General features: G+C 48.6%; 9 protein-coding genes and 1 non-coding gene across 23 annotated transcripts; 6 read left to right on the top strand and 4 right to left on the bottom strand.

The window, feature by feature from the left end:
• Nucleotides 1–2744: 2744 nt before the first annotated feature.
• MARVELD3 (MARVEL domain containing 3) lies at nt 2745–10465 on the top strand. The gene is made up of 5 exons (XM_075714819.1): nt 2745–2792; nt 3478–3536; nt 9003–9134; nt 9566–9666; nt 9855–10465. The coding sequence occupies exons 1-5, from the start codon at nt 2745–2747 to the stop codon at nt 10463–10465; spliced, it is 951 nt and encodes a 316-aa protein (XP_075570934.1).
• A 999-nt stretch (nt 10466–11464) lies between these two features.
• Nucleotides 11465–54470, bottom strand: PHLPP2 (PH domain and leucine rich repeat protein phosphatase 2). The gene is made up of 19 exons (XM_075714868.1): nt 54339–54470; nt 53644–53891; nt 42958–43091; nt 38568–38758; nt 37109–37234; nt 35745–35899; nt 31602–31748; nt 28819–29049; nt 28254–28456; nt 27696–27756; nt 26898–26993; nt 24810–24965; nt 23844–24044; nt 21055–21217; nt 20403–20533; nt 19882–19992; nt 19236–19424; nt 18870–19101; nt 11465–17175 (listed from the first exon to the last, which is right to left on the bottom strand). The coding sequence occupies exons 1-19, from the start codon at nt 54468–54470 to the stop codon at nt 16036–16038; spliced, it is 4047 nt and encodes a 1348-aa protein (XP_075570983.1). The 3' UTR covers nt 11465–16035.
• Nucleotides 54471–56432: 1962 nt separating this feature from the next.
• On the bottom strand, nt 56433–113065 carry AP1G1 (adaptor related protein complex 1 subunit gamma 1). 11 transcript variants are annotated; one of them, XM_075715597.1, is made up of 24 exons: nt 113027–113065; nt 94891–95094; nt 90571–90695; nt 87858–87999; nt 86510–86606; nt 84096–84172; nt 82814–82822; nt 79516–79611; nt 78932–79012; nt 78580–78678; nt 78125–78180; nt 77157–77270; nt 72317–72457; nt 71610–71664; nt 69861–69983; nt 69449–69538; nt 68823–68950; nt 68098–68202; nt 65826–65967; nt 65197–65323; nt 64645–64740; nt 63948–64108; nt 62867–62965; nt 56433–60437 (listed from the first exon to the last, which is right to left on the bottom strand). In XM_075715597.1, the coding sequence occupies exons 2-24, from the start codon at nt 95089–95091 to the stop codon at nt 60336–60338; spliced, it is 2466 nt and encodes an 821-aa protein (XP_075571712.1). In that variant the 5' UTR covers nt 95092–95094; nt 113027–113065; the 3' UTR covers nt 56433–60335. The 11 variants fall into 11 exon arrangements, with proteins under 11 accessions (XP_075571712.1, XP_075571707.1, XP_075571711.1 ...); XM_075715592.1 differs by lacking the exon at nt 82814–82822; XM_075715596.1 differs by lacking the exon at nt 82814–82822 and having other exon boundaries at nt 69449–69535.
• On the bottom strand, nt 74620–74706 carry LOC142594236 (small nucleolar RNA SNORD71). Its single transcript, XR_012831275.1, has one exon. It is a non-coding gene; the product is annotated as a small nucleolar RNA SNORD71 (small nucleolar RNA).
• A 3761-nt stretch (nt 113066–116826) lies between the features above and the next one.
• ATXN1L (ataxin 1 like) lies at nt 116827–123433 on the top strand. 2 transcript variants are annotated; one of them, XM_075715511.1, is made up of 2 exons: nt 116827–118314; nt 122749–123433. In XM_075715511.1, exons 1-2 carry the CDS (start codon nt 116827–116829, stop codon nt 122854–122856), a joined length of 1596 nt encoding a protein of 531 aa, XP_075571626.1. In that variant the 3' UTR covers nt 122857–123433. The 2 variants fall into 2 exon arrangements, with proteins under 2 accessions (XP_075571626.1, XP_009484181.2); XM_009485906.2 differs by having other exon boundaries at nt 116827–122791.
• Nucleotides 123434–126384: 2951 nt separating this feature from the next.
• Nucleotides 126385–139502, bottom strand: ZNF821 (zinc finger protein 821). 2 transcript variants are annotated; one of them, XM_075715459.1, is made up of 7 exons: nt 139458–139502; nt 137848–137939; nt 130244–130369; nt 129559–129701; nt 128874–128978; nt 127783–127949; nt 126385–127067 (listed from the first exon to the last, which is right to left on the bottom strand). In XM_075715459.1, the coding sequence occupies exons 2-7, from the start codon at nt 137885–137887 to the stop codon at nt 126413–126415; spliced, it is 1236 nt and encodes a 411-aa protein (XP_075571574.1). In that variant the 5' UTR covers nt 137888–137939; nt 139458–139502; the 3' UTR covers nt 126385–126412. The 2 variants fall into 2 exon arrangements, with proteins under 2 accessions (XP_075571574.1, XP_075571573.1); XM_075715458.1 differs by lacking the exons at nt 137848–137939; nt 139458–139502 and having other exon boundaries at nt 130244–130462.
• An 819-nt stretch (nt 139503–140321) lies between these two features.
• Nucleotides 140322–149857, top strand: IST1 (IST1 factor associated with ESCRT-III). 2 transcript variants are annotated; one of them, XM_075715440.1, is made up of 10 exons: nt 140322–140432; nt 142476–142575; nt 143250–143430; nt 143695–143782; nt 144108–144191; nt 144607–144717; nt 145091–145297; nt 146399–146491; nt 147695–147740; nt 148923–149857. In XM_075715440.1, exons 2-10 carry the CDS (start codon nt 142488–142490, stop codon nt 149120–149122), a joined length of 1098 nt encoding a protein of 365 aa, XP_075571555.1. In that variant the 5' UTR covers nt 140322–140432; nt 142476–142487; the 3' UTR covers nt 149123–149857. The 2 variants fall into 2 exon arrangements, with proteins under 2 accessions (XP_075571555.1, XP_075571556.1); XM_075715441.1 differs by lacking the exons at nt 140322–140432; nt 143250–143430 and having other exon boundaries at nt 142548–142575.
• Nucleotides 149858–150497: 640 nt separating this feature from the next.
• Nucleotides 150498–157451, top strand: DHODH (dihydroorotate dehydrogenase (quinone)). Its single transcript, XM_075714818.1, is given in 10 exon segments — nt 150498–150515; nt 151047–151247; nt 151637–151836; nt 152057–152139; nt 152683–152870; nt 153351–153464; nt 153821–153974; nt 154048–154207; nt 154354–154425; nt 157304–157451. Coding segments are annotated over 10 exon segments (1338 nt in total).
• Nucleotide 157452: 1 nt separating this feature from the next.
• On the top strand, nt 157453–159402 carry LOC104034980 (haptoglobin). The gene is made up of 5 exons (XM_075714817.1): nt 157453–157457; nt 157801–157862; nt 158018–158119; nt 158367–158441; nt 158639–159402. The coding sequence occupies exons 1-5, from the start codon at nt 157453–157455 to the stop codon at nt 159400–159402; spliced, it is 1008 nt and encodes a 335-aa protein (XP_075570932.1).
• Nucleotides 159403–160638: 1236 nt separating this feature from the next.
• On the top strand, nt 160639–170765 carry DHX38 (DEAH-box helicase 38). The gene is made up of 26 exons (XM_075715123.1): nt 160639–160967; nt 161491–161678; nt 161836–161940; nt 162360–162525; nt 162640–162758; nt 162903–162979; nt 163203–163358; nt 164037–164198; nt 164284–164391; nt 165308–165420; nt 165523–165660; nt 165913–166099; nt 166190–166375; nt 166821–166961; nt 167141–167251; nt 167327–167443; nt 167693–167800; nt 167919–168031; nt 168534–168742; nt 168821–168975; nt 169053–169208; nt 169285–169419; nt 169499–169624; nt 170024–170119; nt 170291–170412; nt 170558–170765. The coding sequence occupies exons 1-26, from the start codon at nt 160639–160641 to the stop codon at nt 170640–170642; spliced, it is 3708 nt and encodes a 1235-aa protein (XP_075571238.1). The 3' UTR covers nt 170643–170765.
• Nucleotides 170766–228347: the final 57582 nt, after the last annotated feature.

Raw genomic sequence — 228347 nt, 5'->3', positions numbered from 1 at the left:
CAACTGCATATTCAATGTCCCACTGACAAAAGAGCCAGGTCACTCCCTCCACCCCCGCCCTCAGCTATCAACTTGCACACCTCAAGCTGCAACCACAAGGTCAGCTCACTATGTGTGTTCACATCCAGATGTCCCTCCAGTCTGCAGACAAAAATGCAGCACTGTTTAAATCAAATCTCAGATGCCAAAAAGGTAGTTCTGGTCCAATGTTATCAGGATGCACTGGGCAGTGGCAAGGTATAGGTTACAGACTCTTGCCTCTGTCAGCAGAGCAACAGCCCACCCCAGAGACCCTAGATCAAAAGGCAGTGCTTAGAAAATGAAGCAAGACTGGTACCTCCAAAAGGGAAATCAGGGAGGTGGCACTGCCCCAAGCAAAGGGCCTGCAGTCCTGCCCGAGGCTGGGTAACAAGCACAAGCACTTACACACCCCAGCATGTATGCCCAGAGCACAAGCCAGACCCAGCCAGCAAAAGCCTTCCTTATGAACTGCTGCTGATTCAGGGCTTTCTACCTGCAGAAGGTTAGGGACAAGGCACAGGGCAGGTAGAGACCTCCTGAGCCACCAAGACCATTGTTGCTGATACCGGCACACTGTCTTGTAATCCTGCCATAAACTGCTTATGCTCTCTGTACAGCCCTATTTCTTTGTTCCACTGAAAGGCAATTCAGTGAACAGTGGTCCTTTCCTGATGGTAGTTACTTAGCCCCAAGCTTGTAGATATTCACAACACCGCTACCCCTTCCTTGCTGCAGAGACTGAGCTGGAAGGGTTGCAACGTTGCCTGGTTCAGGCAGGATTTGCCATCTGAACAAATTTCTTCAGTGAAGTTTGCACCTAGAGATGCCCCATGCTGCTGCAGTTACTCTGCCAGCAGTGCCTCATTAGCCTGTTTATAGCAACTCAGGCTCATCTAAAAGGGGCACAAAGCAAGACTTCACCTTCTCTGCTGCTAAAACCTTCTGGGTCTCCTTTCTACCAAAAGGCAGGCAGCTTGAAGAAACATGCAGCAGGGCTGCATAAAAACTAAGCAGAGAAATGAACCATATATCTCAGTTCAACAGCAGGGCTGAGTCCCAAATGCACAGTGCAGAGTATCTCCCAGCAGAGCCTCCACACCACCCTGCAACATGGTTCTCATGCAAAGGGGAGCTACAGACACAGGCACAATGGATGCCTTCAATGTAGGCAGCCAGGGAAGATCTCCCCACTTCTCCCCCTGAAAGAAGCAAGGTAGCGGAGCACAGTACTTTACCTTCTACAGCACAGAGAGGAAGACACCAACAAGCTTGGGGGTCCAGTCCCTACTTTTCATCCAGGACAAATCCCCTTGAGAAGAAATTCCTGCAAATTCTTGCCCATGAAATAAGCCCCAAAACTGGGCGTTGGGACTGAATCGTTTAGCCATTGGCTCACAGAGAGGGCTGCTCTCCCCACCCAAAAACGCCCTCTTCTCCCCACTGCAACTGTGTTCACTTCAAACACCTGGAACATGCCTGCACATTAACTCTTTCTGTGGCAGCCTACACAGGGACACAGCTTGACTTCCTGGAGGCCCTGGGCCGCCACCCTTTTACACCACTTCCCTCAGTCCTCAAAGACTGTGGGGGGCAAATCTGCAGAGTCCAGCTATTCCAGCTCTAGCACCTTATATTGCACCAAGAGTAGACTGATGGACCCCAAAGCCTGTGGAAAGCATCAGTCTGTCCTGACCTCAAAGGCTCTGGGCTCCCAATGCACCAGCTGAGAAAGGACAGTTTGTGGCATCATTACAATCAGGAGACATCTTCCTCCATAGGCTGAATGGAGGCAGGCACTTCCCTAGCCGGTGTCTTGGAGGCACCAGGACCTGAAGGGTTAAAGGGAGCTCAAGTTGCCATGGGTTTGGGTTTTTTTTCTTTTTTTCTTTTTTTTTTTTTTTTGGTTGCTACAAGGCCCAAGTAAACTCATAATTTTGGCAGATAACAGAAATGATGCAATTCTTCCCTCTCTGATGGTATTGCAAAGCACAGATGACACCATTCCCAGAAGGGCCTTTACTGCTAAGGGATGTGAAATCTATGCCTTCCTGTCCCTTGACTCCTGCAGGCTGGGATAAATAAAAGAGGCATCTGCACCATCCCTGTCTTCCAAGGGCTGCTCCAAGTCTTCCCTTTACTGCCTTGGCAGCAAATGGCCATAGATCAAAGAGTTGCTCAGTGAGAAGAGGGATCTTGCTAATCTTCTTGCAAACAGACTGCTGATGCCTTCATTGCAGAGGCCAGTGGTCACTGTGATTTTTGCCTGTTTACATCCACTCCTGTGTGAGAGAAGGAAGGACCACCAGCGCTCAACCCATGCTCACTACACCACCAGCAATAAGGCTGCACCTCCCCAGGTGCAAGCAGTGGCCCCTTCCCTCAGCGCTGGGGCTGGGGTGATGCTGTGGGGGAGTCATGACCTGCCGTTGACCACAGTGCTGCAATGGGCACTGCTGAGGCCACAATAGGGGCCAGGCACTTGGGGCTGGAGGCAGGTTGGGAGGTGGTGGGGTGCCACCAGGAGGTCCAGCCAGGGTCCCCAGCCCCAGACTGGCTGGCAGGCTTTCCACAGCAGCCAGACCCCCTGGGGGCTTTGGATGAGGAGTAGCATCTTTCAAAAACACTTCACAAAGAAACGTCTTTTATTGAAGGTGCTTGGACTCTTCTGCTGAGGGCCACACAGTTCCAGACTATTTTCTCCCTTCTTTTTACTGAAGCCCGACATGAGCGACCTTCAGAAGTTCATGCAGGCCCTCCCCAAGCACCTATGGGTTTATTTTCTTGCTTCTCCCAGCTGGGCCTGTCTCTTGCCATGCTGCAGCCCTGCCAGAGTTAAATGTGGCATTGGGAGGCCTCAAGGATGATGATGCATGTTCTGCCTAGCAACAACCCTGAAGCTGACGCAACCAGAGCTCTACCCGTAATACTGCACATAGCAGTGGGGTTGGGGGGAGGCCATGGTGGAAGCCTGCTGCCAAGAGGGGAAGAAAATGTGGCTCTGGAGACACAGGTAGACCCCGTTACACAAGGCTGAGAACCTGGCCAGAAGCGGGCGGAGGACAGAGGTGTACAATGGGGTCAGTGGGCTTCTCCTGCTATTACTGTGCCTTTCTCCTCTCTCTGCATGACTCCAGTCCTTCTCTGGAAGTCTGCAGCCCCCCACCACCTTGCGGTGCACAGAGCCTCCCAGGGCTGAAGCATGAGCACACAGCTCAGCACCTCATATTCTACAAATGCGGCCAAGCCACCACTTGTATGGTGCGGTGAAAGAGGTGGCTGTACCTTGCAGGATCCATTTGTCCCAGCAAGGCAGCTGCCTGTCTTGCCTGTCAGGACCTCTGCACCCCACTAGCCCTGACTAGCCTCCCCCCCACTGCAGTTTGCTCCTCTGTCTCAGCAGCTCTCCCACACAGGTATCTTGTTGCATACCTCTTCAGCTCCCTCTTTCTTGTGTAGCTTGAGCAACTGATTTTTGTCTCTTCCCAGTGGAAGGAGAAACTGGTGATGGCTTTTTGGTACTGCCTTGCTCTGGTACCAGGACTGCCTAGAGTCCCGTTTCTGTGAACAGAGGACAAGCCAGCAAGAGCAAGCAGTTCCCTCTTCCAGGACCAGCCACAGTTACAAAGCAGGACTGACAAATGGCTGCTTGAGTGCAGTACAGGCTCAAGCATCACTGCACTGACAAACCTGTGTGTCAGGCTGTAGGTAGGATATGCACCAGTAGAGTTCTGCCCATGTGACCAGCACCCCCATTCAGGGTGCACTGCTCCAGGGACAGACACCCAACTGGTACTCTGCACAAAAATCCACCAGGGTCAATAACAAATCACTTTACTAGTTACCTCTTCAAATTTTGCTTTATTTTCAGCAATTTCTGTCTGCTCCTTTCTGATACTGGTACAGCCCAAATCAGTCCAGGGCTGGTATCCACAAACATGCGTGTAGCCCAATCTCTGTTTGGTCTCTGCATCTCCAGTTGAATCAGCTTTTAATAACCAAATATGTGATTTTTCTTTTCTTTTTTTTAAATCAATTTATTGATAATCTCTCATTTAGATGAGCAAACAGCCATGAAGCCTCCTTGGCTCTCATTAATTTTGTGACTGTTTATCAATTCCCACAGCATATTTATCTTTATAACACTGCAGCAGGTTTCCTGAAATGCAGACCTTGTCTGTTACAGGTCAGGTCACCTGGGCACTCTGAAAATGCACATATTCACAGTTAAATCTGCCTTGTGGTGTGGACAGGGCTGCTGTGCCAAACCTACATATATCTTCATGAGTCTCTGGTCAAACCATGATGATGGTCGTGCCTCCAGCAATCTTAATTGCCCAACATTCACCTGAAATGTAGCATAGCACCTATTAGCTCTTTGCATAATCAGAGCAGAAAAATCAGCTCCAAAAACATGCAGCTAGGTTCTACAAAGCTGTGCAAAAGTTGTGTTTAAGAGCCAGAAAGATGGCACAATTCACAGAGTGGCTTAAAGCCAGTAACTGAGTGACTCAAAAATATACAGTAGCTATTTTATCTATCTGCCTGTACTTAGGATCAATTTTGATTTGATCTCAGAAATAAAAATCTGGAAGACATTAAAAGGCAAACTGCACAGTCTTGCCAGAGATGCCTCATTCTAGAAAAGTAGCCTGTGTACAGCAAGCAGTTTGCATGCTGCTCTTGCCACCTACGTGAGCTAGGGTTTGGAAAGGGGAGCACTGGCATCTGGGACCAGTCTGATCTCTGCACTTCTTTTCAAAGTGGAACAAGGTGGCTCACACCACGCACGCAGGGTATTGTAGTAGGCACTGTGATACTCTTTCTAGACTCCTGGTAGAGCTCTCTTCTGCAGGCCCTGGGCCAGGCTGAAAACAGCTGCATTAATACATCTGCCTTAATGAGCACTATCTCCTACAACGGTGATTTCCATCTGTCAAGAAAACTAGGGAATGTAAAAACCAAATGCTTTCTAGACCATGGCATCTTGTGGGCCTCCCACAATACCAGTGTCTGCCAATGCAGTGCTGCAACCTGATACCAGCTATGCTGGGCAATCCAGATTGCTCTGCCCAGCCACCGACCATTGCAGCACGGGGGAGAGGAAGGAGGCCAGCACCTACGAGCGCCCTTGCATGCTCCGTCTGGGCACTAACTCCCTTGCAAGCATGCTGAGAGACACAGAGTGTGCTCCAGGTTTGTGAAGGGTTGGAAGTACTGGTGAGCTACAGGCCCAACAGCCACAATGAAAAACTTGCAAGCCCTGTTACAGATGCTGAGAAGAACGCTCCACAAAGTGAGTGTTAGTGGCTCCTGGGTACAGGCACAGTGAAGAGAAACACCTCGTCCAGCCTTGCATTTTGCTTATATCCAGGTAAACATTATGTAAGTGCATACCCTGTGTTTGAGTTATGACGTCAGAGACCTGAGCTGTTGCATGCTTTGTTGTGGCACCTGCCCCCTGGATGGCCTTGAAGCCACAAGGACAGCGACCAGCCAATGGGGATGGGATGGAAAGGGGCACGGTGGGTTTGTGGGGCAAGGTGACGCCATGAGCTAGCAGTGAGTGGGGTAGGCGGCACCAGGCACCTCCTTCTCTCAGAGCACAGGCAGGCCAGCCCCTCTCATGACTGAATTTGAGTCCCAGTGATGGAAACCCACCAGCTGCCCAACCAATCTGCTTCAGCAACAACTGCTCATCTCCTTACAAAGTAGTGGAGTTGATGTCTGTGGGAGAAGTATTGTCTTGTTTTGGGGGTGCCTGAATCACATCCCTTTTGCTTCAAGCTAAGCTCACTGCTTCCTGACCATGCCAACAGCACAGAGGGAGAACAAAATATTCCCCTCCTCCTGACAGCAGCTTTTTACAAGTTTGCAACTTCTTAGGACACCTCCCTATTAACAAGCTTGCAAGTTGTTAACAGACACCTGCTCTGTCAAATGAGAGGACTGGGATCAATCTTTTTCTCATAGGCTGTATTTCTAGACCTTTCTTTTGCTTTCCTCTGGATCTCCTCCAGCTGATCCACTTGCCTCTGGAAACACAGTGTGCAAAGACTGGAGGCCTAACCAGAGCCGAAGGGGGGGTGGGCAGAACTATTTCTTCACATGTCCTACATGTGACATTCCTGTTTATACACCTTAGCAATGTTAGTTTTTTTCGCAACAGGATGACATTGTGCACTTGAGTTCAGTTTGTCATTCCAATAACCTCCAGTTCTTTCCTGCAGCGCTGCTGCATCGTCATTGTCCTGTGCTCATTGTTCCCGTGATTATTTATTTACGTGGGACGGTCAATAAATCTGGCTGCGGTGTTCAGCAGTGATTGTGCTACACCTCCCAGCTACTTCACACTGGAGAAATACGAGGCAGTTCATGACTTGTTCCTTCCACTTTACCCTCCGAGTTCCCAGGGAGGGCACTGAACCAGGTCAGAGCTCTTGGCCCATGGCAAGCCAGGCCAGGCCCTTCCCTCCCCTTAGTGCAGCAACAACATCAGGAGCAGCCAGAGACAGAAAAGCCCCCCAAAAAAACCAAACCCAAACCCCAAACCCAAACTAAAAAGAGAAGCCAAAGCAGAGGTGAAGATTAATAATGGTGTCCTCAGCTTCCTGTTGCTCTCTTCTGCTGACTGCTACTTGTTGCAGTGAGAATGGGAACTCAGAAGATGATGCTGACCAAGCTGTGGTACTTTGAGCAGGAGTGAAGCGACACAAAGCATTTTTTTAACAATTGTCAATATAGCAACAGAAATGGAATAAGACTCACTCAGTTCTACAATACCTTGAAGTTTGTACCTCACTTGTTAGCAGCAAACACTCTAGTAAAACATCAAATGCATCACCAGATCAACAGAGCAGTGCTTCCCAGCTCTGTCTTTGAATAAGTAATTCCAGCACATCACAAATTCCAAAGAAACCTACAGCTCAGGTTGCTGGATGACCAGCAGCAACACTCTGCATGAGAAACACTTATTTCATCCCTTCTTGTGACTCATGATTATTCAACTTATTCATGTCCCTCTCAGGGCAGTTAAAAGCTCTATTAAGCAAAATGGCACTGCCCATGATCCTAAAATTATACAAAAGGTTGCTAAAGCTTTTAAGCTCATCCTATGCATGGCAGCAAGGAGGCCTGGGTTCTGGCACATGAACACGAGTGATGCAACATATGCACACTGAAAGGTGTGTGCAACAGCCTCACTGCTGAGCATCTGCACTATCTTCAGAGTCCTTGTCCTAAGCTCCCTATGGTCTCCCCATTTACTAACTTACCATCATCATACAACTCCTGTCCCCTCTATCTGAACTGGGGGTTTGAACAAAGAGTTCTTTTGTTTTGCTTCTCTCTTACTCCCAAATGGTAAATTTTAAGACAAGTTTTCAGATCTCCTGTCATTCATGGAGTCAGGCGAAATGTTGACGAGAGCCTTTTCCTACAGTACTGAGGTGCAGAAGTACTGCAGTTTATAGGCTTCTCATGGTATCAATCTATAGGGTTGTTGCTGTTGCTCCTGCAAGGACAGAAGGGTGAAGCAATCTTATTGTTGCCACCAATCTTACAGATGGAGGAAATGTCTTTCTGCATCTTAGTGACAAATTTGGACGTCTTGGGGCACATATTCAGACACCATGTCTGAGACCTCATAGTGTAACCCTGTTTCCCCTAAAAGTCTCTGCTTTCCTAAATGCAACAAAAGTATTTCTTTGCAATGCTAAAGCTTTTCCAGGCAGTGTTTGGTCAAACTCTTGAATAAAAGCATTCACTCTGGCTGTGGAGTTTTCTGTGCTTCCCTCTGTGTTTCCAAATTGTCCCGCTGTTTATTTTTTTCCCATGACACACAGCCTTTCCTGAATCAGCTCTGCCCTTACCGGCCCTGAGAAATGCTAACATTTGTGCATGGGTGAGATCTTGGGCACTTGCCTTCACTCCAGCAACCACCAATAAACAAAGGAACAATTCATGGCCTCCTCTGCTGGAAGGTAGTGGCTGTGCTCAGCATCTCCTGGGATGGGATGGCAGCCAATCCCACTGGGCAGCAGGACATTATTGTGCACGGAAACGGGGCAGCCAGTAAAAAGGTCACATCATATTGTCTGAAGTGGCCTCCAGCAAACAGACACGGAAGAGGTCTGTTTGGTTTTGTATGGATAAATATAAGATAATGCATCTAAAGAAAATTACCTGAATGTGGCCTGCAGAGGGCTGAACTGGAACCTGGCAGTTGCACTGCAGGACAGATCCCAAGGTGTTGGTGACTGTCCTCTGGAGACATGGGCTCTGCACGCTGGGGCAGCTGGAGAAGCAACAAAATGCAATGCATTGCCTGGAGAGGCACAAGACAAGGCAGAGGCAGTCATTCTGCTGTGATATAAAACCCTGGTGCACTCGTGTCTTGACTGCTGTCTGAAGGTCTAGTCACTGCATCACAAGATGGATTTAGGGGAGTTAGGGAAAGTCCAGAGAAGCGCAGCTGAATAAAATAAAGGGAATGGTGCCACTGCTGTGCAAGGAGAGCCTGAAAAAGCCGGGACTTGGGTTTGAGACAGGAACAGAGGGGCAGGACTGAGGTTTAGAGAGGCACGAGGTGGCAGACAAGCTGAATGCAGAACACTCACCAAAACCCACCGCACAGGAAAATGTGGCACTTATGAAAACTAGTCAGTGCTCAGTTTCCAATAGGTACAAACAAGTACTTGTTACATGGCAGGTGGGGAACTTCAGGACCTTGCCGCCACAGGGCGTCGTGGGGACAGTGTCCGTGTGAACGGAACGGGAGCGGGCACACTGCCAGGCAACAGGTGCCGAAGGGAGCGGGCCCCGACGCACCTTCTTAACGCCTCCCTCGGGCGGGGCAGGACCCGGCCACGGCCGGAGCCTTCACCGCCCCTGGGAAGGGCCCAGCAGGGCTGAGGCGAGCCCCGGACGAAGGGGACAGCGATCACCCCAGCCCGCGGCGCGACCCCGCACCGCGCCGGCACTAGCCCCGAGTCGGGCGCGTCGCGGCCGGCCCGGCCCTCCGCCCCTAGCGCCGGAGGAGCGGGGCCACGCCGGGCCATGGCGGAGCGGAGCAGCCCCCGCGCCCCGCGGACGGCGCGCACCGGCGCGGGCGGGCGGTGAGGGGGGGGGCAGGCGGCCGTGAGGGGCCCGGGCGGGGCTCGGGCTGGGGCGGACAGGGGGCGGGGCGGGCAGGCGGCCGTGAGGGCCCTGGGCGGGGGGCGGCCTGGGGCGGGCAGGCGGCCGTGAGGAGCCCGGGCGGCGGAGGTGACGGGACTCGGTGGGGCGGGCAGGCGGCCGTGAGGGGCCCGGGCGGGGGACGGCCTGGGGCGGGCAGGGGGCGGGGCGGGGCTCGGGCTGGGGCGGGCAGGGGGCCATGAGGGGCCCGGGCGGGACGCGGGACGGGGCTCGGGCTGGGGCGGGCAGGCGGCGGTGAGGGCCCCGGGCGGGGGGCGGGACGGGGCGGGGCGCAGGGAACGGCCTGGGGCGGGCAGGCGGCCGTGAGGGGCCCGGGCGGGCCGGTGCCAGCCCCGCAGCCGTCTCGCTTCAGCGCCGTACCGGGAGCAGGGCCGGAGGGGCCGCCGGGGAGCCGCGCCGCCGCGCCGGGGCTGCTGGAGCGCCGTCGCTGCCCGTACCTGCGCACAGGCAGGGGTGAGCAGGGCGGGAGGGGGCCGCCGGAGCCGCTTCCCTTGCCCCGCTGTAGCAGACTGCCCGGCCCGGCTTCCCTTCGGGCCGCCCCTCGCAGGTGCCGGGGAGAGGCTCCTTGCTCGCCGCCGCACCGCTCGGCTCGGCGGCCCTGCGCCCCGGCCACAGACCCACCTTCGCCCTTCCCCTTCCAGCCTGCTGCCAGATGGTGGAAGCGCTGCTCGCCGTGGTGGTCCTGGTCTGCAGCTCCGTGTCCGGCGGCTCGACGGGAGGCTACACGGGCCTTCCCAGCCTGGGGGGCATCTACTACTACCAGTACGGCGGGGCTTACAGTGGCTTTAGTGGAGCAGACGGGGAAAAAGCCCAGCTGCTCGACCAGCGTTTCTACCTACTAAAGTTGCCAGTTGCAAGGGCAGCAATGGCTGTGGGAGGGTGTCTCCTGGGCTTCTCTTGCATTCTTATTTTGGTTGGTGTTCTACAGTTACCGTGGCATTTCCCAGCATGGCTGCTACTTGAATGCATCCTGGACATAGCAATTGCAATTGGCATAGTGCCTGCTCTGTACTGTTTCTTCCATTTTCTGCTGGGCATTTACAATTCATCAGTGTGCAAAGAGAGGGAGCAGCTTTATCAAAGCAAAGGCTATCAGGGCTTTAGGTGCAGCCTGCATGGGGCAGAGATCGCTGCTGGCCTCTCAGGCTGCGTAGCTGCCATGGCCTACATGCTTAGTGCAGGCCTAGCTGCCAGGGGGTACAGAGCAGTTCACAAACTGAAACAGAAGCCAGTACAATTATATGAGCTTTAGAATGAGTCCTCTGCTCCAGTAGCGGTCATGATTTTTGCCAGCCTCCTTACTGAGACAAAGCAGTATGCTTTTCCTTGCTTCTGGGCAGTGCATCCTTAATGCTGCAGCAGAACACACACTGCGAGAGTATAGCTCTGAACGTGGTAGAGTCAAGCTGTTCCTAACCTGAATTTGCATTATTGAATTATTAGTGGACACAAAGTCCAATGGATTGTCTTCAGTTAGTGGCTGTCTCTTAGTAGAGAAGGACTGTCCTCGCGTAGTTGACTAGCAGGCTGCCTGCTTCACAGGTAGCCTTTCCATTCCCTCTGTCAGGTGTCTTGTTCTACTGCTACCACACACTTCTGCTGATGAACAGCTTGCTGTAGCTGAAACTGTCTTTACAAAGGGCGTGTGACTGTTCACTGAGAACAGTCTCTTTAAAAATGAGTGAGTGAGGCCCATGGTTGTGGCAGCTAATTACTGCTTGCTTGTAGGTCTCTTGGAACTAACAGGGCAGTTTGAATGTGGCAGCTATAGAGCCATCAGAGAATCCTGAAACTTGCAGAATGATGAAAACACTCAGCCTAATTTCTGACACAATGCCATTTCAAACTCTCCTGGAGAAAGCACATTTTTGTATGAAATGGTCTTTTATGTAACTTGTATACAACAGCTGTGCTTAAAAAGATGCCTTGAGTTGGGATAATCAGACAAAAGCTTTAACAGCTCAAACAGGTGGTTTAAGATAGAAGTATATTGTTTTCAAAATACATTTTTAATGTACAAATTGGGGAAATGAGATGCTGCTCTTGTATTTATATAAAAAAAAGGTGAAATTTAATTTTCCTATAGAAGTTTAAAAAAAAGTAATGGAAAAGAAAAGTAGCACTAGAATCACAAGGTCATGCCTCAGAATGAAATGTCATTTCAGAGCAGTGCCCACTATGTGCACTGTCCATATGAAGATGGAACCACACCACTGGTCTCACAGACCAGTTCTGCCCATAGTACCAAAAACCCAAACACCAAACTAAACATACCAGAAACATGCTTTGTCTTGGATATATCTCCAGTTTCACTAGCACCAGTGACTAAATCTTCACAATTACCAAACCATGGAACACTGTTGGAACTAGAAATACAAAAGTAAACCAAATGCTAAATAGGAACACACCAGGTACTCTGGGGTTTGTTTGATTTCTCCTCCCTTTTAGCAGCTAGATGCATTGAGTGTTTCAGTGCAGGGATTTATGTGGACAGTCCACTGCGGTCCTACTTCTTTTAATGATTCTGTATTTCCTGCTTGCTGCAGCTACTTCTAGAGAGCCACACAGTACCATTTTGAGCAAGTTCACAGGGCAGGATTTCTCTGGCAGGATACAGAAAGCTGGCCTAATAACTGGTATTATGAATCCTACCCTCACAGTGTTCTGCAAACAGCTTTTGTATGGAAGGCTGATGAGCAAAGTAGCACACAGAGCTCGAGAAAGGAGACCCTATAGCACAGCTACAGCTAGCCACAACTATGTTTGACTGGGATATTGCACAAATTCCCACCAGCGCAGTAACAGAATCAGAATATATAGTTAGATGAAAGTAAAAATCTTTATTGCTAAAGTCAGCTGAAAAGTTGATGCAAAAATATTCTTCCTTCCTGGACTGCTCTATACATCTGAATAAAGAATCAATGGAATAGTGTTTTCCAGCAATCTTACGTTATTTGCCTCTCCAAAGCAATACAAAACATAGGCCACAGTGCTGAAGGTGCATTCATTGGACAATCTACTCCCATACACAATAAAAACAGGGATTATTATAGGTGCATGCTAGAGTGGGATACAGAAAATATTCTCCTTTTTAAAATAAAAACCATGAAAAAAAGATTATTAAATAAATGGTGCACTGCAATATTTCTTTAACATGCACTGGGTCGTATGAGCCAAGTTAAAAAAAAGGTAACATTTTAAAATGTGAAAAGAAGAGGGAAAAAAATACACTTGAGTCTTCAGACAGCAATGGAACAGCAGACAGTGACTGCACAAAACCGAAGAGATGAGCCTAGTGCCTGAAGGTGGCCTTTGGCAAGTGACGTGAAAGCCATCACCATCTGGAAGGAGCGCAGAAACTCCTGAAGTCCAAGGGCCGTAGGTGTGGCTGAATGTCCTGTGTACTAAAAGGATTTCAGGTGTCACAGCAGCCTGTCCCCGAGAAAGGGAAACACTTGCTCTTCCTTGGAACAGGATTTTACCCTCCCATCTAGTTGAGGATTCTGATGAGGTCCCAGCAATCTGGCGCTGCCTCCGCCAGGCCTGTTCCTGGTGCTGGGAGCAACTTAGAGGCTATCCCTTATCCTTAATATTTGGGCCCCAACTACTCATCACTGAATATAACCTTTATGGGCTCCTTTTGTGGAAGCCTTTCTGGACAGGAGAGGACAGACAGGTCAGTGCCTTCAGAGTACCTGTTCTCGGGGAGCACGCTCCTCAGCAGAGCCAGAATTACTGAAGAGATGGACATACCAACTCACCAGCCCAACTTGATTGTGGCTGCATGGAGCATGGCAGGTCTGGCATTGCTCAGCAGGGACAGAACAGCCTGATGACCCCACGCTGAGAACTTCTCTCTAATAGCAAGTCTGTTAACGAATGGGACATTCCTAGTGATGTGGCTCTGTGGAGATGATGTATCTGTGCAAGAACCGCATACAAAAATCAGGAAAGATACTGGAGGAGAATAGGAAGAGAACTGGGAAAACACTTTCTATCCCCTGCTTTGAGCCCTTCACTAGACTTGCCCATACATACCTGTTCCACCTATAGCAGTGCTCCCAGGTAGCTTTTAATCTAAGGTGGTGGTAATAAGTAAGGTGAGGAAGACAAAGGAGAAGCTTGCTGTCTCTAGGGAGCCAAGAAAACAAAAAGTGGTGGTGGTGGAGGGAAGCACTCAGGCTGTGCTGCCCAGGGTAAGACAACAGTTCATAAGATCAGCTTAAGCAGAGAAAGCTGTGGACTCTACCTAGTGTAAGAGAACAAGCCATATTCTGCCATGACAGTTCACACCCATAGAAAATAGGAGCTGGCTGTATGAATCTCCCTCTCTGCTTCAAAAACAGAAACAGCACTGGAGAAAAATGTTAAGTAGGAATCCCTTGCATTCCATTCTGCCACCACCCTGAAGAGGAGCAGCTCAGAAATCTGCATGCTCCATTGCAGAGCTCTATTTTACCTAGTCCTTCCCCACTGAGCTAGGGAGAGCCATTCATGACTAACTCCCTGTGGCAATGCCAACTGGCAAGGACACACTGATTTTCCTCATCAGTGCAAGAAATAGAGACCTGATTTGCATTAACATCTGCCACCCTCCTAGTGCAAGGTTTGTCACAGTCTTATTCAGAAAGAAGAGTGTATATCTGCATCAGTCCCATACTGAACAGAGGCTGCTTTGCAGCCCTGTCAGGTATCAGAACGTGTTGGGCTGGCCACAGGTATTTGGTAAAATTATCACCAGTGACAGAATTAAAAGTTACAGTCAAATACATTGGCATGAACCTTTTCTGCATACTTATACAAAGAGAACAAGAAAGATGTTTGGGGTTTAGTTTTTGAATCTTTTCTGCTGTTGTTTCTCTGCCTAAGGGATTCAAATGCTGCTGTTTCTGTGATTCGAAGAATTAGCTTTTCTCTCAATTTCCAAATGAAGCAGGCATTTAAACAGCCAAAATTTGTGAGAGTTTAAACTTTGGAAAAAGTTGAGTTGTTTCATGATTACACTGTAATTAGCACAAGGTATAGCCTAAAATGTTGCGCTCTCATGCATGGTAAAAATACATTTTTTTCCTAGTGAGAAGAAATTCCAGGTGCTTTGAAATCTCAGTAAAACTCAGATTTTGTCAAAAGATCTGGATTGACAGAATCCCACAAGTAGTCTGCACAATATTTCCTTCTGAGCAAGGCCTGAATTTGATCCAAAAATACACAACTCAAGCCCCTCGGAGCTCTTGAGAAGACACTTTCAAGTTTTCTTCATAAATATAATTAATTAAGAAGAAAAGGCACTAGCCCACAATACAGTCAGGATTATTGCACCACTGACATGACCGGGGCAGTTGCTGTCCAGCTCTCTGCCAGCTAAGGAAGACAGATCTGCACACTACAGGGGCAGTGGTCTCTTCACAACCCTTACACAAGATGACAATGTAAGCAGCCAACTTACACCCTGCACCAAAAATCCTAATGGAAACACAGTGCATCTGCCGAGTGCAGACTGGCTAATACACCATTAGTGGGACTGTTTTAAACATGTTTTCTGTGCTGATAAAGATGTTATTAAGGTGAAAAGTTCCATTTTTCCTTTTGCATTGAAAACTAAGCAGAAACAAGTATGCTTTCACCTTGTTTGTGGCCAAATTGGGCACGTACCATGAAATGCAGGTTGCTGTGGATTTGGAATATGACTCCTGTTTCAGAAACAAGCAAAGATGCTGTAGCTGACAGTGCAGAGGTTCATGTTGGTGGAACAGAGCACTGAATGCTTCCCCAGCATATGAAGGGCAGCCCTACTGCTCACTAGCCTTAGAGCGGCGCACCACTGCTTACAGCTTGGTTTCCTCTTAGACTGAGTACCTCAACGAACCAAGCATGAGCGCTGGGTTTCATCCCATGTCTTCTGGATACAGGAAGCCTGCACTGTGAAGCATCCACGACGGAGGTGGCCAAGTTGCTGCTGAGCTGGGTCTGTGCTCTGCAGCCAGAAGCACTAGCTCTACACATTACCTTAATCAATCAGTCCAGAGCTGATCTTTCCTATGCTCCATGTAAAATGCATCAGTATGGACCTGCTTATCATTCAGCTGTGTCTTTTCTCATCCTGCATAGGCTGATCCCATCATAACCCTCGCCCTACCTTGCACCAGTGCTCATCAGAACACTGGTACCCTGAGTCCTCCACTACCCTAACAATATCCATTGGGAAAATCCCCCAGCACATCTGCTGTGGAGTGCTCTCTCCCCTAACCCTAAATAATAAAGTGCTGTGCTGAAGGGGAGCAGAACAGCTTAAGTGCAATCAATAAAAGTGCTTGCAATTAACGTAGGAAACCATTCTTGGGTCAGCTTCATTGCAACTGGCTGTATTCTTTCAAGGAATAACAAAGTCAGGTGCTGGGCAGGGGGTGGGGGCTGCATCAGAAATATTCACAGGACTCCAAACACTGAACACTGCCCCCTCAGCAGCCTCTTCACCCCCCACACATATGCCAGCCCCTTTCCTGCAGAGCTGGCAGAACCTCAGGATTCAAGGAGTTACAGGCAGGTGTTGGAACACCTGCCTTCTTCTTAGTGCTTGCACAATTTCCAGACAGTCCTTAACACAGAGCTCAGCTGCTGGTCTGAGTGCTCATAGAACAACTGAGACTCTACAGGGAAAAGTGGACAGCCCAGACCTTAGTACTCCCAATTCTTCCTCAGCTCCATTAAGGAAGCAGCAGATGCCTGTACTCCTTGCAGATCCCAGCTTGCCTTGGAGGGCAAGATAGCCCTTATGGGTCAGAGCTTCCTGGGACAGACAATGTGGGAGCAGTAGTTGTAGGGTTACAAAGCTGTGTCAAACTCCTCTGGCAGAGCTCCTGCATGTTCCTCTTTCTTTTCCTGATCTGCTCCATTGTCCTGGTGCTGCTTCATTTGTTCCTTCACTTCCTCCTCCAGATCAGGTGGCACCACAAATTGATCCTCTGGCTCCATCTGGGATGGAGCAGCAAAATAGCCTGTCTTCTTCTTGGGTGCCTCTGTGGCTACTTCAATGAGGTTGAGGCTCTCCTCCAAGGGCACTATGGAGCCATTGGAAAGCTTCTTTCCATATAGACAGCATGTGGAAAGAGATTTTTGCAGTTCACACTTTTCCTTGACCCCTCTTTGCACAGTGTTGCTGTTTACACTGTTCTGTCTCCGAATGATGAGGACAAGCCCAGAGTCATCCTCTGGCCCTGGCGCAGAGGAGCTGTACTCTGCAGCAGGAGTTTCAAACTCCAGGCCCTTTCCTCTACAGCAGTGGATGTCCACCTCTACCTCCACTTTACTGCCATTTGTCATCACACCTTCCACAGGCTGCTCATCATCGCTATCCAGACCATTGTCAGACTGGTTGCTAGAGAAGGTGGCACTGGAAGGTTGGCGCTGAAAGATGCTCGAGGGGGGCACAGGATGTAGGCTGCAGCGTCGCTCCTGTCGTGGTAGCAAACTGCCATCAAGACCAACAGCATTGTGTTCATCTGAAGCAGTAGAGCCCACCTCACTGCTAACCTCAGAAGCAGAGAGTTCACTGCTGAACTCTGAAGCAATTCCACTGCTAGATGAAGGTGTTGCTAGCTTGGTGGTGGTGGAACTAAATCCCCCAGGACCTGGCAGAGTGAGGCCATGCATCTCACATGTGCAGTTGTCCTCACTGATGTTCAGACACACCACCATTGCACCTACGTTGTCTTGGCAACCGTAGCTTTGGGCTAAAGTGCAGAGTTTTTTCGCAGCAGCTAGCGGGTCATGTAGGTGGCGCACAGCTGAAACAGCCTCTGTGTAAGAAAGGTGTTCCCAGAGAGCTTTGTTCCCTAGAAGTAGCAGCTCATCTTGTACAGTTAGTGGAAAGGAATTGACATGTGGTTTTGGCAGGATCCAAGGATGCAAGTACGTGCAGCCCAGCATCCGAGTACAGCAAGTCACACCATTGACCTTATTGTCCTGCAGACAAGACAAACAAGGCAGTAGCGTTAGATCTGCTATTAGATCATTTGGAGAGCAGTCTTTCCCCTGCCCATATACTGGTTTGGAGCCTTGAGAAATGCCAGTGCACAGCTACAGTATAGGAGAAAGGGATCTAGGCCCAGGTACAACAGCACAGGCATCCACTGTACCTGATCATCAGGTATAGTAATTGCCCATCACCCATGCTGGCAATAACACACTTTTATCCCACAAGACCTATTGCCACATTTTGAAGAATTGTAGCAACCTATTCTGAAATGTGCAGCTAGACTACCTGCACCACATTGATCAGAGAATCAAACTCATGAGTCCTACATTAAACTTATTTTTTCAGGAAGAGCAAGATAGTGACTTTTTACTTTCTCATTGCAAGGCAGATTATCCAGACGTTAAATGATTTCTGTGTATTTTCTGAACTATTTCCCTCTTTATTAACATATAACTGCATTCTGAAGTGTGGATACTGCATCCTGAGGAAAAAAAGAACAAGTAGGTATTTCACACTACTGCTGTAACCTGGAGGTATTACCTCCTTCCTGTTCCTGCTAGACAGTCCCCTGGCCAACCTGGCACTAGTCTCCTGGACAGAAAATTGCCCACAGCCCTCGGTCCCTTTTCCGAGTCAGTGCATACAGAGTACACAGCTTCCCTAGTGTTTTGAATTTAATTTCAGTATTCTTAATTCCTGTATCCTCTGGGTGTTAAATGTTGTCGCTGCTGCTGCTAAGTATTAAAAACCAGCAGAGGACACATGCAGGGAAGTCTCCTTAGACCATGATTTCACTTTTATTTTTCAGAATCCGTTCATAAACCATTTTTTGAACCATTTAACGTGCTAATTGATTCCACAGTTATTTTTAGTCAGAGTGCTACGGAATATAGCACCTTGCAGAGCTATAACATGTTAACAGATTATCCCTGGCAGAAACACTTTTATCAAACCACCTGATACTTTTTAAAAGACCCGCTGAGCATAAAACTAATACAACTGGCATTGATTTCTCACATCTTCACCGATGACGTTTTTTCCAGTTCTTTGGAACTTCCCTGTTATTTCCAAGTTTTTAGAAAGTTAACCTTTAAAGAGTTCTCCAGAAATCATTTTAACACTTTTGCATAAAACTAATGAACATTTCTTTTTTGTGTTAAAATTTTTACCTGTAATATACTTTATATCCACGTTCTGCATATCTCAAGGGCCACTAATCCTGTACCTTCACTGAGTAAAACATGGAAGAAATCCAAAGAGAGGTAACTTGAGTCATACTTTTCAAGAAACATGAAAGATATTTTGTGGGTTTTGAGACAAGATGACTTCCCAGGACCCGCTCTGTTCTTCAGTGCCTCCTCTCCACACTCACCCAAGTCATGTACAGTACTATGGACCTCCGCTCCGTTAGCTCCGCACCTATTTTCTTTCCTCCCTCTCTCCCCAAGCCATCCTTGGCATCCTGCACCTGTAATTCTCAGGTCATAATGGGTGTTTTAGGAACATGCCATTCTGAACAGCTAATAGGCAAGAGAAGCAGAGCAGGAAACAACAGACAAGTCACTCAAACACCTTCATGCCATCCTCTCCCCTGTAGTATTGTGCAGGCAGCAGAGCTCATATATTTGTACCAAGCTTTTACAGGAGGGTGGAAGCTGAAGTGAAGAGGGTCCAAACCAACCTCTGTTATAATGGCTTTTTGCTCCTTGACTCTCTTGGCTTCTTCTGAACATTGTTCAAGGCTGAAGACTTTGCAGAGAGGCAGTGGTTTTCCACTTCGGCACAGAATGGCTTGGCATGTCCCCACATTGGCCACCGTCAGAGAAAAGTTGCTGGCTGGATCAGCCACATCATGATGAATATAGCAAAGGACAGCAGAGCAACCCAGCTTCTGCCCAGCCATGCCCAGCTTCCTGTTGGAGGAGAAGGTGTAGGAAGGCTCCAGACTCCGGTGACATGCATTCTGGAAGGCTGCCTCACCCCATCTAACACATTAAGTGATATACCTATGCAGGTCCCACCCGGACCAGCTTGCTCACTGTCCTACCTGTGGGAGACCAAGAAGGTGTTGGACATGAACATGGTGTCTGACTGCTGTACCTCCTCCAGGAGCACATCGGCCATGGTACACTGCAGCAAGCGTGGCAGCTCCTCGTTCTTGTCACCATCAAACATGCCATACACAGCCTCCACCCCCTCTGCAAAGTTCCCCAGTGCCAGGGATGACACACACAGCCTGTGAGAAAAAGCATACAAGCAAAGTTAGTATGTCTCAAAAGATTATATGGTCCCCAAAACCACAGCCATCAGGCACCTTGCCGTGAGTGCTGTTCTCACAGAGCAGCAAAGCCACTGTCCCTACAGTCACTGCCCCATGAGATGTACAGCTGCAGTTTATTATTGGAACTCCCTGACCATGCTCAGGAGAGGGCAATGGGCACAGCTGGCAAGAGAAAGAAAAAGCATCTCTGCGAGGGTGGGAAGCAAAGTCCAAGCATCCCAGGATATGCATGAAAACTGAGGGAAAGGACAATGCGGAGGCTTGAGTTACCAAGACTTAGCAAGAGATCCGGAGAGACAGAGGGACGGATGAGCTCTTGAGCAAAACAAGTCTGTTTGGGTGCTTAGCAGTGCACTCCACCTAGCACCCTGAGAAGACAAAGTGTCAGCATCCAGCAGACCACAATACTCACTTATTTCTTTGGCCTGCCATCTCAGCTACTCCATGACTCCAGAAGGTAGAAGTGAGTGCCAAATCTGCCGTGAGGGAGGGTTTAGCATCAATCTTCAGTGTGGTAATGTGACTACAGAGAGAGAAGAACAGAAGTCATTCTCTCCTAGACCCCGCCGAACAGCTTGTGGCCAAAGGACCTTGTCCAGTCTAAGACTTTTAGACCGCACCCTATGGAAAGAACTGCACCAAGGAGAGGAGTTTAAGGTCTTGGCCTCCTGGAGATGTCTTATGCCAGAGACAGCTTACGCCAGAGACAGCTGGGAGGACTTCATACGACCTGAGAAATGATTTGCTTGCTCTGACGATTTGGACCCAGACTTTCCCCTTCCTACAAGACAGAAAGCTTCAGCTGCCTCAAGCAGGGAACATTATAACATTATGCAGTGCTGTGATACACGCTTTACTATCCCATTTCCCCTCCTGGGAAGGGTTACCCTTCCCTGTGCAGGTCACTACGGGGTTTGCATCTCCATGCCTCACCTGAAGATGTCCAGTGTCTTGTGTTCTAGCACCAGGTTTGTGTTTCCACTCAGGTCCAACTCTTGCAAGGCACCTGGCAGTGCCTCAGGGATTAGGATTTCGGTTAACTCATTGCAGCTCAAGTCCACAAACTGCAGTATCAAAAAAAGCACAATGACAAAGAAAATATTCTCTGTTCTCTCGTGTGATCAGTTTCTTCAGTGCTCCTTTCAAACATCGCATGACCCCACTACTGATTGTATCCCATAAACAGATCATGAAAATGGGTCTGACCTATCAGTAGAAGAACTATTTATAAGCAGCAAATACTTACAACCTGCAACAGCCAGGACTCCAATACTGAAAGAATAGGTCACACTAAAGATAATAGAAGGCCTATATATACAAACCTGCCTAGCTATGTAACACTCCCTATTGTCTCAAATGGTAAACCAGAAATACACCAAGTCAGAGACAGATGGTAAAGATGAATGAAAGATGAGTCATCTTTGATCAGCTCTGAAGGGCGACAGATCTAGAATGCATATTCTGTGCTTTCTTCTCAGGTAGATCAAGCAAAATGCTGGGGTCTCAGTTCCTCTCCTAGCAGTTACTCTTCATTCTCCAACCCAGACTTTCCCCGGATACCTCTTTACCTTCTCCATAAGAATACCTGAATACGGGGCAAATGCAGGATCTCTGGAAAGATACTGATTTCATTAGAGTGCGCAATAAGTGTATGAAGTAGCTTGCAGTTGGCCACTGTTGTGGGAATTGTTTTCAGTTTGTTGCCACTCAGATTCAGCTCTTCCAAGTGCTCCAGTTTACTGAGTTTGCTGAAAGGGAAACAAAAGAATACCACATCTTACAGGCAAGAACTTGTCACTTTCTGAATCTGTAGATAAGGTACCCATAGACACTGCCCTTTGAGCTACATTTCTAATTTATTGATAGGCAACCAAGAGTCCTAAGAGATGCTCTAACAAGAGCTCAGGGTCCCCAAGCTTGGCTTGGATTTATACAAAAGACAGATCCCTTCACCCTGACTTCTAAAGCACTAAAGCAGAAGACAGTAGTGCCTTAATTTTAAAACTGGCAAAAAAAGCTAAGCTGTGTCAGTATACTCTGTAAGAATAAACAGATTTACATGAAAGTGGTTGTTTAGCCTGACCAGTACCAGGAAGAATCATGACAAAGCTTGCACAGATGCAATCAATGTCAAGTTAATTGTGCTGACATAATTAATAAAAAAAAACCACTTAGTTTTTTTTTTGTGCTAATGTAACAGAATTTGCTGTTTTTTATGAGACTACACATAAGCTGACACAGAAGTCTACCAGTATAGCACTAGCTCTCTACTATATTCCAAAGAAAATATATTTGATACCCCAAAACTGGATTGCGGAAGATACTGAAAAGTAATAATGAAGTCCTTCTAGTAGCATTCTGTGGGGAGGCACTTTTGATTCAGTGACAGTCAATAGATCAGTGATTAGTAAGAAAAATACATACTTACTCACCAAATTATACCTAGTAAAATTTGCAGATAAAAAATATGGTGGAATCTCAGTTTCAACATATAGTTATATGAACTATTTGGTAACATGAACTTACCTTAAGAGCACGTGATTTAAATTAGCTAAGTAACATTATGCGCATAGGAACTCGTACAAGTCACAATTAGAGAGGAAACAATCCTCAGAGGCACGGCTCTGAAAAAGGCTTCAGTCAGATGAACAGGTACTCAGACCAGAACAGTGTATAAAGATATCACCAGAAGGATACTCAAATAGATGCTCGCAACCAACATTATCTGCTTATGATTTTCAGTAGAGCAGTGTCCAAGTTCTGCTGCCTACATAGTGACAAAAGCATTGAGAATTTTGAAAGGGTTCAGAGGAACCCCTCCCCACATACTAAGAAACTAAAAAGGCTGAGTGTATTTATCATTATGCATAAACAGCTGAAGTGTTCTTAAGCTATGCTTGGAAAATCATAGAATCACAGGATGGTTTGGGTTGGAAGGGACCTTTAAAGATCATCCAGTCCAACCCCCTGCCTTAGGCAGGGCCACCTTTCATTAGATCAGGTTGCTCAAAGCCCCGTCCAACCTGACCTTGAACACTTCCAAGGATGGGGCATCCACAGCTTCTCTGGGCCACCTGTGCCAGCACCTCGCCACCCTCATCGTAAACACCATTTCTTCCTTATGTCCAATCTAAACCTATCCTCTTTCAGTTTAAAACCATTCCCCCTTCTCCTGTCACTCCAGGCCTTGGCAAAATGCCTCTGTGGGCCTTTCTTATAAGGCCCCTTTATATACTGAAATGCTGCAAGGAGGTCTTCCCGAAGCCTTCTCTTCTCCAGGCTGAACAACCCCAACTCTCTCAGCCTTTCTTCATAGGAGAGGTGTTCCAGCCACCTGACCATTTCCGTGGCCCTCCTCTGGACCCACTCTAACAGGTCCACCTCTCTCCTACTGGGGACCCCGGAGCGAGGTGCGGTGCTCTAGGTGGGGCCTCATGAGAGTGGAGTAGAGGGGGAGAATCCCCTCCCTCCACCTGGCTGGCCACGCTGCTTCTGATGTGGCCCAGGGGATACGGTTGGCTTTCTGGGCTGCAAGTGCATGTTGCCAGCTCATGTGCAATTTTTCACACACCAGTATCCCCAAGTCCTTCTCTGCAGGGCTGCTCTCAATCCATTCATCCTCCAGGCTGTATTGATATCGGGAATTGCCCTGACTCGGGTTCAGGAGCTTGCACTTGGCCTCACTGAGCCTCACGAGGTTCACCTGGACCCACTCCTCAAGCCTGTCAAGGTCCCTCTGGATCACATTCCTTTCCAATCAACTGTGCCACAAAAAAGTATCTGATACTATGTAGTTTTCATACTTGAAAGACAGAGCGATATACTGCTAAAAAGAATCAGATAACTAATTCTCACTGAAAAATAAGATGCAGGTTATATAACTGAGAGCATCTGGAATAACTTAGTAGGAACATATGGGAGTCTCCAGCCTCTTTTGAGTTTCTACACTAAGCATAGATTTATCTCTATTTCAACTCCAAATCGTAAGCCTGGTACATGAATTAATGGATGAAATTATATTGGGCATTAATTCAGACAAGTCTGATTTCAGTCTTGCCAGAAGACCCTCAAAGTGAAAAAACGCAGCACAGCAAGCTGCATGCCAGTAGCATTGAAGTTGCGAAGAAATACTGTCCTCACCCCGCCACACACATCCACCACAAGGAGGAGGCCAGGAACCACTGCAGCCAACAGTACCCTGTGCCAACTCCCCTTAACATGCTATTCCTCAGCGCGTGTGTAGGAATGGCAGACTTTTGTCATCAGGCCACAGGGAGAGCATCTTGCTTTGACAGTGATTCACGTACAATCGCAGTAAGGCGGGCAACATCCTCGTGGTGAGCACCATCTTGCCCACCAGCCTTACTTATTTACCTTGCGGGGAAAGTCTGTAGGTTGTTGTTTGCCAGATGCAGGATCCGTAGGCTCGGGTGTCCCACCAAGACAGGGATGCATTGATCTGTGAGGTTATTATTGGTCAAGTAAAGCAGCTGCAGCATGCTCAGACTCTCCTCCCCTGTACATGCAGAGGGCAAGGACTCCAGGCTGTTTGCAGATGCATTCAGGTACCTGAGGCTAACCATAGCAAGTGCAAAAATCAGACTTCACATCATCTAAACCACTCCATTAAAAGCAGGAAAAGGAGCTATACCAATGCCAGTGTGGACAGAGCAACAGCATTAGACAGGAGGCCAGACAACACAGTTTAACATCCCTAATCACATCAAGATTTATGAGTCTACTAATGACATTAGCTATATAGCACTGCGGATGCACACAGCATTTTACAGTAAACAGTGAGTACTGAAGAGCCTGTGGAAGGGGTGGGTAATACTGGTCGAAGCAGACTACATAAAGCCTTACTCAGAGTCTTTAAAAGAAGTGCTGACTCATGTCTGAATAGACAGTTATGAAGGGTTGTTTATTTGTAAGGGTGTCTCCCACTGTTCTCCAATGACCTGATGTACTTTCTGCTGTAATATCTGAAAATCTGTATCGCTTCTTTCCTTTGCACCTAAATTTATGCACTACTTTCAAAGACAAAGCTCTTCAGGCAGTAACATGAACTTCGAAACAGTTGCAACTGAAGCTAATTCTTCAGTTGGCTGTTGGGCTAGGCGAGACTCTGTTTTCCTCTAATTAAACAGTAACATGGACTCATTCCCTCAAATCAGCTTGATCACTTCCCTCATGGCACCTGAATTGCCTCCTCATAAAGCATATGCCTCATTATCTTTTATGCAAATGGCACCTTGCAAGGACAGTCACGCAGATGCCACTATTGGCCTTTACAGCTCCAAAGGTTAATGCAGGCAAAAGATGCCCGTTACTGCCACTCACTTCAGAGCCTTGACAAAGAGCGTCTCCGGGAGTTTAGTCAACAGGTTGTGCTGAAGGTCCAGCACCTCCAGTGGAATGTGCTCTAGAAGAGGTGGAAGGCTCTGCAGATGATTGTGCCCCACCATCAACTTCCGAAGGCTCAAACTGCTGAGGATCCTAGAAAGACACAGGGTTTTCTGTATCAGCTTGGTTCACATCCACACAGTGAGAAAAGGTAGTATTTAATCGGTTATAATTTCACTGTACAGCAAAGAAAAATTAAAATACACTGATCCATAAAATGTAAACAATGACAAAGCAGAAAAACACACATGGTAAGGTGCTTCAGTCACTCTGAATGCTTGGAAGTGTATCTACATTTTCCTCTATGCTACTGCAGAGCTGTAACTTGTGATATGAGTCAGTCTGTGTGCATATGCCTAGCATTCTCTCAGGCAGACAAAAAAAGAGAAGTCACAAAGGATAGATTGAAATGCCTGTTTTCACTTGTACGCAGAAAGAAGCGCTCCCCCTGGGCCAATTTAAATTCAGAGCTTTAACAGGCTGCTTAGCACTCCTGTATTACTTCTGAGGCTGTTGTCACATTCTCCAGAATTGAGTGTTTATTGAAGAAAAAGGCCTCTATCCCCACAAACTGCAGAGAATTGCTTGCAGGAATTTTGAGAAAGGGTATCTGCACACATCTGGACATAGCCTAGAACCACCCTGTCCATTTGGGTGAGGTGATAATTTGGGACTATATTCTGAGAGCCCTGTACAGAACAGCTTTGAAGCATGAGATGCTAAAGCTGCATTAGTGCTCTACTCCATGAGGGCCAATTAATTCAGTTTCCTTCTGAATGCTGTGGCTTCTCAAAGCTAATTATACTGGGAAAAAAAAAGCCATTCAAATGCAGCTACAACAATTTCCTTATTCAAGCTGACTCATCCAGAACTGGCTTGGGTATCTCCACTCAAAACTGTCGTGCACCACTTTGATACAATTCTGTTTTCGGATCACCAAGTGTAAAAGACAATTTTACACAAGACATACTTACAGTGTTGATGACAAACACATACTGGAAGAGACCCCCAATGGCTACATTAAATTCCAGCACTTCGGAATCTTTAAAAATGCTTAAATTGCTTTTTAGAACGTGTATTTCTGTGTCTGAATTCTGCAGCTTCTTTTTGCGTAACATACTTAAAATTTGGTCTTTTTCATCCATTAGCATGGCTAAAATACTTGTCTAAGTTCTCATTATCGCATCCTTGTTACATCCTTTTCTTGCTTTTGTATATAGTCTTATATAGTCTATAGTTTTGTATAGAGTCTTCTCTCTGACAACCATTAGAATGTCACTGCTAAGATCACTTCCTATGCCTGCTGCTTTAACTGCTTCAACCTGCTCTCTGCATTTCTTCACTGTAATCCACCCTTGCGTTCAATTTCAGTACAGCTTACCCTAGACACTGTGTGCCATTCATTATAATCATACCCCCACCAAACACACTTGTCAGGCTAAGAACATTCATGCTTTGCTTCTTCCCATGATATCCCTGGTACCTTGGAGAAGTCATTCTAAATATCTGCAAAATTATATTAGTTCTTGGCTCCCCTTTACCACGTTTCTGCAGAAACTGAAATGGAAACAGGGAGAAAGGAGTTGGCTGATGATGTGTTGTGAAAGCTACCTTTGAGATCAGTGATATCGTATCTCTGTGATACCTCCCTATGAAAGGTAACATGAAATCTCTGCAGGGCAATGCAAGGCATATCAGGGCCTCAGCTATGACCTGTGTTCACAGACACTATGGTAACACAGATACATCATAGCAGTGTGTTCTACTTCAGGTGCAAACAGCTGCAGTAGAAGCCCGAAACATAGGCTGAAATTACCTGGCCCCTGTTATTCAAGAAGCTGATTTGGAAGTCAGTTCTTCCCAACATTTGAATACAGAGTATTTTTGATGCTGTACAGAGAAAGGAAGTGGATTGTATCTCTGCACAACAAGGAATAAAGCAACTGGCATAACACTGCTTCTCTCTCCCCAGTCAGCTCACCATAGAAGAAAGCTGAGCTCTGTATAAGAAGAAGGTTTGCTGACCTCGATGGAAGCTCCACAAGGAGGTTGTAGCTCACATCCAAAACTTCCAGTTTCTTTGCTTCACAGGCCCAGTCTGGGACACACTGCAGTTGATTGCTGAGAAAAGCAAGGGGGAAAAGCTAGATACCAGCACTCCATATGGAACATACCCTGTTTGAATGCTGCATGACATTAGTGACAGCCAAACCAAAAACAATAGGCAGAAAATGAACAACAGTAACTGAGCTAGTCACGTGGAATTTATTTCATGGCCAGCTGTGTAATGCAAACTGAGCTGGTGCATGATTGCTAGAAAGTACTGATGCAAGGCTCTGATGATAAGGCTGTTTGTTTACAGCACTGACATCAGCAGAACAGGCCACGCTACACTATCCTGCTATCACACTTCAACCCAGAAATGAAGCAAAAGGTGATCAGGTCCTCTGGGCATCCTCTCTTACAGGTCTCACAATGCCACTCCAAGGGCAGACATAGGCAACGAAGCCAAGAGCAGAGATCGCTGGCAGCTAAATGTTTGCTCCACAGATTCGCACCATTCAGCCCAGTAAGCTGCCACAAGTTCAGTGGTCCCTGCTTGGCTTTTTTTGCTGATTACGGCCTACAGCTGAAGAACAGCCAGTCACCTAGACAGGTCATACGCATTCTTCAGTGCTGGGCTTCCCAGTTCTATTGTTAAGATGGAGTGCCTTCCCTCAATTGCTCTCGACTCTTTCAAAAGCTTAAAAGCTCGAGGAAATTTCTACAGAAAACAGCAAAGGCATCTGGAAGCTTTATATTCTGTGGTACGTAGTCACTTACTGAGAGAGTTCTAGACATGTCAGTTGACCAGGAACCGGATAAATATTGACAGCTGTCAGACCTGATGAAGTAAAGCAAATAATCATGACTGCAGAGCTTCAGAGGGAAAACAGCACAGAGAAGCAGACAGACTAGCTAGCAAATGAGACTCATAGTCTTACTTTATGGATACTCAAGGTCTCTACTCATCCTTCCCAAGACAGAGTTCACCTTCATACACCTGCCATGCGGCACTACAGGTTCTCACTATCCCACTTATCCATCTGCCATGTGGGGTACCAGAACAAGGGAGAACTGTACTTTTATTTGCAGACTCCCAAAAAGATCTTACTGGAAGACAAATTCCTTGGACAGTGACTCAACACCACAACCTCCCCCTGTTACACAGCCTGCGCACATACATACATATGTGATCCCTAGGAGCTGACCCCAGAAGAGCCATCACATACAGTCTCACTACTGTAACATCAGTGTAAGTACTGTTTTTTGTGTGGGTGAGGGCAAAGGGCTGTTTTCCTTTGTTTCCAGGGCTCGAAGGAAGAAGGCAAGGAGACGTACAGTTGCTGTTGGCATAGAGGGCCCGAAGGGAGAAGCCACTCAGTGTCAACTCTTTCAGCTTATTCCGCTCGCAGTGCAGCTGCTCCAGGCTGCCCAAGGAGCTCAGATCCAGATCTGTCATCCGATTGTCTCGTAAATCCATGTAAGTCACAGATTTGTTCCCCTCCAGAGTGTCAGCTACTGCTCTCTTCAGGTTGTTCAGCCTAAACACTCAGAGATAAGTTACCAAGTCAGAAAATAGGACACTGAACACTGGCATCAGTAAGAAGAGAGAAGAAATAAGAGGAAAGAGCTACCAAAGCTCACGGTAACAGCATATCAAAAGAGGAAACTAGAGGAATGAGTCACATTCAGTGGCTTCGGGCATTGCTCAGTTAACCTTGTTTCTCTAAGTGAATTCTGTACACCCTCAGAAACAGAACTCCCTAAAAGCTAAAGAAACAGTAAAGGAAAAAAATTACACCTAGTTTACTGCAAAATGTACTAGAAGTTACACAGCTTCTCTGCTGTAAATGGAAAGTAGCGATCTGGTTTATATCCATATGCAAGTTCCTCTCCCCCTTACCTCAGGTCCACACTTTTGATGTGACTCATACGGTTCAGCACTGCAAGGTCCAGGGTCTCTAGCAAGTTCCCTGCCAGGGCTAGTTTGTCTAAGATGATGAGTTTCTCACAAATTGCTGGCAGTTCACAGAAGTTATTGAAGGAAAGCCCAAGACAGCTGAGCTGTTGCAGGCTTCCCAGTTCTTCTGGTAAGGATGTGAGGAAATTGCCATCAAGCCAGAAGGTCTGGAGACTGCAGCAGCGAAAAAGAGAAAGAAAATAATTCAGCAAAACGTAGTGAACATCACATTTATAATTTTCAGTGAATTTCCTTGTACAGCTAGCTGGTCTCAGCGTGGTTGTTTTTTACAGGTACCTAACAGCTAATTTTATTCTTATACACATAAAATTACCAAACTACTTTCATTACGCATGTAATAGGCTTGGACCTGCATGTATGCAATACCAAATAGTTCCTAAATTATTTTGGAGGTAAACTTCTAGTTGTGCTAAAGATTGTAAATTAACATAAGCAAAATACAAATCAGTACTTATGTTGTAAATGAAAGATATTTACTTAATCACTTGGTTTTCCACAAATTAAGAACTCCTCACTTAGCATGCTGGACAATCTTTAAAAGACGTATGACAAACTGAAACCAGAAACGACAGCAGTAACAGTACAGACCTGTCTCATAAGAAACAGTAAAAATCAACTGCACCATCATCCAATTGCTGGAATCTCATATCGCTATTATGGCACTTACGGCACAGTTTAATCACAATTCCTACCACACTAACACGCTGGTAACAGATTTTTACATTCTAGTTGTCCTTTCAGGCACTCAGAAAAAAATAGGGTAGCTTTCTGTTGCAAGATGAATTGTTTTAAAGTTTGCATGGCTTTTGAGACTCAAACCCCCAAAATACAATTCCCTCATTATGATTATGTTCCAACAAAGAACTTTCTGAACAGTGTTTAGCAGTGGCAGAAATGCAATCTGGGGCCATGAAAAGTTCTTATAAATAAGGGCTCAAGGGGTCATGAAGATGACTGGACCCATAACTAAGTTGTAAACCTCTGAAAACTGTAAGCCTGCATACAGCTTTTTCCTCACAGTTTGCATACGGCTAAAAGATCACTCTGGAAATGACTTGCTTACATCCAATGTAGCTGCAGATACTCCTTTTTTAAAGATATAAGCTGGAGGAAGAGCAGGCCACAATGAACCAATAGCTCAATACCAATGTTTATCTAAACAAATGCAATAATAGTCTTGCAATTAAGTTTACCTATGCTTAGACTATTATGCATTCTGGGTAGCTACTGGGGAAAATGGAGAAGGTTTTTACTCCAGCAAACACTGTAAGACAAAATTTTCAGAGGGGGTTGCCCAAGTATTTCCATGTTAAAATCATCTTTCTAACACAAAAAGCAACCAATTCTGTAGAAAGCTATCGAAACATACTAGTGCTGACAAAAATCACTAGACCTCTGTGAGAAGTTACCACAGAAAAGTTTTATACAATCAATCAAAACTTTAATAGAAACTGCATCAGTACTGAAAATATTAAATACAAATAATAAACAGAAATTCAGAAAGTCACACACCTCTGCAGCTGCAGAAAAATGTGCATTAACTTATCTGAGAAACAACACAATTGTCTTCAGACAATGCTTCATCTGCATCATGTTTCCTCATCTTTTCTACATCAGCAGCTGTAATGCTTTAATAGTAGTGATTAAGGAATTGCGCTTGAGACTGTCTTTGGTCCTATAAGGTACCCTTATACTTTAAACTTGCATACGGTTAAGAAAACTGCAATCCCTTTTGTGAAAGACATTTATGAATACTGCAGCAATATAGCCAGCATGCTCTCGCTTGTATAAATACGGTCCACAGGCTAGGCCTCAGAATTTGAGAGGCATGTATATTTTTCCCTAGTTTACAAAGCCTAGCTGATCTCCATAGATGTTTCACTGTATTAATCTGCAGCTTCTGGAAATGGCCCTGACAGCATGACCTTTAGAAACTCTTGACTGTTTTTATGTAAACATAAAAATAGTTATGTTTAACCAATGAGGCACCACCATAGTAGTAGTTTAAAAATAATTTAGAAGAGAATGTAGGAAGGAAATAACAAGAAAGCAGGCAAGGTAATGCAAGATGGCAACAGATGCAAAGAGAATGAGATGCATTCAAATTTGCATAAAAATTGGACATAAACGCACAAGAAATCATACAAGTCACCCCAAAGTAGAATAAAAACCAGAAAACAACTCCCCCAAACACACACCCCACAGAGAACATAAAAAGCTTCAAGTTTATTCAACTTTAAGTAATTCATATGCTTAGAAGCCTTCGCATTTACTCTAGTTCAGCAAGGTGGCGTCTGTAATTCTAGGCATCATAATCGACTGTTACGTGTCTTCCTAGGCCACTCCAAAATAGGCAAAATCCATTAATCTCCTCTATTAGAAAACTGATTTACAGTAATATATTTCACATAGCTAGTAGAATAGGCAGGAAGTCACAAATGATGAATAACAACTTGCTATATACCAGTGACTTAAAATGGCAACCGTATAAACATACTGTGATATCTTCATTTTCAAGGAAAACCAAACATTACTGGACATCTTGGATCTCAACCTTCTGCTGGACTCAAATCCATCATTCAGTCTTCATGGGCCGAACAGGCTGCCCCAGCACTCACACTTTCCTAAGTATTACCTTCATGTCAGGTGTGCTCAGGTGAAGCACGAAGGACGTTTATGACCACAGATAAAAAGAACATACTCACTTCAACAGTTTGCCAATCTGGCTTGGCAAGTAATGAAGTCCATTACAGGAAATATTAAGCTCTGTCAGAGTCGAGATCTCGCACAGTGATACGGGAAACTCTCCCAGTCTGTTATGAGACAAGTTCAGGCTCTTCAACTGAGAAAACCTATTGGCAAGAATACTAGTTAATTCACAAACCACCATGGTTCTCAAAGCAAAAACATATAAAACCAGTCATAAAGAATTTTTAAGTCTTTGTACGCTGGCGATACAGTCAGCTAATTCATTATGGGAGTTTCTGCACAAATTTGGTTTTAAGTCACTGATATTTTGTATCTCGGTGGTAACGCTGAAAGTGATCAAATACCATGGTTTTACTGCAGAAACTGGTAACAACCTTCTACCCTGACTCCTGACAGGCTTCCTCCTAGTGACTGTTACTAAGATTAAGGAGACTAAAAATACTCAGTTCAAAAAATGTACCTTCAAAGAATTACTTAGAGTAACAGTTTACAATTATGCAGCTTGGGAAAACAGGAGCTGAAAACATTAACTGGAACTATTCTGAGAATAAAACGGAAGAGGGCAATACCCTTTGCAAGCTTGGCACAACAGAAGACCTAGCAGAGCTGTGAAAGGGAAAACCAGGAAAGCGCTGACTTCACATTGAGAAGCCCCAGGACCTGCACCCAGAGGTCCTTGGAAGAGATTCCACGGCTGAAGTGCCACCTGCATGGCAGACTGTACCACAGGTACAGCCACGCAAGTACTGATGCAGCCCTCACAGTCACTACAGTCACACCTGTGCTTAACAGATGGTTGCCTATTACAGCTCCTTCTGTCACTGTGCTAAGTCCAAACAGAAGAAACTGAGCATGGGCTGGGGTGACACGCAAGAGGTTCTTCTCAAAGAGTTCCTACCTCTTTCTACAGGAAACATAAGTATTTTTCCCCAAGTAATAACCTCCCCATCCCAAACTGGAACCATCAGAAATTAATTCAGTGAGGAAATTAATACCATATTTTTATGAGACAATTGAGAATCTACTGTAATGTACCACAGAAGTACTTCTTGGAAACATATAGTTCATTCATCTGCTCCACCTGCCACACTTTTTGACAGGCAATGGTGAGTAGCTCTTATCTTGAAGCAAATGTTTTAATGTAGGTAACAAACCCAAGGTTAATTAACTTGAGGGAGAATGTTACTGCTAGCTTGAGATGTCTTGAAGTCTAAGACTGAAAGGTTTTGAAATTTTTTCTTCTTTATAGCAACTCCTTTTTCAGATTCAGAATACTTGGAATGATCCACATAGGAACTATGCATTATATTTCTCCATTTTGCTTTACAATCTTTGTGTGTGTATGTGTTTTAAAAGAGGGAGCATATCTGAAACTTGGACATAGGTTGTTTGCTTTGAGAAAGCACCCTGTCATATAAATAAAGGCATAGGCATTTTGTTTGCTGCAGCCACAAACAGACTCTCTTGTAATGCAACTGAAAGCCAAAGAGAAAGATGCTGTAATGGTAATAGCCTTCCTAAAGTGAACATATTGTATCATGCAAAGATCTAACGATACAAAAATCAGAAACTTGCACACAGAACCTTACAACAATAATGGAAAAGAAGGAAACAATGAGGATACACCTACAGATTTGAACTTTCTCATTAACTGGTTCAACTTTAAGAGATTTAGGACAGATCATAGTTCTCAGGTTTTGTAACCAGAAAACGCTTTAATGAAACTGCTTTCTCTGGCGTTCTGCAATGGCTTTTTCTATGGCACCTGTCCTTAACACCAAGCAGCTCTTTCTCTGTCATTAGGAGAGTGTGGTGAGAAGCTGCCCCAAGAGATAGGGCATTAAATGCAGCAGCATAACCACTTCTTAGAATTCATCCGTCTGCAACAATATCAAAGCAAACACAAAAGGGGCATAAAAGTTTCCAAAAGTTGGAGGGAAACTGGTACACGACACAGCTTGGTCTGAGACTCCTCAAGCAGACTATCATATTCAATGGGGACGACAATACTCAGCAGCCTTTTGAGTTCCCCTTCTGTTCCTTATTGCCCCAATATTCTCAAGCAGTAGGGATGTAGGAATGGAACGCAAACCCAACTCTCATTCGAGCTGTATACATGAACCATGTATTATAAGGAATAAGGATCCTGAAATTATTATGGCTCCTCAAGTTTTGGTCTGTGCTCTCACAGGGCATATGGAGATTACATCAAAGAGGTATGGAAACACAGCCACAAATCCTCAAATAGGGTGACCATCCCACTTTCAGCAACCCAAACTGGTGCTGGCCCGAAATATTACCAATTTAAGACAACATCCTGCTCTGCTGCCAAAGCATCCCAGTACAACTCTGTATCAACTAGCTAGAATGGTGATGATAGACATGCATAGGTGTGCACACACACTTAGCAACGAAGATCAGACTTCATAAAGTTTTCCAGAAAAGGGAGAGACTTGAAAGGCAGTATGTTACATAAAAAATAAGCTAGGAGACGTAACAAAACAGGTGGGGTTATTTAATTTCCTTTGCTTAACATTTCCCTTTCAGTTAATTATTTCTGTTCCATTATTATAGTTATAGCTAATTAGACTCCCAGAGTTTCAAAGATTTCCTCAAAGAGATCTGATCATTGCAAAAAATTCTGTTGTTCGGAATTGTCAGTCTCTAGGCACTGATAACAACTACTGCAAGCGAGCAAGTTTATTCATTTGGGGCTGTGACCTGATAAACATCCTAAAAACCTCAGAAAGAAAGTCTTTTCAAAAGGCAATGAGCAGCCTTATGTGGACTACCTAATGCTACCTGTTTATTCAAGATTGTGTGAAGCGAGGGCTTCTTTTATGGCTTTTGTTTGTTTGAGGATTTCAGCTTCATCAGACATAGTGAGTGCCAGGAAAAGAGTCGAGTTTCTGACATGTCAGATCTCTTGTTGACTACGTGCAAGGTCAAAAGAAATTTCAAGCCCCTTTGCTGATCCTGTGAACCAAGGATACCGCATTTTAGAAAATTAAGTTCTGATACGGTTTTCAACATCATACAATGTATTTGAAGAGAGAAGTAGAAAGCAAAATCTTGAATTATTTTAAGCAGCTTTTCCAATAACAGAATCTATTACAATTCAGCAGTTAGAAAACATTTAAACAAGTTTGTAATTAAAGCAAAACCATACTAGACTCTGGCTCTCAATGCAACTGCAAAGAATTCCCACAGGTGAGCAATTTTTTTTTTTTCCCTGTATATATCATCACGGATACCTAGGTATCTCATTACGTAGGAAGAAAAATTAAATAGCCTGGTAATAGGCCCCGAGAGATAAACAAAACGAAACCACAAAGAAAAAACCCAAATCAAAAACCTGCAGTTTTGCAAAGTTTCTCCAAATACATTTTTCTTAAGCCACAATGTGTTCCAAACACTCTGCCATTTGACAGTATTACTACAGGCTTCCTAATGGCTTTCGAAATTCATAGGGAGGCTCCTTGAATTCTTTTTAGCATGGCTGGATTAGATATGAACAGAATAATCTTCTTCTAGATTTTTATGGTTTTCAGGAATTAATTTAAAAATATTTTTGTAAGACTCCTTCACTTACCTAGGATGACTACATCATGCTTCACACCATCACACAACTGCTACTCTCTCAAAAGCAGATCATTACAAGTTCCCAAAGCCATGCTGGAGTCTCACAGGCCCTCTGCCAATTAACATTAAGAACTTACCAAAACAGGTTTTTTTCAGATCTGCACTTCTTCCTACAAACACTTACCCACAACAGCAGCATTATGCTTTCCCTCACCTTTTATTTTATACCCCAAAATGTTCTCTGTTTAGCAAGCAGCCTTATATTACTGTTGCATCTTGTCCAAACAAATGGCATATCACTCCACAAGGCTCATCTCAGACCAAACTTAGCACAAAGAATCTGTGGAAGGGAGTTAATGAATACTGTACACTGTTGGAAGCTTACGCCTGCCTGCACCGTTCAATTCTGCTTCATAGCCCCCTCATCTGTTAGAGCTTCCTGAAGATCAATCTTTTTACCATCCCATGAGAATGAGCAATACATTCCCCTTCCTCTTCATCCCTGGATGCACGTGTCAAGAACTCCAAACGTAGAAGAAAAATAATTCTTTGCAGACCTGCAAAGAGAGTCAAGACTCCCTGCTCCACTTGATCTCATAAAATTGTGTCGTAGGTTGAGGTAGATGATGTCTTGACTGTAGAAGAGGTACTCAGGTACTTCCTCAAGGCTGTAGCATGAAAGATCAACCATGCTAAGTCGCATAGACACAACCTGAAAAGAAGGAGGAAGAGCTGCAGCTGTGCAACAATTTTTCTCTGGAAGTCTAATGGGAGGCCAAAGAATGCAAGTAGTAAACAATCTGCAAGAACATGAAAGAACCCCCTCGTACCCACCAGGTAGAGTCCACGCAGGAAACTGAGTCCACAGAGTATAAGTTTACGCCATTTGCTACTATTGGTTCTGCAAGCCCCCTGACAAGGATGCATAGCTGGATACCAGCTAGGACACACAGAAAGCCTTGCTTTGTATGTGCAACCGGCACTGCCTAAAAGCTAGACTGTAAGAGAGCCAACCTAATGGAGAAAACCTTATCTTTGGCGGAGGAAACTCTGCTGAGAAAGCATAATCTCCGAGTGCCTTCCACAGATGCAAGCAGCAACAGGAAGCAGTTGACTTTCCAGTTCAGACCTTTAAGGTTTACAGAACCTCTGCCTGGCCTAGCTACTTCTTCTGACTTTCTTTTATTAGATTGTTCAGGGTATAACATTGGAACCATGACCTGTCATGATGAAAAGGCTTCATAAATTATGGCTTTGCAACATTTCAAAAAGTCTTTGCAAATATCAGATCTCCTTTCATTAAGTATGCTTTGTTTCGAGGTCTTCGCTGCGTCATTCCAGATTTTATGACCTGTTTTATCCTGAACTCATTTCATATTTCATAATATTATATATATATATATGAGGTCAAAGCGTGGCTCAGCATTATGCTATCGCCATCCAATTGTACTTTAATGTGGAATAAGGACGCAGCTCTGAACAAACTACACTTCCCTTGCTGACCTATGATCTCTCTGTTAACTCAAACCTATCAGGGTAGCCCCATGCCAGCCCAGGCCACAGTTTAGGCAGATTCACATATGGCAACAGGTGCAATTTACAGGTTTCTATGGCTATAAAGTCAGCCAGTCCCTGGGTTTTGTTCTAGTGACCTGTAATTAGCTACTCTCAATAGGTGCAGCAGGGGTGAAAAAATGCAGAACTGCTACTCAACATCGTTGCACAGGCAGAGAGAGAAGAGAAGGCTAAAAGAAAATCTCTGTAGTCCTGAGCATGTAAGAAATGAAGAAAGCTGGGAAGTGTCCTGGGTACTTTCTCCAGCACGATAGCTTCATCTCTGCCTGCATACCAAGCCTGCACTGGAAAATCCTTCTTACCCCTGAACCCACCACGCAAACTACTGCAGTCTCCAGGGCCTCACCGTGGACGCCTGTCGGTGCCACCGCTGGCACTCCGCCAGCGTTTCAAAGGAAACATGGTACGTTTGAGCTTGTGCTCCAGCAGATGTGAAAGCTAGTGTGTACTGCCGACGTTTCATCTCTTCCACCTGCAAAGGAAGAATTGAAAACAGAACAGTCTGCTTAAACTCCAGCAATTACAAGGTATCTGAAGTCTAGGGTGAGGTATTACCAACTACCAGTAACATTACACTTTGCTGGAAACACAGTTGTAAAGTTATTGGAGAGAAACACAGAAGTAAATTATAGAATAGTTTGAGTTGGAAGGGACCTTTAAAGGTCATTGTTGTGGTTCAGCCCCAGCCTGCAACTAAGCACCACGCAGCCACTCGCTCACTCCCCCTACCCCGATGGGATGGGGGAGAGAATCGGAGGAGTAAGAGTGAGAAACACTCCTGGGGTGAGATAAGAACAGTTTAATAATTGAAATAAAGTCAAATAGTAATGATAATAACATCAATATAATAATGATAATAACAATAATAATATACAAAGCAAGTGATGCCCAATGCAATTGCTCACCACCCGCCGACCCATACCCAGACAGCTCCCGAGCAGCGATCGCTGCTCCCCGGCCAACCCCCCCAGTTTCTATACTGCCCATGACGTCATATGGTATGGACTAGCCCTTTGGTCATTTTGGATCAACTCTTCTGGCTGTGCCCCCTCCCAGTTTCTTGTGTGCCTGGCAGAGCATGGGAAGCTGAAAAGTCCTTGACTGGCATAAGCAGTACTGAGCAACAACTAAAAACATCAGCATGTTATCAACATTCTTCTCCTACTAAATCCAAAACACAGCACTATGCCTGCTACTAGAAAGAAAATTAACTCTATCCCAGCCGAAACCAGGACAGTCATCTAGTCTAACACCCCTGCCATGAGCAAGGACATCTTCAACTGGATCAGGTTGCTCAGAGCCCCGTCCAGCCTGACCTTGAATGTTTCCAGGGATGGGGCTTCCATAACTTCTCTGGGCAACCTGTTCCAGTGTTTCACCACCCTCATTGTAAAAAATGTCTTCCTTATAACTAGTCTAAATCTACCCTCTTTTAGTTTAAAACCATTACCCCTTGTCCTATCACAACAGGCCCTGCTAAAAAGTTTGTCCCCATCTTTCTTATAAGCCCCCTTTAAGTATTGAAAGGCCAAATCCTCAACATCTTTCTGATGAAGTTGATCCAACAGAATGCCCATTCACAGCATTGGCTACTAATGTCAAAGCAGAACTAGTGCCTCTTTGTTTTATTAGCCTTAAGACTACCACCTAGGCAAAGCAAGTAGAAAGGGGTTGTAAAACTGTCTGCATGTGTTAATGCAGTAATTTGTTACAAAAGCCTAGATTAACCTCTGTTGGATAACACCCATCATTATAATCCCTTCCTCCATTCTAAGCCACAGGAAGCTAACCAAAAAAAGTCTTACCTTCCCTCCAATGAGAGGCAAGATGTGCATCTTCCCTGTGTGGCTATCTTTCACAGAGGACACAATGAGGCATGTACCACAGAGAATTACCAAGCGCTCTGCCCACTTGTGCAACTGGGTCTTTCCTTTGCGTACATTATAGACTCCAGAGAGTAGGATGCGATCTAACTGTTCCACTTGACATGGCTTTTCTGAAGAGAAAGGGAACATTAGCATTTACTTTCCATTTGTTCTTCATTCTCAGCTGTGAGTACAAACAGCAATACAGCTGTAACATGCAAAATAAGTTATTGTAAAGAACAAGCAAAGACAAGACAAGTTGCACTTTAAAAAATCTCAAGTGGAGGACAAGCAACTTTCTCAGTCAGTGCAGTAAGGTTTGGTAAGCAACCACTGTATGCCTTTCAGTCCAATGTTACAACAGTTGCCATACAGTGTGTTTTTAATCTCAAAGTTAATTACAGACCTTAGCAAACTTACACACTTGCCAAACATCCTTCATTCAGATGCAACAGAAGAACAATTTCAAACTCCTGTTGAGTCAGCTAAAGTCACAGAAACCATCAAATAAGTGGTTTCTACTGGGTTTTAAAGGAAAACCACCTACAGAAGGAAGTTATTTCCCTGAAGATGATTCAAGTGAAAGGACTCGAGCACTGACGGTTATAACTGTGCTGTGTGCACTCCTAGCTACGACTCTAACCAGCAAAGCAGAATTCTACTCCAGTCTTCTAATGCACATACACTTACTTTTAGGTCATCCTACCTTCTTGCCCCTTTCACTATTTTTTTTTTTCCCCAAGATAATGACAAATCTTCCAGATGCTTTTCAAGATTTTGTCCACTGTTTATACTATCTTACTGGTTGGGAAAATTTTCCAAATAGTCATTTAATTGAATACTTTAAAGAACAGGAATAAGTCTGGCCTAATGGACTTACGAGTTTCAAGTGTTAAGAATATCCTCATATTAAATTTATATTTCATTTTATCCTAAATAATCCCCAGGACAGATCCTGGCAACAGGTCCTTTGTTCTACTTAGGAAAAGATCCATTTTTTTCTGAAGTTGCTACTGACAGAAGTGTCTTGAACTGCCCTGCAAGCGTCCTGATATCCATAAGCAGCATGAACCTGCAGGTATTTATATTCCTCCCACCCCAAAGTCACACAGAGGAACTGAGTAGCCAACATATATGCCAGACAATGACAAAAACTCTAATTAGATCTGCTGGAAAAATATTCTCACTACTGGTTATGCATGCCCCACTTCCAGACACAAACCATACTCCAGACTTTTATTAGGAGCAAAAAGTTAACCACTGACTAAAGTTGTTATACTGTTTCTCAGTTAGGAGAGCAGGGTCTTCAGCTTGCCAAATTTAAAAGACTGTCTTGATTTCTATACCAGGCTGAATTCAGCTGAAATATTTAGCTGTTTGTTTATTTACAACAGTAGCTTTGTTTCAGGGACATGAAGTTTGGCATAAGACGTCTTTTAATGTAAGAAACTCCAATCATCCACAGCAAAAATTGCTTGGATTTCACCAAGTTGAAAGACCAGCCCTCGACTTGTAAGAAAACAGCATTATGGGACCAAAAGTGGTATCCTACTGACTGTCACAGCAGCATTGTTCCAAGCACCAGATATCACTAAGAAGCTACACCAATCCTCTAGTTTCCATATCATCTCCGAGATATCCGTGACACCTATGTCCTAGTGCTAAGGAAATATCCTGGGGCAATGTTCAAGGACTTGTACTCTGAATCCCAGCTATTTCACAACTCCTCAAGCTATGTGTAAGAATGGTCTTAACCTCTAGGGATAGGCAAGTTCCTGTCACTCTTTGCAGCTCCTGAGCTTGGCCTTGAATGTCACCATGATCATGCTTAACTCCATGCTCCAATTAGCGAGCACAGGCTTTCCCACGGAGAGCAAGGATACGGCTCATCAATAGACAGAGCTAGCAGCTCTGACAGCACCTTACAAGTTACACAAGTCCAGGTATAGCAATACAAGGAATCAAGACAATTCCCCACCAGAGAAAAGAGTGTGACCCTCTACAATTCATGGCTGTCACACCTGACATAGATGAACAGTTTGATGGCCCTGAAGAGCTTCTTCCATTTGATCTGTTGTTGAAGCATGTAAAGACCTCGTAACATTTGGTCTCATCCAGCCTGGGTCACTGGCCTCCATTCTCCAAGTGACTTCCATTGAGAGGAAGCCCTCTCCCCATTCTCCCAGACAATCTAACACATCCTATCCCCTCATAAAAATCTTGGGCTCCTACAAGTATCTCAACAGCCAGACTTCAGGAAGCATGCTTCCCTCTCACTGCTGTTTAATGTGAGATTTCTATTAATCCACTTGTATTTCCATCACCCCAACTGGGCGTAAGTACTCACCATGCACTAGGGAAAGAAACAAACCCAATGTATCACATGAGAAAGGCAGACAGAATGTGGGAAGAGAGCAGAGAAATCCAAAAGACATCCCCAAGGAGTGAAAGAAAGATGAAGGCTGGTCTCAGCACTCCAGCAGGTCCAGAGGAGGGCCACGGAAATGGTCAGGTGGCTGGAACACCTCTCCTATGAAGAAAGGCTGAGAGAGTTGGGGTTGTTCAGCCTGGAGAAGAGAAGGCTTCGGGAAGACCTCCTTGCAGCATTTCAGTATATAAAGGGGCCTTATAAGAAAGGCCCACAGAGGCTTTTTACCAAGGCCTGGAGTGACAGGAGAAGGGGGAATGGTTTTAAACTGAAAGAGGATAGGTTTAGATTGGACATAAGGAAGAAATGGTGTTTACGATGAGGGTGGCGAGGTGCTGGCACAGGTGGCCCAGAGAAGCTGTGGATGCCCCATCCTTGGAAGTGTTCAAGGTCAGGTTGGACGGGGCTTTGAGCAACCTGATCTAATGAAAGGTGGCCCTGCCTAAGGCAGGGGGTTGGACTGGATGATCTTTAAAGGTCCCTTCCAACCCAAACCATTCTGTGATTCTATGATTCTAAGTAATGTTTCTCTGGCTAAAATGCATTACTTTGTCCCTTATGTTCTCAGCTGCAGGCTTTGCAAAATTATCACATAATCCTCCATAACATTCCCTCTAATTCCTCTGCTACCTTTAAGAACCACTTTGTCAGCGTTTGCTTTTACTTTCTTAAAACAGGTCTCCTGAACACTCTTCAACCCTTATACTTCTTCCCTCACAGCCTCTTTCTAAGCAGGACTACCCTCCCATGCTGACTGATACTACTCAATTCCATTTTCTACCTACTTGCTTGCACGAAGTTGCGTCACTGTTCCTGAATCCTCAGCAGTTCCTGTCTGACATACCCAAACTGAATTGCTAATTTTTTCTTCAAAAGTTCTCTACAGCCCTATGCTTGATGCCTCTCCTCCTTCCAGCTGATGTAACTTCCAACTCCCTACTCCTTGCCCTATAAATCCAGACTGTATGCATGTCCTACTTCTTCCCATCTCCATTACATTTCTACACTGTTTTGCCTGTTCTGCACACAGCTCCCAGACAGAAGGGGTTTGTCTCAGGTAAAGGGGTGGAGAAGCTGAATTCTTACGATTCTATTTTTCCTTTTTTACACTCAATAAACAAATGATGGCTAGCAGCTTAGTCAGACTACCCAGCTCCACTGTGCAAGAACAACTTTCCATTAAAAGCACTTTGATTTTTTTTTTATGAAATGCAAAAAATACTCAGGTGAAGTATTGAAAAGTAATTCAATAATTTCGCTATCAGCTTTCCTCCCCCTTATTTCTTTTGTATTTCCTCTTCACTTTGGTGAATTCTTTCTCTGACTGCTAGTACCATATGCCAACAGGCCTACAACTATCATTCTGTTGCTCCTTATGCACATGGTATCCTGCCCAAACTGATGCCTTAGGCCACTTAGAAGTCTCAATTCTGCAGTGAAATGCACTGGGTTTCTAACGGCAGCCTGCATTATTATTAACCACCTCAAACTTTCACTCCCTATTTGCAGGCTGTGGAGGCATCCTTGCCCATATCCATATACCTTTTAGAAATACAATTCTCAGGCATATCTAGACTGAACTGCAATATGTTTCTGATCCCTTTAGGAACTCTAAGACATTTGGCGTAACACTAGAAACTAAAGACAACAGAGCAATCTTGTGTCTTCTTGTGAAGCTGTCTTTTCCTCAAGCCACATCTAAGATCAAGGGAACTACAGAACTGTGTTTTTTTTCTATTAATCTTGAAGACTCGTTATTTTAAGAAATGCTTACTGGTACTTTGGGTGTTTCACGTAGCCATCTATAAACCCAACAGGTCAATGACTTGGCCTTCAGCTGAGTTCCACCTCACAGTTAAAGCTAGAGGAACAGCAACAGTGTGCACACACACAATTTCTTACCACTGTAAAAGCGAATCATACAGCTGAGATCAGAGTTTGCTGCCTCCTCCTGCATTCTGACAGGATCATCAAAACCCAACCCAGCCAAGTAGTCATACACAATCTGAAGGGGTTTTTCTGTGGGCTCCAGCCTCCTGTCAAAACATACAAGAAGGTAGTTTGAGAACACAAAAAAGATTAAACAAGTCTCATTGCAGCTAAAGTGTAAGGAATACTGGTTGTTCTGCTCCTCTGAAAAGGGCTGGCAAGCACACATCCTTGGGGTCTGTGCTTTCTGCTTGTCAAGTAGCACTGAAGAACTGCAGCACTTGAAGAATTACATTGCAGAAGGGAAACGGAGAAGGAAACCAATAGGCACAAGCCATACAATCCATGGTGATCATTTCCATTCCATGATTTAAGGAACATCAGGAGGAAACGACGACATGAAACAAACCCAGAAATACTGCACAAAGAGCAGTATTAATTAATTAATTAACCAAATAATTAAAAAACCCTATGTACAATGACTGAAAGATATAAAAGAACTCTACTTAAATTTCTCTTCCAAATGCAGCTGGGAGCAAAGCATATGAGAATCCTCCTGAAGAATGACTTCTAAGAAGAAAGAAAAGAAATTTCCCATTCTCTTTAGCTCTCATCAGTGTGAGATTCTCATGCTTTGGCAAATTAACTCAAACGGTACCTTTAAAGAAAAGACATTTTTAGACCTACAACAAATCATAGCAAGGATTCAGTGTCTAACTTGAATAAACAGCAATAAGAGAAAGTTCTCCTGAAATATCAGGTTTAGTATAATCAGAACAGAAAAGATGTTTTCTGATCCTCTCATCTCACTTCTTCCAGAGATGCTGAATTGTTATTTTCTGCAATAAAAATAACAGAGTTTCTTGCTAAATTAGAAGACTTACTTTAGCAAAAATAATCTTAGTGTAAAAGATTAAGTACTGAAAATGTAAGACGAGAGTTAAAATAAATCACTCCAGTGGTCCACTCATTATCCACCATTAAAAAAAAACCTCATTTTTAATCTAAAAGTGCCTAGCTTCAGATTACAGTCCCTGGACCTCAACTTGTCACCTATTCTTTAAACAGGTGTTTATAAGTCACGAGACTATTTCAAGCTTCCTTTTCAAGATGAGGCTCGATGTGCTTTTAAAATTTTCTTGCAGTAGGGTGGGTCTACTTTGACTCAAAATAATTTTTACCACCGATTTTTTTTTAGCTTGCCAACATTCTGTAAGCACTAGCACCACAACTGTTTGCTGTATCCATGCTCTGATAATACAAAAAAAAATGTAGAGAGGCTTCTTGGTTCTACTCAACACTATTTATATTCCTAGATCAAACCTGCTCTTGACTATTTGGCACATTCACTCATACCTCTTCAATCCACAAGTCCTCCTGAACTGCAGTTTTTGCAAGTTATAGCCTCCTTCCTCTCCTCTCCTCTTCAGTATTTGGTACACTTGGCTTTTACATAAATATATCCAGCGATATTGAAAAGCAGTGTTTTCCAGAGAATACTGTATGCTAAACCATCGAGATCAACCTGTTGTCCTGACTTCTCAGTACTCATCACTCCTTCCATCTATGCCTTCCCGAGTCGTTACCTTTCTTTTAGCTGCAGATTATTAACAAAGCAACTGAACAGTGCAAGTTTACCTTTCTTCATTCAGACATCCACTAACCTCTCATCCAAAAAAAAAAAAAAAATGCTTACACTGAATAACAGTTTCCAATTTGAATCAGCCAATGAGTTTTACTGGTTTGTGCATTGCTTTTCTACCAATGACATCAGAACATACAATCACAGAATGGTTTGGGTTGGAAGGGACCTTTAAAGGTCATCTAGTCCAACCCTCCTGCAACGAGCAGGGACATCTACAACTAGATCAGGTTGCTCAGAGCCCCATCCAACATCACACGCTGCAACAAATGACTAATGCCTTTGGCGACCAAGCTTGACATTTCAAAGCATCAAGATCAAGTTTGTTCGGTAAGACCTGTTTTCTACTAAACTTTGTTGACTTCCACACATGATTTATGCTGCATGTCTTAACGTGAAATATTTTATTACTCTATGTACCAAACCCTTCCACTTCTTCTCAAGTGAAGAACAAAAATATTTCTCATTCTTTTAAATGATTATATTACAGTATTTCCACTATTATTGACAGCTTTACAAATGCCGTCTCATAATTAAGGGAGGACTGATTTCATAAAACATGCACTATTTACAAGTATCTAGTCATCCAGACTTCCTTTGTAGTCATCAGGACACACCTCAAGAAGTAAAATGACCTCAGGTATGGCAAGCATGTACATTGCAACTCTTTCACTTCACACACAGGACCTCTGGATCAGAAACAGGATTACTCTCAAAGTTATGATCCAAACCAACAAAGTTTCTAGCCTGAAAAGACAATGTAGTTGATATACAGCTGATCCAGAAAAAAACCCATTCTTACTGCTCAATGTTTGCTAAGCCTGATTAGGGCAATTTGGCTCCCTCCCTTTTTGTTTTACAGAGAAATACATCAACTTGCTAACCAGAAGGCTGTATATGAAATGACCCCCTTCCTCTAACTTCAGTAACTGTCTCTTGGAGCTTCTACTGACTAATAAACTGATGTCAGGCCTTGCAGACTCTAGCCTCTAGTCAGCCCTAAATATAGTCAGAAAGTTATTTGCAAATTTCAACCCATAAATAGGCTTTATCTAACAGATAAATGAGGAAAACCTTGATGTGTATCTTCAAATCCACCCAAAGGATCACTCCCAGATAGAGCTGGTTTGCTTGGAAATCTGTTCTTATTCCTTCCTTGATTGGACTAGTAGGATTTAAATTTTAATTTATGAAATATCAGCTGCCTTAACCAGTAGAAAACATTGTTTATTCATACCAATGTCTGTCACCAGTCATAATTTTTAGTTTGATTTTTAGGAGTTATCCTAATTTTGTGAAGCTTCCAATGTGACTAAAAGCAATGTCAGAGATAGCAATTTGATATGTACTGTAAGTATACTCCAAAACTCATACATGAGAACAATATTCATGCATCACTTTAAAGTTCAGGATGTAATCGGGTGACTGTGAGCAATGCATGCCATTGCTGCTGGTACTGCTGGTTTGTTGTGGTTTTTTGTGGTGGTGCTTTTTTAAAATAGAAAAAACATCTGGAAAACTGCTTTTTCTTTCTGCCCCTTCTTTGAAACAGTAAAGAAAAGGAAATAAAGAGCTAGCCAGTGTAGTTTAAGGCAAATTCAGATAAATTTCAGCAGAAAGCACAATCCCTCCCCTTCCTGCCCTCCCCAGGCCTAACTATTCTCTTCTGGAATCCAAATCAGATGCTATGACACACATGTATGACAAAGACACAGTTTCTGCTGCATTCCAAATTCTTTGTAACACCTTTTTTGAAGGAAAAAATTTTGTGAATGCCAAATTCACATACACTTTCCAAACCAAATTGAACAAATGCTCAAAAACCACAGGAGCTTAAGGTACATAATGCCAACTCACTGAGCTCAGATGATTACTGCTGTTTAACTTGTCAACAATTCAGTACAGATATTTCTATCTGCTTACACTGATTAGAAAGTGAGTTTAATCTCCATGGCAAGTACAGCATTAAATCATACAAACCAGTAATGCAAGTATTTAAGACTTTAAATACATACTGTCCTGGTTTCGGCTGGGATAGAGTTAATTTTCTTTCTAGTAGCAGGCACAGTGCTGTGGTTTGGATTTAGTAGGAGAAGAATGTTGATAACACGCTGATGTTTTTAGTTGTTGCTCAGTACTGCTTATGCTAGTCAAGGACTTTTCAGCTTCCCATGCTCTGCCAGTGGCACAAGAAACTGGGAGGGGGCACAGCCAGAAGAGTTGATCCAAACTGCCCCAAGGGCTAGTCCATACCATGTGATGTCATGGGCAGTATAGAAACTGGGGGGGGGGGGGGGGGGGGGGGGGGCGGCTGGCCGGGGGGCAGCGATCGCTGCTCGGGAGCTGTCTGGGTATGGGTCAGCGGGTGGTGAGCAATTGCATTGGGCATCACTTGCTTTGTATATTATTATTGTTATTATCATTACTGTTTGACTTTATTTCAGTTATTAAACTGTTCTTATCTCACCCCAGGAGTGTTTCTCACTCTTACTCCTCCGATTCTCTCCCCCATCCCATCGGGGTAGGGGGAGTGAGCGAGCGGCTGCGTGGTGCTTAGTTGCAGGCTGGGGCTAAACCACGACAATACTTTTTCCAGAGTCAGTCCATCCATTAGCACTAGTAAAATGGAAATCAGATTTTGGAACTTTTTTTTAAAAAAAAAAAAAAAAAAAAATCTTTTTTTATCGCCGAGTCAATGTGGTTGGAACAAGCCTCTGGAGCGATCATCTGACCCAACCCCCGCCCTCAGGCAGGGCCACCTACAGCTGGTTGTCCAGGACCTCATCCAGTTGCGTTTTCAATATCTTGAAGGAGACTCCACAACCTCCCTGAGTAACCTGTGCCAATGCTCTGTCACCCTCACAGTGAAAAAGCGTTTCCTGATGTTCAGAGGGAACCCCCTGTGTTTCAGTTCGTGCCCATCGCCTCTGCTCCTGTCACTGGGCACCACTGAAAAAGTCTGGCTCCATTGTCTTCATCTTTTTCCATCAGGTATTTATACACATTAGTAAGATTCCCCTGAGCCTTCTCCAGTCTGAGCAGTCCCAGCTCTCCCAGATGAAAGATGCTCCAGTCCCTTAATCACCTTAGTGGTTCTTTGCTGTACTCATTCCAGTGAGTCCTTGCCTCTCTTGCACTCCCGGAAACGGACACAGCATTCCAGGTGTGGCCTCACCAGAGCCAGTAGAGGGGTAGGATCACCTCCCTGGGCCTCCTGGCAATGCTCCTCCTAATGCAGCCCACGTTGCTGCTGGCCTTTACTGCAAGGGCACATTGCTGGCTCATGGTCAGCTTGTTGCTCACCAGGATGCCCAGATCCTTCTCCACAAAGCTGCTTTCCAGCTAGTCAGCCCCCCGTGTGTAATGCCTGGGGTTGTTCCTCCCAGGTGCAGGACTTGGCTTTTCACTTTGTTGAACTTCATGGGGTTCCTCTCTGCCTATCCAGGTTTAGTTGTTTAGCTCTAATTGTGTCAAATTTTAATCTGAAGACCACATGGAAGTTACCTGATACCATTTCATGTGTCTTAGAAGCAGAATCCAAGTTTGACTCAGTATCACAAAAAGTGTAACTCGCCTCTGTAGTTGGGATGACTTCACTCTTGATGATGCCATCCCACTTTACATCTTCAGTGAGATGAGAATCTTCTGAAATAATTTGGAGAGCCTATAAGCAAGGATCAGATCCCATGCTTTCCAAAATAAACCAGAAAATAGCTTCCAAAAACAAACAAACAAAACCCCACCAAAAAAGGAAAACAGCAGTCGAGAATGGAAATTCAAATAGTGCTGTTTGAAGCAATTCTATAAATACCTAACTGAGGTTTACATTATCACTTAATTTTTTTTGCTACAGATAGCAGTGAACATGACACCAAAGTTTCAAAAGAGCTTTCTGAGGTAATCTTGGAAATGACAAACCTGTGTGTCTGTCTCCTATAACAGGCAAGCTACTAGAAACTGGAATAAATAATAGATGGCACTGAACAATGCTGACTTCCAACACAGTAAACCCTGATGCATTCTATACCCTTCAGTGCAGAATCCAAGAAGAATATAAGGGATTTGACCAGATCTCCAAATACCTTGCCCAAGCTTCCCTTGACTACCCCTAGATTCCAATTCTTCCGCTATTAAAGCCTTATGCTTGCCAGAAAACAGCTTTTCCAGCATGTGACCCATTGCTCAGGAGCCATAAATGCTTGAATGTCACTCTCAAAAAGAACAGTTCAAGTAGTCTGCATCTAGATTTCGTAGGAAAAAAAACCCCACTCAAACATTACAGTTTGGTTGTTGAATGGACTTTTGCAAGTATGCACTGAACAATATACTTCTTGCACATCAGAATTCAGGAAGAACCTTAATACAGTAAAGGGATAAGCACTTTTCATATGACACAAATTAAATCACAGTTGTACAGGTTGCTCAATACTCTCTGAGGTACAGTATTGTGGTTCACCTTCCTGAAAAAGCTGGATACTCTATCCTGCCAGACTTGCCCCTTCTGGAGATGAGATCTGATTTTTTCATTATTTTTATTCTTCTCATCTTTCACTTCAGCAAGAATTACTGCTGCAGGGTTTCAAAATGCTAATTTGAAAATCCCTTAATTTTCTTTCTTGTCCACATAAATCAAACTGATACCCTTCTTGCAGACAACAAACACAATGCCCTCGGTTTTGTTTCTTTTCCAAAAAAGCTATGTACAAAAGGAACATTGGCAGTAATATCTATTTAAGCCTAATCCCCTAACAAATGTATCTCTTGCCATAGTACCGTACCTATCCGAACCAATCAAAAGAGTAATCTGTACTATTGCACCATCTAGGTTTAGCTTGCCACCAGTTGGAAGACAAAAGCCTTGCCAAAAAGTTAAGTCTTCTGAATTCAAGTTGTCTGCAAAACAACACAAGTTGTTCCAGGTTCACTACCTGGCAAAAGAGTTTGAGTTTACAGAGGAATCTACACCTAAAAAGCCACATGTACACAGGAGGCAATGACTGACCGCTCTGCTTGGTGTTACACACTTCAAGCGTGAAGAGCTGGTGGGAAGGGCGTTTGACTCCCAGCCCGCAGCCAAGCTACTCATCTGGCACTAGCAGTAAGCTGGGTCTGTGACCCAGGAAACGCTAGCGCAGGTCCAGGCGTTTAGCTAATGACACCCACAGGTCCAGCATAAGGCTTTGTAAATAAAGCAATGAACAAACCACTTCCTTACCTACAGACCACATTCAAACCAGGAAAGGGAGCAATTCATTGAATGTCTTTGGAGACATTCTGCAGACTTGACTGAATGAATCACTGGTCCAAGTTCTTGTCAAGAGCCATGTGATTCACTAATAAAATCTAGGATAGGCCAAGAAAGGGAAAACCAAAACCACTAGCTGGAACGGCAGTTTCTATATGGAATTTCTTTGCTAACATGGTCAAGGCTGACAGGTTCCAGAGGCAATAGTTAAAGCTTGAGGTAGAAAAACACGCTTTCCTTTTCAGAGAAAGCAATGTGGTATGAAACCCAAACTGGCATGTGATCACATTAGAAATGTAAAAAATCATCTTGTAGCCAGTGCAATATACACTGCATGCTAGCACACATGGAGAACACCCTGGCTGTCACAGCAGCTGCTATTTGACAGAAACAGCCCATTATATACACATCAGTATCACATATCAGGTACTGGACACTTCCAATAGTCAGAGAAGCAGCTCCATTAAGTGACGGTACAAAGGGTAAGGAAACAGAAAAGCCAATAAAAAGTAGCAACAGTTCCACAACGCCTGCTGCAACTGTAGCTCTTCTTCATAAGCAACAGTCAAGTTTTCAAATCTGCATGTGCTGGTTTTGCCTGGGATAGAGTTAATTTTCTTCCTGGTAGCTGGTATAGCAGTGTGTTTTGGATTTAGGATGAGAATAATGTTCATAACACGCTGATATTTTAGTTGTCAGAATGTGCTGGGTTTTGGCTGGGATAGAGTTCATTTTCTTCATAGTAGCTAGTATGGGGCTATGTTTTGGATTTGTGCTGAAAACAGTGTTGATAACACAGGGATGTTTTAGTCACTGATAAGCCGTGCTTACGCAGCATCAAGGCCTTTTCTGCTTCTCACCCCACCAGTGAGCAGGCTGAGGGGGCACAAGGAGTTGGGAGGGGACACGGTTGGGACAGCTGACCTCAACTGACCCAAGGGATATCCCACACCATATGACGTCATGCTCAGCATACAAAGCTGAGGGAATAAGGAAGGAGGGGATGTTGGGAGTGATGGTATTTGTCTTCCCAAGTCACCCTTATGCGTGATAAAGCCCTGCTTTCCTGAAGATGGCTGAACACCTGCCTACCCATGGGAAGCAGTGAATAAATTCCTTATTTTGCTTTGCGTGTGTGTGCGGCTTTTGCTCTACCTATTAAACTGTCTTTATCTCAACCCATGAGTTTTATCACTTTTCCCTTTCTGATTCTCTCCCCCATCTCACTACGGGGAGAGTGAGCAAGCAACTGGCTGGTGCTTAGTTGCCAGAAGGGGTTAAACCATGACACTGTAGTTTAAATTTTAGTTGTGAGGGGTGTCCAGACCAAAGAAGGTATCTGTGCTATTTTTGTTTAATCCTTCCCTCTGCAAGAAGGTGTAACTCCTGAATATGAAAGGATGCTAACATAAGGAAAGATTCTAGCAAAGAGAACTCTAAAGATCCTTGAGGCGCACCGTGGAGAATAAAAGAAAGTTCTGACAGAAACTGACTCCCCTGTACATGCACTTGAAAGGGAAACGCAGAATGATCACAAGGACACCACTGAATATTTGAAGTGAATATGCAAAAAAGGTTTCAGTTATTCTTCCTTTTACTGTCCAGTTTTCAGTGTTCTGAGTCAGATGCCAAATCAATCTTTGCCCTACTCATCTTCTGAAAGAAAGTCACCTACTAATTTTAAGAGGCTGAAGAATCAGAAGTTGTTTGGGAGACAAATGTACCTATGGTAAATTGCAATCAGATGCTGAACAGAGTAATTTGTATTCCCAAACGCATTATATTAATCAGCAAACTTTGTTCAAGGGAGGAATTATCTCAACAGGGCACGGGGATATCTTGAGCATTCTGTCATCTTCCTGTGGATGTGCAAGCAGGTACCATTCAGGCCTGCTTCCTGTTACTAACGCAGATGTTACTGAAGCAATACTGGTTAACTCCCATTTCTCTACTGAGAACACCCACAATGGGAAGTAATTCAGGGATCTCCTCTGTGGCAAATACATTCTGAGAATTACAAGGAACAGACACGCCATAATCAAGAACTCTTGCATCAGGGGAGGTTTAAATCGGATATTAGGAAAAATTTCTTCACGGAAAGGGTAGTCAAGCATTGGAACAGGCTGCCCAGAGAGGTGGTGGAGTCACCATCCCTAGAAGCGTTCAAAAACCAAGTAGATGTGGCACTTTGGGACATGTTTTAGTCTAGTCTACCCTTAATTGGTTTAGTGTGGACTTGGTAATGTTGGGGTTGGACTGGATGATCTTAAAAGTCTTTTCCAACCTAAACAATTCTATGATTCTATGATTCTTCATGAGATTTAAGACAAAGCTTGACAAAGTGCTAGATGCACCAAGAGGCAACAAGAGTGGGAAGTAAACATTTACGACTCTGTACTTGCTTCCAAAACACTGGTGGCAGGACCAGTTTGCTAATCCAGCACAAAGCCTGCCACAAATCAGAGAGGCACAGCTACCTAGCACAAGAAGAGAGACAGATATTTAAAAGCATTCAAACACAAAAGCCATTTCAAGAGCTAAAAAAAAGTCAAAACATTCCCCTCTGAACACATCTACAAGCTTTACCTAGCCTTTTTCATAATCTGCAATAAAGGGTCTGTTCTTCTTTCTAAATACTGGAAAATCTGCACACTATTAGGGTCCAAAATAAGCCAATTTCCTTATAAATTCTTCAAACAATGAATGAAGATTTTCAGCTGCCTTGACGGCTACATTCAAATGTCAATCTATCCTCATACTGTATTTCTAACTAACCTATCCCTGGTTCCGATAACCTGGGCTGGGCAAGGCAAACAGGTCTAAATAGCTTTTTTCAACAGTCAGTTTTAACCACATCCTATTCTCTGCATCTCTTGCCACTAGCACTCCCTCCCTCTACCTGATCAAACATGTGCCATGTTTGTAAAATTTGGACATGTGCAACTTAGGACTTTCGTTTCACTATCAAAAACCCAGCTACTAGTCCTGTTCAGCGTGTGCTGTCTCTACTGCTTGGCCCTCAAGTAAGGAGACCAACAGCAATTTTTTTCCCCTGAGAACAGGAATGGCAACTTTATAGCTGAACCTTAAGTCCAAAGAATCAATGCAAAGTCTAAATCCTAACAAACCTAATGGGAGCTTGTAAACATCAAGGAGTCCATAATATACTCATAGCATAAAGTTCATGCACATTAAACCCTGAGCTGTCTACTTTCAGCCTAAATCGACTGCAGGCATAAAACATGTAATCTGATACTTCAAGTCTTCTTTGTATAACCCTTATTATGCTATCTTTCTGTCTACCTTTAATTATTTACCTGGCAACTCTTCTTAGCAAAAAAATTACTAACGCATAAATATTACATGACATAACTGTGAAAGTACCTTACGTGTTTCACTCACTCAGAATAACTGTTTACAGCCTCTTAAATAGCTTAAGTTTTCTGGACACTAAAATGTCTCTAACATAGAACATAATAAAAGAGTATATGAACAATAGCCTCTGCCTACAAAATGAGGACGTATTTCTGGTTGGAGCACCAGCCAAACCCTCCCAGCTGAAACACCTATGACCTAACTAAGAGATGTGTAAAAGGCACGCCACTGCTTCATGTTTATGAATCGCATTACTCAAGGCTATATCTAACTGCTACCTACCACCTCTGTCTGTTCCGTGTCTGTCCTGCTAGCATATGTAGGCACGCAGTGAAGAGAGCCCTACAAGACTAAAGCAAATGTTTCTCAAACAGATTGATCCTTTTTCAGCCCTCACCTGACCAGGTCTCCATGAAGTTGCAAAAAGAGGTTTTTCCTCCCTTCTCCATCACATATCTCAGACGCTGGGGTGCCCACTGTACAGAGGACCAAGCGCAAGTCTGAAGAAGAAGCAGCAGCTGCAGAATCTCTTCCGTAAACATACACGCAGCCTCGTCCGACGTCCTCTTTCAGCCAGTCCCTCTCACGGGAACTAAACCGACTTCTGTTCAAACAGCTCCTGCTCCCGTTGCGCTTCACATTTCTCTGCAAGGCAGCCCAAACCAGAGCGTCAGCGGCTGCCCCCGACCGCCCTCCTCCCTCCAAGGCCGCAGCTGACCGCTCCGCTCCGGCCCGGCCGCCGGGCCCGCAGGCAGCCCCTCCGCGCAGGCCGCAGGCGCGGCCGGGCCCAGAGACCCCGCCGCTCCGCTGGGCTCGGGACCCCCACGGCCCCCGGGAGCGCTCGGGCAGAGCCAGCGGGAGCCCCGCGGGAGCCCCAGGGGCGCCGGGCCGGGCCGCCCCGCTCGGACGCGGGCACGGGAAGACCCCGTCCCCGCCCGGCCGTCCCGCCAAGGTCGAGGCGGGCAGCGCCGAGCTGCCGTGGCGGTCCCGCTGCGACATCTCGCCCCTACCCCTCCGCGCTGCCGGGAGCGGCTGCCGGGTCGGGCGGTCCCCGAACGGCCCTCGCGGCGGAGGCCCCGGTCCCCTCCTCACCTTCAGCACCCGGATGCCGCCGCGGGGCCCGGCCCGGCCCCCCCGCGAGCCGCCCGGCGCCGCCACCTCGTCCTCCTCTGGCTCCAGCGTCTCCCTGGGCCCGGGCCCCGGCCCCGGCCCGGCCTCCCCCATGGCCGGCCGGACGGCGAGACCCCGGGCGGCGGCGGCCCCGCCCCGGCTCCGCGCAGGCCCCGCCCCGGAAGTGCGCGAGCTTCCGCCGCCCGAGGGCCCGCCCGCGGCTGCACCGCCGCCCGGCTCCGGGCCCGCCGGCCTTGGGGCCCAGCCTCAGCGCCCTCGTCCGCGGCGAGCTGCGGCCTGCCCGGGGATGGCGGCGGGGGAGCGCTCCCGCGGGCGCGGGCTGTGCGTGGCGGCGGCCGAACCGCGCGCATTTCCGAGCAAGAGCTGAGTTAGAGACAGTGCAGAGAGTTCTGGCGAGTCAGCACACGACAACAGCACCACGGGCAGGCGGTGAAGCTCGCCGAGCAGTGTTTATGTCATTTCATTCGCGCAAGTGCTTCTTGAGAAGTGTAAGGTACAATCTACTTACTAACCAGACGGGGAAAGAAGAAAGGTGACCTGTACACTAAAGCTGTCTTATCGCACCACTTCCTTTGCTTACCTCGAGTCTCTGTTACCATCAGCCTCCCAAGGCAGCCGAGTATCTGAACATCGCCTTCTCCCCTGTGCTGTGCAGGTCCATCACGTTAGCTCAGGCACTCTTAATTATTGTCTGCTAATAATTCCCAGCTTCGCTGTGCAGTTTACCAGAATTTGATTCATGCTTTAAGATGGCTACTGTTCATGCCTTAACAGGATCGAGCACATTGAAAACAGAACAAAAGCCTCCCGCCTTCCCCATAATCACCAGTGGTTCCAAACTTTAACACACTTTAGCCCATCATCATTGCATTTCTTTCTTGCTACACTAATTCCTGGTCTTATTTCGGACTTAAGTCCAGACACGCTTTCCAAATTCTCACCGCTGGTATGATTACTGCACCAAACACTTTCAATTCTTTTACATGTTTCCTTTAAACACCTCCTGCCTTCTTCCCGGTCTATCCAAGCATTTTGCTATGCAGCATTGCAGATCTGCTCCCGGGCACGTGTGATGCACACAGCCATGCCCACACAGTGCTCCCTGGGCTTAGGCCCCAAGCAAGGAAAAGCTTCCCAGTGGTCTGTCCCGCTCCAGAACCAGGGCCTAAGATGACTGACCATTCACGGCCACACAAACTGGCAGTTTCTGATGCCATTTCCAAATTCTCCAGCATCTGGAGGGCTCTTGTATTTAACAAGGAACTGACAGACAACCCATCTTATCAGCAAGGTTAAAAGTGCTCCCTGGCACTTTGTATTAATTCATGTCATTAAACCAAGGCAGTCACAGGAAAGGCCACCTAGTTCTTAACACTTCCAAACTATACACACAAGCTGAGACGACTCTGAAAATAAATAAAATTTTCATTGGGTTTTCCCTACAGAAAGGCATGGTTACAATGCACTTCTAGCTACAGCTTTGTAGTTCCATACCTTCTTCGCCTCAAGAGAATTTCCATAAAGGAAGGACCCATGGCAATACTGAGGGGATTGTACTTCGCAGTTAGAAGTGCAATTATGTGTTGGAAAACACATGAAAAGTTATCTAATAAAATGTTACTGTGACTAGTATGCAAGGAAGAACCTTACAGCAGGCACATGTATTGCTTTAATGGACAATCGAGATTACAACAATCCTTGTTCTTGCCTTTTAATCAGCAAGGGAAACATAACCAACTCCAAGGGCCGGCTACAAACACCAGGGAAAAAAAATTCCTTGTGTTCAGATCTCATCACACCTTTCTAGCACCTGGACAAGTACTGCAGTTAGTAGTTGACAAGCTCTCTTTCAGGGTGATGTTTCACATGAACTCTTTAAGCATTTTGCAATTGTCTGCTCATTTTGCTCTCCAAAATTTCCTGGAAAGTTTTTCAAAGTCTGCCCTTATCAATTCTCTCATATCATCTGACCTTGTCATGGCCAAACATTAAGAATCAGTAAGTCCTATCCCACTGTACTTGCAAAAAGCAACAAGGCACCATTTTAAATCATTGAATATTGACTCATTTTATTAGTCACTTCATAATTTGTTTCAACCGAAAGACAATACACACAGCAGAAGTCTAATGCATCCCATGTAAATGTTTACATCCGTTATGCTCCTCACTCACCTAAGACTCAGCATTTATTTAGATTTTTCACATCTCAAAAATAGGTCTGCAGAAGTTTGAATGCCGTCAGGCTCCCTGCTCAAATGGCATGGTTTTTACTTTAAATTTGGTTGGGTTTGTTGGGGTTTTGTTTTGGGGTTGGGTGTTTTTTTTTTTTTTTTTTTTTTTTTTACACTACTGTCAAAGAGGCGGGATGCGGCTCTATGTAAAATGTAAATTACAACATCAGGAAAGAAAAAGGAATATACAGGAATAGAGTGAAAGTTCGGAGGGAAGCAGTCCAGTAGCTCCTTCCCTCACAGCCCCCAAGTAGAAAATGAACACATAGAAAGCGCACCAGCAGATCTAAAAAAAAGCCATCTTTGCTGCTCTGTCTTGCAGCTAGTACCAGCCTTGGGGAAGGCACTAAGTCACCTTTCCCAGCTCTTTTAGCATCTTCTGAGTTATATATCCAAGGTACTGTATAGGTGGCAGTCCCCTCACTGCTATTGCTTCAAAAGGTTGTTCAAGGCCATATTTTGTCCCATCAAAACCTGGACAAAGTCAAATCTTAGGACCTTCCCATGTCTTCTCCCCCTTCAGGCCCTTTATGGCCACTATTCTTTCTGTTATTTGACTCAAAATACATTCACTTGAAAAAAACCAGACATTCAATCTCTCTCAGCTCCAAAGTCTCCAATGCAGGTATTAGTAAGATTAGCCATGAAAGTCTGTGTCTTACTCCCTTTATATTCCCCTTACGCTGAAGCAAGGAAAACGTTGACCAGACCTCTAAGAATTGTTGCATTCAACTGGTGGAAAAGACTCACCCTATCCTCAGAGTGCCTCAGATGTGGACATGTGAGTACTCTCCAGTAAGAAAACAAAGCAGCAGCACAGAGCTTAAGAGATGTACTTAGGGGTCAAGGAGCAAGCAATGGTACCTAGTATTGCAGAGATGGGTAGGTGTGAAACCTGGCCTTCCTTCTGGCATTATGTTGGTACCCCATCCCTTAAGCAAGAGGAAGGGGAAGAGCTCCAAGGACAACAGGAATGTTTGGCTGCTACAAAGGAGTACTTCACAGCCAAGGGATGGCTTCAAGCAAAACGCATTTCAGGTACATGCACCACCTCCTTCGGCTCAACTCAGAAATATATTACAAATTGCCTATTTCCCAAAACACACTGTGTGCAAGGGTAGCTGAAGAAGCCAAGAACATAGTAGGAATTTACCCTACAAGCTTACCAGACAAGAGACCAACAACAAAACCCAGCTGCTCTAGGGGACGGAAAACAAGTGCAACAAGAGGGACAAGACACACTGCTCCCAACTATGCTGCAACAAACTGGCCAGGTAAGAGACCATTTACTTCTTTCTCCCCAACTAATCTCCTGCACAAGTGCTCTTTCTCACCAAAACCAAATGGGGATTGAGGTGTGCCAGCCTGCAGTACAAGTGACAATGTACAATTCTGAGGAGAATGGGAGAGCTTATGGGGTGTTCAGGAACTAAGGCAAAGACTTTCCATTAGCTTTGTATCTGGGACACTGTCAGAGCTCACTGGAGTCTAGATTTAACGTGCTCGGCCTTCAACACTACGGAGTTTGAGCTAGCAGGGTGGTGAATAGTCACAACTGCAGTGAAAGCAACAGAGGTAAATGCTCAGCACCTAGAAATGGACTTTGATTCAGCCATTTTCTGCAAGACTGCCTGCTTCATGATGCTTCCGGCCGAAGCACACTATCTCTTCCACCAGTGATAGCCAAGGCATGACCGTGCCACAACCCAGAATTACTTTTAAGGAAATCATACATCATTCTTCTAGATTTTATAACCTCATGCAGATGCCAGTTCCAGTAGAATAATAAAGCTCTTTGCTAATCCAAAGGCCCAAACCAGTTTAATCAGTAAGGCAACAAAAATGCCCTCTTGAAGAAGCTAAACTTACTCCACTACACAGACCAGCACTTAAATCAGTGACAGTCAGTCCCATGTTTTATTACTTAACACCATTAAAACCAAAGCAGACTGAACAACCTTTAGTGGCCTCCTGCTCCCGATTCAAGGTCTTCAATGTTCCCTAAGTACACTGTGCACCACTCTTGCAGGTTTTTGGCAAGGACTGGAGCCTAGTGTAAGCACTTTTGCAGATGCAAAAAGCTGTGTCTAAGCTTGTCATCAGAGCACTGAACGATCACCATCTGGAAAGTCCTATAACAGAGATAAAGCAGATGTGCTATCCGTTTCTTTTGAGAAAGCACTACATTGGAAGCCGGAGTACCTTCAGCTTACCAGCACACTCATGAATGAAGATCTAAGATATATCCTCCCCTCTTCCTCCCTGAAGAGTGCTGAACATCTGAATAGTTTTGTCACACTGCGCTTTACGTTCTATACATTGCCTTCATGAGAATTCACGGAACTCTACTACCTTGACAACAGTTCACACTAGGGAGCAAAACTGAACACAGCTTTCTGTAAGCTTAGAAGAGTACTGGACCTCACATCTATGGATCCAAATACTCAAACGACTGGCTTCCATTCAAAAGACCGTTTAGTTACTTTCAGTCTGAACCTGAACTAGCACATTTCTGTGAAAGGGGAGCAAGGAGCAAACTACAAGGATCAGTTAAGTAACAAAATGGGAAAAGGTCTCTTTAAACCGCATGGTCTTTATTTCAGTGCCAATATTACGATACAACACAAATATCCCAGTCAGAAATAACTCAAATAGAATCCAGGGGGTCTACCGTAGGCTCTGGAAATTGAATTGGGGAGAAGGTCTGGAATAACTGGGAAGAGCAACTTTGCAGCATAGTCTCTGATGAGTGTCCCAGCAGGAACAGAGCCCTCAAAGACTGATCTACAAAACTGAGTATGTCTTTTCGACCCATAAACCACAACCAGTGGGTTAAAAGGCTTTGAAACCATCTGTGGTAGAAAACCAGCTGCTCCTTGGATCTCTACATCTCTCATGCATCACCACACTTTCTGGGGAAGGTACAGAAGACTGTCTATGAATCTGCATGGCTGTAGATATTGATGGAAATACAGAAAAGTCAAGTGTAAGGTCTTCATTTCCAAGTACAGCACCAAAGCAATTTTATCAACTCTCACCAGCACCTGTTTTCCTGCACTGTTCCAGGTTTGCAGATGAACTCCCAAGACCTAACTTGCTCTTGACATGTATCACATAACTAAGAGGTGGGTGTATACAATAATGCACTGAATAGGCCATAAGAAGCCTCCAGCCCCTTCAGACATAGGGGATACAAGAAGAAAGAGGCAGGGCAGCCTGACATTCCTCAAGTCCCCAGTCTGAGCCCCATATGAAAGTGCTTGAAGGAATCCAGCTAGTAGTGAATGACAACACACCTTGCCCACCCCAGGGGAAAAAGACAGCAGAAAGAAGGGGCAGCTGTTCACTTGCTGCAGAGAGAAGAAAGTTTCCCCACTAGAAATTCCAGACTTCTCTTCCAACCAGGCTGTGTTTCTTTGCAGGGTGACAGGGGAGGAGGGGAGGGGAGAGGAGAGAGAAGGGAATGTTGCTTCTGGCTGTGAATGCATGTGTGAGGGAGTGCACAGTAGCCTCCACAAGCCACCAGCCTCATCAGCGGAGGAGAGGAGATTAGTCTTAACAGATATGCTTCAAAGTCAGCAATCAATTCAGGAAAATTCCTCCTCATCAGCAGGTCTCATCCGTTCCCCATGCCCATGGTGCAGTTTGGGGGATTGCCAAGGATCACAACCTTCTTCCCAGAGTTCTTTTGATTGGGTGGGGTGAGAATAAGAATGGTGCCAGAGCCTCACTGCCAAGACTGAGGGGGGAAGTTGTTGACTTCTGCTAGATCCTGCATTGCTGAGCCCTTGTGATTATATGTCAACTTGATCCGCATACGTAGTTGTTGCTACAAGAGAAAAGGGGAGAGAAAACAAAAACAAAAACAAACAAAACTAATTCAGGTCTTCATTAAAGGTCAGCAAATCCCCCCACGTCCAGCTCCCTTCCCTTACCCCATCAATACAAAACACAGACCTTTCCTCACCACAAGAGCTTGCTGGAAGGATGTGCAGGGTAAGCTATGACACTGCAGATAAATGCTTAATCTGGTAGGATGTTGATTCGTCACTGTAGTTCTCAGATCAGGTACAAGCTCTCAGAAAACCTATAGCACAGCTTCTGCCCACATCTCTCTCTGCACTGGCCCTGCCCTCACAAGCACTGAAATCCTTAAATACAAAAATGACTGCCTTAAAATCCCAGTTAACAATGGAACAAAGCAGGAAGCAGATCCAGACTCTGCTGCTCTGCACTTAGGCTCACAGGGAGAGGTGTCATTTCCCATACTAGCTGTTCACTCAAAACAGCGGTCTGGAAACTTCAAGTATTGCATAGCTCAGTAGCACTATGAAGGAAATAGCCTAAGAAAGACTGGGAACAGAGTCCCTAAAATATTTCCTCCTGCTGTAAGTAAATGATGACATAGCTCAGAAATTGTTTTACACTGTCATTTGGCTGTCATCCAGATACTAGGCAGCCCTTAATAACAGCTAGAGCACAGCATGCTCCAGCCAGGTTCCCTATTCTCCTCACTCTCAAAAAAACTTGTTTCCCAAAAACCCTAGAAGGAAAAGCAAAAAGTTGGCTATTTCTGGCTCTTTTGCCCATACCTCAAGGAAATATGCAAAAGGCAGAGCAGGGGGACGAAAGGTGGACAATGACTGCTCCAACCAGCCTCAGGATAAAGAAGCTATGCTTTATCACTAATAGATCAATATAATCAGTGTCAGTTTTTGCTATATTTGGTGCTGTTTTGGGAAACTGGCCATCAGTTTCAATCCAGCATAATGACAGTCCATGTCCAGGTGAACAGACTTTTTTACAACACGGACAAGACAAACAGCTACTAAATAGCAAGGCTGTTCCAAGGTTGCCTCCCTCAGAGCATTCCATGTAACTACACTGTTTGATGGACAGGGTTCTTGCAAAGCTGTGCTCTCAGGCAGGAGCAATCTAAAGGACAGTAAGAGATGCACAAATGCCTGAGGTGGAAGAGTTAGAAAACATTAGGCAAGAGAAGAGGGTAGTAAAATACTATTTTTCACCTCTGTATTCTGGAGTGTTCATAGGAGTTCTGGTATTCCAACAAGAAAGCATCCCACTATCTAGGTGTTTTTCACCTTGAGGGGCCCATCTGAGATGGATGTATTGCAACTTCTGGCGCCTTACAGGAAAACTCCTAAACCCTCTCAAGTTCAGAAAGTAACTTTCGAGGTGATCTTTGAAAGGTGCTCTACAGCACCACAGAGGAATTAGTATCAGATGTACAGAAGACAAAGAGAATAATTAGTCTTCTGCCTTAATATAGGCAGAGGGGAGCACACTACACAGAGATAAAGGGAGATGCTTGGAAACCACAAAAACTATGCACTAGAAAACAGCCATTTCAGTGAAATCTTGGGCTGAGATTTGAGGATTTTTCTAATTTGCACATCCATCTAGCAGCAACACTTAACATCTAGAGCAGTAAGTACATAAGCGTTAAGCTATGAAAAACTTAAGATGTTTTAAGTTTTTAAAGATGTTGAAGATCTTAAGGGTGTCCCACAAAGGAAGAAATATGTGATCTCAATTTTATTTTTCTTTCTGATGCCATCTGAATACTTGCAAAGCCTCTTAAGGAGGACATGTGGGCCACACCCCTCCCTCCCCTCAAGTCTGTTGTATCCCAGTCTTGAAGCCTGTCTCTGAAGGCTGTAAAACAAATGGAATTATGATTAAATCACACCTAAAGATTCTTTCCATCAACTGTTTAAAACTACACACATATTAAAAACAAATGACACCACTTGAGAAAACAGACAATTTTGTTAAGATTATGGATGAAGCTATTTTTTGTGAAACAAACATTTCAAGTAATGCCACTGCAGATAGCAAGAACAAATGTTAAATACATTTATATGGCAAGATGCTTGCCTTTTGGACATCACTTTTACAACACGTACAAACACCAGGTTGAGCTCCTCTAGAAAGGCCATCTAAAGACTTGTTTAACAACCATTCTGATGCAAGAGACATTCATGAATTCAAGAAGATAGCAAAGCTGTGAATCTGTTTTAGCAGTATATAACCAAATAGAAGGCCAAATCTGTGCCCAGGGCCTCCTGTCTTTTTCATAATATTTTCCTAACCCTAACCAAAATGACTTGTCCTGAAAAACACATAATTCACTCCCATCACTCCCTATCTCTCATCAGAGATTCATCCCTAACCAACTGCCACTAAACGCACGATTCCAAGACAGTATCTTTAGCAACTGTTCTCAGAATCACTCACCTTTTGTGGATTCAGGACTTTAATGACCTGTGTGATGGTCCCCGAGTTAAATGCAGGGATGACACTGCTGCTGGGAGACAGGAGCTGCAGCTGGAATGTCTGAAGAGAGGGCAAAGAAAAAACAATTTGATGCTTAATCAAGTAAGAACATAAAGTGATTTGTTTGCACTGAGAGAAAGCAAGGAAAATTAAGAGTTCATTTCCTGGCCCTGACAATATATGTACAGCCACAATAAAGTCAAACAATCAGTTCTTCAATTCCTTATCTGTAAAGAACAAAATGTTCGCTGTCCCACCTGCTTTCTACACAAGTGAGAGCCAGGTAGCACAAATACTAGGGGGTGAGGACTTACTGTAGTGTATCAAGATCAGCAGTGATGCATTGTTTCAAGTGTCACAGACAGAGGAACAGTCAAGACTGCTCAGCACACCTGTAACTTCAAGAAGCCCGTGCCTTCCCTAATTCCTTCCTATGGCACGTATGAAACCTACCCCAATTCAAGTTAGAAAATGTATTTTCCCCAAACTTGAAGAACATTCCAATCACACCCTGCTTAAATGGTCTGCTCTACTATGAACTAGGCAATATCTGTCTCCCATATTTTGTGCACAGGGAGACAATTCACCGCTTAAAGGAGGACCGTGACTAATCACCACGTGGGGACTCATTTAAACTTTTATAAGCAGCTTCAAAAGATTTTTTTTCATGTATTCATAGCTGCAAAGAGCATGATATGTTTCTTAGAAACTAGAAATAAAGGGAAAGATTAGTGTCTTCACTTTTTTTTTTACCCAACATTTTTCTGTGTGTGGTTTAGCAACCTTCCTAGAAAGTGGCGACTTTATAACAAGATTTCGTCCAAGCAGTAGTCCAATCTGATAGGAACCAGTGTTTTATTGCATTTATAACATTTACTTTCAGACTAGAAAGAGATTACCAAACTGAGCAGTAAGAGAACCTATTAACAACTCATAACCTTGTTTACCATGCTACAAGTTTCTGTCTACATGAAAGCACCGATCAGGAAGTATTTGCAGCTGGCCCTCAACGTATCACTGTAGTTGCCCTAAGTGGCTCTACCTTTGGTACTGCAGCTTGGAAAACAAAATCTGTCATATCCAGCTCTGTGCTGTTGGAGGCCTGTATCGTTATTACAGTGACACTAGGGTTGGTGTTTGACCTCTCAAAGGTGAAGTCAATCTTCAGCCCATTCTTGTTGTATGCAGTAATTGAGGGGATTCCTGCAGAAAACAAAAAAGCAGTACACCTACAGAACCTGGAGATCATTCTCAACATCACAGAATGCATTTACTTTACCCCAGACGTGAACTCTTCTGAAGATTAAACACACCTCCCCTCCTCCTGTTCCAGTGTCTGTGCCACACTTCACTCCCAAATCCCCCCTTTTTTTACTACCACAGAAGCACAGAATGCTTTGGGTTGGAAGGGACCTTTAGAGATCATCCAGCCCAACCCCCCTGCAGTGAGCAGGGACATCTTCAACCAGATCAGGCTGCTCAGAGCCCCATCCAACCTGACCTTGAATGTCTCCAGGGATGGGGCCTCCACTACCTCTCTGGGCAACCTGTTCCAGTGCTTCACCACCCTCATTGTAAAAAATTTCTTCCTTATATCCAGTCTAAATCTATTCTTCTTTAGTTCAAATCCATTAATCCTTGTCCTGTCACAACAGGCCTTGCTAAAAAGATTGTCCCCTTGTTTCCTCTTCTAGTTGGGTGCTGTGGCACCTTAGGCTAAGGATTTACATGTCCCTAACCTGCAGCAATATCATTGAAGAGAGGCTGTGATGAAAGTCCATCAAGCAAGAACGGAGGCTGTGCTATCTGGGGCGCAGGGGCAGATACGGGAGAACCTACAAGAAATGTTGAAGGATTATTAGTTAGCTGTCATGAAATGAAGAGTAATTACTCCTTCTCCAAAGATCAACTTCTGCATATCATATTTCTTTACATGAAGCTCTACAAATCATCTGTGTTGTCATCCTCCCCTTTTCTGCTTTCACTAACAAGGACTGGCTCCTCTTGAGCTAGCAGGCATTCAAATGGAATGAGTTCCTCACATCTCCCAACCCTCTCTGGAAAGGCTCACAGCATTCCCAGGCTGGAGCATGAAAATGCTCAAGTTTCACCAGCTAATCATGCAGAGTCAACCTGTGACTTCATTCCCCGATTCCCACCTGTATGCTAATACGGATCTTGGTAAGAATAAATGTGAAGACTAGGATTTGATAGAAAGAGAAGAACTAGCCAGTCCTCATCCCACCCCAGGACTGAGAATTTAGACTTTTAAAGAGATGCAGCCTGCTCACCTGTTAGGTTGAGGTCTCCCAGGAGGTCAAGGAGCTCCCCACCAGCAGAGGCTGGCTTGCTTGTAGGTGCAGTGGGGATTACAGGCGTTATATCAGTTCCCCCCAACAAGTCCAACAAATCATTTGCCTAATGAGAGAGTAGATGTAATAGTTACATATTCAACTTCCTGCTACTTTCCCTTGCAATTGTAATGGATTCTACTTGCTCTCAGATTGAAGATCAACAGAGCTGCTGGCCAGTCACAGAGGTTTTTAGCTTGGCTATGGTCCCATGCCCCACAAGAGATCTAGTTTCCATGCTCTTGGGACCACAGAGATAGAGAAGAATGGAGTTCATAAACACTGAGATAGGTTGGGGGATATATGGCTTTACCCCACCCTGCTCTTGCACTCCCCACAACAACCTCTTCCACACAACTGTTCTTGATGCCAGAACTATCAGTAAAGAGATGATGCAATCGTCACCAGGCCAGAACTAGCAAAGAGGCAGAAAGGGGGAGGATGGTCTCAGCTTGCTGTTGGCAGTGGCTAGTAGCGTGGTCTGACAGGCAGTGGAAACTTATCCTAGATTATATATTTTATATATATATATATAAAAAAATACATAATACAAAGGATATTTCCATTACCTGACTAGCAGGCTGCAATCCAGAGGGTGGAGGTTTGGTTTCCAGTACCGCTGGCTCTGTCTCTCCATTGGTCTGTACAATCTCAGTAGGGCCATTTGTGGTGATTTTCTCCATTACTGGCATTCTCTCAAGCAGGGCTGGCCTGAAAGAAGCTGACATAGTTACACTGTGCCATCTTCCTGGATCCCAATCCAAATACTCAGACATTCAATAGATGATATACACAGGGCAACCTGCCTTTTACTTCATCTCCAATGCAGGGGAACTGTAAGACTGCATGACAGCTTGAGGTGGTCAGAAGCAATCCCTGGTATTCTGCGCCAGTGTAAATACATTAGTTGACAGCTGAAAGCCAAGCAAGCCCTCCTGCCTCCTGTTTTCCCCTAGTACTTGACAGTTTCCACTGTGGGGCTAGGATAACAAACCCAAGACAAAGATTAAATAATTGAGCAATGGTGGATTAACTGCAGACATGGGACACTCAGAGAGTCAGCTCATTTGACTTCTCTTTGCAGAAGGGTTAACAACTTAGAACACGTGACGAAGTTGGAAAAGCAAATCACCATGCTCTCATTTAGCCAAATTAAGTTTCCAAAGAGATTAAGTTCAGCCCTTGAGAGTATCCTCCTGAAATGATACAGAGACTGAAGAAGAGGCACGGGATCCAGAATCCTGACATCAAAACAAAAAAATAAGAAAACCTGTAGAGGGAGAACTAGTCTGTAATACAAGAAAGGCCATTACCCTTGCAGATTAAGCCACAAAGCACTGCATGCCATAGGGGAAAGCCACACTGTCTACACATCTTTTGGGCTGAAAAAGTGTTCCAGTGCCAATAAACCCAACAGCAGGCCACATTTTTGGCCATGAACAAAGTCTTAATGAGCAGAAACTACTAAACATTGACCTTCACACTGTAATGAACACCAGAATATACTGGGGGGGGAGGGGAGCCGAATACAGATGCTGTCTTGTAAAACTGAATGAAGTTCACTTATGTTCTTCTGAAGTGCAACACTTCCCAAAACTATGAATAGCATACACTGCCATCTCATCAAAAGCCAGCTGATCACCACAGTGCTGTCTGCCACGGTCAACTCGGATCAAAACCCTCTCATGCTAGATTTTTCTCAACTCATTCATAAGGCTTCATGTGAAACCCTAGGCAGCTCACATACCCTAGCTCATTAACATGACTTTTCCAAGAACAATTTGAGTTGCTGCACGGATCCCACAGGAGGAGAGAAGAGGAAATCACAAAGATGTTGTGTCCTACACATTGTGAATAGGATGGTACCTATGGAAAAAAGTGATTGCAAAGAGCCTTTGCAACAAGGTTTGGAGGCCCCTACAAACCCAGGCAATATTTAGTCCAATGGCACCCATTTTCTCTCTGTCCTTTCATCTAGACTCTGAAATGGATGCTCCATTGGAATCTTATGGAAATTTTTCAAGGGTGTATAAAGTTAATCCCCAGATGATCTCCTCCAGTTTTGTGATCCTCACTGAATAGAATCTGTGGTGCTCCTATGTATCAACAAGTAACTGTTGCACATAGATTAATGACTATTCTGCAAAGAATTACAGCTTTAGTTATTGCAACAAAGCAGGGTTTTAACTTCCTCATAAAGAAACAATCACTTGAGCAAAGCAATGATGAATGGGGACCTCTCAATGATAAGGTGTAAGGAGGTCAACATGCTTGCAAATTATAAAACAGGGATGCTGAGTAGTGCAGTAAAATCATATGCCTTTGCCTGCAGAATTTGAGATTTTAAACAGATTCTACAAGAAGTTACAGTAAATTAAAAAGATGTTCTGAAAAACTGAAAAGCATTAACAGTTGGAAGAATTACTTCAAGTTCAGAGCACAGCTTAGGAGAACAGATCAATAGATGTCTGCATGTTTATTCCAAAGACATTTTAAAATCCGTTTGAACCTAATGACTGTGGTAACACTAGCATGGTAAAAGCTACCCACAGACATTCACTCAGCTAGCAACTTTAAGATGCAACACCCAGAAGTAAAAATTAGTCAAGTTCAAGCTCAAAGCGGGGCAAATGTTTTGACAGAGAAAGTCTCTGATCACAGAACAATCTCCCAGGATATGTTCCTAAAACATTCACTAACCCTACAGATGAGGGAGGGATTCTAGTTCCTCTGTAATCCAACCAAAATCACCAAAGCTCTCAAAGCACAAAGTGTAGTACACAGGACATCGGAGTAGATTATAGTGATCCTTTTCAAACACCAAAACTCATCAGCACTTACCTCATGTGATCATATTTCTTGAAAAGTGCATTATATTCCACTGCCCTCTGCTGTAGCTCCACATCAATGCTGCTGCCATAAATGGAAACTACCTTCTTAATGCGACTGTGTGGGGACAGGGCGGGAAACAAACAAAAAAAATCCACACCATGGAATTAGCAACAATAAAGCAAGGGATTAGCACGTGTCATCCAGGAGACACTATCTGGCCTCTGCTCAACAGGTGTCCTGTGTAACTAATTCAAAACAGCAGTCACTGCTGTTTTCCCAGAGTATCTATGCAACATCCATTTCTGAACTGTCCCTTCACAACAGCATCAGCAGGTGACTAATATACCACCACAAGGTATATCATAAGAAAGCTCAGCTACCCACACTGAGAAGCCATCAATAGGAAACAAGACTATTTTTCTCTCTGAAAAGGGAACTGGAAAGAACAGTCCACTGAAAGGACGGCCTTATCTTCCCCATAAAGGAATTTTCAAGCAACAGCACCATGGATTAAGTCCCTACACAGTAGAGGACATCCACAGAGAAAACAGTACCAATCAGTGGAAGTCTTCCACCCCACAAGCAAAGGAGGACTGTAAAAGCCAACAAATGACAAGATGATTCTTGTAAACCACGGAAGTAGAATGTGTCCAAGGAATACTTCTACTGAAGACAATTGATGCCACCGTATTTGCAACAAAGCCCTGTGCAGTACAACATCAATGAGAACTCACTTGACAGTGCAGGTGAACCTTGTGGAAAGCTTCATGATGGCAGTGAGAGCATAGCCTCGTGTAACAGATGCAGACATATTAGATATCAGGACGCTTTCTAAAATATCAAGAACTTCATCCTCTGTTACCTGAAAAGGTACAGAAAGGTTAGGCTGAGACAGAGAGCAGCTTTGCAGCAAGCCTTCCAGGGCATCCTGTAAAAACCTGTCTCTTGATTAATGGCCACATCATACTTCCTCTGCAACTCTGTGAGCCTGTAGCATACGTTCAGAGTGTACAAGACAGATGCATCTAGGTGGAGATCTTCTGCTTTAGTTTTAGAATACAGTTCCTGTTACACACATTGAAGAACAGGTTTATCACCAAAATACACAGCTAAGACCCTAGCAGATGCCCTGCAAGCAGGTTAGCACTGAAACCACACCACTCTGCCAATTGTAGCTGCACTCCTCACCGTGAGTGTTTACACAGCCCATGCCTGTAGCATGGGAAGGGGATTCCTGTCCAGGGTTTATCACCATCAGGACACCAGTGCTAAGTAACTGTTGCAAGCATTCCCCTCACATAGCATCAAGTGGCTCCAGCCTCAGCCAGATACAAAGTTGTTGTTCCTTCCCAAGCCATACCTGTATTGGTTCCTCCTCTTCACACTGACCAGACACCAGAAGATCTCCATACTCTCCTATGCACCAAGAGGCCACTTGCACCAGGGGCTGCTGTTAGAAGAAAAATCAGATGCCTCAGGGATAAATGGATGCATGTATGACAAATTAAACCATCACCATTTCCCAGAGCAAGTTTAGCCCTCCTTCCAGCCAAGGAAGTTCTCCACAGCAGAACAAACAGGAATATTTGATTCAATCAAGAATTGCGTAAGAGAAAACAAAAAGAACGCAAACTTACAGGAGACATGCCTCCTCTGCAATCTGTCCCTTGGAGCTAGACAATGTGATGTTGACTTACCTTGAGATGCTTAGTAAACATGCTTATTGCAGTACAGCAAGGAAACTGAAGCTGGCTGGTCACATTTGACATTACCTGGGAGTAATCACCAAGGATGGCTTTGTAGAGTCTCTGCACAGTGTAGGCATGCATCTCCACACTATTAGTTATTAGCTGAATCAGATTGGGAACAGCATCATCACGAACATAACTTCCTGCCTGCAAGAAGAATTGTGTATTCGAGAGACAAATAAAAGTTGTTAGGTTTCATTGCCCAACTTCTCAGTAACACCCAGCATCTGCTGATATCCTTCACAAAGCCACCTGATGTGCATGGAAATAAAAATCCACCTCCTCATCCCCAAACACTTTATGGTTGATTTTATGGCTCAAATGGGTAGAAGTACAGGACAGTACATTTTCCCAATGAACTCAACTATACCCAGAGAAATCCATACTATAGATGTCCTGAAATTGTCAAGGGGATAGGGTGTGGACAGAAGAAGCCTGTGCTACAGAAGGAAAAAAAAAAAAAAAAAAAGCAACACAGAAAACTGCTCTCTTAAATGGAAGGCTTTAAGTCAAAGACATCCTGGGGGCAGAACACAGCTTATTCAATTGCTTGCTCAAAGCCAGACTCTATGCCAAATAAGCACAGGACCCAGGAACTTGCCTGCATATCACTCTGGTTAGAGGATAGGAACACGGAGCTCAGAGGGAAAAGTCCACTTTAAGGCCAGGAAAGTATGTGGGGCAATACGCAATCACACAGCTTTGGCACTGAAGGGAAGGTGTATACTGTTCACAACCTGCTCTGTTTAGGCACTCCTCTGGCACCGAGAGCAGAGCATGCAAAAAGAAGGAAATTAAGTGAGCCCAATTAGGTCACCTAATTGAGAATCCACCTAGCCAAGGATGGCTGATGTCATCTTTCTGTGTTAGTTCTCATAAGTCTGCTAAACTGAAAAGGATGTTTATCTGTACGAGTCTGCAGTAGGTAGTCTCATGAATACAGCTTTATAAACGGTTTCTCTAGCAGCCAAGAGAAGGAAGTTACTTTATTGAAGGAAGTAATCTGAGAGCAATTCTCACAGCCAACCTTCTAATGGAAAACAATTCTTAGTTCAGAGGAATCTACTTTCCTCTGTTTCAGGGTGGCAAAATACCACACAAGCCAGACTCGCTTCTGGATGAACATCTCAAATTTGAACACTATTACTGATAAAATAAATCTCTTCCCACTCCTTTGCCTCAGGGAACACACTGCCTACCCAAGTTATCAAGATCTCTTCCCTCGTTTGCCCAAAACACTACTCCAGTTCCACCTCAGCTGTGATGTTTGGAAAGAAATTCATGTAGGTAAAGAGTAAGAATTAAACCCAAAGAGAAGGAACTAGAAAGCTGTTGATACAGTTTCATTAAAAAAACTTTTATAAACTCAACTTGGAATAATGCCAAGAAATTGTTTCACTCCCTTTCTCTTTGCAAGTCACTTAAGGCTGTGTTCACTCTCCCGTGAAAGCACTGTATGTTGGGATCACAGACAGCACAAGAGCTGTCCTAACTTTGAAGCTAATGTGATTACTGCAGTAGAAAAACACTGTATTCTTGTGTGTTTCCGAAATCACTCATTTCTTCTAAAAAACCATTCAGTCATATTTACTGAGTTTAGATATTTCTGACTGGCTGCTTTGGGTCACTACCACATAAGTACACTTCCTCTGTGTATTGCAGCATTTGTTATCTGCCAACCTTTATAGCCATCTCCAACTTAATGATGAGCAACTTCCTACAGAATTAAAAAAATTTTATATAGTCACACACAAGAGAAGGAATCTCACTTACCGTTGTTAAGACTCTCATAATTGTGTCTATGTGCCAGCGTTTGGAAGGAGCATATCTGACAAAATTAAGAAAACAAGTTAGAGCAATAACTGCTAGCCTTCAACCCCAGCAAGAAACCCATCATCATCAGAACCTCCCCATTCAGTTACTTCCTGGACCACTGTTTCCTTGCAGGGGGGACACCAACAAAACACACACAAAAAAGCCCCACAAAACAAAACACCACACGCTTCACATTCTTTGACTTTTTTGTATTAATGCCAACATCAGAAAGATGAATGAATATACAAGTCCATATAATGCAGCACAGCCATACCTTGCATATACAATACTTTGAAGTCAGGCTGCTGATTACAATGGCTCAACAGTAATGAGATCATCTCATTTGTACAACTAACCAGAGAGAATCTGTGTGTGTGGCAGGGGGGCAGAGCCAGGATGTCAGCACAATACCTGTTCCAAAGTTCAGCAGAAATCAATATACTAGACTGGTTTAGTGATTGAGTACTATCCATATGGGACACACTAGTGTGTCCTGTTCCTCAGAGTGGGTTAAAACTGACAAACCACACACAGATCAGCAAATGGAGAAGAGATGATAACATATTCTCTCTTGGGGAGGGTGAGGAGGGGGAGGAACATCACATAAAATGCTCGTAATTCTGAGGATGTACAAAAAACTAAGAGCAAGTAAATTGACCCCATACTTTTCAGCTGCAAGAAATATTCCAGATGCACAGTCTGCCTTGAACTCCGGTTCACAGGAATCTAGGAAATACAGCAGCTCCTTCATCATTCCACGGACATTGTTCCCATTAACAAGAGCAAAACTCAGTTCCATTGCACGCCTAGGGCAAGACACAGAGAACTAATAAAGTATCTTCACCTAGTGAAGTAAAAAAAAAGAAACTCAGACGCCACAAAATATCCCCAACAAAACACCCCAAGCCCAGCTACTCCAATGCACTTACCTTTCAATTAGGAAGAGAGCAATATTTATTAATCCTGCGAGAACAGCCTTCCACATTAAATGTACCAGTATTTTCTTGTCCATGGGCAGACAATAAATACCCACCCCCAAGAAAACTAGGGGGGAGTATGGGTGTGGGGTGTTCTAGAAACACCTATCCAGATGTCCTAAAGGCTAGAAATATCTTTCAGCCACCAGAGTCCGTCAGCGTTAAGGTCTGACTGTACAAATATTTGTAATTGCATGCTGGTCATTTCTGACACACAACTGCAATAAGTAATCCATGCTACAACACACTTTCTCCAGCTTCAGGGATCCAGAAGAGACCTGTTTTGATCTCCATATATTAGAGATTCAAATACAGTAGAGATTTAAAATATTAATTGATAAGCTTTATTGTATCCTGTCAGATAGTCTACGTAAGATTTCTAGAACCCCAAATTACTCTGGCGCTCTTTTCAGAACCCATTCCCTCTCCTCCCCCCCCGCCCCAGTTGACACCACAACTGGAGAGAGTAGTGGCTCTTCGCTACTCCTTGTATACATTGAGAGGTCAGAGGATAGTCCTTAGCCCTTCTACTCAAAGCTTCTGTAGTTGATTCTAGCACAGCTCTCCCACTCTTCTGACATTTTTTGAGTGAAGACTACTATCTTTGAATGTGACTGATTTCTGTACAATGTTAGCAATTCGTTATGTTAAAATGCATTAAAACAATGTATTAAAACAGCCTCACTAAACACCCTGACTACTCTTTAAAACTGAGCATTTGGTGTAATCCAGAACCCAAACCTCCAAGTTGTGTCCTCTTCATACTATCAGGAATGTTATTCTCTGCCTGTCACTGACATAGCCTACTAGAAGACAAGAAAGATCCTCATAGCACATCAAAAACTTCCTCCCCCATTTCAATTATCTTTTGAAATCATCTGGATAGTTGCTGAACTACTTCATACACACAGTGATTTTGTACTGCTTGTTGTGCAACAGATTATGTCCAGTGATGCCAAAAAGCCTAAAGTCTATCATGTAATATACACTTTCTTCAAATAGATCAGACTTCAATATGTGTTTAACTCCAGCAATTTTCATTAAAATCATAATGTTGAGATGCTTGAGTTATGCTGTCATCCTTTCATGCATTTACTGGCAGCAAACCCATGAGCAGTCCCACTGATTCTGTCTTGTTCCACTATCAAGCTTGCCAACCTACCACTACATGGACACAGTTATTTTTTCTGATCGCTTAGTATTTTCTCAATGTTCATGAAACATCAACAGCTTAGACCAGGCACATTACCCAGTCCAATGGTAACGGGCACAAGCTATTTGTTTTCAAGAATCTGAAAACATTTAGACAGCACTGCTTCTCAACATCTCCCCAGTTATTATTGTAGTAAGAGGATTTCTACAGAAGTGTGAACTGTAAATGTGTTATTTTGCTTTTTACCCAACTAATACCCAGGGACCTAGAAAACACAGGTGTTCAAAATTAGGGTGGAAATACATAACTGTATTTTTACCTTTTATCATCTAGACCTGTGGCTGGTTGAAGACCTAGGCCATTATTAGCATTGTTTTCATCCCTCCAATTAGTTCCCAACTCCTTACTCCTAACCCTACTGGGTTACAGGTTTTCCATGTTTATGTTTAACTTTTCAGTAACATTTTAGCAGATACGTCAATAGTGCAGGTGCACAGAGGTACTCTGCAATCTTTATACCATGCATTTATCTCGACACACATTGCTTACCTTCAGTCATATTACACGGCTCATTTCTGTCCCAAAGTTCCTAATCATGTAGTTTGGTCATATTAAGCAGACAGACAAATTGAATTAAATTACTTGCATTAAATGGTGAAGCCATTCTGAATTATACTACATGGACCAAAGATGCACTGCAATGGTTAAAAGATGATAAGAACAGGCCATGCTTCAGATAACCAAAACCAGGTATTGTATCTTTCCCTCAAGTCCCAGCCCTTGAAACTTGCTACCTGGGGACTCTGACATCCAGTCAATATATTGCTTCAATGAAGACAGTGCATTGTCAGCAGCACGAGTGTCAGCATGGCAACATCATGCTCTGCTGATGGATCACTCAAAGGCTTCATCCTCCAACAGCACTCAGACATGAAGCTCTGTCATTTGTAGCATACCCATGTTTCCCTAGCAGGCACCAATAAAATGCTTTTGTTGCCTTCTATCCAAAACCTAGATTGGGCTTTGCTATTCCACAATCTAGCCTCATGCTGGCTCTGGTACTGAACAGCAACAGCAGCCTGACTTGCTCAGCCTGTAAGATACAAATTTGTGTTTTGGGATAGATTGCAACTGTAAAAATAGATTACATAATACCCATTACATAACAGTTAAAACTAAGTTTCAGAAGCAAGACAGATCCAATTTCTTTCCTATTCTGTACATATTAGACTGAGCAGCGCTGTTAAAAATCTAGATCTAATTCAAAGATGGGCATAAATTTGAAGAATGCCTACCAGAACGAGTATCTATGACGTATCTAATCAGTTTGACAACATGGAAAAAAGAGGTTGAGCAATTTGAAAGTATATTCATGATGTGAGAAGAGCTCAATGAAATTTTGGCCTGCAGCAGACAGATTCCACGAGAAGCAACAGGGATGCAACTGTCCCCTTCAGCGACATGTCGTATATCACAGAATCATAGAATCGTTTAGGTTGGAAAAGACCTTTAAGATCATCCAGTCCAACCATTAACCTAACACTGCCAAGTCCACCACTAAACCAATTAAGGGCAGAGTAATAATTTCATGTTTCCTGGCTTGGTGGCTGGATTATTTTTTAGTGAAAGTAAAAACTAGTAATCAATAAGGTTGGAAAGGATCTCCCAGATCATCAGCCCAACCATCAACCCAACACCACCATGCCCACTAAACCATGTCCCAAAGTGCCACATCTACCCATTTTTTGAACACTTCCAGGGATGGGGACTCCACCACCTCTCTGGGCAGCCTGTTCCAATGATTGACCACCCTTTCCATGAAGAAATTTTTCCTAATATCCAATCTAAACCTCCCCTGGCACAGCTTGAGGCCGTTTCCTCTCATCCTATCACTAACTACTTGGGAGAAGAGACCAACACCCACCTCACTACAACCTCCTTTCAGGTAGCTGTAGAGAGCGATAAGATCTCCAGTCAGCCTCCTCTTCTCCAGACTAAACAACCCCAGTTCCCTCAGCCGCTCCTCGTAAGACCTGTGCTCTAGGACCCTTCACCGGCTTTGTTGCCCTTTCTCTGGACATGCTCTAGCAATTCAATGTCTTTCTTGTAGCGAGGGGCCCAAAACTGGACACAGTATTTGAGGCACAGCCTCACCAGTGCCGAGTACAGGGGGACAATCACTTCCCTGCTCCTGCTGGCCACACTATTCCTGATACAAGCCAGGACGCTGGTGGCCTTCTTGGCCACCTGGGCACACTGTTGGCTCATGTTCAGCCGGCTGTCGACCAACACCCCCAAGTCCTTTTCCGCCAGGCAGCTTTCCAGCCACTCTTCCCCAAGCCTGTAGCGTTGCATGGGGCTGTTGTGACCAAAGCGCAAGACCTGGCACTTGGCCTTGTTGAACCTCATACAATTGACCTCAGCCCATCAATCCAGCCTGTCCAGATCCCTCTGCAGGGCCATCCTACCCTTGAGCAGATTGACACTCCTTCCCAGTTTGGTGTCATCTGCAAACTTACTGAGGGCAGACCACCAGTTATAGAAAAGAATAATGATGACAAAGAGAGTTCTGAAAGAGTGAGCAAGCAATTGACAGGCTGAAAGACTCCACTTAGAAGAGCAGTATTCCATGTAGGTTGGGCAAAAGTGAGATCAAACAATTCAAGAGTACTTGTAAGTGTCTGACAGAAACACGAGAAAGTTACTATCATGAGTAAAAGGAACATAACTGAAGTAATGAGAAGAAACAGAGGAAGAAGTTTAGAATGAGTATCAGAAAAAAGTCTTCCTATAGTGAGAAGTAAGGTTGCAAGCTCTCCCACTGCCCAGAGAAGTAGCAACATACCACTATTTAAATGACAAATGAACACCAAGAATGCATAACAGGATGTGATTTGTAAGCAAATTATTTGAACAATCAAGTAAGTCTGAATTCTACCACTACCTAATCAAATTTAATCTAGAATACATTATTTGTATGGCTTAACACTGCTTCAAGACAACATGGCACTGCCTGTTTGTCTGGGAAAGAAAAGCAATAGAGAGCACGTCCAAGCAGCTTTGATTAGGATCACACTTTATGGAGGCTTTCCATCTTGTTGTGAGCACACAATCTGCTCTCCATTGACTCCATTGTGGAAAAATTCAGGCAAACAGAAATTCTTTTTTTCCAATCCAAGATGAATAAAATGTAAAAGTAGCCTCCCAAAGAAGGTGGCTGCACATCTTCATTACCTTCTTTGAAGTATGAACCATACTATGCATTAATACTAGCCTCACTTACAAATCCTCAAGATTATTGTCGTTTTCCCCTATGCCCTGCTCACTTTCCATAGGCTGTCAACCTTGAGTCTATTTCACTGATATTTCAATTACCTTTTAATGGAGACATCCAGATCCTTCAGGCAGTCCACAATCGTGCTTCTATGCCGCTGTACTGCATTATGGTCTGTCTGCACAGTTTTCAACAATGACGTCAAAGCTACATACCTGCGATAAGGACATACGGTAATAAATAGCTGACAGTAGGCATTGAATTTCTATGCACAGATGCTCACAGCCCCAAAACTTAGTCTTATTTTGCAACAGAACAGGATTTTCTTGTACTCAGTAATGAATGGAAGTCTTCCAGGTGACTGCCTGGCGTGTCTTCAAAGGTGAGTTACCATACTAAACCGTAACATGCCCAATAACATCCTGCTGCCCAGACAAGCACCCGTCCCAATTCCTGGGCTCATGTCAGTTGTCCAGTCTTCACAAAGGTTTTGAAAAGACAGGGCAATTAGACCCCCGCAGATCATACACTCAAACTAGTGTGAGTTGCAATTCCCAAGGTTAGTCTTCTACATATACCATGATTTGCAATCAAAATGCCTAGAGATGGGACTTAATTCTAGCAGTTGCAGCAATTCCATGTTCAGATTCATAGCAACCAAAGCACACCTTCCTTCCTGCCAACAGCACACAATCAGAAAAAACAGTCTTTGCCTAATTTGCCAGATCTCCAATGCCAACTCTGATTTGAATGTCACCACAGACCAGCTGGGACAAGATAGGAGATTCACAGTTTATTGGAAAAAACACTTGACTAGATTAAGAAATCACATGTTAAGAATTCGATCATACACCCAGACTCATCAACTGAGACGGCAGGGCCACAGTTAAGGTTTTCACAGAGAAAATAATGCACCAAGAAAGAAGAAAGCTAGACAGTCATACTAACCCAAACAACATTACTTCCCAATGTGGTCTCCTGGAAAGCTCTACTTCAGCATAATCTTTGTGTAATTGCTTCTCTCACATTTTAAACTGGGTGTTGCCAAAACACACTTCATACAACTTACCTAATATTTTTGTCGTTGTTTAATAAGAAACGGCCTAGGATGTTAATGGCTAACACCTGCAGAAAGAGTTAGGGAAGGTCAGTGATCAAAAAAGACTGCTGGTCATCTTCGCTGTTTCAAGATGATTTTAAAGGCAATGTGTCAAAGCTACCATTGCAGTTCTTGGCCAAAAGCATAACACAGAACACTCAAAGCTGACTAAGCAGAGGAAAAGGTAAGACAAACACAGCACAGGCTCTCTCCTGCACTCAAAGCAACACAGTCTACAGAAAGTTTTGCTTGTTTTTGTTATTTTTAAAAAAAACCACACCACTTTCTGAAGAGGCTACAGTCTTAACTAGAGCCAACCGCGGAGCTATGTTTGGGTGAAACAACTTTTCTTCATGTCCTCTACACACATTACTCTAATACAAGCCTAGGGAAAAAAAAAAAAAAAGGCCATAAAGGCAACTTACTCTCAGTCCACTCTCAGATTTTATGTCCATAATAGTCAGCACAGTTTCATAGAGAATGGCATTTCCCACGTTCTTACTTGTTTCTGTATTAGTGGCAACCTGGAGAAAAGAAACAAAATAAGTGACTCCAACGCATCCAAAACAGATCCCCTTTATGCTGTTCTGCAGAACAGGCAGTGAAACTAACCAATCCCTAGCAAACAAGCATCACACCTATGAACATGTGTCTCTTGCAGCAAAATTCAACCCAGCATAGCAACCAGCTGTATCCTCACCAATGCTGCTGAATCCAATTTATTAAGAAACCAAAAGAGAGAAAGTTTAAGCTGCTCATCAACCTTGCAGACCTCACCTGTGCAAGTATATCATTCATTGCTTCACTAGAATCATCATCATTTCGCCCTAAAATTCTTAGTAACCGCAGGATTCGTACCTATTGGACAAAACAAAGCAAAGAAAATCTCACTGGATGGCAGTGTTTTACATGGGGGCCATGAAATGCCCAGCACACTTCCTGAGGAGTGGCAAAGAAGCAAAACAAGCTGCTGGTTTCCATTCCTAAGCAAAATGCTTATCCTTAATAAGAAAGACCTTTACCAACAAGAACAGGCTTATACTGGGCTCATTTTCTTCCCACTAGACAAAACTGTTAAGAGTACCCCCACTACCCGCAGCCTTGCAAGACCAACACGCATTGCTGCTTCTCCCTTTTGTCACAACTTCACATAATATGATCAGGCACTACAACTGCTGTTTAAATTAAGGCAGGTGTCTTTCACTAAGGTGGATGAAGAGCATTTGCACAATCAGCTCTAACAAAGACACAAAATCTTAAAATCAACACAGCTGCTCCGAGGTAACCACCTCATCATACCTAAGTCTCAAAACACAGTACTAGAATTAAACCTATCAATCATTGTTTGCATCAGTTCTTACCTGCAAAAAGGGGTCACTGATCCCAGACACATCATGCTCTGGTGAATATCCAGACATGATAAGGTTCTTCAGAATACGAACTAATTGGGGAACAAGCTGTGAAAAAGAGAGTTGTCCTATTAGGGTGTTGTTCCTTCCACACCCCACCTTTGAAGTACAGGTCCAAGAACAAATCTTGTATTTGAGAGCAAGTCAGTCTATTGATTCTTCCACAAAGTTCAACCTGCACATCTACAGCTGATGTTATATGAACACCTACAGCTTAGCTAGAGCACAACTAGAAGCAGTTAAGCTGGGACCTGAGCACCATATTGTATCTTTAAAGTACTAAATCTACCAGAGGTTGGCAGTTGAGACCCGAGAGGAAATACCAATTTAAATTCCTCTCTTCGTGAAAAGTGGATGTGCCGGAACTATTAAAATGGTATAATTCCAGGACTTCACTTGGGGGCTTTACATTAGCTCCTGATTCATTTTTAGCATACATCTCCATGGAAGCATCAGGCATAGCCAAGAGTTTTGATCTTTTCAAGTACTGTACTGCTATGATTAGAATAAATTATTAACAGTTCCTTCAAGTTTGACACTCCATCCAACTTAGCTTCTAGAAAGAAAAGCTTTGTGATTGGGTTTCCCTCCAAGAGTTTCCAAATAGGACAGAGAATGGACTTCCCTCCAGCCTTCACCCAGGGCCCTATTGTTAGACTACTACTTCCCTGCAAGTACCTCCAGAGCTCTCCTCCTCTTCATCTCAAACTTAGCAACACTAAACTGACCAAATTCTTTGCTTCACTGCTGTTAGAAGGGTTCCGCATAACAGCGGAGAAATTGATGGAAGTACTGCTACTATGCCAGATTCAGGAGCACAAAATCCTATCAGCTTACACTGTTCATGTTTTAAAGTTTCTTTCCAACTGTGCAGGCTAAAACACTTTCAGAAGCTGTCTCTCAGTACCAGCAGTACTGGTCTCACAGCAGACATCTACCCATAGGAATAAGATATCTTTCAAGACTTGTACACAGCTTTGAAGAAATGCTACCTAGTTGCAAAAGTTTGGTTCAGTTCCCTCCATCTTAGGCACCTCTAGTGATGCACTTCATCTGTCAGGGCAACTCTTGAGGGACTGTAATAGAATTTGTCCATAGTATCTCACACATGCCAAGCAAGTAATCAGTTTGGGGCAGAACATGGCAAACAAGCCAATCATTAAAGCAGACGAGCTGTAACAAACTTATTATTTATCTCCAAAAAACTTCACAACAGCTATGAGTAACAAAATAGCCTCAGGGATGAAATGGAAGCTCATTTCCTATAAAAAAATCTTAAGGTTGAAAGACAGAAACTGGACTAATTGTCATGGAACTGTAAAAGAAAAACCACTCCTGGTGGATGATGTAGTGTCCTGGTTTCAGCTGGGATAGAGTTAATTTTCTTCCTAGTAGCAGGCACAGTGCTGTGGTTTGGATTTAGTAGGAGAAGAATGTTGATAACACGCTGATGTTTTTTAGTTGTTGCTCAGTACTGCTTATGCTAGTCAAGGACTTTTCAGCTTCCCATGCTCTGCCAGTGGCACAAGAAACTGGGAGGGGGCACAGCCAGAAGAGTTGATCCAAAATGACCAAAGGGCTAGTCCATACCGTGTGACGTCATGGGCAGTATAGAAACTGGGGGGGTTGGCCGGGGAGCAGCGATCGCTGCTCGGGAACTGTCTGGGTATCGGTCAGCGGGTGGTGAGCAATTGCATTGGGCATCACTTGCTTTGTATCTTATTATTATCATTACTATTTGACTTTATTTCAATTATTAAACTGTTCTTATCTCACCCCAGGAGTGTTTCTCACTCTTACTCCTCCAATTCTCTCCCCCATCCCATCGGGGTAGGGGGAGTGAGCGAGCGGCTGCGTGGTGCTTAGTTGCTGGCTGGGGCTAAACCACGACATGTAGAGAGGTACATCTCTACAAGCTTTATTCCTTCCACAGAAATTTTCTTCTATTAAAATAATCCAGACGCTGGCTGGAGATGAGGTGACAAACTAGACAGAGGCGTTACAGTGGCTGCACTAAGTGGATTTTTCATTCCTGAAGCATGGCTAGCACCAGGACAGCATCATTCTTTCTCTCAACTCCATGCATGACAATTACAGTTTATCAAAACGTTCTCTACAAAACCCAACAATTCACCCTTAAGACTTAACACGTTTCCGTCCTTGAGATGGGCTGCTCCTGCATTCGTGTATGCCTACTAAGAGTCAGGGATTGCATTCACACTAAATTTTTACCAGATCAGAGATTGCTTATAATGAAGTTGCCACTTCTGACAACATCAACTCAAGACAGTGCTTCAGATTCAGGACAGGTAGTAGCAGAAGGTGCCAAAAGCACAGTGTGACTTATATAGCACAACAGCTGCACGTGGACATACTAAATGGGCAATGTTTTCTGGACTGAAGTCCTCTACATTTGTGGTACAGTGCAACAAGAAAATCAGCTGCATTTCCCCATCATCTCTTTTTATTCCTACCTTCGCTCTTCAGGAATTACATACTCTCCTGAAAACGTGCATTTCATAAAACACACAAAAGGAACCATGAATTTCCTATTATCTGCCTTAAAGAGGAAAACAAAGGATGCTGCAACATCTTCCCTCAAGACAGAGTACCAAACAAGTGGAGCGACTTGCTGGAGCATTCCTGGAACCCTGATTAACATTTTCTTTGCTTTCTAACGTGCAAGAGTTATCAGGACTGAGGACAGGACAAACAAAGGGAAACGTTACAGCCATGGAGACCGGTTGAGGGCCACCCCCTCAGTCTTCTGTAGTCAAATTACACCCATGAAAAATATCAGCAATGCAGCTGAACTCAGTAGCTCTTTGCAGCACAGTAAGCCCACTTACAGGCGGCCAAGTAACTGTCTCTCCTGCTCCCTTTTGGGAATCACCCAAAGTTGCCCCATGATTCAGGCAAAACACAAAGCCCAGTTTGTGATAAAAAGAAAGCCCAGGGCTACAGTTTGCATAGGCACAAAAAAATTCCCTGAAGTATTCCTCAAATGAGAGGGAGCTTGAGGAAAGCAGGCTCATGTTTTGAGAAGGCCACAACTGAGATTCACGGCTGCCACGGGTATAGAGGTTTAGTGACAGGACAAGACCAGCACACAAAAAACATTAGACAAGTGCAATTGATCTAAGCACGTGGCATCAATCACAAATGTGGCATTAAGAGGCACTGCCTCACAAGAGACAAACATCTACAGATTCAAAGCAAGCATGCACCATCTAGAAGAATTAACTCTTACCTTTTCATTCTAACACACAGCAGGATTCCAAACAGACAAAAGGGACAAAACAGACGAAGCAGGCATTAGGGATGGATCAATGTTATACCATTCACAGCATAAACTACAGGAGATAACTAGAAAAGAATGTACCTAGTACCTAAATTTTGTGGACTCAGCTTATCTCTCTTTTCCTATGACTATCATCTTAACTGAGCAATTAGTAGCAGGGATGGCTACCTTCAAGATGACCCTAGTCCCACTTTCGTTCCTGCTCTGACATATACAGTCAGGGCAAGGGAAGATGCATGCCAAAACACTATGATGCATCAAAGGATGTACTGTTTGAAATCCCTAATGATATAGGCAAGCTAAGGAAGAACAGTAAACTGGGCATGCAAATAAACAAACACCTTTAAGACTTTTCAGAGGAGCAAATGGCCAGTTCTGTTCTACCAGCTTTGTTCAGTTTCCCCTGCTTTGACTAAGAAGTCACAATGACATAATCATTGCAATTTTCAAATGCCCTTCTATTCGTAGTCTTTCATATGGCAATAATACTGCACAGGAAATTATAGTAAACAGCATAAGGAAGTTTGTGCTGCAGGGGGGTGGGAAAGGAGAAGCAAACATTCCTAATCAGAGGAGGAAGAGTGGCATTGACTCTCAAACTCTTAAGTTAAAATGGAAAATGATGTAATATAGCATGCACCAGAGATAAGGTATTTACATAACTGGAACTCCCATTGGTATTTTTGACCTGAGTTTATAAAATTGTGTGGCTGTGGTTAAGGCACATTGGTATAAGCCTCAGTTTTTCATCTTTGCCTCTTTATGTTTAATACATTTGTGATTCCAATGTCACTATGCAATTAGCTACAAAGACTGGAAAAAACCTTAAGGGAACATCAAAGAGGACACTTTACATCTAACTTTAGGATGAGTTTCACACTGTAGTGTCTTAAGACTGATGTTTTGTAACTTACCCACTTATTGAAGGGGATTAGGGTTAGATACACACAAAATTCCCAAATGTAATGATTTTTAAAAAGTTTTGATAACAAGGAGACAGTATCATTAAATTCGTCACCCAAACAGTTGTAAGGATTTTATTAAAAGATGTGCACGCTCCTGTCACTAGGGAGACTAAGAGGACACATTAATTTAAAAACAAAACAAAAAAACCCCCAAAAAACCACACCACACAAAAAAAACCCAAAAAACCCCACCCAACAAAACCTCCCAACCTACCACAAACAAAACCATGAATATTAACTCTGCAATATTATCAACTCACACTTACCTTTCTAAAGTGTGCAAGCATGTCTGGGCTTCTCTCACACATCTCTGTAAGGAGGACAACTGATGTGTGAAGAACACCTATAGGTGAGCGGGGAAAAAAGAAAAAAGTATCTACATTTAACATAATTTCAATAGCTCCAGACATGTGACAAACATCATAAAGAAACAATAGGAAATCATTAAAAAAAACCCATTATTTTTGAATCCAACATATCTACCCCAAAATATATTTGCACTTGCAGCTGTACCCAAGGGAAAGCAGATAGCAATGTACTCATGTCTTAAAGCTGCAACTAAAAACCAAAGGAGGAGGGAAACTGGACTTTGTCTGCAGAACCCTGCATACTAAATACGCAGTCAGACAGTAACAGACACAGTTGGACTAGATGATCTTTAAGGTCCCTTCCAGCCCAAACCATTCTATGATTCTATACAAACATAAGACTCTAGAAGGACGATATGTATTAATTGCATTGTAGGTGTTGGGTTCCTCACGCTTCCTGATTTTCTCTTCCAATTTGGATACCCTAGCCAACCTTATGTGACCTGAATTAGACCTTCCTCAGAAGGTCTCAGAACTCAGTCTAGAGAAAGACTATAGCAGACTGCTTGGCCAAGCCAGTGTCTGTGCATTGGCAGCCAGCTGCTGTGTGCTCTGCCTTAACAAAACCCAGTCAAAGTGCCTCTGAAAATAAGTTAGAAAAGGCATGTCAGCTACCAACCATTTAACTAGATGTCAACGCTAAATAGCCTGTGATATATAACCTTGTAAAGCATGAAACTTCAACAATGAGCATTACTTTACACATGCGTTCAGCTGTAACACAGCAATCCTTCTCAGATGCTAACTTTTTCAGTTATTAATTTTCTGTAGCTGTTAAGTCTGTACTGGAGAGCTCCTGACTCAGAGACTAGAAACCTGCTTAACAAGCAATGTTTTCTGCAGAGAAGATGACATTTATATTCCACAAGCTATGCAGCTTTCTGACCTATTGCAGGGTCTATCCAAAATCTGTTCTGAAGATAGATACATAAATATCTATCTATAAAGCTTGTGTCACAGCTTTCTTAACACTGACACTGCTTACTTATCACTAAGAGCTCCCAAGAGGCTGCTAAAAGGGTGTCATATATATTCTGCTTCAGAGAAAGCTCAAGAAAAAGCCCATGGCTAAGATTGGTGGAAAGGAGATATTGATTTTTAAGGATGAGGAAAGCAGAAAGGATGATCTGGTTCTTGAATTCAGGTGAGCCTAGACTCAATTCTCTGCTTGGCCAAGGCTGGAAGAGGAGCATTCCCATCTTTAAAGAGGGAACAGAACAGCTCTCAGATTTTCAGGGTTGCAAGAGACAAAGACAGAGGATCTCACACTACCAAGTTGGATGATGTAGTCATCACTTACTGACAAAGAGTCTTACAGACCATTGCCTATTTGAAGCAGTGCCTGGTCTAAACATTCTGATCATCACGTTTTACATCAAGGTAAACTAGCTGCACACACACAAACTACATTCCACATGCAAACTGCCCTGTACCTCAAAGGTTTACAACACATGCAGGGGAAAAAACCAAAACAAAACAAACCACCCCACAACGAAACAAACAAACAAAAAAGAAACAGTAACTTCTCAGGAAGCTGCTGTGGCCTGTTTAGCACTGCTACAACTACCCTGTCTCAAGACAGACCTTCTCCCTGTAATGGGTTTTCAGCACTGCAAACATCTACTATAGAACTCCTAGTACACCAACCTATTTTCTTAAGGCACATGCTCATTGCAGATGTGCCATAGTCCTAAGACTTTGAGAGGCAAGCAGTAGGCTTGACACACATTAGTCAAGGTGTTAAATATTAGAATTTCTCTTTAAATAATTTTCTAGAAGCACTTGTGCAAGAAAATGCATTAAAACAGAATAATCTTGCAAAAGACTATTGAAGTGAGAATCTGTTTCATGATGTAGTTCTGATAAAAAATAGCACTGAAAAAAAAAAATCTTTCCTCGCAGTGATGTAAGTATATCAGTCCTGGGAATGCCTGCTAGAATGTCAGAGAATCCTATAGGGCTGTGCTAATGGGAGAAAAAAACCCAACCAAACCCTAAAAAGTGCACTTCAGAGTCCCTTTAGGCAGCGTATTGAATAAAAATCACAAACTTTCCTATTCTACCTACTCTGAAAAGTATCAAAAAACAGTGAAAGAGTTCCTCTCACTGAGTGCCATGTAAAAGTCCTGCTGACTAGCAGTCATACACATCCCTTCCTTTTGAATGACATTTGCTTTCACGGCATAGAAATGGGAAGAAATAGATCATACAAATACACCTCAAATGTTCCTTCCAAACAAAAGGTTTAGGTAGCAAGTGCACTATCCCATAAAGAATGGCATAACCTTGCTAAGCAGAGTCTCAGATATTACCATGGTTCTTCTCATTCAGCAAGTTTTTGGTGGCTGGCAGGAACATCTCCATGAGTTCAGGCACCTTTCTAATAACATGAACAGCACACAACGCTGCCTGTACAGGAAAAACAGCTCTGTTAGTACACACTGTAATGACAATGATACATGTTTTAAGAACATCCAGCACAATGGGAACTATTACAAATTTTGTGATATACAAAGGCCTAGAAAGTTTATGGTACATTTTTCTCTCTCTCTACTATGAGTGACACTAAACAGCATCACAGAGAAGGTTCAATAAAACTACCACAAGTGTGGGGGGGAAGCACTGAGCTACAAAGTAATACTCCTACTAGCAATGGCTCATTTTTACATTATTCAGTTCAGAAGCGATATTAACTGCAATGCAGTTCTGCCTTTAATAGGGCTACTTCAATCTGTCTTCCTGTTGCTAAGGATAGGATAATGCATTGGAAGCAAATTATGAAATTTATGTCAAGCTTATGGCTCATTTTCTTTCCCTTGAATATCATATCCTTCCCCACAAAATAACTTCCTCCTGTAGTTGATGGGTCCTATGAAAAACAAAAGCATACTGCAAAAAAAATTGCCTACTTCTAGGGTGCAGAAGCAACAGGAGACACTATTCTTTGCAGCTGCTTGAGAATCAAGTGCACTGAGGACCTCTTCCCAGAATATAGCAATACCTCTTAGCATTACTTTCTCTCCAATCTCCCTCTAGATCCAGCACTAGACAAAGAAGCAACAATGCATCTCTTCCTAAATCTTACAGCTTCCCACCCTCCCCAAGACTTAACAATGAAATAAATTTAAAAGAACAAGGGTGATTACACTTTGCAGATGCCACGGCACACTTGCTCTCGAAATGAGACAATTTATAATTGTTTGCCCATTTCAAGCCCTAAACCTTTCTATTTCACATACTACTGTCATCATCATCAACAGGAGAGATCAAACAGGTTCAAATATTCAGGTATCAGCCTGCACTGTTAATGATCAAAGTTTCTCTAGACTTATTTGAGAAGATATAGAAATAAAACTGATGACTAGAAGTTTGGGGTTAATGTCTGTGAACAGGCAGGTGTTCACATTATCATCAAAAACCTTAAGGTAGAGAGTATCGAAACAGAAACAACTGCCTCACCTGTTGGAGGCCTGTCTTTTAGAGGCTTACACACATTCCTGCTATAGATAGACAGGGAGTTTTGACCACTATCAGTCTTGCACACCAGGAAAACGCTCAGCCAGTGTGATCCAAGCCATCTAGTATTCCAGGTATTAGCAAGGTATCCAATCAATCTTGAGTTTTAATCCATAACAAAGTATTCAAAGTTCCCTAAAGTACCTTCTTCCTAAGATAGGAGTTGGAAGTTTTGAGGAGCTTTTCCACCTCTCCTGCAAGGTCTCTGCACATTTCTGAGGAGCCCATGCAGCCAAGAGTGCAGAGTGCCAGCCCCTGCACATATTGCGTGCTGTGATTAAGGTCACTGTAAAGGAGAACAAAAACAAACAAAAAAAAAGCCAATCAGCATGCACACAGAGAACCTGAACACACAAGAAAAGGCATCTATATCTACAGTTATCTAACCAGCTCCACAGATGGCCCAGAAGAACTCTCCAGATTCTCAGCTATTTGGGAGCACAACTTAGGGGCAACACCAGCTTTGAGTGCATGTACCACAGGGTTTGCTACCACTTCTACTTAGAATCCTCAATTATAAAGACAAAACACTTGGTTAAAACTATCAGGTGGGTATCTAGGGATTGAGCTGAGAAGAGGGAAGACCACACAGAATTCCATTAAATTTCTGAAGTAAAGACAAAATGTTGTATTTTGGAACTTGCATGCAGAAAAGAACCTAACATGAAGTACAGTCCTGCAGTGACTCCGTGGGTTGTCCCAGTTTAAACATGTTCTAGGATAGGCTTTAGCTTCTGCATTTACAAACCAAACAGTATATAAAAATCTATGTAAAAATATCCTCTACGCTGAGTAAAAACCACAAACCCCATCACTTGCACACCTTGGAAAACAATCCATACAGGAATTTTGTTTAGCAATCCTAGCTATTCATATGCCTAAGGAAGCTGTGAAAAGCTGTCAATAAGAAGTTAAACCACCTAACAGTAGATGCTATTCATGAGGCCAGCTACCAATGTCACACTAGGCACAAGACAATATAGCTTCCACATGGCAACCAACAGCCTTTGAAACTGATTTCTACACTCCCATCAGACTATTTGGTACTCATGTCACCACAGTATCCAGGATTCAATGTTGAAGAAAGCAAAAAAATATGGTTCCTGGTTTGGGAGGTGAGCTAGCGATTGCGTGATGGGTGAGCAGGGGAAATGAGTGGTATGTAAGCAAATGCGCACAACATGCAGAAAAGCAATAGACAGTATTCTTGTTGTAACATCAAGCAGCTATGGCAACATGCAGATGAAGGAACAGACAGCACACGCCACTAAATGGGTTGGTTTTTTGTTTCCTTCCTTTAACAAATTTTTGGCAGCTATATAAAGCTATGTGTATAGCAAGTATGTGCTTCACAAGGGTGCTCACTACTTTTTGTATCAAAATTCTAGGTCTTGGTATAAAATAACGAAAGACCATGCCATAAATCAAATACCTTAATGTCTAGATAAAAGCAAGACACAGTGGTAGCTAGAGAAGCCAAAGGAGAAAGCAATAAACAACCCACTGAGGTGGGTGAGAAGTTGTCCACTAGTTTTGCCCAGCTTCAGTCTGACCCATTTCCAGTTCAAACTCACTACACCCTTGCCACAAAAATGCATTTAGCATAAACAATCAAAAGAGGTGTTAACCTAGCAGCCTGGTTCTAATGGAGGAGCCTCACAGGTATGACATTTCAATGAAAAATCTTTAGCTAAATGTCTCTTCTCTCCTGGGCACCAGATCCAAAATTAGCAGGTCCTCAGGCCCGCAGTTCTGTCAAGTTTCTTTCCAAGCACTTTGAGGCCACAGTCTAACTGAAGATCAATAATTTACTTGCTAATATCTGGGAGGCTTATGTTCTATAAGTAAATAATAATAAAAACAAAACACACCACACACAACCAAGCAGGCATTTGGATAAATCAACTGGAACCCAGTTGTTCCACTCCTGCTCCCATCCATCTTGAAAAGGAGTGTTATTGGAAATGTTATCAGTCACCATCTACTAAACTATAATGTAAAACAGTCCCAGTTTAACAGCATTTTGCTGAGAGAGAAAAGTGGAAAAAAAAAATATTATTTCCCACCCCCTCTTCATCTTGATTTCAGCAAGATGCCAAGCAGACCGCACATCCCAAGTTGCTGCCTTGCTTCCAAGGAAAACCATTCATCAGGACCATTAGTCCAACCTTAAAAAGAAAGCAGGATACACAGCCTTGATCCTTGAAGTCAGACGACTCTTCAGAGCTCGTCAGCAGAAGTCAAGTAAAGAAACACAGGACCACATGGCTGCAGCAATATATATGACACTGTGACATATGATGGCCAGTCCAGCCTACAAAGTTTTAACAGTGTTATAACAACATCCTGATTCAATCATCTTTAAAGGTGCATGGACCTTTACTGACGCTGTTATTACTGCTCACCTGGCTCTTTCCTACTGCAAGCTGGAAGATAACTAATTTACAGAAATGGAAGAGAGTTCTTTACAACAATTAGAGGCCTTCTGCACTGGCTGAGCAGCTTACTGTGGTTAATTTCATCTTCCTGATTTTATTTATCTTAACATGACCTCCAGAAACACCTACTACCATTCTGTAACAGTAGTTACATGAAGTGTTGTTTGCCACGTACACCTCTTCAGGACCAATGCAATTTTATATTCTCTTCCCTCTAAGGAAGCTAGACAGGATCATCCAATACAGTACAATACTAGAACGGTCTTGTATGGTCAACAGCATACAACAAATTGAAGATACCAGTTTTCTAACACAAGGGAAAAAAACCTAAAGTACTCAAAATATCACTGTCAGGAGTGTACTTTCAGATCCTGAAACCTCAAAGCATGTGTTGATGGAGAGAGAGGTGGTACCCTTACTTCTTGATGCAATTGGTCATAAGAAGATGGACATCCTGTCTCTCATCCAGCAGCAACATGGCACCTAAATACCCAATGCGCTTGTCTGTGAATTTCTGAGAGGCAATGAGCTTGAGGCACTCCAACTGGAAAAAAAAAAAGGAAAAAAAGGAAAAAAAAAAAAAGACAGAATTAGCTTAAACTACTTAGCTAGAGAAGAAACAGTTTGAATTTTGTTGTTTACTTATTTAGGTGTCTCAGAATGCATTTTTAAAAGTATATTTTATTCCCATTTTGGTGATGTGGAAAACACAAGAAAGGTTAAATGACCGGCCCAAAGCTCCCAGCAAGCCAGCAGGAAAGTCATTAGCAGCTCCTGCATCTTGAAGTAGCCAGACACTGTTGGCCTTCCATGACCTCAGATATACCAGATATGTGCGTTTATGTCAGATCACAAAAGTAAAAGATAACATATTTATAGAGACAAGAGATCCATCCTTAAAAACAAAATAGTAAAGATCTGGAAATCTAGATGATGTGTCATGTGTGATATGCACTGGACACTTCTGAACCAGGCTTAAATGGGTCCATGGATCTACCAGAGAGAGGATCAATGCACTGTAAGTTAAGTTGTCAAAAACCAGTTTTTGTTTGTGATCTGTAACTAACTTGCTAGCTAGGAAAACCTCAGATACAGTCAGAGACACTTAAGTTTTCGTGCCGCTCTGTAATCTCTATTTGAACACCCGAAGTTTGACTAAAATCATATGCATTGTAGCCACTACAAACTTCCCTTTCACCATGTAGAAAGGTCAACTGTGTTCGATAGCATAAAGGAAATCCCTACAATAACTTGCATAGCTGCCACTCACACTCAGCTGATTAAGAATTTAATTGCTAACCCATTTTGAAACTTAACACTTTCTTACTGCAAAAAAAGGCATCAACCACAGAGATATTCTGACATGAATATGCACTAAAATATTTTTCTCTAACAGATAAGTAATCAAGTATAATCAATCTCTACTTTTCAGACAGGAAGTAGCAGAAATGGCTTCTCAAAACGAGTAAGAGACCTGTCCCTCACAAACACATCCCCTAAATCTGTTTTACAAATTAGCTGGGGCAGTAAGTAAGCATACACAATGGGTTTAAGGAGGGGTCAGACAAAGCTTGCAACAGATCCATTTTAAAGGAAGTAAAGGGGGCATGCACAGGCAAAAAGTTTCTCATGGTCCCTAGCTATAGGGAAGCTTGAACAGGGCAACAGACACAGGTGAGATGCAAAGAAGCACACACACACATCAGGAGGGTAAAGTTGTACAGGATACTGATAAGAAAATTAAAGTTGAAGTGCCAGAAAAAGTAAGTGCTATGGCCTAGCCACTGACAAGTTCTCACAACTGCACAGCAGCAGAACATACAGCTCAACTATGCAAGAAGTTGTCACATATGAACACCCAGCTAGTGGAGGGTGGCAAACTGATAAGAAAAAGCTTGAAAGAAAGCAAGTTCAGTTTGCTAGGTTTAAAGGGGCTGAAAACCTAGAATAAACACCTCTGAACAATAAGATCAGTCATCCACAAAGATAACTGAACTCGCACAAATGGGCAAGATCAACCAGGGATAAGGTACAGAACACTAGGTGTCAAGCTCCTATCTTTCCAGTGCTTTCTGTAAGAGAATAGAATCATAGAATAGAATCATAGAATGCTTTGGGTTGGAAGGGACCTTTAGAGGTCATCTAGCCCAACCCTCCTGCCGTGAGCAGTGAATAACGCACCTCTGAACCAACTTACTTTCTTCCCCAGGTTTACAAGATAGTTTCTTATGCAACCCTTTGCAAAAATGCAGTGTAGAATTGATGACATCTAAGCTACAGTGTAAGAGCCAACAAAGGCACAAGACTAATGACTAAGAAAAAGCAGAAGGAAACTAATGGCTGCTACAGATACTGTAAGATATATTTCTAGTACTTTTGAATTTGAAAGATATTATTGAAATTTACTCCATGAAAGGCTGATGAGTTCTTGTTTCATGTGAATACAAATACATGCAAACTAGCTTCACGCACAGCAATACTGAGAAACATGATCAGCTGAAACTCTTACTAGGTCTAATTAGTAGAAGAAATCTTGATACCATTATATCCATTTCATTCAAAGGAACAATTAAAATCTGCTACACCAGTAAACAGATACATTAGTAAAGCCAGACAAGATACAGGCATAGAGCCAGACTACAACTTACCCAAGTTTTTACTGACATAGTCTCTTCCACCTGAATTTTTTTGCAAGTAGAAGTAACAACAATAAATAATAGTAATAATAATGTTATTTGATCATTTGTCCAGGCTGCCTGACACCTTCTAAACTTGCACGAATGGCCTCTGCACACACTCAAGAGACAGCTTGCCATCCAGTGCATCTCAGCATGCACTGGCTAAATACGGTGCTCATGCTCATATTTCTGACAAGATATCCTGAGTCAAAGTTGAGGACCCCTGGCTTGGAAATAAGCAGATCAACCATCCACTACTTCTGACACCTTCGCTAAATTCTATTTTATTATTGGTTACACCATCCACACTGTTAGCTGAAGTCAGATGTCTGCTTACATCTTTAAGAGAGACTGCCTAAACACAGCCTGTGGCACTCTCCTGTTTTTCACCAAGACATATTTCCTGTGTATTTATCCTGTCACTCTCAGAAACTTCCTGTCTATCTACAAGACTCCACTGCTGGAACAGCATGTGCCTTCAGCAGGTCCCCAACTCATGCAACTATAGTCCACCTACACAACATTAGCCTTTGAAAGATTCCTTCCAGTTATAAGCACTGAGGATGTACAAAGGTCTGCAACTTACTCACTTGGAGAATACTTGTTAAAATCCCTTCTCAGCCTTGGGCCCTATACCTTCCTGAAAGCACAGCTGATAAACTACATGAGAACTGAGGCCATCTAATGAAGTACTCTGTTCCCAAAATAGTCAGCATAGACGCTTCTGTTTGAGATGTAGCAACCCTGGCAATAATAGATATTGAATAGTCTGCTTTATCCTTCTTCCACTAAGAGTGAAGAGGTAATTTATCATTACTGACCAAAGCAGAAACTAAAAAATTATCAGGTATCTGGTCTAATCTTCCATATATGGGATTAAATACTTGAGTAACAAGATAAAATAATCCCAATAAAATTTAAACATACTCCTAACATAGGTCAAATGTAGAAATGCTAGATGACACTTATCTGTAACACTTTTCATTCTTCTTACAGCTCTAAGATACTTAGCCTTAATTTTTGTGACGGGAAGTTTCTCTCTTGGACCAGGGAGCCTGGCTATGTAAGTGTTAAGAACAGGATAATACACAAATTCACTTGCTCTTATGCAACAACTCATTATCCTGTGAGAAGAATCCAACAATGCAGAAGATGATGTACTTTATATGCCATAGCACAGCCCAGACTCACTCCCTAACACTAGGGAATTTGATTTCAGTGGTTTGAGTTTACTGTTTCAGTGAGACATGTCAGGATTAGTAAATCCAATCATGAATGGACAGACTCCCAAGAGATGAAGCTACTTTAAGGGATACAACAATTTGACTGACTTTTTATTTAGCTTTATGGAAGGCCTAGGTTAGATTACTACTAACAGGACACTTACTGACTTCCAAGCAAAGCAGACTATGCCCCAAAGACTAAGCAACGCTCAACCTGAAGAACATCTTGTAGATCAAGCACTCCAGTCTTCCTGTCTCCCCTTTCCACAATCTACCTGTGTCAAAAATAGCACATCAAAAATAAGCCAAGAGATGGAAAACTCATACCAGCACTCTCCAAGTCACCTCACTAAGACTGGGATAAGGAACACCAATTTCTTACTGCTGGGAACAGACCAGCTCTTATCTGCCTAGAATAGATTGCTTTAGAAGGAAAAGGGTATAAAAATTCCTTTGAAGCATCTGGTATTTTCCATCAGACACAGAACTCCAAAATGCTCTTTTGAACACATCTAGAAATACCCATATGTACTGGACTGCGGTTTAAGAACTACTGCTCTGCAGAAACATGGGTGGTGAGGAGCACACAGTCTGGCAAAAGCAGACTAACCCTAAGTTTCATAACAAAATATGTAAGTCTCCAAACAGCAGATCTCACTAACAAAGTCAAAACTAACTAATGTAGGTTCAGACATATGTGAAGATGGACCTCAAAACATCCCAAAGAGCAGACAGCAAAAGTGGAGCTAGGAATGCCCTGAACAAGTCAATGCGCCCAAAACATACAAAGCAGACTGGCATATGCATATACCACAGCAAGCATTGAACTCCGACCTACCTGTCCAAAGTGTGCGGGGTATCCCAGCATGTGCATATACAGCAGCTTTGCCACATTTCTGCATCGGTATGTGTTATCTTCCTCTCGGAAGGATGACCGGATAGCAGCACATTCCTTTTGGATCATCTCACGCTCTTCTGCCTGGGTTCTTGCTGTCCGGATGGTCCGGATCAACTCCCGCAGTCTGATGGGGGCTGGCATCCTCTGGGAGAAAAAAAAAAGAGATCTGTAAACCTTGTACTGTACCTAAAGGCTTCACAATGGTCTCATACTTTCACATATTTTTTTCTTTCCCACCCTACAATTACATAAGTAGAATAATTTAAAAAAATGCAGACTGCTTCAGTAGCATGGTTAAAAGCAAACTTGAAAACCAGAGGAATTCGTTGTACCTCACATTCGCTTTTTCAGAACATTAGAAACAGGAATTGCTGTGCTTTGAGCTAGCTGTCAGGTGAACATAACATGACTCCCCACCTGAAACAGCCAGAAACGGCACTCTGCAAGGTATGCTTTCTTATCCACATCATCTGCCTCTCTCCAGAAAAGTCAGGCTCCAAAGAAAGTTGATCACAAAATCATGACAACTTGGGACAGAAATCCTTTACAAACAGCAATGCTGTTTAATAACTTGCACAAGTTTTCATACAAGTGTTTCAGATAGACATGCTTCATAAATCCTGCAAACTTGTGCCATACACACTTCCTTCTTAGAGGCATGGAAGTCAGCAGAAAAAGTAGATGGAAGAGCAATCCTAGCTGTGTGGATATTTCAGAGAATCCTTTAAAAAAAAATCAAGTTGACACTTTCCCCACCAAACAGAACAATCCTTTCTAAAACACAAAATCCTAAACTAAAGTTGCCAGGGGAGGGGAACCTCAATCCATCCCACTCCTACCAGTTTGATGCCAGTGCCAGCAATAGATGCTCAGAGCCTGGAGAAGGATTACAGGTCAGCAGGAGAGCACCTGAAGAACAGCACAAAGGAATTCCAGCTACTCCAATCAGCTTCATCAGGGGCCCAACTTAAATGCCTCTATGCAAACGCATGTAGCGTGGAGAAGAAACAAGAGGAGTTAGACATGCACACACCTGCAGGGCTATGATTTTATTGACATCACGAAGACATGGTGGGATGGTTCCTCTGACTGGAGCATTGGAATGGAAGGATACAGGCTCTTTAGGAAGGACAGGTAGGGGAGACAAGGAGGGTGTGCTGCCCTCTATGTCAGTGACCAGCTGGAGTGCATGGAGCTCCACCTGGGGATGGATGAGGAGCCAACCAAGATCTTATGGGTCAGGATTAAAGGGAGGGCAGGGACAGGTGACATTATAGTTGGGGTCTGCTACAGGCCACCCGACCAGGAAGACCAAGCAGATGAGGCCCTCTATAGACAGATAGGAGCAGCCTCATGTTCATAAGCCCTGGTCCTCATGTGGGAGTTCAACCACCTAGATACCTGTTGAAGGGACAACACAGCAGGGCATAAGTAATCCAGGAGGTTCCTGGAACGCGTTGATAACTTCCTTCTCCAAGTCACAGAGGAGCCAACAAGGAGAGGTGCTATGCTGGACCTTGTTCTCACCAACAAGGAGGGGCTAGTGGGAAATGTGAAGCTCAAGGGCAGCCTTGGCTGCAGTGACCATGAAATGGTGGAGTTCAAGATCCTTAGGGCACCAAGGAGGGCGCACAGCAGGCTCACTACCCTGGACTTCAGGAAAGCAGACTTTGGCCTCTTCAGGGATCTGCTTGGTAGAGTACCATGGGATAAAGCCCTGGAGGGAAGAGGGGCCCAAGAAACCTGGTCAATATTTAAGGATCACCTCCTCCAAGCTCAGGAGCGGTGCATCCCAACAAAGAAGAAGTCAGGCAAAACCACCAGGAGGCCTGCATGGATGAACGACGAGCTCCTGGACAAACTCAAACACAAAAAGGAAGCCTACAGAGGGTGGAAGCAAGGACAGGTAGCCTGGGAGGAACATACAGAAATTATCCAAGCAGACAGGGATCAGGTTAGGAAAGCTATAGCCCTCACAGAAATAAATCTGGTTAGGGATGTCAAGGGCAACAAGAGAAGCTTCTATAGGTATGTCAGTGATAAAAGGAAGACTAGGGAAAATGTGGACCCCCTCTGGAAGGAAATGGGAGACCTGGTTACTCAGGATATGGAGAAGGCTGAGGTACTCCATGACTTTCTTGCCTCAGTCTTCAGTGGCAAGTGCTCAAGACACACCAAGTCACAGAAGGCAAAGGCAGGGACTGGGAGGATGAAGAACTGGCCACTGTAGAAGATGATCAGGTTCGAGACCATCTAAGGAACCTGAAGGTGCACAAGTCCATGGGTCCTGATGAGATACACCTGCAGGTCCCGAGGTAACTGGTGGATGAAATTGCTAAGCCACTATCCATCACATTTGAGAAGCTGTGGCAGTTTGGTGAAGTTCCCACTGACTGGAAAAGGGGAAACAAAAGCCCCATTTTTAAAAAGCGAAAAAAGGAAGACCCGGGGAACCACAGGCCAGTCAGTCTCACCTCTGTGCCCAGAAGATCAGGGAGCAAATCCTCCTGGAAACTATGCTAAGGCATATGGAGAACAGAGGTGATTGGTGACAGCCAACACGGCTTCAGTAAAGGCAAATCACGCTTGACAAATCTGGTGGCCTTCTATGACAGGGTTACAGTATTGGTGGATAAGGGAAGAGCAACTGACATCATCTACCTGGACTTGTGCAAAGCATTTGACGCTGTCCCACATGACATCCTTGTCTCTAAATTGGAGACAAATGGATTTGACAGATGGACCACTTGGTGCATAAAGAATTGGCTGGATGGTTGCACTCAAAGAGTTGCAGCCAATAGCTTGATGTCCACGTGGAGACCAGTGACAAAAGATGTTCCTCAGGGGTTTGTAGTGGGACTGGTGCTGCTTACATCTTTGTCAGTGACATGGACAGTGGGATTGAGTGTACTCTCAGCAAGTTTGCCAATGACACCAAACTGTGTGGTGTGGTCAACACACTGGAGGGAAGGGATGCCATCCAGAGGGACCCTGACAGGCTTGAGAGGTGGGCGCACGTGAACCTCATGAAGTTCAATAAGGCCAAGTGCAAGGTCCTGCACATGGGTTGGGGCAATGCCAGGCACAAATACAGGCTGGGCAGAGAATGGACTGAGAGCAGCCCAGAGGAGAAGGACTTGGGTGTGTTGGTTGATGAGCAGCTCAACATGACCTGGCAATGTGCGCTTGCAGGCCAGAAAGCCAACTGTGTCCTGGGCTGCATCAAAAGAAGCAGGACCAGCAGGTCGAGGGAGGTGATTCTCCCCCTCTATCCCACTCCCACGAGGCCCCACCTGGAGCACTGCATTCAGCTCTGGGGCCCCCAACATAAGAAGGACATGGACCTACTGGAGCGAGTCCAGAGGAGGCCACGAAGATCATCAGAGGGCTGGAGTACCTCTCTTATGAAGATAGGCTGAGAGAGTTAGGGTTGTTCAGCCTGGAGAAAAGAAGGCTCCAGGGAAACCTTATAGCAGCTTTTCACTATACAAAGGGGGCTTATAAGAAAGCTGGAGAGGGACTTTTTACAAGGGCATGTAGTGATAGCACAAGAAATAGTGGCTTTAAACTAAAAGAGGGTAGGTTTAGATTAGATATAAGGAATAAATTCTTCACTAAGAGGGTAGTGAGGCACTGGAACAGGTTGCCCAGAGAAGCTGTAGATGCCCTATCCTTGGAAGTGTTCAAGGCCGGGTTGGATAAGGCTTTGAGCAACTCGGTCTAGTGGAAGGCGGCCCTGCCCATGGCAGAGGGGGTTGGACTACATGATCTTTAAGGTCCCTTCCAACCCAAACCATTCTGTGATTTGATGATTCTGTCACACTACTGTCTGGTGGCACTGGTATGAAAAAGTGTGCAAGAGAAGTGTATTCTACAGGAACTCCAAGTAGTTTCACTTCACCAGATGGAATACTGATGGAGCCATCTGACGTAGAGAGCAATTCAGTCTTCTGAGTATTCCTCAAGAGGAAAAGGGCTCTCAAACAAAAGCTGAACTTTACAATTATGTTCAACAGTTGAACTTTTTAGTTCATGCTCACCAAAGCAGATTTTTGACTTTCTGGGAGATCAGACTATGCAAGCATCTCTACAGTCTTCTTTCACCCACACTAGACTGCGACTATAACTAAGCCATTCTGGAAACAGATAATGTCACACCAACTTGTAAAAAGTTGCCATGGCAGTCTGCTACAGATTTTGTCTGGGTCACCGTCCTCCCAAAACAGTGTGTCATACGTTGTAAGTACTGCCCTATCAGAAGATGATGTGCGTTCAGTTGCTGCGCTAACTGGCTTGCATGACACTACAGAACAGAGAGGCTTGGAAGCATACAGAGTTAGCAGAGGACTTGTTTGCTGCAGAAAAGCAGAGAGATGAACGTACAATGAATAAAGGTGGCCTCACAGTAAGACAGCTGAATGCAGCTCTATAGGTCTGGATTATAAATCTGGTCTCCTACAGAATTCATACATAACACGAAGTCTCTTCAGTCAAACCATGTAGACCCCTCAATATTCCAGTTCCCCATCTTCATATCTAGAAAGCTGGAATTTACAGAGACACAAAACATTCAATTTTGAAAATGGAATAGTAGAGATGTTCTTTCTGCATAAGGAAACTCTGCCCCAAAATGGTGACATGTGTAGTATCAAGATTATTGGACATGTTAATCCTTAGCCTTGCCTTGCCTCTCCATGTGAATTTATAACACTTCCTCACATTACTGTGATATGAATAAATTAATGCTTACTATGCATTCAGGTGCTGCACTAACAAGCATCACAGAAATGGTCAAAGGAAAGTAAGAAATTTGTCCCCAGAACAATATTTGAACATGCAATAAATGAGGCCTTTGAATGTGGCAGTCATGTTCTTTTAATGCAGCTTGTGATGTTCCTACACTGAAAAGATCTTCCTCACACAGCATCATATCTACATGCATATGGGGAAGCCTTTAGTTAGATGGAGTCTTTAAACCCTTAACGCAGGCTGCTGCTCTTCAGCTAACAGTACAAGTGATAGTGGTAAAACTGTGGTCTTTCAGCAGCAAAGATTGTAGGATCACAACAAACAGAACCTTAAAACCCTGCAGAGCATTAGGGGCAGTACATTGAGACACACCTACTGTACAGAGTCTCTGGAGATTTCAGATGCTGAAGTGCAAGTCTCAAAGGCGCACATACAGATCTTTTTTGCAAATATTATGTGGCCAAATTGGAAGATTATTTTCACCAGTGCAACAAATACACATCCTCAAAACACAAGGACAACTCCCCAGCACTCGTACAGGAAGTCAGCCACAAGCATGAAGGTTTCAAAGCTTTTCAAATAAAACATAGTTTAATTCTAACCATTTCCTGCTGCATCCCCCCATCCACACATGATAAAATACTTTTCCTACCCTAAGAGAACAAAATACTTTCCTGAAATCCTGCAAAAAGCCTCTGATTAATAGCTTGCTTGGGAAATTTCAGAATGAGCAACTTGGAACTATTAAAAAAAAAAAAAAAAGGAAAACAACTGAAAACATGGATTGAAATGGCATGTAAAATTAAGGTAAATGGGCAAGAGTTAATTATTGCAAGCTAGACTTCCAATACAGAATGTACTGTTGTTTCCTAGCTGTTGTCTGGTTGCATTGCTTTACTCTGCGATAATTTACTCGTAGTGAAAAGGGACAAACACAGATTAACTGCGTGCTATCATTGGAGACTTGTTAACTTGCTACTAATTACACCCTACTACATAACCCAAGAACTTGTTTGCATAAGCCTACCCTTAGAGCCTGCCTTCACAGCTGAAACTCTGAATAAAACTTAAGGTACAAGGCTTGTCTGCCTAAGAAATTATTCTGCAATAAGGTAGGATACAAGCCCCTCCCAAATTCCATGAATCCTTATAACACCACCTATCATATTGGAAGTCATCTCAATCTCCTATAAAAGCTATTCTTAATTAATTCAAGTTGACCCCTCATTGCTATAGCAGTCTTCAACTTAACCTACTAATTTACATGAAGAACATCAGCTGCCAGCCCTTCACTGTCCTAAATGGGCAAAGGCGGCAGAAAACAGATCAGAAATGGCCATACCAGGTCTGATCAAAGCTGCATCCCATTCAGTACCCTGCCTCTGCCGACAGCAGATGCCTAGGAAAGAGTGTAAGAACAGGGCAAGCATGTAACAATACTTCCTCAGAATTCTCTTGCAGTCTTCAATAATTTGTGGCCCAAGAACTTCCAAAGCCAGAAATAAAAACCACTCTGGTTTTATTTGGAACCCAGGTAAACTTCTAGACTCAACAATATTCTGCAGGACACAACTTGAGTTCCAGGACTTCAATGCATGACATATGGAGACCCAGCTACTACTTTTGTTCTGCATTTCCAACTGCTTGTTTCCACTGATGCTCCCAATTATTCTACACACTTGCATTGTTATCCCTTCCTCATCCTCCCCAGTCTGGAAAACACAGCCTCACATCCAAGCCCTTCCATGACGGATTACCTTTGTTGCCTTGCCTGCGCATTCTACAATTCTCCTGCATCCTTTCCGAAGGGGGAGAGGAGAAGCAAAATGTTGCGTGCAGCATTTAAGAGGTAGATGTGCCATTGATTTATTCATATAAGATGTCTTCTATTTTGTCCCCTATTATTTTGGGGGTTGAGCTAGATGACCTCTAAAGGTCCCTTCCAACCCAAAGCACTCTATGATTCTCCTAATAATTAGTAACACTCAGTCTGGGGTTCTGATTGCTACAAAGTGCTCAGCTTGTGTTTTTCACATAACAGTATCATAAACCCAAAAATCTCTTTCCTGGGTGGCAACAGTCTGCTTAAAGTCCCTAATTTTTAAGCCTGGACTCGCCTCCTACACACACATATCACATGGTTCTAAACTGATTTTGATAAGCCATGCTCTTGTTGGAGAATTGCAAGAAGCTAAAAAAATAAAAGCACTACTGCAAGAGTATTCCTCTGCAGCCTATAGGCAATAATTTCATAATCACTAAGATGACCCACATGCAGGCTCACGCTGAAAGAGGTGGTTCCAGTCCTTCCATTGTACTGACAATGGCATTCCTGGGACAGTGCAACCCGTACATCTGAAAACCAGCTTGCTACTTTCCTCCCAAGAAGAGCAGTGCAGACACATAGTTTGGCTTGCACGGACATAAAGGTGTCAGCAAGAACATACAGCTTCTGGAGACCAGAGATGGAGTGGGAAAGAGGTGAAGTGTTCCCTCCAGCAGTAAACCAAACTTAGGCTACAGTTCTGCACCCTAGTTAAGTCGATCTAAAACTTTAATGTTCCTGAGAAGCTAGGCAGTGTCTATTACAAGTTAAAACCATGACTGCCTTTTTTATTTTAAAGAAAGAATTCTTTGGAAACTTTTTGAAACACTAATACATAGTCTGCAAACAAACCGAAGTTTGGCAGTAACTTGCTTTGATATCACAAGTCCTTTTGTTCCCACTCTATATTTGAAGGTTTTATAAACGGCTGAACACTGGTATCTTCAGCCTGTGACTTGTACACTCACACTGCTTTCCTTGCCATGGGACCAAAACATTCTGTAGGTATGCCCGTAGAGGGCTTCAGCAAGTTCGGCCCTGGACACCAGAAAGTAACAGGACGGACTGCCTAAACTGTTTTAGTCAATGGGAAAACAGCACTGAATGAAGTTACCATATATTCTAAGTGCAGCTTTTTATGAACATTTATCTTGCATCCTTCACCAATGTTTAGGCAGGACTTGCTACCTGAGAGGGCAGGCAAAATGAAAGCAAACACTGAAGATCAAATATGATTTCACCCTAACATCATCCAGCCACTGAACAAAATGAGTGGTCTGCGTTTACAAATGCCCTTGCATAAATAATCAGCAAGCCATACTGTAAAGATTATTTTTCCTCCTCATCACAACCACAGGAAAGCAAGCAGAAATCAGCATTTCGGACAGCAAAGAATTAAAGAATAAGACTCATAATCAGATGATAGCCAAATTATGAGGCTACCTCCTGGTTTTGTCTGTGTAACACACTAACAGGCAGTTACTACAGACACAGTCCAATCTGAACTACTTCCTAAGAGCAATTATATCTCACACACACTTCCTGCCTGGCAAGAACAATTCACAACTGCTCTGATGGAGGGCAACATGAAGGGCAAGACAAAGCTATGATTTATTTTCCAACATTCAGAACTTCTGTCCTTGTGCTGCAACCCCATACTCAGTCTTTGGGTTTGTTTTTTTTTAATCAATATTAAATCATTCAGCTTTTTAAAAAAATGTACCATTGAATTCTTCCCATAAAAAAAGTTTCGCACCCATCCATATAAAATAGTGTCTCCCCCTCACAAGTCACTTCACCTGCTTATTCCTTGGGGCTTGAGCTCCGTTCCTGTGCACACGCTCTTCTAGCATTTCAGTGCACAGTAATCCCCATGCAACATACCAGGTTGGCTTTTCTTCCCCTCTACAAGAAAGTGTTCTCTTACTACCAAGAAATTTTTACATTAGATATTTGATTTCTGCCTTCAGCAGCTTTAAGATTCTTTTGCATGCTGACACACTGGAAATCTCATCTCATTTTTAAGTTTCAGACATTTCAAGTAAGTGTAAGCAGTAAGGTGTGAAGAAGCTTTGGACATGAGAACACTTAAATTTAGAAACATTCCAGAACAGATTAACATTTACCTATTATGAACTATTCCAAAGCCTATCATAATGCCAACAGACCTTTAATGTGATACACCTTGGGTAATTCCTGCTGATTTGGTTAAGCATGACTGTTCGCACGACACAATATGCGAACATCCAAACAATTTAAATAATACAGTGAGAGCTTTCTCACTAACAGACTGCATGATCATCTGTTGTCCTGTATTGATGCACCACAGGGCCTAAAGGGGACATGGCAGAGAACAGCAGCCGCCGTGCCAGGGAAGGCACAGAACTGATCTAACCCCATATCCTGTCTCAGGATGGGAAGTAGCGGGTGTACAGCAGAAGTAACAGAGAAAGCACATCTCCTCAGTACCTTCCCTGCTTCCAAGGTTTGCTGCAACTTAGGGGACTTCCTGACCCACAGACAGTATCTTTCTGCACAGCACCTCTCCACAGATGTATGGGTTTATCTATTCACTTTTTGAAAGCGTCCAACCTTTTTCCCATTTCCCATTACTCCCATGGTAATAATTTGCACAGTTTAACTATAAATTCCAGGAAAAATTATCTTCTGCTGTAAACCTGCTGTCTGACCAAGTAAGGCATACTAAATGAAATTCTTACACTGTAAGAAAGTAAGTACACATCACCTATTAATTGATTTTATGTCATCTGTGATTTTACAGCCTTTAATTGGATCTACCCCTCAGCCACCTCCCTTTCTAGGCAGTAAAGTCCTACTCTAACCTCCTCGTGTATGGAGCCATTGCACAATTCCTTCATATTGCTCTCTACCTCTCAGAATGCCACTTTTTTTAAAAAAAAAAAAAAAAACAAACCAAAAAGTAGACCTATAAAAAGTATTCAAGCAATGGGCGCACCATGAGTTTACATAGAAAGTTGTTTTTTTCTTTGCACTTAGAAAGTTAAAAATGTTTAAACTCACTTTGCTTGTTTGGCTGCTGTTGACCTGGCACTTTTTATAAAGATCCTACAGATAGCTCTAACACCTCCGGCTTAAGTGGCAACTTATTTAGAGCCTTTCACTGTGTATTTATCTTTATAGTCATTTTCAGCATAGGCATTGCTTTGCATTTATGGACAAATAATTCATTTTACCATCTTATTGCGTACTTCCTTAGTATCACAAAGTCCTTCCACAGCTTTAGGATGAAACTGTTACCTCACTATTCACCTCTCTTCTCCAGATCACTTTACGAACACACTCAATGGCAGTTTTGCAGACTGTCTCTCAATAACCTCTTCCTATTACAAAAGCAGACAGATTTTCTATCATTGTCTGGTCACTCTTCTTTCTTCCTTACCTAGTTATTAATTCACAGTAAGATCTCCCCTGAAAAACTGTGCTATAATGCAATAAAAAACCTTTGGTTAGAGGCTCTGTCAAGATTTCTGAAAAATCCAACAATTTTATAATCCAGATGAGGTTTACTCATTTACTAAGAACTTGTCAAGAACCATGCAGTTCCTGGGTCCTCTCCTGGAACCCTTTTAAAAAACTGGCATCACACAAACTACCATCTACTCTTGTTGTAAATAAAGTATTGATTAAGATAGTGACATATCAGATTTACAAGTTGAACAATTTTGAGTTCCTTCAGAGATACTGGTGAACTTTACTTTCTATCAGCAATTTATTACTAAGTTTACCTATTTGTTCCAAGAGTTGTTCTTGTGACACTTCAGTTTGAGATTATTTCTCACAGATTTCAACATGAGAATCCCAGTAAGCTTTTTTTTTAGGTTTTTTCCATAGAAAGCACTGATGTAAATAATGTGGATTTTTTTTTTTTGCTATGATTTTTTTTCTTTACACATTGCTTATCAGTCTGACTTCTAGTGTACGCCTCTGCTATATATCATATTCCTATACTGGGCAACAAGCCACAGTCCAACCCAGGCACATGGTCTTTAGGTGTCACTGAAACATTTTAAAAAAAAAAAAAGCATCTCATCCATGCTGAGGTACTGAGAAAATGAATTATGAACACCAATTGAGAAGAATACAGAAAGGAAAATAGATCAAGAAATTTGCTTAGGAACATAACACAAAAAAACTTCAAATACTAAGCAGCTCTTCCTTTTTACTGGATCTCTCAGACACTTTGTCACATTTGAAAGACATAGTCAGACATTGCTTCCACATAACCACCAGCAAATCAATTCTCACTGCCTCAGTTCCCACCTACACAGCACAGGTAATACTGACTGCCCTGGGATTCTGCAGGCATAACAGCTTACATGCCTCTGTTACTGCAGCATTATCCCAAGCAGCAGCACGCTGAAACAAATATGGTCCATTTTGCTACAACCCACACAATGGCTTCCTACTACTCCTATAGAGGCATCTACAGAATACATATACCTGAAGAGCCATGCGCTGCCCACAAGAACTTTAATTGCAGCTCTTAGATCCCTGACTATATCAGGTGACAAGCATCAAGATGGTATTGACACAAGGTCTACTCAGTAAACAACTACAAAACTGGGAGAAGCCAACCCAACAGGGACTGCTGGGGCAGATACTACTACTTAATTAAAGAAATACAGCTGCATGTGCAGCTCAAACATCTGAATGAAGGAGCTGGGGATGCCTAAGCAGTTATTTTTCATGTCCTGCCTGTTAATCTCTCTGAGAGCTCTAAGGTTAGCAGCATATGTCCCTTGGTCATCAAGCAAAGGTCCACAGTTTGTAGGGGTCAGGAAAGCTATTCATCCTAAATCCAAGCCATCTGAATAAACAAACCAGGTTTTGTGCAGATACCACAAGACTTGATAAAGTCACACAGAATCTCAGTTTCACTCCCACCCCCCAAGAAAATTCCTTTAGCTTTTTGAGATCCATATATTTTCATACTTGGAAAGGAGACCCAGTAAATCATCCACACCGCTTCCTGGACAATCCCATCTTCATCTGGGTGACTCCTGCCCAGGGGCAGGCTGTAACTTAACTATTAAGCCCACAATGCTTGACTTGAAGTAGCATGATTGCAGGCCAGAAGCATGCATTTTGCAGACTTGGTGGAAAAACAGGCAGAAGAGGTAAAATGGAGGCAACAAGATTACATGGATATTCCTACAGGATGGAAAACATTAATTCACACAAGACAGCAACCACTTCACACAATATAGTTCAAACCACTATGCACTTGCAGATGTACAGCTAAAGGGGAAAAAAAAAAAAAAAGCAGCCATACTAACTGAAAGAGAGGACCACGCTGTCTCCACTTTCCTACTTCCTTTCTAGAGGAAATACACATAAGAAGTGCCATGCCCTTCCCTCCCCTTAGTCAAATCAACTCTCAGCATTACCTGTGTATCAATTTTCCAGGATTCTGACAGATCACAGAACAATAGGAAACAAAAATTCTTCCACATATGCACTGCCAAGCAATCCATGGCTGGAGACTAGACTCACTGAGCACAATGACAAGCTGTAATAGCAAGATAGGCACAAGGTCTCATGTTCTCCATGGATATAGAGCTGGCGCTCTAGGAAGCTGCAGCATAATAAAAGGCACAAAGAATGGAAAATGGTTTCAGCAAGCCCTAGAAGATGATTTTTGACAAGTATTTATGATTTTTCTGATAATCTAAACCGAGTATGGACAACATGCAGCATAACCATAGCATGGCTCTGCCAAGGCAGTCAGTTATGGTATCAAAATCTTACTGGGACTTGACATACGACCATACAGACTGCACTAAAGGAGGGAATTAGGGCTATACATCCGTAAACAGATTAATGATCAGAGTTAAAACAAAAAGAACACTAAAGAATTATAGAGGCAAAATATAAATAGGATTAAACAATTTAGAGCTTAGAAGAATTAAAACACTTAGTGATCATCTAATTTTGACTATGTAATTTGTCTTTAAATGAGACAGAACCTTGAAATTCACACTATGAACCATGTGAAAGATTTCAGGTGACAACTACAAAGCTATCAAATAGCAAACTGCCATGAAAAATTAAATTTTACAGCCTTCTACATACTACAGAAATGCATTTTATTGCATAAGATGACTAACAGAAAGGACAACTATATAATCTAATAATAGCAGACCTGAAGTTTAACTTTAGCTGGCTAAACACAGGTTAGAATTTCCTTCAAAGTAGCAGGTCCTGCTCTTCAGGATTAGTTAACATTTTTCACCAGTACAGGCATATGCTTTTATTCTTTGCACATTAACATAAATGACAAGGCAATTTTTAAAAATAGTTACCTTGTTTCTCATTTTGTTTACAGCAGCCGTTTCCCTCTGCCATTTCTTTGCTAACTACAAGCTCTAGAAATCAGGGATGATCCCCGAATAGCTGAAAAGAGCCTACCAGTTAATTTTACAGTATCCGGTAGGATCAAATGCAGAATTCTTCCACCTCATCAAGCCTGCTTCCCCCTCCTTATTTTGAAGGCCTTGCTCATTAGAGTAACCTACTATCAAGATCAAAGCTTCTGAAAGAGTTAGATACCTAACTCAGGTTAGTTCCAATGGTATAGGTGGCTGGTGTCCAAGTTCCTTTAAAAACAGAATTCCAGCTTTTTTCCTAAACTCTGGATTGCATGAAAGGTGTTAGCTCAGTGATTCTCCTCCCTCTCCTATTCATGAATTCTTCCCCTGAACCGATAAAAAAGGCATTCTTTCTTTATGCAACTCATTCCTAGTAAACTATCCAAAAGTGCAAAAAATTAATCAAGAAAACAAAAATCATAATGTATTAAAACCATTTCATTTTCATCTAAATTATACTTCTAAATAATTGTCTCCCTTTTTATAGTCTTTTACTAGTTAAGCTTGTCATGTTTCAAAGTTAAAGATTTTATTCAACGTGCCATTATGCCAAAAATATTTAAGTATAGAACCTTACTAAAAGTCTCTCTTAGAATACAGTCATATTCAAATATGATTGTTCATTAAATAACCTTTTGTTACAAGCAGCACCTAATATTACCAAAACCCACACGTAAAATGCTCAAGTGCTTCAGCCAAGCTACAGTCCTCTATCAGGAATTGCAGTGTAAACACAAAAGTACTATCCTTAAATGTGCAATTGAGTTGAGATCCTTCCCTCTGGAAACTATTCAGAAATGTTAGCTTATGTCTTAAAAAAACCAACCAACCAAACAAACCAAAATTAAACCCACTCCTTCAATATATTAGTGATATTAAAAAAAAAAAAAAAATTGCCTAACAACTTAAGACAAGTTATCAGACATGTTTTAAAATTACATTATTATTTAGCCTTGAATTCTGGAAACATTAAGACATAAACCCCACCAAAGTTCATGGAATTATTCACAGAAGGGCTTTACTGTTTGGGGAAATTGTCTGAATTTTCAATTCAAGTAAGATACATACCCAGTTATAGCTTTTCGTGTAAATAGTATTTCTGAACTTGGGTCATCCTAGAAAGCAACGCAAGACTGAAGCAGCATAATTTTCAAACACACCTAAAATCCACAACTTAAGTTGCTCCACCCCAACACACGCATACGCAATCCCATTCCTCAAGCAACACCAGCTTTTGGGAAGTTACATAATTAAAGCCTGACCCAACTCCCAGCTGCAATCAGTAGCAGAACTCCCCTACTTGCTTCAGTATAACCCAATGAAGCCTCTGTGCACAAAAGCAGAAGATACGTCTGGACTACATGAAAGGAAGAACTGCAATGGATAACTACAAAGTACTGATGGCCTCAACTCCACACTACTATCAGGGGCTTAACACTTCTATCAGATGCTTAAAAAAACCCCACCAAACCAGACAGTAAAAACAAATATACACTGCAAATAGAGGCGAAGCTGTGAACAAAAGCAGAGATATTAGTATGTAGTCTAGCATTATCAGTATTTATATAGAAAACAGTAAACACCTAACCAAGGAGCACCATCATCATCAAGAAGGGCAAAAAAGAGCAAAGGCAACGTAAAACAGTTGAGAGTAAAAGCAACCAACCACAGAACATTCCAAATGGAAAAATAATCTCTCTTGAGAAAAAGCTATTTAATACAACAGAGAACTAGAGAGAAAGTACTATCAGAAAATAAAAACCAAATTAAGGCAGCAGGAGGCTTCAAAATACAGCAGGATAAGAAAAGGCATCAGTGTTACACTTTGCATTATACAAAGACAGCGGGGGGGGGGGGGGGGGGGGGGGGCAGGGGGGTGTCACATAAGGAGAAAAATGCCCCAAAACAAGAGCTAAAAAATAGTCTCAGGAGAAGTGAGATGCCCATTTCCAATTATATTCAAAACCCAAGAAATGTAGCACCAGAGTATCCAAGAGGCCAGCCACAGTGCTGTTCAGAAGGCAGGAGGATGAGAGACAGGATGGTGACAGATGATGTTACACTGCTCTTCCCAACGACCCTGCAGTTTGAACCCATCCCATCAGCTAGCCAAACGCAACGCAGCCCCAGCTCTCTTCTTTGCTTCCTGTGGCTGCAGGCCAGCAACAGAATTTAGTGAGACTAGGTAAGCTCTTTGGATGAAGTTCCCATTCCTGCCCAACAGCACATACACACCAAATAGCTCCTGAACTGGCTTCAAAAGATGCACTGAGCTTTCAGCCATTACAAATATTAACCTCAACACCCACCAAAGAAGAAAATAAATATTCCCCTTCTTTCAGAAGCTAACAAATGAAGCATTGAAGGAAGAGTTAGCACATCTACACAGTCGATCAGTGTGACAGATAGGATCAGAATTCCAGACTTCCTAGCTTCTGTTTCTATAGTTCAATCACCACTGACCTACATTACCTTTGTATTTCTCACCTGCTTCTAGTTTCCTATTTTGATCTGTAAGGTAATCCAGTTATTTTACTGCCTGTTCACTTTCCTGCAGAGCTGAAATTTTTTTTAAAAAAAAAAGCTACTACTTTGTGACAAAAAACCCACACCCTTCTTTACCTTGGTTCATGCCAGATGAAAGATGAGACACCACATTTTTACATTCATTAATATAAACTTTACAATATACCAGGCAACTTCAGCTATGCTCTTGGAAGTTCTAATCTTACATTTTACCTGTAGCATCTCTGCCAAACAGCAGATAAAGACTAATACTACCACTTGTGATATTAGCAGATTCACTTGTACTCACATTACTGTAACACTGTTTTCCGAGTTATAGCCTCATCATATATTCACTTATTAAGGCCAAAACTCTCATCCAATGAAGTAATACTGCTACCAAGGCAGACCAGACTCTTTTCCTCAGAGAACAGCTGAGTATCATCCAGAAGAAATTAATAGCACTTTGTCAGAAGTTTGCCCTGTTATTAAAAATACAAAGAAATCAAACAACGCATCTCCTGAAGTTACATATATTGCCAACTCAAAAATAAAAACAAGTATTCATACTGAAGAGGCACAAGAAGCTTTACTGAAGGAGTACCATCAACTTTAGAAGCAGTTAAGATTTTTATGAGCCTGTACACTTTGAAAGGCAACTTTCCAAATCTGAACTTCATTAACCAGTGCAGTCTGTCTGCATGCCTAAAGACAGACCAGTTCCTTTGCTGCTCTTCACAACCTTTTTACACGATTGCCTGGCAAACTTACTGATCTCATTTTTGTTTACAATGGTGCCAGTACAAAATTCTGTATGCAAAGGAGCTATCAAGAATCACAACATTTTTGTATCCCTTGCTCTCTCATCAGGACACTGCAACAAATGTACTGCAGGACCCCTCCATTCCTATCATACCACATTTCAGGGGAAAAAAAAATCAAATCAGCCGTCACAGGAACAAACAAACAAAAAAATCAAAACAAAAAAAAAAGAAGAGAATGCTTTTTTATCAAAAAAGGAAGAAATCTGAAAGTTATCTTACACACTGGAAACAGAAAAGCTGGATCCTTTCACAAAACAATTACCCTGGACTTACTTTCCCCTTCTCAACTCACAGAAATTTAAATACCTTCCCCTCCTTCTCCCATCATAGAACACAAAATCTCTTGCCTTTGTTGAGCTCCCAGGTACCCAGTAAAGTTTTCAAACACTGTGCCAAATACCAGAGTGCACATGAGTAGGCAAAAGAAAGAATTTGGAAATAGAATGGGACATGCTAATAAACAAAGGAAAAAATAAGAAAGGGGGGGGGTGGGGGAACAAGCATACAAAATATAGCTGCATACTATCACACAGAAGTGGAACAGGAAGAGAAAAAAAAAAACACAAAAGTCTCTCTGATTTTAAATGTAAGATATTAGGGGTACTACGCAGAGGAAAACACACATATATTTTACTTTGTTTAAACCAGTATGGGCCAAGTACACCTTCTGGTCATGCATGTGAAACATTACCCTTCCAAAGGTGTTCCACTGGGATTCCATACTGTTCCATTTCAAGCACCAGAAACTAAAATACATCACTAAGCATTTTTAAGCGTCTTTTACAATGTAATAAAACATACCAGTTCTATCTGCAAACTTAAAAAAAACATGTTTACTATTAAAAAACTTATAATTTGTTTTATAGCTCATGAGAAGAGAGGGAACTCAACCAACCTTGAAGAAGGGACCTGAAACTGTCTTTACAGACTGATTCTCAAACAGTAGTCTACCACTAACACAAACCCATACCTGCAGTTTACTACAAATACCTTTGGCCAGAAATCATAGATTTGTGCTGCCATTAAAATCCATGCAATCATCAGACAACATGCAAACACCATAAGCATTAGAGAGATGCTAACTGTAACGCTCTGAACAGTTGTGCAGCACAAGCAATAAAACACCAAAGGAAGGATGGACGCAAACACCCAAACTACTTCTTAGACGCCGAGGGCCTCCGGCACGGACAGAGCCACACGACGTTTCACACTGACAGGACTTCTGCAGGTCTACGCTTTCCACTTCAAAAAACGCTGTGCAAGCGACCCGAGTCCCAGTAACAGGGGGTGAGGGGAGCAGAGAGAACCCTGCCAGCAATGCCTTTCCAGCGGGTAAAAGCCGAAGCAGGTAAAAAGCGCTCCCCTGTGCCTCGGGACGCAGGAGGCCAGCCCACAAGCGTGGGGCAGAGTCCGAGACGGGCCCGGACCGCCGAGCCAAGGCGGGGGGGCACAGGCCGCGGCCGGGGACCGAACGCGGCCGGCGCGGGCAGGCAGCCCGCGAGAAGTCGCCCCGGCAGGGGCCGCCGGAAGGCACCGGGCGGCCTCCACCGGCAAAAAAGCCCGCGGCGCTATCGCGGGGCCGCGGCCCGGCCGCGGAGCTCGGCGGCAGGCAGAGGCAGCGAAGGCACACGGGGGCCCCGGGCGGTCCGGACCGCGCGGGCCGCAGCAGCGGAGGCCCGGCCCGGCCGGCGGCATAGGGAGGGGAGCGGCGAACGCCCGGCGCGGAGGCGGGCTGGGGCGGCGGGCACCGCGGCCCCACTCACCGGGCCGGTCCCTGCAGCGGAGGAAGCGGCAGCGGCAGGAGCCAGGCATTCAAAATGGCGGCGGCGCGGCCGCTGCACCGATACCGCAGGCGGAGGGATCCGCGCGCCGGCACGCTCCCCTCGGCCCACCGGCCCCTACCCTCGCGGTCGGGGGGCACGGCCGCGGCGGCCGCGGCGGGGACAGCAGGGGGGCGGCGCGGCACCGGCGGCAGCGAGGTGGAAAAGGCCGCTCGCACTACTTTTCTTGGCGGAAGCACCCGCAATTCCGGGTTTGCAAAAGCAGCACGTATGCTCCGTGGCAGTCACTGATGACGTCAGGCGCGGGGCGGTCCCCCGCGGCGAGCGCTGTCCCGTGGTGAGGCCGGGTGGGTCGCGCCGCCCGCAACCAGGGTTCCGCGGTGCGGGGCGGCCGGCGCCGGGGACCGCTCCGCGGGGCCGCACGGAGCCCGCTGCCCGCCCCGCCCGAGGGGAAGGTCCAGCTGCTGGGCGGAGGCCAGGGGCGTTCGGCGCGGGGGGTGCGCTCTCGACCCGCCGGCTTCTTGTGCTCCTTCTTTGAAGCGTTCACGGGCAGCTCTGGGGACAGCGTCATGCTTTCCTGACATCAGAGGCTCAACTCTGTGCCGTCAAGGTGGCAGCAATCACCTGGCACAAAGCAGAGTATCTGACGTAGGAAACGTGCGGGGAGATTATTGTGAGACCAGACCTGTGATGGGCAAGGCCGTGCGCTAACGGCAGCACCCACGGAACGACTCGGGCTTGTTTTCCTATCAGGTTGGGGAACCCACACCAACCTCCAGGGGCACGTGGAGCGGGCGCTGCTTGGGCCTACAATGCTGCTGCACGGTCCCAGGCTCTGGACTTTGGACGGGGAGAGGCTTAGCATGTGACAATGAAAGAGGGATCTTGAGATGGGGATCCAGAGCCGGCCCCCGCTCCAGGCAGCTTTTCTCTCTGCGCCTCCCAGGATCGTTTGTCACCTTTAGAAATCAACAAATGCCAAGAAACTGCACACTTGTAGGGACTCGCTGGCAGCACCGAGGCAAGCGAGAGACTGCCTGGAGCATAGGTGCGAGACAGGACGAGGGCTACGTTCAAACAAAAGCAAAAAGGCTGTGTGGAGGAGGCATCCTGCCAGGAGCGACACTGCTGGCTCCCCGCAGCCCAAGCCAGGCAGGCCGCCGTGACTCCTGCGCTCCGGGCTGGCCGCCTGGGAAAGCCCACCCAAGGCGCTCAAGAAGACAAACGCTTCCCGCCGCAGACGGTGCTGCCTTCAGCTGACTCGCTCCTTGCGACTGGGGACTGGGCACGTCCCTCATCTGCAGCACGTCGCTCCTCCTGCGCCGTGACCCCTGCAGCCGATCCGCCCGGCCGGCCCACGGTCCCGGCGCCGCGCCCCCCGGGGAGCACGGCCCGCCGCTCTGCACCGCAGCCTCCCCGGCCGGCTCTCCACCAGCGGGGCCCCTGCGCCCGGCGCAACCCCGGCCCCGCAGGCTGCCCGGCGGCGGCACTGACGACAGCGTGGACCGGGCTCGGCGCCGCCCGCTCCCCCTCGGCTCGCCCGGCCTCGCCCCGGTCCCGCTCGGAGTCACTCGGCTGCGCCCGGCGCCACTCGGCCACGCTCGGTTCCGCCCGTCACCGCTCGGCCCGGCCCGACCCCGTTCGGCCACGCTCGGTCCCGCTCGGCTCCCCCCGATCCCGCTCGGCTCCGCCCGGCTCCCCCCGATCCCGCTCGGCTCCGCCCGGCGCCGCTCGGTCCCACTCGGCTCCGCCCGTCCACGCTCGGCGCTGCCCGGCACCGCTCGGCAACGCCCGTCCACGCTCGGCGCTGCCCGGCACCGCTCGGCAACGCCCGGCCACATTCGCTCCCCCTCGGCTCCGCCCGGACACTCTCGGCTCCCCCCGATCCCGCTCGGCTCCGCCCGGTACCGCTCGGTCCCACTCGGGTCCACTCGGTTCCGCCCGGCCACGCTCGGTACCGCTCGGCTCCGCCCGGCCCCACTCTACCCCGCCCGACTCCGCTCGGCTCCGCCCGGCCACGCTCGGCTCCGCCCGGGACCGCTCGGTCCCATCGGCCCCGCCGGGTCCCACTCGGCTCCGTCCGGTCCCACTCGGATCCACTCGGCTCCGCCCGGTTCCGCTCGGCCACGCCCGGTCACACTCGGATCCACCCGGATTCGCCCGACAGCGCTCGACTCCCCCCGATCCCGCTCGGCTCCGCCCGGCTCCGCCCGGCCACCCCCAGTCCCGCTCAGCTCCGTCCGGTCCCGATCGGTCCCACTCGGCTCCGCCCGGCCACGCCCGAATTCGCTCGGCCCCGCCCGGCTCCGCCCGGCCACGCCCGAATTCGCTCGGCCCCGCCCGGCCACGCCCGGTCCTGCCCGGCTCCGCCCGGTCCCGCTCGGTCCCACCCGGCACCACTCGGCCACGCCCGACTCCGCCCGGCCACGCTCGGCTCCGCCCGGTCCCGCTCGACCCCGCCCGGCTCCGCCCGGTCCCACTCGGATCCACTCGGCTCCGCCTGGTCCCGCTCAGCTCCTCCCGGACACGCTCGGCCCCCCTCGGCTCCGCCCGGGCACCGCTCCGCTCCGCCCGATCTCACTCGGCTCCGTCCGGCACTGCTCGGCTCCACCCGGCCACGCCCGGTCCCGCTCGGCTCCGCCCGGCCACGCTCGGCTCCGCCCAGTCCCGCTCGGCTCCTCCGGCACCGCTCGGCCACGCTCGGTCCCTCTCGGCGCCGCCCGACTCCGCCCGGCCACGCTCGGCTCCGCCCGGTCGCACTCGGCCACGCTCGGTCCCGCCCGGCCAAGCCCGGCTCCACCCGGCACCGCCCGGTCCCGCTCGGCCCAGCCCAACCCCGCTCGGCCCCGCCCGGTCCCTCTCGGCCCCGCCCGACACCGCTCGGCCCCGCCCGGTCCCTCTCGGCCCCGCCCGGTCCCTCTCGGCCCCGCCCGGCTCCGCTCGGCCCCGCCCAACCCCGCTCGGCCCCGCCCGGCTCCGCTCGGCCCCGCCCAACCCCGCTCGGCCCCGCCCGGCTCCGCTCGGCCCCGCCCAACCCCGCTCGGCCCCGCCCAACCCCGCTCGGCCCCGCCCGGCGCCCTGGGGGCGGCCCCGCGGGGCGGGCGGTAGGCGCGGCGCCGTGGAGCCCGGGCGGGCGTGGCTGGTTGCCACGACAACGGGCGCTGCCGGCGCCGCGTGACGTCAGCCCGGGCGCCGCGGGCGCGTCGTCGTCACACCCCCTGCCGACCGCTGAAGCACTTCCGCTGCGCGGCGCGTCATTGCTGTGCGCCGCGGCGCGGGGAGGGGTCGGGCCGGAGGCGGCCGCGGGCGGCGCCGGGGCCGATGGGGGTCGCGGAGGAGGAGCCGGGCGATGGCGGGTGAGCCGCGGGCTGCGGTGGGCGCCGGGTGGGCCCGTGGAGGTGGGGCGCGTCGCGTCTGCGTCTCCTCGGGGTCGGCGGGGCGCGGCTCTGGGGCCGGGGGTGGGGCCGGCGACCGGGCTCGGGCGCCCTCGGTCCCCGGGGCCGGAGCCCCGGGGTGGGGGTCGGGGTCGTCGCCTTGCTTGTTCTCAGGGCCGGGGCTCCGGGGCTCAGGGCTCCTTCTGTCCCTGCGGCTCGGGGGCTGCATGCGCTCCCGGGGCCCTTAGTGGCTGGGTGGCCGGGCCGGGACTCACGGCTCCCTCTGTTCCTGGCGCAGGTGAGGCGGCGGCCGGCAGCGGGGATCTGGGAGCCAGCGTGTGGCAGCCCCTGCGGGTGCCCCCATGAACGAGCATCGTGGCCGGGGCTGCCGGGACACCACGGGGCACCATGAGAGCGGGCCACGAGCGGAGCCAGGAGTGCCTTCCGCCAAAGAAGCGGGAACTTCCCGCCGCCAGCACCGGCACCGAGGCGGGACGGGCGGGGGGTGCCCAGGCCTCGGGCGAGGGCCCCGAGTGGGCCCGGACAGCTGGGCCAGGCCCTGCGGCCCTGCGCTATGGCCCTGGCGAGGCCACAGAAGCAGTGGCGGGGCTGACAGTGGACCAATATGGGATGCTCTACAAAGTGGCAGTGCCACCTGCCACCTTCTCCCCCACGGGTCTGCACCCCGTGGTGAACGTGAGCCCCCTGCCCCCTGGCTTTAATGTGACCTCGCCAATAATCCAGCACCCAGGGGTGCCGTACCCTCCCATCCACTATGCGCAGATCCCTCCAGCATCCCTACAGTTCATCGGCTCTCATTACACAGTGCCCTATGCTGTCCCTCCTGGTTTCCTGCCTAGTCCTCTCCTGTCTCCTTCCACCAGCCTCACCGCCTCCCATGTCCCCCACTTTGTGCCATATGCCTCTTTCTTCACGGAAGAAGCCGCTCCTTCCCCCCAGACTACCTCTCCTACCCACACCTTCAACAAATCTGCTTCTGCAATCTCTCCTTCTGGCCAGATGCAGCACCATGCTGGGACCCAGCCGTTAGATATTGCACCAGGTAGAATTCCTGTTTATTGTCAGATGTCCCGCCTCCCACCAGGGTATTCAGCATATGAGACACCTACGGCAGGTGGAAGCCCAGAGTCTCCTCAGCAAGACAGTCAGCTGAGTTCAGAAGTAGCTGCTGCCAATGGTGGACAGAGACATCTGGAGCATAATGTGGTGAGGAGGACCAGCGAGGCTGTGGACTCTGCCAGCAGTAAAGCTGAAGACTGTCTGCCAGGGGCTGCAGCAGGATGCGTGGTCGATGGACAGTTCCTTTCAGGTTACCAGACGTTGGGAACAGAGGTCTCTGTGCCAGCTCACAGAAGCACCCCAGACACTGATCTGGAGGTTCAGAGGGTGGTGGGGGTGTTGGCATCTCAGGATTATCATATTCTGGCAGCCCAGAGGAAAGATGACCCGAGCCCTTTAAACCTTTGCCATAATATCCCTGATCAGCAGGGGGAGTCAAAGGACGTGCTGAGGAACACAGTGGAAAGGGCTGCTGCCGAGAAAAGCCAGTCCAGGAGTCCATATGTAATGTCCCCTGAAGAGCCGGTTAGACAAAGACAATTAACCAAAGGAATGGTGATAGCCAACGGCAAGCCAGTCCTGGTTCCCGTTGGATCTGAGCCCATCAGGTCTTCCACTTCAGAAACCCTGGTGAGGCAGAGCCCAGATGCACAGGCTCGAGGAAGCATGCTTGAAAAGGACCTGGCCCAGCTGCAGCCACCCAGCTCCTCACACTTGCCCTCTCACTTCATGAAAGGAGCCATCATCCAGCTGGCTACAGGAGAGCTGAAGCGGGTAGAGGACCTGCAGACTCAAGACTTTGTTCGCAGTGCAGAGGTGAGCGGGGGCCTGAAGATCGACTCCAGCACCGTGGTGGATATTCAGGAAAGCCAGTGGCCTGGGCTTGTCACACTGCATTTTGTGGTTGGGGAGCAACAAAGTAAAGTGAGCATTGATGTGCCCCCCGAGCATCCCTTCTTTGTGTATGGCCAGGGTTGGTCCTCCTGTAGCCCAGGGCGGACTGCTCAGCTCTTTGCTTTGCCCTGTCACAGGCTGCAAGTGGGCGATGTCTGCATATCAATCAGTTTACAGAGCATGAATGGCAACTCCGCTTCTCAGGCTAACTACCCTCTCACAGATCAGTTGACATCTACTAGGGAGAGATCTGAAAGAACAGCTCAGGGGTCCAGAGAACCATCTGACAGAGCTGCTGAAAGGAAGAGCCACACAGATAGGGACAGCGCAGCCCAGAGCTCTCATGCAGAACCTTCTCAGCCTGAGGCTGGCAGTCAGCACAGCTGGACAGCCCCAGGCTTCCAAAGATACAGCATGCAGGCAGAGGAGCCTCGGCCCTCTCTGCTCCGTCCCTCTTTCATTCCCCAGGAGGTCAAGCTGTCTATCGAAGGGCGTTCTAATGCAGGGAAATGATCCCTTTGAGGCTGTGAGCTATGGCATCCCCTGTAGGTGAGCCTCACCATCAGGTGGAGAAATTGCACAGACTTTGTGACAGGTTCACCAGCAAGGCTGCTTTCTGCCCTGCAGGACTGGATTTATTCCAGTTCGGTGGCTGACCGGTTCCTCTTGGGGAATCAAGAGGGCTCCAGTGCCTCAGGGAGCAGCAACAGGTTAGCTGAGGTAGAGAACAGGGATGTGCTCATGAGCTTGAGAGCATTCCAGAGGTTGGAGGCTGGGGCTTTCTCACACCTCCCTGAATAACTGATTCCCTGCAGGGCAGGGTCTAAGCATTCAGGATAGGTGGGGAGATGAGGAGGGCAGACACGGCTTAAGGTAGCAGATAAAATTACTGAAGATTTTATTCCTCCTTTCTCATGATGGGGAGAGATGGGTCCCCACTGGAGTTTAGGGGGCTGTACTCCCAGTATCCCCTTTTCTTCACACATGCACTTTAAAAGGACCGTTCACCGATGGAGCTCTTGAGGGCAGGATGGAGATGCTTCTCTGGTGGTTCTGTTTAATTGTCTCTTCCACTGAATCCAACTGCTCTTTCTTCTTGCAAAGAATGTACAGATTTGAATGAATCACAGAAATTCAAGAGGAAGGACCAAAAGGATGGGTTTGGGTGTAGGTGAATAGGGAACTTGAGCACTTGGGATGGGACACGAGCTGGGATGGGAGACACCAGTTTCCTGCTATAAAAGACGTTTAATTATTTGCCACCAAATCAAATCTTTCTTCCCATGTTAATAACTTTAAAAAAAAAAAATCTCTTGGGCTTATAGTTTTTGCAGAGGCTTAGCCTATGGATGAATGGGGTTGAGGTTTTTTGTTTGGTTGGATTTTGGGTTTTGGTGGCTTTTTTTAAAGCTGGAGTAAAATATATTCAGCATTCTCTAGGGAAGGATGAAAACACATCCTTTTTCTGTGAGAAGACTGAGACTATTTGGTAATTAAATCAGAAGAAAACTTTCCAGATGGCTAATTCTTCCCTGCAGGCAGTTTCCTGAATAAGCTCTAGACAAGAGACAAGTGTTTGTGCATGTGCAGGCAAGGTACAAAGTTTCTGCTAAGTACAATTCTATGATTAATGTAGGGACTCTAAAAATATCACAGCATCATAGGGCATTTTGGGGTGTTTTTGTGTTAGTTTTTTTGATGCTTCACTTTGGAGTTCCTCTGTAGAACAACATGGTAAAATCAGGAGTAGCCTTTTTCACGGTGACATTTAATACAAATGCATATTAATACCTCGTTATGGTAATAACACTCCATTCAAGTGAAGGCTCCTGTAGTTACACTAATTTGCCCTCTCTGATGGTGTGTCATGACACCAGCTCTAACTGCTTAGCTAGAATAAAAAATAGTCACTATTATGTTGAGGATAAGAGTCTTCACTGACTTAACCTGGGTTAAATATTCTTTGTATTAAGGTGCCCACCTCTGTGCTAGGACCAGGCTTTTGAGAGGGTTTCTTTTCAGTGTGCAGGTCTCCACTAGAGCCCTGATGCTGCTCCTGATGTTCAGCATACTCTTTTCCATCTCCGTTCTCTCATCTTCTTGAAGTTTTCTGTCAGGCTTGCCTGACTACTAGGGCACGGCCTCTCTTTCCCTGAACGGCTTGTGTGTCAGCACCTCTCCTCGGTGTAGCCATCCTTCAGTCAGCTTGCAGTGGTGGTGTCTCAGGGCTGTTCTGCACACTCTCCAGGATTGTGTCCTGTAATTGGTTGGCTTCAGTTGACTGTGATGGAGGGGTGCTCTGCCTGGGTATTAGGCAAATTAGAGAGTCTCCAGAATGTCCCTTCCATCCAGGCTGTCAGTCCTGTTTTCCTGGCACATTGCTAGCCATTTCTGTTGCCTTTGAAATGCCTGCACCAGGAGGATGGTTTCTTTTCAGGCCTTAGGTGAGATATGCGCTACTCATGCCTTCAGTGTTTGTGCCTCCCGGGGGTTTCTCCAGAATGAGGATGCTGCCTGTATCACATGTAGCTTCCCCCATATGACACACTGCTTCCGATCTCATCAGCTGCATTTGAAATGTATGAAGTCATGGTGATGCTGTCGTGTGAAGATTCTGCCTCCTTGGATGCAGCAGCTGTGGGAACAGATGCTGTTTTCATGGCACCATTTGTCAGTAAAACGTACTGTCTGGGCCCAGGTGCCTGGCCTCATCACCTTGTGTGTTTCACAGTTGCTATTCATTGGACTCTCCTACGCAAAGACCTCGATTAATGTTGGTTAGTACTTAATGCTCAGGATATCCAGGGTGTCTGTGGCCAAAGGCAGAGGCAAAGGAGCCCAGGTTCTCTTGCCTGTTCTTTGCATGGTGCATGCAGAGGAATTCAGAGCTGTGGCAGGCAGCTAAGAAAGGGATCTTGCATACGTATGGCGTGTGAATGTAGATAGGCCGGTTGCATGCATAGAGGGAATGTCTGAGCAGCTGAAGGGTGCAGAGCCCCTCGTGCATCTTTGAACACAGAAGTCTCTGTCTTTTAGAGAGAGGGTTTGGAGAGCCTGCCTTATCTCGTGTGCATTACTGTAACTACTACTCCTAGATCTCAGCCGCACTGAACAGTGGTCTGAAAGGGCAGACACTGATGTATGAGGCAAGATGCTGTGTGGCTAAAATAGCTTTGTACTGTAGGCAGCTGAAGGGCTGTGAAGGTGCTCACCCTGGTGTTTACCTGGCCACTGGCCCGGACTTTGGCTAGCTGCGCATCTGTTGAGTGCAGTTCTGAGCTCTGTGGAACAGGCCAGGGTGAATTTGACCTCGGTGCTTCTATCCAGACTCCCTGTCAGTCCCACTGTTGTGCATGTTTCAGCTGCCAGCTCTTCTATGGAAGCAACGGTTTGGGGCACATCTCACGGTGGGCTGTTGAGATAAAGAATCTGGGCATCTGGCTGCTTACCCCAAAGGTGGTGGGCAGGAGGGGGCCATTGACAGCCCTGTAGCCCAGCTTAGCAGTACTCGTAATCACTGGAATCTGTCCTTACTGGGTTGGGCTGTGTTACTCAGCACCTGCGGTGGTGGTTGTGTTGAGCATCGAGGCTCTCCTGAAATAGGGAGTGTGTGAGACAGGCTCTGCTGTAGGCAGAAAGGCTATGAATGAGCCCACGGAGGAGGCTTTTATTTCTTAGGTTTACAGGGAGAGGAGGAGATAAAGCTGGGAAGACATTGTGGAATGAGATGGTTATCCGGGCTTTTCTGCTGGCAGAGATGTGACAGGCTTCTCAGAGAAATATACTGTTTTCCTGCTGCTATTGTGAAGGGGAGGAGAGCTGTGGTCTGTCCTTCCCAGAGGAGTAGGCCTCCTGGCCTTGGTCTTATCCAGCTCACACTCTCTGGCAAGAGTCTGTCTGTAGGATGCAATAATGGGTGTCTGTAGCCCCCTGTCCCATCTCATGAAACATTCCTTGGGTCAGCTGCCCAGCAGAGGCCAGGTCTGTTTCTAGGCTATGCGTACACTGTTGCTCCAGGAACATGAGACTTGCTCCAAGTGACGAGTGCTCATCACTACCAGACTATGCAGAGGAAGCTCTGTCTGGAAAGCAGGAAAGCTGCAGAGGCCCCTCTGCCTCCCCTTTCCAGCAGGTGCGCAAGTATAATGCACTTTTCACATTAAGTGTCCCCGCCCCTCCCCATCCCCACCCCACACTTGAAGTCACTTTCGCCCGTAGAGAACTAACAATCCTTGTTACTCAGAAAATATTGTAAAAGAAACTACAGCAGCTTGAGTAGCCCAAATGCTAGTTCCTGCCCACAGCAGTACATGTGCCTTTCCCGAGCGTCACTCACAACTGCTCTTTGTCTTTCAGGCTGTCCTAGGGCCTGAAACTTTGCAGAAGCTGCTAAGATGGCTACGAATGCACATTCTGTACAGAGTTTGGCCCAGGGTGTGTTCCATGTATGGCTTAAAATGCTGATGGTCAAGGCCCTTCCACGGTCTTCACATCTGTCCATGGAGGACAGGACTTGCCCCTAACATCCTTCTAGGCTGCTGCCACCCCACCCTGCAAACGCACCCGGTCACATTCTAGTTGTTTTCCGCTTTCATGGCACCTTAGCGCCAGGGGAGGGTCTGCCCATGCAAAGCAGAGAAACAGACGTGTCGCACTGGGGGAACCGGCTGGGCTGCCCTGAGGCAAGGAGGTCTTTGTAGATAAGTGCTGATCCCTCAACTATAATCCCAGTTATGTAATGGCTGTATTAACATGTAACCGACCGCATTGTATCTAAAGCCTTAGAACTAGTCAGGTGCTCCCCTCCGACCTTGTTCCTGCCCCTTTCCTCCTACCTGATCTTTAACAAAGCATTAATAATTCTAAGGATAATCTCTATTTTGTTGTGCTTTTTTTGTAACTGTTTTAAATAAATCAATTTGTACTGTATATTTGTACTTTTGGTGAGATCCTTTTTCCTGTTTTACCATTTTAAGTCTGTACTTGGCTACACACAGATTGTATTTTTATTGTTAATGCTCTTATGAATATTGCATTTAACTTGTTGACTCTGTAAACACAGTATATATCTATATATATATATCTATATATAAACCAATAGCTTTTCCTTTGGTGTTTGAGACTTTTTGCTTGTCTGTAGCATCAGTGATCATTAGGATGTGGCTTCTCTGGTCTTACACAGAGTGATCTGGAGACTTGCGACAAGGGCAAGGTAAAGGCTGACAGATGGAGCATAAGCCATGATTCTGTGTTCAGATACTTTTGCTTTTATGTGGTCTCTTTCTTGAATCCCTTGGAATAATGATCAGGGGCCAGTGATGCTGCAGGGAAAGTTTCAACTACAGTTTGCAGAACGAAGCTACATCTTTGCTGGCCAAGCAAAAGACACAAGATAGAGCAATAGCAAATATTGCGAGAAGCAGACTGTCAGTTTGAGTATGAAAATGGACAGAGGTAAGAATAAAAGTGAGAGATCAGTTCAGAGAACAAAGGAGGATACGAACAAGGTAACATGGAACTGAACAGACCCTTTCCAGATTTGGTGCCTTTTCCCAAAGTGAGAGAGGCAAGGATGGCTCCTGGATGTCAGTTCTATGCGATGAATGATATGTTAAAACAGCTTCTGTAAGGTGAGGAAACAAGATGTTACAGTGGCATGTGGAGGAAATTGTTTGAAAAGATTAAATGCTTTTTGTAGCAAGCGTCTACAAGACTGTAAGGTTAGTTCATTATCATGAAAAAAATGCAACACTGTGCACTTTGAAGGCAACTATTGTTAAGCATTAACTAGGGCTTTAAGGGACTTCAATCAAAAGTTTTTCAAACTGAAAGAATAGGGGAAAATCAGGTTTCTAAGTAGTCTGGCCAAAAGGTTTTGCTTCTTGTTTTAACTTTTCTAATCTCAAGTAGGGGTGTTGTGGTCACCATTTCTGACTTAATGCAGAGAAACAGCAATCGGAGAGAAGACAGTAGCTCCCACTGTATTTAGACCACCATGTAACTGTAACGCAGACCTGAACTGGAAATGCTATGAAAGCAGTAAGGGTCTTCAGGCTACAAAACATAGCTGTGTGGCACACCAGTGTCTGGTTGGCTGACGTGTGGAAACCACAAAGCTACAGCATGCATTTTTAGATGCTTGTTCTTAAAGAAACCAAATAATGCAGAGTGTATCACCCCTTTGCCCCCCCATGAGTCCTTCTGTGCTAATGTTTTGCCTTTTCCAGTTTAAAGATGCCTAGATTTCATTTCCATAGTTGCAGAGTTTCATAATGATTCCTATTAGCAATGGGAACCTTTTCATATAGGTACAGACTATGATCACATATTGCCTTGGCTACCTCTTGAATAAACTAAAGAAGGCTTAAATTCCCTACCCTCTAGCAGGTTTTTCCAGACTCAGTTATTGTAGCTGTCCGTGGCTCCTCCCCAGCTCACCCCTTTTCCACATTCTTATTGGTTTTGCTGCTGAGTGTGAAAGCAAAAGCAACTTTTCTACCTGTGTGGTTCTGTTTACAAATGTCCCCACCTTGCCCCACAGTGTTACCTGCAGCGACCACTGAAAGTCACTGTTGGTCACAGAGGAATTTACTATTCGAATGAATAACCTGAGTGTGATCTGTGGTCCTAGAAGAGCAGTGTTGCATTTGGCTGTATTAAAATGGTTGAATGAGCTCAGCTTACTATGAAGTCACAGAGTCACAGGATGGTTGAGGTGGGAAGGGACCTGCAGAGGTCAACTGGTCCAACCCCCCCTGCTCAAGCAGGGCCACCCACAGCCAGCTGCCCAGGACTGTGTCTTTTGAAAATCTCCAAGGTGGGAGACTCCACAACTTCCCTGGGTAACCTGTGCCAGTGCTCCATCACCCTCACAGTGAAAAAGTGTTTCCTGATGTTCAGAGGGAACCCCCTGTGTTTCCATTTGTGCCCAGTGCCTCTTGTCCTGTCACTGGGCACCACTGAAAACAGCCTAGCTCCATTTTCTTTACCCTCTCCCTTCAGGTATTTATAAACATCATTGATAAGATCCCCTTCTCCCTGCTCAAGCCTTCTCTTCTCCAGGCTGGACAGTCCCAGCTCTCCCAGCCTTTCCTCACAGGAGAGATACTCCAGTCCCTTCCCTATCTTAGTTGCCCTTTGCTAGATGCTCTCCAGTATGTCTGCGCCTCCGTTGCAGTGGTGAGCCCAGAATGGGACACAGTACTCCAGATGTGGCCTCACCAGTGCTGAATAAAGGGGAAAGCAAATCCATAGGGTACTGGAGAGCTGACCTACCCTTATTGTTTACCATTCGATCGACTCTTTCACTTGCAAACCTGAAGTGCTGTTTAAGTGAAAACTAACTTGCGAGTAAACCAGCAAACTTCTTTGCCGTTTGCTTACCTCAGTCAGCCTGTCTGTTAGTATTTATATGGGGCATCTTAGAACAGGAACTCAGTTTCCTTTTAGTTTTTCCACGGATGCTACTGCAAATAAGCACATAATGATAGCGTTAAGAGAAAGGGTGTGCATAGCCATTTCCAGGGAGACAACATCCTCCTTTGCTTCCTTTCTATGGACACAAACTGCGAGGGATTTACTCCTGGAGGAGTTGTGGACTATCGAAGTCCTCAGCTCCATAATTCATGCTGCAGTAAACAAGATCCCTTTTTAGTGAGGTAGGCTTTCACCTACAGCAGAACTGCAGCAGCCCAAACCCATCTATGGGGCAAGGGTCTAAGAACAGGATGAAGCACAAAAGGTAAAGAAGGGGACTAAATAAATGTGAACATTAATTTATTTTCCCTCTGTTCACAGGCTGAGACTTGGCCCCCAGAGCAGACTATATCCTCCGAATCTGCTCCCACCAGGGCTACTTTGGCAGGCATCTCAGCTCTGTTCTCCTCCTATGTTCAGGAGAAAACCAGAACCACCTGTTAGGGAGAGTCAGCCAGGGACCCACAGCAGCCTCTTGAGTGTCGAAGCCTGCTAGTGCACCTGTGGCAGGTGCAGCAGAGGTGGCACAGTCCTTGGCTGTAGCTTAATGCAGCGTGCTGTTGCTCTGCTCCTCAAAGGTCATTTTGCCCAGCAGCTGGCTCTCCAGCTCCACATTGCTCACTGGCAGCTGGAAAAAGTTCATTTCAGCTGCCAAAGCGGCCATGGCAGAGGGGTCCTGGCCAAACTGTGCCCGGAGCATCATGTCCATTTTCTCCAAGCGCCGCTTGAGCCTCTTGGCCTCGCGCTCCCGGATGAGCCGGGCCTGTCGTTTCTCTGGGGTCTCGTTTGCACGTTTCAGTCGCATGGCTTCCCGGTCTCTCTGCAGCCGCCGTGCCCGCTGTTCATCTGTCTCTTGCATGCGCTGCAGGCGCTTAGCTTCTCTATCCCGCATACGCCTCACTTCCCGTTCTTCGGGTGTCTCATTGTCCCGCCGGCTCTTCTTGGCCGTGCGCTCCCGCTCCAGACGCTGCAGCCGCACTTCCAAGGGCTCGTTCTGCCGACGAAGTGCCCATTTTCGCATGCCAGGTGTCTGCGCCTCCAGCAGCTTACGGTAAGCTGCACAGTTGTTGCACACTAGGAGGATGCCTGCAGGATACACAGGGGTGTGAAAGGCAATGTCTCTGCCCTCAACACTGGAGGGGCCCTCGCTCTGCGGTGCCGGCAGGCGATCTGCACTGAGCACGTCTGGCAGCTTCTCACTGGAAAGCAGAAAGAGCAGTGAGTCAGAGACTTGGTGCTGATGGAAGAGTCCCCATCTCAGGCTGCCCAGGGGGCTGCAGTGAACAGTGCCCTTACTACAGCCCATGACAGAGGCCTCTGCTAAACCGTTCCTGCCCACAGACCTGTCTGAATACCTAAATTGAAGCAACATCATATCCGGGGGTAGGAAGTGGGTTAGCCCAGAGCAGTATCTGGGTTGGAAGAGCGCAAGAGCAGGAATTAGCCAGCAAACAGCTCCTCCCCATCATCTCTGGATTTCTCCTTTCAGCCCTATTCCACTAGTCAGTGGGCAGTCTTCCACTAGGCAGGACACAAACAAGGAACATTTTGGTTTCTGCCTGTAGTCCTGCTCTGGAAATGATGAACCCATCTGGGCAGTACAGACCTACTCTGATGGATTGCTGGGCAAGGGAGGCAGCTGATTGTTCTCCAGTGACTGGAGACCCCAGTGCTTTCTGCACAGTTCTAGTTCTTCACAGAGCTAAGGAACACCCTTTTAGCAGCACAGCCCATGGAGGTGATGCAGAGCTGAAGGCAGGAAGGGATTGAGGGAATCTCGCTCACTGGGGGTGTCCACAGCTCTCCTGCAGGCTTTAGTGGGTCCAGAGCCATGGTTTCTGTGTCATTTAAGGCAACCCACCTAATCTTTAATGTGGGTACCCTAGCCCACTCACCAGCCAGGGCGACCCTGACCTGTTGAATGTGGCATGGCTGGTGAAGCGTGCTCCACACACTGCACAGTTTGACAGCTGGTCCTCTGAGTGGATCAGGAGATGTCGCCCAAGGGATCCTGGTGAGCTGAGGGCTCTGCCACATACAGGACACATGTAGCTCTTGGCGCTCACCACAGCTGCAGTGTGCTGCAAAACAACCACTAGGTTGTTAGTTACAAATTGCTCAGCTCCCTGCCCAGTCTGAGGCATGCTCAACAGATACGGCAAACAATTCAGTTCAGCCTCTTGGAATGGGAACACTTTACTACTAAACCTCCGTCTGACAGCTCCTAGAGCAAGCTCAAGACATCTGGGTGTCACAGGTAAAACAGCAAGGAGGAAACCCTTCTACAGCTCCACTCCAGTGCAAGAGAAACAATTAAGGCCAAAACACCGGGACTGTAAGACCTGACCCTTGTTTTCAGAAATGCACCTCAGGAGCTGCTGCTGCTGGACACAGCATGACTGGACTAATAGTAAGCAGGATGCTGGTGAGGAAGCGCTTAGATGGAGACAGTCAGCTGGTGCAGGTAAGTGGCCAGTTCAGTTCTGCTTCATTCCTTCTTTTACAGACTTTGATGTGCTATGAAGAGAATACTGACAGCAAAACCTGTAAGATTCCAGCACAGATTTCCTGCAATACTGGAATCATTTCAGAGGAAGAACAGATGTTTTCATGGATAGGAACTGTGATGAAGGTACAAAATAAAGAACTGAGTGGTTAGGAGGAGGGTTTCTTATCTCACTGAATGACGTAAAAATTGCTTCCATGTTCACTCTGAAGGAACTGCCTGGTCTTAGCCTACAACTGCTTGCAGAGACTGCCTTGGGATAGAGTTGTGTTTTCCAGATCTGCAGACCAGTGCCTTGCTGATTCTTCCCCCGGGACACCCTCTGGACACAGTTTACTGCTGTAAACTTCAATCACATCCTAGCTAGAAGCTCAGTTCTGTGACTGCAAAGACCAGAACAAAGCCACCCTGTGCTTTGGGTTGTTTCTGGATTTGGGACTTAAGGAGGCTTGAGGGGCTTAAGACCAGAGGTATCCCACAGTTTGGAACCATCCCCTACCTGGTATACGTGAGCAATGAGCTGCTCTCTGCTTCCACACTCCAGCTGGCAGAGTGGGCACTGTGACAATCCCAGCACAGGGTCAGCATTCAAATTCTCAGGCACCTACAGGGAGGAAAAGCCACATTGTGTAAGGCACACAGATCCCCTGCCCCCAGCCACCCCGCCCTCCCTTAGTATCAGTCAACACTGCACATAGGCCTTGACTAGATCAAGTACTGCATGCCCAGTCCCTCTGGGGCTGGTTTGTGTTCTTGCAGTCCAAAACTTCCTTTATGTATCCTCTGAGCAAAACTCCTGCTGCCTTGGGGAGAACAGGCAGAGGCCTCAGGGCCTCCACTCACACCCGGGTTCTTGCCAGCGCAGTGGCTCTGGTAGGCAAGGCCCGCTCTGTAGCAGAAGGGAAGGGGAAGTCAGTCAGAGAAAGGCACCAGAACTGAATGAAGGGGGCACACTCTGCACAATCACTTTGGCCAGCCATGAGAATGGCAGTTTGTGCCTGCTATCTCCTGTTCCTGGCAGCCCAAGAGCTCTTCATACCTTTTCTTCCTGCCAGGAGATGATGTTTGGAGAAGGTAGGAGGGAGAAAAAGATAAGAAACCACAGCAGGGAGAGGAGGTGTTTAGACAGTACCCTTCTCTCTCCCTGGGAAGTTAAGGGGAGTGCAGAGCTAGTACACACTTGCCTGATTTTCTCTCATCAGTGGGGTTCCAGCCACAGGTTGTTCTGCATTCCCTAATTCCTTCTTCACTTTCACCATTGAGCCATCCTCCTCAGATGTATGGGATGAAACTTCATCCTGGGTGGTTTCCTCATCATCACTGCCACCTGGAACACAAAGAGCAGTTATTCCAAGTGTCAGGACCCTGAGGGCATGCATAGGCCTTAATTGTCCTGACCAGCATCACCTGGAGCCTCCACCCACACCCTCCAACCAGGGGCTCCATTTAAATTCAGGCTGGGTCACCTCAGTCCCTGAAGTGTTCTGTAGAGTCCCTGGGTCTGGACTGTTACTCTACCTTGTTTGACAATCACTGGACCATCAGCTGGACCTGCTGCTGCTGTTACCACCCTGCTCTGGTAAGTTGGGACTGCATTGGACCCCACTCACTTGGGTGGTGAGGTCATTGCCCAATCTGTGTTGTGGTGGCCCTTAGCTCTGGGCTTGTTTTCCCTTAGGGAGCAGCCCTGCTCTTGCTGTTTGCTGACACTAAGTCCTGCACAGGAGCCAAGGGCTAACCCAGAGGAGGAGATGTGTAAGATGGTCCTGAGAGGATCCCCACAAGCTGTGCAGAACCTCTTGTCTGTCACCCCTTGTCAGAGTCTCCCTAGCCCACTACCTTGCCATTATTGGAAGGGGCAGAACTCACTGCTGCTGGAGTCGGGGTCTTGCAGTGGATGAATGGCTGGCCTTTGGTCCCCAAGAGCTCCAGGAAAGTTGTTTTTCATCATGGCTTGGCGGGCTTGCTCCTCCAGCCCTGCAAAGACTTGCTCCCCTGGCAGCCACAAGGACAAAGAGTCAGACTGGTGCTGTTCCATTGCTTTCATAGAATCATAGAATCACAGAATGGTTTGGGTTGGAAGGGACCTTAAAGATCATCCAGTCCAACCCCCCTGCCTTGGGCAGGGATGCCTTCCACTAGACCAGGTTGCTCAAAGCCCCATCCAACCTGGCCTTGAATGCTTCCAGGGATGGGGTATCCACAACTTCTCTGCGCAACCTGTTCCAGTGCCTCACCACCCTCATAGTGAAGAATTTCTTCCTTATACCTAATCTAAATCTACCTTCTTTCAGTTTAAAGCCATTACCCCTTGTCCTGTTGCTACGTGCCATTGTAAAAAGTCCCTCTCCAGCTTTCTTGTGGGCCCCCTTCAGGTACTGGAAGGTTGCTGTAAGGTCTCCCCAGAGCCTTCTCTTCTCCAGCCTGAACAACCCCAACTCCCTCAGCCTGTCCTCATAGGAGAGGTGCTTGCTCCAGCCCTCTGATCTTTGTGGCCTCCTCTGGACTCACTCCAACAGGTTCATGTCCTTCTTATGTTGGGGGCCCCAGAGCTGAATGCAGTAGTCCAGGTGGGGCCTCATGGGAGCGGGATAGAGGGTGAGAATCACCTCCCTTGACCTGCTGGTCCTGCTTCTTTCACCACCAAGGCTTGCCAAAAACAAAGAGGTGTGGGGCTGCTCACCTGCACTGTGCAGAACCTCTGAAGTCACCTCTCAGAAAGCATTTAAGTAACCTCTCTGCTTGCCTACCCTGCAACACCAGCCTCTTGTACCTGCTGATGTGAGTCCAGTCCCTGTGTCTAGAACAGTCTCACTAGTGGAAATATCCAGCATCAGGCTGCTCTCTGCATACTCTTTATATGCCACTCCAGCCACAAAAAAAAAAAAAAAGTGAGATGCCATATATCTGTCAACAGAGCTATAGCATAGCTCTAGGCAGAGGGGAAGCCGCTTGGGGACTATGATGGTATCCCAAATCAGGTGTAGTGCTATGTGGTTCTTCTAAATCGTTAAGTCCTATTCCCTGCTGTAACAGGCAACTTGCACAAAAATAGTATCTCCCTGAGTGCCTGGCACCTCATCTGCTCTCCACAATGATACTAAAATCAGGGTTTGTCCTTGGCATGCTCTGTCACCACCTTCCGTCCTGGGAAGACTGAGGACAAGCTGCCTATCAAGAAGGTGTTTGTGCTCAGAGCTGGTGTTCTCCTGCTTACATGATGGAAAACTCGCTTCACTACCTTGCCTTGCCCCAGAGTGGCTCTGGCTAAAATAAATCTCAGTGACACTTCATATGCTCAAACCAGAAAACTAAGGGAATGAACCCAGAAAGCTGAGGTGCTCGTTTAGGATAGCTTACAGTCTGTTTTGTTGGAAGACACCAATCACTAGTACCTTGACTCAATAGGAGATGGCAAACACATTGAAAGAGGGCAATTATTTGTGCTTCTCTTAAAGAAAACTTCTTACAACAATCCCTGCTAAAGAGAACTTTTGGTTTCAAAGAGTAACAAGAAAAGGCAACCATTAGTTTTCACATTAAATCAAACAAATGGCTTTGTTCCAGGTGTAGTTGTGATTTGCCTCTCAGTGGATGAGCTGGGAGCACCTGGGTCAAGGTGCTGAAGTTTCCAGCAGGCTAGCTTTTGGGTTAAATTTATTAACTGATTTGTAAGTTCTCAAGAACCATGCAAAGCATAAATGCAAAAATGCTATGGAAGACAGAGTGCATTTTTCACATGAAAGCTTTTGGAACAAAATTGTACCTTTTAGTATAGGGCCACAACTGGCATCAGTATAACCAGGGAATTAAATTCTTGACCCATTGAGAGAGCACCAGTCCCGTTAGAAGGACAGGTACATTCCCACATGCTGAACTGTTTCAGCCAGCTTTGCCCCATATTCATACTCACACTGCCTTTCTGGTGCTTACCTCTCAATTTGTGGCAGTGCTTTAAAAAGCAGTAATTTATGGAAGATTTCAAAGACCTTCAGAAGTTTCATGGAGAGTGTGGGAGAAGAGTTTTAGTTCCCAACATCCCCATGGAGGTTTCCAAAAACATTTGAAGGTATTTATCATTCTGTTTCAGAAATGTGAGAAAGGTTTCTGTAGAAAAGACTTGAGAACACAACCCATGTAAGCTGAAGAGAGGTGCTGAGGAGCACTCTAAATCTATTTGTCACTGAAAGCAGCAGGTACCATCATGATAGCTGTGACATATGTACCCCCATCAGAAGCCATTCCAGCACTGGATGATTTTCATAACCTGGAGTGCTGCTTTTATGTCTGGACTACAACCTCACATTGATGGGACCGAGATACAGACTGTATGAACAGCAGACACTACAGATTTACAGTGCCTCTCCAAGAAGCAGATATCCACAAACCACCAGGATAAAAGACCAGAGACCAAAAAAGCATTGCAAGACAAAGAGAAAGTATGGTGAAATGAGGAAACCTGCAGAACACAGGACAGATGTAAAACTATGGTGGGAGATGTGCTACCTGTGACAGTTACAGGATTCCCACACACCACTGCAACTGCTAGTGGAAGCAGTTATGTGCTTGTTTTCTTTCCCCTTCCAGATGGCTTATGTTTCCACTGAGCAGCAGCTCGGAGTCTAATGGCAGGTAGGTTCCTGCTCAGATATACAGACAATCTGCAGGATTTTAAAAGCCGTTATCTTTACATAAGGTGACTGAGGAGGAAACTCCTCCTATCACTAACACTAGCATCAATCACAACAACTAAGAGAGCGATCGTGTCTGCCAGTGGCCTTTCTGTACAACGTACCCAGAACCAAGTTAGCGTTGATTCAGCGCAGTGCAGAGAACTATCAGCTTACAGCCAGAAATGCAAACTGTTAACCAAACCAGTGCTGTTAGCAGACAACATCTTGTGCATTCTCCACTAGCCTCTATTTAAAAGGCATCACAGAATTGGGAAAAACAAACTTTTAAAAATGCTATCTTTAGCTTGTGCAGAACTTCTTATGTATTAAACTAATATTGTCTCCAAAAGAACTTAGGGAAGAGTGTCCTGTTCATCTGCTGATGGCCTAAGTCCTACTTTGATGAAGCTTTAGGGCTTTAATGTTTGATAGGTACAGGGTTATACTTTTATTGTTTCTGCACACACATACTCACATACAGACACTTACACCCCCACCTCCACCCCACCACGAATGCAGTTACATTCATTTGGAAAGGAAGACAGGCAACAGCTTTAGAATCGCTGCTGTCAGTAAAGGAAGTTATGCTCAATATTGAACTCACAGACTCTTCTCCAGAAGTTTCTTTATTAAATACAAAAAGGGCTGCAGGCTGACCACAACACCAAAACAAGTCACTGTGTTTACAAACAGCTAGAGACGTAGGACAGTGAAAGATCATACAGATGCCTCTGCTTTGCATTCCAGTTCTCCTCTCCATAATCCTGTAAATGAGTGGGATGCCAGGTGAGCAGCTGTGGAGGTAGGGGGCAGCCCTGTGGTACTGTGCAACAGGGGCAGTTATGACTGCTAGGATCTGGTGGTGTATCAACTTGGTAGCCAGAAAGGATTTTTTTTTTTCCTGAGCCCTTCCCTCCTTGAACTGTATGAATGCAGGATAACTCTCAGGTGTTCTGGAAAACAAACACACAAACAAACAACCCCCACCCCAAAATCCACAAAACAAAATCAAAAGAAACTGCATCATTCCCCTGTCTTCCTTCCTAAACAGAAAGGTCTCTCAGAGATGAGCCACTTTATTCCCTCCTTGTACATCAATTTAAAGTCCCTGTTCATGTAGGTCTTCTCTGTGTTCCTTTCCTGGACCTGAAATTTGCAAGTCTTTCCACCACTGTGGATCTAGTCCACCTGCCCCATCGCTATTCTGGGTTGTCCACACTGCTGTAGTGGTTACTGAAATGAAAAACAACACAATTGAAAGAGTTAACAATGGCAGCCCACAGAGCCCTTTAAGAACCAAGGATTTTGATGCAAGTAACATTTCTGCTCGGTTTTGAATGCTGGGTGCTATTTCTTGCAAGATACTTTCTCTTCAAACTGGGAATATTATAGAGAGCAGAATTCAAAGAACGCTGAGAGCACAGACTGTGCATTTGTCAGATGGAGAGGGAAGGAAATAGAGGATTAATGGGATATTGGGACCATGATAAATAGAGCTAGGAAGTAGGAATTAATTTGACTAACAAAAGCTGTTCTCAAGAGTTCTAAAATAAGCATCACTTGCAAAGGGTACAAGCAATAGAAAGAAAAGCAGTTCATGGGACAGCAGGGAGAGAAAATAAAAGTGCATGCTAACACCTGCAGGAATTTTTTGGCAAGCACAAGAACAGCGAGTAGTCCATAACTGCTGGAGTGACAGTGCAGCAATGGATGGGTTTGAATGCAAGATCAGATGAATTGCTTAGAGAGATTTTATACTTTTACACTTTAGAGTCTGGGAGAAAATAAAGACCAAATTGAACCAATTAAGATACCTCCACAGGAACAATGTAACTGCATTGTATTTTTCAATCCAGTGTGGAATGGGCAATGCAATAGGTATCTTCCAGTATTACAGTTTCATTTGTTACCACTTTGTCAGGTGTGTTTTTCATGTGCCATGTGGCAAAACAAATTATTAAGAGCCAATTATGTGCTGCAGCCCTGCCAAAGGGAAAATGACTACAATTAGAACTGTAGAAGGACTGGCCATCATGTACAATGAGACTTTTGTGGTAACAGTAATTTTTATAATTGTTTCTGTATTATTTTGAATTTCCTTACACATCAACTTCCATTTAAAACTGTTCTGACTTGTAACCATACAACTTCCCAGCCGGTCACTCTGCATGCCAAACAAAGTGATTATGTGCTAAGTGAGGACAGCAAACCATACTGTTGCGAGAGCAAGGTTAAATGAGGGCCATGCCAAGCCTGGAAAATAACCCTGGAAAGAGGTGGCACCAAGCAAGCCAGGGAGAGGAGATCTGCAGCTGTTGCTTGCCCTAGTGAATCCAAGAAGGAAGATAACATGGAGTGGCCATGCAAGGAAGAAGTAGGCACTGTCCTCCCACAAATCTGTCCAGTTAGATATTCACAGTGGTATTTATGCAAATCCAAAAAGCACTTCCCCAGCCCCGCAGCCTGCCAAATCAGACCCCAGCTGCAGACAACTGCGTAAAAAGCTGCATACCTGCTGTCCCTTTTATTCCTCTCCTCCCAACCACTTCAGTCCCTGTGAAGAAGTCTCAGTAACGTGTCTGCTATGTCTCAGCCTGACTCCTCATTCTGCTGGCTCACCCAGTTCTTGGAGCTGATGCTCTCTCCGATTATCCTCGTCAGTGCACTGCATGGCATTTCTGGGCCCTCCAGATACACAGCAGGCTAGGTAGACAGAGAAGTCCCAACGATTTGGTGGTGTTCATCATAAGAGAGACAAGATTTTCCATCCCAAGGAGGAGACATCACCATTGACATGTTTCTTGTATCTTTCAGTCCCTTTATTTTCTTGTGGTCCTACTTGCTGCTCCTGATGGCTCCTGTTGAATAGTTGCTCTGTAGCAATGTACCGCATGTAAAGGAAGTGAACAGGTCCCAGAATTCCTCTCTGTGGCATACCAGATGCCATAACCTCAACCTCATGCCCTGCTGGTAGCATGTTTGTCAGATAGCTTCCCCTGAGACCAAAACTGGACATACAATCACTTGTATTGCAGATAAAAAAAGCAATGTTCACTGTGAAAATAGTGCACAACTGAACTCCATAATATGTATAGTTTTGTATGTAATAGTACAAGCTTCTGAAGAACATAACCCTTACGTAGTAAAGTGCAGAAAAGAGCCCACCTAAACACCATGGAAACTCTACCTGCACCATTAGAGCTGTTGTACCCCTTGGTTTCCATACATGAGAGACCATGACTCTACACCAGGGGAGATAGTGTAAGTGCATGCCTTATATAAGTCTGATCTAAACGGCAGCAGTAATATCTGGGCACTCTCAGAAGCAAAAGTGTGTGGACACAGGATGTGTTACTGGCATCATAGGACAAAACACAGGACATACCAAATTTCTCTAAGGCAGACAATTCTGAAGTCATTAATGTACTATCAGGCAAATCAAAGCTATACTCTGCCCACTGTTGAACCCAGCGCCCAGAAGCAGGAATTGGAGAGCACAGGTCAGTGCAGATGCCAAAAGCCACAACTCATGATTCTTATGCTGGCCACCAAGGAAAGCTTTGTCAGCTCTCCCATGCCTAGCTCTAGCAGCCAATGGGGTTTTCAAGTCCCAGACACAGGAAATTCTCCCTGGTACACTCACTGAGCATGCAAAGTGTTAGGCTATATCACAATGTATTTTTCCCTAGTACAGAGAACAGCATGCATAGATTCCTGTTGCCATACCTGTACAAAAAGGCAGCACAGAGAAACACAGAGACATGCAAGCCAGCAGCATCAGCAAAGTGAGGCAGTGTTAGGGCTGCAGCATTCAGCTCTGTGTCCCATACTCCTGACAGCTACTACAGCTTAGCAATACCTAGGGCCCTCTCATCAACCTTGCTTTCACATATCTACAGAAGTGGAAATTTGTTTTCCTCGTTCTAGCCCAAGTTCCAAACGTATCTCCAGCCACAAAGCTGGGTATGTACAAGGGCATAGCTTCAGTCCCCCCACCTTCCCTCTGCTGCAACCAAACAAAAGCCACAGATGTGCAGTTTCCCCTTTGCAGCCAAACATCCATACGTGTCTTCCAGCTCCGCTAACATCTTGCTATAGGCTGCCCACAAGAAGTGCTGATGTACAGCATCTTCAGCTCTTTCATTATCAAACAAATGCCAGGGTCTTGACAATGCTGGAGAAACAGAGATGTGTCCTGTCAGCTCAGCTCAAAAACGATCTGACAGATAGCATTTATCTGTCCAGTAAATTACTTAGCCACTGCCCATTCCCTGCAAGGAAAGAGCAAATGGCTTTACTTACATTATCTGGTAGGAAACTGAGGTACAGTGAGCTTAAGTAACATGTCCAAGGCCAGCCAGTTGAGTCTGTGGTAGGGCAAATATCAGAACTCAGGACTTCCTGCCTTTCAACCACACACTCAAACTACCTTGCCTAGAACTTCCTTTGCTACCCAAGACAGGCCACAGCCCCTAAGTCACATTTCGTAGTATACTAACTTGCACTTGTGACAGTGTGAATGCAAAGCATAGCTACAGGCTCTGCACATACACACCTACCTTTACAGCATTAGTTGTTTGTTCAAGCCTATCCCTGTCCTGCCATGCCAGGACACAGCCAGCTCCCCTGATGCACAGAGCTCAGTTTCTCTTCTTACAGTCCCTAAGATGAAATGTGAGTAACCACCATTCCCCCACAAACTGTACCTTTTCATCATTCCCCTCCTCCTCCTCCCCGTCTCACTCCACAACAATCCAGCTAGGGCAAGGATCCCACAATGCTGTGTAGCATGATACTCACAGTGAACTTTGTTAGGAGTGGTCTGTTTCCGACGGGACATGTTTCCCTGACCTGGGAGCACAGAGCGTTCGTTCCCTCAGCAGAGGGCTCACCTGAGAAGAGAAGAGCCTGTCACACGCACCACTGGAACCTCCTGAGCCTCTGGCCAAACACAGCTGACTGTCTCAGGGTCATTCCCCACCCTTCTGCCTGCAGGGCTCACTCTGCATCCCCACAGCCATTTTCAGTGCCAGCATCCAACATGATCCACAGGCATTTCACAAACCACTGTGTATGGGCAGTCCCACCCAGTTCTCAAGCAAAGTTATAAACAATCCTGTCCCCATCATACAAAAAGCTAGGAGTGCCCCACTTCAAGAGTGACTGCAATCTCAGTCCAAGCACCCTTCTCCCTCCTGTCCATTCCCATGGCCGAGAGGGCAAGAGCCTGATCAAACCTGCAGACCCTGCCCTACCTATGGCCTCCTACCCAGAGAGAGACCAAGGGGACACAAGGCTGCACGACGCCCAGACGGCTGGCATCGGGCACCGGATAACCCAGCCCAGGCAGACAAGGGAACCAGCTGCCCTACGGTCACAGCTCCAGACATGGCAGCAGCAGCTGACGGGACAGTGTGGCCAGCCTGGGGACAGGTCTCGGCCCGGACAGACACCCCTCAAAGGGACTGACCTCACCGCTCTCGCAGACAGGCACAGGGAGAGGGAAACAGCGGGGCTGCTGTGCCCTCCCTGCTGCCAGGACCTCCCTGGGCAGGCAGGGACAGGGACAGGCGGGTGGGGACACACCGCGTGCCCTCACATGGTGGGGACCACCCATGCCCCACCGCACATGGGGAGCGACGCACCGCCCTTGTCCCTCACAGGTGGGGACACACCGACCCCCGCAAACTTTACAGGGGTGGAAACATCGACTCCTCTTCCTCAGACTGACAGAGGAAGGAATCGATCCCAACAGCCCCCTCAGACAGACAGACAAAAGGAGGAGCTGAACCCATTTACCGCCAGACAGATGGACGCGGGGATCCCGCCAGCCTGCTCAGAGGGATCCAGCCGGCAGTCCCAGCACACGGGAGGCGGCAGGAGGGATCCAGCCCGCAAGCGGACAGACACACAGACAAACGGACCCCGTTCCCCTGGCAGAGGGACGGACGGAGGAACCCAGTCCGGGCCCCCGAGGGCGCCGACGGACGACCGAGGAACCCAACCCGACAGCCCGGACAGACAGACAGACCGGCCCGGCCCCTCGCAGCAAGGGACCGACGCTGCCGCCCCCGCAGGCGGCCGGCGGGATCCGGCCCGCCCCTCGCAGGCGGCCGGCCCCGGCCCGCGGCCCGGCCCGCCTTACCCGGTCCCGCTGCAGGCGCCGGGGAGCCGCAGACAGACAAAGGGCCGCCGGACAGACAGACGGGCAAGATGGCGGCGCCGCCAGAGCGCGCGGCGCGGGCACGGGCACGGGCGCGGGCACGGGCGCGGGCACAGGCACGGCCCCGGGAAGCCCCCGGCCCCGCCACGGGAAGCCCCCGGCCCGGCAGCGGCAGCGCCCGGCTGGCTGTCACAGACCTCGCCCGCAGGCCGCAGCTGCCAGTTTTTCATTATCTGAAGCATCTCACCTGTTTTTCATGGATCCGTCCCAGCCAGCAGCTGCTGGCCGCCCGAAGGAGTTCATCCGTGCCGGCTGCGGGTCTCGCGTACCCGGCGGGCGGCCCGGGGAAGCGGCGCCGAGCCCCGGGCCCCTCCGCGGGCAGCTGCCTCTCCCCACGCCCGGGTCGGGAAGCGGCTGCCCCCGTCCTACCCGAGCTCACCAGAATGTCGCTTACCCTGCAAGGTCAAAAATCACGATTTTACTATTAATTTAAGAGCCGCCACGTGCATGGTGAACTCCGTGCATCCGTTTAGAAATGAACTGCTCCGCACCGCGGAGCGGGGGCCTCCGCGCCGCTTCGCCCCGCGGGCCGCCGTCAGCCCCAGAGCAGCCGGCTCCGCGGGCACCGCCGGGCACTCGCGCCGGGCCAGCTTACCCTCGGGGCTGCGCCACCCCGGAGAACCGCAGCGGCGGGACTGCAGGCCCCGGCACCGGGCTCAGCCTCGGCCCGACCCTCCCTCACGGAGGCGCCACCGCCGCCTGGCCCTCAGAGAAGCGGAGAGCCCTCCGCCCGCCCCGCGGCCCGGCGCGGTGCCTTCCGCCGAGCGGCTCCCGGCCCCCGTAGAGGCGGGGCTCACGGCAAGGGGCAGGGGGAGCCGCAGGCGGAACGCTGTGCTGCCGGAACCTCCGCGCCGGGGGGCGGGTCCCGGCGGGCGCCTATCGGGAGTGCCACTTAGACCTTACGCGGCAGGATCCCTCCGCTGGGTTATTTAGTCCCTCAGCTCCGCTCTCCTTGCTTGTGCCGCTGCCGCTTCTTCTTCCCGCGACGCCGCAGCGTCGGTGCGGTAGGCGCTTCCTGCGGCCTCGCCGCCGTAGCTGCTGTACCAGCTCGGTCATGCCCCGGGTAAGGACGGGGAATTGCCGTCTCCGTGAATCCCTCCGCACGCGGTGAGGTTGTGCGGCTGGAGCCCGCCATTTTGGGTGCCTGAAGCCTGCGCGGACGGTGAGTGAGGCTGTGGCGGCCGAGCTCGGGGTGGTGGGGCGCGCTCGGTGGCCGAGAAGGTGCTGGTAGTGGGGGGGTGCCTTGCCCCAAGTGCCCGCTGGCTGGGCTGAGGGCGGGCCCAGGGCCTGCCCCGCCTGCGCTGTGGGACGTTCCCTCGGCCCCACCTCCCTGGGGACGGCAGCCGGAAGGCAGAGGGATCTCTCCCCCTCAGCCCCATCAGGGTGCAGCTGCGCTGGTGAAGCTAACCTAGGGTCTCCTGCGCTGCCTGCGCGTTTCTCTGAACTAGCCCTGGCTATTGGGCAGCTACGCGGCGAGTCTCGCCAGCTGACTAATGCACCTGGAACCGCCCTAGCAAGAGACTAATTGCTATACGAGTAAAGGTTAGTTTCGCTATGGTCAGAGTAGCAGCCCGTCTACAGGAAGGGATGGGAAGGAAGAGTTGGGTCAGCCTTTCTGCGGCAGCGTGGCTGAGAGCCTCCTGCGGGGCAGTGGGGGCAACAAAACTTTTCAGAATGACAGCAGGATGCTTGCAAAAGAATGGCTGGTAAACTGGCTGCTACTTAATGGCTGTATTTTGAACTAATCCGTTAAAACAAGTTGGTTTTAATCAAAGTAGTTATTTAATAGGTACTTTTACAGAGACCTTGCAACTCGTGCTGAGATTGTTTCTTGCAGCACTGTAAAGTTATTTTAACGTTGTAGGAGTATGTTCCAGTTACAGAAGGGCACAACTTGCTTTTTATGGCATCAGACTTATATCATGCATATGTATTTCTGTAGCAATGTTTTTTTGAGCTTGGTTGGTTCTGTGGAATAAGTACTGATGTGTGAATAGATCAGCTAGATAAACTGGATACACTCTAGATAGTAATAAATTTTCTGTAAGCCACTAGTTATACAGAAAATGCTATTGCTATCCAAAAGTCTGCTCCAGTGTGTCCTTCGGGTACAAGCCAAGGTCATCTTATGTGATAGCTCTTAAGGAAGGATTTTTTTCATTAACAGTTCTTGGCATAACAAAATGCCATGATGAAGTGTCTTCTGAGTTAGTTTTCTGTAGGACTAATGAGTTGAACTGTCTCATGAGAGACTGGAGAAGTGCCAGAGCACATGTTCAGTAGGCAGGAAGAGTGTGGGGAATATGGAATGGTAACTTTTTCCTTCTGATGACAGGACTGTTACAACCTTAGTTTGTACAGTCCTTGGGTTAATAATATAGCTGTTCTACAACTGGCATATTAATAGGACAGAGGTTGGCTTGGTTCTTGCAGTTGACTTTCATGTTTCTTTAAAAATGTGGTTCTGTCAATGAAGTAACACAGAGAGGATTTGACTGTGTGGTAGTTGTCGCAGATGGCATCTTGAGGCATTGGTTTACTTCCCTCACCTTTTGAAGTAAGGGAATGAAAGCATGTCTTGTAGCAGCTATGCTGTTTATTGTGAAATCTGACTTTTTTTTCCCCACTGGGCTCCTTGGAAATCTAGGGCTGAATAGAACCTCAAAATACCATCTTGGTAAGCTCAGCTTACTGAACTGAGGCACAATTACATTTTGCTAGACCACTGCTGGTAGATGTTTGTCTAACATTCTTAAAACTTTACTGTACTCTGGTACTCACATCACTGGCTAGTGTCACTTGTCTAGATTAAACAGACCCAGGCCTTTAACTTCTTGGTTTAGGGTATGTTTTCTAACCTTGCTCCTGTTTATGGAGTAGTCCCAGTTTTTTATCATCTTACATCTGTTTCTGGAGTTCAGATTCAGTCTGTCAGAATGGGAATATCCAGGAAGTTTTTGTGCCCTGTTGGCCTTGGTTAGGTGCAGGGTTGTAAAGTGGGGAAGCGAGTGATGAGTGCTGTAGGTCCAGTCATTTGTAAATAACCAGATTTAGGAATAGCAGGCCTGTACCTGTTTGTTTGGAGAAATCGGGTTCCGTTCCCCACCCCCCCCCCCCACCCCCCCCCAAGTAAAACAGTGACTAGTGTCCTTCTGGTGTGACCAACAGCTCCTGGTTCTAATCACCTTCCTCTCTTCTCACGCAGAAAGCGTCTATCATGTTGGGGTCTGGGTTCAAGGCCGAGCGCTTGCGAGTCAACCTGCGCCTTGTCATCAATCGCCTGAAACTGCTGGAGAAAAAGAAGAGTGAGTATTTGAGGGGGCAGGTGTGACCCAGGATGCTTTTGGGGCTCGGGAGACTTGAGGAGAAGATTTTTCTGGAGTCGGGGTTCTTTCATGGGCCAAGTACAGAGGAGCCTTTTGCTCTTCCTTGCTGGACCCAGGCCTTGCAGTCTGCCCCAGTGTGCGAGGACCCAGAGGAGCAGGCTGGCCACAACATGGCCTCTGTCCACCTTCCTGGCAGATGTCGGAGTGCAATTTATGGGGTGCATGGGGTGGTAGCTGTGGGCCATGTATGGAGGGACATGCCACTTTGCCCCTGGGGGCCTTTCCTGGGCCGCCTTTGCCCACAGCATAGTGGGGAACTTCCTGGGTGCTGTGGGAGTCTCTCCCCACCTGTGCTGTCCTGCCCTGCCCAGACACAGAAAAGATCCATGATTCTGAATGATTCTGCAGGGAAATTGAAGGTGTAGCAGTGTTTCTAGCAGCTAAAAGCCCACTCTCTCCCGTGAGTTAGTGTGCTAGGACTTACACACAAGGGCTCCACCAAGCCATGGCTCAGTGTCTTGCACTGCAGAGGCTCGATGAAGGAGAGAGAGAGAAACTCATGATGGCTTTGTGTGTGGTGGGGACCGCGGGCGGGTACGGAGGCAGCAGCCCCCTGCCAGCACAGTGACTGGCCTTGGGGATATGTGCTGTAGCCGAGTTGGCCCAGAAGGCAAGGAAGGAGATTGCGGATTACCTGGCAGCTGGAAAAGATGAGCGTGCCAGGATTCGTGTGGAGCACATCATCCGTGAAGATTACCTTGTGGAGGCCATGGAGATCCTGGAGCTGTACTGCGATCTGCTGCTAGCCCGCTTTGGCTTGATTCAGTCAATGAAGTAAGCTCTGGCCTAGAGGGTGTGCTGTGGGAGAGGGTCCAGGCCCCCTGGGCTCAGGGAGGGGTACTGCTGGGGGCAGGCCTGGGATGCAGAAGGGCACCTGTTTGTCTCGGTGTCCTAGGACCTCCAGAGACCTTTTCTTCCCCAGGCAGGGAAGACTCTGGAACCCAACATGGAGGATGGGGACTTTCAGGCTGAGCAGGTTGAGGGCAGCAAAGACTAGGTGCTCGGTGTGCAGATAGGATTGTTTTCTGTTCTCCTTAGGGAGCTGGACTCTGGCCTGGCAGAAGCAGTATCTACGCTGATTTGGGCTGCACCACGACTCCAGTCAGAAGTGGCTGAGTTGAAGATTGTGAGTGGGGTTGTTTGAGGGGTGTTAGGCCTGCAGGGTGGGAGTGATGCTGCCAGAAGCTCGTGGAAGCCTTTGTCTGGGACTCTGTGTCATTAAGGCAGAGGACATGTTTTTATGGGCTCTGCAGATGGAGACCCCAGTATAGATGTCCCTGGAGCATCAGGGATGGCTAAGGCTGTGCAGCTGGGGCACTCGGTGGCAGAAATGAGGGTGATCTGGGGGGCGGGAGGGAGGCAGACAGCTGTAGGGGCTACAGCAGATGTGCAGTGTGTGGTTGGGGGAAAGCAAGGGTATGCATGTTCCCAGAGTTTCTCTCCTGCTGCAGGTTGCTGACCAGCTGTGTGCTAAGTACAGCAAGGAGTATGGGAAGCTGTGCCGGACAAACCAGATCGGGACAGTCAATGACAGGGTAATAAACTGGTGGAACACCTGCAGCCAGCTGGAGCTGGCAAACAGACATGCTTGCTGTGGCTTTCTGCCCCTTTTTCCTGTGGCCAGTGGATGATGCCTCTGGCTCACTGCAGAGTAGGGTGGGCCAGCTGTGCTGCTGGGGGCCTGCCTGCACTGGAGCATGGGAGTGTAGTGCTGAGGTCCCTGGCAGGTGGGGCCCTGCTGTGCAGGCTGTGGATGGAGAAGAGCAGAGCACGTGGAGCCCTGGCCTGTGGCTGCCAGCAGCCTCCTCTGCAGCAGTGCTGTACTGGGAGGAAGGGCCTCCCCAGGGCTGCACTGTGCTCCCCGCAGCAGGCTGGCCCTGGCTGGGATAGAGCTGCGCTGTGCTGCGCTGCCCCGGTCCCGCTGAGTGTCTCTGCACCCCTGTGTTCCAGCTGATGCACAAGCTGAGCGTGGAGGCGCCGCCCAAGATTTTGGTGGAGAGATACCTCATTGAGATTGCCAAGAACTACAATGTGCCCTATGAGCCTGACTCAGTGGTGATGGTGAGTGAGGCACCTGCAAGTCTGGAGCTCCCTTCTGTGTTCCAATCGCTGAAATGTCCCATTAGTGCTGTGCAGGCTTTCAGAGCACAGGGCTGTGGCATTGCGGCGAACTCGGTGGTAATTGTGCTTTGGTATCTTCTAGACAGCACTAGCACAGCATGATCCCTGCTCCTTCCCACAGCCCTATGGCATGTGGCTGTAGTTAGTCATGCTGTAGTCTGGTTCCCTTTCTGATTGCCATTAGTATCACTGTGTAGCTGCTGTGTGTTTGTGTCTGTGTTGTCCAGTGACAAATACTGCATCTACTGCTGTTCAGAGGGCTGTGATCAGAATAGAGATGTGTTGGTGAGCAGAATTCTTCCACCCACTCCAGGCTGAAGCTCCTCCAGGTGGAGAGGCAGATCTGATTGATGTGGGATTCACAGATGATGTGAAGAAGGGTGGCCATGGAGGGGGAGGAGGCGGTGGATTTACAGCCCCGCTGATGGGTCATGATGGAATAGTGCCCATGCCGGTGATGATGCCTGTGCCCATGCCAACACCACATCCGCCCTTCTCCTATCCACCTCCAAAGGGACCGGTAAGTGCCTTTGCTTTGAGCATTCCCTTTTTCTGTGGAAGACTCCAATTGTGGTGCTTAGCCATGTGCCTGCTGATTGGGAAGTGTCTGCACCTGATAGCTTGATGTGTCAGAAGGCCATTGTGTTGCTGTGAGACTGCATGGGATGGAAATTGTTGGCTAAAGCTTCATGTTGCTTCGTGACTGTGAAGGTTCCTACCCCTGTTCTCCAGCCAGCCCTCTTTGCCTTCAGGGAACAGAGGAGTCCAGACTTAACTCCTGAGGCAGTCTTCTGACTGTCAGGCTTTTGACCAGGGGTTGGAGCTGCACTTTGAAGTTGGTAGGCTGGTAGTGTGCCAAGATTCAGTCAAGGAAATCAGGTGAGTTTTGTGGGGTGGGAACAGCACAGAAAAATGCAGAAGTGCCCTACCTTCAGACCTGCAAGGGGAGGGGACCGTGCCAATGGCTCTTGGCGATGATTTGTTGTGAGGGTGGAGCTGAAAAGAGCGCCGTTCTCTGAATTCAGTCATTTACAGGATATCCGTGTAGACTGGAGAGTGGCAGAACAGTGGGGTGGCTTGGAGTCTTAATATGGTCCCAGTAATGCTGCAGTGTTTTTTGTGGAAAATCTGGGCCAAGTATCATCTGCAGGCTGAAAGCCCAGGCATAAATACACTGAGGACTTGTGCCAAGTCTAGGTCTTTGAGGCACTGTTGTGTTATGAGTAAGGGTAACACAAAGCCTCGAGTGAGCCAAAGACCTCCTTCCTGGTTTGTAATACTGCACTTGGGAGAAATGGCTCAGGTGTGCTTAGGGTAGGGTATTACCCTTTTTGTCCTGGTATTTCTGATGCTTTGAAAGATGAAGTGTTTAGTTATGCTGCTGCTTTAGAATAACCCACAGTCCTGTTAGATGGCTGTGGTTGCTCCAGGTGACTACATCTGACTTACTCGGAGAAGATTCTCGAGCATTAAGTATAAACTATATCAGGTTGGATACTTGCCCGCATTTGTCTTAGACTGCTACTTTCTCTGACTCCCACAGCAGCTGTAGGTGTATTGTGTCCCATGGTCACTCTCCCATGTGAGTAGTCTGGTGCATGACTGTAATCTCTCTGTACAGGAGAACTTCAGTGGCCTACCAGTGGGGACCTACCAGCCTTTCACTAACATCCATCCACCACCAATTCCGGCAGCCCCACCGACATACGAGTCTGTAAGTGCCTGAGCTGAATCACCATTGTAGGCAGCAGAGGGAACCTCAAAAAGAGTGCAGTGGTAGCCACGGAGAAGGCAAATGTTTGTTTAAGCGCATTGCTGTCAACCTTTGGAGCTTTTGGGGTGGTACTTGGCATCGCTTATGGGTGCGGTGAATCACTGAGCGCATGTGATGGGAGAATGACTTGTGAGAAGTTCCTCATTCAGCTGTGTGTTTTGGCTGCAAAGGAAAGCCAAGATCTGTTTTACTGCTTTGTTAAAATGGTGATAAACAGTTAACAAGTGGAGTCCAGAGATTCCGGGGTTTTTGCAATGTGAAGGGTTTATCACCTTCAGTCTGTTTAATTATGGCTTTTGAACTAATTCATAGTTAGCCTGGATGAAAATTTTGGCTGACGCAGATGATGTATGTTTAAACACTCTTCCTTTCCCAGACTTTTCTCAGACCTTGGGGACAAGGAAGGAGAGGCTGGAGTCTTCTCTTTCTATGCTTGTCTATGTTTTTTCTGCTGCAGTTCATGATCATGCCTCTCATTTTGCTTTCAGTGACATGCTTCCTGTTTTTGCAATATCCTGAGTGGGGATGAGTGTAGCCAAGTACCTGTGTGTGCTAACAGCTTGTACTAGCTGCACAGCAGCCTTTGAGTCCAGGAGATGCCAGCACAGATGCAGCAGTCGTTGGCTGGGTAGAGATAGATGGCACTGACTGCAGCTCCCAGGGAATGAGGAGTTACACCAGCACAACTGACCATGCTGTGGGCCTTCATCCCAGTCGGACCAAGACCTGAGATGGGGTCATTTCGTACCTTGCTACTGGTTACAAGGACCTGTCTATGGTTTATGAAAAGAAAGGAAGCAGTAGCCATGATTATGTGGATGAAGAGGGCAGTCTTCTCCCACTTACGTCCTTGATAAATATTTTAGATCTGCTAGTGGATATGCTCTGTTTATCCAGTCAAGCTGCTTTGATTGACAGGGAGGGAGAGGAAAGAAGCAGCACTGCCTCCTTTTCTTGGGGAGAGAGGTAGATTCTCTTGAGTGTGCTGGAGGCCAGGGTTGTCTGCCGCCTTGGGGAGGGAAGGGGTGGGGTAAGCATTGCTCTGCAGGGGTGTGGCTGCTTTTGCCCATGAGCAGTGTCTGCACACCTATGTGATTCTGGGCGTGGTAGGAGAGAGCTGTAGTAACTGAGAGTCTTTTCCAGATTGATGAGCCTAATGCTGACAAGGATGCTTCTGCACCAGTGGCTGGTGAGTATGTCAAGAGGTGTGGGAAGCCTGGGGTGGTTAGGGACTGTGGTTAGTTTGGGATCCCAGCGTCCCCGGGAGGAAGCTTCCCATATAGGGAACAATGCGTAGAACTTGAGACATCTTGAGAGCAGGATTTGAGTTTGGAGCGTACTCTGACAGAAGTGGAGAGTATCCTCTGAAAACAGGGAGGATCCAGACTTCCACTGGGAAACTCAAGAACTGGAGTTTGACTTTGGAGTCGGTATTGGGTCTCTAGCTTAAGCTGTCTCATCAGACCCAGTATAGGGCATTGCAGAATAAAATGAGAAAGCAGCAGCTCTAAGTGATAATATATTTTTGCACAGCGTAAATAATATTGTTCTGCAGCAACAGAATGAGAGAAGTAAGCGCTAAGCGGGTAGATAGGTTTGTATTAATGTCAGCGCTGAGGTTGCATACAGCAGAGCAGGACTAGTAGAGATGGCTGTTGTCCCTTGGTCAATCTGCCTACAGGCTTACAAGATGCTTCATGCGTCGTAATTGGATCATAAAAAAATTCTCCTGCCCTGTACAGTGTGATTCTGCTCTCTGTCTTTTGAAAGCACTTGCTATCTCTAGCACTTGATGAGGGCGGAGAGGGTTTTTAGAGTAAGTAGACCCTTGCCAGCTCCAGCAAGGATTTCTGCCAATCTAATGGCATCCTCTGGGGAGCGTTGGTGATGCGTGCTGAAGAAGATAGGCTTGTGGGTGCACTGGATCTGGCTGTATGCTTCAGTTTGACAGCCGGGTGACAGCATGTGATACCTGCCTATGTTTTTAGGAGGTGTTGGAATGGAGAGCACCAGAACTTGGAATCCCTGTGATGCAGTCCAGCCAGCATAGGCATGTGGGAGCTTCAGCCCACCTGCAGCTGGCCATGGGCAGTGGAGGGGGATCTCCTGCTGTCTGGTGCAGCCATAGGATAGGGTCACCAGTCTAGATCTGCCACAGCTGCAGCTTCTTGCAGCCATATAAACCTGAAGCCTTGTGTTTTTCCCCGTTGAGTCTACATGCAGTTGGAGGTGTGTGACCACTGGTCCTGTTCAGAAAAATACATTGGTACTGCCTTTTTGGTAGAACAACCTTTCTTTTGTGTGGCTCTCTTTGGCCTGGTGAGAGTGTGATGATGGTGAGGTGAAATGATATTTCTCTTATTCTAAATAGGGCCTGGGCCCAAGTCAGAACCTTCTCCTAAACCGAGAGCTGGACCTCCTAATACCTTTGATAACTTTGTGTTGCCTGAATTACCATCCGTGCCAGATACGCTGCCAACAGCTTCTGCTGGTGCCAACTCTTCTGCCTCTGAAGACATTGACTTTGATGATCTTTCTCGGAGGTTTGAGGAGCTAAAGAAGAAAACATAAAACTGACTGGCCTGTAACTCCAGTGTGAGGGGCAGGAGCTGTGACAGCTGCTTCTCTCTGAAACAGACTCCCCTTGAAATTGGTTTCCTTTATTAACCTCAAATGAATGCACTCCTCTTTTTGAGCTCTCTTCCTGCTGTACTTAAACCAGATGCTGCCGCTTTCCCAATCTTTGTTGCTCCAGGAGGTGAACTGTGGGGAGTCTTGTGAGATGGAGCAGGGAACAGCCCCTGTCAGTCTGGGTGCTTTTCCTGGCTGCCTCCGCAGTGGCTCTGCTCTCCCTCCCACAGAGAAGGAAGCGAAGGCTGAAATGTGACAGCGTTCTCTGCTCTCTCTTGGTGGGCTCAAGGGCAGCATCACCCACAAGCTGCTCCTCTCTGCTCAATGGCCTGTAGGGTAACGCTGGTTAAGTCCCTTTGGTAAGACTTCTAACTTAATTGGGGCAGAGGCAGGGAGGAGACGCAGCATCACCCTTGAGGCTGTGCAGCACGCTGGTGCTTCTGCCGTCTCCCTGGCTCCGGCTGGTTCTGGTTGCGGTTTGCCTGACCTCTTTTGCTCCCTCTGGACTCTGGGGGAGCCCTCCGTGGCCTTCGCTGCGTTCTCAGCCGGGCGTCTGTTGCCTGTTCAGAGGAGGGCAGCGCTGTGCACTGTCCCCGTTCTGCCTGAACCTGCTGGTAGTGCGAGCTGGCCGGGCAGAGGGTTAGAGCGATGCGGTGTGTGCTGGCTGCGCTGTGGGCTGCGCTGTGGGCCGCGCTGGCTCCTCTCTCGCTGGTCGCTGAAGGCGTACGGGGAGCTGAGGCTGGGGGACTCTGGCGGGATGCGTGGCAGTGACCTTGCTTACCCCTGGGCGAGGGCACGGGCGGTCCCTGGCCTGAGCGCGGGCAGGGCGCTCTGCAGCGGGGGCGGCCGTTCCCCTTGGCCAGTGGGGTCCCGGTGCGCGGGATGGAGGGCCGGGCGTGGCGTGATCTCTCCTGTGTAGCGTGTCTGTACGTAACACTCCCACACAACTCTTACTGATGTATTTGTATCTCGGGGGCTGGTTCTAATAAAGCCTAGGCATGAGCGGCGGTGTCCGGGCGGGCCCTGGGACGCTTCTGGGGGGAGCGGGCGGTGCGGCAGCGCTGCTGCGGGGGTTCGGCCTCCGGTGGCGGCCGGGTCGCCCTCCTCGCGCGGGGGGTCCCGCCCGTGGGCGGGGTCGGGGCGGCCTCGCGCCAGGCCCCGCCCTCGGGGGACGGGTCCCGTCCCCGTGGTTCGTCCTCCTATCCCACCGCCCGCCCCGAGTCCTGTTGCGGCTCTATTGGCTGGGAGGGCCCGGCTTCCGCCAATCATCGCGGCGGGCTCCCGGAAGCGCCCCTCCACGTGTCGGGCAGAGCAGATGGCGGCGCCGCTGCGCGTGAGCGGCCGGCGGGCCTCTGGGCGGGGCGGGGGTCCCGGGGAGGGGGCGGGAGGAGCCGGGGCTCGGCCGGGCGGGGCGTGCTCGCGGGGTCCCCAGGAGGGCCGGGGGCGGCCGGGGCTGCAGACTCGGGGCGGGGGCCAGGGCCGGTACAGGGTGCGGGCGGGGCGGGGCACGGTGCCGGTATGGGCTGCGGGCGGGGGTGGGGCGAGGGCCGGTGCCGGTGCGGGCTGCGGGCGGGGCGAGGGCCGGTGCGGGCGGGGCGGGGCGGAGTGAGGGCCGGGGCCGGGGCCGGGGCCGGGGCGGGCGGGGCGGGGCAGGGCGAGGGCCGGGGCGGGCGGGGCGGGGCCGGTGCCGGTGCGGGCTGCGGGCGGGGCGAGGGCCGGTGCGGGCGGGGCGGGGCGGAGTGAGGGCCGGGGCCGGTGCGGGCGGGGCGGGGCAGGGCGAGGGCCGGTGCCGGTGCGGGCTGCGGGCGGGGCGAGGGCCGGTGCCGGTGCGGGCTGCGGGCACGCTGCTGACCACCTCCCGCAGGGGCGGCTGCGGGCGCTGGCGGCGGCGCTGGGAGGCTGCGGGCTGCTGCTGGGCTCGGCGCTGGCGGCGGGCGACGAGCGGCTCTACACGGCGGTGATGCCCGCGCTCCGCGCTCTCCCCCCGGAGGCCGCCCATGGCCTGGCCCTGCGCGCCGCCGCCTTCGGGCTGCTGCCAGCCGCCGGTCCCGACGGCCCCGCGCTGGTGCGGCTCTGTGGCGGGGGACAGCGGGGGGGCTGGCCTGTGAGACGGTCGGGGCCCGGGGGGGGGGGGTGGGCAGGCGGCCGGGTGCTGCGGGACCCCCACCCTGTCGCGGTTCGGGGAGGGCGATGAGCTCTGCCAGCTGGCCGAGGTCCCCAGCAAGGCTGCTGGGGTGGCCCGGGGTCCAGGAGATGGCCCCGGCAGGGGCCGTGGGTCCCCCGGGGCAGGCACCTGATGAGGACGCGCTGCGGGGCAGAGGGAATGGAGGGGAGGGGGCCGGGGCTGCTCCTGCGGGGGCTAGAGCGAGGCCCTGGCTGTGGCTCCTGGTGTCCGTGGGCTCTGGCCCTCCTGGCCCCTGGCTACCAGCGTGTGACCCAGCCCCTGCCCCGCAGGAGGTGCGAGTCCTTGGGCAGCGGTTCCGCAACCCAGTGGGCCTGGCGGCCGGCTTCGACAAACAGGGCGAGGCTGTGGACGGGCTGTACAAGATGGGTTTTGGCTTTGTGGAAGTAGGGACTGTAACGCCCAAGCCCCAGGAGGGGAACCCCAGACCCAGAGTCTTCCGGCTGGCAGAGGACGAGGCGGTCATTAACAGGTGGGATCCGAGGGTGGCTGCTCTGCGGTGTCTCACAGGCTGCCCGCCCAGAGGGAGCGCATTTATTTGCGTGTTCCGGCTCTGTGGTCTGGTCTGTGGTGGCTTTTGGGTTGGATGTGCTGAGCAGAGCTGCAGACACCATACGTCTCCCTCCTGTTCCTCCTGTGCTCAGGGCTTGTGGACACCAGCCCAGCCCTGAACCTTGTCTGTTCCGGTGCAGGTACGGATTCAACAGTCACGGCCATGTTGCAGTGGAGCGTAGGCTGCGGGCCCGCCAGGAGACGCAGCTCAGGCTCACTGATGGTGAGACAAGCTTACAAGCCTTTGCTCTTGAGGTCTGTAGAGTGGGTTTGGGGGTCTCCCAGGTAACTGCAGGCCAGGAAAGGTGTGGTAAAGCCAGTGTCCAGGCACGGGAGGGCCCTGGCCAGGGCAAGGTGTATTCAGACAGCAGAAACCCTCTTGGAGCTGTAGCTTCTTCCCCTTGGGACTGTGACCAGGTGCCTTTCTCCTGTCATTTTATCTGTGATAGAGGCTCCGCTTGGTACCTTGGGCAGGACGCATCTGCTGAGACTAGCCAGAGCAAATAGGGCCCAAGCTGGGCAGTTTCCGAGGGCAGCCTCTGCTGGGTGGCCAGGCTGGAGGCTGCAGTGCTGGGAGGTGCTGACTGGGGCAGCTGTGGTGATGCTGCTGTGGCTGCAGGACAGTCCCAGGCCCACCCCCATGAAACACGTGGGCTGCGTATCTCCATCTTGATCTAGCTGGTCCTGGGGCCTCCCTTGTCGGGTGCTCTGGCCCTTGGGTGGTGGTTGGTCCTTCTGCCCTGGTTCAGCCACGTCTGTGTTCCAGCGGGGATGCCCCTTGGAGTCAACCTGGGCAAGAACAAGAGCTCTACTGATGCTGCAGCTGACTACGTGGCTGGGGTCCAGACACTGGGCCCTTTGGCTGACTACCTGGTTGTGAATGTGTCCAGCCCAAACACGCCAGGGCTGCGGGACCTGCAGGGCAAGGCTGAGCTACGGGACCTGCTGACCAAGGTGGGTGACCCTCACAGCCAGCCTGGACCACAGCTGCAGCACTGGATGCATCCCATCCCCTGGCAGCACCTGCTCTGCTCCAGACAGTGGGTTTGCTGCAGCACAGGGAGGAGCGTGGTGGCTCCCCGGAGCGGTGTGCAGAGCCACGGAGGTGTCCCCTGATCATCTGCGAGCATGGGGTTCACTGGGGCACTGTACCACAGCGCAGGGCATGTGAGCAGTGAGGCATTGCCCTTCGCTCTGCTCCTGCAAGGGGACAGTGAGCCACCCACCCCACAGCATCAGGTGCCACTCTGGTCCCTTCTGGGTCGTGTGCCCCAGGCCCTGTGCCGTAGGGTGCCCTTCCCGTCGGTGGAGCCGTGTAGGGAGAGCAGGGCCTGTCCCTGTGCTGTCTGTGGCAGTGGGTGCACACGTCTCCCCAGTCCAGGGCAGGAGGTGTTCCCCCACCATGCATGGCTCTGGGCTCTGTGCACCCCACAGGTGCTGGTGGAGAGGGATGCGCTGCCCTGTGAGCACAAACCAGCCGTGCTGGTGAAGATTGCTCCTGACCTCACCGCGCAGGACAAGCAGGACATTGCTAGTGTCATCTGTGAGGTGAGGAGGCTGAAAGGAGAGGTTGGCGAGATGCTGGGCTGGTGTGCCTCCTGCCTCACCTCACACAGTGTGGGGCTGGACTGCAGTGCTCCTGGCAAGTCACCTCCCTGAAGGGACAGGTGGACCTGCAGCCTTCTGGCTGCTGTAGGGACAGTGCCCTGGGTAGCTCTGAGTCTGTGAGGGCCTGTGTGTGTCACTGGGACCTTGGGGATGGTCCAGGTAGTGAGGGGCAGCTGCTTTTGTTCCCGGGCACATTGCTGGGGCAGTTGCCGGGGACAGTCCTGGCCTGGCAGCCTGGGGATGAGAGTCAGGGGCTGCTCATGGCAGCTGTGTCCTCCTGCTGCTGCCCCCCTCAGCTAGGTGTGGACGGGCTGATTATCAGCAACACCACCGTGAGCCGCCCCAGCAGCCTCCAGAGCAGGCAGCGCACAGAGCCCGGGGGCCTCAGCGGGAAGCCTCTGCGGGAGCTGTCCACGCGGACCATCAAGGAGATGTACTCCCTCACCCGAGGTAGGGACAGAGCAGGGCTTGGGGGTGCGGGCTGGCGTCGCCCGTGCTCTCCTGACCCTGCACCTGCCCACAGGCCAGGTGCCCATCATCGGGGTGGGTGGGGTGAGCAGCGGACGCGATGCCCTGGAGAAGATCCGTGCTGGAGCCTCGCTTGTGCAGATGTACACGGCACTTGTGTACCACGGGCCGCCGGTGGTGGGGGCAGTGAAGAGGGAACTGGAGGAGCTGCTGAGGTGAGCGAGGGTCCAGGCACCTCCTCAGGGAGCCCCCGGGCCCAGGGTGGCTCTGGGCAGCTGCGTGCTGGTGCACGAGCGGTGGTACTGTGGGGCTGAGCCGCAGAGCCAGGCCAGCCCAGCCATCACACGCTGTCCCTGGTTAGGGAGCAGGGGTTCAAGAACGTCATGGAGGCAGTTGGAGCAGATCACCGGTGCTGACATGCCGCAGAACCGAGGTCTAGCCGGGAGGAGCCATGGCCAAGCAGGGACAGGTCTGACGCTTCCAGTGCTGGACAGGCTGGGACTGAGGCGAGCTCCTGGCCCCAACCCCTGAGAAGGGTCAGTGATGGGTGAGGCTGGGGCAGCACTGGTGGGGGAGCAGGGGAGGGGGCCTCCACACTGGTGCTGCTGTCCAGGGCCATATTTTGGCTTTCCTGTGGGCTGGGCTCCCCAGCAGAAACCAGCACTGGGTAAGGCTCTGCTGGGTGGTGAGGAAGGCCCCTGAGGGGACAGCCCTGCAGGCTGTGCTCAGTCCTGTCTCTGGCTCCTGCTGCAGCGCTTCCCTGTGGAGGGCACGCCTTCCCTGGCGTGTATTGGATGTCCCTTCTGCCAGGGACCCTGCAGCCCGTGCTGCCTGCTGTCTGGCTGGTGCTTGGTCCTCCTGCACTGCAGCCGGGTTGTGCCCTCCCTGCCCTCCTCCCTTCGCTGCATGCGGTCCTGTAACAAACCTGCAGGCCCTGGGTCCTGCCCGAGTGTCAATAAATGTTTGGCTCACCTGGTCCGTGTGCTGCTCTGGAGACACCCCTTGGGTCAGAGGGACGCAGCCCAGCTCTCCTCAGCTGAGCGGGATCAGCTCTCTTTGTGTTGTTCCCAGTCAGTGCATCTTTTCCTGGTGGTAGAAGCCACAGGTGGCCGGGCTCTGGGATGGATCCACGCAAAGCTCACCAGGGCTCCCCTCACAGCGACCTCTGCCAGAGGCTGGGCCCTTAGGAGGCGCTGGGTGCCGTTTCTTCCCTTTGCTGCCAGTATGTAGATGTTTGGAGACAGCTGCATTTATGCCATCACTTGTTAGAAAAAGGCCTGTTTGTTTTCTGGAGGCTGTTGGTTTTGTCTTTGGGGCCTCTGGCGTTGACTGCTGCTTTACCCCGGACTCACTGCAGTCATCTCAGGCCTTTCTTGAGTAACAGGGCTTGGCTTGGACGTTGTGTTCCCTCTGCAGCCTCTCATAATCCACCCTGCAGAGCAGGATTGCATCACAGCACTTCACCAAACCTGTTTACAGGAGGAGCGGGACTGCTGACCCCACTCTCAGTGGCCCTCGGCTCACATCAGGGCTGTCGCCGACCTGCTCTCCCACTTCCACAGCCCTCTGCACCAGCATGTTCATTTCCTAGATTCTCTGCTTTGGGCAGGTGGTGCTTATTACTGCTCTAACAGGGATGTGACCTGGTCCATTGGGCCAAGGCTTTGATGTGCTTTCTCTGGAGAGGGCCTGGGAGGCACTTGCTCTCCCAGTCTGAAGGTGGCTGTCATGCCTGTGGGAGTGTGAGCTTGAGTTTCACCTTGTTGATGGCCCTCTTGTCTGTGCTCTGCAGCTGATTCGTGATTGTGGCTTGGAGACATTCAGCCACAGCAGTTGCTGGCGGCGTTGGCCTCGAGCATGGCCCTGCGCTGCTGTAGCCCGGTGCATGGGCTGCAGCCTGTGCCCCACAGGCAGGCTGGGGCAGCTTCCCCCACCTTCCTGCAGGCAGTCCTTTGTCCGAGCTAACCTTGAGGCTGCTGAGTGGGCACCAAGGCACAGTCACGTGTTGCTTTTTTCCCCCCTGCCAGGACATGGCACGGCATGGCAGTCTCCTGCGGAGGGACAAGCCTGTTGCAGTGGGACAGTGCTATCTCAGCCTGCTATCATCAAATGCCACAGCACCTCTCTTAAGTGCTGGCATGGTTCATGGATCACAGCTGTTAAACCCTGATGTGTCCCTGTGCTGGACTCTAGCCTTCTGTGTTTCAAGCGTGGTTGCACGAGTATGACTGGTGCTGGGTCAGAGATCTTAAGCCCTGCATTATTTAGGGGTACAGGTACCCCATGAGATGGGAAGAAGCTTGCACGGGATGGGAAAGCCCTCTTCTGGAGTGTCAGACCAGACACAGATGTCCCTCCTGAGCCTGAGGAATTGGAGTTTCCGAGGGGCAGGAGGGGCACTGGCAAGACCCCCAGCAGGCCACGCTTCAGTGACTCAGGGCTGGGGCTGGCCCCACATGCTCCAGACAGTTTTGGGGTGGCCTCACTGTGACAGAGGCACCCTGGCATAGGGAAGAGGGTGGGTGCCTGTCCCCTCCTCTCCGTGCTGCCCCTTGGTTATGCTCCTGCTGGAAGCAGACTCCACTTGTTGGAGCAGGCTGATGTGCTCTGCCCTGCACCCTTGCTGCTGGCCAGCGACATCCAGCTGGGCACTGGCCAGCGATTGCTGCTACAAGTTCCCGTAAAGTTGGGCTGGGCCCTTGCCTCTGCTGACAAACAACCTGCACCCGAGGGGTCAGAGGCTGCCAGGACACAGGGCTGGAGCCTGCTGGGCGGGAAGGGGTGGGTGCTTGTGGGAAGAGGTTGGCTTGGCTGCAGTCCCTTGGAGCCTGCAGCAAGCTGGCATGGGACGTGCTGCACCCCTCGGCTGGCTGGACTGGCACTGCCCAGGGCACTAGCGGCGCCGAGCCCCACTACGCCTCAGCTTTGTGGGGTGGCTGGCAGGGTGCGCCCCAGCTGTGGGCAGAGTCAGGCACAGGATGGGATGTCACTCGGCTCCTGTGCCCCAGCTTCACCTGCCAGCACTGGGGTGGCTGCCTGCACCGTGTGGGGCTGCCGGGTACCCCGCCAGGGACTGCTCCAGGTGGTGGCACAGGGCAGTTTTGCAGGGGGCAGGGTTCGGGTCTGGCTCTGCTTTCTGTGAACCTCAGCTGGGTCACAGCGCCAGGGCACCAGCGTCTGCAGCCGGATCCCTCCCTGCATATTTGTAGCTGCAAAATCCCGGAAACTCTTGGCGCGCTGGCTTCCCGGGAGCCTCTGCCAGGCCGGCTGTGAGCCAGGTGGGGTTGTTTGTCCTCCTTCTGCTGGGAAAGGTGCTGGCTGTATACAGCAGGGTCAGGAGGTCTGGAGCACATGGGGCCGCACCAGGGCGAGGGAGGTGGCAATAAAAGGCGTGAGGAGGGAGCCCTGAACAGCACTGACCCGCAGAAGGAGGCTGCTGTGAGGAGAGAGAGCTATTAGCATGGGGTGAGCAACATCGATGTGTCCCTGCACATGCTTGGTGCTGTGTCTGTCTGCTTGCCTGGCTGAGGACTTGGCCCTGCTGTGGGCTGTGCCAGGACCCATGTTGGTCCTGGAAGCGCTCCGGGTCCCAACACTGCAGCTGTGTCCTCCACAGCAGCAGGGTCCGGGTCTGGCCCAGGCAACTTCTCCAGGCTGTGTCTGATGGGCAGCACCAGGGGTGCGGGGTTGGCCCTCTGCCCTCCTGGGGAGGGAGCCCTCAGGACAGGGCATTGGTCCTGGTGGAGCCCACAGACTGGGAGCAGGGGGGTAGGAGCCCTCTGCTCAGTGTGCCTTCTCTTCCCTGCAGACCTGCAGTGCTGCTGGTTGCTGGCCTGGCCTGGACTGTCCTGGAGACTGCAACTGCCACCGGTACCTTCCAGGGCAAGGGTGGGAGCACTGGGGCCAGGACGAAGCCGGGAGCAGGCGTGGGGCAGGGAAGACAGGACTGGGGAGGGACCTGCTGGAGGTGGGGGCAATGTCCTGGGCTGGGTCCTCTGGGCCAGCTGAGCATCTTCTGCCTGCAGAGTGGAGCTGTGCAAAGCCTGCAGAGATTGAACATGGCTACGTGGAGCACCTGATCAAGTACCGCTGCGACCCATACTACCAGCTGCGTGGCTCTGGTGACGGTGAGGCACACAGCACGGGCACAGCACCCAGGGATGGGGCTTGTCCCTGGCTCCAGGGGATGCATGGGGCTGCCCCAATGCTGGATGATGCAGCCTCCCCCCCCCCCCCTTCTGGGGGGGGGGTACAAGTAGCTACCCCTGCTCCCCCAAGCCCTGGGGAGGCACAAGTAACTCTGTGGCTCACTGGCTGTGGGGCCCTTCCACCGCCCTGCAGGGCGGGGATGCTGACTCCGGTTTCCCTCCAAAGGCACGTACAAGTGTGACGAGGATCACACGTGGGTGAGCCCTGAAGCTGGCAAGGAGGTGCCTGTCTGCGAGCCAGGTGAGAGCAGAGCAGCAGGGTCTGGGGCTGCGAGGGGCAGGGTGGGTGGGGGGCTGTGAGTGGTCTGAGCGGGCAGCCAACGGGCTGCTCGCAACCCCCATCTTCAGTGCTGCTCCCTGGGACTGCTGTGGGCCAGGAGGCATCTGGCGGCCGTCGGCCTCAGAGGGCTCACCAGGACCCTGCTCTGCTCTTTGCAGTGTGCGGGAAGCCGAAGAACCCCCCTAGGCAGGTGCAGCGCATCATTGGGGGCCTGCTGGCTGGGAAGGGCAGCTTCCCTTGGCAGGGCCGGCTGGTGACCCGCCACAACCTCACCGTGGGGGCCACACTCATTGGTGACCAGTGGCTGCTGACCACGGGCAAGAATGTCTACCTGAACCACAGCGAGGACACCAAGCCGGAGGAGATTGCCCCTACGCTGCAGCTCTTCCTGGGCAGCCAGGAGCAGCCTGCCTTGGACATCGAGCATGTGGTGCTGCACCCTGACTACCCGGAGGCTGTGGATCTGGCCCTGCTGAAGCTCAAGAAGAAGGTGCAACTCGGAGAGGAGGTGATGCCCATCTGCCTGCCCCAGAAGGACTATGTGCGCCCAGGGCGGGTGGGTTACGTCTCAGGCTGGGGCCGCGGTGCCACCTTTGCCTTTCCCAGCATGCTGAAGTATGTGATGCTGCCGGTGGCAGAGGGTGAGGAGTGCAGGCAATACTACGAGGCGCGGAATGCGTCCTACTGGGTCCAGCCCATCCTCAGCAATGACACTTTCTGTGTGGGCATGAGCGAGCTGCGGGAAGATACGTGCTATGGGGATGCCGGTGGCGCCTTCGCTGTGCAGGACTCCAGTGATGACACGTGGTACGCGGCTGGCATCCTCAGCTACGACAAGACCTGCACGGCCTCCAAATATGGCGTATACGTGGACGTGCAGCGTGTCCTGGCCTGGGTCAAGGAGACGGTGGCAGCCATCTGAGGCGGGGCTGTGGGGGGAATAAAACTGCCCAACACCCAGCTGCAGGCTCTGTCTGTCTGTGTGCAGCACTGTGGGAGCGTGCGCATGTGTGTCTGTGCAGGGGGGTAAGCGTGTGCATCCGCCTGCCCCTCAGTGGGGTGCTGCCCGTGGGGTCCGTGTGGAGCCCCTGCAGGGCTTCCCCTGGGGGGCCCTTGTCTGCAGGGGCTGCCTGGGGCTCTGTGGGGTTCTTCCCCACCCCGTGTGTGTGTGGGTCTGTGGGGTTCTTTCCCCCTGGGTGTGGGGGTCTGTGGGGTTCTTCCACCCCCACCGTGTTGTGTGTGTGGGGTCTGTGGGGTTCTCCCCCCCCCCCCGTGTGTGAGGTCTGTGGGGCTCTCCCCCCCCCGTGTGTGAGGTCTGTGGGGTTCTCTCCCCCCCGTGTGTGGGGTCTGTGGGGTTCTCCCCCCCCGTGTGTGGGGTCTGTGGGGTTCTCCCCCCCCCGTGTGTGGGGTCTGTGGGGTTCTTCCCCCCCCGTGTGTGAGGTCTGTGGGGTTCTCCCCCCCCCCCCCGTGTGTGAGGTCTGTGGGGTTCTCCCCCCCCCGTGTGTGGGGTCTGTGGGGTTCTCCCCCCCGTGTGTGGGGGGTCTGTGGGGTTCTTCCCCCCCGTGTGTGGGGGGTCTGTGGGGTTCTTCCCCCCCGTGTGTGAGGTCTGTGGGGTTCTCCCCCCCGTGTGTGGGGTCTGTGGGGTTCTCCCTCCCACCTCCCCGTGTGGGGGGTCTGTGGGGTTCTCCCTCCCCGTGTGGGTGTCCCTGTGTGTCCCCACCGCCCTCTTCCAGCCGCGCCCCTCGCGCCCGGAAGTCCTCCCGCGGCCACGTGACCCCAGGCCGTTCCCCGCCGGAAGTCCGCCAGGCCCGGCGGCACGTCTTGTCTAGCGGGGCCGGACTCTGTGGTGCCTGCCACTCCTATGGGCGCTCCCGCTCTCTCTATGGTGCAAGTGGGCTAGAGTGGCTCCTCTCGCGGAGCACTGTGGGGCAGCTATGGCGGCACTCAAGGAGCTGGTTTACGGTCGCTGAGGCAACTGCGAGCAGGTGGGGGGGGGTGTGGGAGCGGGGCGGAGGGCGGCGGGGCTAGGGGCGGCGGGGCCGGGTGGGGGCAGCACTCCGGCGCCGACCCTCCCGCTGACCTGTGCCCCGCAGGCCCCATGGGTGCCCGCCGCGGCCCGGCCGCCCGGCCCTGCGTGGCGTGGTAGCCGTCGGCGGCGATGGCCGAGGCGAGCGAGGAGTCGCTGCATCGGCTGGCGGGGACGAGCCCGGACGCCGAGGCCGGTGGGCTGGTCCTGCGGAAGCGGAGCGCCGCCGCCGAGCCGCACGTCTTCAAGGCGCCGGCACCGCGGGCCTCCTTGCTGGGCCTGGACGTGTTAGCGGCGCAGAAGCGGCGGGAGCGCGAGGAGGAGGCGGCCGGCGGAAAGCGGTCCCGGGTCTCGTCCTACAAGGACTGGGAAGAGGGCCGCGACGAGGCGGGCAGTCCCGACGAGGAGGAGGAGGAGGAGGAGGAGACTGATCGGAGCAGCCGGAGCGCTCGCAAGGACAGGTGGGGTCTGCGTGGGGATTCCCGGTGCTGGCAGCGGGCGCTGCGCAGCTGCTGGATCCCTGCGGGGGGAAGGAGCGTGAGCGCGGGCTGTGAGCACTGTCAGTGTCTGCGGGGGCTGCGCCCCGCAACAGACGGGGCTGTAACCTTCCCTGTGGCGGGGAGGGAGGGCTGTGGGGCACCTCTGTACATCTGAGCAGGTCTGGGAAAAGCTCTTTCAGTGGTGTCCTCCCTGAGGTGTTGTGGGCAGGAGTGCTTTTAGATGCTGTTAGGCCGGCAAACACCAGTCATCCTAGCCGTGAGGCTGTCTGCTTCCAGGTGCCTGGAGGCACTGGTGTGCTCAGAAGTGCACGTGTCTGAGAGCATCAGCAGACTTGGGGAGCTGTTAGCAAAGGATGGAGAAAGCACTTTTAACCATAAGCTTCTGCTATAGTAGAGGTTAGAACTAGACTTGTATAAGACGAATTAAAAGCTAGCTATTGCTCAGCACTGTTGAGCTTTTCTTCTATCTGCTCTGCTTTTCCAGGCATTACCGTTCTGTCCATGTGGAAACACCTTCCTACACAGGGGGTGTCAGCGAGGAGTTTTGGGAACGCAGCCGGCAGCGGGAAAGGGAGCGTCGGGAACATGGTGTCTTTGCCTCTTCCAAGGAGGAGAAGGAACGAAAGAAGGAACGCAGTAGGGATCGGGACCATGATCGTAAACGGGACCGCGGTAACTGCTCAGAGACCTTTGTGACTCTTCCTGCTTAGGGTTTGGGCTTGTCCCTCAGCCTATTTGTAGTCCTTAACTAATGTTCGTGGTGTTTTCTGCAGCAGACTTGGGAAGCTTGTTTGTGCACTGGGCACCTGATCTTACTTTCTTTTTGCAGAGGAGCGGGACAGAAGTCATCACAGCAGCAGATCAGAAAGAGATGGCTCATCGGAGCGGAGCAGCAGGAGGAGTGAACCGGAGAGTCCCAGACATCGGCCCAAAGGTAGGATTGGGACCAGGTAGAGTTCTCGTGCGAGGCCTAACAGGAAGGGACTGCTCTTTTTATTTTGTTTCCTGCTGTTTTTGTCAGGACAAGTGTGGGTAGAAAAGCCTGTATCTTCTAACATTTGTGATTAGGGCAAGCATAAAACTCCTAGTTTGACCTGGGTCTGGGAGCAATCTGCCAGCTGTGTGTTTGAAAACCTGGCTGATCTCTGTACAGTGGGGTCTGTTCTGGGTCTATGTGATAGAACTGTGGTCCTTTGGCAATTTTCCTTGGAATTGCTGGGTCAGCCCCTTCTTTTAGAGGGAGGGAAAATGGGTACCCTCTCTCCATGCTCCTTGCTAGAAGGTGCAAGGTGGCTCCAGGTGCTTGGGGTCACTGTTTGAACATGAGGTGTCAAACCCCATCTCATCTGCTAGATGCAGCCACACCGTCTCGCTCCAGCTGGGAGGAAGATGATAGTGGCTACAGCAGTGCCCGCCGCTCACAATGGGAATCTCCCTCACCCATGCTTTCCTGTCGAGACTCAGAGCGCAGCCACCGGGCATCATCGCTGCGGGACACAGACCGGAGAGACCGGGACAGGTATCAGTGCCTGGGACTGCAGCTATGAGCTGTTTTGTGGCAGAAAGGGGAGGGTGTGCGTAAGAGTAGCGCCTGGCTCTGGGCACCAATTCCTGCCTCATGCTGTTTTTTCAGGTCTGTGAGGAGCAAGTACTCGGATAAGACGCCATTGCCCACGCCATCATACAAATACAATGAGTGGGCTGATGACCGGAGACACCTGGGGTCCACGCCGCGACTGTCCAGAGGGAGAGGTGAGGAGCCTGGGCTGAGCTGCCTACGCTGGGCAGTGGTGGAATCCCCTTCCCCTGTGCAGCACAAGGTCGTGCTCTGTGGGATTTCCTCCGGAACAGCGGCAGCAGGGCTGGTGCCCAGACTGACCAGCTCACACCCTCCAGGGCGGCGTGCAGACGGGGAGGAGGGCATTACTTTTGAGACGGAGGAGGAGCGGCAGCAGTGGGAGGACGACCAGCGGGTGAGGGCCCAAAGGCGGGCGAGGAGCGGGGCAGGCAGTGGGCTGGGGGCTGCCGGGCTGGGCTGGCCGGGATGAGGGGCAATGGGCGGGCTTCCCTCGGTGTCCAGGTGGGGAGTGGCAGGAGGGTGCAGCCCAGCCCGGGGAGCATCTCTGCCTGGAGTCTGCTGCAGGGGACTGCCTGGCTGGGCCAGCGGAGCTCAGGGCCACACCTCTCCCCTCCCAGCAAGCTGACCGGGACTGGTACATGATGGATGAGGGCTACGATGAGTTTCACAACCCATTGGCCTACTCCTCCGAGGAGTACGTGAAGAAGCGGGAGCAGCACTTGCACAAGCAGAGGCAGAAGCGCATCTCGGCACAGCGGCGGCAGATCAACGAGGTAGGGGCAAGATGCGGGGTCGGCTGCTCTGAATGTGTGGGCATTGCTTGTTTTGCTGCCCCTTGAGAGACCTGCTTGCTGGCAGCGAAGGCTGAGCCCTTGCTCTTGGGTGGAGAAGGACAGTCTGTGTCCTGGCCCAGACTGAACAAGAGCTCACAGGGAAACTATTGTTAAGTTCCCCTGGAAAGTGCAGCCCTGTGTCTCCTGCGTGGTGCAGAATTTGCAATCAGAGTGACTGTGGTGGATTGCAGTGTCCAGGACAGCACGAATAGTAGAGGGCTATGCTCCTGCTATTCTGGGGTGTGAGTTACATTACTAGGGTTTACTGTTGGCCCAGTGGACATTGGGGGCTGCTGCCTTCAGCAGAGTGGGATTATGTCCAGGCTTCCTGGCGTATTCTGAGTATGGGAGGAGCCTTGTAGACAGTGTGTGTCCTGTATCTCCTTGAAAACAGTCCTGTTGACCATGTGCTTCATATGGCCAGTCTGTGTTTTCCATACCCTGCTGCTTCCAGTTACTGTTTCTTCCCTCGTGCTTACTTTCAGGCTCCCTAGGCTGGAACCATCAGTTTCATCCCATTGTCAGTGCGAGGCCCAGACCTGAGCTCAGTGTTCTGGTGTGATCTCTCAGGCTTTCTGTGGGGCTTCTGTGTATTTTTTGATATGTTGTTTCCTGCAGGATAACGAGCGCTGGGAGACGAATCGCATGCTGACCAGTGGTGTGGTTCATCGGATTGAAGTGGATGAAGATTTTGAGGAAGATAACTCTGCTAAAGTGCATCTCTTGGTTCACAACCTAGTGCCCCCTTTTCTAGATGGAAGGATTGTCTTCACCAAGCAGGTAGAGACTGTGGCTGAAGGAGCTGATGGCAGAGAGTCCTACAAGCATGAGCTGTCTGTACTGAAGCAATACCTCTTTCCTCTAGCCAGAGCCAGTCATCCCTGTCAAGGACGCCACCTCAGATTTGGCCATCATAGCCCGGAAAGGCAGCCAATTGGTGCGCAAGCACAGGGAGCAAAAGGAGCGTAAGAGGGTATGCTGTGACCTTTTGGCTTACTGCCCCACTGTACACATGTTATGTAGTGCCTCACAGCGTTTGTGTGGACTTTGCAGAGTACAGGCTTTGGCAGCAATGACAATAAGGAGTTCATATTTTTATGACCTGGGATATCCCGGCTGCCCAGCTCATTGCACTTTCTCATAAGCAGCTGCTGTGATGATTTCCTCAGGCACTGCCTGGTTCATGAATCACTGTGCACTTGTGTAGAAGGGTCTGATCCAAAGGATGTTCAGATCATGGGAGAAGAGAGCAGGTGGAAGAATGCAAGGTAGCTTCGGGACAGTCAGCAGTCAGTATGGCAGCAGGATATATCTTGTCATGTCTCAGCAGAAGAGTTGCGAGGAGGAGCATGCAGTAAGGTAGCATATTAGTTTTTGGGGGTGTTTTCTAAGGGCTTTCTCTAAAGCCGATGTGATAACTGTGGGGAAGGCACAGATGTGTTCCTTGTGAATTGAAACTGAGCTGGATTTGAGCTATGTATACTATGAGTGGAATGGAGGTGGAAGCTAAACTGATATTAGAGGCAAGAGCAGACAGGAAGGTGGGAGAGAGCCCTGTGAGCACCTGTCAAGAGCAGGAAAATTATCTCTGGTTCAGATTTGTGTAGGTTTAAGTTCAAATTTAATGGAAGGGTCAGCAGCTGGAACCATTTTCTTAGCAGCTGGTCATCCTGTGCCTGAAGTCTCTCTATCCAGACCAATGTCTAAAAGCTCTGCTCCAGTTCAGTTGGAAGAGGGGGACTTGATGTAGGAATGGGGTGTGCGTTCTGCATCATAGCATTGGGGAATTGTGGAGCTAATATGCTTTCCTAGTCTTATGAGTAGGATTGGAGAAGAATGATTTGTGAGTGCTTGCTGTGGCAAAGTTACGCTGCTCTCTGTCCTTCCAGGCTCAGCATAAGCACTGGGAGCTGGCAGGCACAAAACTGGGAGACATTATGGGGATCAAGAAAGAGGAGGAGAAGGATGAGATGGTGACAGAAGATGGCAAAGTGGATTACAGGTAGGAGCTTGCTTTGAATTACTCCTGCTCAACCGGTGGTGGGGCTGTAGGCATAGCAAAGTGTGCGGAGAAGCCGTTTCAAGACTTCTGGTGTTTCCTTAGGACTGAGCAGAAATTTGCCGAACACATGAAAGAAAAAAGTGAAGCCAGCAGTGAGTTCGCCAAGAAGAAATCAATTCTGGAGCAGAGACAGTATCTGCCCATCTTTGCTGTGCAGCAGGAGCTGCTCTCCATCCTCAGGTATAGCTGCTGGGGAGCTGGTCACAGCATCCCCAGTGCATTGGCCTACATCTCAGGAACCCAAGTGAGAAATTCTTCTAGATACATGGCCTGTTTGGAAGCTGTACCCTCAGGAAACAAAGCTCATTGCTTTGTGTGGTTGGTGGCAGCTCTCCTGCCTGAGTAGGATTATGCTTGGGTGGCCAGCCAGGGCTGTGAATGCAAAAGCCCTTCTTTGTGGTGTATGAAGAAATACTTTTTCCCTTTCTTCAGAGACAACAGCATTGTGATTGTGGTGGGGGAGACAGGGAGTGGGAAGACGACTCAGCTGACGCAGTACCTCCATGAGGATGGCTACACAGATTATGGTATGATCGGCTGCACCCAGCCCCGCAGAGTGGCGGCCATGTCAGTTGCCAAGCGGGTCAGTGAAGAGATGGGGGTACGTCTGGGAGAGGAGGTGAGTCTGGCAGTGGGTGCAGGGGTGCAGCCTGATGACAGTGAGTGCATGGGGCTGTCGGAGGACTTGCTGGTATCTCTGCCCTCCCAGGTGGGCTATGCCATCCGCTTTGAGGACTGCACGTCTGAGAACACAGTGATCAAATACATGACAGATGGGATCCTTCTTCGTGAGTCACTGCGAGAGGCTGACCTGGACAACTACAGTGCTATCATCATGGATGAGGCACATGAGCGCTCACTCAATACTGATGTGCTCTTTGGCCTGCTTCGGGAGGTGTGTGTGAGCCTGGAGTGGAGGACAGCAGCACAGGGCACACGAGCTGGTCTTAAAGCAGAGTACTGGCAGGGACAGCCCTTTTCTACCAGGTCTGGGACAGGGAAGCAGAGTTGCCACACCTCTGTTTGCACTTGCTGCTCCAACATCCTTGGTTCTGGGGGGGTTAAATCTCCCCTAGTGTCTAAGTGCTGCCAGAGGCTTGCTGGCTAACTGTCAGAAAGTCTAGGTACAGAGATCTTTGCTGGCTTAAGGCTTTCTGGACCAAGATCGGCAGGTCTTTTTAACTGCACAGATCATATAGCATCTGTGTTCCCTGTCATTAGTGGCCAGTGCCTCTAGACTATAGCAGAAGGTCTGTCTTGTGCTGTTGTCTCAGTAATAATGGAAGCAGCCTGCAGCCATGCACAAATGGCCCTTATTGTTCCTTTCATCTGCTTTCTAGGTGGTGGCCCGACGCTCAGATCTGAAGCTTGTTGTCACCTCGGCCACCATGGATGCAGATAAGTTTGCCTCCTTCTTTGGGAACGTTCCTATTTTCCACATTCCTGGGCGCACTTTCCCTGTTGATATTCTTTTCAGCAAGGTACGGTCAACGTTGCAGAGGGAAGTTCTGTTGTGACAGGAGGGGGTTGTGACTTGGGTGTACTGTACTCTGTGGTGGACAGAGGATAGAGGAGGAGTAGCCGTGGCTACGATGCAGTCTTGCACACAGGACGGGGCAGCTGAGATGACTGGTGTCTGTAACCTGGCTGTGCCTTTCAGACCCCACAAGAAGATTATGTGGAGGCTGCAGTAAAACAAGCTCTGCAGGTCCATTTGTCTGGTGCTCCTGGTGACATCCTCGTCTTCATGCCTGGCCAGGAGGACATAGAGGTGAGCTGGAAGGGCAGGCACTGTCCTACCCCCTTGTTGTTTTAATCTTATGTTTACACCCCTCATTGCGCCTAGGTGACCTCAGAGCAAATTGTGGAGCACCTTGAGGAGCTGGAGAAGGCACCTGCTCTTGCTGTACTGCCTATCTATTCTCAGCTACCGTCAGACTTGCAGGCCAAGATCTTCCAGAAGGTGCTGATGTGTGCTCTGTGACAGGAGTCGGGGCAGGGGAAACTAGTGCAGGGAAGACTACTGAGCATGAGTGAGAGGTGCAGACCTGTCTTTTGTATTGCATGTGGAGGGTGAGAGAAAGCTTGTGCCCCGCTCAACTTCCCAAGTGTCACCCCTGTCCCTGTGGTTCTGTATTGCTGCTCTGCACTCTTCCTCAGTGGTGCAGAGGCCCTCACCCAGGGATTTGACTGATGTGCAGTATGCTTGCAGGCTCCAGACGGGGTCAGGAAGTGCATTGTTGCCACCAACATTGCAGAGACCTCACTGACGGTGGACGGCATCATGTTTGTGATTGACTCTGGCTACTGCAAGTTGAAGGTAAGCCAAGATTTGCTGTACTGTTTATGTCTGTGATCTCTGGGGTTGGGTTGAGGGAGTTCTGTGGTAGTGACCCAGCCTTCCTCTTACTTCAGTCTGTTCTTCTTGTGCCCTGCAGGTTTTCAATCCCCGTATAGGTATGGATGCACTGCAGATCTACCCCATCAGTCAAGCCAATGCCAATCAGAGGGCAGGCCGAGCTGGCCGAACAGGCCCGGGCCACTGCTTCAGGTAGGCATGTCACCGGTGTTCCTGTTCCTGTCATATCTGCAGCTTGGCATCAGGTTATATATATTTTTTTTTCTCATTGGAGCTGTTCATTATCTTGAACTTCTGGGGGGTGAGGGCAGTAGGCAGGCCTTGAGGCCTTCTCTTTTGGACCCAGTGCCTCTGCAGAGGAAAGGTATGCTCCAGTTTCTTCCCTTGCCCATCTTCACTTGTGGCTGTTCTGTCCTTGATGCTGTCAGGAAAGCAGCCAAGCCGAAGGCAGCTTTCTCAAGGCTTTGCTCTGAGACTGGTCTGCACCCGGGGAAGGACTGTGCTTGAGAGGAGCATACACTGTGCTGCAGCCCAGGCACCCTTATGGGCTGGGGAGGCCACACTTTGGCCAGGGTAGAGGTTCTTCCCTGGGGTCCTGCTCGCTGGCCTGCCTGAGTTGGGCAGTGGCTGGTGAGTCAGTAAGGAACACAGTGGCCTGAATGGGAGGAGCATGCTCTTGGCATCTGTTCCCTAGGCTCTACACCCAGAGCGCCTACAAGAATGAGCTGCTGACAACCACGGTGCCCGAGATCCAGCGCACTAATCTGGCCAATGTAGTGCTTTTGCTCAAGTCCCTGGGTGTGCAGGACCTGCTGCAGTTCCACTTCATGGATCCGCCCCCCGAGGACAACATGCTGAACTCCATGTACCAGCTGTGGATCCTGGGGGCCCTGGATAACACAGGTATTGGCTGCTGGGGCAAGCTGGCAGCCCATGGGACTGGGACCTGCCCAGCTGCTGATCCCTATGCTTGTCCTACAGGTGGTCTGACCTCAACGGGACGTCTCATGGTGGAGTTCCCACTGGATCCTGCACTCTCCAAAATGCTCATTGTCTCCTGCGACATGGGTTGCAGCTCTGAGATCTTGCTCATCGTCTCCATGTTGTCTGTGCCTGCCATCTTTTATCGGCCTAAGGTACATGTTTGCTCTTTCAGCGGTTTGGGGCCTTCCTCTGCCTTTTGACTAACCTGTGTTCTTTGCCCACCCTTCAGGGACGAGAGGAGGAAAGTGACCAAGTGCGGGAGAAATTTGCTGTTCCAGAGAGTGATCACTTGACTTATCTGAATGTTTACCTGCAGTGGAAGAACAACAGCTATTCTACGCTGTGGTGCAACCAGCACTTCATCCATGCCAAGGCCATGCGCAAGGTGAGGCTTGTGGCAACGAGGTTAGGGGAGGGAGCCTTACGCAGGACAGGGATCTGACTGCTACAGCCCTTTGCAGGTGCGTGAGGTGCGTGCCCAGCTCAAGGACATTATGGTGCAGCAGCGGATGAGCCTAGCATCCTGTGGTACTGACTGGGATGTTGTCAGGAAGTGCATCTGTGCTGCGTATTTCCATCAAGCTGCAAAGCTGAAGGTGAGAGTTGTCTGTGCTAGTCTGGGGGCTGAGAGGCCCTGTCTGGGAACAGGTGGGCTAACCACACTTCTCTCTGCAGGGCATTGGGGAGTATGTGAACATCCGCACAGGCATGCCCTGCCACCTGCACCCCACAAGCTCTCTGTTTGGCATGGGCTACACACCAGACTACATTGTGTATCATGAGTTGGTCATGACCACCAAGGTGAGCTTGAGCTGAGGGCTAGCAAGAAGGGTGAGGAGTGCTCTGAGGGAGATGGGAGGGCTTTGCTGTGGTACTAGGATCTATCAGAAGGGCAGTTCTCAGCCTTTCTCATCTATACCAACTAGGCATGTCTGTATCATCTGCAGAGTCCTGTTTGTCCCTTTCCCAATATTTTTTCCTGGCCTGTGTGGGATGTGTTTGAACCTCTTTGCGATCTCACCAAGTCCAGCCCATAGCAGCTTCTGAGGCCAGGAGGAATTGTCTGGAAGGGGTATACTCCCAGCTTGAGAAATGCCATCAGCAAGTGGGGGAGGGAGGGAGCTGCCATGGCTCTGGAAATGGTGCCCAGGCCCTGAAAATGCCATTCTGCTACCCTGGTCTTTCCTTCTGTCCCTGCAGGAATACATGCAGTGTGTCACTGCTGTGGATGGAGAGTGGCTGGCAGAGCTGGGCCCCATGTTCTACAGTATCAAACATGCTGGCAAGTCACGCCAGGTGAGTCTCTGGTCCAGGACAAGCTGGCAGACAGCAGGCCCACTGCATGCCTGTTCTAGTGCAGTGTGTGTGTGTGTGTGTTGACATCCAGGAACAGGCCTGTGGCTCTGCAGAGAGTCTGCTGCTGGCCAGCCCTCTGCCTGTCCCTGACCTGCTGCTGCCTTGCTGCAGGAGAACCGCCGCCGTGCCAAGGAGGAAGTGTCTGCCATGGAGGAAGAGATGGCTTTGGCTGAGGAGCAGCTGCGTGCCCGCCGGGAGGAGCAGGAGCGCCGTAACCCACTGGGCAGTGCAAGGTAGGTGCTGGCCCTGCCTGGCTATAGGTTGCCTCCTTAAGAGCAGGAGTGGTGAGCTGTGTGGAGGATCCCAACTTACCCATGGGTGTTCTGGTGCCAGGAAAGGTTGCATCTTCCACTAATCACCCTTGTCCTTTCCTGGCAGATCTACTAAAATCTACACCCCTGGGCGGAAGGAGCAGGGGGAGCCCCTGACACCACGACGCACCCCAGCCCGCTTTGGCCTCTAAGGTGGCAGTGCCTGTTGCTTTGAGGCTTAAAGACTTTCAGGAGCAGCTGAGTCTTAGGAGAGTGCCCAGCTCCTCTGATCACTGTACTCTGTGAGGCTCTCTACAGCTTGTGGCCCAGGAAGGCTTTGGCACTAATTTTGCTACAGAACAGAAAGAATTTTATTTGTTCAAAGGTTGTCAGTCTAATCCTTGCTTTGTTTTGCGCTGCTTCTTGTCCTGGAGGCGAGTGCTGGGTGGAGGCAGCCCTGCAGAACCGTGCAGGGCTGGTTCTGTGAAGTTGTTGCCCTGTAGAGCCTGGGACAAGGCACAGAATTACACTGACCTAGAGGGCAAAGATAGCCTGTCCCTGGCGCAGCCCTGGCCCATGCTACTGCAAAGGCAGTTCTCCCACAGCCCGTGCCCTGGGCAGGCAGCTGGTGCCCAGCTGTCCCTGTACACACAAGACCAGCCCCATTTCAGGCCTGCCCTGTTTCAGGCCAGGCTCTGCCAGCAATTCTGCTCACCTTCAGCTGCTCACACTTGTGGTGCTGCTCATGTGTTCTGACCGTGAGATACGTGTTCTCCTCCTGCATCCTGCCCAGCGTGTCTTGAAGATGCCTGGGAGAAAGGCAGGGAGACAAGGTGATGCAGTGGTGCGGAGACAGTCCTGATCTGCTGGCCTTGTAGTCCAGCAGTTGTCCATCTGTCCCATACATCCCTGCCAGCAGCAATAACTGCTGTGTGCAGAGAGTTCAGCCCCACTCCCCATGTTCACCACTTACTCTTTTTCGCCTGTCAGCTCTGTGGTCTGCTTGATTTGCCGCTGGATCTTGTGCCCTAGTTTCTCATTTGACTGCCTGAAAACAAGGCGTGAGCTGAATGAGTTGGTGCGAGGAGAAGGCAGCCACCTACCCCTCTCTACACCAGAGAAGGTTCTTACTCACATCTGCTCCTTCACACACTGGCTGATGTTGACCAGCACCAGCTCCCTCTCCTTGTGCAGCCTGCCGCTGTCAGAGCGTGCCAGGGCGTGGGAAGAGCACATGGTTTTTACCTGGAAAGAATTAACATCTGACTGCTCTTCTCGGCCTCTATGTGCTTGGGGCTGAAGGCAGTTGGAGAAACCAGGCTGTGCTGGGGCAGCAGCCTTCGGGGCTGAGCAGAGGGTCTGGAGATGCTGGTGTCTCAGGAGAGCTGCTCTAGAGAAGAACCGTTACATCAGCACTACTGGCTGTGAACTTCTGTCATAGCATGGTAGTTTCATGCTGAGGGATGACTTCTAGCAACAGAGCAGAGAGCGCTAGTTTAAGGAGAACAAGATGTTCAGCCCTGCTGCTGCTGCCAGACCCTTGGTGGCCTAGGATCTGCAGTATGCTGTCTCCTGCCCCGTCCTCTCCACCTCTGCCCTGCGTGTGGGCCAGGATCTGTCATTCCCTGGTGCTAGGGGCCCAGCCTGCGCTCCTACCCTTGGGCTGTGGTGCTGCCTGTTTCTATCCTGCACCTGCTCCGTGGCCTTGCTGAGCTCTTCCTTGAGGAAAGCCAGCTCCACCTTGCAAACAACCAGCTCCTCTTCTCGCATAGCCAGAGCTCGCTTGCTCTCCTGGTGTAGCTGCTGCCAGTGTTGGGCTTGGCTGCTCAGCTCCTGCAGCCTCTCCTGGAGAGAGCGGGCCTGCCGGTGGCACAGAGAGGCATTGAGAGAGAGACAGGCTGAGCACAGGCTCCTGGTGCCCTGTGGGAAGGCTTGGGACACGCTTACCTCCTGCTTGCTCTGCTCCTGGGACCCCTGCAGCTTCCTCAGCTCCCAGCGGAGCTGCTGCCTCTGTTCCTCATAGGCTGCAATCTTTTCTTCCTGCTTGGCTTTCTCTTGCTGGGCTTGGGCCAGCTCTGCCTGCAGGGTGGCTGTATCCTGCACCTGCATGCAAAGTTGTGGGGCAGGGAGGGTGGTTGGCCAAGCTGTGGGCATGCTGGGGCTCCCCCAGGGGCTAGTGCTGCCCAGAAGCAGGAAAGGGCTCTCTGCAGCATTTTGCTGCTCTGGCACTGAGGGCTGCATGGTGGCTGGTTCCATCTTGGGCTGTCCTGTCCCTGCCCTCACCTGTTGCAGCAGCTCTGCCAGGTGCTTTCTGTTGGAGGCCACTTCTTGCTGTAGGTCTTGGATGGTCTCCTTGGCTCCGCTAAGCTGCTGCAGACTTCGCTGCTCCCGGGCCTGGGTGGCTCCCAGCTCCTCCTGCAGCCGAGTGAAGCTGTGCCACAGGCCCTGGCTCTGCTCCTCCTGTGCTCCTAGCTGCAGAGAAGGCAATGCGTTAGTGGATGCTGCATTGCTGTACTAGTGCTGCTTTCCGCCAGAGCGAGGTCTGTGCCCTCTCTCCTGCTGCTGCTCCTAGCTCACTGCCCACCCCTGCAGCACAGGCTTTGCTGCAGGGCTTTATTCCCTCTCTTGAGGGTGCTTGTCCACTCCACGGCCTGCTGCAGCTCTTGCTAGAGCTCTTCCTTCCCATCCTGCTGACAGCACAGCTCCCCTTGCAGCCCCCATGGTGTGGTAGCCTGCTCCTGGCACTGGGCAGGCCCTGGGCTATGCATAGGGGCAGGGGAGCCTGGGAGCAGGCTGATGGAGAGACCCCACAGCAGGTCTTGCCTGCTATCTACCTGCTTCCTCAGGGCTTGGAGCTGTTCCTGGCTCCTCTGCAGCTTCTCTTCGGCATGGGCCGCAGCATGCATATGTTGCAATGCCTGCTCGAGGGTCACCTGCTGTTTCCACTGCCACTGGCTCAGCTCTGCCTGGAGCCGTGCTGCCAGCTCCCTGGGGGCAAGGGCACAGGCTGAGCTGTGGCAGCCCCAGGCCACCATCTCTTGAAGAAGTGGGCACAGGCAGAGCCCTGGTCAGGCTCTGGTTGTGCCAGGGACAGCCAGTCTCAGGGCCTGCCTACCTGCTCTGTGCCTTCTCAGCATTGCTGCTGGTTGCTTGCTTCTGTAGCACTTGCAGCTTGGCCTCCTCCTTGCAGTTGGCCTCGTGCTGCATGTCGTTCCCCAAGCACAGGCATGGCTGCTCCTCTGTGCACTGCAGGCTGCTTGGGGCTGGCAACTGCTGTGCCAGTGCCTGGGCTGCTTGAGATGGTGGGGGCAGGCTGGCATGGCCTCCCCGCACCCTGTCCCAGGGCTTCTGTGGGAAGCAGAGCAGGGCTCAGCCCTGCAGTGCAGTTTTGGGACACTTGCTCTTGTGGCTCCTATGCCTCCCTGGCTGCTTCCCCCCCAGGCTTGGGGAGCTGCCTCTCCACCTTCCCAGGACTGCACAGGGAAACACTGTCTGCCCTGTAACGCTCCAAAAGCACAGGGAGCCTGTGGTGCCCACAAGGTCTTGCCATTTCCCTGTTGTTGCACTAGGATGGACTGAGTGCTGCTGTAGCATGTGGACATGCAGCAACTGATGGGGAGGCACTGCCTCCTGGGGTGCTTTCCCGCCTCATTCTCCAGCCATGTGTGCACTGACCCTTATGGGCACCAGATACCTCCTTGCTGCTGCTCTCTGCCATTGGGGCAAGCCATGGGCTCCAGCTCTGGTTGGGCCTGGGGTCCCCGCTGGAGCCACCAAGAGCGTGGAACCTCAGGGTGCTGGCTGCAGGCTCCAGCCCTCACACATCCCAGCCCTGTGGCCCTGGATGCCCCACTCCTCGCCCACTCCACCTTCCTCAGCACTGCTTTGCTCGGCTGCCCTCCCCAGCTGTGTGTCCTGTGCCCAGTACCGGCACTCCTCAGCTGCCCACTTCTGCCTGCAGTGCATCGTCTGTGTGTCTACCACCACCTCTGTGAGCAGCACAGCCATGTGCTGTCTGCTGGCTCCTGCCTGGCCCCTGTGCTGTGGCTGCTGGGCTGCCGGCACTGACCTGCTCGAGCAGCTCTGTGTGCTCCTTCAGGATATTGTAGTTGGTGTCAGAACAGCTGTGGGTGGCCATGTAGGAGGTGACCTCTGTCTGCACAGCCTCATCCTTCTGGTCCTGTGGAGAGGTGCATCACTGGCCTGTGGCTACCCAGCAGGGTGCGGGACCCCCTGGATCACCCTGTGCTCCTGTGTGGAGAGGCTGGGGCTGGAGAATCAGCTAGTTCGGGACAAACTGTGGGTAATGGGTTGATGGGGAGGGCCTGTGACAGAGGGATGTGGCCTGCACCAGGTGGGAGGCTGGATGGCTGCTGTGTCCTGGCCCTCTCTCTCATCCCCTGCAGCCCCCACAGTGCCCTCCCTGGTGCAGCAGTGTCTGCTGGATACCCAGCAGCCCTAGAAAGGCATCCCCATGGTCTCTGACCTGTGACAGGGCATGGGCATGTGAGGAGAGCAGTGAGCCCAGCTTGCTGGCGAGGCTGCAGCAGTGCCACCAGCCCTGGGACGGTGCCCAGGGTATCAGTGAGGCTATTGGGGGCTGCAGTCTTCCAGCTCTGCTCAGCTGGGTGGACTGGGCCATGCCAGCCATGCCTGCCGTGTCTGGCCTGGCTAGGCTGCTCCATACAGGGTGCAGTGCTAAATCCTTGTCCCACATATGGCTGGCAGGACAGCCCCTGCCCTCCCCTGGTCACTGGCTGTTTGCACAGGCAGGGCTGTTGGGCAGGCATGGTGCCCAGCCCATGATGGGATGGCTACGCATGCACACATGACCAAGGGCAGGGGACTCATGCAGCCTGGCCTGTGGCTGTTGTGCCCGGCAGCAGTACCTTGCCCATCACCACTTGGTACTGCTGCATCAGAAAGACCAAGTCCTGGTGCTTCTGCTCCACTGCACACTCCTGCTGCTGCAGCTGGACCAGCCGCTCACGGTTTGTGCCCCTGCAGAAGTCCAGGTCCAGCTGCAGAGCCTGTATCGAGGCCAGGACCTGTGCTGGCTCCAGCTCCTGCTGCCATGTGTCCTGGCATGCCTGGGGCTCCTCTTGCCATGGCTCCAGCACCACCGTTTGCCTTTGGCCCTAGGACATAGCATGAGCAGCATTGGTCTGGCTCACTGCTGTGGCCAGCCCATCTTGGCGCTTCTGCCAGGCACTGAGGCTGGATGACAACGCTGGCAGTCCAGGTTTTGGTCAGAGAACAGCAATGGAGTGTGTTGATGACTGGTGGGCGCAGACCTCTCCCCGCCACCTCCCCAGGCAGCACCACAGTATATGTGTGCTCTGACAGTCCCCGTGGGCTCATGAGCAGCCAAGCCCCTGACACTGCTGGCACTCGGCACTGCAGTGATGCCAACATGAGCTATGGGAAATGGTGGCAGTAGGACCAGTGCAGCCGCAGCAGGACTGGATGCCCCTGAGCCCTTGCGCTTTCCTCAGCCCTGGGGGGACGAGCCATCTGGATGCACAGGCGAGGGCTGGCCAGGGCCTCCTACACCACCCGGCCACCAGCCTGCGGCTACATGACCAGTGCTGGGGTGGGAGTGGGGTTGGCGCTGCTCACCTGGGGCTGCCAGGTCTCCTGCTGAAGCTGCTGGCTGGAGCTGCTCAACTCTGATGTTGCCTCCTCTGCTCCTGGCAGCACTCCACAGGGACCCTCAGGCTGGCTCACTGGTGCAGGAACCTCCCTGGACGTGCCACATTTTGGGCAATCTCTCGCTGCTGGAGGGACCACAACATGGGACAGGCCCTTCCTGCTGGTCTCAGACAACCCTTAGTCCCAGGGAGGGGTCAGCCAGGGATGTCACCCAGCCCTGCTTGGGGCAGCCCCACCATCCTGTGGCATTGGCACTGCAACTCCCCATTGCAGGAGCATCTGGTGCCAGTGGCAGACGCTGAGCCTGTGGCTCCTGCAAAAGCATGGCAGAGCTGCGCGGCGGCCCATGGCCTCCCCTCCAGGAGCCCCGTCTCCCCAGAACACAGCCCCCACAGCTGCCTGCAGCCCTCACCGCAGCCTTCGTGTTGCATGCTCCTCCTCCGCTGTGCTCTGTCCCCGGCATGTCATGACACTCTGCCTTGCCTGCAGCCCATGCCCTGGCCCGGTTCTGGGGACAATGCCCAGAATCAGAACCTGGTGACCCTGTGCACTGGGGAACTCCTCCTGGTGCTGGTGCATCCGGCAAGCCCCGTCCCGCCCCGCTGACATACCCAGTGCTGGTGTATGTGGTGAGCCTCATGGCATCCTCGTGCCATGGCAGGGCCTCACCAGCCTCACACTGCCCTTGCAACCCCTTCTCTCTGTGCTACCCGCCTTGCACCATCCTTGTGCTGTGCTCTGGCCCCACTGCTGGCCCCAGCACTCACTGCAGGCCTGCAGCCAGAGGCAGGTGCCGGTGGGGCCGGCAGCGGTGCCACGCTTGGTGCCGTGCCCCTGGGACAGCCGGGCACAGCTGCCTCCCACTGTGCTGGCCTGCGGCTCCCCGGGATGCCCCACAGAGCTGTGCCGAGCTCTCAGAGGAGCTATTGACCACATTGACCAAGGCTGCTGCTCCATGTTTCTCCCTGTCCAAAAGGGTAAAAGTAACAGAAACAAGTTGTCGGAAATGAAATTTCAATTTCTCCACGCCCTTCCCTGTCCATGCAGCTTCCCAGCACAAATCAATAATGTTTAGACAGCCAAGGAGATTTTTTTTCCCCTCTTAAAGTACCAGATCAATAGCGGAAAAAAACCCAAAACAAAGCCTCTGTCTGTGTGTGTGTGCGCCATAGTAAATGTGACTAAACCGGGCCCAGGGCCACCCAAGCAGTGTGACGGCAGCATCTGGGGCCGTGAGCGGCTGCGCAGTGTGGCCCCTCCGCTCTGCACACCACGCGTGGGGCACGGCAGGCAGGACCCACCACAGGGCACATCCTGGCTGGGCTGCTGGCCATGGGCCCCAGGGGAGGCTGAGTGTGCCCCAGAAGCTTCTTGGGGCAAGTGCAGCACCCATGGGTGAGGAGAGGCTCTGAGGATGGAGATGAGCCTGGCTGTCAGCCTGGCTGCTGCTGTTGGGAGTCAATAGAAACCCAAATCAGCAGGCACATGTGCAGCACCAATCTACTGGGGAGAGGACAAACAGCTTTTGCAACGGGAAATCCTGCGGTGCAACCCTGCAGGAAACCTTCACCCAGGTCTTTTAGGAAAACGACCAGCCAGCGCACAGGGTTTGGAGTGGTGCTGGCAGGAGGAATCAGTGCCAGGTCTTGGCAGGCAGCGACCTCCAGCCAGTTCCTGGGGCACAGGAGACCTGCCTCATCCTGTGGGGCCGCAGGTCACCCTTTAGCCGGTGGGAGGCATGGGTGCAATTTGCCCAGCTGCCAAAGGACTGTGTAAGACGGTGATCAGACAGAGAGGCAGCACTAGTTCAGTGTAGATAAGTGTGCAGCAGTGCAGATGTACAAAAACCAGTCCACAGAGACAAAATGCTGGTGCGGATGGGATTGCTGGCTGGTGAAATGGGGTCTGCGGTGCCTGAGTTGGGGGACTGCTGGGTGAGCCTTGCGCCCCAGGCCAGCACACTCGCTGAGGTGGGGGAAGCGGCTGCGGCTGCCTCACCACAGCTCAGCAACTCTGGGCAGCGTGCGGCTGGTCTGCGCTCCCTGCCTGGGGCCGCACTGCAGCAGCCTGGGTGCCCCGGGGTAGCAGAGCGGGTTACTGGGTGCCAGCGCTGCCCGGAGCGTGGCTGCCCAGCGATGCCCCGAGCGCACACCTGGCCCTGGCTGCCTGTGCCACAGGGCTCCCTGTGCCACAGGGCTCCCTGTGCTGTTGCCCCTCGCTGACACTCAGTGCAATTTCACAGGTAAGTGTTTTAACTGGAAATTTCCAAGGCCAAGCTGGGCCCAGAAGGTGAACACAGATGTACCATAATAGAAATCATCGGTTGCCATGACGACCTGCTCCACCAGCGGGTCGCAGCCACAGGCGGTGGGAGCGGGCGCAGCACCAACAGTCCTGCAAGCAGGGCCACTTAACCCCCACTATGCAGAACGCTATTGAATTTAGCCCTAATTTCTGCCAATGCAAGGGAACAAAATTTCCCTGCAGATTTCAATCTTGTTCAGGCAGTAGCAGCCAGGGCACAGAGCCTCCATGGCTGCCATCCTCTGCCTTGGTGCTCCATCATGGCCTTATTGCTACTTTAATTAAAGCCAGTTACCCTCCCCTGCAGCACCCTGTGTATAGCACACGTGCTGGGACTGAGCGCAGAGCAGCTTACACCGCTCTGCATGGTGCAGCTCTGCCCAGCACACGGCGGCACAGCTCGGCACGGCTTGGCATCGCTCTGCTGTGCTACAGCAGTACACATCCCGATCTGCAGCCTGCAGCACTGTGACCCACTTGCAGCCACTGCTTACACGGGCCTTTGCTACCTCGTTTGCCCTCATTACTGCATACAGCGGACCTGGCTGTGCCACCAGCCTACGCCCACTGCCAAGCTGGTTATTGCCCATGCTGTGATGGCTCGTGCTGCCGTGCCACATGCGCTGCACTGTGCTGAGCTGTGCCATGCCATGCTGCGCTGCATCATGCCACGCATGCTGAGCTGTGCCGTGCCATGTTGCATTGTGTAACATGCAACACCGTGCTGCATTGTGCCATGCATGCCGCACTGTATTGAGCTGTGCTGCGCTGCATGGACCCGGCCACCTGCTCCTGGAGCAGCGGAGCTGTGGTGGGGCTGCGCGTTGGGCTGGTATTTCCAGAGGCGACTGTTGGCTGTCTGTGCCTGAGCACATCTGACCCACGGCCCTATCTGTCCTCGCCTCCAGCTGACGTGCTGCTGATCCCGCTGCCTCAGGGCTGGCTGCTGCAGGGCTGCAGGCAGCACCCATCTTGGCAGGGCTCAACCCTGTTCCAGCTCCTTGTGAGCCTGTGGGCCAGCCCCACAGCCCTGACCCACAGCCGCCCGCCTGTGCTTGCCTGGTGCTGGGAGGACAGGGGGCCAAACTGGACCTTGCTGGGTAAGCTGGCACCACGCAGTGCTGGGGATGGGACTTGTCTCACTTTAATTACTGCCGTAATGTTATTCTTTTCAGTGCCACGTTAATTGAAATTAAACAGCTGCCACATTCTGGCTGGGACAAAAGTGAATCCTTTTTCATTCCCCTCCAGTTTAATGAAGACTGACGTGCTGAGAGAAAACAAAGGCGATCCAGCTGCTGCCTCTCGCCAGCACATGCACCAGCAATTACCAGGGACCCCGCGAACCGGTGGAGACACCCTGGAGCCCCCCACAGCTGCCAGCCCCAGGCAGCCTGGCCTCCGCGCCCTGGGGTGCTCCCACCCAAGGGGTCTGGCCAGGGGGATGCGGGGAATGGGGCACTCATGTCGCTGGCACGGGGGTGCTGGGGAGAACTGCGGTGTGCCCAGGCACTGAGTTGAGGCTTTGATCCCGTCTGTTAAGAAGCGTCCGGCCACCAGCCGTGCCCCAGCGCTGCCCCTTGGCCCTCCTGCGCCGCTGGGGTTGTCCCGTGCCTGCGGGCTCTGACAGCTTCAGCCTCCCGACATTCAAAGTCACCAAGCGTCCCATACAGCCTGAAAGCCTAAGCTGAGACAGCAGTGTTAGCTGAGGAGGGTATCTCTCGCCAGCCTTAAGCCTGCTTCTGTTTTAGGACTAGGAGCTTGCTTGTGATGCCATTCAGTACTTTAAAATATGCAAAATGGGGCGCTGGTACAAACCTCATTAACACCCGCCTCCAACATCATTAAGATGTTTCCAAGAAAATTAATTGAGAGACTCATTAAAAATAAATTAAGAAAAATGTGTTGCAGAGTGCCTGCTCTGAGCTCGTAAATCACGGCTCAAAGCTCCAGGCCGCTGCACAGGCAATTAACGCCAGCCAATTTGTTTTATCCTGACTGTGAAAATTAGAAAGCAGACATGGAGATTAGATTACGGATGTCTGTCAAGCGGAACTTGGAGTGAATATTTTAGGATACAAAATGGAAATCAGGAAAACAAAGCTGGGACTTCATTTGGAGGAGCTGACAGGCAGAGGTGGGGAGGGAGAGAGAGATTTAGATGTTTTTTGTTTCAAGGAGCAGCACCATGTCTGTATTTAGATATACACCCATCTCGTGCTCCCACTACAAGACAGCTCTCCGTTTTCATCTGCGCATCGCCAGTCCTTTGTGGCACAGATACCGCCTGCCCCTTTCGGGGAGTGTGAGCTCATATTGAGAGCGTGATTTGAGGCTGCTGTGTATTACACAGCCTGAACCAACATGCCGCCTATGTATACGCTGATTACACACTTGGATTAGCAAACACACTACAACTGGGTGAGACCAGCGCTTGGGACTTAGCTTTGTGCCATTAGTACCCCTTTGTCCATCTCTAGCACCTTCCATCAGAGGATCTCAAACTACTTTATATTCATGAACTGAACTGCAGAGCCCTTCTGCAAAATGAGCAAGTGTTATTATCCCCATTTTGCACAGGTAAGCCGAAGCAGAGATAAGTTAAGGTGTTGCTTGTAACTATGTGAATGCATAAATAGCTTGTGCACCAGAAGGCACAGTATTTGTACATACCGGTAGTATGTTGGACACACCAATGGCTATTTGTGCCATGGTGCACACGAGGGGGCAGTTTGCAAACACCCAAAAAGACAGCTAACAAAAACACCTGTCAAAGCGAATTGCCTGTGATCAGCTGCATAACAGGAACACTCCATTTTGGCCTCCCACCCCTTTTTGGCCTACAATTTCTTGTTGGCCTCCCACTCTTCTTTTATCTTCCCACACCTCTTTGGCCTCTACTTTTTCATACGCTTCCCACACTTTTTTGGCCTCTATTTTCTTTTTGGCCTACCACCCTTTTTTGGCCCCTATTTTTCTGCCAGCCTCCCACTCTTTTTTGGCCTCTACTTTCCTGTTGGCCTCCCACCCCCTTTTGGCCTCCCACCCCTTTTTGGCTTCCCACCCCTTTTTGGCCTCGCATATTTTTTTGAACTCTACTTTCTTGTTGGCCTCCCACCCTTGTTCGGCCTCCCACTCTTTTTTTGGCCTCCCACTCTTTTTTGACCTCTACTTTCTTGTTCGCCTCACACCCTTTTAGGGCCTCCTACCCCTTTTTGGCCTCTACTTTCTTGCTGGCCTCCGACTCTTTTTTGTCATCCCACCCCTTTTCGGCCTCTACTTTCTTGCTGGCTTCCCACCCTTTTTTGGCCTCCCACCCCATTTTGGCCTCCAAATTCTTTCTGGCCTCCTACCCCTTTTTGGCCTCCCACCCCTTTTTGGCCTCTACTTTCTTGCTGGCCTCCCACCCCTTTTTGGCCTCCCACTCCATTTTGGCCTCCCACCCCTTTTTGGTCTCCCACTCTTTTTTGGCCTCTACTTTCTTGGTGGCCTCCCACCCCATTTTGGCCTCCAATTTCTTGCTGGCCTCCCACCCTGTTTTGGCCTCCCACCCCATTTCGGCCTCTACTTTCTTGCTGGCCTCCCACCCCATTTTGGCCTCTGCTTTCTTGCTGGCCTCCCACCCCTTTTTGGCCTCTATATGTTTGCTGGCCTCCAACTCTTTTTTCTCATCCCACCCCTTTTCCGCCTCTACTTTCTTGGTGGCCTCCCACCCTTTTTTGGCCTCCCACTCTTCTTTGGCCTCTTATTTTCTGGTTGGCCTCCCACCCCTTTTTAGCCTCCCACCACTTTTTGGCCTCTATTTTCTTGGTCTCCCACCCCTTTTTGGCCTCCTACCCCATTTTGGCCTCTAATTTCTTCCAGGCCTTCCACCTCTTTTTCGCCACCCACCCCTTTTTGGCCTCTATATGCTTGCTGGCCTCCAACTCTTTTTTCTCATCCCACCCCTTTCCCACCTCTACTTTCTTGTTGGCCTCCCACCCTTCTTTGGCCTCCCACTCTTTTTTGGCCTCTATTTTCTTGTTGGCCTCCCACCCCTTTTTTGCCTCTACTTTCTTGTTGGCCTCCCACCCTTGTTCAGCCTCCCACCCCAGTTTTGGCCTCCCACACCTTTTTGGCCTCGCATATCTTTTTGGCCTCTACTTTATTGTTGGCCTCCCACCCCTTTTTGGCCTCCCACCCTTTTTCAGCCTCCCACTCTTTTTTGGCCTCTACTTTCCTGTTGGCCTCCCACCCCTTTTTGGCCTCTACTTTCTTGCTGGCCTCCCACCCCTTTTCCGCCTCCACTTTCTTGCTGGCTTCCCACCCCTTTTTGGTCTCCCATCCCTTTTTGGCCTCTACTTTCTTGGTGGCCTCCCACCCCTTGTTGGCCTCCCACTCTTTTTCGGCCTCTACTTTCTTGCTGGCCTCCCACCCTTGTTCGGACTCCCACTCTTTTTTGGCCTCCCACTCTTTTTTGGCCTCTTCTTTCTTGCTGGCCTCCCACCCTTGTTCGGACTCCCACCCTATTTTTGCCTTCATTCACCTTTTTGGCCTCTACTTTCTTGCTGGCCTCCGACTGTTTTTTGTTATCCCACCCTTTATTGGCCTCTACTTTCTTGCTGGACTCCCACCCCTTTTTGGTCTCCCACTCAATTTTGGCCTCCAATTTCTTGCTGGCCTCCCAATTCTTTTTGGCGTCCCACTCTTTTTCGGCCTCTTCTTTCTTGCTGGCCTCCAACCCTTGTTTGGACTCCCACCCCATTTTTGCCTTCATTCACCTTTTTGGCCTCTACTTTCTTGTTGGCCTCCCAACTTTCTTCGGCCTCCCACTCCATTTTGGCCTCCCACCCCTTTTTGGCCTACAATTTCTTGTTGGCCTCCCACTCTTTTTTATCTTCCCACACCTCTTTGGCCTCTACTTTTTCGTACGCTTCCCACACCTTTTTGTCCTCTATTTTTTTGTTGGCCTCCCACCCTTTTTCGGCCCTTATTTTTCTGTCAGCCTCCCACTCTTTTTCGGCCTCTACTTTCTTGTTGGCCTCCCACCCTTTTTCGGCCTCCCACACTTTTTTAGCCTCTACTTTCCTGTTGGCCTCCCACCCCTTTTTGGCCTCCCACCCCATTTTGGACTCTACTTTCTTGCTGGCCTCCCACCCCTTTTTGGCCTCTACTTTCTTGTTGGCCTCCCACCCCTTTTTCAGCCTCTAGTTTTGTGTCAGCCTCCCAGTCTTTTTCAGCCTCTATTTTCTTGTTGGCCTCCCACTCTTTTTCAGCCCCTATTTTTGTGTGAATCTCCCACTCTTTTTCGGCCTCAACCTTCTTGCTGGCTTCCCACCCTTTTTCAGGTTCCCACTCTTTTTCAGCCTCTACTTTCTTGTTGGCCTCCTACCCTTTTTCCGACTCCCACCCTTGTTCAGCCTCCCACCCCATTTTGGCCTCTACTTTCTTGCTGGCCTCCCACTCTTTTTCAGCCTCTACTTTCTTGCTGGCCTCCCACCCCATTTTGGCCTTCCACCCCTTTTTGGCCTCTACTTTCTTGCTGGCCTCCCACTCCTTTTTGTCCTTCCAGCCCTTTTCAGCCTCTACTTTCTCATCAGCTTCCTACTCTTTTTTGGCCTCTATTTTCTTGTTGGCCTGTCACCCTTTTTCAGCCTTCCAACTCCATTTTGGCCTCCCACCCCTTTCTGGCTTCCAATTTCTTGCTGGCCTCCCACTCTTTTTTGTCTTTTCACCCCTTTGCGGCCTCTATTTTCTTGTCAGCTTCCCACACTTTTTTGGCCTCTATTTTCTTGTTGGCCTCCCACCCTTTTTTGGCCTGTATTTTTATGTTATCCTCCCACTCTTTTTCGGCCTCTACTTCCTTGCTGGTCTCCCACCCCTTTTTGGCATCCTTCCCGTTTGGCCTCCCACCCAAGGCTCGAGGATTGGTGGATGTTGAAGTTGGGGAAGGCTGGAGGAAAGGTAAATGCAGAAAAAGAGTGAGTGGATGCCAAACGAGAATGGGAGGACAGGGGGCATCTGGAGGCTGAAAAGAACACGGAGGGAGAAAAATGAAGTGGATGCCAGAGGGCAGGGGAATGGGGGGGCAGGGTGTGGGGGGGAAGGTGGATGTTGAGGAAAGTTGTGGCTGAAAAATGAGTGGGAGGGCAGAGGGCAGGTGGAAGCTGAAAAAGTATTGCAGGCAAAAAAAAAAAAAAGCAGACAGTGAAAAAACCAGCAGGCCAGAGGCAAAGAGAAGGCCAGTAGGTACAGGTCGGCCAGAAGGCAGTGGGAAGGCAGAGGGCAGTGGGAGGTTGAAAAGAAGGTGGGCCAGAGAGTGGATGGGGTCAAAAAAGAGGGAGGTCCCAAGGGGTCTGTGGCAGAGTGGGCCACAATTGGTGAGGCCAAGAAAGGGTGGCGAGGCTTAAAAAGAGTGGACATCAGTGTGCAGGGGGAAGTCAAAAGGCGGGGGGGACACAAGGCCAGAGGGAGGCTTAAAAAGGGGCAGAGGTTGAAATGGTGGGGCAAAAGGAAGCAGCAGTCCAGAAAAAGAATTTGAAGTCAGGTAGCAGACTAAGAAAAAAAAGAGTGTGAGGCCCAAAAAAGAGTGTGAGGCGGGTTACCAAAGGGGAAGGGTGGCTGGAGGGGATATGGAAGCTGAAAAGGCAGGGGATGCCCAAAGGGGATGAGGGAGACTGGAAGGGGTGGTGGGGAAGCAGCTTAAGGGAGGCAGAAGGGGCCACAGAGCCTAGAAGAAAGTGAGAGGGAGTCCAAAAAGCAGGAGGAGGCAAAAAAGGTCTAGAAAGGAGTGGGGAAGCTGGAAGAGTTTGATGCTGGGACGTGGTACTCCTGGAAGTGCGCTGGAGGCCCAAAAGGCATGGGGCAGCTGAAAGGCAGCGGGAGGCTGGAGGGGAGGGAGAGGCCCAAGGGGAGCGGTAGGCCAAGAGGGCAGGGGGAGGCACACACGGGAGGGAGCTGTGGAGAGCGTGAGGCCGAAGGGGGGTGGAAGGCCTGGGACGAGGGAGGCCGAGGAGAGCGGAAGGCCCAGGCAGGGGTGCGAGGCTCCGGGAGGCCGGGGGAAGCCGAGGAAGAGCGGAAGGCTCCGGGAGGTGGGAGGCCGGCGCCGTGGGAGGCCGCGGGAGGATCCCGCCCGTCCCGGCCCCTCCCCTCTCCGGATCCCTCCGCGCCCCGGATCCCTCCGCGCCCCGTCCCGCCTCCCCGCGGTGCCGGCGCCGCCCGGCAGGGGTCGCCCTCGGCCCGCGCGGCGCTGCTCGCCGAGATGGCGGCGGCTCCTCCCAGCGGCGGCGGGGGCGGCGGCGCGGCCCCAGGCACCTTTGTTCTCCCGGAGCCCCCCGCGCCGCCGCCTCGCCCGGCCGGCAGCGTCCGGCCCCGTCCTGGTCCTGCCCTTCTTCCGGGCGGGCCGCCCGCAGGGAGCGCGGCGCGGGCCGGCAGCCGGCCGGAGCGGGCGGTGAGGGCCCGAGGGCCGCAAGCGCCGCCCCGGGGCCCCGCGCCCCTCCGCGGCCACCTGGGCCACGGCCCCGGCCTGCCCGGGGCTGCGGGCGCGCCCTCCCCCGGCCCCACCGCCCGCCCCGCGGCCCGCCCCGGGGCCGCGCCATTTTGCCCTTCGGTCGCAGCCCGGGGTGGGCGCGGCGGCCGCGGCGCTGCCCCGGGGGGGGGGGGCTGCCCGCGGCGGGGGGTGCGGTGCCGCCCGCTGCAGCCGTGCCCGATCCCCAGGGGCGGCGGGTCCCGGCCCGCCCGCAGAGCGGCAGGCGGCTGGGTGCATGAAAGGGAAAAGGGGAACAGAGTTTGCGTTCGTGGAATTTTAATGAGCCTTAAAGGTTATTTCTCTGCAGTTCTAGTGATAATTTCCAATTCTCTGTGTTCCTGGGAAACTGGTACCTCTGGGCTAATCACATTTGGGTACTGTCTAGGGCACGCTCTGTACATTTGGCTGGTGAGGAGTATCACCAAACATAAATCATCAGTAGCGTGGTCAGAGTTTATAGGGGAGAAATAACAAAACAGGAAAGTCTTGCATGGCTTCGCATTCTACAATGAAAATGATCTCATTATCCTTTCCAGGGTCTCAGCCAGCTACTTGGAAAAATACTTCTTAAAAAAACATTGCAGCTCTTGGGAGAGGGTCCCCTCCAGAGAAGAGAGAAAGAATGAACTGGATGGGCAAAAACGGAGTAGGAGGAAACAGCTACCTGGCAAAAATAGCTAGGACCCTGCCCTACGTGTTTCCAGCACGAGTGCAGAGCTCGAGCCAAATCCTGGAGCGCACAGAAGTACTCTGTGCCTCCTTTGTCCCTCCAGCCCTCCACTTGTTCCCTTGAAGTCTCGGGGGGGAAGGGGGATGTTGGGGGCCACCCAGCCCAGTCACCCAGAAGCCAACCTTTGACGTTCCCGTTGCTCGAACACCAGGAATCTCGACTCACCCCTGGCACAACGCCGCAGATGCTGGGGGGTTTGCTGAGGGCGCAGAGGCTGCTGCCTCCTGTGCCTTTCCAGCTCCCTCGGGGGGACAGGCCTGGTGTCAGGGGCACAGCGCAGGGGCCTCTTGAGGTCATCCAGTCCAACAGCCCTGCCCAGGTAGGGTCAGCTGGAGCAGGCTGCCCCGCGCTGCGTCTAGTCAGGTTTTAAACACCTCCGGCCCAGGATAAGAGGAAGGCACAGGCAGGCACAGGAGCGACCCTGCAAACCTGAGGGTGTGCACCGGCCCGCCGGTGCTGCCTCCTGCCCCGCACCTGTGCACTGGCAGTGCCTCTCTCAGCACTGTCTTGTATTTATCCCATCATAGCAACCATTTCCACCGCTGCTACTGCAAGCTGCATCTTGGTTTCTTGTGTCTGTGGTTAAGGATGTACATAAGCTGCATGGGAGCTGCCACATGTTTTTATAAGGAACCATGAGCTAGAAATCAGCACAAAGCAGAGCTCCCGCTGGAAGAATGGAGGAGCGAGTGAAGGAAAAGCAGCACTGCTCAGGTCTGGTCACAGAACATGACACTTCTGTGGTTCTTGCAGTTATAGCTGCTGGGAGATGGCTGGTGCACCTGGACAGCTACGTCAGTGTTGGCTCTGGGGGCTTCCTCCAAAACCAGCAGCAATGGCAACAGCAGGTGGGAAAAGGTAAGGGGAAAGCAGGGAGGTTGAGGGGAGACAGAAACCAGAGGGAGCTGAGTATGTGGAAAAAGACTCTTGTGGTGGGGACCAGAGGGAGAACCTCCACAGGGTGGGTGAGCATGGGAATGCAGAGGCAGAAAAAGAGGATCCTCATGCCCTTCCTTTCCTTATGGTTAAACCTTAAGTCTCTGGCCACAAGCAGACGAGTATTCCAAGATACAGCATAAAAAACAGGAGAAACAAAATTGAGACCATACTGCTGCTGCATAGAAAGCTTCATTAGCCCCATCGGCACAGCAATAATCAGAGAAAAAAAAATCAGTAGGAGTGGTGCAAAGGGATTGACTGCCAAGGGAGGAAGTGCTGCATTTGCCATCTCTTGATGTCTTCAAGTCCAGTTGAATGCACTTCTGAAGCTGCCTTTGTCAAACAAGTTATTGAATTCCACAGTAACATGGCGAAATTTTCTTGACTGCAGGTACAGAAGGTCAGACTGCATGATCCCTTCCTGCTCACTCTGTAAATCTACAGAAAGAAAATGCGAAGAAGGACTAAGAGAACATGCCATTATTTGTGTTCTTCGATAGTGGCTTAACGTCAGCATTTATCTGCAGGGGCTCCAGCTGCATTCACTGGTTAGGTGTGCTTGTGCCGAACGGTGGAAGGTTAGTGGGAGCCAGCCGGCAGACCTCTTGCGCGATAAAGCCGGCTGCTCCTCAGCACTGCACCATGCAGGCTGCGTCAGCTGAAGCGCGTGGGCCTGTCCCTGTGCCACGTGGGCCGTCAGCAGTCCTGTGCCCTGTATAGCAACGGCCTTTGTGCTTGGCATGGTAAGTGAAGGTGGGATCTCAGAAGGAATCCTTGCAACAAGGGTGAAAGGGTGACCACATTCAACAGGCATGGGTGTTCTGTTTTAGGCGGCTCCGTGTCCAAGCGCAGGGCAAACGTGGGCCGTTCCTGAGTTTTGCTTCAGCGAAGAGCAGGCTCCTGAGCTCTTCCCACAGTGTTACGCAGCCTCTCAGACGGGCCTGGTACTCAAGGGTAGACATGCCTGGAAGAGGACAGGGCTGCAGCATTGCGAGGCTGATCTTAACTCATCATTTCTTGTTTTTCAGATGTTTAGCAGCTGTCCCTGATCTTGAAGGTACAAGACACAGCCAGGTGGTCTTAACTCTGCTACATTTCTGGGGCGTTTGCACTTCCTTTCTTACAGGATTTCACTTGCAGTCCCAGCTGCTGTAGCTCTATTCCCTCCTTGAGGGCTTGGGGCTGTACTAGATAAAACCAGATAGATGGAGAGATGGTTCTATGGAAACGTTTGCTCAGTGCCCAGGAGCAGCCCAAAAGGCAAACTGACTGTTAAGAATTATTAGGAAAATAATAGAGAGCAGATCACAGTCACGCCACTGAATAGATCCATAGCGGAAACTGCATTGTGATTACCATATGCAGCTCTGCTCTGCTTCTCTCAAGAAAAGTAGAGTTGGATGGGTTTCAGAGAAGAGCAACAAGGGTGACAAAATACAAAGAATATTTTCCATATGAGGAAAAAGTAGATAGTGTCTTTAGCCTGGAAAAGAAATGACTGAAGAGGATTATAAAATCAAGTTTGGCATATAGAGTTTGTCTGCAGTATGATTTCTCATTGTCCCTTCAATATAAGAACCAGCAGTACCCTATAAATTAGCAGGTAACAACTACAAAACAAAAACCAGTTCTTTTTTCTTTTAATGTCATATGTTCTGTCAGACTGCTTTGCACAGGATATGGTGGACTCCCAAGGTTTATATGCATTAAAAAAGAAATCAAACATTTTAATGGGAGAAAAAAAGTCCACTTACACTGATTAAATGCAAGACCCCACTTTTGCTTCTGAAGCCTCTGAGCTGTGGATCACTGGAGGCGGGCAGAGAACGCTGGGCAGTACCACGGTATCTATGCCCTCCTCTTACACTGACAAAGAGAGCAGTTCTTGGCTACTGTCAGAGATGAGACAGTGAGCTAGACAGACTTTCAGCTGATTGCAGACAGTTTTCTTTCCTTCACTGCTCCAGGCTCCTTTGCAAGGACTGATCCTGATACATCCTGACCTGTCTCAGTATCAGTCTGTTCTCCTTTTTTAAGGAGCTGTATCCAAAAAGCCTAGCTTAAAAATTTGCAGTGGTGGGGTGGTAGCCCTACCTCTGCCCTGCCAGGTCACAATACAGGTGAGCATTCAGAGACTAGTCCACTTCTAAACACCACTCACTCTCAGTGGCAGAGCTGGTGGTAATGACGGCAGAAGCCTCTGTCCCAGTCCCTTTCTATGATGAGCTGCCAGGATGTCTAGCAAACAGTCTGCTGGCGTGTCAGCTGGCCAACTTCAGTGCAAAAACCTACGCTTGGTTCTCATGAGGAGCCCTCGAGCTGGGTCAACAGCACTTGTACTCCTGCAAGTCAGGGAGCAGCTCTGCCCTCGGTGCAAGGCGCAGTGCAGGCCCAGGGAACCGGTGCCCGGGCATGGCTTGCGGAGTGCTAAGGCTGCCGGGGGCGTTGGGGTCTGTCCAGTGACCACCTAAGGGGACTCAGCCGTGCCGGGGGAGCCTCAGAGAAGCAAGGCACTGTAGCCCCCATCTGGGAAGCCAGTGGCTCCGACACCTGTGATACACAAGCTCCTGCTCGGCCTGACGAGCCTGGAACATGGGGTCCTGCCTGAGGCAGCCTCAGGTTGTGCTGCATGCCTCCAGAGGGCATAAAGCAGGAGAGACAACACTGGCCTGCTGCTGCTCCCCAGAGGGAATGTCAGCGTCCCGGGGGCACCTTGGTTTGACACAGGCAATGGAGCTGCGAGGTCTGCACTCACCTGCATTGAATGAGGGGTGTCTCAGCTGGCGTGCTTCTGAGTTCTGTCCTCTGGAGCAGGTCAGAGAGCAAGGCATGACGCTTAAGCAACAGTGAGGAGGGACGGAGTGTAAAGAGACACCAGCAGAGAAACTGCAGTAGCTCCCAGGGCCGTTTGCCGCACCAGCTCTGTTTACACATGCGCTGTTATCGGTTATAGCGGGTAGCATATGGGCAATTTTCTAAGAAGTGTTTGAACATTAATGTTTGGTGAAACTTTTTTCTTTTTTTTTTTCCAGAGTACATAAACCAGTTTACAGCCATCTCTAATCGTATCCAACTTTTGCTGTCAAAGAATTACAAGTGTTTTGCCACAGTACGTGTGGGAGAGGCACCCATCCAAGCACTGCCTTCTGACATTGCACTAATCACAGCCCCGGATCCCCCAGCCTTGCAGAGATTGCTCTGGCAGTTGCAGCAGCTCTTCCTCCATCTGGAAGAGCACTGCTGGTGCTCCTCCCCTCTGGTCTTTACAGCTAGTAGAGATCACTGTCAGCCCTTTCCCCACTCCTACACCTCTCCACACCAGCAATGGCTCTTACCTTCTCAGGGCTACATGGTCAGATGAGGGAGTAGGGCAGAGCCGGCTCAAATGTCCCAGCCAGCACGAGTCTTACTACACGGTTGCCACTATGGAAATACGGGAGCCCAGTATAGGGCTTAGAAAGAGGTAACATGGGACCTGTTCTGAAGAGCACTCAGCTGTATCACACGCAGCATATGAGGCTAGTGGTGAGGAGACAGAGTGCTGGAAGACGTGGGCAGAGCTGTACGGCCACATGCCGATGTGGGCCCCTGCGCACACCTGGATTGCTCAGTTGGGAGTTTCGAGATAACTGCGGAGCTTTGCCTGTTGTCAGCAGGATGAGAGTTGGCTCAGCCATGACTCCAGTTGTCTTTATCATCGTGCTCATTGCTCTGAGTCTGCCTGCCAGCCCCACTGAGCTCAGGAAGCTCTCATTTTTACATTCCAGCCGACTCAAAGAAGAGATACACAGTATGGGCAAAAGGAGACCCTCACAGCCACTCCAGCTTCTGGGCCGGTGGCTCCCATAGACTGTTATGCCAAGTCCTGCTCCAACAGCTTTTGCTGCTTTGAGCTTTAATCTGCTTCTAACACTAGCAACTATTTGGTGGTTTTCCAGCAGGCTGTGGGTTTACCGGATTTGTGCAAGCATGCTACTCCTCTCTTGGTCAGCTGGAGTGCTGGTTTTGGCCACAGCCACCGGTGTCTGTCAGGAGCTGGTATAAGAACCTACAATAGGCTGAGGAGAGCAAGATGGATCACAGTGGCTTCCTGGTGGGTGCAAAACTGTACTGTTATTTCTGCTGCACACACTACTGGGCTCTGTCACATTTCTCATCTTCATGTGGAATTTGTCTGGGCAGCTGCCATTCCCGCAAGACAACTTCAAATGAATGAAATGAATGACTGTTTTTCATATTACACAACATGATTCCAAATGCCCCAGTGCAGATGCACTAGCCAGTTTCCAAGAATCAATCACCAAATTGCACCATCTCTTTCTGGAGCAAGCTACCAGTGGAGAAACTGAAAACAGTTTTTTTTGTGGCTATGCTGAAACTTCACAGTCGATTTTAAGCCTCTTAGACAGTATAATACTGAATGCAAGTTCCTGCTGAGGCTATCGACTTCAGTATGTGCCAAGCTGCAGGGAACACCCTGTGCCACGCCTGCATGTGACAGAGAGCTTCCCTGCACCAGCAGCGTGACTCAGATCAGAGACCAGCTTCCTGGGATTTCCCATCAGCATCCTTTAAGATTGCCATCCAGCAGAAGGGATCTGTGCAGCCACAAGGTGAAATGCACCAGGAAACAGCATCATCTTCAAAACACAGACAGGGATTAGCACAGCCTGCAAACAGCAACACGCTGCCCTCTGTTCAGGGGTGGAGACACGCTGCCTGCTGGGGCCTTGGGGATGGAGGAGGCTAGCCTTCAGATGTCGCTTCCCCAGGTCAGGTGTGCTTGTAAGTGCACACCATGTCAAAGTAATTGCACATTCTTGCAGTGTAAATCCTAACCTGACTTCTCTCAGGGCATCTGCTGTCATGCTGCCACAGTGCTAGGGAATGTCTGCATGGTGAATGCAAGGATATACCTTAAATATTTGTCATTAATTAAGAGCAGTGGTGTTTTGGTGCTGTAGGACCACACCAAGGCCACAGATTATTTGCAGCCCCTGTGTGTTAGAGCAGCAGGCAGCACTCAGTGCTGCAGCCATGCTTTGGCAGCACTGGTGACTGATGTCCCGTGCATGCAGTGTCAGAGTAAGAAACATAATTGCTGGTTATGTGCTCCATATTGTCCCCAGCCTGCCCCGTGCTTTTGTCCCTTCTCACACCTACCTTCTTTCACAACTGCTCCAGTGTGTCAGAGTTCCAAAAAAGCTCCTAATATATGGAACTGATGGGACACATTATAGGGCTTCTTAAAGGATCCAGATGGGTGCCCCTTTAGCCAAGAGCTTTCCTACAGCTCTCCCAACTACCAACACAAGGAATACAAGGCAGAGAATCCAAGATGATTTCCCTTGGCACCGTGTAGAAGAGTTGCTCAGTGAGCAATATGGGCATGCCACTGGAGCAGCTCCTGGAGGCGAGCTGCTTGGTGCTGTTCCTGTTGTCACTTCAAGCAGTTGCCCCTGCTTTGTCACACACTTCCTAGTCTGCTGCACACAGCTCTCTGCAGCGATCTAGCAGTCACAAATCCTCCATCTTTTTATCATACAGTGACTCCCCTACACCATTATTTTTGTATAGCTTCCACTGCAAAAAAGAAGAGACCAATATTGAGCTGCAATGAATATTCGACCAGCATTTCCCTTTCCTTTCTCTGTTAGATCATCCCGTTTAGTGGCAGAGCATGGTAATCAGTCAAATATCATATTAGAAGCATGGTTTTAGCATGGGTGGCTCTGCCCAGCCTGCTTCCACATGGTAACCAAGAACACAGTGAGTGAAAGGGGCCCCAGCTATAGTTTGGAAATGCTCCCCTATTTCTGGAGTTTATTAGTACAGTATCAAAATTACGGACTACAACACTTTCCATTCCTTTCTTTCGTTCTGAATTAAAGACCATCTGCTGAAGACTCTGACTTCAAAAAACAGCCAGGCACTTTCTAATATCAAGCAAAATGCCTGAAGAATAAATTGCTCCTATCAGAAATAAAGCATTTTAGTTCTGCCACAAGCAGAGAGATCTGTGTTTATAAGTCTCTCCAAAGGCAACTCCATCTTTCCTGCTTTCCTCTCATTTTCTTTTGATGCACAAAGCCTGCATGCTGCAGTGCTGTGATTGGATTCAACTTTGGAGCAGTGTAATTGTAAATATTCATTGGAATCCAAGCCAGTTTTCCCAAGTCTCTCTTAAAGGCTCTGCAGCTATACAAACAGCTGTGGCTCTGCATTAGCCTCACAGCCTGGAGGCTGCCTATTTCTCCACAGCCCCAAAGACTGCTCCTTCAGAGGCTACATGGAGAGAAATCAGCCTTGCAGACCATTTTAGTCAATGCTCTATTATTCTCTTTATTCCCTCTTTAACGTCTGTGTTGTAGAACTGGCTCTCAGACCTAGGTACCCTGTGGAGTTCCTCACCGGTGTCTACACCAATAACGCAGTTCACCTTCACTTGCAGTTCCCACTGGCTCTCCTGGATGTGTGTGTGTTTCCAGCCCTATCTACCTACCAGCGGTGCTGGGATGTCTGTGTGAGCTGCTCTGTGTCCTGGTATATGGCGTATGGTATATGCCTGTGCACATTCCACCCTCCCACTGAAGGCATATAATCCAAATGGGTGCTGCCCAGTAGTAACATGGATGCTACTCAGCAGATGGCCGTGAGGCTCTGTGGGTAGGCAACATACATCTCACTAGGAACTCCATCGCTATTGGGTACTGAGAAGAAAGCAGATCAACCACTGATACCCAGGCAATTCTACCTCTCCAGCTGCTGAAGTTCCATGACTGCACTCCAACAGTAGGAGGTAGGCAAAGGGCAGTAGACTGCTAGAGCCATCAAGGAACAGAGACGAGACCTTTCTATCAGTCAGACCCTGACCTCCACGTTGCCTGGACCAGCCACTGCACAGCAAGACTACATGGCATCAAGCTGACCTTACTCCCCAGGTGGTCTCTGACTGATAGCCATGTCCTGCACAATTAATTTGCAAAGCAGCACATGTAAGAAACTGCACATAGCTATTCTACTGAGAATGGAAATTGAATCCAAAAGTTCTGATAGCAAATCTGTGCTCCCATCTCTGCTTCATCTACTCTTATGTTTACCACCAAGGGTGGAACTGCAGTGCTCAGGCCAAGGCCTGAGGCACAGCAGCACATGTCATACAGATGGTGGTATCAGAGCCTTCATCATCCACTGACATCCTCCAGGCTCTGCTTGCTCTTTTCAGCATATGTTAAGGCACATGTTCTGGCTACTGGGTAACCTGTGACCAGATAAGTAGGTAGTAAAAGGGGCAAAATCCAGCTTTCTTTCCACACACCACATTCCTGGGTGCAGCTCAGCAAATAAGGCACCTACCAGTTCCAGCTGAAGCAGTGCAGGTTGCTGGATGTATTACTAAAGGGAGCAGCCCAGAGGCTGTCAGCTGTACAGTTCCATCTCTCACTGCAGCACTGTTGCCTGATCCTTGTGTGCTTCAGTCAGGGCCCTGGCACCAGTTGTCAGCCAGCTGCACCAAGGCCTCTGCTCACCCTATGGAGCACATCTTTAACCAGGAGCATCCTGGACAGCAGGCTTCTCTGGAACATGTGAAGGAGCACCACGTCATCAGCCTATGTTCAGGTGAGCGCTAAGGCTCCAGTATAAGAGATTAGGCAGGTCCACTTACTTGTCCTTCCAGAGGGCTGGGAGAGTCTCTGTGCATACGGAGACCTCCAGCCCACAGCACTCAGAACAGAGAACCCTGTTCCCTTCTAATCATCTAAGCATCACTAATGAGGAAGACACATAAGGATGAATTTGCATGGGAAAACACTAGTGTGTACTCCCCAGCAAGTCTCTCCTGTGAAGAAGCCTGCAGGAGCATGACAGTGAGGTGGAAGAATGCTCCCACAAACCAACACTGCTACCCAGCACGGGAATGCGGCCAGAACCGCTGCAGACATGACACCACCTGAAGCATGAAGCTGGGACTAAGTCTTGTGGAGATCAGGTGAACTGCAGTAGGATGCAAGCACGCATCCAAGACTCAAGCGCAGTCACTTTGCTAGAAAGAGGAATCAGCCTGGGAAATGTTGGTATCACATGAACACTGAAGGAGACTATGGTGGGGCTCTGAAGAAGGCAGAGCTGGGTTTCAAGGTATGAGCAAGGATAGATTTAGGAAAGCAGCAAGGCTGGCATGAACCTCAAGAGGTTGATAGCACATCTTCCAGTTCTAAGACAGGGGAACCTACAGGTGCCCTGTCTTTTGTTTATCTGTCCTTAAAGGTCTCCTGTGATGCAGAATCCTCAGGCCCCTGGGCAGTCTGTTCATGTGCTTTGTTCTTCTCCCCATTAGAAAACTGTTCCTAACCTGAATCTTTCTTGATGCAGGCTATGCCCATTAGTTCTTGTGTGTGCCTTTGTGGACATGGAGAACAGATGGCTTTGTTCCTCTTTTCAGGAGTTTCTTACATGCAGCTGGTGGTGTGATTTTCCTCAGTCGTGCAGGAGAAAAAAACCCCAACAAAACAGCCAGATCAGAAACAACAAAAGAAAACCTGTCTGGTGGAACTCACTGCCACACAAAGAGAGTGCCCTGGGAGAACAGATAAAGTAATGAGGCCTTTATAAAGATAACAGCTCCCAGAGTCAAAACAGCTTTGTGGAGAGAAATGCCCTGCTCCAGTAGATCTAGATCTCCTTGTGGTAGCCACCAAATTGTCCTCTTTATATCCTTTCCCACCACAGAGGCCAGCAGCTCAAGGCTAGCTGCCTTCAGATGTGGTGAAGGAGATGGCCCTGGAGAAAGTCCAGCCTCCAGCTGCAGGGGACGAACACAGAAGACCTGCATGGTCATGAGCAGGGGCCGGATGGCGAGAGGTGCCCAGTGGCTGAGTGGCGGAAGGAGCTGGTCCCTGGGGTCACTGTGGAAATCCACGCTCTCCCAGATACAACACATTGCCTTTCTCCCAGCTGCAGTGTAACACCATGACTGCTCTGGCAGCCGTCAGGGGAGGGAACGTGCCAGTGGACTCTCAGCCTTTGCAAGTCTCCAGGACCTGACACCCAGCCTGGAGCACCAGCAGGGTCCCTGGCATGAGAACACACCAGTCCTTTCACTGCACAGCCCTGCTGCAAGAAGCCTTCCTGGCATCATCTGGAAGCACAGTCCTTCCCTTCCAGCTCCGTTTTCCAAAGCAGCGAGAGCGGTGTTCTTTGGAGTTCCTGCTATGATGATTTATCCAGGTCACGGTGAGGACAGCTGGCTAACTGAGGTTAACAGCTTTCTCGGTTTCATTTCAAAAAGACATTAGCATGGGGGTTGTATTAAACAACGATATGCCAAATCCTGATTCATTCACCAGGAGAGCTCATGATCAGGTGGGGGACTCAGCTGACAGGCAGGGCTGTGCTGCTAACCTTTCCTTAAAGGGCAGGACCATAACTCATGCTCCCAGTGCTAAATTACACCTGACACTCCTTGCAGAGGGCTTCTGGTATGTGCAGCCTGCTACAGGCATCCTGGGACTGCCAGCCATGGGAGCTCGAAGCCCCCAAACCAGGAGATTTATCAGTAACCATTTTCTCGCTCAGAAAAAAACCCCAAAAGATTGGGGCCCTTCTGTCTGGAAGAAGGATGATGGAAAGGAAACATGACAGAGGTCTATTAAATCAGGAATATCACAGGAAAGGTGACTAAGGAGTGATTGTTCATGGTCTCTTCCAATAAAACAACAGAAATTGTCAGGGGACAAGTTCAAAACAAACAAAAGGAGGTGGCTCTGCATCCCATGTGTGGTTAAGCAGTGGAACTCGCTGCTACAACACATTGCAGAAGCTGGATAATATCTGAGTTACAAAACCAGTTTGAGAAGTTACGGATGCAAATTCCCCAAGGACTGTTAACACAAATACTCCCTTTTGGGCTCAGGAAACCCCTTCACCACAGACGGTGGGCAAACACCTTGGGGCAATATCACAAGCTTTCCCTGTTTTTCCCAGGGGAAAAGAGCTCTTTCCCAGGCACGGGCATAAGCTGCTGCCAGACACAGAGCAAGGTGGAACACTGTTCTAACCCAGAATAGTGTTATATTTCTGTGTAACAGGGCTTGATGTTCAGTACTTTAATTGGGAGTTTTGTAAGAGAAAGTTTAGAGCTGGGCTGTTTTGTCTGCCATTTTCACACCAAAACCAAGCAGCTAGGCTCAGCTGAACTCAGTATCAATGGATGGAGGGATGGGATGGGATGGGAAGGGAGTAAGACAGTGTAACTGTAAGGAGAAACAGAAGTGTGATTCCCACCCTGCCGTGCCTTCCTTGCACAAATCAATACACGGTCACCCATATACATACACAGAACAAAATGCAGGCATGCACCGACACACTTGCAGATTCATTTGTCCTCCACCATTCATGCACACAAAGGCACACAAACTTCCCGCACCCAGCCTTCACTAGTGGGCAATCGGAAAACAGGCGCGCAACATGCAGTTCATCCCACACGCTGTGCTGTCTCTACACACATGTGTACACACAAAAAACAATGGCTGACTTGGCATTAAACAGAACAATATCTTATTATTTTCCTTCAAATGCAATGAACATAATCATTGCATCGTATTCATATATGATGCAATATATATACTGTTCATATATGCATTCATATGAACATATTAATCATCACCAAATTAAGTGAAACAAAATGTTTCCACTTCTTTGAATGATAAAGGGACACACCCCCACCCCCCGATTTTAAAATGCTGCCCTCTGAGCTGCTGCTCAGACAAACCAGCTGTGCTGAGCTCATTCCTGCTATCCAGCACGCTGGTACCTGATACTCCAATATCAAGAGTACCTGGTTTAGTCTTTCAGAACACTGAGAATATTTAACTATCAAGTTGTTAAAACAGACATAATTTTTCTGGCTTATGGGGTGCTGAAAGAGATTAGAAGTGGGTACTGTGGAGGACAGATGCAGGTTAAACCAGTAATCCTGCCGTGCGCAGCAGCAGCAGCTACACAGCTTTTCAGGATCAGCTCTCTTCACCTCTGTTTGCCATATGGATCTGAATGACAGCTTGTGGTCAAAATCTGCTCACGACTACAGGTGCCCGAGTGGACATCAGCAGACAACCCTATGGCTGAGGAGACGGGGGAGCCGCACGCTCTCCCAAGCCAGATTCACATGCAGAAGGAATATGCTGCCTGAGCAAACGGTCTGACTCCTGGCAGCTTCTGAAACACCGGGATCAGAAGAGAGGAGCTGTAGCAGGGCAGAGGCAAACAGCCCCGGCACAGAGAGGACTGGCACAAGCGCTGCCCAGCAGGCCTCCTGCCAGGTCCGCAGGACGATGAGGGTACTCCCACCCTAATTGTCTGTGTGTCCTGGAGCAAACTGAGAATTTCACCCACAGCAGCACAGCTGAACACATCTGAACGAGCTTTGTCTCCTGGCTCACTCCACGGCACTGTTACCACCAGCTAGGACAGCACTGTCCTGGGAGGCATCGTCTCTGCCAGCCACCCTGTTCCCTTCTCTCTGAGGAGGCCAGCAGTAGGAGCAACATCCAGGACATCTGTGCATTACAGCAGTCACACCCTCAAATCAAGTGCAATCCCAGCACCTATTTACAGTCAGCAGAGCCGTAGCTGTCTCCCCGGTTCCCTGGACTTTCCCCTCCTCACTAGGAGTTGACAGACTCTACTTTCGTATCTTTAGCCCTTCCTTATGCTGCTATGTAAATGAGAACAGTAGATCGTTGCTATTGCTGTGAATGCATTAAATAGAGTTCCCTTCCCAGCCTGGGCTGCCAAGCTAGAGTGGACCGGCATCTTCTCCTACCTGCTTCTGAGCTTCCTCCTGCAGCTGGTGGCTGGCCTCCAGGTCCTGGCTGAGCTGCTGGATCCGTCTGCATTTCTGCTCCAGTTCTGCCTGCCTCTCCCTCTGCTTGGTCTGCAGTTGATAGATCCTCTGCTCTTGAGCATCCAGCTATTGACCCGCCCAGGGAAAGAAAGAAAAAATGGAAAAAAAAATCAATTAATACTAAACGGCTTAACAAAACCCCGAACAGCACAGGCCTGATGCTGCTGGGGGTGGGGATTGTCGGGAGGAGACACCCCCCGCACACATTAGCTGCAAAAACCTGATGTTCTGGGGACAGGAAGCCAATATGGTAGGTGTGATCTGACACGCACGCCCACGGCAGCAGTGATATGTCCAACTCGGGGAAGGCAGAGACTCTGCCGCAGCGGGGGTACCTGCCTCCTCTGCTTATGGAAGGGGTGTCAGGCAGTCTGGGTGAGGGAAGCGAAGAGGAACTGAGCAAAACCAAAGTTATTCTTACTAATAACTAAATAACCAGCTCCTGATCTGGCTGTGTGTTGGGGGTCTGTGCTCCCATACCCTGCAGTGACTCCTTCAGGCATTTCCCCCGTGCCCACCGTCCATGGAGCAAAGGGGAAGGGGAGCTCTGGTACCCTGCAGCTTGGTCATCCACCCCTCCTGTCCTGCCTGAACAGGAGCGGGCTTTGAGGGCTTGGCATTTTCACTTCTTGGTGTCCCAGCTGTGAAGAGTTTACACAGGGAGGGAGCAGGAAAGGATCATGAATGTCAACCAAGGAGCAATTAGCATGACAAGACTAAAGTATCGATCTGCTAGAGCTAACAGTGCTGCAGCAGCCCTGCGGTGGAGCAGCTCCCCGGCCACTGACCCCGATGCCTTTGCAATGGATGTCTCAGGGATGCTGCTCGCCGCCTTCTGACGGGCGAGAGGAGCCACGGCCAGTGGGTGCAAACGCGTGGGGCTGGGGCAAAGGCTCTGCATGGCTCCTGCCCCGCTCATCACAGGGAGGCACGAGAAAACGCTGACCACATAGCCCAAGAATTGATCTGCTCGGTGTTTTAAATTCAGCTTTAAGAAATCCTCTGTGCTGCTGGCCAGGGGCTGTGCAATGCCTTGCCGTAACCAAGGGTCCTATGTGCAGGAAAGTGATCGCAGCAGGTGAGAACAGCATGCTGCTTTAACTGCTCAGGAGTGACTGGAAGCAGCCTTGTTTCATGGAGAAAGGGGCTCTCCAGAGCTTCCTGATAACACTAACGAGGTAATGCGCAGGGGACAGACGCCGCAGACGTGTCGCTGAGACTGGATGAGAGCAGTGCCTACGCTGCTACGCAGAGGTGCAGGGACAAGGCAGAACATAAGAATAACAGATTTCTAGCAGAGATCTAGTGTATTCTTCTCCCCTATCAATAGGTCGCATATAGGTTATGCATATCTCCCTAGAAACAGGAAAAGCAGAAGTCCTGAGAGCCCACAGGCACTGAGCTGCCCAGGTCTCTGTGCCCGTGCTTCTTGCCCAGACCTGTTGCCCTGCCCCGTCCCACGACTCAACCCCGCAAGCCCAAGCAGCCCTGCTGCAGGGCACAGAAGCGGCTTGCCGGTCTGGAAGGACGCAACGGGCCAAATGCCGGGAGGGGGGGAGCATCCCAAGCTTTCATGGCCAACCTGGCCAGCGCTGCAGGGCCCATGGCACTGCACCGAGCAGGCGCGACCTCAGCTCTCCCACGACTGCAGCGTCGCGCACGAACGCGGGACCTGCCTGGCTGCCACCGGCTCCGCTCCTGCCAGCAGCTCACTGGCCCTCAGGCAGTGCTACGCTGCATGTGTGGGGCTCTCCCAAGAGCAACACCTTCCAGAGACTTCTCCCTTCCGGGCACGTGTCCATCTGTCCTGCTGGCAGTGCCGCTGCCCCTAGCCCCCTCCGGGCCCACCTGCCTGCCTGCGCCCCACGGAGCGGCCGAGCACGCCTGAGCCCTGTCAGCAGCACCGTGGACGTCCTGCAACATACACAGCAACTGAGGGGCCTAATTAATGTTCACTAACTGTCTTACTAAACCTAGAGAGAATTTCAATATTAATTAAATGCTAACTGATTAGTAAAACATATTTACTGAAGACTGTCACCCAGCTGTCAACATTCAATAAATACATTAATAATCAATTTGCATGCAATTAACATAAAATGACATTAATGTCTACATTAAAGATGTATTGGAGACATTGTTATTAGCACAGTAGCCTGCATTCCTCCAAGCCGTATTCTGTATGCACGTAAGCCATTCAAACGCACAGTGAAAAAGGTTATAGCTGTCCAGCAAAATGCCCACCAACAGAAAAAAAAAGAAAACATTTAAATTCTGAGTGGATCTGAGCGTGTGCGCATGTGCTCGCATGCCTGTAGATTGCAATAGTAGAGACCATCTCTGCGCTGAATACAGGATCCAGCAGTGAACACCGCGTGCTCTGAAGAGCAAAGGACGTGCTCCGGTGTCGGGCAGAGGACTGCCGGACTCCAGGGCCACTCTTACTTTGCTGGCAATGACAGCCGGCTTCCATCGCAATGTGAGCACAGGCCAAATGAAGTACTAGAGACGTTCTGCAAATCCTCGGCTTTGCCTTGGTACAAATGTATCTGAGTCTTCCCAATCTAGGATGATTCCCCAAGACTCCTGTGTGGTGGTTTCTTCCTGTAGTTGCCAGAGATCAGAACAAGCACTAGGGCATGGAGGACTTGTCACGTGCCACCTCATTCAGCCTGGCACAGACAAAACACTTTCTTCCCCCTCCATCTCTGCTGCGTAGGGCTGCCAGGCTGTGGGTCTGCCAAGCGCCGCACTGCTGCCTGTGAGCCTTGAGCCACAGCTCCTGGGCTGAGGTGCCACGTCCCTCTCACAACCCCAGGCACAACATTTCCACAGCAGTCCTTGACTGCCTCTGCCCACTCGTAGAGGTTAGATGAACAGCCAGGGAAATTCCTGGCAGCTGGGAAAACGGCAAAGCCAGATGTTGGCTGTGGCTGGAGTCTGGGGCACAGACCAGCTGGCCGGCATGCAGAGAAGATGAAGAACAAAGAGATAACATAGTGAAGCATCTAGGGAGTGCTTGTTCTCCCAAGGAGCAGCAACATATTTAAAATCCATGCAAGGACTTATCTCTGCATAGGTCGCCCCAGGAACCCCCTGCCAACTGACAGCACTCTGGCTGAGGACACAGCAAACCCCTGAGATAGCTGGCTGCTTGACCACGCAAACCACACAAGCAGCACACATCCACGGCACAGAGGGCTGACAAGTGCAGAACACCCTTCCCTCCCAGCAGACCCATGACCCCAGCACCCGCACAGGGCTGCAGAGGGGCAGCGGAGCCTCCCGCCACCACCAGCCGCAGCGCCCGCACCTTGGGGGCTGCAAGGGGTGCACGGGGCAGGCATGCCAGCCGGGAGGGCTGCACCTCGGCATGGCCGGGTCCCAGCTCCCGCTAACGGGTGTGCACCGGGCAGCTCACGGGAGAGGCACAGGGCCCTTGGCAGAAGGATGGGCATCCACCAGCAGGAACCACTGGATAGCTTCCAAAGAAAGCCTTGGGCTCACAAAGCTTTATCCACAGGGCTAATCGGAGATGGATGAGATGGAGAGGAACTGATGTCTCCTCAGCATGCAGGATAAACACCCCCTTCCCCCAGCTGCAAGGCAGGTGAGTGGGTTTTGGAGGCACAATAATTCTAGGATGTTCAGTGCAATGAGGCTCCCTACCAGCTCCCCAGCAACAGAAATGCCTGTGACAACAGGGGATGTCATACGGCTTCACGAAGCAGCGTCTGTCTTTGGGTCCGAGTTAGCCGAGAGGATGTACCCCGCTCAAAGCAGCACTGCCTGTCTAAGCTTGCCTACTTCCCCTGCTCAGAGACAAGCCCACCTTTCTTTCGTCCCCACACAGACCCATGAAGCGATTTGCTTGCAGCAGGAAAGAAGGTGGCATGTTTAGGGTGAACATCCCCCACCCCCACCCCTTCTCTTCTCATTTAAGTGGAATCAATTGTGCCGTTTCTGCTTTGCTTTTCAAAAGCAATTACTTTCATGTCATTTCTACAGACATTCACAGAGAGCAAGAGAGTGAGGGCTTGATTATCCCCCCTCCCATCCCCATCCTGTGGCTTCCGCAGTGGCGGTGAAGTATTAAATTAAATGAGGTGTCTATGGAGCGGCGATGGTTTCAGGTCAGAGGCGCTATGGAAAGCTGTATGCTGCACTGCTCCTGTATATGTAAATGGATATATTAAAACCACTGATGTCAACTTGCAGCACTCATCTCCTCTGCTCTCGGGTGATCAAAGCTGATTGCAGAGGCAATTACTGGAAAGGAAAAGAAAATCACGGCCTCCTGCTCATCCCTGAGCTACCAGAGTTTAATTGCTTAGTGTAGCTGAAGCTGCCTCTCCATCTCCCTGGTGTGCACACACACACACATATGTGGGAGTAGTGCACGCCATGAAATACAGCCAGGAATGGACATTTTCGGGGATGGGCAGTGAGAAGCACCCCAAGCAGGGGAAGACCACAACATGAAAAATAATGATGCTTAAAAATGAATTAAACCACTACAGCAGGCAGGGCTGTATCTTAGCAAGCCACTGGATCGATAACACAGGGAGAAAATCAGGGCAGCATAATACATGCCCGTAAGACAGCCTCTCTCATTCGCTACTCTTTGGTCCTAGATTCACAGTAAGACTTCTTCAGTCTTTTACAGGCTGTGGCTAATCAGGCTGCCAAATCCTTGTGACGTAGATCAGAATCGTGACCCCCTGTTTTACAGCTGAAATGACTTGAAAGAAAGGTATCAGTGCCTGCCCTGAGAAGTCCTGACTCCTCACCCTGTTCTTGCCTTTGTATTTCACATGCACTTCCGCGTGAGTACCCGCAAAGGCAGGGGACATTTTAAGGTAAGCACAGCGCTCGGCCAAGTCACAATCAGCACTGTTTCAGAAACCAGCCTGAGCTGTCCAGCTGCACTGCTGGTGGCACAGGGTAGCTCGGTGCTGGCCAGACTTCGGCTGAGGGGTACCGAATTCACATGCTGTTCATTCAAATGGCTTCTCTCGGTGAAGCACGGAGAAGCTGGGTCAAGCCAGATGCCTCCACGTATGTCATCCTATCTGCCCTCCAACACCCGTTTCTCCCTGAGGCCGCATACCAGCATCCATTCACATGTCGGTGCTATGCTGGCGCCCAGTCTCCCCACGTGGGCACGCCGTGCGGGGAGCGCGCTCTGGCCAACGCGGCATGCTGGCCGTGCGCGTGTGCTCTCTGCGTGCACGCCTGCCTGTGGTCTGAGGCAGGGCTGTGCAAAATGTAAGACATAAGATCTGTCACTAAGGTGTAAAAAGGGGGCAAGGAGGTCAGTAAAGAAGATGGGGGGGCAAACAACAGACCTACTTTTCCACCTGAGACAGGAACATATTTTTGGAAGAAATAACTTCCAAGGAGCATCAGGCAGCCCCTTCACCCTGTACCTAAGCCAGGGGGTGTGGGACCTGAGCAGTGTGAACGGTTCTGCCCGAGCACCCGGTGCCTGTGCTGGCATTATGCACCAGCAGGCTTCTCGTTAATCCCCGACTTGCTCGAAATGCTGGTGCAGACCAATTCCTGACATTGTACTGTTACCTCATGGGACTCAAGGCAGGCCTAGATACGCCGCAAGTACAAACCCACGCACCCCACCAACTGCCTTATGCCTGAGACGGGCGAGATAAGGCTAGCAGAGGCTTGAGTCAGGTAGCCCTTCTGGCAGCCCGCAGCTCATGCACACATGAGGGCACTCTGGACTGTGATACATACTGTGGACATACAAATCTTGCCCACATGCTGTGTCCACACTAGGGAGCTGGCGAGGATTAGGACATGTCAGTAAGCCTGAATAGGTGCTGTTGCGGTGCTGATGCTGTGTAAGCGTTTGTAAAAGTGCTGTGCTGGCCGGGCCATAAGGAGGTTTTCTGTACAGCTGTATTGGATTAAATCGCTGCAGCACCTGATGAAACAGTAAGACAGAACCTCAAGAGAAGTCCTGCTCCCCACTCAGCCGCCACAGCACTCGCTGGAGGATGACAGGAGAGCCTGTGGCTTTGGGGAGCCTGTCAGGCTGCTTGGAGGGAACAAACTGCTTGAGTAGGATGAAAAGCAAAAGAGACCTGGCTGGGGAGGAGCACAAGCTGAGATGGAGACTGGGCAGCATGGCGGAGGAAGGCCTGCCCTCTTCTGCTGTGGAACAGCCCCTGTCCCAAGGCCCTTCCCTCCGCGGGCTGGGCTGGGGACGGGCCCCATCGCGGCCGGGTGCTGGGCAGCCGGAGGCCTGCAGCGGGTGCAAGGGCTGCATCTCGGGGCGGGACTGGCAGGATGCCACCTCAGAGAAGCCCGAGCGCGAGGCCTGGTCCCTGTGGGCAGAAAGCGCCCAGGAGACCTGTGGCGAAGACAGGTGCCACCAGCAGTGACCTGTGCCTGTGACCAGCCAGTGACCAGCAAAGCAGGCGGCATCACAAGGGGTGTCCTGGGGACAGGTCACAGTCAGCCCTGAGACACCTGATGCTTCTCTGTGACTTAGCAAGCCGCTGGAAGCACCGCCGCGGAAGGGTGGCACCATGCTTGCACAAGGCAACAGAGCCCCCAAGAATTTATTTTCTGCTGTAATCTAATTCTCTCAAATGGCTGCCACTCTCCTTTCAGACTCGGCTGGGCTGAGTGGCTCTTTGTGAAAGCTGTCCTCACCTCATGCCTGGGGAATGAAAGACAGACCTGGAGAAAAACAAATGCTGCAATGCATGGCCAGAACAAAAACCAGCAGCAATTCCCTCTCAAAGGCAGATGAACGGAAATGCCTAATGATGACAGCTCTGCCATCCCATGACCGCATTTGGGAACCACGAGTCAGGCCCCAAACAGCAAGTGTTTACAAAATTGTAAGTGCTAAGTTACATTTTCTTCTGAATTTTGACCCCTGAGGGTTTCACTTTTGCACTTTTCTCCTGGAAAGTGAAGTAGAATTTTTTTTAAAACCACAAACAAAGCCTGGGACTGTGTTCTTCTTGCTTGATTCTACAACTGGAGCTTCAAAAAACCCGCAGAAAATCATGAAACCCAGAAGTAAATCCTGTGATCTGCTCCAGCTGCAGGAACACTGGGAGTGCCTGGCAGCACCTGCCCAGGGCCCTCCCTGCCCGCCGGGTGGGCTCTGCCACACGTTCTCCTCCCTTCCTTGTGAATCTGTATTTTCAGCCCAAGGATGCAATTCTTTTTTTTTATGAGCTGCCTGTCTCTTTTTGTTTAGCGGAGAGTGCTCAGAGCCCTTCCCCCACCTCCTTTTCCACTGCTGCTGCTGGTTTTATTCAATTCAACACTTGAGGGAACTGCAGATGAAATGTCTCTGAATCTAAATTGCCAGCGATAGATCTAACAGCCTTTTTCCCTCTCCCCCTCCCCAAACTCCCCTCAGACAGAATGCGCGAGCACATTGTCTCTGCCTCACTTGGCTTCAGCTGCAAAATACGAGCACCAGAACAGGAACCCAACAGCGGGAGCGCAAAGCTCGCACAACCCTCTCCTGCACCAGCGTGCTGGCAGGAGCGCGACGCCTGCCCCGGGAGGAAGGGTGTGAAGAGGCAGAGGCCAACTGCTGCCTAAAAGCAGCCCGCGTCCAACAGGTCCCTGCACGGGCACACAGCATTCTGTTCATGGCCACCTATGTCGGGCACTGCAGACAGTGGCAATACACATATTTTAAAGAGCACAGGCACTCACTATGCTCTCCTGGGTCTCCTGCATGAAACAACTGATGCCCTAAGCTAAGCACGGGCTGCTGCAGCCAGCCTCAGTGCTGCACGCAGCCACCCAAACTGAAACCAGGCCCACCGCATCTGGAGGGGCAGCAGGCAGAACGGCCCCTCACAGCACGCGTTTCCTTACAAGGCACCATGCAGAGCTTGGAGGGGCAAAACCTGATCATACCTCTGCAATCACAGCAAAAGGAGTGCTGTGAGGGCTGTGGGTGCCGAGCCAGCAGCTGAAGGGAGAGGAGATCATCCAGTCTGAGCAGGTAACCATGCTGGCATCGGCCTGAGGAGATGGGAAACCTGCTGCTTCTTTGGGTGGGAAACAGGGAAGAACTCTCTTGCTATTGGTAGTGCCTACATGCCCAAGCATTCACATGCTTAGTCTGGGGCACAGGATGCCACGCAGGCAGATGGCATAGGAGAGGCTAGGAAAGGCTAGGAAAGGCATACACTCTTTGTTAGAGAGGAATCTAGTGCAGTTCTTGCAAAAGGACTGCGCATCTCTGCAGTGAGCAGAGCACGTCTGCCCCCGCCTGCACTCACCGCTGAGCTCCAAGGACAGCTGTCCAGCAGAGCAGTGCTCGAGACGGCTCTGTCCTTCAGCTCCACTTGGTGCTTTGGGCATTGGGAATGCACCTGTGGTGTGGGGGGAGATGGGGCTTCATACCCACCAGGAGTGGATGTTTCTCCTCCAGTGCCTCAAGGCAGAGCGATGCCAGTGAGCCTGTGCGGTCGGGAAGCTCCCCCCACTCCTGCTGCTGCGTTCATCACACCCATGCTTTAGTGAGGGGTAGGAATGGCACACTCGGGACACGCCCAGAGCCTGAAGCGCATGAGCACATCCTGACTGCGGGGTACAGGACAGAGGAGAGCTTTCTCTGCAAACTGCTGCAGCCTCTGGGCACGTGCCTGACAGCGGTGGCGTCAGCCGTAGGGCTGGAGGGAAGAAATGCTGCAGGATGGTGCCCCTGCCACACCGCTGCTCGCCCCCCGGGCCTCACCCACAGTCTCTGCAGTAATGAGCGCGGCACGCAGCGTGGTGGAAATGGCATCGAGGTCTTTGCTAAGGGAGATCCGCGTAGCCCTCTGTTTCCATTTGAATGGCCTTTCATTTTGTCCAGTTCAATGTTTGGTGATTGTTCGTGCTGTCTGGAGAAGCTTTGATTAAACCTCCTAATTTTTGGCTAAGCTTTTTCTTCCCATTGGGCAAACCCTTGACCTGAGAGCATACAAAAGTGGTCAAAAGGAAAAATAACAAGGCAAAGAGGAAGAAGGGGTAAAAGCCAGGAGACACAGAGGAATTAAAAGCTTGAAGGAGTCACACATGGCAAGAGACTCCCGCAGCTCCCTCTGCAGAGCTCGGGCTCTGGCAAGACCTGTGGTTCCCCGCTGTGCCTGCCTACGCTGCTGGTGCTGCTCCACCGGGCGAGAGGGCCAGGATTCCACAATGCCCCTCAGTCTGCTCCTTGGCAGAGAGGGGGGAGAGCTGGACAGCAGTGCTTTGTTTCTGTGCAAGGATGCGGAGGCACTGAGGTCTTCCATGGTTGTGTTACAAACGGAGGCTGTGGGGCTCACACCAGCGGCGAGTGCTCAGCAGGGAGATGCACACACGGGCTCTTTCATCATTTTAAACCACGCCAAGAGGACAGGTAGAGCAGAGAGAAGGCTGGAGAGAGCAGCAGTCGTTTTCTTTGCAGACAGGCACAGATCTAGGTACTATGCCAGCCAGGGTTTGGTGTGCTGCTTGTTTTGTGACATCCACAGGGCTCTGCCTAGGGATATCTAACCCTTTCCCCAAGGCTTGAAACTGGACTGGGTACAGAACTACAGCTACAATCACGCAAAAACACAGATAAATGCCATCATCTTTGGTGCTGGGGAAATTAAATGCTTTTTGCCCTTTGGCTGCAGAGAAAAACATTAAAATGTAGGCAGAATATTATTGAAACAATAAATGTTTTTTTCTGAGTGTAGAGACAGAAAGTGAAATGTTAACTATATGAGGGATGAAGTACTTCACTAATCTCAAAAGCCTGGTAATCCTGAAACCTAAAGACAACAGCTTAAAAATGTCAACTTCGCAATGTCAATATTATTTTAAGAAAAAGACTAGTTGGTGTGTTTATTCCATAACCGTAAATGACAGCCATTTCCACTCAGATATTAAAAAACTCAACTGACCTCTATCCTGCTTCCCAAGTCCTTCAGTCCTAGCTGAAATTCATTCGTAATGCACAGATGGTCAGTATAAAAATCTCCCTCATAATGAAAGCATATGTTGAGAACAAAAGCAAATAAATGCAGTATAAAAATAAACATACCAAGAGGCATCATGCTGACTGTATTATAGATTTTTCATATTTAATTAAAAGAAAATCTGCCTTTGGGTATCTGTCATAAGAACAGAGTCCTGCTGTGGAATCCGCGGCCTATCTCGGATCTGTAACAGAGCCGGTCGCTGCCGCATCTGCGCTCCCAGATGGGGCTGCGTCATCCGGCTGGTCCTGATGCTGCTGCCGCCTGGTCTCGTGAGGAGCGGTGCCTCAGCCCCGCACGAGGGGCCGTGCTGCCTGGCAGCTGACACGGGCCGCCGGAGCTCCGCGGGGTGCCCGAAGCACGTCGTGCGAGGCACGTGCCGCAGCAGCCCCTGGGGCAGCAGCAGTGTCCTGGACGCCAGCGGTGAGGTGGAGGACCCGAAGGACGCAGCACAGTCCTGCCAGCCCAGTGGGGCACACGTGCACTACTGCTGTTCTCTCAAATGGGGAAACTGAGGCCCAGAAAGGCTTCAGTGACTCGCGCAAAGCCACGCTGGGACTTGGAGTAGCCTCGTACAATGGCTGGCTCCTGTCCCAGGGGCATCCGTGACACCGTGCTGTCCTGCCGCAAAACCTGTCGTTCCTTCCCCTCGTTACCTCCACCTAGTAATCCTATTGTAACGCTCTTCTGGACTGGCTTGGGAGAACCGACAGCTTCGACTGAGCTTCGGAAGGAAAGACCCAACAAAAGGATTAGCACTGCCTGGAACAGCGAACGTCTCTCCCTCGTGCAGGAAGCGTTGCACAGTGATGAGAGGAGAGAGGTTTGCGGAGGGCAGTACCAGCAGGAACCAGCTTCAGCAAAGCGAATTTGAGATGTATGTGAAGACGCGGGAGGAAGCAGAGCATGGGAATTACGAGCAGAAAGAAACGGTGCATTTCATTCTGCTGTTACTTATCAAGCTCTTTGTAGATGTCTCTCCCACAAATTAGCAATTCATAGTATTAAACGTGTAATTAGATTTTCAAAAGTGTCTGCAGTAGACTAGATTGAATTGAGAGATAGGGGAAGACAGGGGATAACCCCCCATCTCCAGGCACAGCTGCAAGAGCAGCACAGGCACCAGCGTCCGCGTGCCGACGGGCCCATGGCTCACCCCTCGGCACGTTGGCCTGATGATGAGTCGGTCCGGTACAGATTTCCACAGAAATCTGGCTTGTTATCTGAAACAAGAGCTCACTCTTCACAAGAGATTTTCTGCAGTAGGGCTGCCATGGATCCAGGCATTTTTACACCCGTCACGAGGAATAATCAGACAGCCCTGCTTGGTGTGAAGTGCTAGAAAGGGAACTGCCGGGGAGGCGCTGCGCGTGTGAAAAGGAGCAGAAAAAGGATCATAAGGCAACGGCTGAATACCGCCAAGACACAATCCCTCTGGCAGATCTCTGAATTCCCTCCTCAATGGAAAATTCAAGGTTTTGTGATGAAACAAGAAATCTACAAGTAGGCAGCTCAGAATATATAAATGTTCCCTGCCCGACATTCGTGCATCCTGACTTACTCTATGAAGGGTGTAGACATGTTTCTCCCACAACTCATCTCCTCTTACTGCAGCATCTCTCGTCTCCAACCAGCATATCAGGTGATGACACATGAAATACAGGTTATTTGGCACACTCTGGAGTGACAGGCACAGGGTCTGTTTTTCAGAAGTGATGGATCTCTGCAGCTTCCATAAGCATCAGTTGTGTTTACAAAACCCTGGATGCTGAGGAAGGGGAGGCAGAAGCTGTGAAATAACTACACTTCATTGACGTGTGTGTGCACTCTCCTGTAAGTGAGGGGAAACCCAGAAAAAGAAGATGAAAGGCAGGCTGTGTACAAAGAGGAACACGGCAAGTCAGGAGGACAGTAACTGTCTGACATGGAGGTGCTGCTCCTGGGACTGTGCTGTGGTCTCCAGCAAGCACTTCTCTTGCACTTGACTCACTATCTCAGAGTCCTTTAAGGAGGTTTAATGATGAAAACTTAACTGAACAAGACCCTAAGCAACACTATGTAACTTTGAGGTTAGTCCTGCTTTGAGCAGGAGGTTGGACTGCAGACCTCCTGAAGTCTTTTCCAACCTCTAGCATTCTGTGATTTTCTGATTCTAATTCTTAATTCATGCTAAATAATACAATTGAATGCGATTAACGAAGACTTGGTATAATGACTCATGTGACTGAAATATTAACATATCAGGGGACAGTTCCTCAGAAGAATGCTGTTAACTGCACCAGTTCAAGGCATTGTGCAAAGGAAGTGCTACAAGTGTAGTGTGAAATGAACTCAGCTGAACTATGAGATCCACAGTGACTACAAACACAAGCAGGAAACAATCAGACAAATATGAAAGCAGGAGTAAGTAGAGGGAAAAAATAGGAAGACACAACATGAGGTGCAACCAACAAGGGAAATCAAAAGTGGCAAGTATGCATTTACTGGAAAGACTAAGAAAAGACTTGGCTTGCTCCTCCACAGAACAGTACAATTATTGACATGTGATGCTAAGTCTTGTTCCAGTCTTGTCTAAAAGGTCAACAGCAAAAAGATGGCTATCACAGTTAATACCAAGGACAAAGAGGCAGGATTTCAGACTTAAACAGGTATGGTGTGCAGTTGTAAGCTAGATATTTTCAACCTATCTGGGTCTATGGAATCCCAGTGTAGGGTATGTAAAGAATTGACTGAACCAGTTTAAGGGCACTTAAGACCTCATAAACTACTGGAAGACTGACTAGTGTCTGTCTATAAGAAGGGGGTAGAGGAAAAAGAAGTCAGAGAATTACAGATCAGTCAGCATAGCTCCAATTTCTGGAAAACCAGTGATTAAACAATTTGTAAGCACCTGAAAGATAACAAGGAGATGCGTAACAACCAACATGGATTTGTCAAGAACGAATCTTCTCTAATCCATCTAAGTTCCTTCCACAAAATGATAAAAGGTTGTAGATAGAAGAGATACAACAGATGTCATATATCTTGACCTTATAAAAGTTTCTGATGCTGTCTCACATAGTCGTCTTCTAAGCAAGCTAAAGAAACATGATCCAGATAAAACTACTATTAGATAAGGTGCAAAGGTAACTTAGGTACGAAACTTGTTAAGAGCCCCATCTTGTGAGTAGTTATCAATGGTTCATTGTCAAAATGGAAGGATGTACCTAGAGCTTTTGAAGGGCTTGCTCTTTTTTTGTGATATGATTATTAACGGTATAGGTGATGGAATAGAGAATGTTAGTTACACTTGCAAATGACAAATCTAGGTGGAACTACAAGATTATTGGAAGATGGGATTTAAAACTTCATAAGCTGGAAAAATGAGCTGAGAGAATAAAGTGAAATTCAATAGAGATGAGTGCAAGGTCGACATAGGCAGGAATCACTGCTGCATATGCAAAGTATCAACAGCTACTAGGTAGGAGCTTATCAAGGTAGGGCTAGTACTACTGTGGACCCATATGAATGCAAGCCAATAATATTGAACTGTTGTGAAAAAGGGAAATGTTATATTGGATGCATGAACAAGACGTAGCCTGCAAGACATGTGAAGTCATCCACATGCTTGATCCCCAGCTGAAGCATTGTGTCCAATTTGGGGAACTGCACTTCAAAGGATTAGTGGAGCAGCTGGATAAATCCCAGAGGTGAACAGTGTGAATGAACTGAGATCTGGAAACGTGACCCCTAAGGGAGGAGTGAAGGAGTTCAAATGATTTAGCTTGAAGAAAGAATAACTGAAGGAATCATCTCTTCAAACAACTAAAACCACGACTCCTACAAACAGCAAGAATATAATCCTTTCCCCATGCCAGTGAGAGAAAGCGCAAATCGTAATGGTCTTAAATTACATTAGGTGAGAGATTAAGAAAAACTTTTTAGAGGAAAGGATAGTTTGAAGTGGAATTCATTGTCTCGGGCTGCAAGTCTGTGAGGTCTCCATCCTCAGAAGCCTTCAAGACTAGATTATACACCACTCCTGTCAGGAACACCATGCTTGAGGGTATGAGGATGGAGAGGTAGCTCCTCACGTGCTCCTTGTAGCCCTGCTTTTCTGTCACCCTGTAGCCATGCAGGAAGAACTTGCTTTCTACATAGGTACAGCTGAGGCAATTGCCAAAATGTCTCATGCGCCGAACAGCTAAGTCCCAGTGAAAGAGGGCAGGAGCTCTCTTCTCACGGGAAGGCAAACAGCTGATACTCCCCTAGCCTTGACTTCTGCAACGACTTGTGTGTCCGAGCTAAATCAGATGTGTAAGTGCAGAGCAAAGAGTGTCTCTTCTGACAGCTCAGTGAGTGTGTGAGCCAGAGTAAGCCTGGTTTGCGCTACAGCAGACATGCAGATGATGTCACTAGTGTGACAGCATCACAAACTCAGAAATGTCTCCTCTAATTAAAGATGCCATTTTAAAATGCTCAGGACAGTTTATTCAGGATTGCTGAGGATTCTTCTTCCATGAGAGCTTTCAGACTGTAAAGAGCAGCTACAGGATGAGAAACACAACTGCAGCTCTCCCTAAGCAGGGTGCTATGAGACAGTAAGATCACAGGTATTATTTGCAATATCTTTCTCTACTTTTTCTGCAAGCTCAAGGAACGCAGGCAACCTTAACTTTTACTGCGAGCACAAAGGTAGTGTGCAGCACTGTAAACTACAGCACAGGGACAAAGATCTGGGCTTCTCACCTGGAGAGCAAGTTCCAGTACAACATCCAGAATATCAGAGAGCTCATTGGCTTCTAGCATTTCCTACTGTATTTCAAAAGGATTCCACAGGCTGTTTCAAGCCTGGATGCCATGATTATGGAAGACATCTCAGTCAAAGATTTGCAGAAATTTATGTGTCTCATTTTGTAGTTCTTCTTTTGCAGGCTTTTGCAGCTTGATGGGGACAGGAGATGTTTGTCACTCAGGAAGACTGGGGAACACGTCCAGCAGTAGGCTCCCAAATTCGAGCAGAAGCTTTACGTTTTGAACAGAGAAAACTTCTTGGCCTTTTTTTTCTCCTCCAGCAAAACCTAGGGTTTTGTCATCTTTTAGATAAAAGTTTGGAAAAAGCAGTCAGCAGCAAACTGATGCAAATCAGAAAGGAATGCATAACTTTTTGAGGTGGTCATCACACATCAGTCAGTCTACCTGGGGCACAGAACTCAGGGAATTTCGGTTTATGAAATCTTTATATTTTACACTGGAATGCTGGCTCATTTCCCCTTCACCATAAGCAAAGACCTTAAAAATATAACTGCTCATGCCAAGGTCCTGGTGGCTACAGTAATGTTACTGCCAAGCTCCAAGCCAGAATGATTTCTGCTGGAAGATCATCGACACAAAAATCAACTCAGTTGCTAAGTGGCTGGGTAAAGACCATCAACAAAAAAGGCCTCCATGTACCAGCTGTTTTTCATATCTTTACCGATGCCATAAGACAGTCCTGATGCACACAACTGTATCGACACTGAAGCAGCTGTGAACTCTTGTCCGCTCCACTGACCGACTATGTGGCTGCAGGCAAGTCATTCTGTAACCCTGTGCTGAGAAACTGAGTAACAAGCAAGAACTTCACTGGAAAATCTTCAGGAAAATTCTTATCAATCCATCTTGAGATTTCCTGAGGAAACAAATTCCCCAGCTCTTCTCCAAGGAAACATTTGAGATGCAAATATGAGGAAAGTGGAAGATTTGATACACATGGCTAGATCATTGCTGCAGTTCATGGCAATGCTTGTAAAGTTGGGGCGATTCACTGGAGACCATGAACACGCAGAAAAAAACACAGGTGAAGGCTGTGGCTTTTGGAGTTGGTACCAATGCATTCATGGTTTGCTCTAGGGACAACTGAGGCATACCTGTCAATATTCAGGACTCCGTGGCATCCTGAGGAAGAAATACACAGCATTTATAAACACTAGAAGAGAAACCTATTTTATGAGCATGTTGCAGACATGATGCAGAGCCTCACTTCACCCACCTCTATGGCTGTGGCTTTAGCAAGAAAACAAAACTCACTCAAACCTCCTGGCCAGACCCTATGAGCTGTCTCCCAAACATCGCCTACCACCTTCCAGACACTCAGCTGAGCCACCCGATTCTGCAACTCAGCAGAAGCCCTCATGAAAACAACCCTTCTGAGTGGACAGGGTATCCCGAGCACACGTTACCACTTACTAAACACTCCTTTGAACCCCTCCTCCTGTACCCAAGAGAAATTACTTGTCTTGAGCATGACTTGCTGCTGAGATGATGTGACTCAAGCTAAAGCAAACAGATGGGACCTGCACACTGTGAAAGCAGACCACAAGCAAAAAGCTTCAGGGCAGCACAACGCAGCAAAGACAAGACACCAGTGTTACTGGGGTTAGGAAATGCTCTGTCAAGCACGCGGGCCAAGCAGAGTGCCCGGGATGAGAAGGCCAGCGCAGCGGCTGTGGCAGATGCCCCTCGCTGCGCCTGGAGCGTGCCAGTACAGCCGGAGCGTGCCGGTGCCGATTCCCGAGGAAGCAGCGGCAGCAGCTTCCAGCCACAGCCCTGCAGGCTCAGGGCTGGCAGTGGGGCCCCTGCCCTGCGCCCTGAGCCCCGAGCCCGAGCCCCGAGCCCCGAGCCGGGCTCTCTGCGGCCAAGCGCTGCCCGGCCAGCGGTCTGCGGGCTGGCTCCAAAGAGCTTCAGATGGCAGTGGGGCTCTGCAGCACAGGCTGCTCCCAGAACCTCGCCCGTCATTGCTGACGGGAGGTTCGGAGGCGATATGAGAAAAATATCACACAGATAAAAGGAGAAGATAGGAGGAAAACCTTAACCTCACTCTGCAAATCATAATAGCTTTGTCAAAATAAGAGTCAGAGCTAAATCCTCCTGCTGCACACCTTCCCGCTCTGGAAACCGTTGAAGCACAGACATTTTCTATTAGCTGCAAATTCTGCAGACATGAGGGAGAGACTCTAGGACAATATCTGCACAATAGCACCTCCATGCAAACACTACACAGTAATGGGAGATTTTCATGATGTAAAGCAGCAAGGTCACACGATGTGTCCAGGCAGCCCTTGGAAAGGCACAGGCTCTCCAGATATTACAGAGGAAAGCTTAGAATTGCTCTTGGTTCATTAGGCTTTGCCTGAGGGGTTTTCTTCCACTATTAACTACAAACAAGGTTCAGGTTCTTGTTACTCAGTTTTGTGCATGCAGTGCAAAAAGGTGAAGGGGAAGGTTTACCAAGAGTCATTTGTAAATATGCTAAGAGAATTCAGATATGTTTTTAAAATCCATCAGACATCCTGTGTAGTAAGTCACCTTAAACAAGAACATTGAAAAAGCTCTGTCAATACAGCAACATCTTTTTCAGCATAGAAATTTTACATCAGCGTTGGCAAAGAGTCTGTGCATAAATTACACATAGCAGAACATACACTGCAATTTCCTTCCCTCTAGGCACTATGTTCCCCTGCAGCCTGCCTGTTTCTCCCAGCTTTATGACCCCGATGAGATGAGCTCTCACTGTTTTTTTCCTTGTTACATTTTGATATTTCAAAGCATGGCCTGCTTCTCACTCCCATCTCCCTGCTCCACATTATTAATGAATTGGAAAGCAGACATCATTAGTTTTTGGAGACCATTTCTTTTAAAATTTACAGAACCCTTCATCTGAATCCCCAGAGCCAGTCTGCTGTTCTCATCTTAGAATCTTATTAGCATCATATCTCCTGGATCCTGCCATGCAAACTGCATTGCTATGCACTTTCTAGCACTTGACCCTTTTGCGGACGGAATTAATTTCCTCTTTGAAGATAGAGCAGCATGCTGTTGTGCTTGTTAAAGAAAGCAAACTCAAGCTAGAAGATAGGAAACAAGCAGAGGATATTCCCAGTTAAATATAGGCCACTATAACGTTTTATACAGGCAGGTTGAGAAAGAGAAAGATTGGCCAAAAGAAATAATAGACTGATGACGCTTTATTACTAAAAACATCTTCCAAAAGAGCATGCAAATAAACTGATTGACAATACTCACTGGGAATTTCTGGCTTTATGGCATACTCCTTTTTAGCAGCATTGTCTTTGTCTGCAACCCTCTGCATCCTCCACCTGTTTCTGTATGCAAAATACCCTCACACTTTTGGTTGTAGAATTAATGTGACTAATACAAAGAACCAGAATTTGCTTCTTGCATGGGGCAGTGAAAAGGTGCCCAAGCTGTATTTGAAGTGCATAAAGAAAAGTAGCCCTGGTAAAAGGAGGTCTTTCTAAAATAATATAATATCTAGCACCCCAAGAACATTGATGTCATTACTACTATCCCCTCAAAAGGTACAACATTCCTAACACATGGGGTAAATTAGAAAATTTAAAGTGTTTGCTGCTCAGTTTGGGCTATTTCTAGTTCCACAGGACTACAGGAAGTGAAGAACTTTCCTCATCTGCATTGTTTTTTACAATTTTGGTTCTGCTGTCTAGTCTTAGCAGCAATCTTTACTATGACTGCTGTAGAGGAAATTCCTTAGGATGAAGGCTTCATCCTTTCCATAAGCTCATCAGGAATACATTAATAAAGAACTGCAGAAGTTTATTTTTAAGTAACTTCTTGCAAAAATACAAAGCCACAGAGCACAGAATAGCAGAGCAAGGCTATTGCCGACCTTCTCTGTTGGCAAAGCTACCAGACTGGACTCGGGAATTGGAAAGGGTCCTGGATGACTCAAACAACTGGAGGTGGGATGGGTCACCAGTTTAAATCGATAGTTGACTGGATTGCTCTTTTCTCATGGCTGTGCAGTGGTCCAAGTGAAAGGAGCAGAGAGGGGTCCAGCTAGTCTCAACCACAGCAGGGAGCCACAACTCCTGGACAGTTATCCTGGAGTCCTATTAATATCAAAGAAGGAGGAAAACCTCCAAAGGCAGGTGGGGACTGGAAGCAGGACAACTCATTCATCTGTGCACACATCTCCCTATCCACCAAAGCGAGCCCAGCAGTCAACCCTGGAGATGGTCTTTGCTGTGAAGACTGGTTCTACCTCGCTGAACTCACACAACAGCCAAATCTTGATAACTACATCTAGGCAACTTTTTCTAGCACACCAGAGCACACATCAGAGAAATCACCTATCCTTCCCCTTTCTATCTGACCATGGCCTGTAACATCAGTCTTCCTAGGAAAGCAAAGTTCCCAGACAAATTCCTCAGAAAGTGACAGGAAGGTGCCTGTGGTGTGCAGAAACCCCAGACGTTTTTTATAGGCTGCTGTGCTAGTAATACTGGGTGAGTGAGAATCGTGTCCATCACCTTATCCTCTACCATGTCCTCCAAAAGAGCATGAGAAGAACTGCTGGAGAACTGTGACTCACTCTTTTCTTCTTGTTTACCACTCACCTTCTGAAAATGTGGGGGATGTTCATGCAGAATTCATCAGGCAAATGGTGTTAGCAGCAGCAGCAGCACAAGTGCCAGACACAGACTGGCAGAGAGCTTATGAATAGCACGATGAATGATCTATAGCAAAAGCCATGGGCAAGAGCTAGCCATTAGTCTGGGCTTAGTAATGCACTCTTCAAGTACATTACTCACCAATCCATCAGGCAACCTGCTAAAGAACTGAGAGATTCCAGCACTTTTAAATCTGTAACGCAATGGCTGGCAGCCTGCACTACATGCCCTAGGTTACAAGGGCATGGAGGAAGACAATTCATTTTGTGTCATAGCCAGTATTTCTTCTTCTCCTTTTCTGTGTGTACTTAAGAAATGGACCTTCTATTATCTGCAGATTAATAGCTAGGAGAATGCTCTGGTGTCTCTGTTAACATTTACTATTGAGAAATGCTTTCAAAGGACGCCTAACCCTTGCAGTTTTCATTAGCTGGACTAAGTACAGAAACATGCGTGAGAACAGATGTGATTTCTTAATTTAAAAAAAATGCCTACAGTAGAACTATTTTAGAAAAATACTACACTTACAAAAAACTACTAGAACACTGGACATGACAGAATTAAGGTTGCCAGCATAATTTGGGCCCTTCTGTGTAAGCATGTGATATGGTCTCCAATAAATGATCCTATACTATCCTGGACTTACTCATTCACAGGGTGGATAATGTGCACAGAAAAGGTAACCAGTCAGTATTTCCTTTTCTCTCTCACAACTTAGTGTGTGACTCCAACTTGCATTTAGTACACACTTTTCAAACCTCACACAGAATGTTGTTATTAATCTCCTTCTGGGAATTTCTGTGACATTCACCATGATCTAAATTCTCCAGGAGCATTACCTAATCTCAGCACCCCTGTGAGGAAAAAGTTTTATTATCCACACTTTACAAACGCAGAACAGAGGCAGAGAGCGATTCAAGCACTAGATGTGTCCTCTAATTTTAGGTGCTTGATTCGAGGTGTCTAGTGGTGATTTGTGAAGCACTTAACAACTTTATAGCATTTCATATGTTTCAAGCAAAACTCTGAGCGCTCAGCAATTCTACAAAGAAACACCTTCCTGTTCCAAGCTGAATACTTTGAAGATAAGGACAATTAGAGCTGTCTACGAGGGTCCCGGCTTGTCCGCTGTCTCCAGTAACATAACAAACCCGCGGCCGTACCTGTCACTAAAAGCAGTTCCCTACCGAGACAACTCCCAAGCCACTGCCCGTCATTCATGCAACACTTCCAGTTTTCCACAACAGCTGGGTGAGGAATCCCACAAACAGCAACCATTGTTGCCATGCGTTGATCCATTCGCAGAGCAGTAACCATGCGCGCAGCACGGCATCAGAGAACAGGGGTGTAAGGTGTACGCGCAAAGAGGCTGAACTGATGTTGCACCATCATGACAAGTTTTGCAATTTGGGAATGCAGCCAGGGTGTGGGACTGGTGTGCTCACACAGGGACAGGGCACCCGGGGAATGGGAGTTGAAGAGAATCCCAGGCACTCCCAGCAGGGCTGGAGGGTAAGAAATGTGAAAGTTAAGGCTAATTCTAAAGGCAAGGTGCCGCACATTGCTAGAATATTTCTGGCAAGAATACTGAAATCTTTACATTGAAGCACAGAGGCTTTCATGTTTTTCAAGGAAACACCTGTAAGGTTCCCCCCCATACTTGAACAAGTAATGCATTTTTTTTTCTGTTAAAATAATTTTTGGCAAAACTGTTTTTTCCCAGAAATATTAAAGAAAAATCATGCCAAGACAAAAATGAATGTAGAAAATTTCAAGTTTAAAGTGGGTAAAGAAGTGGCAAGCAACCAAAAAGAGAATCTTTTAATGGAAAATACCAATACTACCTTTATGTGACAATACAAGTTAATATTTACAGGGAAATTAAACACAGGAACTTCAAACATTAAAATGCAAATAGTAAATTAACTTTAAATACATAGTTCTAGGCACACTTTTAACCTTACCTTGCCACAGTCGAAGTCTGTAATAACGAACATAGCAACACCCTCCCTGTTTTCCTCCCTAACCCTGTTTTCACCAGCCATAGCTGGTTGGACATCTCTTTTAACTGAGATATGTATTTAGGACTCTGAGCAGAAATAGGAAATGCTACTCATGTCCAACATGGGTGGATTCATGCTGCAGTAAGCACCTTAAATTTATCATTTCATGGCTTTTGAACGCCTAGATTTGCAATTCAAAATCACTAACATATTTTGGTTTGTTTTCCTGCTTTGGAATTAGTCTGGCAGTAAGAGAAAACAGGGCAACCTGATGCATGAGGCATGACCAAAGTCACCCGAATGAGCTCTGCTGCCTTCCCGTCCTTGCCCCGAGCTCCCCGCCCTGGCCAGCCTGACGCCCAGGCTTGTGGGCGCAGGTGCTCGCGGTGGCCCGCGGGCGCCCAGCTTTCCGCTCCCCGTGCCTCCACGGCAGCGGTGCACACGCCTGTCAGTGGCAGGTGCTGCTGGAGAAAATGCCCAGCATCAGCTCTTGCATTTTGCAGTCACTCCCACTTAGCACCTTCCTTGTCGTGCACTGTTGAGAGACACAGGTAAGCCTGTCGTTTCTTTAATAACCTCTGTGCACTCCACAGGGCAGAAAAACAGGCTCCACGGATTTCATGGAAGGAGGAGAGAGGAGAGGACCAGTAGGTACATGCTACTGGTAGCCAGGAAAGTGGAGAGCAGAAGAACAGGAGCAAGTTGCCAGTGACACTACAGAAAAAGGGAGAAGCTAGGAATTAAAAAAAATCCACAGCACTGGAAGGCAAGAACAGAGGGCTGGGAGGCAGGGAATTGGAGGAGTGCATGAGAAATGAGAAAAAAAAAAAATTGCAAGGAAAAGCATATAAGCATGGCAGAACTGAAATCAAAGCCTTGTCTAAAGTAAAACAGCATCATTTAAAAATCAGTTTTAAAAGATTTAATGCAACTGTTGCAAAATCTAGTGCAAACTCTTAATTTGCGTTCAGAGTAGCTTAATTTTGTAATTAATCAATGCATGCCTCTTTTAAATGAAGATAAGAATGTTTAGACAGGTTTTCATACCAGTTAAATAATTAATTTTTAAAGACAATTCAAGTTTTAACATGGATGATGCTTCAAAGAAGCATCAAAGAAGAACAAACCACAGAGCAAATAGAAAATTCTTAGTTATACAAATATAAACAGAAAATTTAAGACTAAACCACTGAAAAATCCACAGGATTTATTTGAATCTTTTCTGAAGGGGCAGACTACTGCTCTGCAGGGAGGGAGGTCTGGGCAGCCCCTATTTCTGCAACCTAGATCCCCGCACCTACTGAACGTGTTGACATGGGCACTTTCTGGGTGTTTGCGTGCATGTCTGAGGAGCACGAGTGGACATTCACACCCGGTGCTTTGGTGTTTATTTGGTAGGTTTAGAGTCTTTTTCGTTATTTTAGAAAGCCTTAAAATATCCTAGTGTAGGACAATTCAGTAGGTATTTCAACATGTCATGGGAGAACGTCTTGAAGCCCTGGTCTAGTTTTTTCTGCTGCACTTGGCCGTGTCTTTGTGCAGGTGGAGCTGGCCAGTTAACGCTGCAGTAGTGTCTGAGCACCCACAAGCCGTGCCGGACTCTGCACACTGCCCGTGCCACCGGAATCCATGCTGCTCCTGTCTGAATTCTGTTAGCACCTTTCCCGGTCACTTACTGCATTTAAAACATCCATCAGTGTATTCACTGATGGCTTCCACCACTTCACAACGAAAGGACCCGACCTGAGGGTGCAAATGGCTGATACAGAATGACTCAATCTGATGTGACAGTCTGCGCAGACCAGCATACTTCAGAAAAGAAACAGTCCAGTCTTGTGGGACAGAAGTGCTTCTCTTGGCTCCTGCTACAGTATGAATTACTCAAATCGCTTTGAACAAGAGTACTCCATTCCCACTTGTAACAGCACAGCACTCTGCTTTCTCTCTCTGGTCCCAAGCTTTCTCACTCCACAAGAGCTCCTGCTGCCTCACCACAACCTTCTTGTTCCTTCTAGGACTACCTCCAGCTAGATACCTATCAGGGAATCGCATCTCTAGCTCTAACACCAGCACTTCAGACATGCCACTGCTGAGGAGCCAGCAGCGTACGCCCTGTGTCGTCGCTGTGTCATCACACAGCCCTTCTTCCAGGACTGGGCGTGCAATACACAGATCAAGCAGCTGAGCGTGGAAACAGCTACACTGCTCTGAAGCTGACTGCCTAAGCTCAAGGTCACGTGGAGCAGACTTGGTACGTGAAAGCAGGCAGAACGTACCTCTTCTTCTGCCTTTTTCTGGCTGTGATTTGCTTACCTGAGTTGAATATTTGACCAACAAATAAGTTGCTCTTTAAAAACCACCTGAAACTTCAGTTCTTGTTGCTCCATCATTTATCCTGGTAAAGTGAGGCTGAAGCAAAAAAGAAACCAAACCACTACTGGAAAAGTATGATGGAAACCTGAGATGTGGCCTTGGTGGCTGAGTCAGGGCTTGAGCAGCTAGACAGAAAGTGTGCGAGAGCTAGGTTCTGCAACAAGGTGTCAGCTCTGTATATGCTAGGTTATGCAGAAGACTCATGTGACAAAATACAGACTTGAATCTCTGGTTCCATTCCTTTTCTGCAGCAGAACAGTCTCTGATCTTCAGCAAACAGCCTGTTCCTGGTCACACACAAGACCCTCTTGACCGAACCTGTTTGAAATATTCAGTACATCACCACCCCAAGGAAAATCTTAGTCCTGCCTGTCTCACCCATGCTTGGTCTGGCAGAGAGCTGAATCCAGGCTGCAAGTCCTGGTCCAGGGAGATACCCCTACATCCTCCTGAGGCACCAGCATGAGGGCCACAGTCCTCATAGAAATTAAAAATGAGCATCATTCATATTCATAAGAAACAGCTGGAGGAAAAAGCTGTAACAGCCTGCTCCTCCCTATCCTAGTTTGTCCTGATGTGAGAGGGCTCCGTGGAGAACACAGAGGTCAAGGGCTCAAAGCAGTGCCAGTCAGGCTCATCTCACTCTTTCATGAGAGAGTTTATGAAACAACACAAGATACCATGGAAGAGCTGGGTACTTGGCTACTCCAGGTAAACCCCTGTCTAAATAGGAGGGCAGGATGCTAGTGGTGAGCAGACACAGAGCATGAAGAAGAGATCTTGTTTCTGGATCTCAGTGAGTGTCTGGCCTGCGGGGCTTCTGCCTCATGCAGCTAGCAGCCCTTCTCTCCAAGCACAAGGCAAGAAGCAACCGAGCCAACCGGCCTCTGAGATGTGCAGTTGAGTTTGCCTCTCCTGTAGCTCTTCCTGGCAGCTGCACTCGCTGCAGGGCACACAGGGCACAAGGGCAATTCCTCAGCCCTGGAGAGCACCGCAGAGGGATTCCCTGGATGGCAGGTGGAGGATGGCACAAAGGAGCTGAAATCAGTTTTCGGGGAGGTACATTAGTGCTGCCTGCTTTGACCTGAGCTACCTGGCCTCAAAGCCCCGGAGAGATGCCTTGGGCTGTCTTGACGCTCTTCAAGAAGATGTTCAGCTGCCTGTGACTTGTGCTCCAGATTCTGAGTGCAGAGAACCATGAGGGAACCTAGCACATGGGCTGTGTCTTGGAAATAGGAGACACAGCAATAGCCATTTCTCCAGGCTGTGATATATTAATGTTTGCAGCATGCAAATCATACCCAGAGATGTAATGTCCACCTTTTGCATTTCTTCTGTTTCTCTGTCCTTGTCCCTTGCTCTTTGCACTTGCTCCCAAACAAGGGAGTCAAAACTATAAAGAACGACTCAAGGCATCAGCGAACATAGAATTAACACAATAATCAGGCCTGTTATGCAAAGTGACCACTTGGTAATAAGCCAGAAGGCTACGCAGGTTTCCACTGCTAGGGCAGAAATGAGGAGGAAGGGGCACACAACAATGAAATGGGAGGAGTAGGTATTCATTCACCTTGAAGGCTTCCCCGCGCATGAACTCAGGCACGCACACAGAGCAAACACAACTCTGCTGTTCCTATGGGGAGCTCTCACCCTCAGGCTAACCCTAAAGCAAGCATTAACCTACTTATGTGCCCTTGGGCAGTTTGCAGGGTGAGGAAGCTGACTGTTTGGGGTGAGCAGATCTCAGCATTTAAGTACAACATCCTATGATCTCCTGAAAGCAACAATAGGAATTTCTCATCATTTTGGTAGAGTTGGGGGGAGAAGCAGGGCACCCTCCTGTCATTGTTTTCCAGCCATCTCCTCACATGATTAGACAAAGCGTAACTTTATTAAAACAGAAGTGTCACTGTTTTAGGACACCAATTGCTATGGCAGCTTTGAAACCTTCAGCCAGCTTCTTCCTTCTAGCACTAAAGATCTAACACCGCAGTGACGGTCCAGGCTGAATCACCTGTATCACGTCTGTTGTTCTGCCCATCTCGCAGGATGAGGTAGAGAAGAGGGACATGACCACCTGCCCTGCTCACAGAGCACCCTCAAATTTCAGCTGCTCTTGAAAGAGCAAAACATCCCCTGCCAACGTGGGGAAACTGCCAAGACCTCCCTTCTCACGTACCCAGGCTCACTCAGACTTTGCTGGTCAAGCAGCATTTGTCCCTTCAGAAGATTTATTCTGCATCTCTTGTCTTCCCTTGCTTACCGCCAAACTCAGAAAACCTGCCATTGACCCAACTGTCACCCTGAATCTTCAGGAACTAACATCAGTGTTTCCATTTGACGTATGACCGCAGAAGGAGGAGATACTGCTGCAATTTTTAGCACTGGTCATCATGGTGCCGCCTTTGAAACACGCATATATAGACGCTAGAACAGAAAGTCCTAGTCCTTGTTGGTCTGGGGACAGCACCATGACAAGAGTCAAAGGCAAAGACAGAGAAAACAGAATCACTGAACTGGCAAGGAAAGTGGGCACCACTGAAATAAGGGACTGAGACAGAACACGAGAGTGACAAAGAGTATGTGGCCCGGGGTGAGCAGGAGCCGTGCACAACGGTATGAGCAGGCAGATCGGATGGGGAGATGGGTGAGCAAAGGGGAGCGCACCAGCTGAGAGCGAGTCACTGAATTACTGCAGGGATGGGTTATAAAGATATGTCTGGCCTTTGCTGAAGAGCTTTCACCTGTACCTGCTACATCTACGGCTAGCAATGTTTATGTACTTTACACCTCGGAATATATGTTTAGAAAAGGTACACATGGCTCTACAGAAGAGAAACCCCAAATCACTCCAGCTAAGAGTCTAATCCTACAAAATCCACTCCTTCAGTTACTGAAGCGAAATGTAAATATCTGCCTGAATTTCATTGCGCTAAGATATTTAACCATTTCATTGCCAATCAGAGTTATGCCTACAAATAGAGATCAGTTCCAGTGACCACTGCAGAGAGAGTGCCAGAGGCCATGAACAGGCCCTTCTGATGTTCAGGACCTTAACATCAGGCTGAACCTTCACAAGGATCCTGATTTTCATCTGGGACTTCAGCACCCTGTCTTGTTTTTCTGAAGATACCATTCATATAGAACTGCTTTGTTTCCTGAGTCTGCAGCACATAGACAGTATCTGCCTGTAGCATCTTTGATATTTTTGAATCATACTGTACAGAATCATGCTGTACAGTCTTATCTTGTTGAATCTTTGGCTCCATTGAACCCAGGTCCAGTGGTCTGACTGCCATCCTAGTTTTATCTAGACCAGGAACAAAGGAACTGCACATTACAGTCTATCTGTCTGACTGATTTTCATTGTATATATTTTCTCTGTCCTACAAGTGATCAGCTTGCTTCATTTTAAAGCCTGCAGTCAGCTTTAATCTACTTAGGTGGGATTAATGAGAGATTTGTTAAAGACTTAAAGATTTTACACACTTTGCTTACAACTGTTGTTATCTACAACCATCAGGCAATAAGCCCCATGCAGACAAGCTGTTCTTAATGTTAGGCACATCCTTTGGGTGTGCCAAGGGTGGTAACGCGGTGCTGATGGCTGATGCCTGCTGCTGGCAGACTGGTGCCTTCACAGACCTGTTCAGAAAGCAGTGCTGAGACCTCTGCCTGCACCTTGCCCTTCTTGTGCAAAACTGAGAAAGGGTGGGACAAAGCTGGCAGCTCAGAACACGAGTCACGACATTGGCATCAACAGCTCACACTGTCACGGAGCTCAACACCAGTAGGAGTGGAAAATCAGGAGCGTCCATCCAACCCAGGCTAGCATTGCCTGATGTTGCATGCCTTACCCAGGAGAGGTGAGGAGGGAACCAGAGGTACCGGTGGTTACTGATTACTGTATCCCATTGCTTAAACCAGCATTGGTACTTGAGGAATGGAAGGTGGCAGAGGTGACGTGATTCTTTAAAACACGGACTCTGCATGGGAGGTGTGAGCTCTTCTTGGTGGCAATTACAAGAACAGGTAGTGATGGTAGTGGGCACATGGCTAAACTGTGCCCTGTTGGGGCGGCCCCCACGTGCAGGGAAGCCTCAGCTCACAAGTCTGCTGGATTATTAGTGTTTCAGATGGCTTACCTCCAGCGAGGTACAGAAAGCAAGACCTGCAGGGAAGGGCCTGGGGAAATCTCAAGGAGGAACCTGCAGGGAATCCTTCCAGCGCCGCAGGTGGGGAACCATAGAGGCCAAGCACAGGAGGACACTGGAAGAAAGCAACAGGGGTCTGTCAGGTGCACTCTGTTCAGCTGGCAAAAACCACCACCTCCATAGCAACACGGACAATAAATGAGTGATGCTGCGTGAGGCATTCCCCATGCTACTGTCCCTTGTTACTTGACCTACAAAGACCAGAAAATCCTGTCTGCTAGATACGGAAGTTCCAGTGCATGTGCTGGATAAGCTTTCATTCTCCCACCCCCAAGAAGCTGTTTCGTCCCTAAATACAAAGCTCAGGACATTCACCAGTCCTCCGTGCAGCGTCAAAACCAAAAGAGAATGTTCATCAGTTTTGGTGTTTTTTATAAAAATACGACAAAGCAACACATGGATAGAAGGCCCTGCCTGCTGGAAGGGAGGGAGTCCTCCGGCAGGCAGCGCTCCCTGCGGACACCGGGGCAGAGGAGGATGGCATGGCAGGGCTCCCGGGGAGCCCAGTGCCTTGGAGAGACAAGGTCAGGTAGCAGGGACACCTGAACTACGCACTGTACCCTGAGAAGAAGAGTTGCTTCTTCTGTCCCCACATTTGTTGATATTCTCCTTGTGCCACGTGGGTTAGCAGCAGCGGCAGGGATGGGGCACAAAGAGCAGCGCCCTGTGCAGACCAGAGCACGGAGCGGGGAAGCTCCAGACAGAGCTGCGGGTTCTCTCCAAATGGAGACCAAATTCCCTCCGACGCCTGTGCATTGCTCCACAGCCAGAGGGCTGCTTCCCACCCCAGGACCCCAGGCCTCAGTGCCGGCCAGCCCTGAAGGACTGCCCGTCGGAGGCACT

Source organism: Pelecanus crispus, chromosome 8 (genome assembly GCF_030463565.1).
Source record: "Pelecanus crispus isolate bPelCri1 chromosome 8, bPelCri1.pri, whole genome shotgun sequence".
NCBI lineage: Eukaryota > Metazoa > Chordata > Aves > Pelecaniformes > Pelecanidae > Pelecanus > Pelecanus crispus.
This window is presented reverse-complemented; position numbering and strand designations above follow the sequence as displayed.

What these genes read in the sequence shown, in the direction of transcription:
- MARVELD3 (XM_075714819.1), top strand. Translation starts at nt 2,745, where the DNA reads ATGAGCGACCTTCAGAAGTTCATGCAGGCCCTCCCCAAGCACCTATGG. An exon ending in AAACTGGTGATGGCTTTTTG is followed by an intron (nt 3,537 to 9,002) that starts GTACTGCCTTGC and finishes CGCCGGCACTAG; the next exon opens with CCCCGAGTCGGGCGCGTCGC. An exon ending in GTACCTGCGCACAGGCAGGG is followed by an intron (nt 9,667 to 9,854) that starts GTGAGCAGGGCG and finishes TTCCCCTTCCAG; the next exon opens with CCTGCTGCCAGATGGTGGAA.
- PHLPP2 (XM_075714868.1), bottom strand. Translation starts at nt 54,470, where the DNA reads ATGGGGGAGGCCGGGCCGGGGCCGGGGCCCGGGCCCAGGGAGACGCTG. An exon ending in ATCAAAAGTGTGGACCTGAG is followed by an intron (nt 28,457 to 28,818) that starts GTAAGGGGGAGA and finishes CTGAGTGTTTAG; the next exon opens with GCTGAACAACCTGAAGAGAG. An exon ending in CCTCTATGCCAACAGCAACT is followed by an intron (nt 27,757 to 28,253) that starts GTACGTCTCCTT and finishes TTACTTCATCAG; the next exon opens with GTCTGACAGCTGTCAATATT.
- AP1G1 (XM_075715597.1), bottom strand. Translation starts at nt 95,091, where the DNA reads ATGCCAGCCCCCATCAGACTGCGGGAGTTGATCCGGACCATCCGGACA. An exon ending in ATATTTCTTGCAGCTGAAAA is followed by an intron (nt 71,665 to 72,316) that starts GTATGGGGTCAA and finishes TAATTTTGTCAG; the next exon opens with ATATGCTCCTTCCAAACGCT. An exon ending in AAGAAATATGATCACATGAG is followed by an intron (nt 65,968 to 68,097) that starts GTAAGTGCTGAT and finishes AGCTTCTTTCAG; the next exon opens with GCCAGCCCTGCTTGAGAGAA.
- ATXN1L (XM_009485906.2), top strand. Translation starts at nt 116,827, where the DNA reads ATGAGAGCGGGCCACGAGCGGAGCCAGGAGTGCCTTCCGCCAAAGAAG.
- ZNF821 (XM_075715458.1), bottom strand. Translation starts at nt 130,421, where the DNA reads ATGAAAGCAATGGAACAGCACCAGTCTGACTCTTTGTCCTTGTGGCTG. An exon ending in AGACCCCGACTCCAGCAGCA is followed by an intron (nt 129,702 to 130,243) that starts GTGAGTTCTGCC and finishes TTTGTGTTCCAG; the next exon opens with GTGGCAGTGATGATGAGGAA. An exon ending in CACTGATGAGAGAAAATCAG is followed by an intron (nt 128,979 to 129,558) that starts GCAAGTGTGTAC and finishes TCCTCCCTGTAG; the next exon opens with GTGCCTGAGAATTTGAATGC.
- IST1 (XM_075715440.1), top strand. Translation starts at nt 142,488, where the DNA reads ATGTTGGGGTCTGGGTTCAAGGCCGAGCGCTTGCGAGTCAACCTGCGC. An exon ending in GGCTTGATTCAGTCAATGAA is followed by an intron (nt 143,431 to 143,694) that starts GTAAGCTCTGGC and finishes TGTTCTCCTTAG; the next exon opens with GGAGCTGGACTCTGGCCTGG. An exon ending in TGCTTCTGCACCAGTGGCTG is followed by an intron (nt 147,741 to 148,922) that starts GTGAGTATGTCA and finishes TATTCTAAATAG; the next exon opens with GGCCTGGGCCCAAGTCAGAA.
- LOC104034980 (XM_075714817.1), top strand. An exon ending in GGAGACTGCAACTGCCACCG is followed by an intron (nt 157,863 to 158,017) that starts GTACCTTCCAGG and finishes TTCTGCCTGCAG; the next exon opens with AGTGGAGCTGTGCAAAGCCT. An exon ending in GGTGCCTGTCTGCGAGCCAG is followed by an intron (nt 158,442 to 158,638) that starts GTGAGAGCAGAG and finishes TGCTCTTTGCAG; the next exon opens with TGTGCGGGAAGCCGAAGAAC.
- DHX38 (XM_075715123.1), top strand. Translation starts at nt 160,639, where the DNA reads ATGGCCGAGGCGAGCGAGGAGTCGCTGCATCGGCTGGCGGGGACGAGC. An exon ending in AGCGGCGGCAGATCAACGAG is followed by an intron (nt 163,359 to 164,036) that starts GTAGGGGCAAGA and finishes TGTTTCCTGCAG; the next exon opens with GATAACGAGCGCTGGGAGAC. An exon ending in GGGTACGTCTGGGAGAGGAG is followed by an intron (nt 166,100 to 166,189) that starts GTGAGTCTGGCA and finishes CTGCCCTCCCAG; the next exon opens with GTGGGCTATGCCATCCGCTT.